Source organism: Amphiura filiformis, chromosome 17, assembly GCF_039555335.1.
Source record: "Amphiura filiformis chromosome 17, Afil_fr2py, whole genome shotgun sequence".
In the NCBI taxonomy this organism is placed as follows: Eukaryota; Metazoa; Echinodermata; class Ophiuroidea; order Amphilepidida; family Amphiuridae; genus Amphiura; species Amphiura filiformis.
In genome coordinates, this window is record NC_092644.1 from 42,551,742 (window position 1) to 42,840,099 (window position 288,358).

Genomic DNA, 288,358 nt, shown 5'->3' on the forward strand with positions numbered 1-288,358 from the left:
CTGTAAGAATGCCTACAAGATCCTTGCATAGATGACAAAAAGGTGCTGCGTTCTGCTTTTCACACATTTTCTTCCAGAAACAGGTCTTGTTTCTTACTATTCCACTTATTCTTTCGGAATTATCACATGTGCAAGGATCTTGTAATCATTCTCACAGATTTCTTGTGCTGGGTGCCAATTATTGGGCTGTGAATGTGGTCTAGGAAGCCATTCCATGTCAGTGCATTTTGCTGTTGTGTCAGTTGGATAACTACTTGGTTACTGACATGTGTGTAGAGTTTTTGGTTCAATTTGATGGACAGGATTTTGTGATATGACCTTGCGAAAAATTATAAGTATCTTTTTGAGCTCAGTTTATAATAAAGTAAGGTGTACTGCTGCAACTATTATGTTAAGACACATTTGCTGCTAAATATTATGGAGTCTGTTTTATGTTGATATTTTGATGTTTTTGTTTTTATTTTGTTGGATATACTATAACTCATCTGTTCAATTTGTACAAAATATGATTCACAAGATATTTATTAACATGCTTTATTCCATATTTTAATTGGAAACAAGTAATATGAAACTAGTTTTGTAAAAAGTAAGGTCTAGGTGGACCGAGAAATTCTAGTATGTTAGTATTATGGGGCGTAAATGTATCCCCCTCCCCAGAACCCTTATAACATGTAGCTGTGTCCTCCCCACTGATTTTCTTACATGAAGCATCACAAATTATATATAGCAGCTTATCCCTTTAATTTATCATTCCTATTGCTGCTGACCCCAGAGATACACTGCTGCCTAGCTACTTTGAAAGTAGCTACAAAGTAGCTACTCTAGAGTACCAATGCAGTAACAATTCAGTACCAGAGTGTGTACTGTATGTATATATGTGATTCTGATGTATGTAATCTAGAGTAGCCATGCAGGTATTCGAGAATACCGATGAAGTAGCTGGGTAGCAGTGTATCTCTGGGAGTGGCAGCAATAGGAAACAAATCATGTATTTTGACCTGAATGTGGCTTAAGGGCTCATATTGAAATACCCTACCACGTTTTCACACAGAAAGAAGGCAGGATTCCCCTCGCTAAGCGCGCGCCTCAGGAAAGCTCGGTCTAAAAACGGATGGATTATATGCATCAGTGATACACCCTGCCTTTTGAAGTGGTCCATGACAAATGGGAAGATTTACTCCGCCCACTACAAACATAACGGTCTGGTGACAAGGATTATAACAAAAGTTTATCAAAGACTGGCAATTTTATTGATTGTTGAACTAATTGAACTAATCGGCTCATCGCACAACCCAGGAAAGCGCGCTCCAAATTTAAGTGGCCAATTGCAGTGTTATAATCACACAGGATTTTAAGGCTAGCACAGGAAAGCTGCAGGATGGCGCACACCTTCCTGTGTAAGGGAATTTCAATATGAGCCCTAAGTGGGATGCAAATTAGTGACAGGCAGGAAACTATAATTGGTAGCCCGATTGGTTAACACAGGATAATAAAAGTGCATTAGGGGGTATTATGTGACCAAAGAGATTAGACCCAAAGAGAACAGACTCGTACATAATGATATGGTACATCTGCCATATTGGTTTGACACACTTGGACACCCAAATAGTGTACCTCCAACATTTATCGGCAAGAGCCTGAAATTAAAAGGTAATTTGCATCCTACCGCTTGAAATTTGATGAAGGTTGCGCATGTAGTGCTTAGGATGAATTATTGGGCTAATGCATAACAAGCATGATCTTTAAATCAAAGGTTAAAGGTCACATGGTGAAATATTACAGAGGTAGCTTATTTTGCTGTCTGTGAGAAACATGATGGAGTTGGTTCTCCTTGGGTTCAATATCTTAGGATGTGACAGAATGTTGTACACAGGTATATCTGAATTAGGTTACAAGTGTAAAGATACAGTAAGTGATACTCATTACCTCGTGTCATCTCAGTAGGATATTGAATGTATGACAGTTTATAACTTCAACATCTCTCATAGAGTAATTAATAGTATTTGCTTGTACAAATGTATAACAGTATTTGCTTGTAAACATAGCTTTTGACAATACTAAAGTTTGTTTGGCTTATATAAGGTGGAAATTAATCAGCTTTTGTTACTGCATGCATCAATAAAGTCCCAACTCACGCTCGCGTAAATTCACATAAGCTTGCGCCAGTCATGCATTACGCAACGCACGACTAGCGTAAGCACTGCGCCCAACAGCCTGCATGCCATTCTATATCAATACACAGTGTTGAGTCTTATTTTTTCCGCCTTACAAAAGTCGAACAAACTTTAGTATGATACATGGCAAAACAATTTCAACGTATTAAACTTTTTAAGGCTGCATTTCATGTAAAACAGCTCATATTATCCATTTATATTATACTTGATTAACCTCTTGAATGGTACTACAGTAGCATAAAGATACAAACTGTATGTGGATATAGCTATGTGACGTTTATACTTGTCTTTTTAACAGCTGATAAGATGCACATTATTCTGTCATCGTTGAATTGTCTCTCTCTTTCTCCCCCCCCCTTTGAATTTGATCACATAACCAACTGTCTATATCTGTGAGTCAAAACTAACATTATAACAACTCATGCTTTAGTGTACAATAGCAAATATTGCTGCAAACTTTGAAGCTCAAACTGCACCCACACCCACACCCTCCCCTCTGAACCCCCATATATAGAGCATATAGTAAGTTGTGTCTTGTCTCAAGTTGAGAGTAATGCCATATTGGATTTCACAATGGCAGATTTAGATTGTATGCACTAACCTAATCCCAAGGGGGTATACACACATGTACGGGCGATTTGTCCGTGCGCTGGCAACGCAGCTGCGCAAACGCACTGATTCGAATCTGTCACTGCGAAATCCAACATGGCTGCTTTAAAGATGGTAGCATCTTGGACTTGAATTATGGAGTGAGGCAATTTATTGCAGTCTAATACAGTACTCAGAAAATTTAAGTCACTGCCACACTTTCTTCCAGGGAAAATTATTGTACCTTGTCATTGTTTTACAAGCTTCTGTCAACACAAATACTGTTTTGTAAATGATGGGTATGTTGGGCCAGCTTCAGGTATTATTATCTGTGCCAAATCCAGTGACTCCTCATGCATGTTTTTCTTGGTAAGATAGGCAAATGTGCACTGGAGTGGATGCACACTGGCACTACAGCCCTGTTACATTGATTTTTCAAAGTAAAATACTAGTGCTTATTACAATGTATCTAAAGGTTCAGGGGAATTAATGAGGTGTCACTGGAGCAGGAATAGATAAAAACAGGTAACCGTTTTCTTTCTCATGAGAGAGAGAACACTGGCTGAAGTCCAAAAGAAGAGTAATACAAATGCACAATGTGTCAAGAAAGAGTGGAAGTATAAGAAGTTTTCTTAGCGCTGACAAGCAATTTAGTAACAGGTAGCCATATGTATTGTCAAGTTCTCCAAACGTTGGATTTTATGTTGGCAATTTTTGATGGGTGTGAAATGATTTAAAATGTATTGGATTTCTTTGGGAAGTGATTAGTCACTGGTATCCAAGAATAGCACTGCTTTTACATTGAAGGAGTTACCCTGTATAAAGAAAGTTGGTATATCTAAAGCAGTTAATGATATTGGTCATGCATATCGGAACTCTTATTACATAAATTGGGAATTGGGACTGTCTTGCTTGTTGGATATTTTTTTGTCGCTGGCGACAAAGAAATAAGATAACGTAAGCTAGCATGGAAGCAGATTGTCAGATTATTCCTTAATATAAAAGGGTGAAAAGACATTCAAATGTGGGCCTAGTGACAAATCTCTGCAAAAGAAGTTAATACTTTACAAGGCTTGTGTTTGAGTGTGACTAGGGTATTGCATCTAATTCTGGAAGTTCACTGACACTGGTGATCTAGTTTGAGTCCCATTATGTTACTGATTCATGAAATGTATAACAAATATTATAGTGATATGAAATTACACATTTAAATTGCAGTTTGATTCTGTTAGGTGATGGGAAATATCGAGGGGTCAAAGCCAAAAGGCCATAAGTACAAAAACACCATTTAAAGATACAGACATGTTTGTACTTAGGCCTTCTGGCTCACACATTTCAAGCATAAGTGTTGTCCTTGCGGCTTTTCATTTTTGCCGATACCAATTTCTGTGGCTATTGCTTTATTATAGCTACATTGTATACAATCATAAGGTGCCCAGTGTTGTATGGATTATTTGGGTACCATTTTGGCCAAAAGTGCACTTAGGGCCTTTTGTCTCTGACCCTCGATATGATGGCAATTACATCTGAACAAAAGTGATATGAAGTGATACCAGGATCATACCGCAGTCACACTAAAATTTGAGTCAAGGTTAGAAGAATGTTTTACAAGTTGGCAAAGAATAGCTTGCTCTGTCATTGAAGTACATCATGTATCGTATCACAGATTCTATTGTGGTAGTATAATATGGAGAAATTCAGCACATCTTTCCATTATTCACAGTAATTTTAAGAGATAGCACCAAATTAGGAGCAATTATCGAAAAGGGTGCAACTCTACTAGTCTTATTACAAGACTGCCCTACCCCAACTATAAACCCTAAACCCCGTAAACGAGGACTGGACTCAAGTCTAGCAAGTTGCACCCAATTCGTTAATTGTAACCCAAATTACTTCACTATATTAGCATTGTTTACTTTGTTATAATACATATAACAAGCTATGGTTCTATATCATAATACTGTACAATTCTTTTCATTTACAGATTATGTTTATTAAAACTATAAACAATTATCTTAAAATATTGCAGTCTGATTTACTTGGTGTTTTTGAGAGAGGTATAATAGGGTTTTACTAGTACAGGCCTTGCCGTTTGAGGCAAGCTATTGCTCTCGCTCACCACCGCTCGCCCAAACTCGATTTCTAGTGAGCGATTTTCCACTCGCCATTGACACTAAATATCACTCGCTGTGAATCTCCCAAAATCAGCCATTTCAGCATTTAATCGAAGCGTAGAGAGTCAAAACTTTAGCGCGCTTCAGGCGCATTTTCAACATAAATACATTAATAACGTTTTAAGGCTGAAGCTCTACTTGATGCCCAAATAAGTGATATTTGTAAAAAATCGACCACTCGCCTAGAATCATGCTATCGAGTGATTAACCACTCGCCTTTAAAATCTAGACAGCAAGGCCTGCTAGTAAGTGCACTCTATAGCTAAGGCATTGATCCAAAAATAATGCATGCGTAAAATGAATTGATCAAAAGAAAAGCCAAATCCGGATTCGGCATTATGCCAAACGCTATGCCTGATTTGGCTTCATCCGAGTTGGGCCACTTTTGCCAATTTTCACATCAAGTTTGTACCACTGAAAATGAACTCTCATGCTTATCGTCAAATATCTCGGAACAAAAGCAAAGATTTTGCATGTTTTTCTTTCATTTAATTGACATTGGTAAAATTCCCCATCTTAAGAGCACCGACTAGATGGTTCATGATTCAACTCAATTCAGTCACTTTTGCTACACAAAGACACAAGAGGCCCAAGCTGTTTTAGGGCTTGTTGACCACCTATTTTTTTTAAACAGCTTATGTAGTAGCTTATGAAATTACCTTGACGACCAAGTATAATTCAATACAAGCGATAAGTGACATGGTTGCCTAATACTATTTTCTAAATTGTATGAATTGTTTTGTTACAACCTGCAGGTGAAATTACATGGAGATGCAAAATAACCACAGAAATCATTCCTGTCTCTGATAAAACAAATGGCGGCTTTCATCGCATCGGCATCAGATTTTTTCCCAGCTTATTTTCAGTCCTGCTTTATTGCGCAGATTATTTTAGGGCAGACTCAAGACTTTGTTTCACCATCTACATCTTCACACGTTTAATAGTCACACACTTTGTGTATCCCTTCCAGTGCGTACAATATCTTGAAAAATGATGTGTTCTTAATACATCATGGACTCGTGGTTTCATATTGAAATGGATATAAACCCCAGGCAATAACCTCCACTGGTAACATGTGCATATGTCATCTAACAATTTGATTAGGACACATACTTTTTTGAGAGCCATGTATCACCCAATTACACAATACACAGCACCGAATTGGGATTAGATAAAGGCTTGTTCAGATTTCTTTAATTCAATGTTAAGGGATCTAGAATGAGCGTTTATGGCGTTTCGACAGTATTTTTTGTGGGACATGAGAGCACCTCAGACGTATCGAATTGTGTTCTGAATACGAAGTATGTCTTTCTGATATCAAATAATTTTCATTATTTGAAATTCACGATATAATACAAATTTTATGACAACTTATTAAAATTTGATATTTTTCAAATTTTTGATATATAACAGTCCTCGAAATAAATTTCATAAATCTAATGATATATTCTTAAAGTGTATGTAGCTAGGAGGAAAAGCCGACGATCAATTGAAAATTTTGACCTTTTATATTTATGGATTTTTTTCCCAAAAAGACCTTTTTTTGTGTGTGTTTTGGGGAAAAAATTCATATCTTCAATATGAAAGGTCAAAATTTTCAATTGATCGTCGGCTTTTCATCCCACCTACATCCACTTTAAGTATAAATCATCAGATTTATAAAGTTTACTTCAAGTACTGTTAAATATATCAAAAATATCAATTTTTAATGATTTGCCATAAAATGTGTATTACATTGCGAATTTCAAAAAATCAAAATTTTTTATATCAGAAGGACATTCTTCGTATTCAGAATGCAATTCGATGTGTCTGATGTGCTCTAATGTCCCACCCACAATAAATACTGTCCAAACGTTCATACCCCTTCCCTTAATATTTTCAACACATTTATTATTCAATCTGTTTGAAGTCATTTTATTTTCTAACAAATTTGTTCGCCATTGAATATTTGGTAGCGAATACTATATTGCCCCTATTCAATGGCATTTTTTTTCATGAACACCATTTGCCACAAGATCAAATTTACTTGAAATGGATGGAATAACCAATACTTGTTGATAGTATCCAATGCCGAATATGGAGTATGAGTCGGTCTGGTATACAGCAGGCAACTGCCAATTACTGATTACTTTAAGGGGGTACTACACCCCTGTGGTAAATTTGTGACTATTTTTGCATTTTTCTCAAAAAATAATAACACACTGGTAACAAAAGTTATGTGTATTATTGGGGCAAGGAATCTAATTACTACACTGAAATTTCAGTGACTCAAGACAAGCGGTTCAGTATATATGATAGGAAATGAGGTACATCCTAGCGGTACCTTATTTCTTATCATAAATAACTAACCGCTTGTCTTGGGTCACTGAAATTCCAGTGTAGTAATTGATTCTTGCCCCTATAATATACGTAACTTTTGTTACCAGTGTTATTAGTTTTGAGAAAATGCAAAGATATACAAATTTATCGAGGGGTGTAGTACCCCTTATGGTCTAACCAGATGCGTGCCGATCTGGACTGGCTCAAAATACCAAAATAAGATCAACTAAACTTATTGGCCCTGGTACGCCTATGGGCCGAAGTAATACGGTAGAGTCCGAAGTTTACCGTTTTCTAAAATCCATTTTCCGTGTTGTAAAATTTGTAAATCCGTGTCATGAATCAAGCTTAAAATGTATAAACAATGATATTAATGTCATAATAAAGTGTTCAATATCGCGATCAATATGCTCTGATTGGAATATTCTCACGAAAATAGGCCGACTATTGTGATGTTTGGAGGGATATAGGGGTTCATGTTTTGGTAATATTCTGTCGGTCCGTGCCACGTCACTTCCGGCGACTCAAATTTGAGTGAAAACAAGTCCTTGGTTCGATTTTTTTCTTGATGAATTCTGTCATTTGTGTTGTGTATATTTCGATCGCAAATAGTCAGTGGAATCAAACACGTTTCTAAGTTTTCAGAGCGGAAGTTACTTACTTGATTTATCGTTTTATATAATGACAAACCGACAATTAAAGTCGATGGTCGAGTGGTTTTTTCCGAAATTGATTTATGTTGCCACTCCAGTCTGGGTGACTAGTCTCCTTCACAGCCGGTTTATGTCGTTCATTACAAACCGTGAGCCACGTGAAGCTTGGGCCCAAGACTAGAGATAGCCCAGATGTTGGACCGACAGAATACCTTTATTTCGGTATTATTAAACAGTATTTTTATCATAAAAATTGACATACACAACTCATGATTGTTTTTAACATTTATTTCTCTATCTTTTAACAATTTTTGTCACATCATACAAAAATGTCATTTTCCGTGTTGTACCTCCGATTCCGTGATTTTCATCCGTTTTCCGTAAAACAGAAAACTTCGGACTCTATAATACGGGTGCAATATGCAAGGACATAAAAACCTGCATTTCAAAAGTTGCCCCATAATTTTGTAAATTGAGCTGGCCAGGTTTTGATGTGTGAACATATACCCCATATCCTTCCCCGATTCATTCACTGTTCTTGTATGAAAAAGTTAAATCATAGTCAGTCAATCTGTGATACTTTTGTTTAATATAAAAAACAATTTTAATAACAAATTCCAATTTCACATTATATACATTTATCAAATGATAACATCACTTTGGGTAATTTAACAATTAAAATACTATAATAAAATCATATAAATTAAGTACTTTAAAAGATTATAATTAACTTTATAAATAAAGAATAACAATATGACTTACTTCCATGATTGAACATTTCAAACATATTTCTTCACAAGTGTTGAAGACTTGCAAACAAATTGAGCTGTAAGTTATCCAATCGACAATCTCTCGTGTTCAGCTTTTTGTCTTCTTGATCCCCGGCTCATACGCAATGGAACAATCAATGTCTCATTTGCTACTTTGGCATACCCATCATGGGTAAATATGGTGTGACAGGGTTGAGCTGTCCGTGTGTGGGAATTGAGGTACAGCACATATAAAGAAGAGTGGTAATCTTATCTTAACACAAGTGTGTGTGGTAGAATACCGTAAAAACTCGATAGTTAGCATATGTGATTACTATTGAGAACTTTTAAAACATACAAACATCCACAAAAGTGTAAAGGGTTTTGAGCAAATCATTGATACACATACAAACAAGTAAACAGTGGCGGCACCAGGAATTTTCGGTGGGGCATTAGGGGAAAAGCGAATTTCTGGGGGTGGGGGCAAAATCGACAAATTGTGCGCAAAATTGTCGCAAAAAAAACAGAAATTTACGTAATTTGGGTTTTTTGCCTCAAAACTGGGGGAACAAGAAAAAATATTTGGGGAAAATGCCCCCAGTAGCACCAACACTGCAAGTAAACCTGCAAATTGTGTCTCAACCCCATTAGCCTAGATGGTAAAGTGCCGGACTTTGGTACAATTTCATGTTTTCAAAAGAGCTCGATATTAAGCACATATGCTAACTATCAAGTGTTGTAGGTTTCAGCTAGGTGGCTATATCACATCACAAATCATTTTTCTGGCATTTTCTTCATCTGGACGGTTATTAGCGTTTACCAGACTCGATTTATAAAACAAGACTACATTTATCTCTTGTGTCTGAGTTACATCTTGACTTCACTAGTCTCTAGTTACATTATCACAACTACAGCAAGGTCCACAGTGTAAAGGCCAACATACAGTCTGTTTTTCCACTGCGACAGAAGCTGCGCTATCCATTATCCCGGTCCATTATCCGCTCCAATCATTACCTTTGTCAAGGACTTTTTTGGCAAAATTTTGCCACTGCAGAGAACGCTACCGCAACACACACACATAAAACGTCTAACTATATTCAGGCCTTAACAAAACCTGTATCTGTACAATTATACACAAAAAATATGGCAAAGGTTGTAAACAAGGTGAGCCTGTTTTATACATAGCAAGGTTTGTCTTACTGTACATAAATACTTGTCAGTTGAAAAGAACAAAAGCACTCAATTTTTGAGACTATGTCATTAGTTGACCTAATCTAGTGGTTCCCAATCAGTGGCTTGTGGCCCAAATTGATACACCCCCTATGGAAGATAAGACCTTAATCTCCCACACAGGAGGTGTAGATTTGAAATGGAATCACCCAGGTAACCCCATTTGAAATTCACACTTCTGTGGAAGATAAAGATCAAGTGTTCCCTTGGGGTGTATGAAAGCACTGAAAAGATTCATAAGATAATCTTATTTTCTTGGTCTCTGTACACAAACATCATAAATTGCAATGGCAGTGCCAGGAATTTTTTCAGGGGAGGGGGGCATGGGCAAAGTGAATTTCAGGGGAGGCGGGGGGAAATCAAAAATTTGTGCAGGGGCAAGAGTTCTGATGGGGGCAAGAGTTCTGATTCCCCCGTGCCACTGCCACTGATAAATTACCAATTTCTTTCTTGACCTGTATGGATTCAAGAATGTTTGTTTAATCAGTACTGTTATTAAAATACATTTTTGGTACTAATAATTATTGAAAGCTTAAAGGAGGATTTTGTGATCCTAGCATCCTCTTTTTATGACATTTTTCAGTAGATATCCATTAAAAAAGCTTATTTCCAAAATTTCAGTTGATTCCGATTTTGCGTTTGCAAGTTATGCATAATTATGTGTATTACACTGCTCCATAGACAATGTTTTGTAATTTTGTTCTGGTGCACCAGAACGAAATTCAAATTTGGCAATATTTTTGCTAAACGAATTAATCTGCAAGAAATATTTGGTACATAAACATTATGTAGCCAGAGGTATCCAGTGGTGTAAAAATCTCAACTTTTTTTTGGGAAAAATGGGGGGATGAGGCTGTGGATAACGAAATGCCCCTTTAATTTCAGTACTTTTGGTAAATTTTGGTACTACTAATAGTTACTGAAAGCTTAGATTTCATTTAGTACTGGTACATATATTTGTACTAATAATTATTGAAACCTGAACTTCCAAGTCAGAATGAGGTGCCAATGTGATCCCTGCGATGTGATGACGATGCAATTCAATTTAGCCATTCAGAACCCTACTTCTGTGTTTATGCTGTAAACAGCACCAAATCAGCAGTGTAAAAAGACTTTGCCGAATAAAGTAATTGTGTGGCAATCCGGCTACATGAGGTGGATGTTGGCAAATCCAAATCTGCAGTAAAAATTTCTTGTTTTTATTTGTGGAAAACAAAATTTTGTGGAGAAGCAGAGAAGATAATAGCTCTATAAAAGATGGAAAAATATCAATTTGTAATGGGATGATTCCTGTGTTAAATTCAAATAAATATACATCCTTGTGTGTATTGTAATGAAGTTTCTTCGTATATACATGCTTGTATGTTTTATATGTGGAAAAACAAATGACTTCATACAATAAATGAGAAAACCTTTGGCTCTGAAAGATACAAAATCTTCCCTTCTGTATCCTATTCGCCGTTGAAGTGATGTAATAATCGGATTAACTACCATAGCAATAGGGTAAAACAATTTTTGAATATATTGCACTTACTACCGCATTGAACCATATCATGCTGATCACTCGCACCTGTAAGATTAGTATCTTTTGGAAAGAGCGGTATTGTATTCAATCTATGATTGCAGACATACTCAGGTGATGAGTGCAACCTGCTTGCTTGTGATATTCAAAAATTGTTTTACCCTATTGCTATGGTAGTTAATCCGATTATTACATCACTTCGAAAGCGAATACCAGTTCCTTTATGAAAATGTTGCAATCCAACATCCACCTCAAGTATATCTGTTGTGTCACAATTAATAAAGGTTAACACCAAGCAAGCTTCAAAATAAGCAGGCACCCAGCCATTTACCCAATGGTCATAACATTTTGGCTCCTGGTCCACACCAAAATCATATGAACGAGGCTATTTTTTTTAAATAGAGCCTGGTAGTTAAAGCAGGTTTTGTATTTGTGTACAATTAAAATTTAAATGACTCCTAGCTCTTTAAAAATGGCTCCTGTTTCACTATATAATCACAGGACCAGGAGCTGCTTTTTCCAAATGTGTGGCTCCTGGTCCAGATCTGCTTATTTTGAGGCTTGACACCAAGCAATTTGTCGCTGTTTTGACATACTGTCGTATGACGAAAAATGCAGTTTTGAGAAAATCGCATTTAAAGTTTTTCCAATTTTTGAAGACCCACTGGAGAGCACCAAAGTAAAATATGTTTATTATTATCAAAGAATATAATCAATAATATATCCGTCTTTGTTCTCAACATAATACAAACTGTTTATTCATTCACTAATTAGTAGTAATTAATCTGCAAACCTATACAACAGTATGCCAACATATGCACAAGTTGAAAACCTATGTATTAAAACAATAGGCAACTACAGTTACACGGTGGCCTATGGCGACGTATCATGATACGACTGTATGTCAAAATACAGAATGCCGTTTTCAGGGGGGTTTTACATAAAAACCATGTCGTATCACACTAATTAGTGCCATATCTCATTAACTAATTACATTTAGGTCTCAAAACTTTGTGAATATATAGAGTTTCATTCACAGATTTTGAAAGTTTATATAACTCATTTTGCCCAAAAATTGTCATACGACAGTATGTCAAAACAGCGACAAATTTATGTCATATTTATGCCATTGCACTACGCTTTATACATATACATATATTTTTGTGCTATTTAAGTTGTAAATTCTAGAGTAAAAATACAGAAATGGTAAACACATTGCACATAATGTTATTTACTATCTACTATAATAGGCTACAAAAACAAAAAACCCTATTCTATGGGTCAGACAGACTTATATTTGACTATTCCAGTTGAAATACACACTACCCCTGTGGAAGATTTTGGACATATCTTCCACAGGGGGGGGGGGAGGATGTTTTTCAAATGTCAGGGATTGGTCAGGGTTAATCATTTTGAAACTCATACTCCCCCTGTATTATGGCTTTACCTTATATCTTCCACACCTGGAGTGAGTATTTCAAATGAAAGTTACCTAATTGTTTATTCTATTTGAAACTCATACTCCCCCATGGAAGACTTTAGCTAAATCTTCCACAGGGGTAGTGTGGATTTTAAATGGGATAGCCCATTTGGGGGATACTTTTTTGGCTGTATTTATATAACATCAGCATTGTTTGTAGCCAAAGTGGATGGATTTTGAATAAAAAAACATGCAAAGTGAAAAAAACAATTTTCCAGGGAAATTCGCTCAAAAAACGCCTGCCAGCTGACCAACCCTACTTGAAGGGCCGACCTCCCACAGAAAGGGTTTTTCAGTCACCTTTGTCATTATGCTAAGAAATTTAATTTAAAAAAATATCAAAGCAGTAGTTAAAAATTCCACTAAATATCAAACAACTTAAAGCATTTTTCATTATTACTGTATACACTGTTGTTTTAGCACAGAATGTGTTAATGACTGCCATTTTTTGAGATGTTCAGAATTAATGTCAACATAGGTGACCATCCACCACATATGGTTCATTAATTATTGAACAGCTTAAAAGCCAATAGAAAACAAAGAATTTCCCAGTGCATTTATTGATTGTTTTACTCCCTTTCAATCAAGCAATAAGGACATGTGATAATGTCATTGTAATGCTTATTGTTGAGGAGAATTTGCCTGTTCAATATCTCAGAAAGTAAAAACGTTGACATTACAACCCATTTGTGGTGGTCACATATATGTTCTAATCATGTGTTGTTATTTTGTGTCTCAACATCCACTGTTATCATAACAACAGCATACACAGTCTTTGAAAACATGTCACATATATACTACAATGTCACTCAAGACCTTGGAACAATTGATCTTTTCGGTAAATCCCATAATTCCTTGCGGTTAGACCCCAGATGTCGTCATTTCACATCACGCCGACATGCAATGCCCAGTAACAATGTTTGCTAAACGATGTGCGCATCAGCGAGATGTCAAATGACAAAAAAAGCCTCTGCACACTTTACAGGTTGTGGCTGATCACTACGTCCCCATATCAATCCATAAACCACAAAAACACAGGGACTTTGCAGCTTCAAGAGCGCACACCCTAGACACTCCACAAATAACCATCGCAACAAGTATCAGCTCCCTGAGTTTCGTACAAGCTTCAACGAGACGAGGGGAATTTTAAGCTAACTTATTTTTGCACGAAGCGTACTAAACCACTGCCAGGGTTTGAACCTGCAACCTCTTGCACCACAGTCGAACGCCGTATTGACTGAGCTAACTTGACTGCTAAACGGGGGTCTAACGAAAGGAATTATAAGATTTACTGAAAAGGTCATTCCCTGGAGCAAGTTGTTTAATTTCTGCTCTCACTCTGTAGTCAAAAATGGGGTCGCGTTTTTAATTTTGTTTTATATTTAAATTTAAAATTCGCAAAATGTGTTGTTTGTTTGTCATTCGTACAGCACAACTCACACCTTCCAAACCTTATAAATCATTGTTTACCATCATATTTTGTGGTAAACTTGCATTTTTTAATATTGTATGTGGTAAAATATTAAAAATTTAAAAAAATTAAAATATTACCGACTGACTGACCCTAAAGTGCAATACAATTTTTTTTTAGCCTAAACACTCGAGTCACAATTCATTTATTGTTCTTTGTCAGTACTTATCATATTTTACATCTTTCTCACATTGACATATATTTTAAGCTCTCAAATGAGCAACAAATACTCTGCGAATCTGTAAATATAAGCCTATATTTCATACTTGTCAACAAATACTCTGCGTATCTGTAAATATAAGCATATATTTCACACTTGTCAACAAATACTCTGCGAATCTGTAAATATAAGCATATATTTCGTACTTGTCAACAAATACTATGCGAATTTGTAAATATAAGCATATATTTCATACTTGTTAACAAATACTCTGCAAATCTGTAAATATAAGCATATATTTCACACTTGTCAACAAATACTCTGCGAATCTGTAAATACAAGCATATATTTCATACTTGTCAAAAAAGTTATCATGCTAGTAACTTTTCTAATTCCTGCATGATACATTGCACTGGAAGACTACATACCTGTACAATATGTACATAATGCCAACAAAAAAAAAAGATTTGTCTCAAAGCTCCCACACGCATTTGTAAAATCAAGCGATTTGAAAAAAAAAAGAAATGCAGAATTTTTTTATAAATTTTTTCCGGAAAAATTTGGCGAAAATCAGATTTTTTTCCCTTAAAATACCATAAAAATATCAAGTCGGGAATAAAAAAAAAATCCACTTCGCATTTGTTTTCAAACCACTCGTGAGCATTGAGACAAACTTTTTTTTGGCCTAATTATTTCTTCCTTAAAAAGTTACATGCTTTTTTTAAGAGTTTAAGACAATCCCTTTTTTTACTTTACCTACATGTTTTTGTAATGCAGAAATTCAATATATTTATCGTTTCTTGTCTATGGTACTTACATTTAAAAATATATACAATGTCACATATTTCACTCTGGCATGCAGTGCCTTCAATTCCAGCATGTCACTTAGTACATTTCAAAATAGGAAAACGCTCTGTAGTCACTCATATATAAAAGTGCTACAAATAAGAGTTATAAAAACAGGGTGTAAAAGGGTTGGATTTTCACTATTATAATAGAGACTGTTTTAGCAAGTTACGGTCCATTTTTAGACCATTTTGATTTTTTGAACTTAGCCGCCATTTTGGAATTAACCCCCTTTAACCCCATCAGAAAACATTGGCAGCATGGTTCATTTGATTCATTGATCCATATTTATGTAGATTGGATTTTAGTTCAAAAACAAAATTAACATGAACTTGTCACGAAATGGTGTAAGGCCCCAAACTGTATACCAAAGTACAGAGGCAGCGATTTTCCCTAACACATCTACCATAAATGTTCTACATACAATTCAGCTTTCATTCAGAACATACAGCAAGGTCACACATGCATTATAAGTCTTTACCAGTCCTTTCCCACTTAACCCAGATAACAGGGACACAATTTCACTTTCTCACTTTTTGATCCTAGCATCCTCTTTTAATGACATTTTTCAGTAGATATCCACAAAAAAAGCTTATTCCAAAAATGTCAGTTGATTCTGATTTTGCGAGTTATGCATGAATATGCATATTACACTGCTCCATTGGCCACTCTGTTGTAATTTCATTTAGGTACACCAGAAAATGTTGACGATATTTTTGTTAAACGAATTAATCTGCAAGATATTTTTGGTACATACACATTATGTAGCCAAAGGATTCCAGTGGTATAAAAAAAGTTTGAGAAAAGTTGGGGGAAGAGGCTGTGGATCATGAAATGCCCTTTTAAAAGGGCATTTCTCGATCCTTTATAGCTTCATCCACCACTTTTTCTCAAAACAAAGTTGAGATATGTATACCACTGGAAACCTCTGGCTACATGTTTGTGTGCAAAACATTTCTTGCAGATTAATTTGATCAGCAAAAATATTGTCAAATTTGTATTTATGTTCTGTCTGAACAAAGTTACAGCACAGTTGCCTATGCATCAATGTAATATGCATACATAACTCGCAAGCACAATATCGGAATCAACTGAAATTTTGGGAATTAACTTTTTTCATGGATATCTATTCAAACATACTATAAAAAGATGATGCCAAAATCACAAAAAACTGGTAAGTCAGAAATAGAGCACAAATGAATGCTCATGATGCCAATACAATGCCTATCATTCTATTATTGTCATTTTCAGGGTTGTAGCTACGGTGGGCGGCGCTGACGCTGCCTGCCCGGCACAAATATTTTTTTTTAAATTAGTTTTTAAAGGATTTTTTATCATAAAAAGAGCAAAAACAATATTTTCAAGGGTGATATACCCCAGAGCTTATTCCCGATCACTGCGTTCACTTAACAGATTGTGTCCCAAGCCATTCATGGACTTTAGCAATTTAGAGCCCACCACTAAAATCAGGCTAGCTACAACCCTGGTCATTTCATATCCAGATGAGACTTCACATTGCACTTGGTAATTAGCACACTGACCTTGATGTAATCCCACCTATCTTCATTTTTCTTCGGAGAGCAAATATTTAAGGTTGGGAAATTCATCCAATATTCCATTTAAAAAAAATGCACCAAAAATCCCACAATTTGTGTGTATTTGGAAGAAAATGTGTAAAACAACAACAATTTGCCAACCTACCTGCCTCAGCCTACTTATACATTATTATACAATATATAATTATTTTCCTTTCATTTCTGTAATCTATAGATCATATGGTACCCTACAATGGTACTCTATGCTAGTGTCCAATTCATAGAAAACGCACAAGTAGAAAATCAGAAATAGCTGGCATATCAACCCGGGAGGTACTCAAGTTTGGTTTGGGTAGGGGTGTGCCACTGAGAATTTGAAAGTGGACCCATCAATATAGCAATTCCCAGGAAATTTGCACCTATCGCTATACCAAACTTTTTGGCCAAATCTAGTAACTTTTTCAGACATTTTTTGAAAATTTGGGCTAGAGGCAAAATTTGGCTAGTTTCTAAAAAAATGAGAACATTTTGGAAAAAAAAATGCCCCCATCCATATACCAAAATTGGCCTAGAAAAAAGTGGTCACTGATACCGAAAGGCCAAAAATAAGACCCATGTTTGTGGTACATCCCACCGCGTGTATCCATACTCTATACACTATCTTCTGCACTTGAGGGTGGTAATTTGACGACCGTGGTCCCCATTGCTGTTTCTGGCTTTTGAAGTGTTGCCTGCAGAAGAAAAATAGAATCAAAAACAACAGGATTCATTTACACTGTACATTTCCTCGTTCCAAAAATTTGGCAAGTTTAAGCATGAAAATGGCACGAGAATAATATCCAATATTATTATTAGTTCTGACATTGTGCTAAATGATTAAAGCCATAATGTATGATTTCTGTCAAATTATAATTTTGTTATTATTTACCCAAAATGCTTAAATATCAAATATTAGTAATAACTGCCGGGAAGGGTTTCTGTCCATTTTAAGCAAGGAAAAGTGGAAGAAACACCACTGACTATTTGGTCGTTTAACATGATTGAGTTCTATTGCTGACATAAAGTCATATAGCTGACATAAAGTCATAATTATCAAAATTGATCTGTTTATCTGACAAATACAGCAAATTTGGCAAAATTCCATTTGGGTGCATGTTAGGACATGTGAAAACATTAAAAATATGCCAAAAAATCAGGTTTGAAAAAATTAACTAATTTCATTATAAGATCATACATTATGGCTTTAATAAGGTGTGTCTTGGGCCACAATGGTCAGCGAATTCCTGTTAAGTGTGCTAGGCTAATAGAATTATGCCTGCGCAGGTGCATTATAAATCACTACTTTGTTTAGTTAACTGGCAGACTCACTTGTCAGGTGAAATCAATTTTCATTGAATATAAACCTGAAATTGGCTTCAAACGTTTTTCTTCAAATTAAAAAAACTTAAAATTAAACAACCTAAAATGCACAGCATGTGTGCCATTTGTTCTGTGTGTTTAGTATATAGGACTGCTATTAAGCACACTTCTTTTTGTATGTGGAAATAAGCTACTTCATAAAAATCTACACTAAAAAGTAAGATTCTTGTTATGCATAGTCCTCAATTTTGATCTTTTGTCTTTCAAACCACACATGTCAATGATATCAAATACATGATTACGTAACAGCATTATCATAAAATTAATCGCTTACTGACACTGCAATATCACACAAAAACACAAAGTGGGCCTTTTATATTGAAGTATAGGCAAGTGTTTAAAACGTCTGAGAACAGAGAAAGTACATGATGAATTTTTCTACTTTGGGGAAGGATCGAATAAGCAACAGATTCCAGGTCTGCCTTAAAATATGAGACGCGCCATTAAACTTGTGTGGCAACAGGATGTCTTTGAACTTCAACAACTTTAGGATGTGAAGGGAAGCAATGTTATTCTGAAGCAAAATATGAGACGTGCCATTAAACATGTGTCGTAAAAAGGATGTCTTTGAACTTTAACAACTTTAGGATGTGAAGAGAAGCAATGTTATTCTGCAAAAATGTTGAAAATGAAAAAGCAGTTATTAAGGGATCTGGAATGAGCGTTTTGACAGTATTTTTTGCGGGACATGAGAGCACATCAGACATATCGAATTGCATTCTGAATACGAAGAATGTCTTTCTGATATCAAATAATTTTCAATTTATAACAAATTATCAACATTTGATATTTTTCACATTTTTGATATATAACAGTCCTCGAAGTAAATTTTATAAATCTAATGACATATTCTTAAAGTGTATGTAGCTGGGAGGAAAAGCCGACGATCAATTGAAAATTTTGACAATTCATATTGAAGATATGGATTTTTTTCCCAAAAAGACCTAATTTTTTTTTTTTTTTTTGGAAAAAAAATCCACATCTTCAATACGAAAGGTCAAAATTTTCAATTGATCGTCGGCTATTCATCCCACCTACATACACTTTAAGTATAAATCATCAGATTTATTAAGTTTACTTCAAGTACTGTTAAATATCAAAAATATCAATTTTTAATCATTTGCCATAAAATGTGTATTACATTGCGAATTTCAAAAAAAAAATCAAAATTATTTGATATCAGAAGGACATTCTTCATATTCAGAATGCAATTTGACATGTCTGATGTGCTCTAATGTCCCACAATAAATACTGTCCAAACGTTCATACCCCACCCCTTAACAATGACATTAATTTATTTGCTTAAAAAGTTACCGTTTTTAGAGTCTTGGTTTGCAATGATGTAGCTTTTTAAGCAAATATTAAAAATGACACAAGTCTAATATCAGTTTACATCTGAGACGAATATGACATTCATATCGCCAAAATGAAACAAAGGAAAAATAATAAGTGTACAAGCTGATATTCCGTGGAGTGATTAACGATGCAATTCATACAACAATCTGTGCATGTGTAAGTAGGATAACTGATGCAAAATGCTGGAAATGCATGAAAATGGTTTAAAATATGAAAAAATGCTAGGCAAATAAATATTGAATAATATGTGATGTGATCAGTCAGAAGTCGGAAATATTGATATTGAGATAGTCAAACAAAGGAAATATTTTCTTCTCTTTCCTATTGTTTTGGAAACCCTCCAACTGCTCATATTTTTGGAACAAATTGTTCAATTTCAATGGGGTTTTCTGAAAAATGTAACTTTGCAAATGCTTTATACATCAAAATAGAAAAATGAAAAATGTCCGACTTCAGAATGATTTTGCTTGATCACACCACGTGTGTGAGATATTGAATGGTAAACATTTAACTATAAATTTCTCACTCAAACTATGACCTCTCTCTCTGTACCACTACTTTTTGTATAAATGTAACAATGTGAGAATAACAGATTTATTTTAATCACAGTTTTAGCTATTTTCTAGGGAAGTTCTTTTCAAAGCCGTTAGTCAACAGAAATGACACAAAATTGTGAACTTTCACTTGTGCTTTTATTGGTAATATCAAAATATTTAAAGACGAAAGGGGACACCTTTTTGGCAAAAAAACGAACAAATTTTGAGAATAAACTATAAATAAACTAAAATTTTCCAGCTCTCAAAACAGTGTTTTATGAGCTGAAAGTTTGTGTTCTACTACTGTTCCAAATAGCAGCACTCTGCATGCTTTAATTTTGGAGAAAATAACTGAACCTTGTTTTGACCGGTTTAGATTCATTCTGGGCATTTCTAAGTAGTGTCCATAAGCTATTGATTTAATGCTAATGCTCTTATGTAATCATGTATCACTGCTGGGAAAGACATCTATGAAAGACAAAGGTTCATTCTTTATGTAATCACTAAGAAATTTTAGCAAAATAATCCATAAGAGGAGATCAAAGGTCAACTTTCATTTCATACTGACCACCCCTCGTACTTCAGTTTGTACACCCATGCATGCTGTATTGATGCATTTAGATTATAGAGATAGAAAGTAAAACCAATTTGTAGGGTTCCTACTACCAGGTAAGGATGTATAAACACACATATACAGTAATAAAGCTGCTGATTAGAAGTTAACGAACACACTTTCATTGTTTTAAGGGCATCATGGAATATTTAAATATCCACCCTCAGAAAATTGCTCTGCCCAAGAGTAACATATTTCTCATGATACCAAACAAATATAGGAAAAAGTATGCTATCTCATTAACCTACCTAATAACAAATGCCATCTGAATGTTCAAAAGACACTCCTAAATATTCATAAAGAGACCATTTTGTATTCATTATGGAATCCTAAAAAAAGCTTGAAAAATGAACACCTCAAGCAACAATATTTTTAATTTTATTGCCCTTAACAGAACATGTGTGTTCTAGACATACCTAAAAAAAACTCATGTGAGTAACCATGACCAGGCATGAGATGGAGGTTCAATCAAAAAAGAGGAAAATCACCAAAAAAGGAGACAAATTAATGAATCTCCTCTACTTTTGTACAGGGAAGAAAAACTTAAAAAGGGGGAATTCCTCTAATCCAAGGAAGAATCTCATTCCTGCATGACCTAAGTATTCACATTTATACTTGTAGGCGGGCAGTGTTAAAAAACCTTCTCCGATACAAATGAACAATCCCGAGGAACAAAAAAAATCACAAGGCAAGGTTATTGTCCCAGTATATAGGATTTGGCTATGTTAGTGCCAATTGGAAAAACAACTCTATAGTAAACTACATTGCTGAGTGATATCGAATGAGAGAACTCCTTTTGTTGCGTTGTAAAAAGCGCGAGCGAGCTATCTTATAAGTCAAATACCAATCGCTCATCGCTCAGCGATGGAGTAGGGCCTATAAATTTGGCATATTTTGTTAATTGGCACTTGACGGTGTGATTATAATTCCATGTGATTCGCTGCACGTCGTATTTCTATTGGTTAGTTTAACGTCTGTACAAAATAATAAGTTATGTGGTGTTGGTGTTGACACAGTGTGCAGTGTGAATAACAGTGCTATGCCCAACTGGATTTAAAACACCAGAGGATGTACATTTTTTAACACTTAGCAGACACAAATACTTTTAATCTTATTGATTTAGAGCCAATTACGGTAATTGCCGTATTGCATAGTTTGGAGTGACAACTGAAGAAAATAACAGCACATAGAAAGTTACGTGATACTTGGTATGGCGTGTTAGTAATGGTGTGAAATTTGCCCTGGCATGGGTTGGCTGAGAAAGGTCCACTGTGTGTGAAAATAAAAACCCATGGAAGATTTGTAGGATTTTTTTGGGTATAATTATAAATTTAAATTCATGTCTACTAATTGATAAATTTATTATGACTGTGCTTGCTGTCATTCAATATGAAATATCACTGGTTTGAGGCCATGATAATACTAGTGCAGAGCTGCCAACATTGAAATATGTAAATGCAGAAGATTTCTGCGAGGTGTAAAAAAAGCTTAGGATGTGGCGCCAAAAGGGCAGCAGCCCTTGCGTGGGATCAGCACTCCCAAAAGGTCCTGGATGTTAGCTTTTTGAGACCCTTAAAAATGCCATCCCAAGGCTGCTTAACCTTTTTTGTTGTTGCAAAAGGACAGGACAGTGGGCGTATAATGGATTTTGTTTTTATTTTTTACCCAGATGGCTGTAAATGCAGAAGATTTAGCCAGATGGCTGCAAATGCAGAAGATTTTAATATGTTTTGCAGAAGACACAAGATTGTCAGCAAATGAGGAAGTCTTCTGCAGGATCAAGAAGGATTGGCAGCTCTGCTAGTGATATACATTCTTATTGCATGAACAATATTTGAATCCTCTTGGGAGGTTGGAAGAAATGGGATTATAATGCATAGCAGAATTCTTTCTCCAACAGTGTATAAATGTTAGCAATGTTAGAAGCATAATGTCATTACACTGAGTACTTGCTGAAAAAGCTTTGACAAAAAACAGGTGATTCGAAACTCAAGGAAATGTATGCTTTCTCTGATTATCTAGACGGCTTTATTTTAAGCAGCCTCTTGTCACACTTTCATGATAGGCGATTTGGTACCTATCAAGCGCTACGAAGCGTGCCTCTTCACACCTAACGAAATGCTTACTAGCGTTGCGTTGGAGACACTTACTATTATTTCCTCTTACTTAACAAAAAGAAATGAACCATGTTAGATTTAAAATTCTACCGAGTATCGACCGGGGTTCAAACCAGCAACCTATGAATCCATAGGTGAGACGCTATACCACTATGCTACGAGTCGTCCTGCCAGAAAGCCTTCATTCTTATTGTTTTTACGGAAGAAAGTGCATACACGCGATACACTATTACTAGTATAATTACCAATTAATATGTGTATAATCTATGATCAATAATGAACCCTAACCCTAAACCCTAACCCTAAACCCTAACCCTAAATAGGCTGAATAGGTACCTAATCATCACTAGCTAGCTGTACAGCGCAGGCCTACCTAATCGACGCTACAAAGCGAATCCCAAAACACCTATCGATCGCTATGAAACATGCTCAAGTGTGACAACAGGGTGTATTAAAAAGTAAGAAGATGCACTATTCTACTCTCTTCATACTGAAGATGCTTCTGAGAAGCCACTTCCAGACTATCTGCTCTTCCAGATCTACCTAGACCTCGTGCTCCCAAGAAGATTCCGACAGTAGTCTGACAATGACGGTGTGCGTGTGACTATGTGCCTTCCATAAAACTGGTTAATTAATCTAAACTTAGAGAAGAATCAAGCTTTTAAAGTTTAGTGAGCATGGTATGTACATGATGACAGGCGTTGTGGTTGCTCGGATATGGTATTGGCTCAGGTAATGCTAGTTGGTGCACACGCTCAGGGTGAAGTCCTTGATCGGCTGGGTATGTTATGCGCATGATTACACGCACATGATTACTGTAGATGTTAGCTGACCATGCATTATACAGGATCTATGGGAACCAGTTAGTACTCACAGAGTTTTGTAGCAGAGGTGTACGGCTAGAGTCTATAGGTGACTCCTGAGCTTTGCCTGAGTTTCTTACCCGAGCTAAGTCCAATGCTCTTGACCACAGACTGGAATTCTAATTAATTAATAATCTTTCAATTAGTTACTCGATTCATTTGATCCATATCAGGTCAATCAATTAAGAAGTTGATCAATAATGTTAACAAATTAAGACACAGGGCTGTCTTTAAAAAAGCATGTAAATCATAGGGGTTTATTCATATGACTCAGCAACTGTTTCTGTCTGAGGGCTGCTGGCGGGCCCCAGGGTATAAGAATGTTTAGTCATGAAAATGTATGAATGAACCCCGTTCATACTTACCAGAACAATTTGTGATTCTTATTTCATCAAAATAAAAAGTGACATAACTAAAAAAATGATTTTCCTTCACTTTCCTTTCCTTGTGATCGCACATTTGCCCCACCGGACATAATCATTGTTTATGCCTGACTCTCTACTAATCAGAAACATGGGAAATTACATAAGCATTAAAATTCATTGATACCAACGTGCCTGAAGTATCCAGGATATCGGAGGATCCAGCTATGCAGTTTTTTTACACATTTATAATACAATTCTATAAAATGTTGTTAATTTGATGAAAAGATTATCATCCACAGACAGGTTTTATGGGATTAGAGTAACATAAGTGCAGAAACGGATGATTTCCGTATTTTGAACCAGTTTTAACATTTTTGTGGTTATTTATGTTTTCCTTCTTATAGATGTAAAATTTAAATATACATGCACAAAAAATTGCACATCTCGTATTGCACAATAAGTTTATCATTAGTCTTTGCCTGATAATTTAGGCAAATTGTTCTCGCTCTCTGTGTAGAAGACAGGATTGATTTGTTGGTCAGATTTTTTTAATAGGTTTTTTTAAAAGGTCATAGCCAAAATATGTACAGGCCTAATTACAAGGACCAAATTGGTGTGAAGTGGGCTATTTCTTTACTGTATTACTTCAATGAACAGTTAAAAGAAACTGTTTAAGAAACAATCTTTTTCTGGGATTTCAAAAATTAAGGTTTTTATACAGTAAAATGCTTTTTTTCCAGATTTTCAAAAATTATCAGTCCTCGAAGACGTACCCTAATTTTTTTATGGCCTTATTTCGAAAAGTTTTTTTTTGCACTACGTGCAGAATGTGCATGTGAATGTCCATGGTAAGGTGACACAAAGTGTGCATTTCTATCAGCCACCATTAGGTGGATACACATTCACATGCTTGTGTGCATGCAACTACACATGCATGTGTGGGTGTGTACAGTTTCAATTATCACTAGATCTAGAAATTAAATACAAACCTGGTGGGAGGGAGATGTTTCCTGTGTCTGCGATTTTCTTTTATTTGCATCTGCTGATTTTCGCCGTCTTGTTTGGTTCTCGTTATTACAGCACGTCTTTGTTTGACAGTCTTCCTGGCACATCAACATGCAATTTGTTCCTATTTCTTTGGTAGCCATGTCCTGTGTAAAAGGAATACAACAGATACATTTGACATACTTTGTTGAACTCGCATCAATTGAGTTCTAATTCCTGGACAAAAAACAAGTACACAGGGTTAATATGATGGAAAAGCAGTTCTATAATTATCTGGAACCATTAGTGGTTACTCCCCTGGATACAAATATGCGAACTATGATCGTGTACTGCTGTGTTTTTTCAATTATAATTCATACTGTAGTATACGTCTTACAGCAGTAAGGGCCAGAATTTGCTGCAACCATACACTATTTAGGGGACAATTTTGACATTTTTGGACAAGCATGGGCAGCACTTAAGTATGGCAGTAAACCCCCCGGGATGCATACTCACATTTTGATTACATACATCCACAAGGTCCTTTGTAACTAATAATACCAGAGAGCATGCCTTCATCATGTATACAATGGATCCCTTCATCATGATTTCTTTAGCTGCTTGCACATATAATTAGTATATAATTTGATCAGCTCGTAATTGGCAGGCCTTAAAACATTGCATATTATATCAATATATGATATTTCGAGAATTATCTTGTGACATGTTGCCAGATGTATCACAAATTATTAATTCAAGACCTATACTATGCCTACTATATTTAACACGCACAATATAGACAAGACAAGTCAACTATATCATTCTTAACATGGGTCTACTTTTTGGCGTAGTGGTAAAAGCCTAACAATTCCTGCCGATTACGAGCTGATCAGAGTATAGAATGTTTCATTTTAACAGACTTACCTCTGAGAACTCAGGTTGTATTGTTGTAGAATGGATCCCTTCATCGTGTAAGAAATCCTTGATTTCTTTAGCTCCTTGCATGTAATCATGAATATTACAGAAGCGTATATGGGCTGTGGCAATGATTTTATTTCCTGATAGCTGCCACACATGGAAGTCATGTATATTTTCTATACCACGAACCTAGTAAATAAATAAAATAAACAAGAAAGATTAGTAAATTACATGGTGCGTAAAATGTGTCCCTAATAGAAGGGCGGTTCTCAATTATTTCATTGTTTGCAAAAACAAACAAAAGATCAAATATTTGCAAAATGATGTCAAGTGACCGCTGGATGACCGTTGACCTCATATCTGTTGACATCACACATGTCAACGTACCCAAGGGTCATTGTGTCCAAGTCCCATTGAAATCCATTAAAGCATGTGTGAGAAATCAACAAAAGCTGCCACAGCTTTACATTTTTTGCAAAAGGTTAACATTTTATGCACAGACACACCCCCACCCTCACACCCCGCCAGACACATACACAGGAGATTGTTTTCTAGTCCTCTTTCAAAACTTTCTTTGGAATGACAATAAGTAGTGTGAGCATGGCACAGCAATTGGGGTACTCGGTTCTGTTGCATCAGGTCCCAGGTTCAATTCCTTGGCTTTTGACTTGTAAAGAAAAATCTAAATTTAGTTGACAACATCTGTAGACTAAATTCCAATTTCCTCTTGGGGATGTTAAGCAGTTTACCCATGGCTGTCTAAATTAGTCCTGGTTCACTATTGCCATAGGAAAATTGGACCTTGTTCTTGATCACTGAAATCACTGACTTTCCGGAATATCTTTAGAATAGCGGTTATTACCCATAACCACAATCCTAAAATCTAACCACAATCTCTTTGAATGGCTGCAGTAACTTGATAGTCTGTTTTTTGTTACGGTAAGTTGAACATGCAAGTATGTAACTGTCTACTCATGAATGGGTTCTCATTGTTGTCAGTTAAGCAACAATGGCTTCACTTTTCTGTCAATTGGAATGTTGTCATAACTTGGCTATTCAGTGGATATTCCTCAACCTCCCTCTGATGCTGGAGTGAAAGAAAGATTGCCGTGAATAGGAAATCAACAGAATTTAAAATAGCAACTTCATCTTTTCATAAAAAAAAGTAGTTACTTGTAACATATTGTCCAGTTTGACATTCTGTCAATTTCTGCTCAAGAAAATATTTTAATATGAGAAAATATTTTAATATTTTAATATTTTAAAATCCCTTGTGTCAAACCGAAAAGAATGAACAGAAAGTGTCCACGCCGATTCAAAGTTTCACTCCAGCGGCAATCCAGATCTGGGAGGTAAGAGGGATATATGCAGCAAAAACCCAGGTGTCCAGCGACAGAATTATATCACCGGTAACTACACCTGAACATTCCCTTAGATGAAAGTAGTGTATGTAATTTGGCTGGGAAAATAGGTTCTGGGCAGTATTTTTGCCATGTGTTTTACACCCATTGTCACCAAACTGTGTGATAGGCTAATCAGATTGTGTGTATCACATACAGCATGGTTAGCCTATAGCACAGTTTTCAAGATGGCTGCCCACAGTCAAAATAAAAGAGTTTCTCATCTTTATGTTTATTTGTGATACCTTTGCAAAAAATCCATCTTATTATTTTGACTGGTTTGTCTATGTTAATGATCATAGCAAGCCTTTAAGCCCTACATGTGTAGGCTTAAGGTGAATTACCTGGCTGCCCTTGAAATGGCCGGAATGAACTTTTTACCAGAGGAAAAAGCCAACATATCTATTCCTACATATACATCCTGCTTCATATCACATATCAGCACATTTAATGGGCTATTCTGGTTGAAATCCATACACCCCCTATGGGACACATGACCGTAAACTTCCACACTGGTGTTGATTTCAAATGGAGTCGCCCATTCAGGTAACCCCATTTGAAATTCACACTCAATGTGTGTATTAAGGTCATGTCTTCCACACAGGAAAATAAATTTCAAATGGAATAGTACAATGTTGTGATCATAATCCAGTTACATGAGTTCATGTATAGTGGGAAATTTTCGGCAGGTTTTTATTTTCGCTCTTTTTGCGGTGATTTCAGACCCGCACAATTGAAAAGCCTGTGAAACATTGTTTACCCACTGGCTTTAATGTGTAACTGTTCGTAAGCATAAAATAAGAAACCGTGAAACTACCCTGAACAGTTCAAAGCGCGAAAATTAATCCTGCGAAAATATCACGCTTCACAATATCCATGTGATATGACCCAAATTTGGCTCTAAATAACATTTGGAAATTATATCACAACTACACTTATTGTCTCAACTTTGGCAAACCTTGTTTCAACCTTACCTATATATGTGTACATCCATATCAACACGATGCACTTTTTGGCTGCTACATGTGTCTCATTTCACATAATAGCAAAGAAATATAAATACCAGACTCATCTCAAGTGCGAGGTCACTTCAAATCAGTCCCAAGTCACATGGTTTAGGAATACAGAGAACATTCCTTAACTATGTGACTTGGAGATAATTTGAAGTGACCTCCACTTGAGATGAGTCTGGTATTTATTCCCAACTATTATGTGAAATGAGACACATGTAGCAATCTGATAAGTGCATCGCTTTTGATATGTACACTTATGTACAACACAAAAAACTACCTACAAGGTGTTTAGCTTTTAAATTGTTTTTTTTTTGACATGACCAACCCCTCTCATCAACCTCTAATTTATACTCCCACACAGAGGAAAATGGAGGTAAAAAGGTAACAAAAGGTCATTGTTTGCTTCTCTCTGTTACCATGTGTGTCTGACAAAACCAGCAACAAGTTGCATTTTTGAAATTTCTTGATTTTAATATAAATATAGAAAATAACCTTACAAAAATAGGGACAGCAGTCCCCAAAAGGTCAAAGATATGGGTAGTGAACACCACACAAAAATAGTTTTCTTGCCGCCTCCACCGCACCCACTTTTAAGACAAAAATACAAATTACAAAAATTTCCACTTTTTGCAGCAATTTTATGCAAAATTTGTTGATTTCCCCCTCCCTGAAATTCACTTTGCCCACCCCCCACAAATAAAGAGTTCCTGGTGCCACCCCTGGTTATTGTAACTTCACTCTCACAAAATATTTCACCTCTTTCCTTTATAAGCTGCTGACAACAACAGAAACAGTAAATAAATAAACATTGCCCTTTCAGTTTCACGGTTAAGTACAATATAAAATTGGGTGTGTGCTTGCTTGTTCCAGTTTCAGTCACACCAGGAAATTTATGAGCTGCCTCACATACCCTGTCCATCTGTTTTGGATTCATAACGTCATGTCTTGATAATGCCACACTTTCTTTATCATTTAGAAACAAAATTGTGACCACCATATTATTTGAGACTTATTACACAGCCGTGACGTTAGTCACGGCTGTGTCTTTTTTCTTACAGGTTCTTCTTTCTTTCTTCTTTCTTCTTTCTTCTTTCTGTCAACCATTACATTTGCTCTAGCACTCACATGCTTACATCGATTTTGACCTAAATTGGTCACAATGATCATTGACCGTGCCCCTACATGTCACATGAAGCTTGTGGGGTCAAAGGTCACACAGGGGTCATAGGGGTCAAAAACGTGATTTCAACTAAAAATGCATCTTCTCCCACAACTTACGTATGACAGCGACGCCACTTGCACACATGAATTGTTATTAACCAGTGTCCATGTGGTGTACACAGATTTGGGGTCAAAGGTCATTAAGGGGTCACTTCCGGTATACAACGAAATACCTTAAAAAAATTTTATTAGCTAAGAAAAACATAGGAGAGTAATGGTTTGTTCACACATGAATTGTGTTTACCCAATGTTTATATGGTATTTTTTTAATTGGGGTCAAAGGTCATTAAGGGGTCATTTCCGTATAAAACGAAATACGCTTAAAATGCATCTTCTCCCACAAATTACGTAGGACAGTGATGCCACTTGCACACATGCATTGTTATTACTTAGTGTCAATGGGGTGTACACAGATTTGGGGTCAAATGTCATTAAGGGGTCACTTCCGGTATAAATTGAAATATCTTCAAAAAATTTTATTAGCTAAGAAAAACATAGGAGAGTGATGGTATGTTCACACATGAATTGTGTTTACCCAATGTATATATGGTATTTTTTCATTTGGGGTCAAAGGTCATTAAGGGTCATTTCCGTATGAAACGAAATACCTTTAAAATGCATCTTCTCCCACAAATTACGAGGACAGTGATGCCACTTGCACACATGCATTGTTATTACCAAGTGTCTATGGGGTGTACACAGATTTGGGGTCAAAGGTCATTAAGGGGTCACTTCCGGTCTGAGACAAAAACCTTCAAAATGCCCCTTCTGCTAAAAAAAAACATGGCAAAGTTATGCCACGTGCACACATACATTGACATTAGCCAATGTCTATGGGGTTTTCATATATTTTAGGTTCAAAGGTTATTAAGGGGTCACAACACGTCTGTGTTCGTGGTCTTAGACCACAGCTAAGTCTAGTATAACATTTTAATTATATCATGCTACCCTATTTTATGAAAGTACAAGATGAATGGTGTCTGAACAAACACAACAAACTCCAGTCATGCATGTGACAAGCAAAACACTGTCATATTACCTATGAAAGCTTAGTGCAAAGCAAACAAATTCCTGTATGCAATTCAAAACTACTTTTAATGAAAAAATTGTCTTACCATTTGCTTTAGTCTATCTTCAATATCTTCTATATCTACATCGGTTGGTATAGAATTCATTAATATCATACTGGATTGTTTAACTGTAACAAAAAAATTAATATTAATAAATCAAATATAAATTAATTAATTAAGAAACTAAAATCTATTCACTAAAATTTTTTCAAAACAGTAATTATATTACTAAAATATTTAATTTGCCAAATGTGACGTGTCATGTCACAATCAGACACTTTTGGGCAGGTTATAAATTTTGAGGTTTTTACATATCTTAAATATAGAGATATTTTGCCCCATAACGCCATTTCCCCAATGAAATCGGACATTCCTAAGCGAAGATAATGAGTTCGTAAGTTATGGTATTATAAAATTGGAAATTGAGATATCGGCCTTTAGAAATATTATTGACTATGTTGAGAGTAGGAATTACCTTGAAAAATGTCTCAAAAAATACAAGATGCCAGTTATATTCTGGTCTAAAACTATCAGACAATATTTTTAACATTAATAACATCACAAATTCGCAACAAACCCAAATTGTGAAAAAAATCACCCCGGCAAATTTTTGGCTATTTCTCCATTTACGATCCTGCCCAAAAGTGTCTGCTTTTGACATGACACGTCACAAATAAAAGGGCATTTCGTGATCAACAGCCTCATCCCCCCACTTTTCTCAAAAAAATTTGAGACTTTTATACAACTGGAAGCCTCTAGCAACATAATGTTTATGTACAAAAATTCTTGCAGATTAACTTGTTTAGCAAAAATATCGTCAAATTTAAATTATGTTCTGGTACACCAGAACAAAATTATAACACTGACTATGGAGCAGTGTAATACACATAATCATGGATTCATGCATAACTCGCAAACACAAAATCGGAATCAACTAACATTTTGGGAATAAAGCTGTTTTCGTTGATATCTACTGAAAATGTCATAAAAAGAGGATGATAGGATCACAAAATACTCCTTTAACTCCAAATGTAATACAGTACGCAGTGACAATGTGCAAATGGATCATATTCTCAATCAATTTTGATTGCAAATGCATTTCGAGATATTCCGAAAAGGTGAATTATATTTGAGGACTTAGAACCAGAATTTTGTTAGAATGTTGGTCAAAGCCAGTTCTGGTTCGAAGCCTCCTATAATTAAAGACAGAGATAAAAACAATTTATCGCGTCTGATGTCACTGTCAATTACGATCCTTGATTGGTTTACACAGGTTAATCAGCGCGTAAAAGGAAGACCGATCTGGTGCTGATCGGAGAAAAGGAATAGCAGCAAATGGCGAAAAAGTCTGTACTTTTACAAGGCAAAAAGCAGCTTTTCTAGGCATTGTAGACATGGTGCCTTCACCAAAGAAAGTTTCCTACTATAAATACCTAACTTTTGAGATGGTTTGCATGTCGAAAGGTGCAAAATTAACAATAAGGCGCCCGGTTATAAATCCGCGTTCAGCAAGTCATCATCACGACACTTGTAAACAAACCATGCTCGAGTTTGATTGACAGGTGACGTCAGACGCGATAAATTGTCTTTATCTTTGTCTTTCATTATAATCAGAACCCACTTCAGATATTGAGAGGATAATGCAAGAAGGCACCATGTGATAGCTGCCTGGTGTCATACTTTTAGATGTACAATACAGAATGCACTGAGAAATTGTCAAATGTCCACAGGGCAGCTATTGCAGACCCAGGACCCACTTCAGATATTGAGGTAAGAAGGCACCATATGCAATAGCTGCTAACAGCCCTCGAATTAACCCACGGCACCGACGGCATATTGCCGTGGGTGCCCACCCCCATTGCCGCAATGCCCTCAAAATATGTCCTTTACCGACGGCAGTCACTTGTCGTGCCCTAAATGAAGTTGCCGTGGGTGCCCTAGCCGGCCAGCCCTGCCCCTTCATTATAAAATTATTAACAAGTACTGGTTAAATCCCAGCAAAATTGTGGAAAATTAAATCGAAAATCTTGAACACGATCGCTATTTTGAGCATCGTAACCCAGCTATCAATCACAGTATACACAATAGTTTGTTGTGAATTAATATTCATTACCCCTACGTATTACATATTCAGCCAATCACATCGGCTTATACATTATCTGGTTACTAGAAATCTGACTTCATTTTCTCGATTGGTCAGAGAAATACCTTCAACGTACTATCGACCAATCAGAAACGCTGTTAGTAACTAAAGCTTCCTCGACCTCGTGTCGATGTCGTGAACAAAATCTGAGCGCTGGGCAAATCAATTGTTCTCTCGATTATCAAACATTGACTTCTCGATGGCGATACCCTTCCGTATCGCCTCTTATCTTGTACATGTGAGCCCATCTCTAGATATGTTTGCACGAAATAGTTTTTATTCCGGTGAATTTGTTCAATATTATTACCAAAGTTACAGCTGTTTCATCGCTACATTTCGAGTCAGTTTTGCAGCTCAGAACTAGGGATCGCAAAATTTAAGTAAATTAAACTGTATTATAAAGCAGGTTTTTTAAGCAATCAGGTTAGTTTTAGTGCAAAGTTGTGAGTCGAATTTTACTTTGGTGTCGAATTCAGTGACGGTAATTTGCATCTATTCACTTTTGAAAAATTGCCTTGGTGCCCTTCTCAAATTTTCAACAGTTGCCTTGATGCCCTTTTGAAATATTACAAATTGCCGTGCTGCCTTGCCTTTTCAGTGAAAATCCACGGCAATTATCAACTTACCCTAAAAAAGTTGCCGTGCCCCTTCAGATCCTTAATTCGAGGGCTGGCTGCTAAGTGTCATACTTTTAAGAGGTGTACAGTATAGAATGCAGAAATTGTCAAATGTCCACAGGGCAGCTATTGGAGATAGGGCCTACTTGAAGTAAACCTTTGATATGAATCATACTTACATAGAGGTATTGTGGTGGTTGTAATAATCAAAACTATAATAAGACTCATAGCTGGATCCATATAGTACTTCCAATCCCAAGCATCTGGTGCCAGCCAAATAAACAGGGCGCTAATTATTACTACTACAGAGCCAAGAAAATCACCAAGGACGTGAAGAAATACACCACGCATGTTGAGTTGACCACTTGCATCTTCTGTAAAGTCACAAAAACAAACAATTGTTCACAATTAAAATTGATTACTATTTATCGCAACTCATGGTTATCATTAAGTGTGAACGGTATCACTGAAACTGCACAAAAGAGATGTGTTAACATATCAAGAAAAGTTGACATGTTTGTTGATAAATCAATTTCCCTTTTATTATTTTCATTTATTAAATTTCACAACCAACTGGACATGAGGTTTGGAGGTTTCTGAAAGAATTCACACACTCACTTCCTTTGGCTATATTTCAAATAAATATAAATATTAGTAACTAGGATGTTGCTTGATCATATGGCAAATGTATGTATACATATCTATTGTAGCACTTTTGTACTCACCCACTGATCCACTCCTCTCTTTGACATCACTAGGTGGTACGTCTATAGCCAGTTGAACACCAGACTCCTCTACCTCAGTAGCTGTTGTAGCTTGGGCACTAGTGTACACCTGAATAAAAAAATATATAAAAGTAATAAAAGTAATAACAATCTTAGCTAACAAAATCAAAATTTGGCTCTTGAGAAAGAAGTCATATATGCTCATTGAAAGCCCTCCCACTGAACCACTGATTTAAGGCTGTCAACTGTTTGGAATTGCTAATAATTAAATTCAGGGGTTCTCAACTTTTTGACAAATTTTTTTGACTGGGGCCAAATTTTTAAACCTAGACAATTTTGCAGACTAGTAAGATTTTGAGCACTAAGTGGGATTCCACAGCACAGAACATGAGCATAACAGGTGGAGTCTTTTAAGGGTCCAGACGTCCACAGGGACCCTGTGAAGCCTCTGGAAGCTTTAGGCGTTTAACAAAATTTATGTTGTGTAAATGAAGCCACAAGATATGATTTTTACATGACACTGTAGGGTAGGCCTATTATTATTATTTTTTCTATTTTTCTGTTACTTTTCTTTTTCTACAGTTCTTCGTGGGCCATTTGTAATGCACTCGAATTTTGCCCGCAGGGTGCTTGTGAGAACCCCGACCATTATTATTTATCATAAATCAAAAATATAACAAGGGTAAGCAGGTTCTGGCAAAACCGGCAAATCAGAACTTACATCACATTATACTTTTTGTCAAAATGTATAAACAGCAGTTACAGCACCAGTTAAAACAATGGGCACTATTGTTCCAAAGAGGGATCGATATATCATGTATTCAAATTGGTGAGAGATCTAAAAGCTCTAGTTTGACTGGCTAGTGGCTACTCAGATGATTATATCTTGTAATTAACCAATCAGGGGCTTTGTAAAAAGGCAGTAGTGCACATGGGGTTGGAATTATAAAAAGATACAACAAATTTGAAAATACGGATTTCATCTCCCTGTGCCGTGCACACAGTTCCTTACTTTTTGCACACTAATTTTGACAGCTAATTTGAATCATAATAAGTTCTGAACAATATTTGCTTTGAAAGGTCAATAAATGGTTGAGTAGTATGCATAGTCAGATACTAGACTAATCACAAAACTAGATAAGGCCTGTGTATGCATTACACACATACAAACATACCTGTATTTGTTCATTAAAATGCTTATGAAAACGGAATTCTTGTATCTAAGTGATCTTCAGCTTAATAATATAGATTGTGTCGGACTACATACATGTATTTGAATAATTGATCCTGTGCAAAGTGTGTGTGTATGAAAAATTATTTTCAAACGATAGCAAAAGCATTTTCTCGCACCTGCAATCACAAACTGTCCATGTTCTATTTTCACTTATCATGTACCAGCAACAATGTAAAAATGCATTTGTACTCTGCATTGGTATTTATTGTGCAGTATCATATTTAAATTTCGCACATAAAAAATGGTGGAACACCATAAGCATGTGGTTTGACTATGGATACACAGTGTCCTCACTCAAATAGTCCTGTACATCATCCACGATTAGCAATGGATACTTGAACATGTGTGGGGTGCATTATGTGTTTGCTATCAATCACTGACATTTGTATCAAACCAGCCAATGCTGACACCCATGAACCGCAAAAGGTCCTCGGTTTCAAACGTAGAAAACCCTTAATATTGCATTTTAGTCCCCTGTTGGTTAGTACTAGTCATGTCCATTATTGCCTTGTACATCAGTAGAAAATGGTGGAAAATGTCCATGGTATGGTGATTTAAAGTTCAGGCACACTAAGTCCTCACTTGGATAATTGTGTATATGGTCCTCATTTGATGACAAACACATCCTACTTACAATCTCCTTTGAACAGGGATGCTGTTTAATAGGACTATGCAAATGGAAACATTGGGGACAAACACTAATTAAACACAATTTTTATGACATTTCAAAACTACCCACTGGAGACCGATTTGCTTTTCTCATCGATAGGGGATGAACTATTAAATGCATTTTCTATTTCCCGGTTTGTAATGTAAAATATCATACAAACGTCCCTATTAAAAGGTGATTACAAATGTGCGTGGGTGGGTGTGTGCACGCAAGCATGGGATGGGGGTGGAGGGAGGGTGATATGATTAACACCAAACACATTAGCCTTGTTAATACATTTGCATTGTAAGCCATACACTGTGACACTGCACACTGGCAAAACAGGGAGGCTAAACATAAGGGGCCAATGGCCATTAGTATTATACAGGATTTGATATTGTCTATATCTTGAGAAACATAATGAAATGACTTAGCCTTTTCTGTGATAGGAATGCAAATAGAACAAAAAATCTGCCATGATATGTTTGCTTTGAACTGATAAGATAAAAAGCCTTGTTCCTGAAGCCAATTTTGGTCATTTGTTCATAGTCTGTGTACTGATGAGCAGGGTGCAAATTGGTTGAATAACATCCGATTGTTTAGAGCAACCATATAATTATATTAACCATTGTCTTTTGTCTCGTATCAAGTTGAAATCCAGCATGGCAGATTGGAATTGTGTGTGCTAACCTAATCCCGCGGGTGTATAATAATAATAATAATAATAATATATATATAATAATAATAATAATAATAATATATATATTAATAATAATAATAATATATATATAATAATAATAATAATAATAATGATAATAAAGGAGGGATTTAGCAACAACAAAAAAAAACCCGAGCCACCATGACTGTAATAATGCAATAAATTGGATCTGTTAATATTTCGCTGCAAAATCCATTTTGGCAGTGAAAAATATCCAGGGGCACCAAAGGCAATGGACTTTTTTCTTGGTGTCCCCAAAAATGTATAACTTATGACACATTGCTTGCATTTTGATTGTCTTGTTGCCCCCATGCAGTTAAACTGAATTGCCTGGCTGCCCTCAAAACCCTAATAATCTTTTTTACCTTGACTTTGAAATAATTCATGCATAGTAAAATTTTGATAAATGACTAGTCTTGGTAGCCAATATACACAAGTGAAATTTTTTATCCAATATAATCTCAACTACAGTCCATGCCAAACAGACTGAGTGTACACCCACCCGCTTCGATTTTGCTCTCCTTTGGCTCAATGGTACCTTTCATGGATCCCTGAGGTCACAAGAACAAAATTCAAATTCCGCTTGCTTATGAATGATGGGCCACAAAGTTTGGCGACCTTGACCAAAATTGGGGATTTAAGGGTCCAAATGACAAAGTGCTCTCTTTGAGGGCATTTTCTTCTCAACTGAATCAGTTGTGATCCTCTTGGTGAATGTTGTCACTCACTGGCTGTGTCTGAAATGCTGAATGCCAAAAAAGATAGATTTCTGAATTTTGTTGGGATTTCGGGGGGGGGGGGGGGGCAAAATCAGCACTTTGTAGGCCTACTATTCAATCAAATTATTTTTGATTTTTGATAATGTCACAGTGCACTTATAGGTCCTAATTATATTCAGAATGGATTAACCATGTGCCAATATCTATGAGCAATACAAAAGAAGAGAAATTTCTAGATCCCCTACAGAATTGTTGGATCCCCTAGAGTGGTTCAGCCACCAATGGCAAATTTTGACCCCTTATAATAACTTTAGGTTGTGGCATTTGCTGCACTTCTGCTCATTTTACATAGCTTACAAACATTAAACTCGGTACAAATGACCATACAGGGACGTGCCATAAACATGGGTAGCATTTCCGGCCTTTTGGTATATCAATGACTCCTAGGCCAATTTTGGAATATGGATGGGTCATTTTCAGCCCAATTTTGTTTCACTTTAAGGAAAAGCAATTCATGTTAAATTTGGCAGAAAATTGTCAATTTTGGTATATAAATGTGTTCAAGTTTCTTGAAAAATTAGTATATTGATTGGTCCACTAGTTTTTCAAATTCTCAGTGGCACACCCCAAAGCTATGTTTCCAAAGTGAAAGCCATTGTGATTTTTCTATTTTTTTGGGTCGATCGGGAAAGGGCAATCAAACCTGTCTTTAGGCCTTACATGTAGGAATGTCATTTGATTCATGTAGTTGCAGAAACAAAGTGTGCTCATGCAATTGGCTTTTCTCCAAAAGCGATTGCATATAAATTCTAGTCTTTGTCAAAGACCTCGCGATCCTAGGGGGGGGGGCGAGCGGCGAAAGCGAGTCAAAGACCGAAGGCGTCAAAGACCTTGCGATCCTGGGGGGCAAGCAGCAAAGCCGCGAGTGGAGAACAGAGTGGCGAAAGCGCTCCCACTACGGTGCTCCAGGCAAAGCCTTGTTGAAAGGCTATATAAATTCAGCTGCAGAGGTATTATGATACTCTCTGAGTAACTAATACTTACACTCTCAGAGTTTTGGTTTTGATTTGGTGTTGGTGTTGTGGTATCCTCAATTTGTGCATAGGAGAACCCATTGGGTTGTTGGTAAGAGACTTCTTGGTCACCCTGAGGTACTTTAGCGTAATTAAAATCTCCTGCAGATGTACTATCTTGAGACATTTTGGGATGGTTATCTGCAGTCTTTTTCTTGTTTGCACCGTGACTGTGTCCATGAGATGAGGAGCCACCATGACTGTGTCCATGTCCTAAGCCTATAAATTTTAACAAACATACAAAATAATAAAAAAGAATGACAATTACAAATATTTCGGAAGGCAATGTTCATTTATATTAATCCAAAGCTTTTAAACAAGAAGTTATTATGAAAAGTTTGCAATCTAATATTGCCAGATTTAGGCCAGTCTTGTTTCGGCCTATACTAGATGACCTTTTATAGCCTCCGAAAAACCAATGTCCCCTGAGACAGTACCGCACGCGACAGGTTGGTTCTCTGATGACATGTTTTGAGGCCTACAACCATGGTAAAAATATATTGGGACATGTATGGAAAATGTACACTATATTATATCCGTATTTCCATGATTTTTAATGTCATGAAATGGAAGTTTCTTTGGTGTCAAGCCTATACATTTTCCTAACACCTCAATCCTCCCCCTACCCCACCAATCAATGTTGGATACCACTAGGCATGTGTGACCAAAAAAGTAGAATTCAACATTGATCAGGGGGAGTGAGGGGGGAGGAGAGCTTATTTACATAACCCTATCAAAACTGTCCTAACAGTAACACCTATGGCCAGCATTGTATTCTTGTTTAGAAGTTAAGATGGGTTCTTATAATTCATATTGTGCTGACTCTATGTTATTCACTATACTACTTGATACTATACTACTGCTAAAATATTTGTTTGCTTAAAATTGTATTATGGTAAATTAAGATGGGTTCTTTGTTTATTTATTTATGTTTATGTGTATATTCGTTGTTTTGATTAAATTATAATTATTTGTTAATTAAAAGGTGGTACATCGTTATCAGGCCTCGGCTTTGTGATGTACCTACCTTCATCAAATCTTGTTAATTCACAATAATTGTATATAATAATGCTATAATGTTTGTAATGAGATTGATGAAAATAAAGATTGAAGTGTAGTCTTGTTTAGAAGACTTTATAAACTCTCATCTGACAGTTTGAATTCAATTTCTCTTTCTCTGACGGCTGAGAGTAAAACAGTTCACTTGGATTCATTGTTGGGAGTATTCCTCTCTACAAATTCTCATGTCAAAACCACTGGAGCAATACATCTCAACTTTTTGACACACATTGTTTTAAGTGTAGGCCTAAATGTAAGATAAATTGGGCCACACCCTAGACCTGTTATCGATAGTTTTTTGAAGTTGATATATCAGAAGCAAATTATATGACATATCGATACAGTATCGATATTTTGACACATTTTCAAGATGCAATTTATGTTTCTTCAATGTTTATTATACATCAGAATAGGCCCCCTACAGTGTAGCCTACATAACAAAATAACTGCGCATGACATGATGGATGGCTCAGCTTGGAATTGAGGGACGGTAATTTGGGATATAGCATGTGCCATATCATTTGTGTATCGATACTACCACTGAGCCGGAAGTCTATGATTTTCTGACTATCGATACTTTTGACAATCAATAACGGGCCTACCACACCCCTTTCATCATCAGTTGGCTGGGGAGCAGGCAACTACAACTTGCCAACTTTCGCGATCCTAGGCCAGAGATATTATTTGGTCTGGCTGGAACATGCATTCACTATCCCCAAGCAGACGCTGTATACAATATGTGTCCACACCTTTACCCCCTTCCCAATTATAGTAACTTACCATGTGTACTTAGTAAGCATAAACCAATTCCATTAATAAGTAGCCCAACACCACCCACAATTAAAACCAGCATAGGCTTATCAATCTCCTCTATCTCGATAAACCTCTGAACAGATTCCACAACTATTGTGAAGCACAACGCCATCAAGAATACTGCATTGACAAGCGCTCCAAGGACCTCTGCTCGTTGCCATCCGAAAGTGTTTTTAGACGTGGTTTTCTTTGATATCTGAAAAGACACAAATATTACAGTTTGAAGTTACAAAAATAAAATTCCATGGGTCAATAGTTTTAAAAACTTAAAATCTAAAATTCATTTAGTTAATAGAAGATATTGCCATTCTACCAGGGTTATAGCTACAGTGGGTAGTCCCCACCATTCAGTTTTAGAGTACATCACCACTCAGCTGCAATTTTAGCATTGGAGCCCACCACTCACAGTCCAAAATTGCACGAATTAGTCAAGAATTTGGTCAATTTTGACAACAAATTGCCAAAAATGCATTACTGTATTATACTTGTCAAAGTTTTGTTCATTATAAAAAGCCAGCTAATAGTTATGTGCTGTCAGCTGCTCATTGCGTGATTTGGGAGAAAATCCCAATTAATTTTCTCAGCATTTTCTTTTCATTTTTGGAAGTTGATTTCTCTGATAAAAAATTGAACTTTTGAAATTGTTTCATCAAGAGGTATTATGGAATAAGGAATGTTTTGTGATTTCTTCACTGAGTACAACAGTGCGTCCCCTTTGTGTCAGATGATGCGAGATGGAACGGCCAAATCCTGGCAAAAGCAACCAATGGGAAAAAGCGATCTATGGAACAGCGTGGAGAATGTCTTGTCATAAATGTGCAAGTTAAATACAGCTTAATTATATTAAATTGTTACATTATATAGATATTTCCCACAATTTTTACGTCCAAGTGCACAATAAATTACGCATTTCTAAAGATTAAAAAAAGATAAACATACACACACAATGTCGTCTTTCGACTTCAATGCAAATCATTAACATAATATGACAAAATAAGCACAAAAACAGCGGCATCGAGGGTCTATTTTAAGAGTATACTTGTTAAATTTCACATTTCCCATGACCATGTGACCAGTCGATGAGCCCTGAGATTCAGGGCAGTCATTGTTTTGTTTTTGTATGTTGGCTGCCCGATCTGGTTTTTCCGATTTCAGCCCTGATAACATGCAAGGAAAGGTTGAATTCAATGAACGTTATGATCGTGGGATTTTTGTACTCCCTTTATTTTTATGATGCTGCAACAAAGAAATAAATTATTGAGAATGACAGTGAGTAAGATATGTTCAAATTAATCTATGCTTCAATACTCAAGAAGTACATGTATGAGAAGAGCTTTTGTGGCACTTGAGTCATATACCATTTTTGGCTAGATTCAAAATTGGGTTGAAATTTCAGTATGTGCAAAATAAAATTTTTTCACAAAATAAAATATTTTTCCTTCCTTCTGTCCCAATTTTTTCAGAGCATGTTACCGAAACAACATTTTATTTTTATTTGGCCCAGACAAATTTTTTAGATTAATCAAACCCAATACACAAATTGTTTACTCTTAATAAGGTAGGAACCTACCAGGCCCGTACGCAGAGGGAGCGACGCACACCCCCATCCTCCAAATTTGGAAAAGTATACAAAAAGTCCAAAAATTTCAAAATTTGGACAAAAAAGGTCAAAATTTTGGGAAGAAAAGTCCACTTTTCACAAAATCACCCCCCCCCCCCAAGTGGAAAAAAAGTCCACTTTTTCAAAATCAGCACCCCCCTAATGAAATCCTGCGTACAGGCCTGGAACCTGGTGAGGATGTTACCTTTCAATAACCAAACTTCTAAATTTGTGCATCATTTTCATTTTTCAGTTGAATGTCTTATACAAATGTACATGTATACACATTAAAGCACTTTAACATCAAAAAATAGAAATTTAAACAAAACAATGAATTCATGGAATAATTGTGTTATAATCAATTTAAATATCCTCCCTCGCTGGCGTTAAAAACCTCAAATGTAATTTTAAAGTTCAAATGCAAAACATCAAATATAAACTACATGAGAGCAAAAAACTCTTTAAAATTAACATAAATGTTGTTGGTTATTTGTTATTTACCAAAAAAATTTAAACACACATCAAAATTTCACTGGATGCAAAAATTCTACAAATATTGATCAGTCATAGCAATTGTTAGATTTTTTATTTTTTTATTTTGTGAAAATTGTTTCCAGATTGTCTGAAAATGCATGCAAGGTATTCCTGAAATTTTGCAGAGAATTGCCCTCAACTTTTGGAATGTCAAATCCTATATTCCTGCTACTAAAAGGACATGTTCTTTGGGGATCATAATAAATTGCTCATCTGAGGTTGTTTGGAGATATGGGCCACTGAGCAGGTTAAGAACTTGATCCAGTAATTTTCTATAGAATCAATTTTTAAGGATAAAAGACTTATTCAGCAATTTTCTGTACAAAATATTTTATTTAAGGGATGGGGTATGAACGTTTGGACAGTATTTATTGTGGGACATTAGAGCACATCATACATATCAAATTGCATCCTGAATACGAAGAATGTCCTTCTAATATCAAATAATTTTGATTTTTTTTTAAATTCGCAATGTACATGTAATACACATTTTATGGCAAATGATTAAAAATTGATATTTTTGATATTTAACAGTACTCAAAGCAAACTTTATAAATCTGATGATTTATATAAATCTGATGATTTATACTTTAAGTGTATGTAGGTGGGATGAAAAGCCGACGATCAATTGAAAATTTTGACCTTTCGTATTTTCAAAACACAAAAAAAAATCAGGTCTTTTTGGGAAAAAAATCTATATCTTCAATATGATCGTCAGCTTTTCCTCCCAGCTACACACTTTAATTCTATATCATTAGATTTATAAAATTTACTTCGAGGACTGTTATAGTGTTATATATCAAAAAATGTGAAAAATATCCAATTTTAAAATTATTGGTTAATGGTTTGCAGTTAAATGATAACAAACTGTAATTTTTTCGTAATATTTTTCAATTTTTTTTAAATTAACTGTGAATGATCCCAGCACTTCAGAATAGGGCCAGTGGTTCTCCAAGTCGCTGAAAACTTTGAATTTTTTTTTTTTTTTTTAATTAAAAAAAAATTGAGCCCTAACAAACATGGCTATGTTTATGAAAGCAATCTCATTCAAAACTTTTAATTATAAAACCAAGAATGTTAGAGCATGACACTTTCGGTTTGAAAATAACTGATCAAATAAGTAGATTAAGATTTGGTAAGGCCATTTTAATTAAATCCTGTGTCTCAAAGCTTGTGAAATATTGAAAACCTAATGTGGAAAGCATTTTTTTTTAATGCATTTTTTTTATGTGTCATTTCAGGATTTCGGACAAGAACATTGTGCAAAAATTATCCAATGTTGGAATTGTAGACAAATAAAGTCACTGCTAAACTGTTATTCTTCTCTTTTATTGTTTCCGTATACAACATTTCCAAAAAAACTCTGAAACTTGTGATCAAATATGAATTTTGGGTTTTATTTTTACCTTTTTGTTTAAAAAAAATAAAAAGACATAAAAAATATGAATTTCTTGATTTTCAAAAAGGACTACGCGCACAATTTTACTAATGTGCACGGCAGCTTTGAGACACAGGATTTAATTAAGATGGCCTAACTACATGTAAATGACGATATAGTCGATATTGAAATGATAAAATGTCTGCCCATTTGAAAATGTTTATAAAATGCATGCATAGTAAGAAAAACAAAAATCATGAAAAACAATAATTTGTATGAAAATTTCAACCCTCATCTTCGGCAATATCAAACAAAAACGTTGCCAAAATGTCCCAAAATTTAGCCACAATTTAGGTTTTTTTGAAAAAGTAAATAAATTTATGTCAAACATGCACCAGCAGCGATGGCTCCATTTAAGTACATTTTGTTTGTACATGCATGTTGACCTCTTTCTCCTGATACCAAATGTACCATAGTAGCACAAGTTTGTCATTAAGTCCTGCACATTTTCCTTTCAAATTTTATGTCTGAGCTTGAAATTGCCCAAAAACGAACACAAACTGTGGAAATGAATTATTATACAATAGGACATTAAGAATATTTCTAACTTTGAACAAAATGAATGCATGTCTAGAAAAGTCACCAAAGTTTGAGGTCAGTTAAGCCTAATATGCCATGTCTATATTTAACCTAAATAAAACAATTACGGTACCGGGTATGCGATATGTACCATACATTCAAAATATATAAACATTGGTGATTAATGGAGCATACATAATAAACTCATGCAGCCAGATCGATATAGATTTGTTTGCTTACATAGTACACAATTTAACCAGTGTATTCCTGGATGTCAAGAATCAATGAAATTTTTGCACTTTACTTTATTCAATTGCACACATATCGTGGCAGCAGGCCAAATCCAAGGGTGAAAATACGAGAGCTTCAGGGGCCACTTTAAACTGAATATTCAATAAAGGATGAAGTATTTATAGCACTTGAATAGCAGAATAGGGGGGCAAAATTGGGTCTAATGAAGATAAATTTCAATCAACAAATCAGTTTAAAATAGAACATCCAAAATATCAGTACCATTTAACAAAGGCGAAAGACGGTGACCAATAAGGATGGATGACCACTAGTCATCCAAATTCACCATTTTCTACATGCATATTGAAGTATTTTAACACAAGGTTGAGACTGAGAGATCATAGGGACAACAATGTTGAACAGACATGGAAGAATTTAGGAACTTCGGTGACTGTGTAAATTATTGTTATTTTAAACTATATTTTGAGAGTGTTATGGCAACCTGTATACCAAATACTGATCCAATATTCAATGCATGACCTCATATTCAAGTCATTTAACTTTTGAGGGTTATTCTTGCCATGCATTCTGTAATTAACAAAGCTTTCAAAAGAAGTCTGTCAGTTTGATCTCCCATTTGTGCAATTTAATTTTCAGTACATATTGAGCTCATCACAAATCAGTCCGAATGACAAACACAATCTTACTAGAAAAAATATTTATCATCTTCTGTCATGACTTAATGTAATTTGCATGATTACTGGATTAATTTGTGTACATTGTCGGAGTGAGTACTCCTCCAACAATGTACACAAATTGATCCGGTAATTAATCATGTACTGTGTATACATTATATATGTATGTACATGACATGTTTGAAAACATTATGTTATTCTTTACCCAAAATGCTGACAAAATATTACTCATTTAGTAATATACCTGCCGGGAAAGGTTTCTGTTCATTTTAAGCTGAAATTTATTAGAGAGAAACCCCACTGGCAATTTTGGCTGTTTAACATGGAGTTCTATGGGGGATTTATGGGGGTACTACACCCCTCGATATTTTTGCATTTTTCTCAAGAACTAATAACACACTGGTAACAAAAGTTATGTATATTATTGGGGCAAGGAATCCAATTACTACACTGGAATTTCAGTGACCTAAGACAAGCGGTTTGTTTTTTATGATAAGAAATAAGGTACCGCAAGGATGTACCTCATTTTCTATCATATATACTGAACCGCTTGTCTTGAGTCACAACGCACGGTTGTTTCTGAAGATGCAAGCTAACTACTATCATATCCGTTCAACACTATATTCAAGTACAAGTAAATAAATATGGCTTCTTTAGAATAAAAAAATTATGGGAGATATTCATCATTTTCTACCCTGTTAACCCAAGATTTATTGTCCGAATATCAAATCGTGCATAGCACATTCATGTGTATCGATCCCGGGTATTGATTTTAGTATCTCTGCTGTACCAAGTAATTATTAGCCAGGCGATGTCGGTGTGCTCCTTACAATATTCTTATGATAGTATATTATTTAATGACTAAAGTTACCATTAGTTTTTGTCAATTTCATATTTCCATTTCAGACACAAAGCATAATGAAACACCCATGCTTTCCGCAACCGCTCGACCTCTCTCCCCTTCCCCTCCTGTTACCCCTCCCCTTTTCTATATTCTCCCCTCCCTCTATCTTCACTCTCTCAAACTTTATCCCCTGAGCCTACATAATACCCCATTCCAACTCCTGCTATAATTTGGCTCCTTCAATCAAGGGGTGTTCAGCAGTATTGAAACCAGAACCCCCGGGCCAGAACCAACACTCCAGACACTCCGCTGTTCAGAACTCCGGACACTTCTATTCCCCCGTCCCCAGTGATGTAACGAGGATTTTTCTTCAGGAGAGTATGAGGGAGGGAACTTTCAATGGGGAAACATTTGACGAAAATGAGCCAAAAAGGCCCAAAAATGTAAAATATCATAGCAACCAGCATCCTACAGGGTGGGGGCCAACAAGGGGACATGAGATCAAATGGAAGGAGCTGTCCCTCCCCCTTGAATACACCACTGTATCTCACTCTTCCTCTCCTCTCTCTCTCTCTCTTCCCTCTGCTCCTTCTCCCCACCCCCTTTCGAATCAACCTTTACCTACATGTATGGCATGTTTTACCTTTTAAAAATATATTCAGCTGAAGCTACAAAATGTATTCTTGGGGCTTTCATGGCAGAGTGGTTTTGAATAGGTAATCCTGCAGACATTTCCCAAGCTGTCTATAGGCCTGCTATGGTCTGGTGCACTTGATTAACCTGGGCATACATTTCCCTAAGTTGTAAACTTTATGCACATTAACTAGTATTGATTTTTTAGACTTGATACAATAAAGTGGCAAGTTTTCGTTTAAGTATGGAATATTGAAACAAACACACACAGGATTGGAGTAGAAAACAGAAAACACAGATGGGGATATCAAACAAAATTAAACATATTTCCACCTAAAATATTGGCGGCCAACTATAATATACATTCAATAAATGAGCAATGCAAATACCCCATCTTTTACTGGGTTTTTTTCAATTCCTTTATTTACATGCCATGGTCATAATTGTGCCGTTTTATTCCCTCTTCAGTACCACAATCTCAAGATAGTAATGATATAATGAAAGACAGAGATAAGAAGACTTTATCGCGTCTGACGTCATCAAACTTGAGCAGGTTTGTTTACAAGTGTCATGATGATGACTATTGCTGAACGCGGCAAAATTTCAAAATAGATTGCTAACTTCAAAATGTGTGTTTTTCAATTTAAAAAAAAAAACTCCAAAAACAGACTGTCTGTATTAGTAATCCAAATAAATTTATAAATTTGAACTGGCCAGGAAACCACAAGGTGCCGTGCCAACAAATCTTGAATTGGTGGATGTAAATGGGACACCAAAACATCCTTTAAAGGTAACCTGATTGACAGCCTCATCCCCCACTTTAATCTCTTGTTTGAATATATGTAAAACTTGTTTGAATATGTTTATACATTGCACATTGAAACCTGAGTACATCATAATGAAAAAAAATAATTGATTGGAAGTTTTTTATATGGAAAAAATTATGTTATGTCACATTTTTTGAACTGAAAATTACAAGATTTATTTTGTTTGGACATCATTTTTTTGTCAATCATTTTCATTATGCAATACCGTATACCCAAACATATGTTTCTATATCCATTTACCGTATTCGTTCCAATAAGCGCCCGTGCCCTAATAAGCGCCCACTCAGGAAATTTCCAATTTGCTAAAGGGTACCATCAATGTTGAAATGACAAATAGACATCGATAGGGTGAAATAGCTGGAGGACTACAAGTCCTGTGTAAACTTGCAATACATTTTCTACATCAGAAAAGCTACTAGAACGTCTCAGAACCCTTTTAAAACATACGTAAATTTGTCTCTATTCAACACCCCTTAACAAAAAATTAGGTATACTAGGTCAAAAATAAGCGTCCACCCAAAATGACTTTGTTAAGCGCCCTGGGCGCTTATTGGAATGAATACGGTAATTCCCTTCGCTATCAGTATTTCATGCATACATTTGTCTACTGAGAAAAATAAATTAAGGGTTGCTGTGTGTGATTGAGACACCACAATTTGGTGGCCCTGTTACGTCTGATATACATGTACATGTACATGTACGCTACATGCTTATAGTTTGATGAGCTTTTAATTGGCGGGCCTTGTGACATCGCGGATTAATATATTTTGAACAAATTTTAATCTTTCCCCAGAGCAGCCAGCGCACATAAACGTTGAAGAAAAAACACCTTTGTAATACTAGCACAGCACTCTAGCCAACAGAGCCACAGAGGCATGCTGGAGAAGAGCAGAAGATATAAACCTATAGGTTTAGGGTCAAATGATGTACGTTGAATTCCTATCGGAAGGCATCAGAACCGTATGTAAGCAATCAATGCCAATCATAGATTGAATACAATACTGCTCTCTTCAAAAATCTATGCAAATCTGTGCGAATGATCAGCATTTTATTTGACATATATGCATGGTTTAACTTCAAGGCATATAGGTACCAGTACCGCGTGAACGTTGTACTGCAGGGCTACATAATATTCAAAAATTGTATTCATCTATTGCTATGGTAGTTAATCCTGAATACATCAACACTTCTATAGCGAATATTATGCCCATTTTTCTTGCATAAAATGGGATCAAATTGGGGAAAAAATTAACACCTCACATGGTTAAAAAATTTGTTGCTCTTTTCAGTTGCCGGATCTTCAAACATGTACTTTGTTCAAAAGTAAAGTTTCTCAAGGGTGTTTATAAATTTAGAAAAGGGTACCAACTTGTGACATTAGCATTTTTAGCCAGAAATCATGAATTTTTCCCCAAAACAAACTTTTCCTGTGGTTATATTCAAGATGATCCTGAATAAAGGTGATAATCTGAATATTTCTAAGATGTAACGGGTTCAAAATATGATATTTTCTACCAGAATATAGCTAGTGGCAAGGGTGAAAATAAGAGATCTTGAACCAGGGGCCATTTCAGCGTTTCTGGGGGCCAAACGGCTCCCGTCTCCCACTTAATTTCACCCCTGGCTAGTGGAAAATCAAAGTTCACTAGATGTAATGCAGCTGTCATTTGTAAGACGCACCTATTGACCCCCGGGAAAGGTGCGTCATGGGTGCGTCATGTACCGCCATATTGATGACGCATAGTACCGTCATGGAAGCAAAAGGTCCGTCACAATTTGACCAATATGTGCGTCATGGTCAGTCAATGTGCCATGAGTGCGTCGGAAGGTGCGTCAGAAAAAATAACATGGCTACACGGTCTACACGGTACACATATCTCCAAACTTTCCCAAGTTCCATTATGATTTCTCACAAATCTTTTCTCTTAATACGGCAAAGATTTGTCATGACACATTGAAACTACCTTTTGAGAAGCTATATTCTGATTTTATACGTTCATAATGTGCTGAAATAATAATTCTACGGCCGATCTACTACAGGCATTTTCTGTGTCGCGATGGTTTTGTTTACACCGAGCGTCCATGTTGGCCCACGGTAAAAGCTATCGCAGGCAGCTTTTCACTAACATGCATATTTCAAATGGCTTTTTCTATAGCTTGCTGCATATTGGATAGATCGCAGACCCTGATAGATCGATAGAGCGATTTCTATCCTCGTCAAAACAATTCCGTCTATGGGTTGCAAAGTTATGATTTTTGAGACCCAAATCTTACTTAAATATTTGTGTAAATATTTATGAACATTGGTTTTTATATTCTGCGATACCTTAACTATTTTTTTGTAATTTATATTGATGAATTAAGTATACTCTCATTTTGAGTTACGGAAACATTTTCGATGAATTGATCGGAGAAGAAAATGGTGCCCGTATCGCGAAGTGAATGCATCCGTGCATCCTTTGTGTAAATGGTACGGTCTTTTGCATACATCATTTCTGAGATCGCTTATGAACTTATTAAAAACCACCAAAATTATGCTAATTAGGTAGAGTTACTTGGAATTTTCTTGTGGTAAAATGCAAAAAATCAGTATCAATAAGTGCTGATGTGATATTTTGAGGGACACCAAGGTATTTTTGGCAAACTGGAAATGGTAATAATTTAAATTTTCCCCCATTTTCTCTTTCAAAGCTTCTAAATTTTTAAAACTACTTGAATACCACTAAAATAACAAATAAAATACCCACCACATTGGTTTACAAAACAAATTACACCCAACTTAAATTTCACTATGTACACATGTACCGTAATGGATTTTTGGAGGACACCACATGTTTATAGTGAAGGTTGATGTTCCGAAGGCCATCATGTGAAAATATCATCAATTTTGGTCCCAATTTCACTCTGAATATTATAGATCAATGTTTTTATTGTCATAAATTGCCCAGAGGACTCCATTTAACTTTAAAACAAGTGACAATGCTTTTTCGTGTCACACTTTCTTGCTACTTTTGATGTCCCTATTACATAGTGAAATCAATTTATTTACACCTAACATCACATTTTTTTAACAATCTAAAAGAAATCTGATTTACTGATTTACCAGAAATTGAGATTGGAAGGGACAAGAAACCAAACAATTAATTTCATATGGCCTTTGACTTTCGGTTCCAATTTATATGGATGACTCCAATATGGAGGATTTTACATAAGAAATTCCAATAACAGAATGCAAAACTGCAACCTGAGAAAGTGATAAATTAATAAAAATATATTTAACTGTGCATTCAAGCAATTATTAATTCATGAATGGCTGGTGTGCTACAGCACTTTATGTCGCCCCAGGCTGTCTCTTTTGTCTGCAACTTGTGGACCAAGACCTCTAATTAAATATATATCACAAACCAGGCTTTTGCTCAAGTTGACTGACTTTGAGCACCCACCCATTGCTCCCACATTTTAAGAAACTTTATGAAAGTTTATGTATGTAGAGTCATGCCACTTATATGTCTTCGGGCTCATATTGAAATACCCTACCACGTTTTCACACAGAAAGAAGGCAGGATTCCTCTCGCTAAGCGCGCGTCTCAGGAAAGCTTCGGTCATAAAGCGGATGGATTATATGCATCAGTGATACACCCTGCCCAGGATTTTAACAAAAGAAGGCTAGCACAGGAAAGCTGCAGGATGGCGCACACCTTCCTGTGCAAGGGAATTTCAATATGAGCCCTTATGTGGTACTCTGACGTAAGTGCATGTTCCACCATTTTACCGGAGAACTATTTTAAGCAGTAAACATTGCGATTTGCGATCATTAAATACTTTATGTCCTCTTTTAAAAATTCTTATCTTTACAAATACCCACCTTTATTGCAGCGAAGCCCACTATCAGCGATATGATATCCGACAGCATGTGAAAGGAATCTGCAATCAATGCCACCGACCCTGTGGCATACCCTGTGATAATCTCCACAAAGAAGAATGTTGTGGTGAGCGCCATCATAGTCAGCAAACGACACGTCTTCCCCGAAAAACGACCCATCTTGTCTGGATTGTTAAGTAAAAAGCTTCCAAATTAATTTGCCTGCTTCGTTGCTGCTACTACAGACACAGAGTTGATGGTGTAATTATTTTGAGCCGTCCCAACACAACCATAAGTAGATCACAAGACCAGTGAGCTTCCTGCAGATTCAGGGAAATTCCCTCTTACGCAATACTCTGTAAACCTAGAGAATTGTGCCAAAAGTCAATGATGATGTTGATTAACGGAAGCTGAAGACATGAATGATTGTGTGTTTTTTGTCTTCACATACAGCTGTAGATCTATGTAGAAACTGAATGAGTGATGGGGGTGCAGGTTTCTTCAAACTACAAAACCATTGCATCGTTGCTGAATATAATCATACTGCATATTTCCATTCACCTAAAGTAAAAGAAGGAAATAAAAAAAGGTTTGTTTATAATGATAGTGCAAATTTGTATTGTCATGTTCCCCTTCAGAGTTCATGCAGTCAAAGTCCAATAGAAATATGTACTAAGCATAACATTTGACCCAAGATTTCATCCGATTCTGAGGTTATACATTTCTCAAATAAATTATTTTCTTATTTGGTTTGCGGAAAGGAGTAATTTAAGACAAATTTCGATTGAATTGGTGCATTTCTGAAATTTGGCCTCTCTGCATACATACATATGAGATATTTGACATTTGACCTTATTTACTCTATAACTCCTTAAAGCACTCTAGTGTAATATGACAATTGACTTTTTTTATTCCCAGCAATGAGAGGAATAATTTGAGATAATGATTACAGCATGATAGAACAAATATTAGCTTTTGGCCCCATTATGACCTTTGACCCCTTGTGGGAAACATAGGGGGAATAGAAATAGTTTTATCCTTTGAGGTGTAAGGATGCCAAAAACATTGGTTCCACTTATAATGTAGGAAAACTAGAATAACTCAAAAATCACCCCATAGCGTCATGCACGATATTGTGAATAATCTAAATATTTTGTTTGGTCCTTGGACAGGTGGCCAAGGGCTTGCATGCAGTAATTTAACATTTAGGGGGTTTGTCTAAGGGATAGGCTGCAGGGTATTTTTTGGCCGAATTTCCGGAATTCCCGGAAGATAATGGTATAATGTAACTTTGGCTCAAAATATAATAAGATACATAAGAAAAAGTGTACCCGGTGCCAAAAGACATGACCATATGTACTACATGTATGTTGGAAATTGTTTTTTTGTTCCCTAATTATACCCAGGTATAATATTATGCAATAACCAGCCCAAAAAGCATCATTACCGCATCCGCCTGCTCTGCATCCGCCTGTTCTGCATCCGCCTGCTCCTCCAACCCTTGACATTTTACTAACATTAATGTGGTTTTATACTGCCAAGTTTTAGCACACTTTTTTTTAACTTGCGTACACCTACAAAGGGTATTTATTTATTTTTAATATAATTAGTGAATGATAATACTGCATTATTTTGCCAATTATATACTATTTGTGACCATCCACCACGAAATGGTAGTAAAGTCGGCTCTAGATCATTTTCTGTTTATTGCAGAATTTGAAAGAATGCACTTTCAGCTTTACAATGACACCTCAACCAGCTTCATCGGACATCTAGAAGTGAAGTTATGGTTCATCAAAGGTCAAATTCCTATATATTTTACATAGAAATCCAATACTGTTTTTGATTGTATCTCAAAATGGAAAATGCCGACTTTACGACCAGTTTGTGGTGGATGGGCACATTTAGGGCAAACCTTTACGTATGATTACTCATTAATAGTCATTATAATATTAGCCATTTTAATTTATTATGCAGTCAAAAATAAAATGGTACACAAACTACACATTCAAGTTTGGCGCATATTTTGATTATTTATGATTTTGAGTTTCAACATGAAATTTAGGGGAATAATTTGAACAACAACAGAAAATGATATTTTTTTCTTCAGGTCTCCACAGGTCTCTAACTTAAAAACATTAAAGACTGAGACTTTTTGGGTTCGAGACCGAGACCTTCACATCTGAAACCGAGGCCTGCAAAACCAGGTCTCGAGACCAAGACTTGGTCTTGAGACCTACAACACTGAAGGTCCTAGATGCACATGCTTGACGAAGTTGACGTGGTGCATGTATTCTGTCGGTCCGACATCCAGGCTATTTCTAGTCTCCGGCCCAAACTACATGTGGCTCACGGTTTGTTATGAACAACAAAAACCGTCTGTGAACCTGAACTTAATGTTGAAGAAGGCTACATAGCGATGTAGGTCACTCCAAATCCCGGCCCCCAACTCAACAACACAAAAGTTGGTAACCATGAGAGTTAATAAATCTTTTGAAGACCCCCTTTGCAATGATTTTTCATCACCCCTTTTCCACGCTATTTGGTAACTCTCCTGGTTGCCAACTTTTGTGTTGAGTTGGGGGCTGGGCTCCAAATTCAATTCCGAAAAAACCAATATTCGGCCATGGAATTTATTTAATTTTAGGTTGTCAGTATAATTTAATGGTAAATCAAGTATTTCCACTCTGCAGAGTTTATAGAAAATTGTTCAGAGTCCACTGACTATTTGCGATCGAAATGTACACAAGTCGCAACAACACCAATCACCCAGTGGGGCAACTCAACTTGCAATGCTGACCGCACGTCACGATCGTTACCAAAAATCGCGGAAAAAGGGGTCATTTTTAGGGCTTGTCCGCGGAAATTGGAAAAATAGGGGTGTTTTATCGCACAAATGTCCACGAGGGTTCTTATTATTTTCTCCCGATCCCGTGGATAGCTGGCCAGATAAATAAGGAATAAATTTGGTTTCCTACTTCGTACCCATCCCATGATCAATATTGTTCTTGGTTCTATTTTGCTCGTAGCCTTTTTGCATAGATTTATATGCAAGGGGTACTACATGTACTTGAATTAGACTGTGATGCCCTGTTAATTACGGTACGGTACTGAAAAAAAAAAATTCATAAAAGACTCATCCTTGAAATGTTGAAATAGGGTCAAAATAGCAAATGTGTCCTCGGAATCTAAAAAATAGGGCTGTTTCAGAGTACCGGGTACCATTTTGTCCTTGTTTTGGAATAAAAAAGGGGGTAAAACTTCACGACTGCAAAAGGGGGCAATTTGTACTTGCGGTAACAGTCCTACGTGTCCCCCTGCCAGGGAGTGACCCCACCGGGACCAATCATCAACAACAAATCGAATCGATTCGAGGACTTGTTTTCAGTTCACTCAACTGTGAGTCGTATCATCAACCGGAAGTGACTTGGCATTGACCCACAGAATACCCATGTTAATAAAAGGAACCTAAAAAAAATATAAATCGGAACTTACTAGTAATCTACCGGTACTTCATGGACTTTTAATCATTAATGTGCTATTTAAATCATCCAGGTAACGACCATGATGTACCATCACCCATCATACCCTTCATTACCGGGTACCACTAGCATTGCTCGAGAAGTCTAGCCAAGAATTTGCTCACCGATAGCTTCACATTCTAGGCTAGAGACCATTGCATTCAAAATCTAGTCAGATTCGCTGAAGCATAACACTGTGTAGAGCAATGTAAGTTCAGAAACAAACACAGCCGATCACGACAGGCGACTGCATCAAAAATGTTGCTAAAATTACACTTCCATTCATGATTTCAGCAAAATTTTAGACTGTCCAAAATAGGCAAATATTGCTCAAAAGATACAGTTTCAGACTCATCGAAATAACTTTCATCCAAATTTCAACATTAACAGAATAAATAACTTCAGGTGCAAACAATTGCAACGCTGTCCGACCGAAAAACAATAGCAACGCACTCTATAGCATCATGTTGTTCGAAAATTTCTAACTTTCGTATGAACAACCGATAGCTTGTGATCTGAAAGTTAGAGCGTGGAAGGATTTGCGCTCATGTAGCGTACCTTTGTTTGGTACATGTACACGGTTGGCATACAGGTCCCAATATCTAAAAACTTCTTCCTCAAGTTAATTATTGTCTCAAAAATATGAGGATATTATTCTTGACATATTAGTGACACCATGTGCTACATGTATATCCTTCTAATCCTTCATCAATTCATCATGACTTTACTCACGAAAAACATCATTTTGTGCCAATTTTTCTCGAGTGATCGCCAGACATCGCACAGTCCCCATTGTAAATAGGTGATCAACACGTGTAGTGCTGGGCTCACATGTTCAAGAACCGGAAGGGTATCACCATCAGTTTGCAATGACAAGTCAACCTTTGCAAATCGGGAGATGGATTGATTTGTCCAGCACTGGATTTTCTCAAATCTTTAATCACTGACGCAGTTGGCAGTTGGCAAAACATCTTTGATCAAGCAAGGTTGCAGAATTAAACAGACTCATAATATGGTCGGAATTTGTACCTCAGCGCCTGTGACTGTGTTTCCGGTTAAAAGTAAGCAAACACTTCAGCTAAGCTAAGATACATAAATGTTAGCCAAGCTAAATTGAAGCCAAACTAGACTCGCTTGCCAGTCCTATATACGCCGTGGCGCCGTACCTGTGTATATTGAGGACTGGCTTACGCCATGTTGGATGTCAATGGGAAATACACACTTAACGATTTGCGCCGGTTAGAAACTTGAAAAAAAATCTTTAAAATTTCATCAATGTATATAAAAGTGGTACCAACCGTATTGTGCTTGCTAATTTAAGACTCGGTTGAAACAAAATTCAGGATCGAAAGCATTTTAGTGTCCAAAAGGCAAAATTATCGTCAAAGTTCTGCGAAATCGGCACCCTTGCGAAGGGTTCAGAATTGAATCGAACGAAAATATCCGATCTTTGCGATCAAAAACACAAAATTACAACTTAAACATACTATTGGCAAAAGACATTATTACCAAACAATACAGAATAGAAAATTTGACATCATTTTCTCAAAATATTGAAAAAATTTGCTCACTAGACATCGAAAAAGTACGCAATCCAATTCCCGTTCAAACGCGTGGGAAACTGAAAGTGCGATAATCGTGACTAAGCCAAACTGGACAATCTAAAAAATTGTTTTGCTGTGTTTTAAAACTGAAGACGCTACGATGACTGACCATGTTATACTAGCAATCTCTATCTTCTATCCACACATTAACTATCGTGTCGTCGTGGATAGTAGATAGATTTCTCGATCAAGCATCATGAGCATTGAATGCATAACTATCGCATGATCGTGTGCAAATTCGAAGAGAGTTCTCGAGCAAAACTAGCACTACTTACTGAAGTTACTCCATCATGAGTTGAAATTAACACGCATACATGTATTGTAATAGTAATACCTCTGAGATGATTATCATGTACTAGTCTAAGAAAGACGATTACCGGCATTGGACATTTGCCATGCATGCATTTGCAGGGATTCATTTGCAGACGTGCCAAATTTTGCACCCGGTACATACAGCGTATTGTCCAGACAGAGGGCCCAGAGCAGAGGTAAGCTTATTGTTGTTATTATAAATTATATACATCACCCTTTCCTCTTATCGCCGATCTTGTATATCTCAGTAAATCTATTTGTAAATGATTAATGTACCTGATTTTATTCTTCAATCAATTGATTGACTGCAGCTGTTTGCACTAATGATGATTACAACAATCGCTGATCGTGATAAAATGCCAAGCTGTGTTGTGAAATCGTGCCATGAAAATACCAATCAAGCTGAGGGCGCACTTGCATTTTTAATGCAATGACCAGATGACCAGGTGGCAATTAGGGTTGGTGGCAATGACCTAGGGAGCAATGACCAGGCAATGACCACAATGACATTTAGGGAAGACATTCCCTCATTTCAAATATATAGTTTTGGTTTCTCTTTTGTTCAGAAACCAAAAATCAAGGGATTAAAAAGTAGAGCTGATCTGGTCTGCAATCATAACACTATTATGCTGGGAGGACACAGTATATAGGGTAGGGTAGACTGGGGTAAATTGGGACACGGGGTAATTTGGGACAGTGATTTCGAAAACACTTTTATACCTTAAAATAATCACATTTTGCCCATTTTTGCAACAAAATAACTTTGATATAATGTCTATTTATATTTCCAACCCATTAAAAGTACCATTCTTCATTAAAACAGGAACTTCTGAGGGCCGAAAGCTTAACACATCAAAATCAATATTACATTTTGTTTTCATATCTAAGCAGAGGTCACGACTTGAGGCTAAATAACTAAATCAATGGCCCGGATTAGTGTTTCTCAAATTAAAAATAACTTCTAAGACACCTTTTCAATTAATTAAAATAAAAATTGTTACTTTTTTTCTTCGAAAATTATAAGAAAAGTTTTTTTTTTAGAAATGTGTCAAATTGGGGTAAAATGGGACGCTATTGATTTACTGTGTGATAACTCGCAATGTCCCATTTTGCCCCAACAAAAAAATCCCATAGTAAATCAATGGCGTCCCATTTTACCCCAGCTGTCCCATTTTACCCCAGCCTCTTTATAGCAACAATTTCGCAGTGGGGTAAAATGGGACGCATTAAAGACTCCTTAATAGAATAATGAAGCCGGGGGCTGACGGGCACCATTTTGGTGTGAAACGTAAGTCCACTAGACTCTTGGTGATGTACATTTTGTTTTGTAGTGGTTACTTGTCGCAAGTTGTCGGGTATTAGTATTATAGCCGAGTAAAATCTGGTGGGGCAAAATGGGACATTAGGTGGACCAATTTTCCCCACTTCCCCCTATAGCCTATAACCAGAAGTATACAATAGCCTATTGTGCTAACATAATTATTATCATGATTGATATCGGAAATCTATCCCGCGGACGACAGTTGATGCTCTCTGTCGACGGTAGGTGGCATATTACACTCACGAGTTCTAGGCCTAGAAATCATATAGGCCTACATGCGCGTATATTGAAGGATGGGGTGGGGTGAATTTGTTTGTTTGTATGAAACATAAACGATGCATGGAGATGATTTGATTATGAATTAGTTTATTATCCCCGGAAGCACAACCCATACCTCTTTAAGAGGGGCTCCCCTCCCTATAACCACATCTTCCCTAAATTACCCCTTTCCCCCTCCTCCTCCCCTACATTTGATATCTTCATCTCGAGCTCTCCTCCCCCTTCTCTTTCACTTCCAATGCTCTCCCTCATAAGCCTATGTTTCTCTCTCTCACGGCCCATATCCCCCTTGCCCTCCAACCCCCCCCCCCCACACACACACCCACATCACACAATCTCTTCTCCCCTCTATCTTCTACTTTTTGCAGTAAAAATTGCTTCAGTAAAAGTCATTAGGTTATTAGAAGTCATATAATGGCCTTCCATCGATTCTGGTACATGGGATTAAGGACATGAATCGATTTTGTTTATAGCACCTATACAATTACAATAGTGGCCCCTTTGTAATGTCGAATGCAAATATTTCGATGGTCTATATATTTTCACAGTGAAATCAGCTTAGGCTATTTCGTAGTCTCAAGTCAATGCTTTCAAACTAAATCAATGCTTTCAAATGTAGACTGCTTTGTTCGACTTCTCTGCTCGTGAATATTGCACTGCGAAATTTAAACATTTCTTTTGTATACTTAGATCAGGTAACTCGAAAATCCTGTAATTTTATTCGTCACACCACTTATAAGAAACTGAAACCAAAACCGAAACTACCTGTCACAAATGTTTAGTTTTAAACAAAAGGTAGAAACAATGAGTTCGATATCTTGTGATTCAAGTGGTTAGGCAGGACAATAGAAAACCACGTGACCAAAACCAAAACCAAAACTAAAACTCAATATTTGAAATGAGGCATTGCTATTAGCATAGTCCGAATAATCAGACCCAGAACAAAATATTAATTTCTGACATGATCGTATACTATATCATATTAGCAGTAGACCGCAATAATAATGTAGGCCCTAATAACATTGCTATCAGCAGTATATCAGTATACAGCAATAATAATGTAACATTGCTATAAACAGTAGACAGCAATAATAATGTAACATTGCTATCAGCAGTAGACAGCAATAATAATGTAACATTGCTATAAACAGTAGACAGCAATAATAATGTAACATTGCTATCAGCAGTAGACAGCAATAATAATGTAACATTGCTATAAACAGTAGACAGCAATAATAATGTAACATTGCTATCAGCAGTAGACATCAATAATAATGTAACATTGCTATAAACAGTAGACAGCAATAATAATGTAACATTGCTATCAGCAGTAGACAGCAATAATAATGTAACATTGCTATCAGCAGTACACAGCAATAATAATGTAACATTGCTATCAGCAGTAGACAGCAATAATAATGTAACATTGCTATCAGCAGTAGACAGCAATAATAATGTAACATTGCTATCAGCAGACAGCAATAATAATGTAACATTGCTATCAGCAGTAGACAGCAATAATAATGTAACATTGCTATCAGCAGTATACAGCAATAATACTGTAACATTGCTATCACTGAGCAGTAGACAGCAATAGGCCTAATAATATACCGGTAACACATGATTGCTATCAGCAGTAGACAGCAATAATAATGTAGCCTAACATTGCTATCAGCAGTAGACAGCAATAATAATGTAACATTGCTATCAGCAGTAGACAGCAATAATAATGTAACATTGCTATCAGCAGTAGACAGCAATAATAATGTAACATTGCTATCAGCAGTAGACAGCAATAATAATGTAACATTGCTATAAACAGTAGACAGCAATAATAATGTAACATTGCTATCAGCAGTAGACAGCAATAATAATGTAACATTGCTATAAACAGTAGACAGCAATAATAATGTAACATTGCTATCAGCAGTAGACAGCAATAATAATGTAACATTGCTATAAACAGTAGACAGCAATAATAATGTAACATTGCTATCAGCAGTAGACATCAATAATAATGTAACATTGCTATAAACAGTAGACAGCAATAATAATGTAACATTGCTATCAGCAGTAGACAGCAATAATAATGTAACATTGCTATCAGCAGTAGACAGCAATAATAATGTAACATTGCTATCAGCAGTAGACTGCAATAATAATGTAACATTGCTATCAGCAGTAGACAGCAATAATAATGTAACATTGCTATCAGCAGTAGACAGCAATAATAATGTAACATTGCTATCAGCAGTATACAGCAATAATACTGTAACATTGCTATCACTGAGCAGTAGACAGCAATAGGCCTAATAATATACCGGTAACACATGATTGCTATCAGCAGTAGACAGCAATAATAATGTAGCCTAACATTGCTATCAGCAGTAGACAGCAATAATAATGTAACATTGCTATCAGCAGTAGACACCAATAATAATGTAACATTGCTATCAGCAGTATACAGCAATAATACTGTAACATTGCTATCACTGAGCAGTAGACAGCAATAGGCCTAATAATATACCGGTAACACATGATTGCTATCAGCAGTAGACAGCAATAATAATGTAGCCTAACATTGCTATCAGCAGTAGACAGCAATAATAATGTAACATTGCTATCAGCAGTAGACAGCAATAATAATGTAACATTGCTATCAGCAGTAGACAGCAATAATGTAACATTGCTATCAGCAGTAGACAGCAATAATAATGTAACATTGCTATCAGCAGTAGACAGCAATAATAAATTATAGTAATGTAACATTGCTATCAGCAGTAGACAGCAATAATAATGTAACATTCCTATCAGCAGTAGACAGCAATAATAATGTAACATTGCTATCAGCAGTAGGGGAGAGCGGGGAGTGTTCGCCCTATTTTTTTCTGACCAGCCTAGCGATGTCAATTTTAAGGTTAGGGATGACCTGATTAGCTCATGTGAAAGCCCTATGTCTTAGCTATATACGACCACAATCCCAGAACTATAGGCCTTACAATAGCAACAGGATAGAGCAAACAAAAAAGTTTTTCAAGGTGGCGAACTTGCCCCATATTGGGGCAGGTTCGCCCATATGGTGGGGTAAGTTCACCCTAATCACAAAAAAAGGTTTAAACATTGCGTAACAATAACATATTCAATGCAAACATTTAGCAAGAGTATACAGGGCATTCGTTCTCTTCTGGGGAATCGCTAAATTTGTTGCAGGGGTCGGGTCAGGGTAAAATGTAGGGGTCCAAAGTGAGCTTAAACGTATCATGTTTACAACTTCAGGGGGATTATGGATTAGGACATAAACGGTGGTATGAGTAATACTGATACCACATAACTTTAAACAACATGATTTTCAGTAGTTTTACCTTGTTTAATGGTATAATTATCAATATTTTGCATAATACGCTGATGGGGCAGGTCCGCCCTGCAGTTTGGGGTAAGTCCGCCCGGGGAAGATATAGGGCGAACATGCCCCATCCTCAAAAGGGCGAACGTGCCCCTTGTGCACATTTTTGTTTTTTCTTCAGGGTATGCAATATACAAATCGAATAAGGAGTTTATAACTGCATTAAATCTTTAACAAATCCCATATGTTCCCAATACATATTTCCATTAAAACCATCTGTATTTATGTATCAATGATAATACAACATTATTAATGCAAGAAATAATTACGTTTTGATGTAATTTTTTTGTTTTGGCTGCAGTTCGATGAACACGTCCCTATATGTCGCGTAGCTAATATGAGAAGTTTATAATGACCTATGTCACCTAATTTTGCCATCACCAAATCCCCCGATAGCCGTAGTGCTGAGAAACAAAGGGTGGGTGAACCTGCCCCTAGGGCGAACACTCCCCGCTCTCCCCTAGACAGCAATAATAATGTAACATTGCTATAAACAGTAGACAGCAATAATAATGTAACATTGCTATCAGCAGTAGACAGCAATAATAATGTAACATTGCTATCAGCAGTAGACAGCAATAGGCCTAATACTGTAACATTGCTATCACTGAGCAGTAGACAGCAATAGGCCTAATAATATACCGGTAACACATGATTGCTATCAGCAGTAGACAGCAATAATAATGTAGCCTAACATTGCTATCAGCAGTAGACAGCAATAATAATGTAACATTGCTATCAGCAGTAGACAGCAATAATAATGTAACATTGCTATAAACAGTAGACAGCAATAATAATGTAACATTACTATCAGCAGTAGACAGCAATAATGTAACATTGCTATCAGCAGTAGACAGCAATAATTATGTAACATTGCTATCAGCAGTAGACAGCAATAATAATGTAACATTACTATCAGCAGTAGACAGCAATAATGTAACATTGCTATCAGCAGTAGACAGCAATAATAATGTAACATTGCTATAAACAGTAGACAGCAATAATAATGTAACATTGCTATAAACAGTAGACAGCAATAATAATGTAACATTGCTATCAGCAGTAGACAGCAATAATAATGTAACATTGCTATCAGCAGTAGACAGCAATAATAATGTAACATTACTATCAGCAGTAGACAGCAATAATGTAACATTGCTATCAGCAGTAGACAGCAATAATAATGTAACATTGCTATCAGCAGTAGACAGCAATAATAATGTAACATTGCTATCAGCAGTAGACAGCAATAGTAATGTAACATTGCTATAAACAGTAAACAGCAATAATAATGTAACATTGCTATCAGCAGTAGACAGCAATAATAATGTAACATTGCTATCAGCAGTAGACAGCAATAATAATGTAACATTACTATCAGCAGTAGACAGCAATAATGTAACATTGCTATCAGCAGTAGACAGCAATAATAATGTAACATTGCTATCAGCAGTAGACAGCAATAATAATGTAACATTGCTATCAGCAGTAGACAGCAATAGTAATGTAACATTGCTATCAGCAGTAGACAGCAATAATAATGTAACATTGCTATCAGCAGTAGACAGCAATAATAATGTAACATTGCCATCAGCAGTAGACAGCAATAATAATGTAACATTGCTATAAACAGTATACAGCAATAATAATGTAACATTGCTATCAGCAGTAGACAGCAATAATAATGTAACATTGCTATCAGCAGTAGACAGCAATAATAATGTAACATTGCTATCAGCAGTAGACAGCAATAATAAATTATAGTAATGTAACATTGCTATCAGCAGTAGACAGCAATAATAATGTAACATTCCTATCAGCAGTAGACAGCAATAATAATGTAACATTGCTATCAGCAGTAGACAGCAATAATAATGTAACATTGCTATAAACAGTAGACAGCAATAATAATGTAACATTGCTATCAGCAGTAGACAGCAATAATAATGTAACATTGCTATCAGCAGTAGACAGCAATAATAATGTAACATTGCTATCAGCAGTAGACAGCAATAATAATGTAACATTGCTATCAGCAGTAGACAGCAATAATAATGTAACATTGCTATCAGCAGTATACAGCAATAATACTGTAACATTGCTATCACTGAGCAGTAGACAGCAATAGGCCTAATAATATACCGGTAACACATGATTGCTATCAGCAGTAGACAGCAATAATGATGTAGCCTAACATTGCTATCAGCAGTAGACAGCAATAATAATGTAACATTGCTATCAGCAGTAGACAGCAATAATAATGTAACATTGCTATCAGCAGTAGACTGCAATAATAATGTAACATTGCTATCAGCAGTAGACAGCAATAATAATGTAACATTGCTATCAGCAGTAGACAGCAATAATAATGTAACATTGCTATCAGCAGTATACAGCAATAATACTGTAACATTGCTATCACTGAGCAGTAGACAGCAATAGGCCTAATAATATACCGGTAACACATGATTGCTATCAGCAGTAGACAGCAATAATAATGTAGCCTAACATTGCTATCAGCAGTAGACAGCAATAATAATGTAACATTGCTATCAGCAGTAGACACCAATAATAATGTAACATTGCTATCAGCAGTATACAGCAATAATACTGTAACATTGCTATCACTGAGCAGTAGACAGCAATAGGCCTAATAATATACCGGTAACACATGATTGCTATCAGCAGTAGACAGCAATAATAATGTAGCCTAACATTGCTATCAGCAGTAGACAGCAATAATAATGTAACATTGCTATCAGCAGTAGACAGCAATAATAATGTAACATTGCTATCAGCAGTAGACAGCAATAATGTAACATTGCTATCAGCAGTAGACAGCAATAATAATGTAACATTGCTATCAGCAGTAGACAGCAATAATAAATTATAGTAATGTAACATTGCTATCAGCAGTAGTAGACAGCAATAATAATGTAACATTCCTATCAGCAGTAGACAGCAATAATAATGTAACATTGCTATCAGCAGTAGACAGCAATAATAATGTAACATTGCTATAAACAGTAGACAGCAATAATAATGTAACATTGCTATCAGCAGTAGACAGCAATAATAATGTAACATTGCTATCAGCAGTAGACAGCAATAGGCCTAATACTGTAACATTGCTATCACTGAGCAGTAGACAGCAATAGGCCTAATAATATACCGGTAACACATGATTGCTATCAGCAGTAGACAGCAATAATAATGTAGCCTAACATTGCTATCAGCAGTAGACAGCAATAATAATGTAACATTGCTATCAGCAGTAGACAGCAATAATAATGTAACATTGCTATAAACAGTAGACAGCAATAATAATGTAACATTACTATCAGCAGTAGACAGCAATAATGTAACATTGCTATCAGCAGTAGACAGCAATAATTATGTAACATTGCTATCAGCAGTAGACAGCAATAATAATGTAACATTACTATCAGCAGTAGACAGCAATAATGTAACATTGCTATCAGCAGTAGACAGCAATAATAATGTAACATTGCTATAAACAGTAGACAGCAATAATAATGTAACATTGCTATAAACAGTAGACAGCAATAATAATGTAACATTGCTATCAGCAGTAGACAGCAATAATAATGTAACATTGCTATCAGCAGTAGACAGCAATAATAATGTAACATTACTATCAGCAGTAGACAGCAATAATGTAACATTGCTATCAGCAGTAGACAGCAATAATAATGTAACATTGCTATCAGCAGTAGACAGCAATAATAATGTAACATTGCTATCAGCAGTAGACAGCAATAGTAATGTAACATTGCTATAAACAGTAAACAGCAATAATAATGTAACATTGCTATCAGCAGTAGACAGCAATAATAATGTAACATTGCTATCAGCAGTAGACAGCAATAATAATGTAACATTACTATCAGCAGTAGACAGCAATAATGTAACATTGCTATCAGCAGTAGACAGCAATAATAATGTAACATTGCTATCAGCAGTAGACAGCAATAATAATGTAACATTGCTATCAGCAGTAGACAGCAATAGTAATGTAACATTGCTATCAGCAGTAGACAGCAATAATAATGTAACATTGCTATCAGCAGTAGACAGCAATAATAATGTAACATTGCCATCAGCAGTAGACAGCAATAATAATGTAACATTGCTATAAACAGTATACAGCAATAATAATGTAACATTGCTATCAGCAGTAGACAGCAATAATAATGTAACATTGCTATCAGCAGTAGACAGCAATAATAATGTAACATTGCTATCAGCAGTAGACAGCAATAATAAATTATAGTAATGTAACATTGCTATCAGCAGTAGACAGCAATAATAATGTAACATTCCTATCAGCAGTAGACAGCAATAATAATGTAACATTGCTATCAGCAGTAGACAGCAATAATAATGTAACATTGCTATAAACAGTAGACAGCAACAATAATGTAACATTGCTATCAGCAGTAGACAGCAATAATAATGTAACATTGCTATCAGCAGTAGACAGCAATAATAATGTAACATTGCTATCAGCAGTAGACAGCAATAATAATGTAACATTGCTATCAGCAGTAGACAGCAATAATAATGTAACATTGCTATCAGCAGTATACAGCAATAATACTGTAACATTGCTATCACTGAGCAGTAGACAGCAATAGGCCTAATAATATACCGGTAACACATGATTGCTATCAGCAGTAGACAGCAATAATAATGTAGCCTAACATTGCTATCAGCAGTAGACAGCAATAATAATGTAACATTGCTATCAGCAGTAGACACCAATAATAATGTAACATTGCTATCAGCAGTATACAGCAATAATACTGTAACATTGCTATCACTGAGCAGTAGACAGCAATAGGCCTAATAATATACCGGTAACACATGATTGCTATCAGCAGTAGACAGCAATACTAATGTAGCCTAACATTGCTATCAGCAGTAGACAGCAATAATAATGTAACATTGCTATCAGCAGTAGACAGCAATAATAATGTAACATTGCTATCAGCAGTAGACAGCAATAATGTAACATTGCTATCAGCAGTAGACAGCAATAATAATGTAACATTGCTATCAGCAGTAGACAGCAATAATAAATTATAGTAATGTAACATTGCTATCAGCAGTAGACAGCAATAATAATGTAACATTCCTATCAGCAGTAGACAGCAATAATAATGTAACATTGCTATCAGCAGTAGACAGCAATAATAATGTAACATTGCTATAAACAGTAGACAGCAATAATAATGTAACATTGCTATCAGCAGTAGACAGCAATAATAATGTAACATTGCTATCAGCAGTAGACAGCAATAGGCCTAATACTGTAACATTGCTATCACTGAGCAGTAGACAGCAATAGGCCTAATAATATACCGGTAACACATGATTGCTATCAGCAGTAGACAGCAATAATAATGTAGCCTAACATTGCTATCAGCAGTAGACAGCAATAATAATGTAACATTGCTATCAGCAGTAGACAGCAATAATAATGTAACATTGCTATAAACAGTAGACAGCAATAATAATGTAACATTACTATCAGCAGTAGACAGCAATAATGTAACATTGCTATCAGCAGTAGACAGCAATAATAATGTAACATTGCTATCAGCAGTAGACAGCAATAATAATGTAACATTACTATCAGCAGTAGACAGCAATAATGTAACATTGCTATCAGCAGTAGACAGCAATAATAATGTAACATTGCTATAAACAGTAGACAGCAATAATAATGTAACATTGCTATAAACAGTAGACAGCAATAATAATGTAACATTGCTATCAGCAGTAGACAGCAATACTAATGTAACATTGCTATCAGCAGTAGACAGCAATAATAATGTAACATTACTATCAGCAGTAGACAGCAATAATGTAACATTGCTATCAGCAGTAGACAGCAATAATAATGTAACATTGCTATCAGCAGTAGACAGCAATAATAATGTAACATTGCTATCAGCAGTAGACAGCAATAGTAATGTAACATTGCTATAAACAGTAAACAGCAATAATAATGTAACATTGCTATCAGCAGTAGACAGCAATAATAATGTAACATTGCTATCAGCAGTAGACAGCAATAATAATGTAACATTACTATCAGCAGTAGACAGCAATAATGTAACATTGCTATCAGCAGTAGACAGCAATAATAATGTAACATTGCTATCAGCAGTAGACAGCAATAATAATGTAACATTGCTATCAGCAGTAGACAGCAATAGTAATGTAACATTGCTATCAGCAGTAGACAGCAATAATAATGTAACATTGCTATCAGCAGTAGACAGCAATAATAATGTAACATTGCCATCAGCAGTAGACAGCAATAATAATGTAACATTGCTATAAACAGTATACAGCAATAATAATGTAACATTGCTATCAGCAGTAGACAGCAATAATAATGTAACATTCCTATCAGCAGTAGACAGCAATAATAATGTAACATTGCTATCAGCAGTAGACAGCAATAATAATGTAACATTGCTATAAACAGTAGACAGCAATAATAATGTAACATTGCTATCAGCAGTAGACAGCAATAATAATGTAACATTGCTATCAGCAGTAGACAGCAATAGGCCTAATACTGTAACATTGCTATCACTGAGCAGTAGACAGCAATAGGCCTAATAATATACCGGTAACACATGATTGCTATCAGCAGTAGACAGCAATAATAATGTAGCCTAACATTGCTATCAGCAGTAGACAGCAATAATAATGTAACATTGCTATCAGCAGTAGACAGCAATAATAATGTAACATTGCTATAAACAGTAGACAGCAATAATAATGTAACATTACTATCAGCAGTAGACAGCAATAATGTAACATTGCTATCAGCAGTAGACAGCAATAATAATGTAACATTGCTATCAGCAGTAGACAGCAATAATAATGTAACATTACTATCAGCAGTAGACAGCAATAATGTAACATTGCTATCAGCAGTAGACAGCAATAATAATGTAACATTGCTATAAACAGTAGACAGCAATAATAATGTAACATTGCTATAAACAGTAGACAGCAATAATAATGTAACATTGCTATCAGCAGTAGACAGCAATAATAATGTAACATTGCTATCAGCAGTAGACAGCAATAATAATGTAACATTACTATCAGCAGTAGACAGCAATAATGTAACATTGCTATCAGCAGTAGACAGCAATAATAATGTAACATTGCTATCAGCAGTAGACAGCAATAATAATGTAACATTGCTATCAGCAGTAGACAGCAATAGTAATGTAACATTGCTATAAACAGTAAACAGCAATAATAATGTAACATTGCTATCAGCAGTAGACAGCAATAATAATGTAACATTGCTATCAGCAGTAGACAGCAATAATAATGTAACATTACTATCAGCAGTAGACAGCAATAATGTAACATTGCTATCAGCAGTAGACAGCAATAATAATGTAACATTGCTATCAGCAGTAGACAGCAATAATAATGTAACATTGCTATCAGCAGTAGACAGCAATAGTAATGTAACATTGCTATCAGCAGTAGACAGCAATAATAATGTAACATTGCTATCAGCAGTAGACAGCAATAATAATGTAACATTGCCATCAGCAGTAGACAGCAATAATAATGTAACATTGCTATAAACAGTATACAGCAATAATAATGTAACATTGCTATCAGCAGTAGACAGCAATAATAATGTAACATTGCTATCAGCAGTAGACAGCAATAATAATGTAACATTGCTATCAGCAGTAGACAGCAATAATAAATTATAGTAATGTAACATTGCTATCAGCAGTAGACAGCAATAATAATGTAACATTCCTATCAGCAGTAGACAGCAATAATAATGTAACATTGCTATCAGCAGTAGACAGCAATAATAATGTAACATTGCTATAAACAGTAGACAGCAATAATAATGTAACATTGCTATCAGCAGTAGACAGCAATAATAATGTAACATTGCTATCAGCAGTAGACAGCAATAATAATGTAACATTGCTATCAGCAGTAGACAGCAATAATAATGTAACATTGCTATCAGCAGTAGACAGCAATAATAATGTAACATTGCTATCAGCAGTATACAGCAATAATACTGTAACATTGCTATCACTGAGCAGTAGACAGCAATAGGCCTAATAATATACCGGTAACACATGATTGCTATCAGCAGTAGACAGCAATAATGATGTAGCCTAACATTGCTATCAGCAGTAGACAGCAATAATAATGTAACATTGCTATCAGCAGTAGACAGCAATAATAATGTAACATTGCTATCAGCAGTAGACTGCAATAATAATGTAACATTGCTATCAGCAGTAGACAGCAATAATAATGTAACATTGCTATCAGCAGTAGACAGCAATAATAATGTAACATTGCTATCAGCAGTATACAGCAATAATACTGTAACATTGCTATCACTGAGCAGTAGACAGCAATAGGCCTAATAATATACCGGTAACACATGATTGCTATCAGCAGTAGACAGCAATAATAATGTAGCCTAACATTGCTATCAGCAGTAGACAGCAATAATAATGTAACATTGCTATCAGCAGTAGACACCAATAATAATGTAACATTGCTATCAGCAGTATACAGCAATAATACTGTAACATTGCTATCACTGAGCAGTAGACAGCAATAGGCCTAATAATATACCGGTAACACATGATTGCTATCAGCAGTAGACAGCAATAATAATGTAGCCTAACATTGCTATCAGCAGTAGACAGCAATAATAATGTAACATTGCTATCAGCAGTAGACAGCAATAATAATGTAACATTGCTATCAGCAGTAGACAGCAATAATGTAACATTGCTATCAGCAGTAGACAGCAATAATAATGTAACATTGCTATCAGCAGTAGACAGCAATAATAAATTATAGTAATGTAACATTGCTATCAGCAGTAGACATTCCTATCAGCAGTAGACAGCAATAATAATGTAACATTGCTATCAGCAGTAGACAGCAATAATAATGTAACATTGCTATAAACAGTAGACAGCAATAATAATGTAACATTGCTATCAGCAGTAGACAGCAATAATAATGTAACATTGCTATCAGCAGTAGACAGCAATAGGCCTAATACTGTAACATTGCTATCACTGAGCAGTAGACAGCAATAGGCCTAATAATATACCGGTAACACATGATTGCTATCAGCAGTAGACAGCAATAATAATGTAGCCTAACATTGCTATCAGCAGTAGACAGCAATAATAATGTAACATTGCTATCAGCAGTAGACAGCAATAATAATGTAACATTGCTATAAACAGTAGACAGCAATAATAATGTAACATTACTATCAGCAGTAGACAGCAATAATGTAACATTGCTATCAGCAGTAGACAGCAATAATTATGTAACATTGCTATCAGCAGTAGACAGCAATAATAATGTAACATTACTATCAGCAGTAGACAGCAATAATGTAACATTGCTATCAGCAGTAGACAGCAATAATAATGTAACATTGCTATAAACAGTAGACAGCAATAATAATGTAACATTGCTATAAACAGTAGACAGCAATAATAATGTAACATTGCTATCAGCAGTAGACAGCAATAATAATGTAACATTGCTATCAGCAGTAGACAGCAATAATAATGTAACATTACTATCAGCAGTAGACAGCAATAATGTAACATTGCTATCAGCAGTAGACAGCAATAATAATGTAACATTGCTATCAGCAGTAGACAGCAATAATAATGTAACATTGCTATCAGCAGTAGACAGCAATAGTAATGTAACATTGCTATAAACAGTAAACAGCAATAATAATGTAACATTGCTATCAGCAGTAGACAGCAATAATAATGTAACATTGCTATCAGCAGTAGACAGCAATAATAATGTAACATTACTATCAGCAGTAGACAGCAATAATGTAACATTGCTATCAGCAGTAGACAGCAATAATAATGTAACATTGCTATCAGCAGTAGACAGCAATAATAATGTAACATTGCTATCAGCAGTAGACAGCAATAGTAATGTAACATTGCTATCAGCAGTAGACAGCAATAATAATGTAACATTGCTATCAGCAGTAGACAGCAATAATAATGTAACATTGCCATCAGCAGTAGACAGCAATAATAATGTAACATTGCTATAAACAGTATACAGCAATAATAATGTAACATTGCTATCAGCAGTAGACAGCAATAATAATGTAACATTGCTATCAGCAGTAGACAGCAATAATAATGTAACATTGCTATCAGCAGTAGACAGCAATAATAAATTATAGTAATGTAACATTGCTATCAGCAGTAGACAGCAATAATAATGTAACATTCCTATCAGCAGTAGACAGCAATAATAATGTAACATTGCTATCAGCAGTAGACAGCAATAATAATGTAACATTGCTATAAACAGTAGACAGCAACAATAATGTAACATTGCTATCAGCAGTAGACAGCAATAATAATGTAACATTGCTATCAGCAGTAGACAGCAATAATAATGTAACATTGCTATCAGCAGTAGACAGCAATAATAATGTAACATTGCTATCAGCAGTAGACAGCAATAATAATGTAACATTGCTATCAGCAGTATACAGCAATAATACTGTAACATTGCTATCACTGAGCAGTAGACAGCAATAGGCCTAATAATATACCGGTAACACATGATTGCTATCAGCAGTAGACAGCAATAATAATGTAGCCTAACATTGCTATCAGCAGTAGACAGCAATAATAATGTAACATTGCTATCAGCAGTAGACACCAATAATAATGTAACATTGCTATCAGCAGTATACAGCAATAATACTGTAACATTGCTATCACTGAGCAGTAGACAGCAATAGGCCTAATAATATACCGGTAACACATGATTGCTATCAGCAGTAGACAGCAATACTAATGTAGCCTAACATTGCTATCAGCAGTAGACAGCAATAATAATGTAACATTGCTATCAGCAGTAGACAGCAATAATAATGTAACATTGCTATCAGCAGTAGACAGCAATAATGTAACATTGCTATCAGCAGTAGACAGCAATAATAATGTAACATTGCTATCAGCAGTAGACAGCAATAATAAATTATAGTAATGTAACATTGCTATCAGCAGTAGACAGCAATAATAATGTAACATTCCTATCAGCAGTAGACAGCAATAATAATGTAACATTGCTATCAGCAGTAGACAGCAATAATAATGTAACATTGCTATAAACAGTAGACAGCAATAATAATGTAACATTGCTATCAGCAGTAGACAGCAATAATAATGTAACATTGCTATCAGCAGTAGACAGCAATAGGCCTAATACTGTAACATTGCTATCACTGAGCAGTAGACAGCAATAGGCCTAATAATATACCGGTAACACATGATTGCTATCAGCAGTAGACAGCAATAATAATGTAGCCTAACATTGCTATCAGCAGTAGACAGCAATAATAATGTAACATTGCTATCAGCAGTAGACAGCAATAATAATGTAACATTGCTATAAACAGTAGACAGCAATAATAATGTAACATTACTATCAGCAGTAGACAGCAATAATGTAACATTGCTATCAGCAGTAGACAGCAATAATAATGTAACATTGCTATCAGCAGTAGACAGCAATAATAATGTAACATTACTATCAGCAGTAGACAGCAATAATGTAACATTGCTATCAGCAGTAGACAGCAATAATAATGTAACATTGCTATAAACAGTAGACAGCAATAATAATGTAACATTGCTATAAACAGTAGACAGCAATAATAATGTAACATTGCTATCAGCAGTAGACAGCAATACTAATGTAACATTGCTATCAGCAGTAGACAGCAATAATAATGTAACATTACTATCAGCAGTAGACAGCAATAATGTAACATTGCTATCAGCAGTAGACAGCAATAATAATGTAACATTGCTATCAGCAGTAGACAGCAATAATAATGTAACATTGCTATCAGCAGTAGACAGCAATAGTAATGTAACATTGCTATAAACAGTAAACAGCAATAATAATGTAACATTGCTATCAGCAGTAGACAGCAATAATAATGTAACATTGCTATCAGCAGTAGACAGCAATAATAATGTAACATTACTATCAGCAGTAGACAGCAATAATGTAACATTGCTATCAGCAGTAGACAGCAATAATAATGTAACATTGCTATCAGCAGTAGACAGCAATAATAATGTAACATTGCTATCAGCAGTAGACAGCAATAGTAATGTAACATTGCTATCAACAGTATACAGCAATAATAATGTAACATTGCTATCAGCAGTAGACAGCAATAATAATGTAACATTGCCATCAGCAGTAGACAGCAATAATAATGTAACATTGCTATAAACAGTATACAGCAATAATAATGTAACATTGCTATCAGCAGTAGACAGCAATAATAATGTAACATTCCTATCAGCAGTAGACAGCAATAATAATGTAACATTGCTATCAGCAGTAGACAGCAATAATAATGTAACATTGCTATAAACAGTAGACAGCAATAATAATGTAACATTGCTATCAGCAGTAGACAGCAATAATAATGTAACATTGCTATCAGCAGTAGACAGCAATAGGCCTAATACTGTAACATTGCTATCACTGAGCAGTAGACAGCAATAGGCCTAATAATATACCGGTAACACATGATTGCTATCAGCAGTAGACAGCAATAATAATGTAGCCTAACATTGCTATCAGCAGTAGACAGCAATAATAATGTAACATTGCTATCAGCAGTAGACAGCAATAATAATGTAACATTGCTATAAACAGTAGACAGCAATAATAATGTAACATTACTATCAGCAGTAGACAGCAATAATGTAACATTGCTATCAGCAGTAGACAGCAATAATAATGTAACATTGCTATCAGCAGTAGACAGCAATAATAATGTAACATTACTATCAGCAGTAGACAGCAATAATGTAACATTGCTATCAGCAGTAGACAGCAATAATAATGTAACATTGCTATAAACAGTAGACAGCAATAATAATGTAACATTGCTATAAACAGTAGACAGCAATAATAATGTAACATTGCTATCAGCAGTAGACAGCAATAATAATGTAACATTGCTATCAGCAGTAGACAGCAATAATAATGTAACATTACTATCAGCAGTAGACAGCAATAATGTAACATTGCTATCAGCAGTAGACAGCAATAATAATGTAACATTGCTATCAGCAGTAGACAGCAATAATAATGTAACATTGCTATCAGCAGTAGACAGCAATAGTAATGTAACATTGCTATAAACAGTAAACAGCAATAATAATGTAACATTGCTATCAGCAGTAGACAGCAATAATAATGTAACATTGCTATCAGCAGTAGACAGCAATAATAATGTAACATTACTATCAGCAGTAGACAGCAATAATGTAACATTGCTATCAGCAGTAGACAGCAATAATAATGTAACATTGCTATCAGCAGTAGACAGCAATAATAATGTAACATTGCTATCAGCAGTAGACAGCAATAGTAATGTAACATTGCTATCAGCAGTAGACAGCAATAATAATGTAACATTGCTATCAGCAGTAGACAGCAATAATAATGTAACATTGCCATCAGCAGTAGACAGCAATAATAATGTAACATTGCTATAAACAGTATACAGCAATAATAATGTAACATTGCTATCAGCAGTAGACAGCAATAATAATGTAACATTGCTATCAGCAGTAGACAGCAATAATAATGTAACATTGCTATCAGCAGTAGACAGCAATAATAATGTAACATTGCTATCAGCAGTAGACAGCAATAATAATGTAACATTGCTATCAGCAGTAGACAGTGTGATGTGCCCTGAGTAATTTGATTTAATTTAATTATTTAACTTTGTTTACAAGCTGAAAGTATTTCATGAGATGGGAAACCCCTTGTATTTTGGAATTCCCCAAATTATTGTAAACAAAGTCAGAGCTATGTTTAGAACTTGGAAAGCCCCAGTTCATTATTGCACCATCAGGAAAACCCCCCAGGAAGTGATGTAATGTGAATGTGTATAATTAATCTTGGGAAATCCCAAGATTGCAGCAATGTTGTGAAAATGTGATTGAAGTAATGGTTTATTAATAGATGATGGTTTTTTTGGCATGAGTACTGATATAAAAAAGCTGGAGGTTTTTGTTGGGACTTTACAGAATGTCATGTGAGATTGAAAACTCCACATGTGTGTGATGGTCTTCGTGCTTCAAAAAGAAGTACATTTTAACCAGTTTATATAGCCAATAATTGAGCTAATTTTAATACAGCAACGAAGAAGACAGCGAGCACACAAAAGTGCTCTTCCTCATCAAAGGATTAAAAGTTCTTCTGTCAAATTGCTGGAGTTTGCTGGGTTTGTGAAGGCCACGCATCTGTCAAGAAACAGTGGAGCTGTGTTAAAGAAACCGGTTCCCTGGAAAAAGAGTGATTGGTGAAAGAAACACCATTTTTGGAGAAAGCAGCGCAAGGAGATGTATTTGAGGAGAAAGCAGAGCAAGGAGATATATTTGTGGAGATAACAGCGCAAAGGAGATTGGAGAAAGCATCATCATTTTCGTATGAGGATTTTATACGCAAGGATTTATAAGCGCAAGTGTACACTGGTCTTCGCAGGACAAGCGAATAAGGATATATTACATCAGTCGTCCAGAACATTGCAAGAACTCTAGGATCACCAACAAGAAGACAGCTGGTTAAGTAGTCATATAGTAAAACTGTCATTGTGTGATTTTATTGTATATGCGATATTGTTATTATATGTACCAATCATACTCTGTTTTCAATTAAAGACTTAGATTTTGTTAGCTTAAACAAACAGTGTATTTGTGTTGTGCATTCGTGTGAGTTCGGGAAAAAGGTGATTTTGGCCTTGAGTCAAGTACGACTCGTAACAAAATTGGGGGCTCGTCCGGGATAATACACTGTAAAAAAAAGTTAACATTCATTTACTGAGTCTTGAAAGTGAAAGTACAGTATGGCAGAGTTCAAAGCAGAAGAGTTTCTTGAAACTATAAATTGGGAGAAGTTTGATGAGTTGAAGAAGCCTGATTTATTGGCATTTGCCAAACATTATGACTTGAAAGTAAAGCAAGCTACAAGAAAGCAATTAATCAAAAATGCCTTGATTGATGTTTTGGTCGGGGAGGACATTTTTTGATGAATCCTATTTGGAAGAGAAACTTGCAGTAGAAACTGAAATTGGTGGGGACTCAGCATTTAAATTGAAAGAGTTGGAAATTCAATTAGAAATGAAGAAAATGGAAATGGACCAAAAGAAAATGGAAATAGAAATGGACCAAAAAGAAAAACTGGAAATTATCAAGTTAGAGAATGAAAATAAAGAAAAACAAGAACGGCTAGACATTGAAAAACAAAAACTAGCAATGGAAGACAAAGCACGCCAAGAAAAGATGGCGCTTGAGCACCAAAAATTAGAAACAGAAGAAAAGGAAAAGGTAGCAAAATTGGAACTTGAAAAACAAAAATTGGATATGGAAGAAAAGGAAAAACTAGCTAAGATTCAAATGGAAGCACATTTGAAAGAAAAAGAAATTGAGTTTGAACAAGAGAAGTTAGCAAAACTAGGTGACAAATACTCATCAAGTTTCTCCTCAAAGTCAAAGTCAGGGTTTGATGTTACAAAGTATGTAAAGCTTGTGCCTAAATTCAAAGAGAAAGAAGTTGACGAGTACTTTCAACATTTTGAAAAGGTAGCTACAAATTTGAAATGGCCTCCAGAGCATTGGACCCTACTGCTACAAAGTAGTTTTGTGGGGAAGGCCAGGGAAACTTACTCAGCTCTACCAATAGAGAAGTGTAATGATTATGAAGAAGTCAAACAGGCAGTCCTTAAGGCCTATGAACTGGTGCCTGAAGCATACAGACAAAAGTTCAGAGATTCAAGAAAGCAAGCAGATCAAACCCATGTAGAATTTGCTAGAGTAAAAGAACAAATGTTTGACAGGTGGCTTGGTTCAAAAGAAGTCAAAGATGATTTCGGCCAACTTAAGCAATTGGTTCTTATAGAAGAGTTCAAGAAATGTGTCCACGTTGACATTAAAACCCATTTGGATGAAAGCGCTAGCAAAATTAAGACGCTAAATGAGGCGCGACAATGGCGGACGACTATGGCTTAACTCACAAATTGAATGGGAGTAGATTTGGTCATAACAGAAGTTATTCAAACAGGTTCAGCCATAATCAACCTAGAACAAATCAGGGTGGTACACAAGAAGTGAAACCTCAGTCTAATTCACAGCATAGTGCTGGTGGTAGAGGGACCCCAGGGAGTTCAGGTAACAGAGCAAAATTTGGGACTGAATTTAAAGCCAAAGTAACTTGTACTCATTGTAAGAGACCAGGGCATCGCGATGACCCAGTGTTATTTCTTAAAAGGCAGACAAGACGCACAAAAACAGCAGCAAACTGCTAGTAATACTGTAGGATGTGCAGTGTCACTTGTGTCAAAGAAACAAGTCAGTCAAATCAAGAAACAAGAATTCCCACAAAAGGGAAGTGAGACAGACAAGGTGTGTGAAGAATTTGAACCATTTGTGTTGGAGGGAGTAGTATCACTTGGTGAGAATGGTAGTCCAAAGCCCATCAAGATTGTGCGAGATACGTGTTGTGCACGGTCTATGATTCTGGAAGGAACTTTGCCCTTTAATGAGGATAGTTCAGCAGGTAATGCTTTGATCCAGGGTATTGGGATGGAAATAATTAGTGTACCTCTCCACAAAATTAACTTGACATCTGACTTAGTTTCTGGTCATGTAACCATAGGAGTTAGACATGAATTGCCAGTCAAGGGAGTGTCCATGTTGCTAGGAAATGATCTGGCAGGGGGAAGGTTTTTCCTGACCCAATAGTCACAGAATAAGCCCTGTATACAGGATGATAATAGTGAGGAAGAGGAGATATTTCCTGCATGTGCAGTGACACGGGCAATGAGTAAGAGAGCCTCATTAGAAACAATTGAGGACAACCAAATTGATGACTTAGGCTACAATTTGGAAGACACATTTGTGTCAAAGTTGAATGAGAAAGAAGATAAACTTCCTTCTCCTGGGGATAAAAATACCCTAAAAGTGACACAGCCTCTGAGCATGAACAAATTGGGGAAACCATGAAAGACCCATTAAGTCATGACAAGCTGATTCTGGAGCAACAAAATGACCCAGAACTCAAAGAGATCAATCAAAGGGCATTGACCCTAGAAGAAGCAGAACAAAATTCTGTCTGTTTTTACAAACAAGATGGTGTGCTAATGAGAAAATGGCGCCCACCTGATGTGCCTGCCGATGAAGAGTGGAAGGTAGTGCACCAAATTGTTGTACCAAAAGTCTACCACACTGAAGTTATTAACATAGCATGATAGTCCCATGGCAGGGCATTTGGGTGTTAAGAAAACTCACGAAAGAATTCTGAGACATTTCTGGTGGCCCACTCTCAGAAAAGATGTTTCTGAATATTGCAAAACATGTCACATATGCCAAGTAGTAGGGAAGCCAAATCAGAAAATACCTCCTGCTCCATTAAAGCCAATTCCAGCCTTTGATGAACCATTTAGTAGGGTTATTATTGATTGTGTAGGCCCCCTACCAAAGACTAAGTCAGGTAATCAATACCTTCTGACAATTATGTGCGCGTCAACACGTTTTCCTGAAGCCATACCTTTGAGAAATATTAAAGCAGTGACAATAGTGAAAGCTTTAACCAAGTTCTTCACATTTGTGGGGCTTCCCAAGTCCATACAGTCAGACCAAGGATCAAACTTTACTTCTGGAGTATTTCAGCAGGTCATGTATCAATTAGGTATAGAACAGTATACCTCAAGTGCTTACCATCCAGAATCACAAGGTGCACTAGAAAGGTTCCACCAAACTTTGAAAAACATGATCAGAACATACTGTTTGGAATTTCAGAGGGACTGGGATGAGGGAGTACACTTGTTGTTGTTTGCTGCTAGGGAAGCTGTTCAGGAAACTTTAGGATTTAGTCCTTTTGAGTTAGTGTTTGGACACACAGTCGCTGGGCCCTTAAAGTTGTTGAAAGAAAAGTGGCTCAATGAGAAATCAGATATCAATTTGTTGGATTATGTCTCCAATTTTAAGCATAGGCTTAACAGAGTAACTGATATCGCCAAAGAAAACTTGAAACAGGGTCAGGCCAAAATGAAGCAATGGTATGATAAACATGCCAAAGAGAGAGTGTTCAAACCAGGTGACAAAGTTCTAGTACTGTTTCCAATTCCAGGACACCCATTACAAGCCAGATATCATGGCCCATGTGAGGTAGAGTCAAAAGTGGGTGAAGTAGATTATATTATCAAGACTCCTGGTAGACGCAAGAGCAGGCAGTTATGCCACATAAATATGCTCAAAGCGTATGTTGAAAGAAGTGACAGTGGCATTCCAAAACCTGTGTGTACAGTAAAACATGCTGATAATGTAGACAAACATGCCGATGTAGACAAAATCGCCAATGTAGACAAGAGTAAAGATGACAATTCTGATGTCACATTTGACCAGGATAAAGAGCTGGAGCACAAAGAGTATAATGTAAAATTGAACAATTCTGATGTGCTCACTAATTTGGACTCAAAGTTAGGTCATCTTTCTCAAGATCAACAAAGTCAAATTGCAAATTTGATTCACAAATTTGACAATATATTTCCTGATACGCCAAGTAGAACAAATGCTGCATTTCATGATGTAGATGTTGGTGATACAAAACCAATCAAGCAGCATCCTTACAGAGTCAATCCATTGAAAATGGAACATCTCAAAAATGAGATTAATTATATGCTGAGACAATGATATCATAGAACCAAGTAGTAGTGAGTGGAGCACACCATGTATTCTTGTTACCAAGCCTGATGGTTCATACCGATTGGTCGCAGAACATGAGAGCTGCAAATGTTCATTCAAAGACAGATTCGTACCCAATTCCAAGAATTGATGATTGCATAGACAAAATTGGGAATGCAAAATTTGTTAGCAAATTTGATCTTTTGAAAGGGTACTGGCAGGTTCCACTCACAGACCGTGCCAAAGAGATTTCTGCTTTTTGTACACCATTTGGTCTTTACCAATACAAAGTTATGCCATTCGGGTTGAAAAACGCCCAGCAACATTTCAGAGAATGGTGAACCAAATTGTGGCAGACATAGAGGGATGTGAAGCGTATGTAGATGATTTGATTGTTTACAGTCAAACTTGGGAACAACACATGGAACAACTCCATCAATTGTTTGAGAAGCTGTCAGAAGTACAATTGACAGTCAACCTGGTAAAAAGTGAGTTTTGCCATGCCACAGTCACATACTTGGGATATGTTGTAGGTCAAGGTCAGGTGAAACCTATCAAAGCCAAAGTTGAAGCAATTGAGCAATACCCCACACCTGTAAACAAGAAGGCACTCATGAGATTTCTAGGAATGGTTGGCTATTATAGAAAGTTCTGTCCAAACTTTTCAGAGATAGCAAGTCCTTTGACTGATTTGTTGAAGAAAGATGCAAAATTCATTTGGTCAGAACAATGTGAAAATGCTTTTCACAAAGTCAAATCAATACTCATGAGTTCACCAGTGCTAACTGCACCTGATTTTCAGAAGCAGTTCAAGTTGACTGTTGATGCCAGTGACATAGGCTGTGGAGGTGTTGTGATGCAAGAGGGTGAAGATCAAATTGACCACCCCATATGTTACTTTTCAAGGAAGTTCAACAAGCACCAGAGAAATTACTCCACAATTGAGAAGGAGTGTCTAGCATTGCTATTAGCATTGCTACATTTTGATGTGTATTTGGGTACCACAGTATACCCTGTGCTTGTTTTCACAGATCACAATCCCTCACCTTCATCAACAGGATGAAGAACAAAACCAAAGACTGGTGAGGTGGAGTTTGACCTTGCAAGAGTACAATCTGGACATCAAACATATTAAGGGAAAAGACAATGTAATGGCTGATGCCCTGTCCAGAATTGCATAAAACCTGACAAACAAAAATTTCCTTTAAAAGGGAAGTTGTATGTGACAAGTAGTCACTGTGTATGATGAGTTAAATACTCAAAGTTGATAAATGTTGAAGTTGATGTAAAAGAAGAAAACATTTAAGAAAGTTTTCATTGCATTCGAACTTTCTTCTTTTAAGGGGGGAGGGTGTGATGTGCCCTGAGTAATTTGATTTAATTTAATTATTTAACTTTGTTTACAAGCTGAAAGTATTTCATGAGATGGGAAACCCCTTGTATTTTGGAATTCCCCAAATTATTGTAAACAAAGTCAGAGCTATGTTTAGAACTTGGAAAGCCCCAGTTCATTATTGCACCATCAGGAAAACCCCCCAGGAAGTGATGTAATGTGAATGTGTATAATTAATCTTGGGAAATCCCAAGATTGCAGCAATGTTGTGAAAATGTGATTGAAGTAATGGTTTATTAATAGATGATGGTTTTTTGGTATGAGTACTGATATAAAAAGCTGGAGGTTTTTGTTGGGACTTTACAGAATGTCATGTGAGATTGAAAACTCCACATGTGTGTGATGGTCTTCGTGCTTCAAAAAAGAAGTACATTTTAACCAGTTTATATAGCCAATAATTGAGCTAATTTTAATACAGCAACGAAGAAGACAGCGAGCACACAAAAGTGCTCTTCCTCATCAAAGGATTAAAAGTTCTTCTGTCAAATTGCTGGAGTTTGCTGGGTTTGTGAAGGCCACGCATCTGTCAAGAAACAGTGGAGCTGTGTTAAAGAAACCGGTTCCCTGGAAAAAGAGTGATTGGTGAAAGAAACACCATTTTTGGAGAAAGCAGCGCAAGGAGATGTATTTGAGGAGAAAGCAGAGCAAGGAGATATATTTGTGGAGATAACAGCGCAAAGGAGATTGGAGAAAGCATCATCATTTTCGTATGAGGATTTTATACATGAGGATTTATAAGCGCAAGTGTACACTGGTCTTCGCAGGACAAGCGAATAAGGATATATTACATCAGTCGTCCAGAACATTGCAAGAACTCTAGGATCACCAACAAGAAGACAGCTGGTTAAGTAGTCATATAGTAAAACTGTCATTGTGTGATTTTATTGTATATGCGATATTGTTATTATATGTACCAATCATACTCTGTTTTCAATTAAAGACTTAGATTTTGTTAGCTTAAACAAACAGTGTATTTGTGTTGTGCATTCGTGTGAGTTCGGGAAAAAGGTGATTTTGGCCTTGAGTCAAGTACGACTCGTAACAACAGCAATAATAATGTAACATTGCTATCAGCAGTAGACAGCAATGATAATGTAACATTGCTATCAGCAGTAGACAGCAATAATAATGTAACATTGCTATCAGCAGTAGACAGCAATAATAATGTAACATTGCTATCAGCAGTAGACAGCAATAATAATGTAACATTGCTATCAGCAGTAGACAGCAATAATATTGTAACATTGCTATAAACAGTAGACAGCAATAACAATGTAACATATTGATATCAGCATTAAACAGCAATTAAAATATGAAACATTGCTATTGCATAGACCAAGATAGACAATGTCTGGGTTTTAATGGGACAAACCACTGAGGCGGTACCCAACTTGTGACATGCGACCAAATATCATCTCATGACCCCAACATCCAGAGGGTCACTGGATCTCATGCTCTGAATTTTTTTAAAACTTGCGTACAAGGGGTATTTATTTATTTTTAATTATATTGAATGACAATACTGCATTAATTTGCCATATCATAATACTATAGTTTGATCAGCTCGCGATGTTATAAGGCCCGCCGATCACGAGCTGATCAAATTATGATATGGCAATATAATCAGTGCAGTATTATCAGTCAGATCAATAATATCCTTCTTAACATGGATCTACTTTTCAGCGTAGTGTTAAAAGGTAAGAAACAAAATTGGCGCCCCTACCCCCACCCGAGAATATTTTAGACCCCCCCCAATTCCTGAAACAATTTCGCGGAGCGAGAAGTGAACAAATAAGGCCTACCACTAATTAAATTTGGCTACTAGGTGGTGAATATCGGTCTTAAAATGTTCTTTCAATTGATTTTGTGCTGAAATGCGCAAATTTTGACTTTCATCGCTTGGAGGGGCGCAGAATCGATGCTGAATTGGTCAATTTGGCGCCCCTAAGAGTGGCGCCCCCTCTGCCCCCCTTGGAGGGTGCAAAATCGATGCTGAATTGGTCAATTTGGCGACCCCCCCCCCCTAAGAGTGGCGCCCGGGGCACGTTGCCCCCCTCTTAGAATTAGAAAGCACGGGATACAGACTTGACAACATAACAGGTATTAAAATTCAGACTCTAAAGAGATGATTTTCAGCTTTGTGAATAATCTTTACCACGGGCCACAATTTTCAATAGCCTGGTTTCCCTACTGTATGGAAAGCGACAGGCAAGGAAGGTGTTGACATAATGTGGCGTTTATGCTGTCGCATATGGAAGGAGCAGGAATGGCCCAAAGGGTAGGGGTGTTCCAACCATCGCACTATCAGCTTCGGGGCTTGAGATTGGAATTCCAATTTCCTTTCTCACGAAGTAAGGGCTAAGAGTAAAATTGTACAATTGTGTTTGGGATTGGCCTCTCATGCATCGATCCTTTCTCCTTTTCCTTGCTATATACCGGTATTCTTCCATTTCTTGCATGCTTTGTTTATCAAAGCTATATGGGCCAGCATGCATCTTATTTAGCCTACACCGGCTATCCAGGCTAGCCTTGCGTATTTTTTACTGTATATGAGCTTTGAATGGTCCATGGATTTCCCATGGATTAGCATGTGTCCCTCACGGACCAACCTGGGTAAACAAACAAACAAACAAACAAACAAACAGATATGTCATGCAAGTAAGGTTCGGCTAAAGATCATCATCAGAAGGCTGAAGCTATAACTAGACCGGGGCACACTGTTTAAAGTCTTTGCCTTTGGCAAAGAGCGTGGCACACTGGTTAAGGTCTTTGCCTTTGGTGCAAGAAGTCCCGGGTTCAATTCCCCGCAGGAACAAAAAAAAATCTGTTGATCGGCGGGGCAGATGACCCATGAGACCTCGTTACAGTCGGTTCCGATCAGGGTGATAAGCCCGATTGTTGGCTACACTTGACTGTCCTGCAAAAATTCCCCGATCAGCTATCTACGGCGACCCCCTTCGTTCGTTCACCAGGTCACTTGTGCCTGGCCGAAGTTTCGTCAGCATTATCTCCTAGATTTCAGCTGTTAATGCCTAGATATGCTCGACATAAAAAAAATTTAAAAAAGACCAGGAGATTTCTGAGGAGCAGGCTGGCTTTCGAGAAGAAAGAGGGACTAGAGACCAGATCGTAAACACCAGGAATATAATTGAGAAGTGTAAAGATCACAAACTACCACTTTATATGTGCTTCATTGACTACAGCAAGGCCTTTGACTGTGTCAGCCATCCCCAATTACACTGGCTATATCCAGGCTTTTTTTAAGTATGAGCCTGGAACGGTCCATGGATTTCCCATGGCTAATCCATGTGTCCCTCACGGACCAACCTGGGTAAACAAAGAAACAAACAATTGTGGAAGACAATGAGAAGGATGGGATTCCCTGGTCACATTATTAATCTAGGCCCTATTAATCAATTATATGAGGACCAGGAATCTGCAGTCAGGACAAGTAATGGATATACCGAATGTTTCATGATTGGAAGAGAGCTGAGACAGGGCTGTTTAACATTTATTCAGAAGACATCATGAGAGAAGCTTTGGACGGGTTTACTGGTGGAGTCAAATTTGAATGGCGGTAGCAGTATCACAAATCTACGCTATGCTGATGATACCACCCATATGCAGCAGTAGAGTGGAAATGCTGGCCCCTTTGAAATGCATCAAGGACGCCAGTGAGGAGAAAGGCCTTCTTCTAAATGCCAAGAAGACTAAAGTAATGGTTATTGATAGAAATGGAACTGAAGAGGACTTTTTGATAAAGATCGAAGAGGTTAAACAATTTGAATACCTGGGTTCAATTTAAGGACAACAACTCAGAGTATGTCAAAGATCTGGAAGAGTCGTGGTTTATCAATCAACCTCAAGGTCGGTTACTTCGTGCAACAGTCTTCTCAATTGCTACATACGGGTGCAAATCCTGAGCAATGACAAAGAATGACAGGAAGAAGATAGATGCATAGAGAATCCCTTGAAAGTATGACACGTGTGTGTTAAGTACCTGATGTTGCTCTGAAGGGATGCCACACGTGGATACTATAAGAAAGAAATGTAGTTTTGTAAAGATTCCAAAAAAAATCCGCCCATTTTGGAACATATATTAATTATTTAGGAGAGTGTTTTAGGATTTTGTTAGAAAAGGGATGATTTTGATCATCTATATTTTATTGTTTTATGTATTTTCCTGTCATTTCCTGCAAACCTAATAAAGATATTTTGATAATTGAAAATAGGCTGTATCATAAATCGTAGAGGTTGAAAGCGTAACCAAGCGTGCAAAATTATTATTTGCCATGGAACTTCGGTCATATTGTATTTGAAATAAACTGGATGTTAGGATCTGCATGCATGGTATGCATAGTATTGATGGTATACAGACACTGACCTTTCCCTAAAACTAGTAAGCAGCAACTTGTGTATCACACACGTCATGGGTTCGAACCCTTTTGTTGTATTTTATTGTTAAACCTAAATAGCGTGATTGCTTTTGAATGAGCGGCAACACACATATTTTGTTTGAGGATAGCTGGATCTATCTCCTTTCTTTACATCTTCTCTGGTCTGACATAGATACTGCATGGTAAGGAGACTAAGGACTTTGTGCTTAGAACAAAAGAGCTGGCCTAGAATTGTAGAAAATGACACTGTAAATAGTAGAATGTAAACAGATTTAAATTTGTATTATATTTGTGTCTTTATTTTGTTCTTAAAAACCCACCAGGGTTGTACAAACATATTGAGTATAGTACTTCTAAGGCTAATTACAAAATGTATGTACCAAACTTAGGTAACATGAGTACAAGTTCTTTGTAAACGAAGCTGGAAATTAGGTAGGAACATCAAAAATATGGGCAAACATGTGTAATAGAAAAAATGTGAGCCAGGACAAGTGATTTGTGCGGAAAAAATAGCAAATTGTGTGGAAAAATATAGCAAATTACACGGAAATGTGCGAAAAAAAATCAGTGAATTGCGCGGAGATTGCGTGGAACTTTTACACATAAAACACACAGGAAATATGAAATTATACACCGTGTCATTTATAGGATATATTTTTTAGCATTATGATATATCACACAATTTGTGGTAATTTCAACCATTTTTAAGGCACTTTGAAAAGCACCCTCTATCTGGATTGTCCCAACATTTGCCAAGGTTGGAAACTTTTTCAATGATTCCCCATGCTTCAAAGTGTAAGATACCACTTTCAAATCTTATTCCCTGTGATTCATTTGGTCACGGAATCACTATTTTCACCCCTATTATACATTCCCAACTAGTATTAAGGTTGGTCTGAACCCTGGAATTATGGAAACTTTCGGGCCTCATAACAAAAAAATCATAAAAATGCCTGATTTTCGCCCAAATTTCAAATATTTTAGGTGAAGTTGGTCAAAATTCAAAAAAATGAAAAAATGGTTCCTAGATATTTTTATCTAGTTTTTAAAATTCAAAAAACCCCCTGTTTTGGGGGGATTTTGGCCCAAATTTGACCTCACAGATGAACTTATCAAGTCTTTGTCATTCTAAATATGTATACTTTTTATATACTTTACACCAACAATTAAGCAGTTATGAGGCCCGAAAGTTTCCATAATTCCAGGGTTCAGACCAACCTTAAATGCACTTTAAATGCTTTTCCAACATAAATATATGCCTGAAAGTTTCTACACATGCGGTACGCGTAAAGACAAACATTTAGTATGATGATAAATACGTTTATCATACCACTAAGGGAAATATCAAAGAACACCGCTAACCTGATATATTTTCATATCTAGTCAGTGAGTGCGTATTTTACGCTTTATATCTAGTCAGTGAGAGCATATTTCGCAAGCCCGACATGTGTGTAATTCGCGTAAACCGGGCACGTACAATGCACGCAATCTGTAATACGCGGAACAGTCATCTATTTTTTGTAATGTTTTTCCTATTTAGCAGCAATTAAAATGTTTAAAAACGTAATTATTTCAATATTTAATAGAATGACTTAGTGGTATGATAAATTAGTTATTAGGTTCAGCGTCGATATAGTACGGAAATTATCGTGCGCTCAGTGTCATACTGGGTTCAGCCTTCGGCTTCACCCAGTACAACACTTCGGGATCGCAAGATTGTTGGTCGATTTGATATATTTAATAAATAATGAGCTACTAATATCTTTAAAATAGCTGTTCAATATTTGTAAAAATACTTTATAGCCAGGCTTGAAAAAGTCTATTAAAGCATGGATGCAGCAAGAGACGATTTTACAAGAAATTTTCTTGCTTGAACGCGGAGCACGGACGCGATACTGTGGGTAGAAATCGCGGTAGTGTTCCAAGATACGCAATGGCAGGGTAATGGCGGCTTACATACATATTATAATTATTTGACTAGCAGTCATAGCCAAATATACCTTATCCATGATAAAAGTTATTTACTTTACAAAAAATAAAATGAGTTACTTTGTGTTACACACGTCTTTTGTACAAAATGAAGGCACTTTTTAAGACAGTTTTTACTGTAAAGTAGATAAGTACTTACATATAATATAATATTTGTTTTTGAAGTACTGGATGGAATGAGAAATAATACTTCTAAGGTATACATTGTATTGCAATGTTTGTTACACTTATCTTTGGTTTGCAATATTGGTTCAAAAATTTGAATCCTTGAAATCAAGTATAGTGGTAATAACATGTAGTGGGTATGTATACAAAATCTTTCAAACTAAACATAATGTATTGTTGTTCAAAGCAGCCAAAAAAAATTGATTTTCATTATCTTAATCAATATATCATTGAAAAATAACACTTTGATATTTTGCAATAGGTCATATACAAGATCAGACCTACCAAATGTGTAACAACCAGAATACAAGATCAGACCTACCAAATGTGTAACAACCAGAAGTAACAAGAAATAGCACACACTGCTTGTGTGTAGGTAAGCACAACAGAAATTACCAAATTCTTTTCAAATAGCTTTTCCATCTATATCTATATTGAAAAATCTTATGTTTTTGCTATCATGAAACCTCAGAATTGACATTGAAACTTAAATGTCATTTAAGAAAATCATAATGACAGCATTTAAAATAAGAAATCTGATGAAATATAATGTAGGCCTATAATAATATACATGTTAACCATGTTAACTATAGAAATCAAAGGGCGTTACATGCTTTGTCTATTGGTCCATTGTTAAATATCTCTGAACAAACATCTTGGAAAATGGACTGATCTTTGTAAAAATGGTGTCAAAAAATATTGGAAAGAGCTATCTACTTTGTTTTTTCAATACGTTCTGCCACTTACATGTTCATTAATATGTAAAAGTGTTAAGAACAACGATTCAATTATACTGCTACTATATACCGGAGTTAATTTAAGCAGAAACTTAGCTTGTAATCACTGTTGTAGTCAATCTTGAGAAGTGGACTGATCATTGATATCATCTCCTCTGAACTCCTGGTCCACTTTTTTTGTCATCCTAGAGATGTTTATTTTGAACTATATCATTTGTTCATTTCATAGGATAGGGTTTTGGCTGAATTTTCCCCACTTTTCACATCCAGGGGTGAGTTTAACAAACTTTCATTCACTTTCTTTGGAAACCATTACATAACATTACTCAACAACAAAAACGTCATTCACAAAAAATAGATCCTTAATCTTTGCCTTTGGGACATTGTTTATAGTCTTAGCTTTTCTGTGATGTTAGGAATTATCTTCAAATTCTCTTAGAAAATTGAAAATAAGTGAGGCTTCATTTCATGAGCTCGGTTGTTACGCATTACAGGCTAATATGAGTACCTCGTTAAGAAATTAAATGCTAATTAAGCAGTTAATTAATACTTTGTTTTTGTTTTTGGGGCTGAAATATATACCTTAATATTCATACCTTATGAATCTTATTCATAAATAGAAACAATTAGATTCATGTTAATAATAGTTTAGACTGAATTCTACCAATTAAAAGATCAGGGGTGGGTACATAATGCAATTGGTTGGTCTAATCTTGCTTATGACCAATAGTTCATTCTACAAATCATATACATGTACTTTGACGTTGTTATTATGAGTTAAACGCGTTGTAAGTGTTGTTGTTTCAGCCCTCTTCACAACATAACTCAAGAACCACAGGACCTACAAAACTATATCTGTGATATTTGAATTCTTCTACACACTCGCTATGAAATGATCAATGCAATTTTTGCCAAAGCTCACTACTGTTAGCAAGATGCTGTGAACTACCAGATCGCAACAGTTTAAAATAGTTGCTAACCTTAAGATCAGAATATAATAATTAATCTTTGAAAGAAGACCTTAATCTTAATGCAGACATCATTGCAGTTTTGTCTGTTCTGCGGTTAATTAATGTTAATCAACTCAGCGCAATAATACCTTAACTCCAAAAGAGATTTTGGTACTCTGCACGGTAATGCAGGATACTGGCATTACCCTGCAGAGACAAGTAAAAAATTTGTAATCGGCAGTTCGACACCACAAAACTTCATCTCAATGGAATTACGGTAATGTGGTTTTGTGTTTTTCTCAAAATGGCAATTCTCGCGTTTCAGAATACGATGCGCCTCCAGCGGTCGCTGGGTCGAGGCCAAAATACGCAGTGCATCATGGGAAAATGAGTCGACATCCAAAGTCCGCGTAATACGAATACAATACAGGAACATGCATCATTGTGGGTTTAAATGTCATTATAATGATGTTACATGCGAATGCACACTAAAACAACAATTTACCACTATAGTAGATCCATTTTCTATCTATTGATCACAGGGAATCCTTCGTGGAACTGTTTTCAACATATTTATTATCATATTTATTATGGCTTCGGCCGAATGTTATAAATAAATAAATAAAAAAATGTCGACTCTGGAGTCGAAAATATGACTGCCAAAAGCAACCGCTGGCGGCGCATCGTATTGTGAAATGGAAGAATTTTGGAGTTAAGATCCTATTGCCCTGAGTCCTTGGTTGGTAAAATATATGGAACTACCGTACTGACGCGAGTATAGTCCCACCTTCGAGTAAAGTCCCACCCCCAAATTTTCGAAAAATTTCAGAAATTTAAAAATTTTTTTTTTTTTTTTTTGTTTTTTTTGTAAGTTATTTATTTTTTCGGCTTTGTAGTGTCCCAGGACCTAGACCTAAATGCTAGGATCATTCATGGTTGACCTAAAAAAAAAAAAAAAAAAAAAAAAAATTCAAGATGTTTTGTATTTTTAATATGAAAATTGATACTTAGTATTCATGTCATAATCTATTAATGATTTCAAAATGCATTAATGCATTTTGAAATCATTAATAGACTATGACATGAATACAAATTATCAATTTTCATATTTTAAAATACAAAATATCTTAATTTTTTTTTTTTTTTTTTTTTAGGTCAACCATGAATGATCCTAGCATTTAGGTCTAGGTCTAGGACACTACTAAAACTCGAAAAAATAAAAACTTAAAAAATAAAATTATTTTTTTTTTTTTTTTTTTTGAAATTGAGTATAGTCCCACCCCCAATTTTGAAAAATGTTCACCCAAAAGCGGGGTGGGACTATACTCACCAGTCAGCTCTGGTAGTACTAAATCAATTATTGTGGGAAAGGGAGTTCATAACATGTTTGTAGCAGGTTCCCCATTGGAGAAGTTTAGAACTGTCAAGCTTTCGTCAGGTGTAGCTCTGACTTCTTCAGGACAAAGTACTAAGTATGAGACATGTAGGCCTCCCCTTGCCTACTGATGGCTCTGAAAAGAGCTGTTCACTGTGAACAAGCAGACCTCGCCTGATCCTAATGTAAACATTTTTGGTGGCTCTGAAAAGAGCCGTTCACTGAAGACTGCCCCTTGTGAACAGTGAACAAGCAGTCCTCACCTATCTGATATTGTAAAAAGGTTTGGTGGCTCTGAAAAGAGCTGTTCAATGAAAACGGACCCTTGTCAACAAAGAACAAGCAGACCTTTTTCAATGTAACCACGGTATCAGCAGATGTACATACACCAGTAGTTCTTTTGCAACTGAAAATAGTGGATTTGAGTATGTACATGACAAAATTACTTATCATTCATGATTATTTTATTCAAATGTGGTTGTCAGTATACAACAATTAATACAACAATCCTCACAGATAATTACATGACATGTATCAATAGTACAATACTTATAGGTTAATGAATGCATATTACTTGTTGGGAGAGAAATTAGACAAAATAATGCACACACGCTGATGTTGATGCGCCTATTGCACAAGCCCCGAAGGGGGGGGAGTACATTAGATGCATCAACATCAGCGCAAGTGCATTATTTTGTCTAATTCCTCGAGCAACTAGTATTACGTGTTTATTAACCTATTTCATACACGAGAAGAAAGAAAAATGCGTGATTTTTCTGTTTTTATAACAAATTATCACTAAATATGTTGGATAGAAACAAAAACTAAATAGAAAGAAATATAAATGCATCAACCTGCCGAAAAAATTAATCAATCCTACGCGAACGCGTTCGAAACACTGTGCGTAGTCCGTAAAGTGCACAATATACACAAGCAATGCATGTTTGTATTTTTCTAACGCTTGCTCTGATTGGTTCTCGCTATCAAAGAGTGTATATAAATTGCCATCTGCGACATGTTTGGATATTGTGCATATTTACAGAAACATACGTTCAAACTATTAAAATACCTCATACATTATTGCCAAACGCATTTACCATTATACTTGAAATTACTATATATCTCCATGGCCACATGACCAACTCAATGGACTCATGCATATGCAAACGAGCCCAATCATTATACAAAATTGTAGTCAATTTTCCACACTGCAAAGAACCCAGGTTGAGTTTGAGCATTAAAAAATCACTTCTTTCAAATAAGTGACATACGAAATCAAAATTCTACAAAAGTCGATCTTTATATTAACCAGTGGCGTAACTAGGTTTGGTAGCGCCCGGGGCAAGAAACAAAATTGGCGCCCCTACCCCCCACCCGAGAATATCTTAGATGCGGGCAGTGGCGTAGCTAGGGGTTGGGGCGCCCAGGGCTAAGGATACATAATGCCCCCCATTCTTGAAACAATAATGCGCTCGGAGCACATGAAATTTTGGACAAATAAGACCTTCCACTAATTAATTTTGGTTACTAGAAGTTGAATATTGGTCTTAAAATGTTCTTTCAATTGATTTTGTGCTCCGAAGCGCGCAAAAAGTTTGACTTTCATCGCTTGGAGGGTGCAGAATCGATACTGAATTGGTCAATTTCCCCCCTAAGGGTGGCGTGCGGGGCACGGTGGCGTGCGGGGCACGGTGGCGTGCGGGGCACGTTGCACCCCTGCCCCTAGTTACGCCACTGATATTAATAAAGCTACATGTGCACATTAAAACACCTAAACATTTTAGATCTTTTTGGGAAAAAATGTATATGTTTATGCACCATCCAAAAGTCAGTAGTAACGATGGGGCCAGAAACCATCTTGAAGGCCTATTCTTTTGCACTCATAGAGCTAAATAAGCCTCAGAAGACATAGCATGTGTAGCAGTTAGATGGTTAATAAAAAATATTAATGTGCATGCACGTAAAATGAAAAAAAAAAAAAATACGCTTACAAGATAGTTTCCGACATAATTTCCTCCCGACTTCTGGATGGTGTATGCACATTAATATTTTTCATTAACCACTGCTATATACACATGCTATAAGTCTTCTGAAGCTATTTAAGTTAATAATTTAGCTAAGTGGTGCAAAAAGAATAGGCCTAAAGGCTTGATTCCAACATCGTTTCTCCAGACTTTCGGATGATGCATTTTTTTATTAATGGACAGAAATGCCAAACGTACTGTATTTTTGTGGGTTTTTTTAATTTCGGAATGCGGGCTGTCCCACAAAATGCCGTTAAGTTGGAAGGTCTGCGTTACCAGTACGGTCTTAATACTACTAGGAAATCATAAGACTAATCTTAGATTTATTTACGAACTTATATGTAACATACATTGTTATTGCTTCAGCTCATTTTTTTCTTGGAAGGACTTTCCACAAATTTCAAAGACTTTTAAAAACATTCAAGGATTTTCAAGTGTCTGTGACTTTCTTTCATTTCCATCTGCTGATTTGCGCAGTCTTGTTTCGTTCTCGTTACAGCACGTCTTCTCTTGACTGTCTTCACACATGAACATGCAATTTGTTATATCTTTGGTAGCCATGTCCTGTGTAAAAAGAACAACAGAAACATTTGAAATAGATTGTTCAACTCACGTCAAAGGAGCTCTAATTCCTGGACACAGCAATGAACTTTTTATTTCATTCATATCTGGATCCAAGTACACAGGGTTACTGGAACCTTCCTTCCTTCCATATACGTGCTTACCTCAACAGTTTGTGTATTTACCTATGCACGATTCTGGAACCTAGGATAGATGAGTGTATTTTTGAAGTACAGTCAACAGTACCGGGATGATCCCCTGCTCTTTACGAATAGCCTGTGACGTTCTTTAACGTGCACACTACATTAATGTGAGAAAATATGCATGTACACAGGACCGACAGCTAAAGTGCCCTCCGACGCACTAAGCAAGTGCTTAAGGACACAAAGAGCCAGCCGAGCTCGGGCGGACCTGGGATTCAAACCCTTGAGCCTTGGATTCACAGTCCAATGCCTTAACTGCTAGGCCATGCTCCCCTGGATACATATGGGGAGGGGCGTCATTTTGTCTGTCTATGCATCCACTCCAAGTAAACACTAAAGGGGTAAAATTTTAACTATTATATGGCATTGTCAATGTTTTTGGCAAATAGAGATACTTTTCATGATCACTATTTAACTTTTAAGGTCCCTTTTGCAACCTCTTTTGTTTAGGGTCAGATCCATGTTTTCTATGGTAAATTGATATGTATACTTTGATCAGCTCTTAATCGCCGGGCCTTATAACATCACGGATTAATATTGAAATATTTTATTTTGAGAATTGTTTTGTGCCATCTCGCCAGAAGCATCACAAATTATTAATTGAAGTCATGTACTTAGTCTACTTTCTTTTAACACACAATATAGGCCAGACAGGTTAACTAATAGCAATAAGGTGGTACTACACCCCCTGATAATTTTGTGACTAATTTCGCATTTTTCCCCCAAAATAACTACACACTGGTAACAAAAGTTATGTATATTATAGGGGCAAGGAATCCAATTACTTCACTGAAATTTCAAGTGATTCAAAACAAGTGGTTCATTATAGGCCCTATATTTAAGAAACGAGGTACATTCTAGTGGAATTTTCTTATCATAAATAACATACCGCTTGTCTTGAGCCACTGAAATGCCAGTGTAGAAACTGGATTCCTTGCCCCTATAATAATTAATATACATAACTTTTGTTACCAGTGTTTTATTATTTTTTGAGAAAAATGCAAAAATAGTCACAAACTTATCAAGGGGTGTAGTACCACCTTAAATGTGGGTCTACTTTTCGGCGTAGTGGTATAAGTCTAACATTTCCCGCCTATCTAGCTGATCAAACTAAAGATTCTTAAAATATGAAACCTAATTTGAATGTGAATTAAATTATTAACATGCTCTGCATGTATTATGCCATTTAGGGGTGCAATTTGCATTATAGTAATGCCATTAATGGGTATGATCTAGTACAGTTGAATTAAATGAACACAGTATTATGAATGCTTGAGTACATTGCGTAATGCACTAAGTGATTCCAACTCACTGATTGGTTGGTATAATATTCCATGTTTTTTGATTGGTTTGATCAGTATTTCGCCTTGCCCACATTTTGTCTTTTGAAATACTATCATATACTCCTTTCTATCAAAATTAGGGGCACAATTTGCTGCAACCATATGTCATTTAGGGGGAAATTTTGATATATTTGATGAGCATGGGTAGCACTTCTGTATGGGAGTGAACCCTCGGGATGCATACACATATTTTGATTGCATACATCAACAAGATCCTTAGTGACTAACACCAGAGCACAAGTCCTTCATTAATATTCTGTATTTAATTTACTGCATTTACAAATATACATTGGATCCTTTCATCATGTAGGCCTATACAATAGATACCTTCATCATGTATACATGCATTGGATGCCTTGCTTGCATATATATTTAGGGGCTGTGCAATAATTATGAGCCCTGGGGGAGAGGGTGAAATTAGGGGAGGGTGAAATCAATTTTTGGCCAGCCGAGAGAGGGGAGGGCAAGCGATTTTTGGCACACATTCATGGTGCACCTTTTAAATAAAACACTCTAAAAAGGCTTAGGAAAACAGTACGCAAACGCTTTAATATGCAAATTGTCCTGCTCACTGTGCTCACAACATATAGACCATTTAATGTTTACAAATTGGGATCCCCAAGATTTGGCATGTGCGAGGGGGGAGCAAAGTATATTTTGGCAGGCCGAGGGGGTATCGAAGCAATTTTGGGCGGGCCATCGGTAAATTTTACCGGGGGCCTCATAATTATTGCACAGCCCTTTTGTATAGAATGTTTCATTTTAACACACTTACCTCTGAGAACTCGGGCTGTATTGTTGTAGAATGGATCCCTTCATCTTGTAAGAAATCATTGATTTCTTTAGCTGCTTGCATATAATCATGAGTATTACAGTTACAGAATCGTATATGTGCTGTGGCGATGATTTTATTTCCTGATTGCTGCCATACATGGAATTCATGTATATTCTCTATACAACAAACCTAGTCCAGATATAAAACAAACCAGTACAATTTATTAGTCAATTATGCGGTCCGTAAAATGTGGCAGTTCTTAGGAATTCATTGTTCGTAAAAAAGAACAAAAAACAAATATATTTGCAAATTGACCTCAAATGACCCCTAGATAACAGTTGACCACACATCTGTTGACATCATACATGTCAACGTACCCAAAGGTCATTGTGTCCAAGTCCCATTGAAATCCATTAAAGCATGTGGGAGAAATCAACAAAATGTTAATCCGGAAAAAAAACACACCAGAAAGTGTCCATGCCACTGCAAAGTTTCACTCCAGATCTGTGGAGTAAGAGTGATAGATGCTGCAAAGCCCCGATGTCCGGCAACAATTATATCACCGGTAACTACACCTGAACATTCCCTCAGATGAAAGTAGTGTATGTAATTTGGCTGGGAAAATAGGTTCTGGGCAGTATTTTTTGCCATGTGTTTTACAACCATTGTCACCAAACTGTGTGATAGGCTAAATCAGATTGTGTGTATCACATACAGCAATGATTATCCTTTAGCACAGTTTTCAAGATGGTTGTCCACAGTCCGAACAAAAGAATTGTGATCAATTTCTCATCTTATTTGTTTGTTTGTGATATCTTTGCAAAAACAGCTTCAACAAAATCATCTTACTATTTATTTGTCAATGTGAATGAAATCATTACAGTTTGTCATATCATATCGTTAGCCTGCTACGCTAATTGCACAAGTCATTTTGTAATTTTAAGAACAAAGAATGAAATGTGGTTCAAGCATGCATCAGTTACATAATCACCCTTATTATTTCAGATTATTCCCTTTCATTTGTATCCATATCATTTGTACTTGTGCAAAGATTGGTGAATAAATGTTTAAATGCATGCTTGACCATATTTTGTACTTTGTTCTCAAAATTACCAAAAATGACTTAGTCAATTAGTTTAGCAGGCTGACGATATGGAGAGCCTTAGTGCCCTAGTAGGGTTAAGGTGAATTACCTGGCTGCCCTTGAAATAACCCAAATGAACTTAGAGGAAAAAGTCACTAGACAGGCAACATCAGGTGACAAAATTAAACATAATACATTCCTACATACACATCCTGCTTTGATTACATATCAGCACATTTAATGGGCTATTCCAGTTGAAATCCATACACCCCCTATGGGAGATGGGACCTTTAATAATCTTCCACACAAGGGGTGTTGATTTCAAATTGGAATATTGCAAAACTTCTAAGCAAGCTTCTGTTAAATGTATCAATCCAAGAAAAAAATACAAAATGCTTTTAATGAAAAACTGTCTTACCATTTGCTTAAGTCTGTCTTCAATATCTTCTATATCTACATCAGTTGGTATAGAGTTCATTAATATCATACTGGATTGTTTAACTGTAAATATGTAAACAAAGCCAAAGAAATAAACAATATAACGCTCATTCTACAAAATCCGGTGCCAATAGCCTTTTTTCCATTCTTTGGTCCACAAAAACTTTGTCGAGCATTTAGGGCATCAAATATGTTGTGTTTTCTGGTAGAACTCAACGAGATCTACACGGACATATATAGTTTTCCATACTTTAAATGCTTTCTTCAGCCTGATTAACCCTTGCAAAGGCTCAAAAATCGCTAAAAATGCGTTTCCACAGCTCAAGTGTCAAATCTAACCCTGAATATTTTCTTTGAATAAATGCGATTTCTTTACATATTTGTTGTTTTTTAATTAGATAACGCACCATCATATTGTTTATCAACATTATTTTTTAGTGATTAAACTGTCTTTGTGTAATTCTAAAATAAATTGCACTTTCCACCAAAACGCTGTGAGCTACGTTACCCTTTTTTAACACACGTTATTGGAAAGAAGTAAAGCAGAGGTATCAATGTAATTTGCGGTTTTTGAAAGGAAACACTCATAGGTTTTTAAAAATCACAGTAAAAATCTTGATGCTGTAGCATTTTTTGCATAGAAATGTTGTAAACATTGAAATTTCGACCGACCATGTTAAGATTGGTGAGCTACGTTACCGGGATTCTATAGTATGCACTTGTATTACATGTACTTCCTAATAATATGTGAAAGCTACCAGTGGTCGAACCCCATTTATATTAGAATTAACCGACATAACGTTCTAACGTTCGCAAATCACATTAAAAACATTAAAAACCAGTGAACTACGTTACTGTGAGCTACGTTACACACTCATTTAAACATCTTCAAAACTTCTATGAAATGGTGAAATCTGTTTTACATTTCACTCAAGTGATCTTTAATTTGCTTTTTATGACCTTGGATTGAGTAAAACCAGCCCATTTTATAGTCGGTAACGTAGCTCACATTACATTGAGTTTTAGTGTTAAAAACATCATGACTTCCTGAAAGAAAAATATGCAAGTGGTGTTGGCAATTTTTACATCTGAAAGTAGTGATACATTTACTTTTAAAAACACAAAAAGCAGGTCTTTTTGAACAACTTTTATTTTTTCAATTTTTTTAGTGGATTGGCACCGGATTTTGTAGAATGAGCGATAAGTAAATAAATAAATATTAATAAATTCATTATAAATAAAGTATTAAGGAACTAATTAACTAAAATTTTTATAAAACTTTATAAAAACTTAAATTTTGCATTACTAAAATATTTAATGATCTACCAATTAATTCCAAATATAGTAATACAAGTACAGTACACAGCGCCCAGGGGTACTTAATACAAATGACCAAACGGGGACGTGCCGCTAATATGGGTAGCATTTTCGGCCTTTTGGTATATCAATGACCCCTTTTTCTAAGCCAATTTTGGTATATGAATGGGTCCTTTTTCCAAAATTTTTTCAATTTTTTCGAAAAATAGTCCAATTTTGCCAATGGGTCCAAATTTCTTGAAAAATTTGTATTTTAATGGGTCCACTTTCAAATTCTCAGCAGCATGTCCCTACCAAAATCAAACTTGCCTACCCCCCCCACCCGGGAATGATGTTCAAACGGACCAATCAATTTTAATCACAAATTGCATTTGAAATATACCGAAAAGTTGAATTATATCATAACAGGCCGAAATAAAAATGTGCAAATTTGGACAATAAAATAGCCTGAACATTCTCATTCCTGATACTTACATAGAGGTATTGTGGTGGTTGTAATAATTAAAACTATAATAAGACTCATAGCTGGATCCATATAGTACTTCCAATCCCAAGCATCTGGTGCCAGCCAAATAAACGAGGCGCTAATTATTACTACTACAGATCCAAGAAAATCACCAAGGACGTGAAGAAATACACCACGCATGTTGAGTTGACCACTTGAATCTGTAAAGTAACAAATACAAAACTTGTTCATATTTAAAATTGATCTTATATTGCTTTGCATGTTAGAAAAAGTCCCAAGTTTTTAAAACATTTTCTCAAAATATCAAGAGCTATCTCAAGAACCACTGAACCAATACTAGGGTTGTTTATACTCATTTTAATGCATTTTTCATGCTGATTTCAAATATGGTCATTAAAATGTACAATTCCAACATTTTAAACAAAATTGAAATTTGTTACCCATCACATCAAACCAACCACTTGGCTTCAGAAAGGAAAATGGAGAGTGAAATACTAGGATAAACTGTTGATATTAGCTTTAAAATGACACCCTGTGAAATCAGATACAGTAAAAATGTCTTGTGAAGCAAAACAAGCTCAAATTTCTTTTTATTTTCTTTATATTTTCTCATCTTCTTTCATTGTTATCTGAAAATGAAGTAAACCCGTCGGTTTTGATGTGATGGGTCACATTTGTCGTCTGCATGTTTGACACCTGTGTGGAGAGCATCAAGGTTATCAGTGTGTGAAATGGTATCACTGAAACTGTACCAAAAATGTGTTTATACATATCAAGCCAAGTTGAGAATTATTGTCAAGATATGTTTTATACGAGCCTAAAACACTAAACCACACATCAGACACATTATAGACCATTTACAATGTCGTCCATATTGACTCGACTAGTGCCGAGCATTTTAATATATATATTTGTACCACATTGGTAACTCTTATCAGGATGGGTGTATTGATTCATTAACAGTTGAGATGTTTGTTGATCAGTAAATCAATTTCCTATTCATTTTATAATCAACAATTAATTCCCTGAATAAAATTTCATGACCAATTGGATATTAGGTTTGGATGTCCCTGAAAGAATCATACACTCACTTCTTTTGGCTATATTTCAAAATAAATGTTGGTGACTGATCATATTATTATCTACACTGATCATTTGCTGGATGCTTCACTCACTGGGCTGTTCCAGTTGAAATCCACCACCCCTATGGAACACATAACCTTCATCTTCCACACAGAGGGTATATATTTCAAATGGAGTCACTCATTTAGGGAACCCCATTTGAAATTCACACTCCCTGCAAGATAGATTATGAGGTCATGTTTTCCATTGGAGTGTATCATGAATATCAACTGGAACAGCTTATCAATGAGTTCGTTCAGACGATTAATGTCATCATGCCCAGTTTAATAAAGATTCCCACCACAGTATAATCATAGTCATACCTCTACAGGGCATGCAAGTTTAGGAATCAAAACCATCATGTTGCAGGTACTTGTCTTTTATAGTATCTGCACATTTCCCTTGTTGGTTTTTTGGCCACACAGCAATTGATAGGAAGTTAGGGGCTGTGCAATAATTATGGGGGGGGGGGGGGTAAAATTTCCAAATGGCTTGCCAAAATCGTTTCCCCCCTCTCGCCCGCCAAAAATCGCTGGCCCCCCCCCCCCCCCTCTGGGCCCGCCAAAAATTCGTTGCCCCCCCTTGCACATGCCAAATTTTTGGGATCTCAATTTGCAAACCTTAAATGGCCTATATACATGTTGCGAGTGCAGCGAGCAGGAAATTTGCATCTTTAAGCGTTTCCATACGGTTTTCCTAAGCCTTTTTAGAGTGTTTTATTTAAAAGGCGCCCCCAAGAATGTGTGCCAAAAATCACTCCCCCCCTCTCTTGGCTGACCCCCCACCTTTCGACTTGCCAAAAATTTCTTGCCCCCCCCCCCAATTTTACCCTCCACCCAGGGCTCATAATTATTGCACAGCCCCTTAGTATTGAAATATGTATTCTGTGTGGAAAATATGACACAGGTGCAGGCTCTATATACTGCTGGTACTAGTAGCAATTTTCAGTTTCTCCTAAGCATGTGCTTAATCAGTGTTCGAAATATGCCTCAAAAAGTTACAGGCCAGCCGGGCTTGACCTTAAAAAGTTACCGGCCAGCCAGACCGGCAACTAGATGCCAGTCAGAAAAGTTACCGGCCAGGCCAAAAAGTTTCAGGCCAATGGCCGGCTGACCGGCCCTATTTCGAACGCTGTGCTTAATATAAAACTACATTTTTCTTTTCATGTTAGCTGATAAATCTATCCAAAATCATTGCTCTTGAAAGGATTAATTAATACAACAGTATACACCAGGCACAAAAAGAAACTCGTCAGTTATATTCATCCTTGCTGTTCAATAACTTGATAATTTTGGATTATTCTGAAATATACATTTTGTTAATTGGACTTTGCTTTCTCATTTGACACCCTGTTCGTGAAAAACGAACAAGAATTGACCAAGATATGCGCCTCCGAAGCCTCAAACCCCAAAATCAAAAGTTGCATTTTCAACATTTTTTAATGGGAACGCATCGTTGTATTGCACACAATCATCACGGGCCAATCAATAAAGCACACAGTGTACATGGTGTAATTGGCACCATGGCACAATTGAATCGTTAAAATTGCAACTTTTCATTTTGGGGTTTAGTGCATATCTTGGTCAATTCTTGCTCAATGTTCATGAACAGGGTGTCAAATGAGAAAGAAAAGTCCAATTAACAAAATCTATATTTCAGAATAATCCAAAATTATCAAGTTATTGAACAGCAAGGATGAATATAACTGACGAGTTTCTTTTTGTGCCTGGTGTATATAAATACAAGCAATTAAACTCTTGCCACTACCAGCCAGCTATGAATGTGGTAATTCTGGAAAATACCTTCTGATAGAACTGTATCCTAACCCTACAATAAAGGGTAAGAAGATTTACTGTCACCAAAGTATGTACACATATCTATTGTAGCACTTTTGTACTTACTCACTGATCCACTCCTCTCTTTGATATCACTAGATGGCATGTCTATAGCCAGCTGGACAGACTTCTCTACCTCAGTAGCTGGTGTAGCATGGTCATCAGTGTACATCTGAATAAACAAAATATAATAAAAGTAACAATTTCAGTGACATGCCTAACAAAATCAGAATTTGGCTCTAGAGAAAGAAGTCATATGCTCCCTGAAAGCACTCCCACTGAACCACTGACATACTAGGGCTGTCAACTTTTTGGAATTGCTTGGCGTAAGATATTGTTGAACAGGGGCGTACCAGGACGCAAATATTGGCTTTTAACAATATTTATTTTGTAAAATGAAGCCACAAGATATGATTTTTACAGGACACAGTAAACATTATACAGGCCTATTATTATTTGATCTATTTTTCTTTTATTTCTCGGCAGTTCTTCGTGTGCCAACTGTAATGCATTTCGGATTTGGCCTGCAGGGTGCTTGTGAGAACCATAACTGTCATTAAATCAAGAAATTTAATTTATAAAGGGTTGTAAAAGCAGGAAAATCAGTACTTCACGCTCTACTTTTTGTCAAAATGTATAAACAGCACCAGTTACAACTATGGGAACTATAACCGACCAAATTATCGGTCAACAAGAACTATTTTGATTTGTTTTAAAGAGGGCTGTATTATGTATTCAACCACTAAAACTTAAAATTGCTGAGAGATCTATATGCTCTAATTTGATTGATTATTGAGATGATTATATCATGTAATTAACCAATCAGGGGCTCTGTAAAAAGGCAGTAGTACCCATGGGGTTATTTACTGAATACTGGGATTACAAAAAAAAGTACAAACAAGAAAAGTCTTTAAAAAGAGACACAGTCCACGATGAAGTGTATAGTAAATTGTTCTAACTTTCAATTTTCATATCTAACCTACTCTGCATTGATTTGACAATAGATTAGTGATTTGAGGCATAATAATACCTACATCCCCAGCTCTGGAAAAAAGTTAAACAAAAAATTAATTTTCCATTTAGATTTTTTAAGCCACCCACAGTAAACAAATTTGTTTCTTTTTAGTCTTAAAATGACCGAAGAAGAGGAAACACACAATCCTGACTATAGAATAGAGCAGGTAAAATTATGAAACATGATCTTCATCCGTGGCATTGTCTTTTTTAAAGCCACTTCTTGTTTTAGCCTTTTTCTGAACTTTATTCATGTTGTGTAGAAGTAGATAAAGCCTTGATAAGATGTTGACTTATGAAGATTAGATTAGAGAAATGTCAACACTTGTCATTATTAGAGCTCCTATTATTGACAGAAAAGATAAGCAAGCATTACTAGGTAGATATTATTTAAAATCGATGAAGCATGGATGTTTCTTAGCATGCTCAATTAGCTAGTAAATCAGCTTTCTGAAAATATCCAGTGTATTTTTCCTATATGCTCAGCCTTATCACTAAGTAAACAATTCTACTGACCTGCCTCACCAATCAGTAAAGCGTAATATAATATTATAATCATGTGATGGCTCGATCAATCCAATTGCAAACATGCTTAGAAAAAGTCCTGGCTGCCACTGTCTCATTGCAAGATTAGGTAGGTTAAATAGTCCTTGGCATGTGAGGCAGTATTAGATAAAGGCATACAAACGAGGGTATGATATATAAGGAATTATAGTCTCTTAACCACAGGATTGGTGGGCTTTTAATAGCTATTCAAGACACAGCTAGGTACCGGTATGTAAGGGATAAACTATGCATATGAGATATGGGTTCAAGAGGTATTATAGTTCACTCTGTGAACAAAAATTTGAAAAAATAAGATTTCATCTCCCTGTCCAGTGCAGTGCACACAGTTCGATTCATTAGGCCTACATTTGTACACTGAGAGCTAATTTGAATCATACTAATTTCTGAACAATATTTACTTTGAAAGGTTGATTAATGGCTGAGTAGTATGAATTGCCTAGTCAGATACCCAGACTCGGTGACGTAACCAGGGGGGCAAGCAGCTACCACCACCCCCCCCCACACAAAAAAACTGGGAAGAAGAGCAAAAAATAGGGAAAAAATAGGTAATAAATTAGGGTCGCACATAAGTATTACAACTTCAACTTTTGAAATTGGGAAATTTTTAAATCTTGCCCCCCCCCCAAAATAAAATAATAATATTATCAATGGCTGTCCTAAAAATATATTTTGTTGTATTTTGAAGATGATAAGACCTAAAAAAGACGCAAAAATATACAGCAAATCAGGCTAGCATATACTATCACAATAAAAAGTTGGAAGTTGATCGGTTCTGCATTTGAGCTGCACAGTGGATTAATGAATTTGTTTCCACCCGAACAACCAGCCGAACAATTGGACAGACAACCATAAAGGGGTCATTGATATACCTAATGGCTGAAAATGTCTGTCGCACAGCCCCATCATTTGTACTGAGTAGTACCCCCCTGGGCTGCAGTCCATGTGTGACAAGCAACATCTCTCAGGAGTTGAAAAAATAAGGAACTGAAAGTTTTTCAACTCGCAAAAGTGATTTGATGCTCTGAAAACATTAATAAACAAAGAGTGTTCATGCAATTTGCTTTTCCGCAAAAGCGATTGCACTAGGGATTCAATCATGTTTCACCGTTGTTCATCACCATTTAACATCGATGCATGGTTTACTTCGCAAGGGCACGCAGATGCACCGGACGCGAGTTGTTGAACGGTGATGAATAATGGTGAAACATGATTGAATCCTTTTCCGGGATCCTTTTCAACAACAAAAACAAGCTAAACATCATCTAATTCACATGATTATTTCATTACGACTGTCCGTTAGCCATTGCCACTCAACTTTACAAGAAGATAGGGGATCTCTGTTGCTATCGGCAATCAAACTAAAGATAACGAGGCAATGTTTATCTGCTCCCTCCAAAATCAAACAAGAGCGTGTTTACGCATGCAAAGTTCTTGGCATGACAAATTTTACGCGATCACGCATACGTGTTAACTTGCATTCACATATATGCTCAGGAAAAGTGTGAATTCATCACCGATTAACAATGCTTGGCTCCTATACCTTTGGCTCCTATACAAAGGTATAGCAGAGATGCCAACATTAACATCCAGAAAATAGGGAGGATTCAAACAAAATATAGGGAGGTTTTCAAAATTACATGCAACTTCAATGGCATATAACTTGCCAGAAATAGGGAGGTTGCCAAATTTGTGTGTCAAAATGGACAAAAATGTTTACAAAAATAGGGAGCCTCCCTATTAAATAGGGAGGGTTGGCATCTCTGGTATAGGAAGAGTTGTTGAATATAAATCCAGCTGTAGAGGTTTATGATATTCTCTAAGTAAATAATACTTACACTGTCAGAGTTTTGGTTTTGATTTGGCGCTGTGGTATCCTCAATTTGTGAATAGGAGAACCCATTGGGCTGTTGGTTTAACCCATTGGGCTGTTGGTTTAACCCATTGGGCTGTTGGTGTAACCCATTGGGCTGTTGGTTTAACCCATTGGGCTGTTGGTAAGCGACTTCGTGGTCACCCTGAGGTACTTTAGAGTAGTTAAAATCTCCTGCTGATGTACTGTCTTGAGACATTTTGAGAAGGTTAACTGTAGTCTTTTTCTTGTTTGCACCGTGACTGTGTCCATGAGATGAGCCACCATGACTGTGTCCATGAGATGAGCCACCATGACTGTGTCCATGTCCTAAGCCTATAAATTTGACAAACATACAGAATAGTAATGCAAAGTATGACAATTGCAAATATTTGGGAAGGCATTGTTCATTTACATTATGCCATCTAATATTGCCAGATTTAGGTCAATCTTGGTCCTTTTACAAAAGCTTCCAAACCCAATGTTTCTTGAGACAGTCAGTGCTGACCAAGACAGGTTGGTTCTCTGATGACATGTTTTTGGAGGCCTATAGTTTGATCAGCATGTAATCGGCAGGCCTTATAACATCGTGGATTAATATAAATATATGTCTTGTGACATCTCGTCAGAAGTATTACAAATTATTATTTGAAGTTCTATAATTTGTCTACTTTCTTTAACACCCAAAATATAGACCAGTCATATCAATAATATCTTTCTTAACGTGGCTCTACTTTTCGGCGTAGTGGTAAAAGCCTAATAGTAATAATTCCCGAGCTGATCAAAGTATAGTCTTGTTTAGAAGACTTTATAAACTTTCATCTGATGCAGGCCCGTACGCAGGGGGGGGGGGTGCGGGGGTGCGACCGTACCTCCCTAAATTTGCGAAAGTATACAAAAGGTCCCAAAATTTAAGAATTTGCGAGCGTAAAAAAAAAAAATCGGGTTTTTTACGTTTTTTTGGTCAAAAAGGTCCAAATTTGGGGGAAAAGTCCACTTTTCACAAAATTGCCCCCTCCCTTTGGAAAAAGTCCACTTTTTCAAGATCAGCACCCCCCAAAAAATCCTGCGTATGGGCCTGATCTGATGATCTGACAGTTTGAATTCCATCTCTCATTCCCTGAGGGCTGTGTGAGAGTAAAACAGTTCACTTGGATTCAGGTGGTACTACACCCCTGGCCAATTTTGTGCCTATAATATAGGCACAAAATTGGCCAGGGAAAAAAAATAAAATAATATTATTTGCATTTTTCTCAAAATTATAGCGCATTGGGGACAAGTAAGATATGTATATTATAGGGGCAAGGACTACAACTACTGCACTGAAAATTTTATTTCAGCACAGGCAACAGTTGTGGAGTTACAGTCAAAAATGAGGGAAAACCAATATTTTGATCAATAAATCAATAACTACTTGTCTTGAGTCACTGAAATTCCTTGCCCCTATACTATACATAACTTTTGTTACCAGTGTTTTATTAGTTTTTGAGAAAAATGCAAAAATAGTCACAAATTTATCAAGGGGTATAGTAACACCTTAAGGGCTGGGGTATGAATGTTTGGACAATATTTATTTTGGGACATTCGATCACATCAGACATATCGAATTGCATTCTGAATACGAAGAATGTCATTCTGATATCAAATAATTTTGATTTTTGAAATTCGCAATTTAATACACATTTTATGGCAAATCATTAAAATTGATATTTTTGATATTTAACAGTACTTGAAGTAAACTTTATAAATCTGATGATTTATACTTAAAGTGTATGTAGGTGGGATGAAAAGTCGATGATCAATTGAAAATTTTGACCTTTTCAGATTGAAGATATGGATTTTTTCCCAAAACACTAAAAAAAATTAGGTCTTTTTGGGAAAAAAACCCATATCTTCAATATAAAAGTTCTAAATTTTCAATTGACCGTCGGCTTTTCCTCCCTGCTACACACACTTTAAGAATATATCATTAGATTTATATAATTTACTTCGAGGACTGTTATATATCAAAATTTGAAAAATATCAAATTTTTATAATTTGTCATAAAATTTGTATTATATCGTGATTTTCAAAAATGAAAATTATTTGATATCAGAAAGACATGCTTCAGATTCAGAAAGCAATTCGATAGGTCTGAGGTGCTCTCATGTCCCACAAAAAATACTGTCGAAACGCAATAAACGCTCATTCTAGATCCCTTAAGTATTCAAAAATTCAACTCAAAATGTTGAAACACATAACTAGTTTTAATTGTAGGTCTCAATGTAAGATAAGAAATCGAACATGAAAAATTGGACCACACCACTTTCATCATGAGTCGGCTGCGCGGAGCAGATTTCTTCTAGCTTTTGCAATCCTGGGTCAGAGATATTATTTGGTCTGCCTGGAACATGCTTTCATTATCCCTAAGCAGGTGCTGTATATGTACACACCTTTAACCCCTTGCCAATCTCCCAGCCCCCAACTCAACACAAACGTTGACAACCATGAGTGTTACCAAATTGCGCGGGAAAATGGGTTATATTTTTACCAGTAGCCATGACCGCGAAATTGGCAAAATAGGGGTTTTAATTTGAACTGCCCGTGAAATTTGACAGTGAAATCAGCAAAATAGGGGTATTTAATTTGGACTGTCCACGAAATTTGGATAAAAGGGGTACTTGAGAAAATCCAGAAATTTTATGTCAATATTTAGTGTCATTGATAAGGGGTGTTTGAAATTCTAATCATTGAAAAGGGGTGTTTGAAATTTTGGCCATTAAAAACTACAAAAAAGGGGTTGTTTTTGGCCAAATTTTGTCCTCGATTTTGCATGAAAAAGGGGTAGGGGTAAATTTGATGGATAATTATTGCATAGGGGGTCTTTGAAAGATTTGGTAACTCTCATGGTTGTCAACTTTTGTTTGGGGTTGGGGGGCCAGGGCCAATTTATAGTAACTTACCATGTGTACTCAGTAAGCATAAACCAATTCCATTAATAAATAGCCCAGCACCACCCACAATTAAAACCAGCACAGGCTGCTCAATTCTCTCCATCTGGATAAACCTCTGAACAGATTCCACAACTATAGTGAAGCATAACGCCATCAAGAATACTGCATTGACCTGCGCTCCAAGGACCTCTGCTCGTTGCCATCCAAACGTGTTTTTAGAAGTGGTTTTCTTTGATATCTGGAAAGACACAAATATTACATTTTGAAGTTAATTAATAAAAGCTGTGCATATTGAATATCAAAAAACAAAAATCCTACGGTCATTCCGGTCAATAGTTTTTAAATTAAAATCTAAATGCATTTATTACATTATAATTTGTGACCCATCACATTAAAACCGACCACTTTGTCGCTGGCTTCATTTCATTTTCAGATAACAATGAAAGAAGATGAGAAAATATGAAGAAAGTAAAAAGAAATTTGAGCTGTCATCCATTTGGTCTGTCATCCATTTATCTAACCGTCGGAGGTCAACATCTGTTGCTACTTCCGGTCAGATATGACCCAATCTCCAGCTACCAACAAAACCAACATCAGTCGGCATTGAAGACCAGTGGATGCTGGTCGCAGACCACCAACCTCCACAATGTAAGTTGTGAGAACTTTGTTTAAATTTGTACTTTCTCTATATAAATTTGAGCTTATTTTGCCTCATAAAAAAAACATTTTTACTGTATCTGATTTCAACAAGTAAGGTGTCATTTTAAAGCTAAAAACAGCAGTTTATCCTAGTGTTTAAAAATCTCCATTTTCATTTGGTTGGTTTTGATGTGATGGGTCACATTTCATTTAGTAAATAGAAGGTAAGATATCACCATGCTACAAATCAATGTTGCTATGCATGAATAATTATTAGTCTAGCGGAATGATGAACTTTGAATCTTTGAGGTAGTCTCTGGCCCATATTGCATGTGGTAATCGACCAGTGTTAGGAAAGACAGAAACAGGCTGTGCAGAGACAACGTACATTGCTAACAAATAATGACAAAAGTGGGACGCTTTTGCTTGACAATCAGTGTCCGCAGTAGACAAATGTGCAAAAAGGACACTTTCACAATTTTTTATATATATTTTTTTAATTTGACATGATCCATTCTCATATCGCCTAGTTAAACTAGAATTACGCAGTTCATAATTAAGGTGGCCCCACACAAAGGTGTGTAAATAACAAAGGTTTGTAGATATAAAAAGTATGCAAATAAACTCATTAACTCTTTGAACAAGTTCTCATTAGTCTCATTAATTCTTGAACAAGTTCTCATTAGTCTCATTAATTCTTTGAACAAGTTCTCATTAGTCTCATTAATTCTTTGCACAAGTTCTCATTAGTCTCATTAATTCTTTGAACAAGTTCTCATTAGTCTCATTAATTCTTGAACAAGTTCTCATTAGTCTCATTAATTCTTTGAACAAGTTCTCATTAGTCTCATTAATTCTTTGAACAAGTTCTCATTAGTCTCATTAATTCTTTGAACAAGTTCTCATTAGTCTCATTAATTCTTTGAACAAGTTCTCATTAGTCTCATTAATTCTTTGAACAAGTTCTCATTAGTCTCATTAATTCTTTGCACAAGTTCTCATTAGTCTCATTAATTCTTTGAACAAGTTCTCATTAGTCTCATTAATTCTTTGAACAAGTTCTCATTAGTCTCATTAATTCTTTGAACAAGTTCTCATTAGTCTCATTAATTCTTTGAACAAGTTCTCATTAGTCTCATTAATTCTTTGAACAAGTTCTCATTAGTCTCATTAATTCTTTGAACAAGTTCTCATTAGTCTCATTAATTCTTTGAACAAGTTCTCATTAGTCTCATTAATTCTTTGAACAAGTTCTCATTAGTCTCATTAATTCTTTGCACAAGTTCTCATTAATTCTTTGCACAAGTTCTCATTAATTCTTTGAACAAGTTCTCATTAGTCTTTACAAATACCCACCTTTATTGCAGCAAAGCCCACTATCAGCGATATGATATCAGACAGCATGTGAAAGGAATCGGCAATCAATGCCACCGACCCTGTGACATACCCTGTGATAATCTCCACAAAGAAAAATGTTGTGGTGAGCGCCATCATAGTCAGTAAACTACACCTTCTCCCCGTAAAACGACCCATCTTGTCTGATTTGTTAAGTAAATAGCTTCCAAATTGATATTCCTGCACTTCGATGCAGCTACTGCACACAGAATTGTTGGTGTAGTATTTTGAGCTGTCTCAACACAACCATTTATAAGTACATCACAAGATCAGTGTACTTCCTGCAGATTCACTGAAATTCCCTTTCATATGCGATATTCTATACACCCAGAGAATTGTGCCAAAAGTCATCGATGATGTTGATTAAAGGAAGCCACCAAAGATATGATTGTTTTTTGTCTTCAGCTGTAGATCCATGTAGAAACGGAATTCGGAATGAGTTTTTGGGTGTAGTTTAAACTACAAACCACTGCATCGGTGCTGAACATAATCATACTGCATATTTCCATTCAAGCTGTCAGTAACCCAGGTTTCACCTGTAGTAAAAGAGGGAAAAAATGTTCGTTTATTAAATTTATAATGATTATTAAAGAGCTGGGCTGGCTGTAGACACAAGGGAAAAATGCATGTAATAACAACCAATTTCGTAAATTGGGCTGAATTGACTGTTGACATTTTTAGGAGCTTTCTGTGGTCCAGGGATTTGTCCTGAACTCGGGTTTACCTTATTGACCATATTGGTTTTTGCTGAACCATGAAACAGTATCAGCCTGCATTAGTCTATGTCACTTACTGACTAACTTTTTGGTCTTATAAAATGGACATATCTCCACAAATGCCAAGAAGGTACAAATGTATGACCACCCAGGTGGTGTCAAATGAAAGAGCAAAAATTTAAGAATATAATACAAAAACAGGGGGGGGTTAAAGTTGTGGTCCATTTTGATCTTCAAAATCTTCAGAAGTTGCCCAATTAGGCTACTAATCACGGGTGGACAGCACATAGCAAGCACGCACGGCACAGTAAATTAATTAAATATTAATTTAGTTACTTAATTAGTTAGTTAGTTAGCAAGCAAGCAAGCAAGCAAGCAAGCAAGCAAGTAGGATTTAAACCATAGCGAGATCTGGGCAACCAATCACAAGCCAGATCCATTTAAAGATGCATTATATCATGGCCAATTTTAGTTAGGCCAGAAATTGGCCTAACTCTCCATAGAGACCCGTGTTAAAAATGTTAACCGCAAGTCAAAGTAAGTAGTCCACTTGGGAAGCTAACAAACAAGAGGGAGTACGGTGACTGAAAATATCAGATGTGAAAATCTAACACAAAATACAAATCAGTGTTTTTAATATGCTTAAATGTAATAGCCAGAGTATGCAAAATGGGCAAGTGGACTATGGAGAAGTCTACCTCCGCTGAAGCCACATGGGTCAGCTGTGGTGTGGTAACCACTCTAGTTTACATACATATCTGGATAATGATTTTAGTATTTTGCTTCAATGCTAGATCTGTTAGAAGTCTCTGCCTTCCAATGTGTATATTTTGGTTAATCTTTAAATTGCCCTTTTTGGGGTTGATCTACAGATACTCTCCAAAAATTGAAAATTGTGATATTTGAAATAGAAATAAGCCAATTATTGATTTTCATTTGGAAGACATCCGACCATAGTTATTGATAAACTACATGGAGAGTTAAAGGAGCCTGATCATAGCATCCTCAGTCAGTTACTCAGTTACTGTAGATATCCATGGAAAAAGCTTATTCCCAAAATTTCAGTTGATTCCGATTTTGTGTTTGCGAGTTATGCATGATTATGTGTATATTACACTGCTCCATAGGCCACTGTTGTAATTTCGTTCTGGTATACCAGAAAGTAATTCAAATTTAGGGGAGCATGGTGGCCTAGCGGAACGGGCACTGACTCATAATCGAAAGGTTGCGGTTCGAGCCCCGCGACGCCATCGTGTTGTGCCCTTGAGTAAGGCACTTTATCTCGATTACTCCTCTCCACCCAGGTGTTTAAATGGGTACCGGCATTCTTAAATGCTGGGAAGGTAACAGACTCGCTGTAGAGGAGGTGTAGCGATCCCCTATAGCAACATTACATGGAGGAGTCTGGCCCAATCGCCAATGAAAGAGAGATGGGCACTCCGATTACTGTTTATACAGGATCGACTCCTTTACCTTTACTTTTAATTCAAATTTGACAATATTTTTACTAAACGAATTAGTCTGCAAGAAATATTTGGTACATAAACATTATGTAGCCAGAGGTTTCCAGTGGTATAAAAATCTCAACTTTTTTTGAGAAAAGTTGGGGATGATGCTGTGAATCACAAAATGCTCTTTTAAGTTAAACAAACTCATTTCCTTCTATAATATTCCTGTTGGATTGTGTAATTTTACTCTAAATAGTGAGTGATAGTCAGCATTTAGATCACTCTTTCGTCAAGAGAAAAGAGGCTACCCATATTATAGGCCCACTTATATAAAAGGACAGTTCATATTTAAAGGTGTGCTACTACCTGCTACTTGAGATTAGTAATTACTGCACCAAAATATTTTTTTTTTCTTCCCCATGCAAACTTTATACCGAAATCATGAAATAGAAAATTGACCAGAGGTGAACCGGTCACATTTTATGGACCCCATTGGGGTTTGCATTGATGGCAAGCATCAGGGTGAGTGAGTGGCAAACAAAGTTAATTAATTTGGTATACCTTGGGGTGTGGTGCAATGGGTTTGGGATTTTACTTTTGTATAGAACCAATGCTTTTTTGCACATTAAACCTGAAATGATCAAAATTTGATTGGTTCCATTTTTGCCCATGCCCCTGTAGTTCCCACGAGGGGTCGAAAGTCACAGTGGGGCCAAAACTTAATAGTCCCATCATGTTGTAATGCATCTCAAATAAAAAGTCAATTGTCATATTTTCCTACAAGGCTAATAGTTCAAATAGGTCAAATGTCAAAATTTTCATACACAGAGGTCAAATTTAAAAATGGTCCAATTTCATTGAAACTGGTGTCAAATTACTCCCTTTAACATAATAAATCTCAAACATATACTTAATTTGCAATAGTGCGATTTTGTATTGTCATGTTCCCCTCCAGAGTCAAAATCCCAATAGAGGCATCATGGGTGTGATATAAACTAATGTGTCAATTTGGACCTGACTTGTGCACACCATGAATACAATTCAGTATTGAAAAAAGCAAAACTTGTTTCCTGTAGGTAGGGAAAAACCTATATGCAAATTGTGTTTTTTTATGCAAAATGAGGTTAAATCAGTGCAGACTTAGACTTCTCCGTAGTCCACTTGCCCATTTTGCATACTCTGGCTATAATACATTTAAGCATAAAACTCATATTGATTTGTGTGCAACTGATAGATTTTCACATCTGTATCTGATCTTTTCAGTCACCGCACTCCCTCTGTTTGTTAGCTTCCCAAGTGGACTACTGACTTTGCCTTGCGGTTAAGATTTTTAACACAGGACTCTATGTAAATTGGCCATGATGTAATGCATCTTTAAATGGATCTGCCTTGTGATTGGTCGCCCGCGAATTTTTAACCCAGCCCTTGAATTTTTTTTGCCTAATACAAGAATACCAAGCACAATGATGTACATGTACCAAATGGTCTATGCATGTACACAAGGTTCATCTATGCATAGCCCGGGGGGCCACTCACATAAATGGTCTGTACGCATGCGTGACCAAAAAATCAAGTAAAAGGGGGTGTTTTTTAAGGCAAGGCAAGTCACGCGCATAATGCATTTAGGGTCTAAAAAACACTGATTTTCAAGAATAAGGGTAGTTTTCTGAATCTGAACAACTTGTTTAGGGTACCTTTTCAAATTTTTGGTAAATTACGAGTCCAAAAAGGGTACATTTGTTGCATTTTGTAAACTCATTAGGGGGTAAATTCTATATTACGGTAAATTACTCGGTACCTTATTAAGGGGGTGTTTGAAAAAAATTTTATTCACGCATATGTATACTGCCATATATGAGTGGTCTCCCCGGATGCATAGGCCTTGATTACAGGCCTATGATCTATATCACTGACCAAGCATAATCAATTTCCTTGGTCTGGTGACACTTGGTGATTCAAATCAATATATATCTGGGATAAAATAAGGACTTTTTTTTTTTTTGTAACATATATGAATGGACATTATATTCAACGGTGCTGAGGTTTGACCATGACTGTCTGAATTATGTACTTTCTTAGGAACTGATGTAACAATTATTTGTATCTTCATGCTATTATTGTCTGTTCCAATTTCAGTGACACCTCATATCATGCATATTTTCCTGGGTAGGATTTTGGCCTTTCTGGAGGGGTGCGAACATAATATAATAAGTTACATTGATTTTTCAAAGTGTTACCACTAATCAATGTGCTGCTGTGGTTGCTTGAACTTTAACAATCGACTGACTTGAATGTATTGGCATAATCATGTAATAATAAGGGGCTGTGCAATAATTATGAGCCCTGGGGAAGGGTAAAATTGGGGGGAGAAAATTTTGGCGAGCGAAGGGGGGGCAAGCAATTGTTGGCAAGCCGAGAGGGGGGGGGGGAGGGGGCAAGCGATTTTTGGCACACATTCATGGGGTGCCTTTTAAATAAAATGCTCTAAAAAGGCTTAGGAAAACAGTACAGAAACTCTTAAATATGCAAATTTTGTATCTAGACATGTATCTAGACCATTTGTAAATTGGGATGCCAAATATTTGGCATGTGCAGGGGGGGCAAAGAATTTTTGGCGGGCTGAGAGGGGGGCACGCAATTTTTGGCAGGCCGAGAGGGGGGGCAAGCGATTTTTGGCGAGCCGTTTGAATTTTACCCCCCTGGGGGCTCATAATTATTGCACAGCCCCTAATCCAATGCAATAATAATAGGACACAATCCCGAGACACAATGCTGTTTTCAACCCTTTTTTGCACCAACAGCATCTGGAATGCACCAACAGCATCTGGAATGCTCAAAACTCTATCATGGCCTACTCTGACATAAAGAACTCAAAATTCACAACCATGTTGCTGTTGTATGCTAGGGTGCAACAACCTCAAAAAAATGAGTTCGTTCACCCCACTGTTGTGAGTCGGTAAATTACCGGTAAATTTACATGCAGGCTTGGGCGATATTTTGATTAATCGAAAATAATAGATTTTTTTTAATCGGGTACTCGATTATTTAAAAACACCGTAATCGAAATAAAACAGTTATCAGGCCCTGTATGTAGCACACCTAGGGCCCTCGTTTTAGCCCCAGCAAGAGATCAAAGGTCAAGGGCCCGAGGGGCCCAAATTGATTATTTAGGAATAAGTTCAAACTGATAATCCTAAAGTAGTTCACCTAGTATGGGCCCTGAATGTTAGATATAAGGGTATCATTAAAGCTGGCTATAACTAGCTATAACTAAAAGGACCCTGTATGTGCATCGTGATACACTTAGGCTTTTCCCCCTTGATATGAGTTTTAACAATTTTGGCCCAGTTATCCAAGTTCAAGAGATCCCGGGGGCCCAAATGTCAAAACAAAGGGCCAGTCGTTTCTCAATAATTATTTATGGGTACATGAGTTCCAACGGTCAAATATAGGCCCCCTTGGCCCTTTTGCGGCCCTCTACCCCAGGGCCTAAAATGTTAAAACAAAGTAATTTAAATTAAATATAACAGCTTATACTTATAGCTTCATGATTCTGAGTTGGTATACATCCATAGCACTCATAGGCGCATTTTTGTGCCATTCGCGCGAATTTATTCCACTTTTGCACTATATTTCATCCATTTTATAAATGGCAAAATTTTTCCCGCGTGCATTTGTACAGTAAACTTATTCTGTTGCCAAAAAGTGCTGGAATTACTATACTTCAAGACATTTTCCCAACCCCTTCCCCCAATGTCAAAACGAAATCTACGCCACTGATAGCACTTGGGCAGTGTACCTTTATATGGGAACGTGAGCCTCATGTCAAAAATTATGCGGTACAGCGCCACATTGTTAAAACAAAGGACTAGCCGCTTCTTAACCATGTTAACCAATGAAGCCATGTTAACCAAATATATCGGGTCGCCAATAAGGAAATATTCCTTGTTCTTTAGTCCCGTTTAAACACGCACACATTTGATAAACCCTCGATTTGGGTATAGAATAGTGTAAAATTTCAAATTTTCGCGCGCTTTGTGCGAAATTACCCAAATGTGCATCAACTTTTACTTCAAATAGTATGAAATGGAATATATTCGTGCACTGCGCGCACATAATTTTCATATAACATTGGCCCTTTTGATTTCACATCATTCAGAAAGTAAATGCTTTTTGTCTCTGTTTTACCAAAGTGTTCCCTGTGTATTTTGGGTATCACTGTAAAACATCGTCATTCATTCATTCTACATATATACATGTAAGTTGTAGCAGAGAAGATGAGAAAAGAGGAGATCGCTCGAACATATAATCCGATTACCCACAGTTAACCTCTATTCACTTTTCTTTGTTTGGGGTACTTAAAACACCACTTGAAACTTCCTTTGTGGTAATCTGTTCATCCGCCACACGCTTTCGTCTGATTTGGTAGTTCTCTCTAGTGGAGAAAATATTCCACACACGGAAGCACATCGTTAAAGTCCCAATTTTGCAGTCAAATCATGCTTTTTTTGTTAAAAAAAATAATACTAACCAGGGTGACCATGATTTTTAAACGAGTGAAAAAGCATTATATATATCGCAACTCCCATTAAAAAAATCAAAAAATTGTTAAGTTATGGAAAGTCAAGCATAATTAATTTTCCAGTCAAATTAATATAAGGTCAAAGGAAAAGAAATTTAAATGATAACTATTTGAATATTTGCGGCAGTTTACGGAAACATAAAACCAGTGTAATCAGTAATTCAAACTCGTGTCAGTTTCTCCATGTACTCCCGTTTTGTGTCCAAACGTGTCCAAAAATGCTATTTGGATCCAAAATGCGGGTCTTTTTCACAGAGATCTCGGGTCAAACTTAGCAGCCAGTCATGCCAAACAATACAGAAATTATATTTCGCGGTCAACTGACGTAACAAATTGATATCCGGGCATGCGTCGTTTAGAGCTAGACAGTCGTGACTCGCAAAGTCACTTATCGTATTAGTTGATCAAGCGGATTAGATCATTGTTTCCATCAATAGGCGGATGCACACATTATTTATTTGATGTGGGCAGCGAGCGACCTCCTCTTTTATCATCTTCTCTGGTTGTAGTAAGCATCCTTGAAGTATAACTTTTAACAAGTTTACTTTTATTTTTAACCAGATCCTATTTATGGCCAGGTTCAATACCATCAATCGTGAGATAGGGTCTTAAGGGCTGGATTTACCTTTTGGGGGTCCTGGACCAGGCCAAAATTTGGAGGCCCCCAAAGGCATGTGCACTATAGTGGTCAATTTTTATTTCAGGTATAAGATCCACTTCAGCTTTATACAAGTATATGAAGCAGATTTTTATATGGAAAGGTATATTCAACAAAACAGGAGTGTGTTCAAGTATCTGTAGTTCTTAAATTGGGTGATCCACAGCATCATTCCCCCACTTTCTCAAAAAAAGTTTAGATTTTTATATCACTAGAAACCTCTGGCTACATAATGTTTATGTACAAAACATTTCTTGCAGATTAATTCGTTTGGCAAAGATATTGTGAAATTTGAATTACAACACATTGTCTATGGAACAGGAATACACATAATCATGCAGAACTCGCAAATTTTGGGAATAAGCCTTTTTCCTGGATATGATCATATCTACTTCAATTTGAAATGGATATAGGTGTAGGGCTGGCACTTTTGCACTAAGGGGCATTCGGTGAGAGCAAAATGTAAAAAATATGGGGTCATTGGGTGAGAACATGACCTTTTTTTAAAATGGAATCTTTGGGTGAGAACCGAAACAGCGCCACAGAAACCTTGAAAATCAAATTTCTAGTTCTAAATGGCTTCAAATTTCTTTGTTTTTTCAAAGTTGGAGTGCCCCCCCCCCGGGGTCCCAATGCCTTCTCGGACCATATAGTAATTTAAATCATGAAACCGTCGAACGATCTGTCGTATTGAATAAAATTGAATCCCATCACAACAATTCAAAGATACACCCTTTTTTGAAATACTGGTTACCAGCAACTTAAAATGTATGTACTAATTAAGTATGGACCCTCTAGATCACTACTAGGTAGGTAGTGGTCTCAAATATTTTTTTTTCTACAGGTCATTTTATATGGACGTGTAATAGCGTAAAATCCCGAAAATAGGACAAAATTAAGGGTGGGGGAAATATAAACTCCCATAACTTAACTTTTACTCATGATAAAAAATTAGCTTTGGTATGAAAATGTAGCTAAGGCGACGAAAAAAGAAAACCCTGTTCTACGTGCCTGACCGACCCAGATTTTGAACAAATTGGAAAACAAATTTTTACTGTACAAATGAATGCCGACCCAAATTTCGGAAATTTCAGGAACAAATTATTTATAGATTTTGGTTATTTTTTGGGTCATTTCCAAAAAAAAAAAAAAAAAAAAAGCCGACCGACCCTACTTGAAAGGTCTCTCCGTCCGTAGAACAGGGTTTATTTTTCATCGCATAATTGGTTGTTCTTACTTTCTTGTATTACCTAGGTTTTATTAGACCATGATTGGATGTGGATAGTCCATACACTAGTGGAAGATTAGGTTTTTCATAGCCATGCAGTGAGTGTGTACATGTGGAAATTTAGACCCGTCAATATACCAAAAGCCAAAATTGTCGGCCAAATTTTACCCAAATTGTCAAAAATTTTGACAAAATTGGGATATTTTCTGAAAAAATTGAGAAAATGTTGAAAAAAGGACCCATCAATATACCAAAATTGGCTTAGAAAAGGGGGTCATTGATACACTAAAAGGCCGAAAATGCTACCCATATTTGCGCACGTCCCTGTATGGTCATTTGTACTGATTACCCCCGGGCTATGACTATTTGCTATCTGGAATGAGCCAGATGTGCAGGAAGTTATCATTGATAATTAGTTGTCGTCGATTATAAGGTACAGTCTGGAGGCTCATCGTTGATAAGAGGATTAAAAGTAATCATCAATTATTAGTTACTATCAATGATAAGGCACTGTCTGAACATGGTCTGAACATGAATACATGTATTGACGGTTCAAATATTTATACATGCGTGTTTGCTTTTTGTGTCAGTTTAGGTGGGGTGGGTTTTGGTGGCATGTGTGAATTGTATGGGAGTGAAATTGAGAGTGTGGGGGTGTTGGAGTGTATTTTTTGTTTTGGAATACATGTCTTTAAATATGTCACTGATGTAGGGGACATGCCCCCCCCCCCCATCTTTCGGCAAAATGACCCATTTTTTGTTCTTTTCAGCCATTTTTTGACCATTCTAGCCAATTGCCCCCCCCCCACCCCCGCCAAATTTCAAGCCAGATTGGCACTGATGGCCTGAACTAACTTCCATTTACAAAATATGTTTCAATTAATGTAATCTCAATCGTAACTACATTCACAATTTTGGTGCAACAATTTGTATTATTACTATGTCCCCCTTCAGATTTAAAGCCATATTATAACATTTCCATAAAAAAATATATTGTTTGCCATGAAATGTTAGTTTTTATTATCCGATATGTCTCCTTTTAATATTGAGCCGTACAACTGAGATAAAGCAAAGAAAATTGGAATTGACTACCAGCGCCGATGTTGCCAATGTGTATCACGTCGTCGGTTGTGTTACAGTACTATCCTTTGATGTGTATATCTGTCCCGCACGTCATGTGTTATGGACATTGTGTACGCGGTCGACTAATAGTCTGACAGTCTTGATTTTTGCAGGGTATGTTAGTTAAATAAAGTACAATATAATCATGTAAAAAACAGAATTTTGAAAAAATATTGAGGGCATTCTCCTCAGCAAATGTTAAAATGCAGCCAAAGTTAAACAGTATAAATTTGTACAAAAGTCATGCATAACGTTTCTCTAACAAATCATATTCTTATTTCATGTGCCGAAAGGAGTAATTTGGTACAGGTTATGGTTAAATGAGTGCATTTTGAAAATTTGACTTGTGTGCGTGAGATAGTTGACATTTGACCAAATTTCAGGGACGTAGCCAGCTTTTTTGGTCGGGCGGGGGCAAAATAAAATTTCGGGCGCACAAACAAAGAAAATTACAGTTGCATCATACAATACATAAAGATTGTATGTCTTCGAGCTTCAAAAAAGGTTTTATTGGGACGATGTGCGGGTGCAGCATGCAAAAATTTTGTATTTTCGCCCATTATCAGGATGGAAATGGCTTTATCTTTGCAATGTGCCCGTGTAGCGCGCAATTTTTTTTGTATTTTACACTATTTTGGCCCATGTTCAGGCTGAATTTTGGTAGTGTTAGAATTCATTTCCTGATAAGATATCAAAATAATGGTTTATTTAGGGTGCAATAAAAATATCTTGCAAGTGATGGTTTCAAATGAGGTCCTCTTTTTTCATCTTTATTGTTTCGCTATTTCAATTCTTCAGCTTTTTGTTGCTTGTTTGTCTATACCTCACATTTTCTCCGTGTTTCTAATCATGGATGCTTACATAATAAACCAAGGACCTCATTATTCATTATCATTCATGAGTCAAAGTTGAGTTATGATGGTTATTTCCCCTACCCTTTATTATTGTCAAATTTTATTGTAACCCATAGAAAATTAACCCTTTTCACATTTTCTAATGATTACTTTGCTTCAAAATAATACTAAAATAAAAATTCCTTTAAAAAAGGAATGGGGCACCCAATGTGAGCTTGGACGTGATATGGTGAATTCCATGGTGTTTAGATTTGGTATTATAATGATTTTTTCTAGGGAAGAGTAGAAGATGATCAAATGCAAGAGAAATGTGTTTAACAATCAATTAGCTACACATTTGGTACCAAATTGAAATCATTATTATGAGTAAAATTTGAGTTATGATGGTTTACATTTGCCTTAATCCTTAATTGTCATTTTGTACATCCTTGCACATGTGTAAATTAACCTTTTCATGGGTACAAGTTGCGTTATGGTGGTTTGTATGCCCCATTACCCCTTAATATTGTAACATTTTTCACTGTTACAGAAGGAAAAATTACTCACATGTTCTTCTGTTTACCTAAAAACTAATGTTTGCTTTGCTGTAAAATAATACTCGAAAGTTAGAACAATCAATTATATTGATACCAAAATAAAGCCAAGAATATTATGAATAAAAGGTGCGTGAGAAATGGTGGTTTAAATTCCCCCTATTAAACCTTATTATCATTTATTTTATACACAATGGAAAATTGACATTTTTCTCACATTTTATGTCTATCTACCTGACAACTAATTAAATGATAGATAAAGGAGCAATTAATGCCTTTAAAATTTAATAAAACTTTAGGTCAGGGAACCTTTTCAGCCTTAAAAAGGTCCCTGACATGCAGTAGGGAAACTAAACATGTTTGAACTATCTTACCCGATACCTATCCATATCCGATATATCGGCTTGATGCGTCAAACTCAGGGCGAAACGCATAGCCAAACACACAGGCAGACACCGCTTATTATTTTATTAGTATAGATAGACTAGATAGATAGAAGGAGCAATTATAATTCCTTTAAAATTTAATACAAATTTAGGTCAGGGACCTTTTCAGCCTTAAAAAGGTCCCTGACATGCAGTAAGGAAACTCAACACCTTATTGAACTAGACTTCAACCCACCATTTCAAACACAAACCAATCTGTAACATAACAAACCAAGACCGGTCATATTTCTAAGACTAGACTGGCGTTCACATGTATTATTAATCTTAAGAGTTTGTGAGTCTGTCTGATGTTTGCCCTTACTCTAGAACTGAAAGGTTGCATGGTGGGTTCAAAATGTACTGTGCAACTTGGTCTAAGCCAGAGTAAGTTTTGTTAGTTAATCCATGCCCTGGAACCAACTGAAGTTGAAAAGCTTTACAACTTGCGTTGCACATGTATGATGACGATGTGTGTGTGTTCAGCATAAACAAATTCTGACTCGATTTCTGAGTTTGGTTTTCATATAAACCCTGTGACTACACTGAAAACATGCTCTATTCAAGGTGGACACCATGCCCGTGTACAAAAACAAGTAAAAAGGGTTGTTTTTCAGCATTGGGCAAGTACAGCATTGTACCTGTTTAGGGTGTCAAAAATGCCAAAAATCAGGAAAAAGAGTATACTTTTCGAAGCAAAATACTTGCTTATAGGGTACCAAAGTTTAATGGCAAAATAAAAATGGTGAAATAGGCTATGTTTGGCTTATAACTATTAACACACTGTAGCTACAGTAATATTAAACAAGAACCTGAACATGAATTTTTTACTTTCTTAGTGTAAAAAAAAATGGCAAAATACTTGGTTAGGGTATGTTTTGCACGCGCTGAGTAATATTCGTTTAGGGTGCGTTTCAAGAGTCCATACATGAGCATGGTATCCATCACGTAATGTAAGTGGTCCCCCCGGGGGAAATATAAGACTCTGAATAGATCTATGCTGGAGATGACAGCAGGCAGCAGGGAATCAATCATTCAAGAAGAATGCTGTCCCATGATCAATAGCTCTTCTTACCATATGATACCTGCAACAAGACCTTTGACTGATATTCAAAGTTGATGAAATGTCATCATAGTGTTGATTATGCATAATGATGTACAACATGTCAGGGGGGGGGGGGATCATTTTCAGTTTCAGAGTGTCTCTGGACCTAAAGCTATGTCATTGTTGGTAACAACATTTCCCACCCGGTTAGTTGTGCATGTGCTACACAAAAAAAAAAAAAATACTAGCATTCCAAGTATTTCTCAATGTAAAATTATGAAACATGAATTTCATCCATGGCATTGTCTTTTTAAAGACATTTCTTGTTTATAAATGCTAGGATCATTCATTGTTGACTTTTAAAAAATGTTTGTGTTTTATTTGTGTTCATCTTTATTAATGATTTCAAAATGCATTGAATTTGTATCCATATTGAAATCATTAATTCAGTAGGAAGCCTAAAACATGAACACAAATTATCACTTTGCATAAAAAAACATTAAAAATTTTTTTTTTTGGTAAATAGGTGGGAATCAAACCCGTTAACTCTTGGTTCTGAAGCCCGGATAATACCACTAAACCAACTTCCTATCTGCACTACAACCTGTGATATTGATCCTTGATCAATACTTATCATGTAGGCCTATATGATGTCATTTCAAATAGAAGTCCCATAACTGAAGTAGCAATCGATCAATCTGCTCACTCAATCATCACATCGTTCAAATAATCAATCGAAAAATGAAATAAATAAATAAATATGTCAGTTCTCTCGAGCCCCGAAACGTTATTTAGGTAAATAAATATGGAAATAAATAAATAAACAAATAAATAAATAAATAAATAAATAAATAAATAAATAAATAAATAAATAAATAAATAAATAAATAAATAAATAAATAAATAAATAAATAAATATATAAATAAATAAATAAATAAATAAATAAACAAATAAATAAATAAATAAATAAATAAATTTAAATAAATTTAAATAAATAAATAAATAAATCAGTATAAGAAAAAAAATATGACATAGCAAGGTTTCGAAAAAGCAACGAACAGAACAGCAACGAAGAAATCACAACGCCTTTGCCCGCTCCACCACCGAACCAATACATCCTACTCCATGTCAAAGAAATATATTCAACTCTAGCATTACGCAATATTGGAACATGCCGTGTCATCCAAGGGGAGAGGTCAGGTCAAATTTAAAGCTCACATCGTCTTGGCATTTCGAGATAGACACCCAAAGTAGGAATATTTACCAGAGTCTTATGAGGAGTAGAACCCCCGGTCCCCGATGGGGAAGTTATTTTTGTTACAGACCAATTCTGTACTTTTTATCTTTTTCATTTGACCCCACTCAGGGGGGGACATATCTTCTTGACATTTTAATATATGAATATTGACCCAGGCCTAACGAGGAGTGTCACCCCTGGAAAAAAATTACTTTTATTCTATTCTTCACTTTTTTCTCTTTCATTTGACACCACTCTGGGTCGCATACATGTATCATCTTGGGATTATGGAAAAGGACCCGGGCCTTATGAGGAGTATAGTCAGGGAGTGAAAGCAGTTTAGGTAGAATTAATTCCTCAATCGACGATTTTTGTACCAATGGGTGTAGAATATATTGTAGTATTGTATAACAAAAATCGACTAAAATCTACTTTGGGCAAACAAATTTACAAGCCTTTGAAAATTGCACTTATTCTAACTCTGAGCAAGTTTAATTCCGAAGAGGTAAATAAAAGATACTTTTGCGAAGCGTGGTCGCATCGGCTATCGCGCCGACATTACGCGCTGGTAAATGAGCGTCAAATTGCGTATACTGCGCATACGCCGTTTTCTGCGCTGACTTACATTTTATTATAATTATCCTTCCGCTGACACACGGCTCACAGCATTGATTACATATATATTTTGCCATTCATTGACGGCGGACTGTTTACGTTTGTTTTACCAATGAAATGCGGTTATAAATTGGGATCTTCAGCATAGCTTACAAGATATTTCGAAGGTGTCGTATTTAGTATTAGTCTAAATGATTATATTATACACCTACGCTGCCTGCTATAGCCCACTAGGTCTATAATTTTAAAAAAAGAAAAAGAAAAAAGAAACAAAAAAAAAACATGTCTCTCGTCCTCGGCTCTAGTCAGGGTTTTTAAAAACAAAAAAGAGGAAGGGTTGCTTTTTTGTTTCTTATAAATGATAACACAATTAATGCAAATACAAATAAACTTAGGGCTGTTTAGCGTATACAATATAGGCAAATGTCTGGAAAAAAGACAAGGGCTTAGTTACCCGGGCTTAGTTATCATGGTTATTTTGCTGTTCTGAGAGGTAGGCCCCCGGGTAGGGCCCCTCTTTTAATTAGGCTAGGCCTATGTGATCATAAAACCTTCCATGATGTTTTGTTCTTTTAAGTGGATCGTGTCCCGATTGACCACCTCGTGAAGCATGAAGTGCCAAGATTGTGAAAGTCTAGGAGAAGTAGAGTAGAAACTGGATTTGTCAATCATAAAAATCTAAATGACGTTTTTTACTTCAATCCTACTACAAATTTGTCCTTGTACAAATAAATCTATTAAAGCTATAATAGGTTAAACTTTCGTTTAGAAATAAAATAATATTTGAGCAAGATTTTAACATTGAGGGGGGGGGGGGGGGCCGGGTTAGATTTGAAAAATTCTTGAAGTATAGTGAATCCAACACCTTTTGGTGACAGAATAAGTGTATGGTACAAATGTTGCTATTTTGAAGCTAAACTGATGAAATATGGTGCAAAAGTGGAATAAATGCGCGTGAAGCGCGCGAAAATGTGCACTTTTGGGGCTAAAATTGGCAGATATGAAGTTAATTTTATCAGAAACCCATATTCAGGCGTGAACATGGGGGGGTGATTGTATGGACCATCCAAAATATTGGGGGATCTACGCCTATGCAATTTCATGGAGCAATACAATGTATAGGGTCTACATTTCAATCAAATTAATATTTAAGGGGCTAATAGGCTATGTATACGTTCACGTTTAATAACTCTTGCCTACATTTCTTCCCGAAAACAAAATAACATTACATTTCCATAAGGACCTATTAACCTGATATCGGATAATATTGGCAACAATTATTTTAATCAACAGATCAACATTTAGGCCTATAGTATAATCATGGATTATGGTAGGCATATAGGCCTAATATTTATCAAAAAACGCGATATCACATGTGTATAAGCGTGTGCATGCAAATATACAATGACGTATGCCTATAGTCCTATACTAATTGGCCGTCAGCTATATTATACATTAGGACAATAAAAACACGATAAATCTACTGCATTAGCAAAATAATTGCATATACCGTATTCGTCCGAGTATAGTCCCACGTTCGATTATAATCCCACCCCCATTTTTTCAAAAAATTTCAGAAATTGTAAAAAAAAAAAAAATATTTTGTATTTTTTAATATGAAAATTGATAATTTGTATTCATGTCATACTCTATTAATGATTTCAAAATGCATTGAATTTGAATGCATTTTGAAATCATTAATAGAGTATGACATGAAAACAAAGTATCAATTTTCATATTAAAAATACAAAATATCTTGAAATTTTTTTATTTATTTTTTTTTTTTTAGGTCAACCATGAATGATCCTAGCATCTAGGTCTAGGTCCAGGGACACTCCAAAACCAGAAAAAATAAACTTAAAAAAAAAAATTAAAAAATTTTTTTTTTTTTTTTTTTTTGAAATTGAGTATAATCCCACCCCCAATTGTGAAAAATTTTCACATAAAAAACGGGTGGGACTATACTCGGACCAATACGGTAAATAGGCTTTAGGCCTAAGCCTATTTATATGCAATTATTTTGCTATAGACCAACCAGTCAGTAGGCCTATAGTCCAATCTGTTACTGTTAGCAGACTAAATGCTTGTCGGACCAAATGGTTTGTAGACCACATGGTTTGTAGACCAAATGGATTATTAGACCAATTGATTGTGAGACCAAAAGGTTATTAGACCAAACGGTTTTAGACTTATTAGGAATTAAACTAAATGATTATCGAACCAACTGGTTAAAAACGGAATGCAAATAAGAGGGGATATGCGAGAAAGCCAATCCACGGAGATACCGTATGTCTAGATAACTATTAATTTCCGTTGCAGGCTTCTTGTAATGTCTGATATACCGATGAGTTTGACCTATACCATGTAGGCCTATAATATCTTTTTCATAACAAAGTCCTATACTTTTTCCGTAGAAAACAATAATTATACATTCTTGTCGACAGTTCTGATAAGTTTGTATTTATTTAGGCCGTAAGTGTTAAGGCCTATGGGCTTATTTATAGACCTATATAAAATTGATTAGACGTTTAGATGGCCTATACTAATTACCTATACCTTTAGTAGACCTATATATAATGACGTATAGGCCTAAGATTAATGACTAGGCCTAATTACAATTAATTTGTGAATGACATCAATATATTTTATACATTAAATGTATTACTTAAATATCTATTTTTTCATATGTATTCATGGGGATTTTAATTCAGGTATGACAAACGGGTAAAAGTTGCAAAAACTTCAAACGCGATTAAGCCTATCTCAAAATGCCCATTTGTGTGATAGGCCACTTATGTCATCCGAGCGACGATCAATTAGACACCGACTTCGTGTGTTGTGTGATGTGACACTCTGGTTTACGCAGTCTGCAACGCCAACACGCTCACTTGTTGCTTGTGAACGCAAATACAAAACAGTAAGCGTGGACGCGCGTTAACCATGTTTATGTAAATGCGGCTTAACAGTCGGAAACGTTCGTGATTTGTGTATTTTTACTGTAAAATAATGATTTTCAAATGCCTGTAAATTTTTTTGCCCAGGGAGGATTTTGGTCGATTTTGGATATGTGATAGAATAATTGAAACCACGTCTGCCAGTATAAAAATTGTCGATTGAGGAATAAGCCAAATCGCTATTGTAACTTCCGGTTTTTTTAGGACACTTTGCCCTTTGACCTATCTGGAAAATTCGGGTTTTGTGCGTACAAAATATAATTTAAAACTTGTTACTAGAATAAAACAAACTTAAAAACATTATTATTAAATGAATTAATTATTTAAATATTTTTAATGATAACATTATGACAATAATAAATAAATTATTAATAATTACAGCAATTTTCCCGATAGGTCAAAGGACAAAGTGTCCTAAAACTGCAAAAACTGTCCCACAATGCATTGCAAACTTCCAATGCCGATTGGGCTTATTAATTCCAGCAGACAGCCTTCCCAGAGCTCTCTCTCCCTGACTAGTATCTGATCACCTCCAGTGGGGAACATAATTTTAATACATTCTTTGCTTCTTTCGCTTTTATATGTATATGGAAATAAATAAATTGAATTGAAACAGTCTTAACGCTTCACACTGGTATTTCCAATTATCATCATCTATATTATAATACACTTTTCTCCCTGGATCTGTCTGTTTAGTCCTACGTGTATGGGTGGGGTGGGGTGGGGTTGGTGGGTGTTTGGGTGTTAACAATTTAATTCTCGGGTGCAATCCCGGGGTGCAATCTGTGTACAAACTCGCCCTGAAGCTGCTTTATTTGATGAGAAACGGCCGGCCCCTTGTTTTAACATTTAGGGCCCTGGGGGCCCATAATACTTGACGTATGAGGCTGAGGCTCATGTACATGTTGAAGTATAATTCTCAAGTGCTATCAGTAGACTCAAGCAAGCCGCTGTAGCTGCTTTATTTACTGAGTAATGGCGGGCCCTATGTTTTACCGTTTGGGGCCCTAGGGCCCATATTATGTGACACATGGGGGCATGGGGTTCATATATTTATATAACAATATAATTCTCAGGTGCAATCTGTGTACATACTCTGAGCCCTGAAGATGCTTTATTTGATGAGAAATGGCTGGCCTTTTGTTTTAACATTATATTGGACTTATGGGCTCATATACATATGTTTAAGTATAATTCTCAAGTGCTATCAGTAGACTCAAGCTGGGCATTGTAGCTGCTTTATTTACTCAGTAACAGCCGGCCCTTTGTTTTAGCGTAAAATCTGATCTCAGGCCTTTGACCTATGCATTCCATTCCACTCACCAATTTAAGCCCAATCAGACAAAGTTTAAAATTTGATCCATGACCTTTGACGTCCGATTTGAACCAAATGTAGTTATAACATTCTCGTTTCAGGCCTATTGGTCAAGGTTTAAAATTTGAAATCTGACCTGCAATTTCAACCGAATGTACAGATTCCTGGTATTTTTCTCTGTCTCCCGTACAGCTCAACTGATCATACTTTTCCTACATTCGACCGTGCATGATTTTTGAGTTGACACAGTCATGAAAATAACTATAGATACTTGACAGACCATTAGTAGCCCAGTTCTGAACCTTTTCATTGATCATTCATAACAATAGGTATCTGATGGATCAGTGAAGATAAGAAGGGATTATAATATATCCGTAACCTTGATATTATAGTACATCTCGAGGAAAAAGTGCAATGGACATGTTTTCATTTTATGTTTCAAATATCCCGCGCATGAAAATTGAGTATTTAACCCAAAATGGAAAATTTATTGGAAATCTGTTTAACAGATTTTTTGACATCTTTTTCTGCACTGTATTCACTGTATTATACCTAAATTAAGAAATTTGATAAATATTCAAAGAAAATATAGGTCATCCAAAAATTTTTGATTTTTACACATTTTGGGGCAAAAAAGGAAAAATAAGCAAAAATATCAAAATCTGTTTTAACAGCTTCATTCATCAAGTCATAACAAACGGCCTACATGCTTAATTTCTAATAAAATATTGAAATTGTGAAAAATATAGGTATTTATTGATTTTCATGTTTTTTCTTGCAAATATGCTAATAACAGTGGCGGATTTAGAGGGGGGCGCACCCGGCGCGCGCCCCCTCTATTTTTTGCAGATCGGCGCCTGACTCTGTGTATTTTGCAGAGCGGCGCTGACTTTGTGTGGGCGCCGAGCCGCAGCAGCAGCGGTGGTGGCTCGGCGCCCCCTCTATTGAAAATTCCTGGATCCGCCCCTGAATAATATGCAAATTATGAAATTGCAACATAAAGCTTCTACATAGCATACATCTTTCAAGTGTGATGTTCAAAATGACAGACATCAAAAAGAGATTCGATGAAATGTAAAGGTGTAGTAACAATTTTGGCATGGACTGTCTGGTTAGGAAAAGTACGGTAAGTTGAACTGTATGAATGGCGAGATTTGGATCAAAACTGATGGGAGCATTTTTACACACACACATACACCCCCACATACAACAAATAGGCAATATATAAATTGGCTAATTTGATTTATAGTAATTTCTCCACAGAATTATAAAAATTAATTGAAATATTAGGGACCGTTCACAAACACTTTTCAGCCCCCCCCCCCCCACCTTTTGAGATCTCAAAAATTCCAGCCCACCCCCCCCACCCCATTTTTTGACATGAAAATTATTGGTTAACCCCATACATAGAAAAGCATATAAACTAAATTTTCCCAGGAAAATTTGTGGTCATTTTTTTCAGGCCCACCCCCTTAGGGTCAAAATTTTTAAGGGCCCCCTTTATGCATCAGCCCCCACCCCCTAACAAGTGTTTGTGAACGGTTCCTAAACAGAGATAAACATCCAGGCCGGGGGGGTACTCAATAAATGACCATACGGGGGCGTGCAAAACATGGGTAGCATTTTCAGCCTTCTGGTATATCAATGACCCCTTTTTCAAAGCCTATTTTGGTATATGAATGGGTCCTTTTTCAAAATTTTCTCAATTTTTTCGAAAACAGCCCAATTTTTCCTTAATCTAGCCAAAATTTTCAAAATTTTCCCAAAATTTTCCCAAAATTTGTAAAAACTAAGACAGTTTTGGGTAAATTCGGCCGAGAATTTTGACTTTCGGTATATCAATGGGTCCAAATTTCTTGAAAAATTGGTATATTTATGGGTCTACTTCCAAAATCTCAGCGGCACGTCCCTACCAAAACCAAACTTGAGTACCCCCCCCGGGCATCCAGGCATCACAGACGGCGAAAGAGGATTACAATTTTATATAAAGGTCGTTCCTTAATAGGTTTGAATGGTTTGTCCTTCCGACAATGTCCATGTCTGGCAGGCCTAGACATTGCTAGACTCGCTTGCCAGTCCTATACACCGTGCCTATGTATAGCCTACTTTTGGATAAAATGCCGGAACAGTTTGACCCTGGTTTGACAGCCTAGAATGACAGGTCTTTTGTCTACCTCTCTGTTGTGTTTGTAAGCAGACAAGGATGACAAAATTGTCACCCTCGCCGAATTTACACACACTAGTCGCTTACCATATCACAATCATAGAAACCGGGAATAGAATCTTATGAAATCCGAAGCAGACGCCAAAGCACCATCACCAGCAGAATAGACTAGATAATATAGCACGCCACACACACTGTGACTGTCCAGGGAAGTGAGATAGACGGTCTGTCTGAGCCTTCATCTATGAAATTGAGTAGTCATGGAGCTTCATGGTAGTTGATGACATTAATTTGGAAGAAGATGAAGAGAAGATGAAGTTCGTTCTGTCGATATCTGTGCAGCGTGACGGCTCAGCAACAGCGATCCTGTGCATAAACTCACTACCACTGATACCACTAGCTCAACACACTCAGCTCAGTCAGCTGATATAGGCCTACCAATACCAATTCCTATTGATTCGGAGGACAAACACCGTAGTCTCGTTATGAAATAGTATGACCCTGCTTTGTACCAGCGGTCACGTCTGTTTACGTGTTGAACAATGCGACAGGCAAGCGGGTCACTTTAAGGCCAGCGCCGTCTAGGGTAATCACTTGGAAATCAAGGCCAGGCATTGCACTTTATTGGGCTGGAATAGCTCCTGACAAATATCCAATTTCAGCTATTAAAGCTATTAAGATATTATTATATTATTAAAGGATATGGATAATTTGGATTATAGTTGCACCACAGATCCCTTTCCAGGATCTGTGGTTGCACCTACTGCTATTTTAGATACTTGGATATTTTATATAATTTGGATATTATCAAGGATACCATGGATATTATATATTTCAGATATTTGGATAGGCCTATTTTAGATAATTTGGATATTATTATGGCTAATAAGGATAATTTTGATATTTTGAATAGGGCCTATTATTATTATGCTAATTAGGATAATTTGGATATTTTGGATATTATTATGGCTAATTAGGATAATTTGGATATTTTAGATATTTTTCATATTATTATGGCTAATTAGGATAATTTGGATATTTTAGATAATTTGGATATTATTATGGCTAATTAGGATAAATTGGATATATTGGATATCATTATGGCTAATTAGGATAATTGGGATATTTCAGATATTTGGATATTTTGGATAATTTTGATATTATTAGGGCTAATAATGGATAGGCCTATTTTAGATAATTTGGATATTATTATGGCTAATTAGGATAATTTTGATATTTTGAATAGGGCCTATTATTATGGCTAATTAGGATAATTTGGATATTTCAGATATTTGGATATTTTGGATAATTTTGATATTATTAGGGCTAATTAGGATAATTTGGATATTTCAGATATTTGGATATTTTAGATAATTTGGATATTATTAGGGCTATTTAGGATAATTTGGATATTTTAGATAGTCTTCATATTATTATGGCTAATTAGGATAATTTGAATATTTGGATATTTTAGATAATTTGGATATTATTAGGGCTATTTAGGATAATTTGGATATTTTAGATTTTCATATTATTATTATGGCTAATTAGGCTAATTTGGAAATTTTAGATATTTTGGATATTATTATGGCTAATTAGGATAATTTGGATATTTTAGAAATTTTGGATATATTATTATTATTTCTCATTTAGGATAGTTTGGATATTTCAGATAATTGGATATTTTAGATACCGTAATTTGGATATTATTATGGCTAATTAGGATAATTTGGATATTTCAGATATTTGGATATTTTAGATAATTTGGAAATTAGGATAATTTGGAAATTTTAGATAATTTGGATATAATTATGGCTAATTAGGATAATTTGGATATTTTAGATATTTTGGATATTATAGAATCAACTGCACGTTAACATAAATGAGAATTGCCGCAGTATGGCTTACCGGTATCTATTAATGTGCGATATTTCAGATATTTTGGATAATTTTGATATTATTAGGGCTAATTAGGATAATTTGGATATTTCAGATATTTGGATATTTTAGATAATTTGGATATTATTAGGGCTATTTAGGATAATTTGGATATTTTAGATAGTCTTCATATAATTATGGCTAATTAGGATAATTTGAATATTTGGATATTTTAGATAATTTGGATATTATTAGGGCTATTTAGGATAATTTGGATATTTTAGATAGTCTTCATATTATTATGACTAATTAGGATAATTTGGATATTTTAGATAATTTGGATATTATTAGGGCTATTTAGGATAATTTGGATATTTTAGATTTTCATATTATTATTATGGCTAATTAGGCTAATTTGGACATTTTAGATATTTTGGATATTATTATGGCTAATTAGGATAATTTGGATATTTTAGAAATTTTGGATATATTATTATTATTTCTCATTTAGGATAGTTTGGATATTTCAGATAATTGGATATTTTAGATACCGTAATTTGGATATTATTATGGCTAATTAGGATAATTTGGATATTTCAGATATTTGGATATTTTAGATAATTTGGAAATTAGGATAATTTGGAAATTTTAGATAATTTGGATATAATTATGGCTAATTAGGATAATTTGGATATTTTAGATATTTTGGATATTATAGAATCAACTGCACGTTAACATAAATGAGAATTGCCGCAGTATGGCTTATCTATTATGTGCGACATTAAAATGAACAGATAAATAGGCCTAGTTGTGTTTGTGTACGTTTGCATTACTCACATAATTTAGAGATAATTTTTTACTATGTTCAAAATCGTGATGATATCGCTGGTGTCCATGATATTTTGTCACTCACAGTATTGTTTTGTGAAGCCGCTGACAACGGTAGCCTATCAGAAATCGTGTAGGCCTACTCCCTATTTCAGAAAAATACAGAACTAAATTTTGGGGATTAAAAGAATATTATCCTGTATTGCCCAATGAAACATAGCTAAATCCTAATCCTTTAGTTAGTCCTAACTGGCAATAAAAGTCAAATTTTAATATTTGGTCAATTTTTGAAAATAAGGGCCAAAAACATGTGTTTTTAAGGTGTTTTTCGTATGCTGTGCCAATCAAGCCCAAAGACTTGTACCAAGACTAATTTCAGTTTATGCAGTCTAATGTTTGGAAAAGACATGTTTCATTCTGATAACCAATCATTTAATTAAAGAAACACAAAAAAGTGAAAATTATAGCAAAATTTTGGCATATACTCAATATTTTGAATGCTTAGACTTGTTCCAAGTCTTTGATTTTTGTGACTCGATTGTCAAAACATGTGCCGAAAATGCAAGAATCATCTTTCCCCACACAATACTTCTTACAAACAAGGTGTTGATATTGGCCCTTTCGATGCAAGACAAAGCACAAATGAAGGAAACAAAAGAAAACAATAATGTTTTTGATTTTTTATTCAATTACACATACAAAAAAGCTAATAGCCTATGAAAAGACCCCCCTAAATATAATAATATTAATATTATTTTAGTCCTGAATACAAAATATAATAAACAAGCATAAAAGAATCTGATACGAAAATTTGTTACTCTGAAACGTTACAATCGTAATTTTCAGTCAAAAAATCCACGAGAAATGACTCTTGATACAACTTAGGCCTATATTTAAAAAACAGAAACGGCTGCCTGCATCTGGATCTCTTCATATCTGAAAGTTTGAAGGTCTTATTTCATACATCAGAATTATCTGCAAGATTGCAAGATGGCTTTAGGTGACCGTGGCGTGGCCCTATTGGCTAAATATGCACAAATTTAGATTTTTTTCTATTTAAATAATATGTTAAAGCTCATGCCCTGTAGATTACATTCGGTTCTTGAGATATGGCCTGTCAAAATGGCGCGAACCAAAACAAAAAATTGGCAACAACATGAATAGATTTATGGTGTAGCGCCTGGAGAGTGGATGTATTGATTTAAATATTAATAGGATTCGCTTTAGTTGTAGTTTAACTACTCATTAATATCATATCAGACTGTTGTTACCATGTTTATTCTTCTATTATAGAAGAATAATATCTTGAATGATAGAAAATCAAAAGATAATGTATTTGAAATTAGAAAACAATGAATTAGAAAATAATTATCTTAATATAATTCATTGTATTCACACGTATTATTTTAATTGTTTTCTAATTCATTGTATTCACACGCATTATTTTAATTGTTTTCTAATTCATTGTATTCGCACGTATTATTTTAATTGTTTTCTAAATCATTGTTTTCTAACATTACCTTTTGATTTACTATCATTCAAGGTTATGATAATGCTTTGTTTTCCTACATACGAGTACATACAATTAAGATCATTTCTTCACAATGCTTTCAAGTTGCAAAGTGTAAGAAAAGATGCGCTTTAAGGTTAGCAACTATGTTAAACTGTTTGTGATTTGGTAGTTCACATCATCTTGCGAATGGTAGTACGCTTTGGCAAAAATTACATTCATCATTTCATAGCGAGCGTGTAGAAGAATTCAAATATCACAGATATACTTTTGTAGGTCTTGTGGTTCTTGAGTTATGTTGTAAAGAGGGTTGAAACAACAACACTTTTGTAAAACGTACATAACTCTTAACAACAATAAATCAAGCATGTTTTCAAAGTATATGATTTGTAGAAAGAACTTTTGCAAATCATCAAAGTGTTATTTTTCAATAATATATTGATTTAGATAATGAAAATCGATTTTTTTTTTTTGGTTGCTTCGACCAACAATACCTAGTCTACCCTTAAAGGTTACTATGATTTAAAATTATGATACTCATAGCCTCAACCCGGGCCCAGGTGGTGTATGACGTGCATTCCCTAAATTCAGTAAATTTTCATCGTCAACCGTGTAATTGAATGGGATTATTTTGAAATTTTAAAACGCTTGAAATATCACAAACAAATAGGCCTATGTTGATAAATAATATAAATACAAGCTAAAACCGTTGGGGTTCGATAATGAACCCCAAAAACCTAACCGAGTATATTGAAAATGCCATACGGCCGGGCGGTTTCACGAGTTGCCGGCTCGATCATGTCATCCGCCGCCTGCCCGGGCCAAAGGAAAATGCCCATTACAACTTGTGGTCCCGGTCAAATTGGTCCCGGTATTTTGAGCGGATGGGGCAACTTGTCTGCCGTCGACACATGACTTTCGCTGAAGTTCTCGCACATAGGCCTAATTAAAATAAGAAACAGAACCTTTAAGGGTAGACGAGGTATTGTTGGTCGAAGCAACCTAAAATCGATTTTCATTATCTAGATCAATATATTATTGAAAAATAACACCTTGATGTTTTGCAAAAGTTCATTCTGCAAATCATATACTTTGCAAACTTGCTTAAAGGTACATTCCGTCCGGCCTATTCATGTGGAAGTACATTAAAATCTGTTTACTGCCATCTATTGTCCTGTTTAAAAACTAATGCATAATTAATAGTAACCACACAGCTGCAGATACAAGTGTGAACTCATCATGAGATTATGGTGCTAATGCAGTGCCCTTCACAATCTGTCAATCAGAAAGTAACCTGAAAGTAATCTACCAATTAGATACTGTACTTGCTGATGAAACTTTTTGATTGACAGATGTTTATTCTGTTTTTCATGGGTGTGAATAATTAGGTCAAAAAGAATGCAAAGGTCAAAAGTCACTATGAAATTAAGGCCAACGTAACTCAAGAACCGCAGCGCAGCACCTATAAAAGTATATCTGTGATATTTTAATTCTTCTACACACTCGCTATGAATTGAGCAATACAGTTTTTTTTAAAGCTCACTACCATTCGTAAGATGCTGTGAACTACCAAATCACAACAATTTAAAATAATTAATAACCTTAATATTCACAACCACTGACTTACATTGCACAACCATGGATGTGCTCCAATCATGCCTGAGCACTCCCTTTTAAAGGGTTTTTTTATTTACCCAACTGATTAATTCTATGGGTGTACAAGCATATTGGGTTAATAAAGAGATGAGCATGTTTCAGTTAGCTCATTTTATTTATTTTTATTTTATTTATTTAGTAAATATAATGTGATTTGCATGGAATGGTGCTTCCCAAGGACGTAGGCTATATTATGTTTGTCTTTTGTCCTTCATTTCATGTCTCCATTGACTGTTTCTCAATGCCATTGAGAAATTTTAACAAACATTAATTGCATCATATCTACGGAGCCCCCAAAGTGACATGAAAAAAAAAACTATCTCGGGGTTCCAATATAGTAACTTGGGGTTCGAGATAGTAACTCGGGGTCCATGATAGTAACTCGGGGTCCGAGATAGTAACTTGAGGTCCGAGTTAGTAACCCGGGGTCCAAGATAGTCGGGGTCCAAGATAGTAGGCCTAACTCGGGGTCCGAGATAGTAACTCAGGGGTCCGAGATAGTAGCCTATAACTATAAGGCCCCCCTCACTTTTAACCCATAATGTGCTGTGTGTCACATGTCTGGGTGAACATAAATAATCAAATCTCTATTCTAGACCCTTAATATGCTTAAAGAAAGTATAAAAATGATGCATGAAATGACTTCAATTGGACCTTCATTTTGCAAAATGTTTCAACTCCCCTGTGTTAAGTGTGTAGGCCTATAGATAAACAAATGTCCCTTTTCGCTTCTGCTTTGGACACCCAACACTAAAAGCAATAATTTATACAATCATAGTGAAAACTTTCCACGAATGGCTTCAATTTGGGCCTTCATTTAACCCATTTTCGGATTTTTCAAACTAAAATTGTACACAATAATAGTGCCATAATGGTCCACCAAATGGCTTCAACTGGGCCTTCAGTTTGCAAAGCTTTCTCACTTCTGAGGGTGGCACATCCCCTCAGACAGCCCCTGCATCGCGCAAGCGCGACGCATGATCCCAGCAAACACAAAACGTTTTCGACATCATTCGCAAAAGGTTATAAAAGGTTGTCAGAAAACGTTTAAATGTCGGGTTATATAAAGGGTATATTAAGAGTATAAAACGTTTTCATAAGCTTAAAAAACATTTTTTGATAATCTACTGTTCAGCAAACAAAATGTTTTACAGAAAACGTTTAAATGTCGGGTTATATAAAGGGTATAAAAACGTTTTAATAACATTCCAAAAACATTCTTGAAAACTTGATACAAAACATTCTAAACAGAATGTTATTTTGGGAGTTGAAAAAATATTTTGCGAAAATGTTTGCCCAAAATATTTTCAATAACGTTTTAAAAACGTTTTCATGACCTTTATATAACCCGACATTTAAATGTTATTAAAAGGTTTTGAAAAAACATTTTAAGAACATTTCTGTGTTTGCTGGGTTCAAATATTTTAACATAATGTTATTTAAGTATTGACACAATATTTGGCAAAAATGTTTGCAAAAATAGTTGACAATAACATTTTTTGAAAACATTTAAAAATATTGTTGTAGTGTGTTTTCATACAAAACGTTTAAAACGTTATCATGACCTTTATATAACCCGACATTTTAATGTTATTAAAACGTTTTTACTTAAACCAAAAGCCAAATTATAACTTATTTAAAACGTTTTTAAAACGTTTTTGTGTTTGCTGGGATGGCCGCTTCACGGCCATTATTTCGATTTTTTACATCACCCTGACTGCCCCCCAATTTTAAAAATCGTTCCGCCGCCCCTGACTCGGGGTCCGAGATAGTAACTTGGGCCCGAGATAGTAACTCGGGATAGTAACTTGGGACCAAGTTAGTATCTCGGGGTCCGAGTTAGTATCTTGGTGTCTGAGTACGGTAGTAACTCAGGGGCTGTGCAATATAGGCCTATATGAGCTCCCCGGGGGTAAAATTTACGAGCGGCCCGCCAAAATCGCTTGCCCCCCCTCGGCCTGCCAAAAATCTTTGCCCCCCCCACTTTACACATGCCAAATTTTTGGGTTCCAAATTTTCAAACCTTAAATGGTATAGATATGTTGCGAGCGCGGCGAGCAGGAAAATTTGCATATTAAAGCGTTTCTGTACTGTTTTCCTAAGCCTTTTAGAGCGTTTTATTTAAAAGGCGCCCCATGAATGTGTGCCAAAAATCGCTCCCCCTTCTCGGCTCGGCCAAAAATTGCTTGCCTCCCCCCAATTTTACCCTCCCCCAGGGCTCATAATTATTGCACAGCCCCTCAGGGCCCCGTGTTACTATCTCGGACCCCATGTTACTACCACTGTGCCCCACAACTAGAGTTAGTATTCTTCAAAAAGAAAGAAAACAGATACTGGACATGGGAAAGCAGTGGCGGATCCAGGATTTTTGAAAAGGGGGGGCACAAACTTAGAAAAATCGGCGCGGCAGCGCCGTTCGACGCAGGGGCAGGGTGTCTGAGGGGGATGTGCCCCCTCCGAAGTGAGAAACTTTTACAAAATAAAGACCTAATTGAAGCCATTTGGTGGACCATTTTGTCACTATTATTGGGTAAAATTTTTAATTTGAAAAAGGTGAAAATTTGTGAAATGAAGGTCCAATTCTCGGTATTCGCAATAAGGGCGCCGCCAGCGGTTTGCGATGTAATCGTGATGTATCATGGGAAAAGGTCGACATCCAAGTCCGCGTAATACGAATATTACCATGCTATTACATAGGAACACGTGACAATATTTTTTAGTTTGTCAATATAACGGTGTTACACGCGAATCGATACTCAATAATACTTAATAATGTGATTTGAAATGTGCACAATTAATTTTTTCTCTATCGATTTGCGTGTAATTTGTCGACAAGTTTTCACTATTATTGTGTAAATTAATGCTTAAACATATTACTTAACTCTTGATTTGGGTGTCCAAAGCATAAGCGAAAAGGGTAACTTCCTTATGCATACTCAGGGGGTGTCTGAGATGTGCCCCCCTCAGAAGTGAGAAACTTTTGCAAAATGAAAACCTAATTGAAGCCATTTGGTGGACCATTTTTGGCACTATTATTGTCTAAAATTTTGATTTGAATGACGGTCCAATTGAAGTCATTTGTTGACAAGTTTTCACTATTATTGTGTAAATTAACTATTTCAAACTGTTGCGATTTGGTAGTTCACAGCATCTTGCGGGTAGTGAGATACATAACTCAACAACAAATCAAGCACGTTTTCAAAGTATATAATTTGTAGAATGAACTTTGCAAAACATCAAAGTGTTATTTTTCAATAATATAGGGGCCTATTGATTTAAATAATGAAAATCGAAGCATCTTTATGCATATGCAGGGGGTGTCTGAGGGGGGTGCCCCCTCAGAAGTAATTGTGTATTTTGTAAAGTTTCAATTATTTTGAAAAAGCCGAATATTTGTGAAATGACGGCCAAATTGAAGTCATTCATCGACACATTTTCATTACTAGTAGGCTACTATAATGTGTAAATTATTGCTTTAAACATAAAGGGTCTGGTGTTCAAAGCAGAAGTGAAAATGGCAACTTCTTTATGCATACGCAGGGGGTGTCTGAGAAGTTAGAAAATGTGTGAAAATGAAGGCCCAATTGAAGCTACTCGTAGACCATTATTCACTACTATTACCATGATTACTGTAGGCCTAATTATTAGGTTATATTATTTCTTAAACATGTTAAAACATAAAGTGTACAGATGTCCAAAACAAAAGCGAAAACGGCTACCAGGAAAATTTTGCAAAATGAAGGTCCCATTTAAGTCATTTGGTGCATATTTTTACACTATTATCATTGCTTTAACTCAATTTGCACAATTTTAAATATTACACTTTATTGGACTTAGGCCTACTAAAGCATGCACGAATTGATGTTGAAGTCAGCATTGAGTCGTCTTAATAATACAGATTTTGGTGACAAAATGTGACGGGCCCTGCGTATCGGCGGGCCCGCAGTAATTTCACAGGCTTTTGGGCAGAGGACCCGCCTTCAAGCAATGCCTAAAAAAATCAGATAACATGGATATGTTATACTCAATTACGTGCAAATGTTGTTTTTCACTTCTTCTCCATTTCTCTTCTTTTCTTTCTCTCATTTTCGCAGCTTTTCGCCCCTTCTCCTCTCTCCTGTCCTCATTTTTTTAGCCGCGAAGGGGGCGGGGGCACACGGGCAGTGTGACCTTCCACCTGCCCCGCGACTGGTCCAAAACAGAAGCCTAAGTGGGCACTACTTTATGCGGAGGGACGGGGTGTCTGAGGGAAGATGCACCGTCCCTCAGTATTTGGAAAAAATTAAAAATAAAGGCCGAATTAAAGCCATTTAATGGACCATGAAAGGGGACACGGTCCGCGGGGGTGTGCCCCTGCATGATCCGACACGGCATGGGAGGCCGTAATATCATGATCAAATTGCGATATATATCTTCCATAAAACATGTAAAAATGTAAAGCCAAACAAAGGGTTTTTATTTTTTTTCCAACAAAATAATATTGTAAAAAAAAAATAAAAAATTAGGACCCTCGAAAAGGGGGGGGCACGGGCCCGGTGTGCCCATGCCTGGATCCGCGCCTGCGGGAAAGCGTAGGAGGAAACTAGGAATCAGATTAGAAGTCAGAGAGGCATATACTTAACTAGTAACAAACGCACGGCGCATGTGCGAGCCGGGAAATTCAGTTTGGGTTTTGAAACGTAAACAAAGCCGAATATCAAAACAACTCCATGCAGAAAATCACTTCTTTTTATAAAACTAAGCAAAATTACAACAATTACTTCAGGGAATATAAACACCAAAGTCATATCTACCACTTCCGACCAGCTGAAGTTGAAAATTCATCAGATAAGCGAGAAAGGGTCGAATTTTCGGTCAAAAAATTTCGAAAAAATCATATTTTTTGGCCTAAAACTTAGCCATAACAAAATTCCGTACACCACCAATTTCATGATTTTTGTCCTCAAAAATTAACTGAGTAATCCTCATAGTGTTTTCAAGTCAATTCCCCGGGAGACGGAAAAACGGACATATAGAAAAAAAGATATTTAATTTTATTTTATTTTATCCACAAATTGACACCTGAGTTAGGGCGTTGCAAACGTGCCATATATGTGTAGGGACCGAGTCTACAGCAAGCTTGAACTTCCCGACTCGCGCATGCGCCGTGCGTTTGTTACTAGTTAAGCATATACTAGACTACTGCCCTCATTCGTCAATAACACAACACAGACGCAGTGTAGACGGCTTGTGTAAGAAGTCTAGGCATAGGCATTATCATGCTACATAATAAGGGGTGGTGCAATAATTATGTGTACCCCCAGGTGAATTATAGGGGGGGGCAAAGATTTTTGGCAGGCCAAAAGGGGGGGGGCAAGCATTTTTGGCAGGTCGAAAGGGGGGGTCAAGCGATTTTTGGCAGGTCGAAAGGGGGGGCAAGCAATTTTGGCACAGATATTTTGGGCACCGTTTCTATATTATGCCCTAAAAGGTGTAGGAAAACGCTACGAACACGTTCAAATATGCAAAATTTCCTGTCGCTGCGCTCGCATTATATGTTAAGACAATTTAACGGTTTTTAATTCGGGTTCCCAAAATCTTGCATGTGTAAGGGGGGGCAAAGATTTTTGGCACGTCAAAGGGGGGGCAAAGGTTTTGGGCACGTCGAAAGGGGGGGGGCAAAGATTTTTGGCACAGCCAAAGGGGGGCAAGCAATTTTGGCAGACCATTTTGAGAATTCACCCCGGGGTACACATAATTATTGCACCACCCCTAAGTGAAGTGATCACGAATGTGATCATTGGCAGCGATCGCACTCAGGATGATTAGAGCCAAGATACTACTGAACAAGTCACTGGCAAGACTCAAATTTATCAAGAATTAAAAAAAAAAAAAGCTAACTATGCGGCTCAAGGAGGGAAGAATTTCAACTCACGCCCAAACATGAATCGATTCATAGCACTGGATATGGAAGATACGGATATAAAGACTCGAGATCTAGGCCTACACTTGGGGTCCAAGATACTACTCGGGGTCCGAGATAGTAACTTGAGGTCTGAATTAGTAACTCGGCCGGGTTCAAGATAGTAACTCGGGGTCTCGACTCGGGGTCCAAGATAGTAACTCGGGGTCCGAGATAGTAACCGTTCGGGGTCCAAGATAGTAACTTGGGGTCCAATGAGGTAACTCGTGGTCCAGGATAGTAACTCGCGGTCCAAGATAGTAACTCGGGTCTCCACTTCCCCGGCTCCACTTAGTAACTCGGGGTCCGAGATAGTAACTTAGGACCCGGCCAGAGATAGTAACTCAGGACCCCGAGATAGTAACTCGGGGGCCCGGCTTAGTAACTCGGGGTCGAGATAGTAAGGGTCCCAAGATACTAACTTTGGGTCCGAGATAGTCACTCGGGGCCCGAGATAGTAATTCGGGGTCTGAGATAGTAACGTGGGGTCCAAGTTAGTATCTCGGGGTCCGAGTTACTATCTTGGTGTCTGAGTTAGTATCTCGGACCACGAGTTACTATCTCGGGCCCCGAGTTACTATCTCGGACCCAAACATAGTAACTCAAGGGCTGTGCAATAACTATGAGTAACATTTCCGAACGGCCCGCCAAAAATCGCTTCCCCCTCTCGGCCTGCCAAAAATCGCTTGCCCCCACCCCACCCTCTTGGCCCGCCAAAAAATCTTTGCCCTCTCCCTTTTACACATGCCAAATTTTTGGGTTCCCAATTTTCAAACCTTAAAATGGTCTAGATAGGCCTAGGCCCTATATGTTGCGAGCCAAGACCGATAGCGCTCATTCTAACCACAACAAACTAAACTTCTAAATTAATTATAGCAAATTTCTTCTTAGCAAATCCAGAATTAGATGTTACATACCTCGATCAATGACAGTTTCGTGCTAACACTTATAGCACTTTCTCAAATTGAATGACCAATTCCTGCACTCGATGGCTGCTTCCCGTCGGAGCGGACGTTGGTGGCGCTGTTTGTTTTAGGACTTCTCTTCTTTGAATCTCCTTTACAGAAACCATATCATTCCTCTTTATTGTGTCAGTTTTATTTGTCTCAATATTTGAGTGCAAACACCGCCAGGTCATGTTCCCCTCCGACCCGCCTTAATTACAATAAATAAACTCTAGCATAACAAGCCTACATCAGCATATATGATCAGAATAGGTCCAGCAAATGTTAACAAATGCATGCCATGTGCTTTTCTACTGATGTATTTCCTATGTAGGTTATACTTCCCCTTTTGAATTGGCTTCCTCGTTTATTTTACTGAAAGATATCCAGCTTTCAATTCCGTATATCGCTCTTATTAGTACTAGGCCTATAGACCTATTTTGTCTACAGTGTGGGCTAAGTCCCACCAGTCGCGTTAATACCTACTATATTTCACCAACAACAGTATCAAGTTTTGTACCTAATTATTAGGTTTATTTACGATGAGGATGGACTATTTTGTTGATATTTGTATTTTGCTCATTATACGGTAAGTGAAAAACTGCACGGATAAGTTGAATACGATGAATGTGAAGATGGGTCCGTCGGTTCGAGCCCCTGCATGCCCGGGCTACATCCATGTTCGGTTTGTTCCCGTAAAAAGTATGCTATGTTTGTATCTTCATATCCTGGACAAGAGATTTGCTACTTATAGATAGCGACTTCTTACGTCAACACCATGAACACGTTAACCTCACGCGTATAATATGACATAGGCCTACCGTATACCAAATTTTTTACTAAGTTTTTCATGAAGGTTTTTGCTTTATCAGTATTCGTCAGTCTCTAACCCGGTCTTTATAGACGAATCCAATTTCAAGCATTCCTACACCTCAATGGCAGCCTGCATGGCTGGGTTCCGTCTGCTCCATCCCCGGCTCCATCTCACCTAAAATGTGAAATGATGCGGCCTTGGAGGGTATTTGAAACTGCATTCTATCACCCGTGTTACACGTAGACAAAAGAATGATGACAGTTTACAACACAAAAGAATCTTACATCGAATTTCAAGAGGCTTTAATCCACCCAATCATGCCAATTGGGCAGTCACAACACCAGTTTGGTGTTGCGGGGACCCAGTAATGGCCGACCAAATCCTGACCATGACTTGGCTCGTTGGATTCGTCTATAGTCCCCCACACGTGTTTGAACGTCGTCGCCTTTTGCTTGATTGCTTGCTTAATTGCTTACTTGTTTGGTTGGTTGCTTGCTTACTTTGATATTGTTCAGCTTTCACATTTAATAATTTGATTCGACAGCGATTTCAAACTTTCAAATCTAACGGTAATTTTAACTGTTGAATGTTGATCCAACGGTGCTGTTACATGTGACTACTACACAGACAATGAAGCTCATACGTAAAAAACAACAACAAACAAACAAAACAAAAACAAACAAAAAACAAAGGACTAAATAAATTACATTTTTATATACATGACCAACATACTGTATTTTTATATTTCCAGTTTAGAAATCACCTGGGCAACCTCAGGAAATCAGACAGACTGTGACTGCATTCCATTAACAGATCCAAGCAAATGGAGAGGAACTGGTAAGACACCTCAAATCATATATATCGCTGCAGATACACAGACACCAGTGACGTAGATTTCTTTTTGACATGGGGGGTGGAGTTGGAAAAATTGCTTGAAGTATAGTGAATCCAGCACCTTTTGGCTACTAAATAGGTTTATGTCACAAAAATTTTGCCATATTGAAGCTAAAATACTGAAATATGGTGCAAAAGTGGAATATATTCGCGCGATGCTCGCAAAAATTAGCATTAAGTTTTGGGGCTAAAATGGCCAATTATGAGGTTAATTTGGTCAGAAACCCACATCCAGGTGTCAACATTGGGGGGGGGGGATGATTGTATGGACCATCCCCCCTGACAAAATATTGGGGGATTTATTCCCTCATCCCTCCGGGATCTACGCCTATGACAGACACACCCAGTGGCGTAGATAATTAAGGGGGACCTGCCCCACCGCCCATGAAGGACATACTTCTCTTACTCCTCCCTGTGAGAATAACACAGAGGCGGGTTTAAGGAAATGGGCCATATCAGCAAAAGTATACCATGAAGGACCTGCAGAGGTGGAACTAAGATAGAGTGGGGAGGGGGGCTGTGTAAAGGCTATAAGGCCTTTTCAGGGACCGAAGATCCGTCATTTGAATCAGAAACCTTTGGGTTTACAGAGGGGGCATGTCTCTCCTGCCCCCTGCTCCCGATTGACACCCACAGTGTGCAAAATAATTTGGCCTCCTTTTTAACGCTTTTTCGCTGTTATTTCTAAGAGATTTTTAAAATGCTGCAATTGTACTTGTAGGGTGAAAAGACGTTCGAAATGCCAAATAGTAATTGTTGTTTTTTGTCTGTATTATTTTCCAGAAATCTATGCAGTGGCAATAACGGGTAGTGTTATAGTTCTTGTGACGGCAGCTTTTACTGCAGTATGTATGTCATTAACAGGCTCGAGGTAAATCATAGGTTTATTATCAAAGGTCCAAAGTTTGGAAAAAAAAGTCCACTTTTTCAAAACCCGCCCCTAGTCCAAAAAGGTCCAAATTTTGAAGAAAAAAATCCACTTTTTCAAAATCAGCCTCCAAAATAAATCCTGGTTACGGGCCTGACACGTAGTGTGTTGGCTGGGTTTGATAGGAAAAAAATGTTCAAAATCCAAGATGGCCCTTCATCATGTTCATTCCCCCAAAATGGTTGCATTTATAAAATATTAATGTTACATGAAAGGATCATACAATATAACAATTCTAGGTAGAATATGAACCAGTGCAGTGTAATACTAATAGTAACATTTTACAATTTTGATTTCGAGGCCGTGAAAAACTATAGTGGCCGCATATTTCCAACGCAGAAGGCCCGAATGACCCTTGAAATTGTAGCTAATTTCAAGCATAACTTTATATAAAGTGATATCCAATTGTATCGGTCTAATTCTATATGACGGACCGGGAAGGGAGCGACGAAACAAATAAAAAACAAATTACGAACAATAATAGCCCATAATACAATAACTCATGCATGGCACTTGAAGAGGAACTTGAAAACCCAACTATTTTAAAACCCGAAACGAATTGCTCATTTCAGGTGTACGGTAACCCATACTGACCATCCAAGGAATTTGAAAACCCACAGCATGCAGTTATTGTTAATTACATGTATGCACACAACACAGGGGCACTCACAATAGGCAATTGACCCCTACTGGTAGCGATGTGTGGTAGATATAGGAGATGAACTAGTTAGCGTCATATATGAAAAAGTATAAAAAACTATGATTTTAGTACTTGGTCTATGTTTCAATTACTTATTCTTTTCAAAATATCTGAATTTGAACCAGGTACAAGCTTTAATAACGGGGGACCATACATTTATATGAGAAAGAAATATACCATCTATATCCAGACTCGCGTGTTATTCCAATGCACATTTTGCTTCACCGGGCCGCCCTGGCTTGGTCGCATTTGCAAGAGGGGTGTCACGAAACCGTAAAACGTACAAATTTAATACTTCCTGTCAATCAAGTATGGTTTATTCTCTACATGTCAATCTTTAAATAATTAGCATAGTCCTTATAATAACGGGGACCGCCTTGATGAGTAAATGACAGCAAACCAGTGAAAAATACCCCAAAACTCAGTCAGTGGAGCTCCGCCCGTACATGTCAATAGCGTCATTATCGATTGGATTACCCGACCGTAGCGGACAATTCGATCGCTCATTGGATTAAGATTATCACGTGGTAATAAATTTGCATTGGACAATCGATTACTATAATGGTTTAGTACTGCATATCTCGGTTTAATCTTCACTAAGCGGGTTTATGGCTGGAAAGGTCACGGTGAATTTGCCGTGGAGATAACTGCACTATGGAACCATTTTAAAACCCAAAACTAATTGCTCATTTCAGGTGTACGGTAAACCATACTGACCATCCACCGTCGATGCAATTTAACAAGGCTGGCAATTCTGTTCAAGTCATCACCGATCAATCCAATCCGGGTATCCGACGTCAGGCAACGGAATACGAAAACTCCGACGATCAAACCTATGACGATGTTGTCGAACAAGCACAATCAGACGTAGCCAATACTAAGTCTAAAAAGAAACCTACATATACTAAAGTGGGCTACGAATATCACGAGATTCAATTTCTGGATAGGGGTGATGGGGAGGTTAAGGGTGCGGATCGTGTGGTTCAAATCCCTGCAGAGCAATCTCAATCGAAAGAAACGAGACAAGATGATAAGCCTGTAGTCGCTGTTGAAGGACAGGCTCCTCAGCATGCTCAGCAAGGATGGATGGAAAACACCGTTTATGTATCATCAGACGACACTCATTTGTAAAGGACCGATCAATATTTACGTCAGGGGTGTAGCCAGCATTCTTGGTCGAGAGGGGCTACAAAATAAAAATTTCTTCGCGGTTTTGGTGAGGGAGGGGATCAAAGACGGAAAAAAATCCCGGTTGCATCATTTTGACCCGGTATAATTGGTGAGACACTGGGTTTTGTTTAGAGAGAGACCGTAGATGTGAAGTCTTTGAGCTTCCAGAAAGGGCTTTATGAACAATATGCGGGCGTAGCGCGCAAAAACGCAAATTTGGGGAGGTTTTTACATTTTTTCCTCTCCCCTTTTTTACTTCTTTTCTTTTCCTTCTTTCCCCTTTTTTTTCCTTCGTCTTCCCGATTTTCGCTTTCATTTTATGTTGGAGGCTCTTATCTCTTTCATTTTTTTGTCAGGGGCACTCTGTCCCCTGCCCACACCCCGCTGGCTACGTCACTGCTCAGGGGGTAATGGGAGAATTAACAAATAAAACCCCAATCTCGTGTCCCTGGTGCACATCATTACGCAATTCAGGTGAACACCGGCTTGAGACTAGACTTGTGACGAACATATCTTTACCATTTCTTTATTTTCAAAGTGCAGGAGTCGTGAACAATTTCCATCCCGAGTTCGTTTGCGTGTGATTTTACGAACACAACAGGCTGGCCCTGAATCTCTTCCGTACTTTAAAAAAAAAAATTTTATTAATAATTGTGAGTCCGGAAACTATTCCACCCAAAGTACTAGTAAGTACCAAAGTACTGGTATAACATTGTTATAATAACACTTTTTAAACATCGAAAGAGGAACTGAACTATCTTTCTAAAGTATACTGGAAGACTTGTCAATTTCGTCATGGAAAAGTTCAACAACAGCCTAACATAACAATGTTTAATTTACATGTATATATATACATTAACCTCTTGCCAGCTACCGGTTTAAAAATTTTTAAATAAATTCAGATTTGTTTTCAAATTATTTAATAGGCTTACACAGTAAAACTTGATTAGTTACAAAAACCATATAATTCGACTAATTAGAATTAGTCATACAAGATGTATATTTAAGAAAAATAATGCTGAAAATTAATGATGTATTTGTAATGCTAAAAGAACAGTAATATCATTTCACATTAATTTGCACCATTTCAACCTATTTTCATGACTTATAATATTTAATTTGTAAAGAATAAAAAATGACATGACTAATGGTGAATTTATGACTTCGTGATTTATTGTGATTTGATTAGTCATTTACATGCATAACTAATTGAATGTCTAATTAAATGACTAATTATTAATGGAAAATCTGCTTTTCGATTAATATAAAATAATGAATAGAGAGGAAGGCACTTATTTCCTAAGTCACATATATTTGAAGACTGGAAGTAAGACTACTCACAACCGGAAGCTAGTTTCCCGGGAAAGTGGACCAGATGCTCACATCTGAAAACATAAGAGGTGGTGCAATAATTATGTGTAACCCCGGGTGGTGAATTATAGGGGGGGGGCAAAGATTTTTGGGCAGGTCGAAAGGGGGGGAGTCAAGCGATTTTTTGCAAACCGAAAGGGGCATGCAATTTCTGGCACAGATATTTTGGATACCGTTTCTATATTACGCCCTAAAAAGGTATAGGAAAACATTAGGAACACGTTCAAATGTCGTCAGCCTGCTACGCTAATTGCCTAAGTCATTTTTTGTAATTTTGAGAACAAAGAACAAAATGTGGTTCAAGCATGCATCAGTTACGTAATCACACTAATTATTTCGGATTATTCCCTTTCATTTGTATCATTTATATCATTTGTTCTTGTGCAAAGATTGGTGAATAAATATGCATGCTTGAACCATATTTTGTACTTTGTTCTCAAAATTACAAAAAATGTCTTAGGCAAAAAGCGTAGCAGGCTGACGATATGCAGAATTACCTGCTCGCTGCGCTCGCATTATAATTATGATAAGACAATTTAAGATTTTAAATTCAGGTTCCCAAAAATCATAATGTGTAAGGGGGGGAGATTTTTGGTACGTCAAGGGGGGGGCAAAGGTTTTTGGCACGTCAAAATGGGGGGTGGGGCAAAAGATTTTGTACGGCCAGGGGGGGCAAGCGTTTTGGCAGACCACTTTGAGAATTCACCACCCCGGGGTACACATAATTATTGCACAGCCCCTAATGATGGATGTAATTGGGCAACCATGTATATTTGAGAATCAACATTAATTTTTGTGTTTAACTTTTCTTACTTCTCACAAACTTGAAATTGCTTACCGAGAGGAAGCTTTAATTAACATTAATTTTTGATATTGCATATGATAAGGCACCCAGGTATAGGAAAAACAACATTAATCTTTGATATTGCATTGCATATAAGTGGGCATCCAGGTCTTGGAAAACAACATTAATCTTTGATTTTGCATTTAATTCAGGGCACCCAGATATTGGAAAAACAACATTAATCTTTGATAGTGATATAAAATTGGGTAGATTGAGCCCATATAAATGGGGTCCGGCAAGGCCCGCAGAGCTGGCATAGTAATATGTGACTCCTCGCCACAACTGAGCCCGGATGTCGCCAGTGCCACTATTGAGATATGCTCCATCGAACGTAACAATAAACAATAGGAAAGAAAGGATTTATTGACTGTTTTATTGATTTTTCACTACTTAAATGTCAAGTACTATAGACATGATATACATCATTTTAAAGCTAATTTCAAGCAGAATATTTTGGTTGAATATCTCAAAAATGATGATTGGCGACATCCGGGCTCAGTTGTGGCGAGGAGTCACATATGCTCGCGGGCAACTCAACCCAAACCTCCACGTGGTGTCGGATGGATAACGCAAACTTGGGCTCTGGGGAACAGGCTTGGATGCGAGGAAGTCAAGCTAGCGGAGGATCATGCAAAGTAATTTGTCCACGTTTTAGCCCTTCCTCGGCTGACTCAGCCTGGTGTGGCTCTGAAGAGACATCGTTTGGTTTTTACCACGCAGACAGAGGAAAAATCTGGTTTTTTTTGTACGAGCATATATACAGCAGGAGAAATACAACGAGCGTGGCATAAAGAAGATAGAAATAACTAAGATGCAGTGAAGCAGATAATTACGTATTGTGACTGAATGGAGTTATACAGGTGCAACTTGACAAAGGAGTGAGTACTGGCGCAAATAACCTCAGTAGTTGAAAGCGCCATACAAATCAACCAAAAACACAAACAAAAAAACCATATAAATGGGCACCCAGGTATTGGAAAAACAACATTAATCTTTGATATTGCATGTAAGTGGGCACCCAGGTATTGGAAAAACAACATTAATCTTTGATATTGCATATAAGTGGGCATCCAGGTATTGGAAAAACAACAGTAATCTTTGTTATTGCATATAATCGGGCACCCAGGTATTGGAAAAATAACATTAATCTTTGATATTGCATGTAAGTGGGCACCCGGGTATTGAAAAAACAACATTAATCTTTGATATTGCATATAAGTGGGCACCCAGATATTGGAAAAACAACATTAATCTTTGATATTGCATATAATTGGGCACCCAGGTATTGGAAAAACAACATTAATCTTTGATATTGCATATAAGTGGGCACCCAGGTATTGGAAAAACAACATTAACCTTTGATATTGCATATAAGTGGGCACCCAGGTATTGGAAAAACAACATTAATCTTTGATATTGCATATAAGCGGGCACCCAGGTATTGGAAAAACAACATTAATCTTTGATATTGCATATAAGTGGGCACCCAGGTATTGGAAAAACAACATTAATCTTTGATATTGCATATAAGTGGGCACCCAGGTATTGGAAAACAACATTAATCTTTGATATTGCATATAAGTGGGCACCCAGGTATTGGAAAAACAACATTAATCTTTGTTATTGCATATAAGTGGGCATCCAGGTATTGGAAAAACAACATTAATCTTTGATATTACATATTATTGGCCCGGGATTATTGGGCATCCAGGTATTGGAAAAACAACATTAATCTTTGATATTGCATATAAGTGGGCATCCAGGTATTGGAAAAACAGCATTAATCTTTGATATTGCATATAATTGGGCATCCAGGTATTGGAAAAACAACATTAATCTTTGATATTGCATATAAGTGAGCACCCAGGTATTGGAAAATCAACATTAATCTTTGATATTGCATATAATCGGGCACCCGGGTATTGGAAAAATAACATTAATCTTTGATATTGCATATAAGTGGGCATCCAGGTATTGGAAAAACAACATTTATCTTTGATATGGCATATAAGTGGGCATCCCGGTATTGGAAGAATAACATTAATCTTTGATATTGCATATCTGGGTATCCAGGTATTGGAAAAACAACATTAATCTTTGATATTGCATATAATTGGGCACCCAGGTATTGGAAAAACAACATTAATCTTTGATATTGCATATTATTGGGCATCCAGATGTTGGAAAAACAACATTAATCTTTGATATTGCATATTATTGGGCATCCAGATGTTGGAAAAACAACATAAATCTTTGATATTGCATATAATTGGGCACCCATGTATTGGAAAAACAACATTAATCTTTGATATTGCATATAAGTGGGCATCCAGGTATTGGAAAAACAACATTAATCTTTGATATTGCATATTATTGGGCACCCAGGTATTGGAAAAACAACATTAATCTTTGATATTGCATATTATTGGGCACCCATGTATTGGAAAAACAACATTAATCTTTGATATTGCATATAAGTGGGCACCCATGTATTGGAAAAACAACATTAATCTTTGATATTGCATATTATTGGGCACCCATGTATTGGAAAAACAACATTAATCTTTGATATTGCATATAAGTAGGCACCCAGGTATTGGAAAAACAACATTAATCTTTGATATTGCATAAGTAGGCACCCAGGTTTTGGAAAAACAACATTAATCTTTGATATTGCATATAAGTGGGCACCCAGGTATTGGAAAAACAACATTAATCTTTGATATTGCATATAAGTGGACATCCCGGTATTGGAAAAACAACATTAATCTTTGATATTGCATATAAGTGGGCATCCAAGTATTGGAAAAATTACATTAATCTTTGACATTGCATATGATTCGGCACCCAGGTATTGGAAAAACAACATTAATCTTTAATATTGCATAAGTAGGCACCCAGGTATTGGAAAAACAACATTAATCTGTGATATTGCATATAAGTGGGCACCCAGGTATTGGAAAAACAACATTAATCTTTGATATTGCATATAAGTGGGCACCCGGGTATTGGAAAAACAACATTTATCTTTGATATTGCATATAAGTGGGCATCCAGGTATTGGAAAAACAACATTAATCTTTGATATTGCATATAAGTGGGCATCCAGGTATTGGAAAAACAACATTAATCTTTGATATTGCATATAAGTGGGCATCCAGGTATTGGAAAAACAACATTAATCTTTGATATTGCATAAGTAGGCACCCAGGTATTGGAAAAATAACATTAATCTTTGATATTGCATATAAGTGGGCATCCAGGTATTGGAAAAACAACATTAATCTTTGATATTGCATAAGTAGGCACCCAGGTATTGGAAAAATAACATTAATCTTTGATATTGCATATAAGTGAGCACCCAGGTATTGGAAAAACAACATTAATCTTTGATATTGCATATAAGTGGGCATCCAGGTCTTGGAAAACAACATTAATCTTTGATATTGCATAAGTGGGCACCCAGGTATTGGAAAAACAACATTAATCTTTGATATTGCATATAAGTGGGCACCCAGGTATTGGAAAAACAACATTAATCTTTGATATTGCATATAAGTGGGCACACAGGTATTGGAAAAACAACATTAATCTTTGATATTGCATATTATTGGGCACCCATGTATTGGAAAAACAACATTAATCTTTGATATTGCATATAAGTAGGCACCCAGGTATTGGAAAAACAACATTAATCTTTGATATTGCATAAGTAGGCACCCAGGTTTTGGAAAAACAACATTAATCTTTGATATTGCATATAAGTGGGCACCCAGGTATTGGAAAAACAACATTAATCTTTGATATTGCATATAAGTGGGCATCCCGGTATTGGAAAAACAACATTAATCTTTGATATTGCATATAAGTGGGCATCCAGGTATTGGAAAAACAACAATAATCTTTGATATTGCATATTATTGGGCACTCAGGTATTGGAAAAATAACATTAATCTTTGATATTGCATTGCATATAAGTGAGCATCCAGGTCTTGGAAAAATTACATTAATCTTTGACATTGCATATGATTCGGCACCCAGGTATTGGAAAAACAACATTAATCTTTGATATTGCATATAAGTGGGCACCCGGGTATTGGAAAAACAACATTAATCTTTGATATTGCATATAAGTGGGCATCCAGGTATTGGAAAAACAACATTAATCTTTGATATTGCATATAAGTGGGCATCCAGGTATTGTAAAAACAACATTAATCTTTGATATTGCATATAAGTGGGCATCCAGGTATTGTAAAAACAACATTAATCTTTGATATTGCATATAAGTGGGCACCCAGGTATTGGAAAAACAACATTAATCTTTGATATTGCATATAAGTGGGCACCCAGGTATTGGAAAAACAACATTAATCTTTGATATTGCATATAAGTGGGCACCCAGGTATTGGAAAAACAACATTAATCTTTGATATTGCATATAAGTGGGCATCCAGGTATTGCAAAAATAACATTAATCTTTGATATTGCATATAATTGGGCATCCAGGTATTGGAAAAATAACATTAATCTTTGATATTGCATATAATTGGGCACCCAGGTTTTGGAAAAACAACAGTTATCTTTTTATCTTTGATATTGCATATAAGTGGGCATCCAGGTCATGGAAAAACAACATTAATCTTTGTTATTGCATATAAGTGGGCATCCAGGTATAGGAAAAACAACATTAATCTTTGATATTGCATATAAGTGGGCATCCAGGTCTTGGAAAACAACATTAATCTTTGATATTGCATAAGTGGGCACCCAGGTATTGGAAAAACAACATTAATCTTTGATATTGATATAAAATTGGATAGGTTTAGCCCATATTTATTGGTCGAGCTATGAGTTTTAAAATATTGGACGAGACGTAGTCGAGTCCAATATTTTACAACTCATAGCGAGACCAATAAATATTGGGCGTAACGCATCCAATTTTATCATTATTATGTTTTGGATCCAATATTATCACAACTTGGATCCATCAAAACATAATAATGCATATAGGTGGGCACCCGGGTATTGGAAAAACAACATTAATCTTTGATATTGCATATAGGTGGGCACCCAGGTATTGGAAAAACAACATTAATCTTTGATATTGCATATAATTGGGCACCCATGTATTGGAAAAACAACATTAATCTTTGATATTGCATATTAGTGGGCACCCATGTATTGCACAAGCAACATGAATCTTTGATATTGCATATAATTGGGTATCCAGGTATTGGAAAAACAATATTAATCTTTGATATTGCATATAAGTGGGCACCCAGGTATTGGAAAAACAACATTAATCTTTGATATTGCATATAGGTGGGCACCCAGGTATTGGAAAAACAACATTAATCTTTGATATTGCATATAGGTGGGCACCCAGGTATTGGAAAAACAACATTAATCTTTGATATTGCATATAAGTGGTCATCCAGGTATTGGAAAAACAACATTAATCTGTGATATTGCATATAATTGGGCACCCATGTATTGGAAAAACAACATTAATCTTTGATATTGCATATTAGTGGGCACCCATGTATTGCACAAGTAACATGAATCTTTGATATTGCATATAATTGGGTATCCAGGTATTGGAAAAACAATATTAATCTTTGATATTGCATATAAGTGGGCACCCAGGTATTGGAAAAACAACATTAATCTTTGATATTGCATATAGGTGGGCACCCAGGTATTGGAAAAACAACATTAATCTTTGATATTGCATATAAGTGGTCATCCAGGTATTGGAAAAACAACATTAATCTTTGTTATTGCATATAATTGGTCATCCAGGTATTGGAAAAACAACATTAATCTTTGATATTGCATATAATTGGGCACCCAGGTATTGGAAAAACAACATTAATCTTTGATATTGCATATAAGTGGGCATCCAGGTAATGGAAAAACAACATTAATCTTTGTTATTGCATATAAGTGGGCACCCGGGTATTGGAAAAACAACAGTTATCTTTGATATTGCATTTAATTCAGGGCATCCAGATATTGTGATAACCACATTATAGCCTGGGGTTTTTGTAGTTTTTGTATACCGATGATAATGATAATAAATCTGCTGGTAGGTAAAAAAGATGTGAACTCTTTGCATCTTTTTGGACACCCGTGTATAGGGAAAACAACATTAATCTTTGATATTGCATTGCATATAAGTGGGCATCCAGGTCTTGGAAAAATTACATTAATCTTTGAATTGAAATTGCATATGATTCGGCACCCAGGTATTGGAAAAACAACATTAATCTTTGATATTGCATATAATCGGGCACCCGGGTATTGGGAAAACAACATAAATCTTTGTTATTGCATATAAATGGGCACCCAGATATTGGAAAAATAACATTAATCTTTGATATTGCATATAATTGGGCACCTAGGTATTGGAAAAACAACATTAATCTTTCATATTGCATATTATTGGGCACCCAGGTATTGGAAAAACAACATTAGTCTTTGATATTGCATATAAGCGGGCACCCAGGTATTGGAAAAACAACATTTATTTTTGATATTGATATAAAATCGGATCAATTGAGCCCATTTTATTTGTTGGTAGAGGTACGGTATAGGTTTTAAAAAAACATAGCCGAGCCCAATATTTTCTGAATAATGTTCTGAGTAATATTTCGCCATTACTCTATCTTAACAAAAGATTCTAGAGATTATTGTGGTTTTCTGATCTTATCTACCAACCCAACGCGACGTCACATGAAATTTGCATTATTATGACGTCACACATTCACACAGTGTCGACGTACAAAAAAAATACTGTTATTCTCTCTCTCCCTACCTCTCTACCTCAATGGGGTGTCATTATAATTAGTCTGACGTAAGACGTGTGTTGTATACAAAATAATAATTATTGTTATTTAAACAAACTGTAGTCACTGTTGGATATTTATTATATTCAATAGATTTCTGTTAATTATCAATATATTTGAAAACAAACCCTAATGTATCCAAGAGAGCGATATATAGGTGGATACCAGTTACCAGTTCCTTTCATGGCTTTGCTAGTTGAACATGAAGTTGATCTTAAAAACCTAAGATCATGAAGAAATTATCGATTTTCATTTTTTGCATAAGTTTGTGGATTTGGATTGGATTAGTGTCATCTCAAAGTAAGTAACTATTATAATATTATAATTATTAATTACGTTGATTTCGTACGTTTAAAACATCTTGAATGATTTATTATTATTGGCACGCGCGCATGATATCAAACACCCGGATCAAACATATAAAGCCTATAGGGCTATCGTTTTCTTTTTCAAAATCTTTTCAGAACGATCGACCGAAATATTGCAAGCGCATAATAATAATTATTTCTATCATGACTACAAAATTATAAGCTGCGAATTTCATAGTACAAAACCATTATTGTCAGGATGCTGTAGAAATCTTTAATCTTAATTTAAAAACGCAAAACCATGCTGACTGAAAACGGTGAATACAAACTCTTTTTTCTTTTAAATATTTTTAATTATTTTAGATATTTATCGTTTTAAATACACTCTCAAAATTAAAAATGGCCAATAACGTTTTTCTTAAAGTGACATTCTTAAAGTGACATTCTTCTAGCATCTTCTTTTTATACTAATTTATATGGTTTAATTATTTCTAAAATTTCAGTTGACTTGGGCATTGAATTTGCGGGTTATGAATAATTGCATGTATCACATGCACAGGGAGTCTCTCCGTCAGTCCAAAACATCATAACCATAAGGGTATAGACGAGGTATTGTTGGTCGAAGCAACCTAAAAATCGATTTTCATTATCTATATCAATATATTATTGAAAATTAACGCCTTGATGTTTTGCAAAAGTTCATTCTACAAATCATATACTTTGCAGACTTGCTTAATTAATTGTTGTTAATGAGATGTACGTTTTACAAAAGTGTTGTTGTTTCAGCCCTCTTTACAACGTAACTCAAGAACCGCAGCACCTATGATATTTTAATTCTTCTACACGCTCGCTATGAATTGAGCAATGCAGTTTTTGCCAAAGCTCACTACCATTCGTAAGATGCTGTGAACTACCAAATCACAACAGTTTAAAATAATTAATTAGTAACCTTAATTCGGACTGACGGTGGTTCGGACTGACGGTGTTTTGGACTGACGGGGTGTACCCGTATCGCAGTGATTCATAGGCCACAGTATAATATTTCAGGTTAGTCAAATATCATGAAATTTCTACATAATTGCCGCGAAAAATGAAAAAAAATTATGGGGGGGGGGGGGCAAGATCTCTGACTGGAGCATCCCCCGGTTCCCCCGTTGAGCCGCCACTGCGACCGACAGAAAATACTAATTGAACGATGTCTTTGTCAAACGACCGAATCTGTCAGAAAGAGTTGCACATATTGACATAAACATTATTTTTTGATGGTAGATAAATCTTTTTCGAATAAGTTCGAAGAAGTGTTCTCGGGAGAGGAAAATGCTCCAAACTTTCGTTGTGATGCATTTTTGGCCTTAAGTCAATTGGAGACATATGCGATATTGGCTTCCTTGACTCCTTTCCAATAAGATCAATTTATTAATATTAAGAAAATACATCACTGTTTTTTAGCTTAGCTAAAACTGGACAAATATCTGCCTTCCCACTCGCCTTAATCTTGATACCTTTCATAGCCCCAGGGGATATGTGTGTGTGTGGGGGGGGGGCACTCAACATTAAATAAGTGGCGGGTACAAATGTACTTACCGACGTAGGTGTTGAGTGCCTGCACCCCGGGACATGCGCCTCTGAAAAGTAGCCCAATGTACATACAAGACTCATTGTGATAATTCTGGTAATTGGGACTGTCTCTGCACCACATAAACTGCCTGATTAAACATTCAATCAGGTAGAAAATCAAGACAATCTAATTGATTGTTATGTTATTTGCTGTATTACTTTCATATTATAGGGAAATTTATTTTGTTTTGATTAAAACCTTAAGGGATCTGGAATGAGCGTTTTGAGCGTTTCGACAGTATTTTTTGTGGGACATGAGAGTACATCAGACATATCGAATTGCATTATGAATACGAAGAATGTCTTTCTGATATCAAATAATTTTCATTTTTTGAAATTCACGATATATAGTACAAATTTTATGACAAATTATTAAAATTTGATATTTTTCACATTTTTGATATATAACAGTCCTTGAAGTAAATTTTATAAATCTAACGACATATTCTTAAAGTGTATGTAGCTGGGAGGAAAAGCCGACGATCAATTAAAACTTGTGACCTTTTATATTGAAGATATGGATTTTTTTCCACAAAAGACCTAATTTTTTTTGGTGTTTTGGGAAAAAAATCCATATCTTCAATACGAAAGGTCAACATTTTCAATTGATCGTCGGCTTTTTATCCCACCTACATATACTTTAAGTATAAATCATCAGATTTATAAAGTTTACTTCGAGTACTGCTAAATATCAAAAATATCAATTTTTAATGATTTGCCATAAAATGTGTATTATATTGCGAATTTCAAAAAATCAAAATTATTTGATATCAGAAGGACATTCTTCGTATTCAGAATGCAATTCGATATGTCTGATGTGCTCTAATATCCCACAATAAATACTGTCCAAACGTTCATACCCCACCCCTTAAAGCCTTTCGGTTAAATTGGTTATTCTTTGCCAAATGTTGTAAAATATTATTAGTAACAACTGTCAGGAAAGTTTTCAGGTTATTTTAAGCCAATCTATGAGGTAAAATAATAATAATAATAATAATAAAAATTTAAAAAAACCCCGCACTTTACCGTCTTAGCCGCTTAACTATGTTGTCAATGCGGGGAAATTAGGGACCGTTCACAAACACTTGTTAGGGGGGGCCTGATGCAAAAAGGGGCCCTGAAATTTTTTGACCTTCCTAAGGGGGGGGGGGCTGAAAAAAATGACCACAAATTTTCCTGGAAAAATTGAGTTTATATGCTTTTCTATGGGGTTGACCGATAATTTTCATGTCAAAAAGGGGGGCCCTGACATTTTTGAGGTCTGTAAAGGGGGAGGGGGCCGAAAAATTTTCGCGATAAATTTTTTTTGCATCAGGCCCCCCCCTTACAAGTGTTTGTGAACGGTCCCTTAGAGTCATATATGACCGTGACTTATTTAAACTTGCTCTGCTGTCCTAAAAACACAAATTTGGCTGAATCCAAATAGATGTATAAGTTTGGACATCTGTAAACATTACAAATATGCCCCCCCCCCAAAAAAAAATAGGTTTGAAAAAAAACTAACCACACTTATTTTAAAGGATCGTACATTATGGCTTTAAGAAATTTGAATGTATAACCTATTCATTGGTTTTCTCCTATGCCCGCTCCTATGTGTTGCGTGTGGGGTGGGGGTGTGTAGCACACCGACATCGCCTGGCTAATAATTACTTGGTACAGCAGAGATACTAAAATAAATACCCGGGATCGATACACGTGAATGTGCTATGCACGATTTTGATATTCAGACGAAAATCTTTGGATACCGGGGTAGAAAATGATGAACATCTCCCGTAAATGATTTCGTATAAAGAAGCCACATGTGGTTCCTTGCACTTGCGGGTTGAACAGATATGATAGTCGTTAGCTAGCGTCTTGAGAAAGAAGCTTGCGTCTTGAACTCAAAAACTGACAATAATTCTGATCATGTGCCCCCGGGCATGTGCCGAACTATATAGCGCAGTGTATAGGTCAATCGTGGAGGTAGTCTAAAAGCAGTGACCGATGGCGTACCATGCTAACTCACACACAGCGAGGTCAGTCACCGGGTTATTGTCAGTAGCCTTAGTCAGATGTCCTTCGACCCATTATGCGTCTCAAAACTATTAAACAGGTCGGAACAAAATGGCCATGCGTGGCGGTGGATTCAACCTACCATGACGATTTCTGCCATGAAAATATCAGGGCGATGACACTGTGTGTAGGGTGTGTGTGTGGGGGGGGTCGACGAGCGCGTGTGGGTATAGTAGGAAAACCCATTGTGTGTGGGGGTGGGGGTGTTGGAGGGGGCTGAGGCCCGTGTGAACTCATATGTATTTGTGTGACTAGGATGTGATGTATTTAATCAGATCCTGACACGTCCCATACCTCAAACACGCACATATTAACAAGGCTAAGTTTTCAGTTTGAGCAGTGCAAGTACAGCGACGTTGATGCGGTAAATTTTAGGCTCCAAAAAGCAAACGACTGAAAATGCTCTGATTTTAACGAAGCGGGTCTAAAAGTTTTCGTCATGTAGAAGAATGCTGCAGTTAAAGCCATATTATGTGCGATATCGCAATAAAGTTTGCGTATTATAGCTTCAGTTGGGTAACCGATTATAAAGGAAACGAAAGGAAACAATGGTATGTGTACTTTTGTTCACGAAATGAGACAAAGACCTGCTTTTTGTTAACCAGCATTCTTCAAAATGAGCAACATAATGATTGTTGACTTAACACGGTTTGGAAATAATTTCTTCATATTTTTGGTGTTATCTGTCGTTTACATATCCTTCCTAAAACACAAAAGTGCGACCTCTCCAAACATCTAAATTAGCTAAAATTTAGGACATGTTACAAAACTTTATTTTCTAGAACCTATTTAGAATAATTTAAATGTAGCTTTTACCGGTTTTTTTGTGGCATTTTTTGGCTAGCTATGCCTTGCCCTCACTCATATTTTACAAAAGTGCGACCATTTCTGAACATCTAACCTAGCTGTAATTTTAGGTCATGTTAGAGAAATATATGTGCTAGAAGTTTTGGAGAATAAATAAAATATTGGCTGGTTATTTTTCACACAGTGATGTTAACTAGGCAAGTGTCCATTCTCCCAACATACATCATTTGTACAGGTCACGCGTCAATGGTGAGAGCACTGTGTATTGTGTATAGGAAAACGGACAGTAACTGCAGTATGTTGGAATGTACTACCAGCGCACATGTCGCCAATACGTACCACTCCTTCGGTCATGTTATGGTACGACCCTTTGTTGTGTATATTACCGTCCTGCACGCCGTGTACGTACTGTGTGTTATGGACATCGTGTATGCATTCGACTAATAATTCCATCGTAATAATCAAGCGCCGGTTCCTGCGTTTTATTCAAAATCTCGGATTTTGAAAAAACTACAGCACCTAGAGTCTTGATTTTTGCAGGGTATATTGGTTTAATAAAGTACAATTTAATCGTGTAAAAAAATCAGCGAGGGCGTCCTCCTCAGCAAATGTTATAATATGACTTTAATATACTTCGTTACTGTTCGTTAAAATCAGAACAGTTTTCATTTTTCTGGTCCATGTGGATCCTAAAATCCTGAAGTACATGAAGTTACTACGTCGCCGCTAGTATTATGATAACATCGATGTTTGATTCTTGTTTGTTTGTTTGTTTGTTTGCTTGCAGCTTTCTTGCTACCACACGGTCCAGGTTTTGACTCGCCAATCTCGACAGGAGATGATGGATATATTGGCCCGTTTCCATTGGCTCGTGCATTCCCGTACTTCGGAGCATCTTATGGTCAAATATATGTAAGAAAAACCTAAGATCATTGTAAAAAGGGGTTGTTTTTGTACCCCACAAGAATGGTGTGATAAGAATTATATAACCCAGAAAGAGCAACTGTCATAATTTATTGACACATAATGCTGGACCCCACAAGAATCATAAAGTAGGGATGTGTGCATTTTTTTACCTAGCTGGGGGGGTTTACACCCGCCAGCTAGGTATTATAATCGTTCGGGGTTGTTCTTCCGTTGGAAACAAACCATTGTAATCGTTTGGACTTGGTCTTCCGTTGCCAACAAAGTGAAATTGCACATGTTCTTTTTGTTACCCCTTGAGTATGAAACCCTGACTTGTTAATATTTGAATATATGAATACAAAACCCACCCAAGTCCATACGTTGGCCAAATTGAGTTAAGCATGGGAAATTGTTGCTATACATAGGCCTGTCATATGTATGAAAGAACAACTCAAATTCATCATCTGTGTCTATTGAGCATGTGAGAAATAGCATGTATGAAAGAACCACCCAATACCGTGATTTGAGTCTTGTAACACATTGATTGAATCCAGTATGTATAAAAGTCCACTTGTAACACATTCATTGCGGGAGAGTGACTTTTGAAAAAAAAATGGGTTTAATAAAGGAACGTGTGTGGTTTATATTACATGGCAGAATACTTATCAACATTATACATACCTGTGTGCTTTATTTTGTATTATCTTACTAGTGGTAATCTCATTCCAACGTTGTTGTCTTTGTATATGATTCAAAAAACCACCCAAGTCCAAAATTTAAAATGAACCCTACAAAGTCCCTGAAATGCTAATCGTCATACTTTATACAATTTAATTCACTCATTTGCACGTAAAACTTACCATATTGACCAGGTAAATCTAACTTAAGGAATTAAAATGATACACAGGTTTTTCTCTCAAAATCACTTCCCATGGACTTGGGTGGGTTTTGTATTCATGTATTCATTTGTATTTAGTAGCATTGTTTGTACTTTCTCCTCAGATTGGACGTAATGGAGTAATAACTTTTACTCAAGGTGTTTGGGGCTATGTTTCAACACCATTTCCCCTAGGTTACGCGTTAGTTAGTCCTTACTGGACCGACATAAACCTGTATGTTTCTGGACAAGCTTACTATCGAGAAATGCCGACGAGAGACGAGTCAGACGACAGTACGAGGACGCAATTTGAAATCGTTGACCAAGTGCTGAACGATTGTGGACGTGTTATGTGCCAATTTCAAGCTCAATGGATGTATGTTGTGACGTGGGTCAATGTCGGATATTATGGTAGTTCAGCAGGAGGGTCGATTGTAAGTTTTGTTTGCTCATTACACCAAGTATCTCTAAGCCCGGGGGCACTCACATAAATGGTCTGTACGCATGCGTGACCAAAAAAAAAAAGAAGTAAAAAGGGGTGTTTTTTTGGGCAAGGCAAGTTACGCACGTAACGCATTTAGGGTCTAAAATGCATACACTGTCATATTTGAGTGGTCCCCCGGGTCTCTAAGTCTTGATATGTTCCTAGCAAACACACAACGTTTTACAGAAAAGGTTTAACTGTATAAAGAGTATAAAACTGTTTGTCCAAAATATTTTACAATAACGTTTAAAAACATATAACCCGACATTTAAATCTTATTTTTAAAACGTTTTCAATAAACGTTTAAAGAACACTTTTGTGTTTGCTGGGTTTAGGTACAAGACATTAAACATCATCATGGCCTTCGAAGTTTGTCTTGTCTGTGTCTTGTCGGTAGCTAGTAGTAATATGATATTCCAGGACATCGCTACTTCCTCGTTTTGAGACATTTTTGAACGTGTATGAAAAGTAAGCTATGTGCCTTGGTTTATATCGGGCTTGCGATCGCGATAACGTCCCGAACTATTAACGTCCCTATCTATTAACATTCACGATTCAAAATGACGACAATTCCCATGGACTTGCTCATTAATATTCATGATCTTGTGAATATGCTAATTAATCTCTTGATTATTCAGTATATGTAAATTAACCACGCCCACCGTATTAACATTCATGACTTCGGGACCTATGACCTTGTGAGCCGTGACACGGAAGTAGCGATGTCCTAGCATACCATATTACTACTGTGGCTGAATTCGGGGGCGTAAACAAAAGGAGGACGGTGCAGTAGCAGGCTGATGGCATCCTGGCTGATATGATGTGCATTGAAGCGCTAGATGTTTCCTATAATAAGCCTTGCTTCAAGTTCCCTTATTTTTCCCGCTTCTCTAGCAAAAAGCATGAAGGAGAAATAATTATTAATTCTAGCGCATTAACACGACAAGGAAGCTACCTTGTAGTCGAGGTAATGGATGCGCAATTCATAACTAATCTTTCCTATGACCATCGCAAGGGAAAGATTAGGTCATGCAAATCCCATTACCTCGAGTACTATCTTTTTTTTTCCAATGATTCATGTTATTGCAGCCCTTCTATATCCCGTTTTTCCTCAACCTGGACAAACATCTCAATGACCAGGTTCAGGCTTGTCCACACGTTCCAGTTATTACGCATCCATATCAATTTGTAAGCGCTCTTTTTTAAAAGTCATAGTTCATTGAATTTACAACCGTATGACAAAACAGGCGAAAATAGTAACTTTTTGCACAAGATTTGCAATTTAAAGAGAATTGACCATTGCTCATTCTTGTGACTCTAGTATATAGACAATATATAAGTGTGCTTTTTCATTTAATGACATAAAGTTTGAAAAATATTGTAAGAAACACTTGAGGTTTTGACTTTTAAAACCTACATTTTGGTCAAAAAATGTGCTTGAATAGGTAGTTTTCAACAGATTTTCCACATTCGCCTTCCTATAACATTGAATTGTGTTATCTGTTGACCTAGTGACTAAAACTGTTTTTAGGGGGAAGTGTTAACTTTCGTTTGATATAAAAAAAAATCTGATTGGATGAAGGAACACTTGAGGTTTCGACAAAAACAATCAAAGAGGCCCATTTTTTAGCTAGAAGCTTCACAGCTCCTGCATTGCTATGCACTCAACCGTGTAGTGTAATCAAAGACTAAGACATTCACTGCTTGTTGTTCTCTGCTTGGAAGCTCTTGGGACGAAAATGTGTGCTCAGGTGTATCGAGGTGGAAACTGTGCGCATGATGGTTTATAAGAGAATCGTTTTGTAAAGAAACCTTTCCATATATGACTGAGCTGAGATGGATGAGAGGGAGATTACTGGGGACCAACCCATATATATAACATCAGTTTCTCATATCAGTCATATGAAATAAATGAAAAGGCTCCTAAAGCTGAATTTATCCTCGATCGCGCGCCGAGCGATTGCGATTAAACACTTTTGGAAAGCGATGGGCAATCGCCGAATTTTGCGATGCATCGCCCGTCGCTTTTGCATTTATACTTATCACGGCGATAGCGATTGCAGACGACAATTAAAATATTCTAAATGCCACAAAATACATTTTTAAAACATCAGTTGCTGTCAATAATTATTACTTTCCTTCCTATAACATTGAATTGTATTATCTGTTGACCTAGTGACTAAAACTGTTTTTAGGGGGAAGTGTTAACTTTCGTTTGATATAAAAAAAAATCTGATTGGATGAAGGGAACACTTGAGGTTTCGACAAAAACAATCAAAGAGGCCCATTTTTTAGCTAGAAGCTTCACAGCTCCTGCATTGCTATGCACTCAACCGTGTAGTGTAATCAAAGACTAAGACATTCACTGCTTGTTGTTCTCTGCGTGGAAGCTCTTGGGACGAAAATGTGTGCTCAGGTGTATCGAGGTGGAAACTGTGCGCATGATGGTTTATAAGAGAATCGTTTTTGTAAAGAAACCTTTCCATATATGACTGAGCTGAGATGGATGAGAGGGAGATTACTGGGGACCAACCCCAACTATATATAACATCAGTTTCTCATATCAGTCATATGAAATAAATGAAAAGGCTCCTAAAGCTGAATTTATACTCGATCGTCCGCCGAGCGATTGCGATTAAACGCTTTTGGAAAGCGATGGGCAATCGCCGAATTTTGCGATGCATCGCCCGTCGCTTTTGCATTTATACTTATCACGGCGATAGCGATTGCAGACGACAATTAAAATATTCTAAATGCCACAAAATACATTTTTAAAACATCAGTTGCTGTCAATAATTATTACTTTGAATTAATTCATCACCAAAAGTTAAAAATCGAGAAATGTAAATTAATTAGCAAAATAATAGATCCAGTTGGTTGTATATGATTGGTTAACGCATTCACGTGTCAAGCGATGTCGCTGGGAAGTTCAGATTTCTTCAGCGACGTCGTTTTTGCCTCGTTTTTGCCGCGATTTGAATCGATTGATCGGTTTGACGCTCGGGAAATGTAAGTAAACACTGAGCATGCGTGAAAATCGCTTTTCTGCAAAAGAGATCGAGTACAAATTCAGCTTAAAGCTGAATTTATACTCAATCGCCGAGCGATTGCGATAAAACGCTTTTGAAAAGCAATGGGAAATCGCCGAATTTTGCGATGCATCGCCCGTCGCTTTTGCATTTATACTTATCACGGCGATAGCGATTGCAGACGACAATTAAAATATTCTAAATGCCACAAAATACATTTTTAAAACATCAGTTGCTGTCAATAATTATTGCTTTGAATTAATTCATCACCAAAAGTTAATAATCGAGAGAGATACATTAATTAGCAAAATAATAGATTCAGTTGGTTGCATATGATTGGTTGATGCATTCACGTGTCAAGCGATATCGCTGGGAAGTTGAGATTTCTTCCGGGGATTTCTTCAACTTGCAAAAGCGACGTCGTTTTTGCCTCCGCGATTTGAATCGATTGATCGGCTTGACGCTCTGGAAATGTAAGTAAAAAGCGATCGAGTATAAATTCAGCTTAACCCTCCTGATACCAACTCTTTAGCAAAACATCTCAAGCCAGAACCATCTATGTCCAAAATTACATGTTACTCATTTCGGCAACAAATGGACTGTTAATTCTGCCCTCCATGATAAATGTAAGTGGCGTTGGGGTATATGCATGGTCACGTGCTAACTGTATATGTGACCATGCATATACCCCAAAGTCACTTGCATTTATTATGGAGGGCAGAATTAACTATCCATTTGTTGCCGAAATGAGTAACATGTAATTTTGGACATAGATGGTACTGGCCTTACGCCCTCGATTTATAACAATATTTATTGCTTTCTTTTATACTCTAGGTTAACTCATTTCAAGTCATTCTCGCCACAGATGGCACACAATCAGCCGGCATATTTTACTTCGAAGACTTGAATTGGTCCGGCGGAGTAACAAATGGAGCAAGCGCTAGCAATGGTCTCGGTGGGATCGGAGCTCAGGTACAAATATTTTCAAAACACACAATGAATTGTGCCTTTGTGGAAAATTGTTATTTTTGTGCAAGCTATTCATGAAATTGGTAGGATTGTCTTGGCGACGACAAAAATGATCTAAAGCTGTTATCATGGCGACAAAATTATTGATGACCACGCTGCATTACACTATGAGCAAACTTGAACACCTAACACTTGGTTAGAATAAACGCTACAAACAAAAGAAATATGGTGGATAAAGTGAGCGATAGCGATTTGCCATGACGTTTGCTTTCTGGCTATAGTATGTCCGTGATATTCCACGGTGAGTTGGTGGTCCGATTTTGCCGTCACATGTTCATCACCCAAAGAATATTATTATTCTCAGATTTTGAGTCCAATTATTGCTTTAGTGGTTTGGCTTTTAGAAGCAAATCGCAGTGGAACAGCATTATGCTCTGAGCAAATAGAGCAGCAAAGGGTGGTGCACCAGAACATTGTGGTATCTCAGTATTCTTGGAGCACAAGGCCTATCTTGAAATCCAAGAGCACTAACCCTAACTCTAACCCTAGTGCTCCAGGAGCGCTATGTCTGGACGAAACCCAGGTATTACTTTTTGTGCCAAATATGTGAATTCTGCTGGTGCCAAAATCGCACATTTGACGCTATTAATCGGGTTAGGGTCTGTGATCGGGTCACACGTATCTTTAAGGTTAATTGTTTATTGTTTACCCATCAGGTGGGCTTCAACCAAGGAGATGGTGTGAGATTTTTTTACTTACCGGGATCACGTGTGTCGAACGAAGTTATTAACTTGGATACATTAAGTAATATCGGGGTACCTAAGACGTTCGCGTATCGGATAGATCAAGACGAAATCGTAGGTGAGTTTTTAATTAAAATGCTTTTAAGCATTCTTAAAAGCCCGGGCTTAAAAGACCGTGTCAACTTCGAAATGTGTACGTTTAAAGAATAGATAGGTTTTGTATCTTTTAATACGCATCTTATATGTTTTTCTGGTAAAGCCTTACTTTAACCGTGGTGAAATCAGAAACATTTAAGCGCACATCGTCAATAGAGAGATTGCGAAATTTACGTGAAACGTGATACGGGAACGCCAACGGCAAACTACATTAGTCAAAAATAGGTTAGTGTGCCCTCTAGAGGGTGAAATCTATTGTGAATTGGTCAATCGTGGAATTACCGTAAGGCGATTACGTTGCGGTTGGTAGCAAAAATGACGTTCCAAAATGACAAAAGACGCATTATAAAATGCAGAAAAATGTTATGTTTGTCTTGTTATGAAGCGAATCAAAGTATCCTAATAGAGCAAGTAGAGCCCGACATGTAATAAAATCCATTTTGGGGGTTACAATTTGTCCTAGTATAGACCAGAAGAAGTGAATTTTTTTCGACGCGAATTCGAACGGGAAGATTACCTATTCATTTGTGTGTGGAAAATGCCGTCCAAAAATCATCTTGCGAAGAGGCGTTTTAGGCAAGATCGAGTCGTGTTACGGCAAATTTGCCGTTGAATTTTGTTTTTGGACGGGGGACAGAAGTTCATTCAACGCCATTTTCGCCTTGCTTTTTCATTGTTTTAAACATGTTAAACAGCTGTCAACGTGTTTTGCTTATGGGATTGAGATTTGGCTATAGCCGGGGTCTATAGGGTAAGCACATATTTGAGGTCAAAGGTCATTAAGGGTGTAATGCCAGTACATAACAAAGAGCTTCAAAATGCTTCTTTTCCTGCTGATTACATGGTATACAGAGGTGCGACTGACACATAAGCATTGACATTAGCTGGTGTCTATATTGTAACAGATTTTGAGTTCAAGATCATGTAGGGGTCAAACATAGTTTATTACTGAAAACAACTTTGAAATTCCCTTTTGCTGCATATTAAGTGCTATGATCATCAGAACAATGGCATCATGTGCATAGGGTTATAATTGCAGTTGGCTTAAACATGGGGAGGGGTCTGTTTTGGGGGAAATTCTAAAAGTTTATCCAATTTGAATGAAATTAGTATTATGTGATGTTGATATGATTCAAAACACGATGGAGGTCATTTTAAGGTCATCAGAGGTCAAGTCAAGATCAAATTGTTTTTATTAGATTGTCCTTAAACTTTTCACAAAAAGACAATTTTGACCAAAGCCATTTCAAGGTCATCAGAGGTCATTTCAAGGTCACGACTGGACTTCGCAGTCTTACAAGACCGCAACATATCTATCTCTATGTCTTTCTTTTCGATCAGTGTTCCGGGGGAATTTGTTGTGACGACGAGTCATAAACTCATAATCGATGCATGATGCACGAAGCAGTAAGTGAGCATGAAAAAAAGCAATGATAAACAGAAGAAAACGATTCACCCGTTCACTCAATCATGAACAAATAGAACTGGAGCACGCAATATATCATGTCTAGAGTTGAAAATGATATAAGAATAATAATAGTAGTAAATCAATAATAAATATGAAGTATAAATAAATTAAATTAAAGTAATAAAAGTATTTAATGGAGGATATTTACAGATAGAAGAGAAATATAATTCAACAAAGTGCAAATAAATTAATTGATCCATGGATAAGTAGTGTAATAATCAGCATGGTAAAAAGAAGATGGTCTCACAAACAGATAGTTTGCTCTGAAAAAAAATCAGTCAATGGATGGTACAGCTAGCAGGTGAAAAGGGCAGTTAGACCAAGCAAAAAGGGGTGCCATTTCCATTGTTAGCTATTGTTCTTTACCCTACAGTGTGCGTACGCATCGTAGAGCGTGTTTATAGTGAGCCAGATTATGCGGTACTTAGCTGGACTGCCACGCAGTCTATATTTGTTTATGTTTTACTAACCATTGCAAATCTAGACTACGCGGTAGTTTAGCTAAATAACGGAAAGATTGTCTCACTATAAACACGCTCGTAGTTTGCTCAGGGCACGTGCATTTTAAATCGCCTACCGCATTTCATATATAAGAAAGCCATTGAACAGTGTAGCGGCTCGTTCATGCATGTCGATAGACGATGTCAAGTGGTCTATAAATAAAACCATGAATGAAATAAGATTGTATAACTATTTATCTATAAATAAAACCATGAATGAAATAACATTGTATAACTATTTGCCGTCGTAGTGTGATGTCAAAATCGATCGATGCCAAGTTAACTGGTTTACTCACGGAACCACGATCAAAACGAACACAACACAAAGCCAGTGGATTTAAATTGGCACAAATTCGTACAAACTGTATAAACTCTGTTTTTTACTGATCATATTCGCTACGCCATCCGACACCAAACTCTTGTTTTGGTTATTTAGACAACTAATGACATAAGCCCGCAAAACATCGATGCTATGATCTAAACTGGACTGAATGCAGCCAATCGTATTTCATACCAATACAAATGTGGGTTCGATACACCCAAGGGTGAAATGGTGATTCATATCTCTTTATTGAGGTTGTGCATATAACGTATCATACCGTGAATATGACGGACTACTCAAATGCATTCAACAAAAGCATGATCCAATCTACCGCGACATTTAGTCTCTCACACAAAGCAAATGCACTACGATCATATAGGTTGATGACAACATTTGATTGAATGGACTGGACTGCGCCATGATTACGGTGAAGGACACCGGTTAAAATCCTTTGTTTGGAGCCAATCGATAAAAGCATGCAGGGCATCTATAGATATATTTGTTTCAGCATAGCGCCACCATAAATTTATTGTAGTTAAGTTTCGAGTCGAACGGCATTATGAGGTCCGCCCGCACAATGCCGTAACAGGTAACCCGTATGGCGTTTCCAGTGAACGCCTCTTCGCAATCTCTCTAATATCACCAGTCAACCGTACGATACCTCCGCCACACACAAAGATTTCACTTCCACTTAACAAATTGGATTCCTCTGAGGTTTACTCTGCCTTCATTCGTCAAGTATAACACAAATACATGCGCAGATTACTCTCTGTCACTGAGATGAGTGTATAGCCTGAGGCAGTACATGACCCGATAGGTCATTGACTGTCATGGTCGTGCAGTCACGTACCTCCAAAGAAGTGACCCTTTGCATGCTGAGGTTGGTCAAATGTTAACAGTCTGATAAGGTATACTATGTTTGATTGAATTAATTATAAGGCGGTTAAACGTTATTTAATTTATTCTTCTAGGATCTCGTAACCTGATGAGAAAATCAGCTGATGAAATGCTGATAATTATATTCGTAACATTATGCTAGCCAGGACTTTACTTAACTTGTACAAAATCACATAACAAATCTTTAAACATTGTACTAGAATAAATCAAAAATCAAAAAGTAAAATCATTAAGGCCAGTTAGATAGCTGTTTTGAATTGGCCGAATTGTGGTATCCTGTGAATAGTAATTAATGACCTCTGGTAGTTATTTTGACGAAGAATTCAAATATCACAGTTACACTTTTGTAGATTTTGTAGTTCTATGAGTTCAACGACCATGACTACTCAATTCGCACAATTTAGGTGCAACATAACTTTCTTGCCAGAAAAATCACAGCGAGTACTCGCGTGCATGTGTGGATTTATATCACCACAATGCTGTCAATCAACTGTTGATTAACAGCTGATGAAACACGGGAAAATGTGGTGTTCGGTTCGGGCCAATCAGAATGGACGTACTTAGATGTTGTCGCCAGACGGTTTGTTTAGTGATGAAGGAGAACAAACCGGCTGGGACCGAGACTAGTCCTAATTCAGCAGTCATATGGTTCAATAGACAATTGAAAACCTTTTATTTGGAAATTCATTAACCAATCAGCGATCGTCATATCACGGGTTGTCGCCAGACGGGTTGTATAGTGACGGAAACAAACCAGCTGGGTCCGAGACTACTTCAAGGTGAAACATCGAGTTGCATACACCTGTATTCAATACGTTGCATTCGATTCTTATAACAAAATAATGATAATCAGCCATTGATCCTCTAAAATACCACTTTTTCTCCTAATTTGGTTTGTAGCTTTGGAAGTCCAAAAGCTAACCGACACTTACGGCAATCTTGTTGCTGATGGTCATTTGTGTTTTGACGATAACACGATAGAAAATACGCCGAATGCCCAAGTCATCTGTGAGGCCCAAGGATGCTCCGCCAACCTTCCTATTACCTGGAGGATTAACGGCGTGCCTGCTCCTGTACCGGCAACGGACGTGATAGACTCCTCAACGTTCTCCACCACAAGTACTCTTGATTTGGTGTTCGCTAGCGCATATGATGGTTTAACATTGACTTGTCATGCCGACGAAGGCTCAATGTGTGAAGAAACCATATCTGTGACTGTACAAGGTAAGTGAATAGGCATATGGGTTCTTCACTGACACGCTTTGAAAGATTGTGCTGGCGCCAAAACTTAAGAGCGAAAGAAGTGTGCGGAGCGCGTTAAAATTTAGATTGTAAGAGCAAAGAATGCGCGCGGAGCGTGCAGAAATTTTGCATTATATAACTAAAGACTGTGCGCACATTTTGATTGTAAAGTTAAAGAATGCGTGAGCAGCGTGCAAATATTTTGAGTCACCAGCCCTTAATAGTTCTTTAACCCCCATCCCTATTTTTGGTGTTAAAATATTATAACCACCTCCCCTAATTTTTGGTGTAAAATTCTATAACCCCCTGTATATTAATGACCCCCTTCCGAAGAAAATGACAGCCCTCTAACTCGCATTTAACCATCCTCGTCCTATAGAGGTGGTGTCTTTATGTTTCTATTCGTCGATGAAGTGACGTAATAATCGGATTAACTACCAAAGCAATAGATGAATACAATTTTTAAATAGATCACCCTTCACTACAAGCAGGTTGCACTCTTACAAGTGTGAGTGATCTATAGAATTACAATCCAGGTCTGTATCCCTATTCTTTGACATGGTGGAAGCTCTATAGTCCGAAGGTTCTTTAGTCCGACGGTTCTTTAGTCCGAAGGTTCTTTAATCCGACGGTTCTTTATTACGAAGGTTCTTTATTCCGACGGTTCTTTATTTCGAAGGTTCTATAGTCCGAATTTCAAAAAGGTTCCCTAATCCGAATATTAAAGAGGTTCTTTAATCCGAATTTTAAAAGCGGTTCTCTAGTCCGAATATGAAAATAGGCTCTATAGTCCGAATTTTAAAAAGGGTTCTATAGTCCGAATATGGAAATAGGCTCTATAGTCCGAATTTGAAAAAAAGGTTCTATAGTCCGAAATTGCAAAACGGTTCTATAGTCCGAAACGGATACCGTGTTCTTTAGTCCGAATTGGTAAACGGGTTCTATAGTCCGAATTTTATTTTTATCATTTGTTTCAGTGTCAAATCATCACTTGTTAAATACAAATCCGCTGAAGTTCAACATGGTTGGTTTCTCTGGATATTTTTCGTAGCATACATTAACGTTCACCTTTATTCTGGTGATATTTTCTTCATTTGTATCCGTTTCTCATTTTCGACCCGTTCAGGGTAGACCCTGAAAACCCGTTTCTGGCCATTTTTCAATCCGACGGCCTACTTTATTAAAAGATTGTGTTATGCAACTTGTTGGGCGATCCAAGTTCATGTGTAGGTCTCAAATATTTATTTAAGCTATAACATGCCTCTCTTTTTTCCACAGAAAGGCCAAAATATCTCTAAAAATATTTTTGTTTTTACCGGAATCCATCTACATTACATCGTCATTACATCGTGATTTGGTGGTGTGCGCCCTTTTAATAGCTAGCGTCATATCCCGTTTGCCATAGACTCTGCTTTAGTATTATCTAGCTAGAGGGCGCAGTATATGTTAATGTTTTAAAAACTCGGACTATAGAACCTTTTTACTGATTCGGACTAAAGAACACGGTATCCGTTTCGGACTATAGAACCGTTTTACAATTTCGGACTAGAGAACCCTTTTTTGAATTCGGATTATAGAGCCTATTTCTATATTCGGACTATAGAACCCTTTTAAAAATTCGGACTATAGAGACTATTTTCATATTCGGACTATAGAACCCTTTTTTAAATTCGGACTATAGAGACTATTTTCATATTCGGACTAGAGAACCGTTTTTAAAATTCGGACTATAGAACCTTCGAAATAAAGAACCGTCGGAATAAAGAACCTTTTTTCCATTTTTTTTCGGACTAGAGAACCTCTTTTTAAATTCGGACTAACGAATGCTATGAACACGTGTTCGGACTAGCGAACCTTCGGACTAAAGAACCTTCGGATTTTAGAACCTTCGGATTATAGAGCAGTCCCCCTTTGACATAGATGGTTCAATGCATATAGGTACCGTGTGCACGTTGTAGTGCAGGGCGATCTATTCAAAAATTGTATTCATCTTTTGCTATGGCAGTTAAGTAATGTAATTATGGTAATGACCACCCTTAGCGAAGTTAGCGGTAAGAGTTTAAAAATGATGAGTTTTTTTTTCATAAGAAACTTTCCGACATTTTGCCGACAGATAGCTCTACTGCATTCCTAATGACTGATACTGGTGGTATACCGGTAACAAATAGCAGGGATGTTATTCCACAAATCATGGTCACAGCAGGGGACACCGTACAATTCATCTGTGTATTCGACACTGCAGACTGTGGGCCGTATCAAACGGTAACTTGGGATGTGGATGGTGCACCTCTAACAGATACCGAAAATCCAGGAGTACTTGGTGGTGTATCAGGAGTCATCAGTTTGATGCAGAGTCTTGAGATAAGCCAAGGAGGTCTTATTACTTGTCAATTTCCAGATGGTTCAGTGAAAAGATCAGTCCAATTAAATATTGAAGGCGAGTGGTATCCAGATTCCTCTAAAGTTCCTCTAATATATGTGACGTGTCATGTCAAAAGCAGACACTTTTGGGCAGGTTAAATCAATTTTGAGGTTTTTACATAGAGATATTTTGCTACACAACGCCGTTTTCCCCTATGAAATCGGACATTCCTAAGCGAAGATATTGAGTTATGGTATTATAAGATTGGAAATTGAGATATCGGCCTTTAAAAATATTATTGCCAATGTTGAGAATAGGAATTTCCTTGAAAAATGGCTCAAAAAATACAAGATGGCAGTTATATTCCGGTCTGAAACTATCAGACAATATTTTTAACATTGATAACATCACAAATTCGCAACAAACACAAATTGTGAAAAAATTACCCCCGGGCAGATTTTTGGCTATTTCTCCATTTACGATCCTGCCCAAAAGTGTCTGCTTTTGACATGACACGTCACATATCGCAAGACCATATCCGTATAGCAGCAACCTAAATCTTGTCTACCCAGCAAACACAAAACGTTTTAAACGGGTTTTGTTTTTGGTTTTTGGTTTTGGTAAACATGGTAAAAACGTTTTAATAAAATGTTGGGTTATATAAAGGTCATGAAAACATTTTAAACGTTATGTAATATATTTGTTGCAAACATTTTTTGCCAAATATTTTGTCAGCACTTACATAACATTATGTTAGATAATTTGCAGGAGGTTATCCAAACATGTTTTTAAATGCTATAAAAACATTTTATACCCTTTATATAACCCGACATTTAAACGATTTCTGGCAACCTTTTCTAACCTTTGGTGAATGATGTGTCGAAAACGTGTTGTGTTTGCTAAGTAGTCTCTTAAATCTTTATCAATATCACGCGACTGAATACGGAATAAATCGCACATTTAAGGTTACACGAAAAAACGTATAAAAGACGTATAAAGTTGTTCTCTAAAACAGCGTTTTCTCAGCAATCAAATATCGCAGTGAGTCAAATGTTGGTGCATGGATGTATCTTAACATTATTTTTGTGTGTTTATGCACATTTTTAGAATCCGTTTGAAAATCCTTCGTTTAAATCATTTTTACGCACCATGTTCACAAGATGAAAAACACGTTCCATGCAGTTTTTTCAAATATTCGCTCCGTATAAAACCACGCCGAGTGATTGTTTTCTCCTTTTTTTTTTTTTTTTACAAATCGACCAAAGAAATAATGTTGCCATGGGGAAGAACCAAATACAGTACCGATTAAATTTTATTAGCCCGTTTTTGGGAACAATTTTCGAGAATCTTGTACCACAAAACACTGTTATGTTATATTATCGATATCTGGATTGTGGAACGTTAACTTTGATTTCTAACTGCCTACATTATTTCTCAAATGTCTGTCACTTACTTTACCATTTCAATTTCACTCCAAATTTAAGCTACTTTTGCAAAAATCGAGGTTTTTCGCCATCGATACCTCCGACATTTACAGCGGTGATGAGATTGTTTATTATAAGAGCCTGGTATGCACTATTCCATAATAGTCAGTTTGAGATCAATCGATTTCACAGGTCACTCAATAGCTCAATCGGTTAGCGCGCCGAACTCACGTTCGACTATATAATAGGCCTACTATAGTTTTGAGCTGGAAAACTTTGGTACGTGTTCGAGTCCTTATGTGGTCCATTCCATCTATTTTATTTTATTTTTCTCTCACTTTTTTTCTTCTTTTTTCTTGTTCGTTTCTTTCTTTCTGACTGCAGCGATTGATTGTTTTTGCCCGTTTTTTTTAATTATATAATTCAGGAATTTGTAGGCTATACTAGTCTAATAGGCGCGGTCTATGAATATATTTTTACAAATTAGATTAACAAAATATTGGTTGTTGGTTTTGTTACTGTTGTTGTAGTTATTGTTGTAGGCCTATATATTGCATAATCAGGGTATAAATAGGCATACTAGGCCTATTATAGCCTATAGAAGCATTGATTTATTTCACGACAGATATCATCCAGGATAATTTTAAAAATTGAAAATTTAGAAAATCCAAAGGAAAATTGCCGAAAACGGCTGCCCACAATCACCCCCCATCAGCCCATATGGTCCTATCATGGTCGCCCCTTCCCTATCCCTGCAACATATATAGGATGACTCACGAGCCGCGGTTTGCCCGTGGCCCTAGTTCAGATTGATACACCATTCACCATTGTACGCGTGAGTTCATTCTTTTCTGCATGGCTGTTTCCATTATTAACTTACGCCCCTCTGGAATCAAGCCTTGAAAATCAATTGTATTTAACCTTAAAGGGACTAGGGCAAGATTATTATTAGGGCAAGGTTATCGTTCATACTGATGGCATTAACCTGGATCTTACCCTGACCCCCTCAAATCTTTATCACAATCCGAATACGGAATAACTCTATTTGCTGGGGACCAAGGTAAGATCCATTATATTGCCTATCCGGAATCTCATATGACGTAAGGTATACGTAGCTCAACAAAACGAGCTTACTGGATTATGTTCATTCACTGAATTATTGTATTGTTTTGCAGTGCCTATCGACATTGTACCGGTAGGTGCAGGAACCATCGTGGGTCCAGATTACGCTTGTTTCGGACAAGGATCATCGGTCCAATTCGATTGTTACCTCACAGGGTGTAATGCTGACATGGTTGAGTTTACATGGATGATAAACGGTGTCACCTTCGGAGGTAACCATCACCAATACCACCATCATACATTTTTGTCTGATGGCGTCGATGATGATGATGATGATGATGATAATGATGATGATGATGATGATGATGATGAAGATGCCTTTTCTCATCACAATTAATGGACACGGTTAATAAATGATGTTCTGAGCTCGACTATATTGTAAACTATATTCATACGTATGTATTCATGATACAGGTACAGACGTGGATAGTGGTCTTGACGTTATTAATACTGGGGATAGCTTCCTTTTCGACGCTGGCAATCACGATGGTCAAGAACTCTGGTGTACTGCTGACGATATGTGCGCTAGTCTGATGCACTCTACTTCTATCATACTTAATCGTAAGTATTGTTCTTTATCATACGTCAGTAGAGAACTAGTCATTGTCACTGACATTTCATCACCACCTGACCATGAAACAAACAAGTTATTGAAAGTGCGGGAACGGACGATGTCCTATTGCCAATGACGACATTTTGTGAAATCTCTATTCCGACCATGTACCTCTCCATAATCCAAGACAGAATTTAATAGACTAGTTTGCGTCTGACGTCAAGGCAATGAGCTGCACTGGCTCGGTATGATCGATTGCTGACCTGCGTTGTACGGCATTTTTAGTGTATTTGATAGAATGTAGCACGCAAACTAGTCTTTTTAATTCGGTCTCAAATGATAATATAGCGCTGCATGATTCGCACAAAAAGGTCACTGAGATGGCCATGCCTATAAAGAAGAAGTCGTCAATATAATGATCCAATGTCTAAGTAAAAGGTAGCATGTAAACAAATAATTGTATCTAACAATTTAATTACAGTTGCAAGTCTGACGTTGACTGACACTTCCGATGTCACACATATGGGTGTGTACAATTCTTTTGATGGGGATTCCATTGAATTCCGTTGCTACTTCAACACAGGAGTGTGTTTAAGTTCAGAATCTGTGGATTGGACTTTTGGTGGCACCGCTGTTACGGATACAGAAGGAGCAGTTGTTCCCGGGATTGCTGATTGGAGAAGCGCAGTTGACCCCATCACCATTGCTGTTGACGACAACGAGAAAGATCTGACCTGTACAATGGCAGAAAGTGGCGCTTCACGAACACTGACAATTATAGTCAATGGTAAGTGCTGATCAAAGGAGGTACCAAGCACGGCTAGGTTAAAGCCAAGAATTCTCCGCGTTGCGGAAATTCCGCGAAAATCGCGGAATTCGGAGGTAAAGCGGAAAACGCATTTCTGAGAAAAAAATTTAAAAATAAGCAAAAATGACCTAGAAAAAGAATAAAATACATTTGAAAAGAAATAAATAAAATACTAAATGAAATGGGTCTTCAAAATTCATCAAAATAAAGTCAAATCCGTCATAGATTTACCGTACAACGCCTGTCCTACCTCCCATTGCAGCCATGATACCCAATCACCCATCCCAACTTTGCAACATCGCAATGATCGTCACATTGGCCGGGATTCAAACATGCTGCAATGCGTCATTTTCACAGATTCTTGTGAAATTTTAGCAGAAAATTCTTGGCTTTAGGCTAGGTATTCAATGCAATTGCCGTGTCGATTTACTCTTTTATCATATTTAATTACCATTTAATACACATATTTCCCGTTTAAAGCGCAAAAGATTTCGGGACGTCCTAAATTTGCAACTGCTTCGCGCTGGGTTTAACAGCAAGACTTGATATCTCCTGGCAAGCATGGATGTCTCTAGCAAGAGAGCTTGCCCTTTTATCGGAGAAGTGTCGACGGAACGGGCAACCTGAAATTTACAAACGTGGTTTGAACCTATATCAAAAAAGGGCTTCATAGAAAATGTAAATAGATGTGGGGAGACGTATGGTAAGGTCAATCGTTTTCATCTGTGCCATGTGAAACGTCTTCTGCTCTTTGTTCTATCGATTTGCATCTCCGTTCGTTCGCCGAATAAAACTGATCTAAGGAGTTTTGCGAGGAGATGGAAGGAAGGAAGGAAGGAAGGTTTTATTTCAAACTCTAATGGTGACCCGCAGGTCAAATTGCTAGAATTGTACATTAAACACACCAAAACAGACACAATGCAATTTGTGTCTGTTTGATGGGTAAGAGAAAAGTTCAAAAACAATTAGCGAACTATAAACGATATTTTAGACGGACATGAATGAAAGCTTAAACAATGCTCAATAAACATGATAAAAGTCAGATTTGCAACAAGAAAGACACTATCAATGTTTGTTTTGTTTTGTAGTACCACCGCCAATGGAAGATATGATCTTAATGGTTGACGGTGTTGCATATCCAGATGGAGCTCAATTAGTCGTACATGAAGGTCCCCATGATTTCCAATGCTCATTTGCTAATGCAAGACCAACGCCAGATATCGCATGGGACTTCGACGCTACACAGGTTTGATATACACTACAAGATTCCTATTGCGGCCGCCTGCACAGGTACACCGTCGCCAAGGTACATAGAGAGTACCTACTCAGTACCAATGATGCTACTGCTCAAGACCTACCAACAGCGGTACTGCCCTGTTACGATTACTCCCGCGGCACTACACAGTACCAGCTAAGTAGCCAAATACCTTGGCGACGTTGTACCTGTGCAGGCGGCCGCAATAGGAATTGACCTTTTCGGTAAATCCCATAAGCCTTTGCGAGTACACCTGAGATCTCTTTATTTGCCGTCACGCCGATCTGCGCCGATGTGCACATTGTTTATCGAACATCGTTTTTGCGCATTATAAGTCGACGTGACGTCAAATGACGAGTTCTCAGGTGTACTCGCAAAGGCTTATGGCATTTACCGAAAAGGTCTATTGCGCGCATGTGTGTTTGTGGGGATGCTTGTGGGTGGGGCCAGGGAGGTAGGGTGGTTGAGTGAGCGAGCGTTTTCTAATTAAATCAAATTGCTCTAATCTGTAATGTCTTTTTAACCAAACTACTAAATGGCGTACACTTTTGCATATAGTGTTGACATCCCATTCCGTCCGTCAGTATTGGATTTTTGGAGTACCCAACATTGATTGCTACGTGGGAAAGTGGGAGGATTAGGTTTATGGTAAAACAGCAAAGCAACCGACATATCAGCAACTCATAACACGTTTTTATTTTGTAATTTGAACCCGCAGGTAATAGAAGATGACGGCTTGGGATTGGAGCAGCCAGATACATTGTTTAATTACACCAGTTACATATATGATAGGCATATCGATTACGAGGATTGTTTTGTAATCGTAACATGCACTGCTTCCAATTATGCTACCGAGGTGTTGGGTTTGACGACAGCTCCCTCAACATCAGTACAGCTACTGGTAATAAGTAAGTGGGTCGAAGGGAGTAAAGTCTCTGACGTTTAAGATAAGAATGGAAAATATAGCATATTTGGCAGAATTCTCCATCTTTAAAGTTGCCGTGGACATATGCATCAATCATTTCCATACAGCAATGTAAAGCTTTTAGCAAAGCGCGACATTTTGTTCATTTGTTATATTTGATCGCCACTCCTGTATGACACTCTTTTCATTGTTTTTAGAACTGTGCATCATGCACTAAATAAAACACTGTTCATGGGTGGTTTGTCTTATTGTATATACTATAGTCGATCATTTACCAGTTTATGAAAACTCGTTTCAGCTCCTCCTGAACAATACTCGCCCTGGGTTCGCCTAACCTCAGGCCTTGGGATAATGGAAGGGAATTTCGAAGCCCTTCTTGTTCATGGGGAATCTGTTACCTTCAGCTGCTGGGTCCACAAAGCAGATCCAGACGTCTCGATAGATTGGACTCTAGAACAAATCAACAATGGTCAGCTTACTGACAGCAGTGTCGATGCAATGGAAGTAGATCCAGATTGTTCTGATGATAGCCAGTCAAGTCTGCTCACATTTGTTCCTAATGTGGATGAACATCATGAACAACCTCTAACATGCAGAGGATCTAATGAATATTACAATGTGACGAGAGTGGTTGATATCAATGTTCAAAGTGAGTACATCGTTATAATCCTTGTGTTGAATACCGCGTTTTTATGTCTGTTTACTTGCCTAACATTTTGAACAAATTGTTTTAGTAAAATTATTGACTTTAGGATCAGACATTTCAAAGAATTTCACACTTAGTAAAGTAACTTCAAAACAATCCAAGTAGCGTCAAACCAGTATTTTCTTTAAAGCTTGATCACATAGTTTATAATGTACTTTACTGGTTCATTGCTATACTTCGTTTTATTTTCTTCATGTTACTTTACTACAATAGTACCATTGTATACCTTTTCACGGTGTGCCTATGTTTTGAGTGAACCAGAATTGCTAGTATTTCGTGTTGAACGGAAACCAAACATCGGAGATGAATTAATTGAACAAACAACGGGACGAGTTCGTAAGTTACAAAAATAGTATTTAATAATTGACAAGGGCATTTGCCGGTTGTCTGGTTCAGATTCAACAACCAAGACATAACTAAGAAGTGGATACATAGGGCTGATTCTCGGATAAATATTTTGCTGTGAATCGGGATATAAATTTTTTGTGCCCGATGTTTTGCCCATCGCAACAACAAGTCTGGATGCGCGCATTTGAACATGTTGAATGTTCTTCATTACGAAGCTCAAAATTCAAGTTTGCTTTTTACAGACAAGCGTAATGGTTGACCTAGAATTATATACATCTGGGAAATTGGTTAAAGTGTTAACTGTAAAAAGGAAAAAATAAATAAATAAATAAATAAATAAATATATAAATAAATAAATAAATAAATAAATAAATAAATAAAAATTACCATGATTACAAAAGAATCATCACAAATGCACTTTTATTGATCTACTTGTTTCAGGTGTTGATACCTCTCCATTCACTGCCAGCAATACCTTTGATTTTGAGAGCATCACTGTGGATCTGGAGTTCCCTCCCGGCGTTACGTTTCAAGATGTCTACATTCATCTAGCTGATAATCGTGTGCCAGAAAACACAGAGGAGTTCACTATAAGTCTTCTGGACCCTCAAAATGGACGATTAGGAGACTGCAGTGAGACGACGATAATCGTGTCAGACGATGACGGTATAAATGTTTGGTGGCTTTTATAATTTAATGGTGAAGCTAAACTGGTAATAAAATATGATGCAAAAGTGGAATACATGCGGGTGATTTATCACCAAAAGCGTATCACTAATTCTACCAAAAATAATCCTTTCACCATATTTCTGCCGATATAATTTTGTTTTGCCATTCACTTTTTATTTTTTTATCTTACAGTTTTATTCTCGTTTTTGGTGCCAAGTGTTGTCGTTCTTGAATCTGGTGGTTTTCTAAATGTTACAGTTGAGAGGCAGGGGAAGTTAGATGAGGCTGTTAGCATAGGTAAGGGCTTACAATGATGTTGAAACACGAAAACAGGTATAAATCACTACATTGATTTGCGACTGTTTCTGTGGGTAGGTGTTTTTAGAAAGGAAATCGTTTTACTTCTATACTACGATCAGCTCGTAATAGGCGAGAATTATTCGGTTTTAGTTACTGCGTGCGTCAATAAAGTCCCAACTTGCGCCTGCGTAAATTCACAAAAGCGCGTGTCATTCAAGCAATACGCAAAGCACGGTTCGCGTAGATGGTGCGCCAAGCTGTTTGTACGCTTTTCTATATCAATCCACGATGTTATGAGTCCCGCCAATTATGAGCTAATCAGAGTATATAACTATTCTTAATTTATACACAAGCGCGTTGTACCTCCGCTTTAGCTTTTTAAAAATGATGTGGAAATACGAACAGGTAAAGTACTCAGTATGAGGATGATTTTTTTTATAACGACTTCACAGAATATAAATTACTCACTCGACTTCCGGCTACTTCATCGACAAATCACCAAACTCACATAATTATAATTGAATGAAAATAATAGCTCAATTGTTTTTTCAAACCTAGATCCGTCCGAAATTACTACCACTTCATGAGTTTCCACCCAATGATTAAGTTTATTTGTTTCCTATAAACATGATAAACTAACTCATTACTTACATAAAGTTACGGTCTAAAATCTATGAATCATTCATAGGTGTAAATGTGTTGGCTTCACCCGGCAGTGATTACACATCGGTCAGCAGAACGACACTTGACTTTGCCGCCGATGTGTCGTATGCCTATTATCTACTACCACTTGTTGACGATAACATTGTAGAAGATGACGAAGAGCTTCAGTTGTTTCTTAGCAACCCATCTATCGGATATACGGCTGGTATCCAGGAAATTGATGTCACAATAGTTGATGACGATGGTAAGATAGAAAAGCAGTACACAAAATTCTGCACACACGAAAACAGAACAGTAAGATCGTTTGTCCGAGCTGAATAATAGCTCAGAATATAGACTTTAAATCAGATCTGTTTAATTTATGGTATACACATTCAGCGGCAAAACAATATGTTGCACCTGCTTAAGATGATGACCACAACGCAATGGTGATGACGACGATGCTGATGTTAATGATAATGATGATGATGATTATAAAGATGAAAAATGTACTTTTTTAATGTTGTTAACAGCCAAAATGAGTCACAATTACCAAATTAATTAAACATTGATGGCACCGTTAACGAAACCTTCCTTTCGCTCAGTTCTTTCAAAAATATCTTTCTGTATCACTCCCAACTTCTCGCCAGCTCACACACTCTCCCTTTCTCACCCCCCCCCCACAAACCCCACTCACACCCTCTACCCTCTACACCCCGATACGCAGATATTATGACTACAAAATAATTTCAAGTTCATATTGCTTTTGTGCTATCTATAGCTGTAATAACAATTGATGCAATACCGACTACTGTGACTGAGGATGGCGGTACTATCTCAGTCGTTGCAACCAGAATTGGATATCTTCAAATTCCACAATCTATTTGTAAGTATCGGGCATCCCAAAAGTATGGTCATTTTAAGCTTAAGTAATGCGGTAAAATGGAAGAAAACCCACTTACTCTCTTAACCACTTAATTTTGGTGTTCCAAAATTGCTCTATTTTCCCACAAACAGAATGAATTTGGCTGAATCCAATTGTAACTTAGGACAATGTGTAAACATTACAAATATGACCAAAAATAAATCAGTTTTGAAAAACATCAACCAAATTTATTTTAAAGGATCTACATTATGTGGCTTTAACTATGCTGTTCTTAGTCTGTAGCTGCAGTTATTTGCTCCGAGTCATTTAGTGGTGGATACCTTGTCAAGCTGTCATTGATTGTAATGTATTATTGGCTATTATTTATTCATGTGATACTCAATCAGTAAATGATGCATTACCTAATCTTTTCGGGAAGTAAGTGTAAACAAATAGACCTTTTCAAATCAAGACCGGAAAAGATCGGAAAACCGCATTATTTATTCAGTAAGCTAAGGGGTCAAATTGGTGCACAATGTATCAAGCGGAACCATATACCCTTTTGAGTGAAAATACAACATATTTAACCAATATCAACATGAGTTATCACAGAGAAATATTTTCTTAAGGTATTGAAATAACACTTCCACTATTTGGCACTTCACAATGTGACAGTAAAAGAAAAAAACAGGAAATGTTTGTCGTCTGCGGCACATTTGATTTGGTCTTCGTGTGGTCTTCGCAATATAAATAGCAATCTCTTGCACAAGCCATACCCAACGCTTGACCGTGTCTTTCACACAAATTTGTGTTTAGACGTAATAGTTGCGTTTACGTTGGCGTCGATGACCCGGAATTGTAAACGGGGTCATCCATAACAAACTTCGGACAACTTCGATTTGAAAAGGTCTATAGTCGCGGATACTTACCAGGGTTTTTATTTTCAACCGTTAGATGTTCGCACAGGATACTTCGGAGACTCGGCAAAAGCCGACGAGGACTATATCTTTCAAGATGTCAAACTAAACTTCCTCGAAGGCCAATCAGTTAATTACGATCTCTTCGTCTCTATTCGCGATGACAATATTCCGGAACCTACCGAAAAATTTCTTATTCAGATTTACGACGGCCCATTGGAGTCTTTGGGTGAACCAAAACAAGTGGAAATAACTATTCTTGATGACGATGACGGTGAGCAACCACGTGAGTAAAAATCAAACTTTATATGTCTATTTCTTGAATAAGTCGGTGAATAAAATGAATGAATGATATGATATGACCAGGCTCAAAATGTAGAAAGAGAGGCTGTTGTTGTACTAAATAATCGATCAAAATATTATCTATTAATACAAGCCCATTTGAGCTATACATTGCAAAGAGGATTGAAAATCTGTGAGCGCAATTAACGTAGGCTAAATCGCCTCTTAAATGGTGTATCTAAGATGCAATGTGTCCGCAAAAATCGGATGTTATGGGTAAATATCTCATTAAGACAGACCATCACAATATACTAATTAGGTTTCAGGGGTTACTAACGTAACCATAACCCCTCACCCTAACCCCCGTAACCTCTTATCCTAATTAGCATATCGTGATGGTCTTTCTTAAATGCTACTATTTGTCATGTTTGTGCAACCTACACGGGCCAGGCAAATATTTGGAGGCCTCAAACTCACCGTGAGGTGATGTTGAAGTCCACTGGGAGATACGGAGCCTAGCCAACTATTTCATTATATTTCTCCATGTTCATACTGCATGCTGTGAAAATTAAAAGAAAAATAGCAAAGGTCATTTTAAAGAAATCTACCCTCTATACTACTAAAAAGGGCAATGATGGAGGTTATAGCGCCCTCAATGGTCACACTCTCCGTAGAACTCCTAACTCGATTGACCAATTAGTGACGATGGAGTTTATGCTACTAGATAAAATCAAGCAAAACTTTAGAGAATCAATATTTCTTCGCTGATTGTTTTATCAAAAGTGTTTTTATTATTATATATTTTCAAGCGAATAAACTGCGCAAACCTATTATAACACAACGAGATATGATTTGATTGAATATTTGAACACTTATTGCAGAAACTAATTTGTTTAGTCTTGAGCGAGATTCGTACACCGTAGTTGAGTCTGATGGAGTCCTCGAAGTTCGTATCTATCGGAGTGGCTCCCCGTCGAATGAAGGATCTGTCGGTAATTAAATGTATTATTCGAAAAATATAATTGAAATAAAGTATGTAATTTTGAAGTATGTTTCAATTCACACATATTCTATGATGCTGCTGATGATGGATGACGACGACGGCGACGACGACGACAGCGACGACGACGACGAACCCAACGACGACGACGACGACGACGACGATGATGATGATTTTATTATTTATTTTATTCATATTTATCCAGGGTAGCCCAATTCAGCCTATAGCTGGTCTTACATGGGGCCCTGCAAATGATGATAATGATGATGATGATGATGATGATGATAATGATTATCAATAATAATAATATTTTATATAATCATAATCAAAATACGTTATTTTCAGTTTTCTTTACCGGCTACCACAGTGATGGCAATGCCCGTGCTCCTGACGACTACCAAGATGTGTCAAAACGAATACAATTCCGAGCCGGTGTCTCCAGCGTGATGGAGCAAATCGACATTGTTGATGATGATATCGATGAAAGTATTGAAACGTTTTGGGTCGGCTTGCGAGAACCTCTTGGTGGGAAGTTAGGAGATATTATTTCGGCTGATATAACACTCATTGATGACCAGAGTAAGTTTGATTCGAGATGATGGCATGCATGCGTTCTGTGTGGTGACCGTAATGCGCATTTGATGTCCGCTTATCGCCGATTTGTTGGGTAATACCCCCGAGGTAATACCAGGTCAATTTATCATGTGACAGTGATGATGATCATAGTGATGATGATGATGATGATGATGATGATGATGATGATTTATGCAGATTTATACTGAATTATGATGAAAATGATATTGTTTTTTCGTGCAGTGTCCTTGTTCTCTGACATGGACCATTTATTTGTAAATGAAGCTGCTGGCAGCCTTCGCATTATTCTTAAAAGACGAGGATACACCGGTAGAGCCGTCATTGGTGAGTTCATTTTGGTCTTAAGGGTCATTGTTTTAGTTACGCAAGTAAAAGAATTTTTATTTTAATATGAGGATAACTAATAGATTAAACCTGATAGCTAAGTTCTGGTTTAAAACGAATTGTGATTCTTTCCAGACGTTGATATACTACCAGACAACCAGGCCAATCCTGGAGAAGATTTCCAGCTCCCAAACACCATTGAATTTCCAGAGGGAGTGAGTGAAATTGTCATATTACTCGAAGTTGTGAACAACGAGATCCAAGAAAATCGTGAAGTTGTTGATTTTCGATTTTCTGGTGACAAAATTGATAATGATGTTATTATACGAGTAGAGATCACAGATGATGATGTTGATGTACCAGAAACGCCTGACAACGGAGGTACGTCTAAATATTCTGTGGTTGTAGTTTTTGCCGCTGTAATGAAATTCAAAATTATACCTCGCAAGTTTTAAACCCTTGCCAACATTATTAAGCTTAAATTAAGTAGTAATTTTTGTTTGGCAAAACCAGTAAGTTTTTACTTACTAATATTTCGTCCATCTCGTCGGAGGACTTCATCAGATGTGAGCATCTGATCCACTTTCCCGGGAAACTGGCTTCCGGTTTTGAGTAGTCTTACTTCCAGTCTTCAAAAGTGGGTCAAATACGTGACTTAGGATATAAGTGCCTTCCTCTCTATTCATGGTCTTGGTCCCCCTCTTTCTGATCTCCATCGCTTCTCGTACTTCTCTTGACTTTCTGACATGCTCCTTGCCCAGTATCTTGGAGTCATCCCAATTGACTACATGATTTGCCCTTGCGACATGATCCGATATGGCTGACTTTGTTTGTTCTTGCTCGGATGCCCTACGTTCTGACCGAGTAAACTTTTTCTCGTTGGCTTTCTTTACTTCCTAAAGCAAATTTCTTTATGGAATTTCTGGAACAGCAAGCTATCGCGACTGCCCCGATTGATTGCAAGCCACGGTATTGGCGTCGCTATGTGGATGATGTACTAGAAATAATCAAAGCAGGCCAAGTTCAAAACTTAACCGATCACCTCAACACAATCGACAAAACAGACAGTATAAAATTCACCTATGAAGAAGAGAAAGAAGGAAAAATTCCATTTCTCGACACGCTAATATTGTCCGGAAACCTGATGGTTCGGTAAAGCTCCTGGAAAACAGGAAACCAACCCATACTGACCAATATCCCAGTTTTAAGTCAGAACACCCTCTCCATCAGAAAATGGGTGTAGTCCGAACCTTGTTTGATCGCATGTACAGCGTGGTCACGGACGAAACGGATAGAGCAAATGAAGAGAAACAAAGTGAAATCAAAAATGCAACTTAAAACAAAACCAGCTGTGAAACCTACCGCAAAGAAAGACCAAAAGAATGAGGACAAAAGCAAGGGTATGGTAGTGCTCCCTTATGTCAATGGAATTTCCGAGCGTGTTCAAAGAATTTTCAAAAAGCATAAAGTCGACACCGCTATGAAACCTCATCAAACCCTCAAAAAAATCCTGGTCCACCCCAAAGACAAAAGAGACAAGCTAAAACAGGCAATTGTATTTATGAGATTGGCTGCCAAAATTGCGATCTCACTTATGTTGGCGAAACCTCACGTCTGTTTGGGATAAGACTTGCGGAGCACAAAGCGGAAGTAAAGAAAGCCAACGAGAAAAAGTTTACTCGGTCAGAACGTAGGGCATCCGAGCAAGAACAAACAAAGTCAGCCATATCGGATCATGTCGCAAGGGCAAATCATGTAGTCAATTGGGATGACTCCAAGATACTGGGCAAGGTGCATGTCAGAAAGTCAAGAGAAGTACGAGAAGCGATGGAGATCAGAAAGAGGGGGACCAAGACCATGAATAGAGAGGAAGGCACTTATTTCCTAAGTCACGTATTTGACCCACTTTTGAAGACTGGAAGTAAGACTACTCAAAACCGGAAGCCAGTTTCCCGGGAGAGTGGATCAGATGCTCACATCTGATGAAGTCCTCCGACGAGATGGACGAAATATTAGTAAGTAAAAACTTACTGGTTTTGCCAAACAAAAATTACTACTTGATTTGATTTACAAACCTGATGAATCTATTCACTGAAATTATTAAGCTTACAATACACAAAGTGATCAAATAAGCCGGTGCGGTATACAAAATTACAACAGCCCAAACAAACGCATTTTCCACTTTACGCCCGCTACACCCCGGGGCTACACCATCGTCAAAATACTTTACACGCTAACAGAGCTTTGCAAACACGATTATTATGTAAAGAGTTTTTGGCACTCTACGAATGGGAGGGTTCGAAAAAAGTAAAAGCCCAAGTTGGATGTGGGGTGGGGGAATGGCGTGGCGCCGTCATTACGTCACTATTTGTTCCCAAACGAAATTTAAAAGAACGTTGTACACCACCAATTTTAGTTCATTTTGTACCGATATCTGTTTCTTGTCCCGTCGCCACTGACAACCATATTTTCTTCATTAATATTTCTAAACAGGATTGAGTGACTTGGCATACATACTTATTGGATTGGGCGTCGCTTTGGTTCTAATTCTTGGAGTGGTAGCGATAATTTGTGGTGTGATATGTACACGATGTGCAGTTTTTAGGAGTCACCAGGTACATCGTCCCCGCAGAGTAATGCGACCATCACGGACAAAGCCAATGCAGTACCCTCGATATGCTTATTATAACAGAAATTACAGAAGATAATTTAAATTGGGTTCAATAAGTCTGATGTAAATCTTAGAAAGCAAAGACATTTTTGAAAGAAAATTTACCAGTCTGTAACAACCGTCGCTACAAATTGATATCTTGTTCAGCGAAACTCATTTTAAACAATGTTTTGATTTAGTGTTCTTTTTAATGTAAATAGTAATGTAAATAGAATTAAGTTCACTGGCGTGCTGACGGGATCGCGGGAGCAGAATTTCCCCCTGACAACAAAAAACAACAACCTTGTTCTTATAGTTGAGTTGGAAGAAGGGGGATATGGTGCACCCTTCACAAAAAAGTTGACCCCCCCTATTTTGACCTTTCTGCTTATAACATGTATAACTCAAGAACGGTATGTCGCAGATAGGTCAAACTATACTTTTTCTGAATCGTTATGACCTGAATCGAATATAACTGTTCGTCTCAGGTTATGATGTCCAGAAGAATACTTTGGCATGGTTTTAGACAAAATCTGAACAATTTTGTATAATATGTTGTATAATATTTGACCTCTGACATTTTTTAACATAGCTTATCGTTATTAGTAGGCTACTGTTTAAAGAGGAAGCCCCACCAGAGCAATTCTTCTGGGTGAACCAAACCTGCCTGGTTATCAAATTAATCAGTGACAATGTTATCTCTGAATTTAACAGTGTGCTAATTGATGTTTTAATGTTATTGCATCAACTAAAATTGTCAAAATTAGAGATAACCTTGTCACTGATTAATTTGATAACCAGGCAGGTTTGGTTCATCCCAGAAGAACTGCTCTGGTGGTACTTCCTCTTTAAATGCATACACATTCGGAGAGGCTCATGGTACATGGAGCAATCGGAAGACTTTATATTGTTGGTATAGAAGATTTCAAGAAAAAATGAGACAGAAGCATCAAGGTATGCAGAGACCATATTCAAAAAAGTCTTCAAAATGTGGCTGGTTAGTCTATCAAATATCCTGTTCCACGAACTTATAAATTGCCCCTCGTAGCCCTGCCACCTTTAAACAATGTGTAAAACATACCTGTGATGCAAAGTCCATCGTACAATGTAAATAGGCATATATAGTAAAAGATTATTTGAATGCGAAATCATAGCGTATCGCTCGCTCTGTCGATTTTGATTTACGTATCAAAAAATAAATTGTAGAATATGTGTCACTTAATGTAGATTTATGATTTACTCATGGACTTACTCAATTATTATGTAGATGTATGATTTAATTATTATGACTTATACTTTTAGAATAAATTTGGGCTCATTAAATATTGTGCCGCTAGAGTTATTTCTGGGCACTTTTTAAGGGTACAGGCTATAGGAATAAAGACCAATCGAACATATTCTTGTTTATGCCACAATATTTTTTAAGGGTACAGGCTATAGGAATAAAGACCAATCGAACATATTCTTGTTTATGCCACAATATTGTAGTCTTTCAACCCTTTCATAACTTTAGCTGTGTAACTTACGAAAATTCCCGCTAATAAGTGGTTCTTTTAATTTTTGAAAATACATTTAAAATCGGTCTGAATTTTTCGTACTGATTATACTATAATGATCACCAGACTATAATGTTCTGATCACACTATAGACTGGGTTGACATGAGACGTCAATTGCCAGGCAATTTGTCTCGATTCCATGTCCGGTCATAATGCCCACGGATCATGTTGTGTTCAGGGGCCGTGCTTTTAAAAAACCCGCCAGGTCACAATAAGGCCATTAACCTGTGTAGTCAACGCACTGAATGGTCTATTGTTCTATTGTGTCCGATTTGAGCGCTGACATATTGGAAAATGTTGCCTATTAATATTCATGAGAGTGAACATTCAACCATGGAATAATTGGTAGGAAACGGCACTATCTCATTAGCATGAGCTGCACTGTTATTTAAATAGCGTATTGTTATTTAAATTTGGCCTCAGCTCGTATAGATGGCGCTAGTCATGGCATGCAGACGGAGTGTACAGGCATGTTTAATTGATGCATAAATCACCGTTCTGTATATAGGTATAAGCTGGTATATTTTGTACACGATTTCTTTATACAACAATGGGGTGATATTAAATGTATTAAGTTTATAAAATGTGACATTTACGTGCCTTTTTATTGTCTGTAGTGCAGAGCTCCGCCGACTGAAGCAGCTTGAAGCTATAGATGGTGCCAGCGTGGCCGTCCCTGGCTGCATGTAGAATTCAATTCCAATAATATTGAATTATATCAGATTCATTTCAAGCAAACACCATTGGTCTGCTTTTGAAAAGAAATGTTAATTCCCAAAGATATATAATCGAGTATCACAATGTCATTATATTATGTCAAAACAGCCGTAGATCTTAAAATGTTCAAGGACATTGGTTACGTAATTTCCACAACGGCGTTTGGTGATAGACCTATGAATAAGGGATGAAGTGGTCTTCATTTCTGATCGGTCAGATGTGGTGTAAAAGATTTTGACTTGAAATACTACTTGTATTTCATACCTTCTCCAATTTCCATCGCATTATTGACAGCAAGTCCTAATTTCGACATTGCTATTGTAAAAAGTCATTCCCTTCTCAAATTAGCAGACTTTCAATAAAAAACATATCTCTGGTGCCTAATGGAAATACCAGTCCGCCATTACGGGTGCAGAGGTCAGTGGTCTCAGCTCTTATAGCGGGCGCACTTTCAAGCTTGGTACTCGCATTGAACAGACTAAGTTCGCATACTGAATGGCGGCTTTATTTGTCAACCGTAATTAACATGATTAAGGGGTCGAACATAAATATTCATAACCGATCAATAACTGGACTCATTTTCTACCAAGCAAACCAGCGGGATTTGTCATTGCTTTGCGTGTTTAATAGAACAACCGTGAGTTTAGTGTCACCCCCTTGATTCAACGTCCAGTTATCGAAATTAGGTGACTTGTGTTTGGCAGGTGTGAAATACATCTGACTGGGTGTTTTAATTACGTAACGCATAAAGGTTTTGGCATCATTGAATGGCTGCCTAGTGCTGTTATATGCTTAGTTTCTATAATAATAATTATTATTATTTTTTCCTTTCTCTGCACTTATTCTTTCTTATGCCTACACTTTAGCCGTGGCGTAGAATTCTTTTTGATATGGGGGTGGGATATTTTTGTAGGCCTACCCGGTATAGTGAATCCAGTACCTGTACCTTATGGTACAAATCCCGGTCCCCGCACTCCGTGCATCCGCGGGTATTCATGCTCGTCGAAAATTTCGCGAAATAAGGGGTGTTTTCAGATGAAGAAACGCGATTCGCGAAACACACAAAAAAGGGGTGTTTTTTCAAACCACGTGTTCGCGAAATTGAAAAAAAAGGTATTTTCATCGAGCAGTCTACGCGTTTCTGCAGAAAAGGGTATATTAGAAATATCGTTCGCGTTTTAGCGAAAATAGGGGTATTGTCGAAGGGCAAATAATTCGCGAAATCGCTAAAAAAGGGGTGTTTTTCCCCTAAAAACTTCGCGAAATGAGATGCAAAAGGGGGTGTTTTGAAAGTTCACCGACAAGCATGAATACCCGCGGATGCACGGAGTGGTACCGGGGGTACAAATGCGCGCGAAAAATTTTACCATAGGCCCATTGAAACTAAACTGGTGAAATATGGGACAAAAGTGGAATAAATTCGCGCGATGCACTAAAGAAATGGCATTTTTGTGGCTAACATGGTCAAATATGAGGTTGATTTCGACAGAAACCCATACACAGGCGTCAACATGGGGAATAGGTGTGTTGTGTCCAAAAGGTGTTGCAACTTGCAACTTCATTACTTACAATTCCACTTTTGACCATCGGTACCAACCGATATGATATTGCCCTCAAAGTTTGACCATGATATTGTTCATTTATGTTATTTGAAGGTTTTTGATTCGTTGGTGATTAAGAAGAAGATCAGAATAAATGCGTTGTGTCCAAGAGGTGTTGTGACGCCCTTACTTACGAATCCTATCGTTGACCCTCGGTACCAACCAATAGTATCTGGAAGTGGTGCAGGGGCTATTTTAACGTGCCTCACTGTCACGTTCGGGCAATGAGATAAAAGTGTTGATGAAGTAGAGTGCGTTTCAAAAATAAAAAAATTGACATTTTACCTGAAAATGACCGTAAGAAAGGCTCTACCATTGTCTACTATTAAAGCATATCTACACGGATTGTTAATTGTCACTGTACGAATATTTTATCTCGACACGTACGTGACAGTGAGGCACGTTAAAATAGCCCCTGAAGTGGTGCCAAACACCTACTATGGAGTAAGTATTACTTGAGTAAACAGGTTAAGTGTTCCGTGCGCATTGGAAATGGATACGGTATCTTTCCGGGCCCACAGGACTGGAGCCCAGAGGTCTGGGGCCATAGAATGACAACGGTGGCGTAACACCACAAATACGTAAGTATTAAAACAGGTCAAGGCCTGTAAGTTTTCTTGTTCTATTATTACAGTAATGAAGCAAAACTATTCCTTATTTGACACATTGATAGATTTGAGATAAGTTTTGTTAAATAGGAGCAGTGCTGAGTTTTGGCGACTACGGAGCCTAATATTTACAACATCAAACCCTTGGTCATCATGGCCATTAGAAATAGCAGCTATATTGCGACACGCAAATGTTTATATTTTAAAGCAAGGATCGGCGTGTTGAAGTCGTCGATATGTCTTGAATAACTAGATAAAACCCAACACACCCATTGGAACAGGAACGTGCTTTGGACACCACATTTACCTTGAGAAAGGCGCCTACATGTTTGCAACTTGATGATACCTTATACGGTCAATGTTATTTGTTAATATGCACCGGATCTTCAGCTGGATCTTCGCCTTTTAAAACACTAATTGTGTTTTTTTCGTTTCTTTCAGTCCTAATGTATTGGCTGATTATTTTATGAAGCTTATAGAGGAACCCCATCAAGGAGAACTGATGTACGTAGACGATGAGGGAAACCATGAAATGGTAGCAGATCACGCTAAAGCTTTCAGACAGAAGACGGGAGCTGAGGAAAAATATAAGCAAGCAGCTAATATCGGTGTGAATTTCATTTAGTGAAAGGCATTTGACGCTTCGTCTAGTTTTGGCTTCCGTATTTTAAAATGATTAAATTTGTTGAGCAATGGATCCTCATGTATAATGAAGGGCGTGGTTGCAACCCTCCCATCCCCCTCAGGGTTTCACCCGGCACACAAATGAGCACTAATATAGCACCAAATGACTTGGCATAATTACTGAACCATCCTTTGCGCTCAGTTTAGCAACAAAAACAAAAAACAAAACAAAAAACTAGACGAGGTTAAAGTATTCTTACATAAAAGGTGAGGACTGGAAAAAGTCAGGACTCACGTTCAATTTTCACGGCGTCAGTATTTTAATTGTAAGCCCATCCACTTTTTTTTAAATCTCGATATCCTATTTTCGTGACTAAAAGTCAGGAACTCACGAACTCAAGAACTCACGCACACACGCACGAGTTCGTGATTTCTTGACTTTAGTCACAAAGTTAGGATCCAGAGATCATAATTTCGTGACTTAGAACTTGTGTTACAAGCGCCATCATAATAGTTATCAAGCGCCATCATTTGATTCTTCTAACAACAAAAAAGATATGTTCAATTCTATAGACCTGGACAATACCAACAGCTATCACACTAATACACATATATTTTAAAGCTATTTAAAACACAGATTTTCGTTTCTATATCAAATTATTCATCTTTCTGCTTTTTTGTGGTTTGAGTGCATATTGAGGAAGCTATTTACATATATTTTTAATTCAAATTAGCCAAATAATATGACCCGTTCCTTACATTTCATGATAAAAATTTTTTTGAAAATTTCATTGCCATTTGTTAATATTTTTCTGATATTCTAATACCATAATACAAGTGTCTACCCTTTGCAAAGACGCAAACAAGATTTAGGATAAATAGCGCCATCATTGTTCAACTGTACTTAAAAATTACACAGTTTTACATTACATCAAACAACCGTGAAATTTGATCATCAACCAATTACCCACTTACTGTGAGTGCTTGGCGCATCACCAGCCGAATATTGATGGCTCTAATAATTTTTTTGAAAATACTATGGCTTGCATTGTCTTTTTGCAGTCTTCTATGGAGTGCCAAGGTAATGTGTTACGACATTTGCCTTGGAATTAGTGCAATTTTCACTCACAAGCCTTTAATTGATTACTCTGCTGATCACAATTGATACAAACCTGTTAGTTGCTTTTTTTCTGTTTAATCTTCTCGTTTCTCGCTTTTTAAAGCATCCGGATATCGTAGGTCAAAATTTCTTTAAAATTTGAAACCGGAAAGCCATAAAGTATGAAATCAATCAATTGCACATGCAAATTAATGGTGATCATGATATTAAAACGAAGACTTGCTTACAACGAAGTAATATATTGACTTCGCACCAAGTTTTTCACTACTGAACTTGACGGAGAAGGAGGTGACGTGAATGCGTCACAGCAAAATTACGTATCGAATCAGAATAAAGTATCTTTGCACATAATATACCTAATGTCTAGCCTTTTATCAGCATGAAAGACTTAAATGAAACCACCGCCAGCTGCAGCGAAGCAGACGAATTTCGAGATATTACCAATCCTAACTTAGCTATCCATGCATTGTACGATTCTACGGATAAATTGATCGTAACAATCATCGTGCCTATTATATCAATAATAGGTATAATAGGCAATAGTGGGGTGTTGTATGTGTCTGTTGCCGTACCGGAATTGCGCCGCACGTCGTTTACAGCGTACGTTGCTCACCTGGCAGTCTGTGACATATGTTACCTAATTTCTGGTAACATCTGGAGCTTAACTGCCATTATTAAGACTCCAGTGAGTTTTGCCTACCCTGTACATTCCACGTTTGAATGCGTAATATCGGTGATTTCCGTACATTGGTGGTACTATACTTCACTCGGGCTTGTTACCCTCATAACAATTGAACGCTATTTTGCCATTTGTCAATCCGTGAAACATCGCAGTGTAAATACTCCAAAGCGTACTGCAACACTTATAACCGGAGTCTGGATTGTTGCACTGATCATCACCTTTTGTGAAGTGCCAAAAAATGGCAAATTTACCACCTACTGTTTAAAATGGCCGAAGACGCAGGAATTTCAAAATCTCCCGGAAATTATTAACAACTGCGTACCTTTAAATCCGTCGGCTGATATTGCGTCAAGCTTTTTAGTAATACTGACATTTTTGGTATCTTTTTTGATAAATGTCATCTTATTTGTCAACATCATACTCAAACTTGGGAAACGACCCGTAGCACAGTCTGCAGCTGACCACATTCAAAAGCAAGTTACTCGCACACTCATCGCAAATGGAATTGTCTTCTTTATGTGTCAATTACCATATCGGGTTCGAATTCTCGATGACATTTTAGACTTGGTAGGAAATGTACAGTTATTCGATCGCAGCCTCGAAGGATTGCTCATTATAATTGGTAGAGCATTCCTGCTTCTAAATTCGATTATTAATCCTTTTCTGTACGTGTTTACATGTAAACTGTATCGCGACGCAATGTTTAAAGCTTTCAGCAAATCTGCGTAACTGAAATACCAATTTCAAACGGTAAAGTATAGTCGTGAAAAATACTCGTAACTCGCTGGACACGCATTCGTTATTGGAAAGACCCCAGTGTGTTTGCCTACTCTGTCATTCCGCATTTGGATCAGTACTTCACTCGGTCTAAGCGAACTGCAATACTTCTAACCGATTCTCGATTTTTGCACTTTTCATTATTACCTTTTGTGAAGTACCAAAAATGGCCAATTTACACCCTACTGTTTAAAATGGCCAAAGGCGCAAGAATTTCAAATTCTCTCGCAAACTATTAAGTATAGACATCAACTACCACTGACTACGTACCTTTAAATCCGTCGCCTGATATTGCGCCAAGCCTTTTATAATGCTGACATTTTTGGTATCGGCTTTAATAAATGTCATCTTATTTGTCAACATCATACTCAAACTTGGGAAACGACCCGTAGCACAGTCTGCAGCTGACCACATTCAAAAGCAAGTTACTCGCACACTCATTGCAAATGGAATTGTCTTCTTTATGTGTCAATTACCATATCGGGTTCGAATTCTCGATGACATTTTAGACTTGGTAGGAAATATTCAGTTATTCGATCGCAGCCTTGAAGGATTACTCATTATAATTGGAAGAGCATTCTTGCTTCTGAATTCGATTATTAATCCTTTTCTGTACGTGTTTGCATGTAAGCTGTATCGCGACGCGATGTTTAAAGCTTTCAGCAAATCTGCGTAACTGAAATACCAATCGCACTAAACGGTATAAGTACAGTATAGAAAAATATTCGTAGCTCAGCCTTAACTCACTGGACACGCATTCGTTGAAGGAAAGACCCCAGCGAGTTTGCCTACCCTGTGCATTCTGCATTTGGATGCGGCGAACTGGTAATATCGGTACTTCACTCACTCGGTCTTTGGCAATGATGTCAAACATCGCAGTGTGAGCGCTACAAAGCGAACTGCACCCGGAACTGCAGTACTTTTAACCGGGTCTCGATGTTTGCACTTTTCGTTATTACCTTTTGTGAAGTACCAAAAATGGCCAATTTATCCCCTACTGTTTAAAATGGCCGAAGGCGCAAGGATTTCAAATTCTCTCACAAACTATTAAGTATAAACAACTACCACTGACTACGTACCTTTAAATCCGTCGCCTGATATTGCGTCAAGCCTTTTAATAATACTGGAATTTTTGGTATCGGCTTTAATAAATGTTATATTATTTGTCAACATCATATTAAAACTAGGGAATCGACCCGTAGCACAGTCTGCAGCTGACCACATTCAAAAGCTTTATGTGTCGATTACCATATCGGGTTCGAACTCTCTATGACATTTTAGACTTGGTAGGAATTGTACAGCTACTCGATCGCAGCCTTGAAGGAGTAACTCATTATAATTGGTAGAGGATTCTTGTATTTTAATTCCATTATTAATTCAGAACTACATGGACGTCTATCGCCCCACCATAGCTAGGAAACTGCGTCGCTCAGCAGTGGCGTAACTAGGGTTAAGGGTCAGCTGAAGGGTTGGTAGCGCCCGGGGCAAGAAACAAAATTGGCGCCCCTACCCCCACCCCACCAGAGAATATCTTGGGCAGTGGCGTAACTAGGGGTTGTGGCGCCCACGTTGCTCTACCACCGCCCCCTAGTTACGCCACTGTTGCTCAGAGTCCAAAATGACTTGCTTTGTGCCGTTGATGGACACCAGGATGCCATCCTTGTTGTTTTGGACTTCAGCCCTGCCATCGATACCATTGACCACAACATCTTCTGAATTAGCGTTACGATATCTGAGGCACCGCCCTTAAAGAGGAAGCCCCACCAGAGCAGTTCTTCTGGGGAGAACCAAATCTCTGGAATTGACGGATGCGAATTAATGTTTTAATGTTATTGCCTCATTTAGCACCTGTCAAATTCAGAGATTACCTTCACACTGAATAATTTGATAACCAGGCAGGTTTGGTTCACCCCAGAAGAACTGCTCTGGTGGGGCTTCCTTTTTAAGTGGTTCTGGCGTGGACGAAGAATATAGAGCACGTAGTGCGATGGACTTGAGACTCCGTTCACCGACGTGAGTACAGTGATAATAAGTCCTTATATAAATACGCGATTTACGTAGCCTATATCGCTAGCTATCGTTGGTGGCAGCAGCATTTTTCTTTAATTATATATTCATATATATGCATTATGTATCAAGATGGCGGTCGAGTCCCGGTTCTCTGTCTCTAATTCGGTGGTGGCAGCAGCATTTTTCTTCATAATACACGGGGAAGCCGTCGCGACGGTGTCCCCACCTTTTTTAATTGCGCTGGTATATGAGTTGCAACGGCCTGGTTCTGGTCATACATGGAAGATTCGACACAATCAGTTTCGGTTGGTAAGGCAATCTCATTATCCAACCATCGTCAATATGGAGTTCCTAAAGGCTCGGTTGCTGGAGCACCGGTTTTTACTACTCTGCTCCTCTCGGTGACATTCTGAATCAACATGGCCTGAACGATATTACATATGCAGAGGATACGCAGGTATATTTGTTCTTTGATCCTGTAGATCGCGATATCATGATTGACTATCTTGAAAGCTGCATACAGGACATCAAACGCCTGGGCGTTGCATAAAATGAAGTTCATTGATAGCAAAGGTGAAATCTTGTACCTTAACTGCAAAACTGTTGTTTGATATGATGTGATCATTTTTAAATTTTCTAACAAAACATTATATAATGTGCAATTCTAGACCTGGACAATACCAACAACTATCATAGTAATATGTACATAATATTTCCAGCTCTTTTAAACATAGATTTTTGTTTCTTTTCCCACTTATTCATCTTTTTCTGCTTTTTTGTGGTATTTTTTTATTCTATAAACTGTATATTTGTGTGCAAATTGAGGGCGCTATTTTGATACTTTAGTTTGAAAATTCAGGAACAAACATTTCAAATTAAAACGCTGTCAGTTCAGTGACTTGTCAGAAAAATCAATAACTGCATAGGTTAACTTTATCAATGGTATTGATATATCGATTGCCATCTTCATCGCCGTTGTTGTTAATACGTCATACGTCACACCTTAGTAACTGATTCACTCTCTTGGTTTCCATACTGTTAGCAAACAATTGACTTGATGGTGTGGTCATATTGATCGTGGTTCCGAACACAGAAAGCGTGAACCAGTTAACTTGAGAACGATCAATTTTGATTGTCACACTACCACGGCGAATATGATTATAACTAGGGATGACCAATGAACCATCAACTTGATTAGAACACTCCCATAGACATGCTGGGAGCTCAACTGTGCACTGCTTGCACATACATTTCTAAATTGATCTCATTCTTTTATTTTTCAATATTTTTCTGTAAAATTTGGGGAAGTTACTGCCAATTATATTTTGTAACTATCTTGCAAATTACAGCAACATAACTTATTTTGTTTTTCTGTAAGTGCGAGTCAAAATTGGTCCATCGCCACAGTGCGCTTAATTGCCAGTGGCTGAGTTTAGCACTGCTCAAGAATGGCACAAAATATTCAAATCAGTAAGATCAGGTGAAAAACGTAGCCTACTGAGCTGTAATTTGGCAGAGTTGCCAGTAATACCTCTATCATACCCTCTGTAGAAAGGTTAAAAAATTGAACAAGTAGATCTCGAGTTACAAATTAAATCACCAGCTTCCCTTTGGAATTTTTATATTCCTTTCAAATCATGTTAAGAAGACACCTTTCTGAACATAAATGTGAAGTTTCGTGCTCATTCGATGTATTGTTCACCTGATCTTAACCCTAAACGTTTTCTTATATTTAGGCCTATAACATCTACAACTTGCTGCTGGCTATACCTTGTTTAGGACTTTCAAAAGAAGTACCTGAATGTGCAACCATAACTGTTTCAAAATAGCCCGCGATAGTCATGCAGGTAACTCCGAGGTCAAGCATTGAATTGGTTTGAACAAAGATACTCATAATGTATTGAGTGCTACTTTGGTTTGAATGAGGAATACTACAGGAATACACATGAGCATGATGAGGATAATCTCTATTGTTGTGAATGAGTCAATGACCTTCAAAACTTAAGATTTTGTTTACATACACCTACTAATTGTTCATATTAAACCCAATAACATTGCAATTCTTGGTTGTGAAAAAAAAGTTCACCTACTTAGTGCAATTTTGATTTTGTGCCATATCGGCTATCTGATGATTTTTGGCAAATGTCCTCTAAATGCATGATTTCAATGCCTTGGTTTGAAAAATTAAGTTATGCCAGTGACTAGTTAAGTGCCATTTCATAAGAAAACTGTTGATACTTTCACAATATGCTTGTTTCATGTTTGCAAATATGTTAAAATAAAGAAATATATAAAGGTAAATATATGCTTATGCCAATTTTGCTCCCCAACTGCTATTTTTGGACCTTGTCATTTTATTTCGTTCCAATGACCGGTCAGAATGGGAAACTTTGATAATTCATAATTCGAAAAGTTTTTGACCGATTTTGACCATTTAACCACCAAAATACTTCTGTTGATTAGTTCTACTCAGAAAACAATCTTTTGTAGCAATAAGGTCAACATGAAATTTTGATGGTTATCCCTATTATAACAGAAAAGATGAGAGAAAAAAAACCCAAAACAAAACACTATAATATCAACAGGGATTTATTACATGACTACATTTCTGTAATTTGAACTTTGAAATCTATTTATTTTAAAACACTCAACAGTAGAATCTTACAATTTGTAGAGTATAATTTTAAGCATGATCACGATAAAATGCGCTAATGTGTGTTTTGTTTTTGACGGCTTACGTCGGCAAAAAATATTTCCGTCGCATATGAAAAGGTTTGACTACAAAAACGATTCTCTTATAAATGCTTCCACCTCGATACACTCGAGCATACAGATATTTCCAAACACGGCGAGTCAATGGTATTGATGTATCGATTGCCAAGAGTCTAGCCTCTGCGCAGAGTGTGTCTATAGTACTACACGGTTGAATGCATAGCATCATAAGAGCTGTGTGAGATCTAGTGGAAAATAGGCATCTGTGATAGGTTTTTGTCAAAACCTCAAGTGTTCCCTTCATCCAATCAGAATTGTTTTTATATCAAACGAAAGCTAACACTTTCCCCTAAAAAACCATTTTCTCATTAGGTCAACAGATAACGCAATTCAATGTTTATAGCTAGGCGAACGTGGTCAATCTGTTGAAAACGACCTATCCCAGCACAATTTGTAACCAAAATGTAGGTTTTAAAAGTCAAAATTTCTAGTGTTCCTTACAATATTTTTCAAATTTTATGTCATTAAATGAAAGAGCACACTGATATTGTCCATCTACTAGGTTCATTTTAATGAGCAATGGCCAATTCTCTTTAAATTGCAAATCTTGTGCAAAAAGTTTTCGCCTGTTTTGTCATACGGTTGTAAATTCAATGAACTATGACTTTGCTAAAGAGCGCTTACAAATTGATATGGTACATTTACAAGTTCTTCCCCTCTCTTCCAAAATCCTGGCGTAGCCACTACCCTACGCCATAGATAAATTCGCCTAGGCCGATTTTACGTTGTTCCATGAGAGCATTATTTTTCCCAGAACAAAAACACCGCACAATAGTATCAATTATACTTCAGTTGTTTGGACCAGTATCAGGAGGTCACCACATGAAATGTCGAAAGTTAAGTGAATAGAACTTGCTGAAGAGTAAAAACGCATGTATTGGCTGATTATTTTATGAAGCTTATAGAGGAACCCCATCAAGGAGAACTGATGTACGTAGACGATGAGGGAAACCATGAAATGATGGCAGATCACGCTAAAGCTTTCAGACAGAAGACGGGAGCTGTGGAAAAATATAAGCAAGCAGCTAATATCGGTGTGAATTTCATTTAGTGAAAGGCATTTTACGCTTAGTCTAGTTTTGGCTTCCGTATTTTAAATTGATTAAATTTGTTGAGCAATGGATCCTCATGTATAATGAAGGGCGTGGTTGCAACCCTCCCATCTCCCTCAGGGTTTCACCCGGCACACAAAGGAGCACTAATATAGCACCAAATGACTTGGCATAATTACTGAACCATCCTTTGCGCTCAGTTTAGCAACAAAAACAAAAAACAAAACAAAAAAACTAGACGAGGTTAAAGTATTCTAACATAAAAGGTGAGGACTGGAAGAAGTCAGGACTCGTGTTCAATTTTCACGGCGTTAGTATTTTAATTGTAAGCCCATCCACTTTTTTTTTAATCTCGAGATCCTATTTTCGTGACTAAAAGTCAGGAACTCGCGAACTCACGCACACACGCACGAGTTCGTGATTTCTTGACTTTAGTCACAAAGTTAGGATCCAGAGATCCTAATTTCGTGACTTAGAACTTGTGTTACAAGCGCCCGGGTACAAGCGCTATCATAATAGTTATCAAGCGCCATCATTTGATTCTTCTAACAACAAAAAGCCCATCCACTTTTTTTTTATCTCGAGATCCTATTTTCGTGACTAAAAGTCAGGAACTCATGAACTCACGTACACACGCACGAGTTCGTGATTTCTTGACTTAGGATCCAGAGATCCTAATTTCGTGACTTAGAACTTGTGTTACAAGCGCCATCATAATAGTTATCAAGCGCCATCATTTGATTCTTCTAACAACAAAAAACATAATATGTTCAATTCTATAGACCTTGGACAATACCAACAGCTATCACACTAATACACATATATTTTAAAGCTATTTGAAAGACAGATTTTCGTTTCTATATCAAATTATTCATCTTTCTGCTTTTTTGTGGTTTGAGTGCATATTGAGGAAGCTATTTACATATATTTTAAATTCAAATTAGCCAAATAATATGACCCGTTCCTTACATTTCATGATAAAAAGTTTTTTGAAAATTTCATTGCCATTTGTTAATATTTTTCTGATATTCTAATACCATAATACAAGTGTCTACCCTTTGCAAAGACGCAAACAAGATTTAGGATAAATAGCGCCATCATTGTTCAACTGTACTTAAAAATTACACAGTTTTACATTACATCAAACAACCGTGAAATTTGATCATCAACCAATTATCCACTTACTGTGAGTGCTTGGCGCATCACCAGAGCCGAATATTGATGGCTCTAATAATTTCTTTGAAAATACTATGGCTTGCATTGTCTTTTTGCAGTCTTCTATGGAGTGCCAAGGTAATGTGTTACGACATTTGCCTTGGAATTAGTGCAATTTTCACTCGCAAGCATTTAATTGATGACTCTGCTGATCACAATTGATACAAACCTGTTAGTTGCTTTTTTTCTATTTAATCTTCTCGTTTCTCGCTTTTTAAAGCATCCGGATATCGTAGGTCAAAATTTCTTTAAAATTTGAAACCGGAAAGCCATAAATTATGAAATCAATCAATTGCACATGCAAATTAATGGTGATCATGATGACTTGCTTACAACGAAGTAATATTATTAACTTCGCACAAAGTCCTCAAAACTTGACGGGGAAGGAGGTGACTTGAATGCGTCACAGCAAAATTACGTATCGAAACAGAATAAAGTATCTTTGCACATAATAGACCTACTGTCTAGCCTTTTATCAGAATGAAAGATATAAATGGAACCACCGCCAGCTGCAGCGAAGCAGACGTATTTCGAGATATTACCAATCCTAACTTAGCTATCCATGCATTGTACGATTCTACGGATAAATTGATCGTGACAATCATCGTGCCTATTATATCAATAATAGGTATAATAGGCAATAGTGGGGTGTTGTATGTGTCTGTTGCCGTACCGGAATTGCGCCGCACGTCGTTAAGGCTGCGATCACATAGAAGTATACGGTATACGGTATTCGCTATACGATACGCTCATTCGATCAGGCTGAGTTCACATAAGAGTATACTATAGTAAACTCAGCCTGATCGAATGAGCGTATTTCGTATAGCGAATTTGTGCCCTCTTATGTGACCCGGTACTATGAAATTACCTTGCTCGATTCAAGCTATACGCGTGCACCTGCAAAACGTGCACCGTATACCCGAATAGTATACTTCTATGTGATCGCAGCCTTACAGCGTACGTTTATGGCAAGCCAAGGGGTCCAAAAGCGTGGAACTGCTACGCGTAGCTTCTTTCTCGTTACGAGCAGCTGTTTGACCAATCAAAATAGTCAAATTTAATCACGTGGTTGGGTCGTTAGCTGCGCGTAGTATAGTGCTAGGTATCCTCTTTCACAATTATTATCTTGTAATTAATTTACGGAATTAGCATAGATAACGAGCGGGTAAGGAGGCCAAATCACAGCACGTGTCAAGAGAACATGTTGCTAATGCCTGGCTAAAATGACACAAAGCATATGTATTTAGTGTTTCCAAGTTTACACCGTGTTTAATAGCAAGTAACTTTATACTCGGGCTGTATTAGCGGTGCAGGGGATATGAAGGTCAAACAACAACTACTACTGATGTAAAGCGCTGTGTAAAGATATTGCAGGGAAAGCGATATCACATGCCACTGTGTAAATATGGAGAGAGTAAAATAGGTCATCATTTTTTCGGAACGGGGGGGGGTCCTAAATTTACAAAAAGTCGGCGTCAATAAAATTGCGGCCCTCACTATTTCGGCATCAAAATGTTATGACCCCGACTCCCACCACCGATACACCTTACCCCCTAGACAGGCTAAAATTGTATTGAAATCAGTCTTTTGAATACAATAAACACACTATCTGTAGTCATCTTGTGACTCCCTACATTTTGTCATTATCAATTTATGACCCCTCCCCCCTTATTTTTCTTTCCAAAAAAGTATGACCCCCTATATTTGGGATCCCTTCCGAAGAAAATGATAGCCCCTAAATATAGAACAATCATCATTCTGTTCAGATATTACTTTAATAGCACCTATACCATTTTTTGCTGATATACTACAGATATTTTCATTTACAAAAATTAACAACGTAATATTTGTGAGAGAGGATGTTTACATCAGCTCCACGTGTTTAAAACCGCGAATCTGATTGGTTAATAAGCTGCACGTAACGAGAAAGAAGCTACGCGTAGCAGTTCCACGCTTTTGGACCCCTTGGCTTGCCATATACGTTGCTCACCTGGCAGTCTGTGACATATGTTACCTACTTTCTGGTAACATCTGGAGCTTAACTGCCATTATTAAGACTCCAGTGAGTTTTGCCTACCCTGTAGATTCCACGTTTGAATCGGTACATTGGTGGTACTATACTTCACTCGGGCTTGTTACCCTCATAACAATTGAACGCTATTTTGCCGTTTGTCAATCCGTGAAACATCGCAGTGTAAATACTCCAAAGCGTACTGCAACACTTATAACCGGGGTCTGGATTTTTGCACTGATCATCACCTTTTGTGAAGTGCCAAAAAATGGCAAATTTACCACCTACTGTTTAAAATGGCCGAAGACGCAGAAATTTCAAAATCTCCCGGAAATTATTAACAACTGCGTACCTTTAAATCCGTCGGCTGATATTGCGTCAAGCTTTTCGCCAGCTAATAGCTGGCTATCTAATTCGGAGATCGTCTTTGTTTGCTAAAGAGATTACGGGGTACTAGTATTGGTTTGAATTACTTTGCGGAACCTTTTATGGTGAAAATATATGTAAGACCTGTTATTCGATTTGTAAGAAAAAGAAAGTATGTTTTGCCGTTTCAAAGAATGAAAACGAGTCAGAATTTCAAAAGTTATGGTTTGAAGGAAATATGACATTAAAAGTTATATGCCAGGCCTATAATAGTTTCCACAGCATATCAACTAAAGAAAATTATAGTATCCTTGTTATCAGGCGTTCTTAGATTTACATTTGCAGACCTCCTGGAGATCAGCACAGCATGAGATGTGAGTGTATTAATAACATGATTAAAACCTTTATGGACATAAAAGTCAAAGTAAAAATATCCTATATCCTGTATCGTTTTATGGATAAAAATGACTCAAAATGTCATTTATGAAATAATTGATATCTTAAACATCAGTTTTGTCTTTTCAACAGGAAAAATTCGATGCAATTTCAGGGCCTATTTTTGATATGGGTATAATTTATATACCTGTAGGCCTATTGAACAATATCATCAGTCTTTATACATTTTATAATGTGCTATATTAAGTATAAATTGCGAATTAATATAAAATTAATGTGCATGTATAAGGCAAGTAGGATGGCCGTTTTTAGCCAATTAACTAAAAACTGCAGTGTATTTCTTTATATTAATAATGAGCTAAGGGTAGCCTAAAAGGCAAAAACGACAAAAAGACAATTTGGAGTACTTAATTAAAGAGTTGACAGGAAGTTATAGGAGTTAATGTTTGGTTTGCTGTTTCTGTGTGCATGTTCTCATCATATTGATGGTTTGGTGGACTGTCATGAAACATGATGGATCATAAAAAAAGAGTGATCCTAAAAATGCCACCACCCAAACTAATTACAAGGCCTCTTCTGCATTGAAGCTGGCTTTCCCTTTTAAAGGGAATTTTTTATTTAAACATTTATCGAAACGCGTGTTTCTTCCCAAATTATGCAACATTCAGAATTAGAACATTGTATCATGTGGAAAAGACCACGATTAATGACCTGTTCTAACATCAATCAGTCTGACTACAAATGGGAATCTTGGAGTTTGGTGAGACAGTCTTCCATTACACTGGAAACTGGTATATACAGCGTTATGTTCATGATGTTGGTAGCTATCATTTTGATGCCGCCTTTCCCCGTGCCCAAATCGAGTCTGATACTATAGTTAAAGGCCCAAATTGGAAAACCTCGTTTCCCAGGGAAAGATCAGACAGTATGCCAGACCATGGTCAGGCTGTAACATTAGTAGGTTTATTTCACCTTCAAGGCATGGATAGTCTTGTAAATATGGGCTAACTTTCTCCTGGGCCATGTGCCATGAATTACAACTGGTATCTACTGGTCAGATACTCTCATTTCCACATGTTGTTTCTAGCTGTGGCTTTAAGGGATCTGGAATGAGCGTTTCGACAGTATTTTTTGTGGGACATGAGCGCACATCAGACATATCGAATTGCATTCTGAATACGAAGAATGTCTTTCTAATAGCAAATAATTTTCATATTTTGAAATTCACGATATAATACAAATTTTATGACAAATTATTAAAATTTGATATTTTTCACATTTTTGATATATAACAGTCCTCGAAGTAAATTTTATAAATCTAATGATATATTCTTAAAGTGTATGTAACTGGGAGGAAAAGCAGAACGATCAATTGAAAATTTTGACCTTTCATATTGAAGATATGAATTTTTTCCCAAAAAAGACCTAATTTTTTTTTGGTGTTTTGAGAAAAAAATCCATATCTTCAATACGAAAGGTCAAAATTTTCAATTGATCGTCGGCTTTTCATCCCACCTACATGATACACTTTAAGTATAAATCATCAGATTTATAAAGTTTACTTCGAGTACTGTTAAATATCAAAAATATCAATTTTTAATCATTTGCCATATAATATGTATTATATTGCGAATTTCAAAAATCAAAATTTTGATATCAGAAGGACATTCTTCGTATTCAGAATGCAATTCGATATGTCTGATGTGCTCTAATGTCCCACAATAAATACTGTCTAAACGTTCATACCCTTCCCTTAAGCATGAAAAAATAAGACAGGGTGATCAGTACTAATATATCTTCTCTAATATTCCAAGAAATGGATACTCATGATGATTTTCTTTTGTTATGCGAAGAAGCCATAAATACTATTATGACTTCTTTATTTTGTTTACGGCATAAAGATTTATTTGATTTTAAAAGACTTGTATATATAGGTTTAGCAGTGATTCTTTCTATCTTATTCTACACAAGTATTGCATCTTCTGATAACTAACTACTGCATAGCCCCATTGCAAATATCTGAATATCCTTCCGCAAAATTGACCTCATCAATGGCATGACCCAAATCCCGGGCACAAATCGAGGGACAGGATACATAATTGTAGTATCTCTGAAGAGTGGGGATATCTGATCATGTGATGAAGAGGGGAATTGGGCCAAGGATATAAACACTGATTTGTGGGTTTGTGAATGCCGGTATATTTGTTAGGGAAGACAAGGTCCTGGTCCTGTCCTGTGTGCGTAAATACATGAAGCGCACTGTCTTTCCTTAAATATAATGATATGAATTTCAATTTAGAAAACTTATGGCTGGCTACTGGTTTCGCATCAAGTAATTCTTCTTTTTGATATTGGTCGCACGTTGACAATAATATTTCAAAAGACGTATGCACATTGTATACCATTGAATTACGTAGAGTGTGGGAACAATTTCCAAACAAATATGCCTATTCAATGTTGTTGATTTACAGAAACTTGGATTTTTAAAAGCAGATCATAGACATTGATACGTTTTGTATCTTTTCAATACTCTCGTCTCAACATTAGACAATTAGTATTGTCATGTTAAAGTTAATAGGCGGGGGATTCATTTCTTATGTTGTTTACATTGGTTGAACAAGCACAAAAAATAAATCTTAATCGCCTTATTCATACATCATACAAGTAAAATTATTTACAATATTATGAAGCAGACCTCACATCGCATTGTGCTAACGTTTTGATTATTTCCCAATCCATGTAATTGCAACGTATTCAATTTCGAGTGATTTTTATCGCGATTTAGTTCCAGACCGGTGACAGAAAACTTTGTCCAAAACCAATCGGCTATAGAATAAATCAGCACAATCGATCCTTTTCTACTTTGAAGAAATAGTACTAACTTTAACCACAGCTTTCCGCTTGAAAAATTGCAATATTGTAACGTAATATAGATACCCTAACTTGAAACAGACCCGATTATTTTAATTTTTAATGCTCTGCATGCTAGCCATTGGCTTCAACATAAAAAGTCCTTTAAATTTTGAGATATTTTCTCAGAATATCAAGAGCTATCTCAAGAAGCACTGAACCAATACAAGGCTTGTTAGTACTTATTTTAAGTTCTGGTATTACAAAATTGGAAATTGAGATATCGTGGGTAAAAAGCTGAAAAGACCAAAAAAAAACCAAACAAAAAACAACAACAACCAAAGAACCCAGACCAGAACAATTTGGAGTAATGAATTAAAGAGTTGACATGAGATTAGGAATTAATGTTTTCTGCTGTTTCAGTGTACATGTTCTCATGGACTATGTAAGCGTGATCCTAAAATGCCTTTCACATTGACCAAAACTAATTACAAGACCTCTTCTACATTGAGGCTGGCTTTCCCTTTTAAAGGAATTTTTATTAGTAATGTGACATGTGGTTTTGTCACATTTATTAGGCCTTAAATAGCCCCCTCATTTGGCATCCTTGCTTGGAAAACTTTGTTCCTTAGCCTAATTTGCATGTCAATGTACTTCTGCTTTGTGTTCGTTCAACCCTGGGCAGTCACCATCTCACCTCAGAGGAGTCAAGAAGTGCAAAAGTTTACCATATAAAGTATCTGGCCAGGGTAAGTTAACATTTCCTTTAATTATATTGTTTTTCATTAAGAAAGTTGATCAAGTGAAATAGCACTGTTTGATTCATGGTTTAGAGTAAATCAGTTAAAGTTTGGTTATTATTACCACTATTTGTGTTATAATTTAAAACTTGGTGCTGAGTCATGTTGAAATCTGTTAGTATCAGATTGTAAGATTTTTAGTGAAAAAGTGTGCGCGCACGGTTTGTAAGATAAAGATGATGATTTTGAATGCTAATTGCAAAATTAATCTAAATCATCAGATGCATTGTTTTGAAATAACAATGGTATTGTATTGTTTTTGAGTTAATAACCATGATCAAACTATGTGTTTCCACACGATCTTCCGTTAATTAATTGTGTATGTTAGCTTACATTTAATTGTGTATGAACTCGGCCTAGCGATTCATTAAAATGGGTTTTAAGTATGTTCACAAGTGTTTTGTAACTTAGGGAACAACCCAAAAGTTCGATGAAACCCTATAAACGTCCTTTCGTTAGAAGGCTAACCCCCTCCCCCTCCCTTCTAACGTAAGTTTTCAAATATCGAAAATTCCAACCCGGATTCATAGGATACAGGACCGTCGCTATGGTGGATGGGGATGTGGAGGAGTGCAACAATGCAATGATATTGATCACGTTTATGGAAGAAACCAATATTCTATTTTATTTTAAAATATTTTTCTTCATACCTTTCTGGGCACGAAAAAATTATGACTTGCTGGATTTTCAAATAAAAAGAATCAAGGTGCGGTACAGCTGATTAAAAATGAACTTACAAATTGCAGGTTGCGAGTACTGCACTCTAGTATATTGATTTGAAATTATTTCGAAGCAACCACTGTAAAATGTCAATATCGTACTTCAGAAAATACTAAAATTTATATATTAAATCCTTAAAAAGATCAACTTTGACCGATGTTAGGCTATAACTACTTTTTGACCCCTTTCGTTTATTATAGGGCTTCATCGAACTTTTGGGTTGTTCCCTTAAGGGCTGGGGTATGAACGTTTGGACAGTATTTATTTTGGGACATTAGAGCACATCAGACATATCGAATTGCATTCTGAATATGAAGAATGTCATTCTGATATCAAATAATTTTGATTTTTTGAAATTTTTAATTTAATACACATTTTATGGCAAATCATTAAAAATTGATATTTTTGATATTTAACAGTACTTGAAGTAAACTTGATAAATCTGATGATTTATACTTAAAGTGTATGTAGATGGGATGAAAAGCCGACGATCAATTGAAAATTGTGACCTTTCGTATTGAAGATAATGGAATTTTTTCCCAAAACACCAAAAAAATTAGGTCTTTTTGGGAAAAAATCCATATCTTCAATATGAAAGGTCAAAATTTTCAATTGACCGTCGGCTTTTCCTCCTGCTACATACACGTTAAGAATATATCATTAGATTTATATAATTTACTTCGAGGACTGTTATATATCAAAAATTTGAAAAATATCAAATTTTTATAATTTGTCATAAAATTTGTATTATATTGTGATTTAAAAAAATGAAAATTATTTGATATCAGAAAGACATGCTTCGTATTCAGAATGCAATTCGATAGGTCTGAGGTACTCTCATGTCCCACAAAAAATACTGTCAAAACGCAATAAACGCTCATTTTGGATCCCTAAGGCTGCGTTCACATAGAAGTATACTATTCGGGTATACGGTGCACGTTTTACAGGTGCACGCGTATATAGTTCAATCGAGCAAGGCAATTTCATAGTGCCGGGTCACATAAGGCTACGATCGCATAGAAGTATACTATTCGGGTATACGATGCACATTTTGCAGGTGCACGCGTATAGATTAAATCGAGCAAGGTAATTTCATAGTACCGGGTCACATAAGAGCTATTCGAAAAGGCCGTAGGCTATACCTGCGTATAGTATAGTATAGTGGGAATCGCGCGTGTTCGTTTTTAGTGCAGCGTATACCGTCCAAATTTTAAAAACCTAAACCATATGTGGGCAAATTCATTTTTTTAATAGATGCACTATCTAATTCTGCACATTATGACACCTCATTGAATGCAATGTGACCTCAAGAAGTAAAGTTACAAGCATTTGATAAGACGAAGAAAATGGGTAAACTGACATACTCGCTATTCGCTATACGAAATACGCTCATTCGATCAGGCTGAGTTCACATAGTATACTCCTATATGAACTCAGCCTGATCGAATGAGCGTATTTCGTATAGCGAATACCGTATACCGTATACTTCTATGCGAACTCAGCCTTAAGGATGAAACTTTTCAGCCATGAAGGTTTATGTTTCCCGGTTACTTCAAATGCTGACGTGGGAGTCAATAATTGGGATAATCAGCTTAATCGAAATCTCCTCTCTTTTCATCTTCTCTGATTGAATGTAGGAATTGCTTGAATCTGTGGGATTATCTTACCTAACAATGACAGATATAATATCATCAATCTGATCGCTTTCTTAATTATGTTAAACGTCGTCTAGACGTCTTTCATGTAGCATTCTGACACAGATTTAGCATTATTATTGATCCTGTGTCATATACTGGGGTACCCAAAAAGGTGGCTTTGTTACATTTTTATGTGCAGCTTGGATTTCAAAACACTGTCTCTTGAGTATTCCTTCCTTAGAAGATTCAATTAGGTCTTAAATTGAGGCTAATTTATTCTAGATTACTCATGTTTTTATCCTGTTTTAAAATATTGTTTAATTATTTTTCTTATGACGTTTGGCATGAAATGTGCCAAGGGTGGCTGAGGATTAGGGGAGGATTCATATCGTAAATTTTATTTAAAACCCCCATTAAAAATTTGAATCTAGTAAAAAAATGTCTAAATGGACTCCCAGACATCTAAACCAAGTGAATAAATACAGAAGTTCCTTTAAAAGACCAATCAGAATGATTGTAAATGTGGAAAAATGAGGTGGGGTTACATCCTCCCTACTTTGTGATTGTTTTTGCTCGCACTCTCTCATTTTTTAACCGATTTCCATTAAAAAGGTGTCAAAATGCTCAGGATGATGAACCACTTCAAATGGGGTGTGTAGGTAAAATGTTTGAACCATTAATTTTTTTTACTATGTAACACAATGGTACCCCAGGTTGTGACACAGGACCTATTATATATTGCAATTGAATACCTGAGTGGAAGAAGGGCCCAACTCCAATTTTTTACAAAAATGAGTTAGACTCAGCATATTATTGCCAGCAGACTGTTCTTCCTTGTGTGCGAAAGATGAGCCAAAATCCATTCTCCAAATAGTCTTCCACGCACTCTTAATCATGGTTTTCATGGAAGAAAGGCCCAACTCCATGGAGTTGGGCCCTTCTTCCACAAATATTGGGTTAAAGAGGAATTTCTTTTCATCCATGGAAATCTGCTTTTCACTACAATAAACTTTCTTGCTAACATATTACATGCTTCTACTTGTGCAATTAATGGATAATTACCAACTTTCTGTAGCTATTTATAACCCATCTGCTTACAGAACTGGCACATGCAATATATTAGTGGAAGAACGGCCCAACTCCAGCTTGTATTAAGACCTGTACCGTTGCCATGGAAACATCATATATAATTTTGAATGTATGTAATATTGTATGTTCATGTATTGAAGATCCCTGAAGATGAAAACATTCTGTCTATAAAACTTTTCCAAATATTAAGTTTTTTCTTGATATCTCAAAAACAGTTTTGATGGAGTTGGGCCCTTCTTCCACTCAGGTATTCAATTGTCAATTTGTCATTATAATTTTGTTATCGCTGAGCCGACATTTAATGCCGCATATAATAGAAGTTGGTAATAAAGAATATCTGAAGGCAAGTTTGTACGGTGTCTGATCTCCGCCAAACTCCCTCTTTTATAATTCATATCCCCAAATTTTTAGTTTTCCCCCTTTTTGCGAAATGCTTTCCCCCTTTTTCAAATAGGTTTTCAAATAGTTTCCCCCTTTTCGACTTTCCCCCTTTTCAAAAATAGTTTCTCCCTTTTCGACTTTCCCCCTTTTCAAATAGTTTCTCCTTTTCGACTTTCCCCTTTTCAAATAGTTTCCCCCTTTTCGACTTACCCCTTTTCAAATAGTTTCCCCTTTTCGACTTTCCCCTTTTCGACTTGACCCCTTTTCAAATAGTTTCTCCTTTTCGACTTTCCCCCTTTTCAAATAGTTTCCCCCTTTTCGACTTTCCCCTTTTCATATAGTTTCCCCTTTTCGAATCCCCCCCTTTTCAAATAGTTTCCCCCTTTTCGACTTTCCCCTTTTCAAATAGTTTCCCCTTTTCGACTTACCCCTTTTCAAATAGTTTCCCCTTTTCGACTTTCCCCTTTTCGACTTGACCCTTTTCAAATAGTTTCTCCTTTTCGACTTTCCCCCTTTTCAAATAGTTTCCCCTTTTCGACTTTCCCCCTTTTCATATAGTTTCCCCTTTTCGAATCCCCTTTTCAAATAAGTTTCCCCCTTTTTTTTTTTTTTTTCAAATAGTTTCCCCGTTTTCAAATTACCCCCTTTACAAATAATACCCCTTTTTATTTTCACCCATTTTGTAAAATTAATAGTTCCCCTTTTACAAATAATCCCTTTTAACTTTCCTCCCGCTTTTCACAAATAGGTTCCCATTTTAAATAGTTTCTCCTTTTTAAATAATACTCCCTTTTTGTTTTTAATACTCCCTTTTTGTTTGGGTACTCCCCGTTTTCCGTGCGTAGGCTTTACCAGTAAGCCTGGACCCTGGAGAGTACCGTGCACTCACTAGAGCTCATTTCGCTACATCCATTATTGGAAAGGCGTTCTACATGAATTTGGATACCAACGTAGGTAGATTTATAGCCTGTTGTGCAAGCGCCGCTAAATTCAATGGGTTAGGGATCCGTCAACTTTTATGCACGTTTATAGAGGGGCTGTACAAAGAGCAAATCCGATATGATTGATAAACCAAATGATGTTCAGAATGTTAAACGGGTGAAATGGCATGCATAAATATTTATGCTGGTCAAATTCATAGCAATGATGTTTGAAAGTCTGTGAAGAACTTGTCTATAAACAGGGATATGTCAGAGACAACAAACAACTGGCTGCCATGCCATTGTTACAGAAGCCTAGATAATAAGAATTGTTTGTGCTATATAATTATTCAAAAGTTTTTTTTTTAAGTTAGCACCAAAGTTTAAAACAAGCGGTCTTAACAGTGAAATGACAATAAAAGCATACATTTATAAAACGGGCCTGGACAAAATGGGCATTGCATATTTATGACAAGTGTGGCTGTGTGATTTTATGCAACTTTATTTTTAAGCCAGTTCCGAGTAATTTTCTCTATTCTTTGTTTGTCAACAATCCCGTTAACAATAAAAATGTGCTTTCTAATCAAAGGCTCTATGGCGTATATTCAATTGACCAGACAAATGAACCAGGGACTTCGGTCAGTGGTGCACGCCTCAAAAATCCAAAAAGAATTAGTAGGCCCTATATGTTAGATGAAGAATTAAGTAGCAATTAAGGGGGTACTACACCCCTGCCCAATTTTGTGCCTATTTTTGCATTTTTCTCAAAAATTATGGCGCATTGGGGACAAGTAAGATATGTATATTATAGGGGCAAGGACTGCAACTACTGCACTGGAAATTTTATTTCAGCACAGCAAACAGTTGTGGAGTTACAGTCAAAAATGAGGGAAAACCAATATTTGATCAATAAATCAATAACTACTTGCTTTGTGTTGCTGTATTTTCAAAACAGTAGTTGTAGTCCTTGCCCCTATAATATACATATCTTACTTGTCACCAATGTGCTATAATTTTTGAGAAAATTGCAAAAATAGGCGCAAAATTGGACAGGGGTGTAGTACCCCCTTAAGCCTAGTCTTTTTTAAAAGTCGAGACAAGTCCAAAATAATAACGATTTATAAGCCAATCTAATTGATTCGAATTCCAATCCCCTGGCCTTTTCCTGGGTCTTTATTTAGTTGCATGATATAATTCAGATTATGATTTTTCTTAAATGTAGATCTATATCCTATAGAATTCATAAATTACATAATAAGTATCATTTTATTCATTTTATTTAGCTCAAGAATTTGTATCAGACAATCACGTGCTTTCAACGTGTAGGCCGGACCTATTTCAATATCGAAGTACATGGGACGTGAATGCACGGTACTATAGATGGTCCGTGCCTACTGGTAAAGCCTACGCATCGTGAAAAGGGGAATAAAAAAAAGGGAGTAAAAAAAAAGGGAATAAAAAAAATAAGGGAGAAACTATTTTAATGGGGGAAAATCTGTAAAATGGTATTATGTAAAAGGTGAAAAGAAAATTCGAAAAGGGGAAACTATATGAAAAGGGGGAAACTATATGAAAAGGGGGAAATTCGAAAAGGGGGATACTATATGAAAAGGGGGAAATTCGAAAAGGGGGAACTATATGAAAAGGGGGAAATTCGAAAAGGGGGAAACTATATGAAAAGGGGGAAATTCGAAAAGGGGGAAACTATATGAAAAGGGGGAAATTCGAAAAGGGGGAAACTATATGAAAAGGGGAAATTCGAAAAGGGGGAAACTATATGAAAAGGGGAAAATTCGAAAGGGAAAACTATATGAAAAGGGGGAAATTCGAAAAGGGGGAACTATATGAAAAGGGGGAATTCGAAAAGGGGGAAACTATATGAAAAGGGGGGAAATTCGAAAATGGGGAACTATATGAAAAGGGGAAATTCGAAAAGGGGAACTATTTGAAAAGGGGAAAGTCGAAAGGGGGAACTATTTGAAAAGGGGAAAGTCGAAAAGGGGAACTATTTGAAAAGGGGAAAGTTAAAGGGGAAATATTTGAAAAAGGGGAAAGCATTTCGCAAAAGGGGGGAAACTGAAAATTTGGGGAGATGAATTATAAAGGGGGAGTTTGGCGGAGATCAGACACCGTAAGTTTGCATTACCATGGACTCACTCAAAACGCTACTGACCTGCAGCTGTACTTGTTATTGTTAAGCATAGTCGTGGTGGAAGCAGTCGTTCGATACTCCATTTTTCAGTAATGTCAGATAAAACCACATCTTTTAAACATAATTCTGGTGTTAAAATTAGAATTGTGTCTATTAGTGAAATATTTTCGCTTTCAAACTAATATAATTTCGCCGATTATTTATTAAGGCACATCGTACCATGGAAATAACAGATAGTCTATTTCCATGATCGTACACAGGGGTCGCGTATCCAGGCCCTCCATTAAAAAAAACCACACCAAATATCCACTTTGCGCGTGTTACGGGTAAAAAACACAGGTTTTTATGCTTTTTCGATCAAATTTTCACTAGTGGCAAATGGTAGTCATAGACCACAAACCTAGCTGGGGCATGTTGGTGTTTTGGAGGTATCTGACCCCTGCAAAATGTTCCCCTGGTCATGAAGTTTGTTGTCACCACACCGAGTTTGAGTACCATAACAACCCAAAAGTTCGATGAAGCCCTATAAACGAAAGTCCTTTCGTTAGGGAGGGAGGGGGTCAAAAAGTGCGATTACGTTTGTAAAAAAGTAGTTAAAACATCGGTCAAAGTTGATCTTTTTTTAGGATTTTTAAATTTTTTTATAGGTTAATGAACGCGTATTACTTATTGGGAGAGAAATATTAGACAAAATAATGCACGCGTGCTGATGTTGATGCGTCTAATGCACGAGCCCCGAATTTTTTCTCGAGCAATAAGTAATACAAGTTTATTAATCTATTTCATACACGAGAAGAAAAAAACACGTGATTTTTACTTTTTTTACATAACAAATTATCACTAAAAATGTTGGAAAACAGAACCAAATCTAAATGCATCAACCCGCCCGAAAATGAATCAATCCTACGCGACGCGTACTCGCGAGAAACACTGCGCGTAGTACGCGGAGTGCACAATATACACAATCAATGCATGTTTCGTACTTTTCTAACAGCTTTTCTGATTGGCTGCTTTGATATAAGAGTGTATGAAACAATTATAATGTATATTAAAATATATAATTGTACAATTTTAGTATTTTCTGAAGTACGATATTGACATTAAGTGGTTGCTGTAAATAAAATAGAATTATTGTTTCTTAAACGTGATTAATATCCAAGACGCTATGACACCGCGATTAGTAATTTTCCTACCAGGGGTGACACTCCTCGTTAGATCTGGGTCAATATTCATATTGTGGGTCCTTTTCATATCTTGAAATGCCAAGAAGATATGACCCCCAGTGGGGTCAAATGAAAAGATAAAAAGTACAGAATATAATAAAAAATTATTTCCCCACCGAAGTGCTAATCCTCATAAGACTCTGGTAAATATTCCTATTTTGGGTCTCTATCTCGAAATGCCAAGAAGGTGTGACCCCAGGTGACAGTGGTATACCACATGAGGTATTCGTGTTCTATAAGCTGCATATCCTATCAACGACTGTTATACCTTGTTTAGGACTTTCAAAAGAAGTACCTGCATGTGCAACCATGACTGTTTCAAAATAACCCACTTAGGGTCAAAGGTCATTAAGGGGGTAAAATCTTACAATAGTGCCTTATCTCGACATCTGTAAGGGGTGTGGGGCTCAAACTCAGTGACAACATATCTCATGACCAGGGGAACATTTTACAGGGGTATTTTATAAATGCATTTTCTGAACATCTGAAGGGGTACAGGGCTCAAACTCGGACAACAAACTTACTGACCAGGGGAACATCATGTTTTGGAACGCTATTCAGGGGTCAGGTCAAATGTTATCTGGGTCAAATCATAGAATTTAATTTTCTGGGCATCTATACGGAGTATGGTACTCAAACTCGGTGTGGTGACAACAAACTTCATGACCAGGGGAACATTTTTGGAACATTTTCCAGGGGTCAGATACCTCCAAAACACCAACATGCCCCAGCTAGGTTTGTGGTCTATGACCACCATTTGCCACTAGTGAAACTTTGATCGAAAAAGCATAAAAACCTGTGTTTTTCACCCGTAACACGCGCAGAGTGTTTTTTTAGCCTTTGGCGAGTTTTTGTTTTTGTTTTTTGTTGTTGTTGTTGGAGGCCTGGCTGCTCGCCCTGTGTACGATCATGGAAATAGACTATTTCCATGGTACGATGTGCCTTAATAAATAATCGGCGAAATTATATTAGTTTGAAAGCGAAAATATTTCACTAATAGACACAATTCTATTTTTAACACCAGAATATTGTAATGGGCTTGAATGTGACAGGACATCACTTTTATTTTTGTGTGACCTCCGTGTTTCCTTAAACGTAAACAAGAAATGTCTTTAAAAAAGACAATGCCTCCAAGATACCAGTGGGCACCTTTTGTTATTAGTTAAGGAGACACTTATAATGCTAGCTTTAAGGTAACGCTATTGGATATAGATTTTTGTCTGATTGAAATATATGAGCCCATTCTCTCCTGATTACAAGACTGAAAATTTTATTTTAATCGGATATTCGGTTACCAAAATATGGCCTGTCAAAATGGCACGTAACCAAGAAGTTGGCAACAACTTTCTTTTATTTTTGTTATGCAATGTTGTCAGGTAGGCCTTATTTTCTAATTATATATGCAAGAATTATAGGCCTACAAAGTAAAATGTTCAGATCGGCTACAAAATAAGATATAGGCCTAAAACCCATGGATGCCTTTGGCAAATTTCCATTTGCATAATTAATTAGGGCCCTAATCAACTTTTCTAATAAGTGGCCCTAATTAATTATGCAAATTGAAATTTGCCAAAACGCAACCGTAATTTTGTAGTATAGTGTGTGTTCTACCCATGTACCATGCATCAGTGCCATAGCTCTTTTAATTGTATCTGATTTATATCTGAAATCTTTACTTTGCATAATTCATGCATGTAATTAGAAAATCATCTGGCAACTGGACTTGTCAAAAATATAGAAAATAAAAAGAAAGTTGTTGCCAATTTTTTGTTTTGGTTTCGCGCCATTTTGACAGGCCATATCTCAAGAACCGAATGTAATCTACAGGGCATAAGCTTTAACATACTATAGTAGGCCTATTATTTAAATAGAAAGAAAATCTAAATGTGTGCATTAGCCAATAGGGCCACGGTCACCTAAAGCCATCTTGCAATCTTGCAGATAATTCTGATGTATGAAATAAGACCTTCAAATTTCAGATATGAAGAGTTCCAGATGCAGGCAGCCGTTTCTGTTTTTTAAATATAGGCCTAAGTTGTATCAAGAGTCATTTCTTGTGGATTTTTTGATTGAAAATTACGAATTTAACGTTTCAGAGTAACAAATTTTCGTATCAGATTCTTTTATGCTTGTTTGTTATATTTTGTATTCAGGACTAAAATAATATTAGGCCTAATGTTATTATATTTAGGGGGGTCTTTTCATAGGCCATTACTTTTTTGTATGTGTAATCGAATAAAAAATCAAAAACATTATTGTTTTGTTTTCTTTCCTTCATTTGTGCTTTGTTTTGCATCGAAAGGGCCAATATCAACACCTTGTTTGTAAGAAGCATTGTGTGGGGAAAGATGATTCTTGCATTTTATTTTTATTTTTATCTTAACAAACAAAAAGCAAATTTCTCAGTCATTGTCTTGAAACGGTCATGGGTATGCATGCAAAAATATTGCAACGTACTCAGTAGAATGTAAAAAACTGACATACATACCACCAACATGACCAACCACGCATGGGAATTGGGGAAGCAAATACTTTAAAACGAATTATTCCGAATTATATCAACGCAATAAAATTGCAATACTTGCTTCAACTTCTCCAGCCAAAGTTTTTCCATTGATAATCAGATTTCATGTAGGCCTAATCATAAAATTAAACCTTGTTTGATGTGTATTCCCATTGTCACAGCATAACGGTTTTCCGACTTGTCTTCAACGATAAAGCTGCTGATGAGCGCTGAGGCTACAACCTAATAATTAGACCCTTCCTCGGGTCCGTGGAGAACGACTGGTAATGTAGATTACATAGTATTAAAAATCAACCCAATCGGCGTGGGGAGCGGTCACTGAAATTTAGCGTTCAATATAGGAGGTGTGATTAGTGTAGTGGCATCAATTTCTGTAGAAAGAGGAATTGGTTTTGGGCGCTGTGAATTGGTTTTGGGCGCTGTGTATTTAGAATCGGGGGGGGTGAAGGACTATGGCATATTTTGATAGGCTATTATGTTATTATGTAGGCCTATCGTTCCATTATCCAGGCCGGACCGAACCGAGACTGTGGGACAGTCTACCTAATAATTAAAGACCGAATTAAAAAAAAGACTAGGCCTAGTTTGCGTCTGACGTCATGACAAAGGCGCGCCGAGATTGGTTGCTGTCCTGCAGGACGGCATACGCAAGCTAGTCTTTTTAATTCGGTCTTCAATTATACAACATAATGAGCTTGAAAAAATTCTAATGCATAATTCATGAACTTGATAGACCCACACCATTGTCGCCACGTGCTAGGTGTTTCTAGAATCCCTATAGAATAAGATTAATTTTAATGCTAATTTATTGCACATGCTGAGGAAGCGTGACTACCTTGTGGAACATTCGGAAATGGCGATAGGCGAATTTATGTATGGCGCAGAGAGGTGGGGATATATATTGGGCTCTCGATATTGGGCGGAAATTAGAGTACTTGTCAGAATATAAATTTGTACAATCGGCCTACATGCCGCGCAATGTGCGGCATTTTAGGTGTCAATTTCAAAGCAAATCTACTTCCTGCGGAGGCAGAAAAAACAAGACAGCACGCGGCCGTTGTGTCCGTGGGTGTGAAGAGCGGAAATTTACGTCGGGAGTCGAGAGAGAGAGTAGCGGTTCAAATCAACCAATCTTAAGGGGGAATAATACCCCCATTTTCACCAGTACCCCTCTTCTTTTTTTCCTTGCAAATTTATGAACTACATAAATATGTTCATCATCTCATGTCCTAAACTTATAAAATATCTCTACCTACAAAGTGGTTTTAAACCATTTTAGAAAATCATTTTAGCCCTAGGCCTATATATTTTTTTGTTTACTGTATCCTGGTAACTGAGATGAGCGTTTCATAACAAACCATAATGTATTCTATTGAACATCTCCAAGTAGAATACATGAATAGAATACATTAAATCCTTTGTTATACTATCTCACTGATTACGTACTCACTGATTATAACACTGAATAAATTAAATAGCTAGGCCTAATCTCTTCCACATAGACAATTTAATACTACACCATGTATGTATCTTCTATAATGTGTTGTTAGGAAAATAGATTAAAAAAGGCTATAAGGTCATCAAAGGTCAGGTTATAGGTCAATTGGTTCAGGTCAAATTCAGGCATCAATTTTGAATACATGTGATAGTCTGTGATATCATACATGTCATAATGAGGCATCAGTTTTGATATTTTGTCTGTTACTGGATATATATAATGGAAATGTGTGAGGTGGATATACTAAAATGTCTTGGGATGTAAATGGTGAGTACAATTTAGATTGCCTAGTTGAGATAGATTGGGCAAATAAATATAAAATAGTTACCAAAATCACAAAAATGAAGCTTACGGAAAACTACCTAATATGGTGGTATAGGTGACAAAAATACAATCTTTTTCAACATTGCTGTAGTGTGGTTGTAGGACCCTGTTACCTATGGCTTAATTAAGTTTCAGTGAAATAGTGTCGCAAGTTCAAAATACAAAATATAGCTCAACATTGAAAATAGAAGCATTTTAACCGGTTCGTTTTTTGATAGTTGTGGAGCAACAAGTGCATGAAGTCATAAAAGAAATCAGGGACCACTTATTTCCATTTTACATATCAACATTATTTCCCTAATGTGTTAGCAACACATATCCAAAATTTTAACGAAATCCGTTGATAGTAAGCTTTCCAAAATGAAGTGAATTTAAAACATCAGTGATGTACCGATTTTTGGCTTATACCATTAGAAGCATGTACGCTTCATTGATACTGATGCCACCAATTGAACGAGAAGATTTGCCCCTTCATTTTGCATACCACTTTGTCCAATTTCTTTTTCTCATTTCTTCACAAAATGCAAAAAATGCAAAAAAAAATGCAATGGGTGTAGTACCCCCTTAAGTTTAACTTATCATCAGGGTTCTGATGCTTACGATTACAGATTGGTTACGATTACATAGGTTGCAGTGGCGTAACTCCTATGGGCTCTGGGGGGGCGTGCCCCCGGGCACCCGGGCTAAGGGGCACCCAAGCCTGGATAGCCTTTGACACGATAGTACTTTGTTATAGGAAAGAAGTGGAAACCTTTACCCACCATGCATTGAATTACTCTTCATTTGGGTGCCCTTCAACACAAAATTTTCGCGCTTCGCGCGCATTGCAACATATAAATTGTCATTTTAAAGACAACTTTTAAATTCAACTTGATTAAATACCAAATTAGTGTTATTTATGCACGTTTTCGCGCGCCCGCACGCAATTGTTTTAGGAAGAGGGGGTATTTTGTATTCTTGCCCCTGGGCGCCATATGCTACGTCACTGCAGCTAGTGACGAGTCTCCAAAGTAAAGACAATAGAGAATATGAAAACATTTTGTTTTATTAACATGAACTGCATTGAAACATGATATAAATTTAATCTGAAAAACTTCGTAAGTTATTCGGTAGGTCTATGGCTTTCAATACTAAAATTGATTAGCTCTGCACCATGTTGGTCAGGGGCACCCGAACTACTTTCGCCCCCGGGCACCCTGACCCAAAGTTACGCCACTGATAGGTTGATATTGATTACTAATAATAGGTTACGATTACTGGTTACTGATTACTGAACAACTGAGTATAAAGTTGAAGGCTATGTAGAGAGATTTGTATAAGGGTTGTAGGAAGAGAAAGAGGTAGGATAGAAGTGCGGGCAGAAGGAAGTAGGGTAAAGGGGTGTAGAGAAGGAGGTGTCAGGCGGCGGATGACATGATCGAGCCGGCAACTCGTGAAACCGCCTGGCCGTATGGCATTTTCCATATACTCGGTTAGTTTTGTGGGGTTCATTATCGAACCCCAACGGTTTTAGCTTGTATTTATATTATTTATCAACATAGGCCTATTTGTTTGTGATATTTCAAGCGTTTTAAAATTTCAAAATAATCCCATTCAATTACACGGTTGACGATGAAAATTTACTGAATTTAGGGACTGCACGTCATACACCACCTGGAGGTGTAACCGAATGTGGCAAACCACCATAAAATTGATAGAAGGTATCAAAACTCTTTGTTTTTATTTTCTGTGTCTCCAAGAGCATTGTCCTGGTTCTGGCCTACAATATGTTTAAAAGATGTGGTTTTATCTGACATTACTGAAAAATGGAGTACGACTGCTTCCACCACGAGTATGCATAACAATAGCAGCTGCGGGTCAGTAGCGTTTTGAGTGAGTCCATGGTATTAATGCAAACTGGCCTTCAGATATTCTTTATTACCAACTTCTATTAATATTATTATGCGGCATTAAATGTGATGCGATCAAGCAAAATCAGTCGAAACTCGGAAATATTGATTTTGAGATATAGCCATACAAAGGGAATATTCCCCTTTGTTTCCTTTTGTTTTGTAATAGCTCATATCGTTGGAACTGATTTTTCAATTTCAATGGGGTTTTCTGCAAAATCCAGCTTTGTAAATGCTTTTTACTATAAAGAAACTGAAAATTTAATATTTCCGAGTTCCGACTGATTTTGCTTGATCGCATTACAAATGTCGGCTCAGCGATAACAAAATTATAATGACAATTGCAATATATAATAATAATACTAAATCCAAGGAGGTAAGATGGAAAGGAGAGAAAGAAGGAGATTGGCATACCCAGTGGCGTACCGAAGGGGGGGGGCAGCTCTTTTGTGAGAGGTCTTGGGAGGGAATGAGGGAGGAAGAGGTGGAGGAGGAGGGGATATGGAGAATGAGAGGGGGACTGGAGGAAGAGAGAAAGAGGAAGAAATGAAGAGAAAAAATAATAAAAATAAATAAGATAATAGAAAGATAAGGAAAATGATAGGAATGAGAGGGGACAAAAAGTAACAGGGGATGGAGAAGGGAAGAGAGAAAAGGAGAGGGGTGATACTTTAGCCAGGAAAGAATAACTACAGAGAAAGGAAAAGAAAGGGATGATAAATAAATGTAGGCCTAATAATAATTATTATAGAAACTAAACACAGCCCCCCCTCCCACATAGGCCTAACACTAAAGCGCTCCACAGACTCCGAGTATTAGACGTACAATATTGTATGCAACATATCTACGTTATTTAATCTATTGCCATTCTATTTCCAGTAATGTTTAAGTTCTAACGAATGTTTGATGACGAAAAATCGATAATATGTTACATGTAATATCTAATAGAAATATATTATCGATTTTACGTCATCAAACATTCGTTAGAACTTAAGGGATCTAAAATGAGCGTTTATTGCGTTTCGACAGTATTTTTTGTGGGACATGCGAGCACCTCAGACCTATCGAATTGCATTCTGAATACGAAGCATGTCTTTCTGATATCAAATAATTTTCATTTTTGAAAATCACAATATAATACAAATTTTATGACAAATTATAAAAATTTGATATTTTTCAATTTTTGATATATAACAGTCCTCGAAGTAAATTATATAAATCTAATGACATATTCTTAAAGTGTATGTAGCAGGGAGGAAAAGCCGACGGTCAATTGAAAATTTGACCTTTCATATTGAAGATATGGATTTTTTTCCCAAAAAGACCTAATTTTTTTGGTGTTTTGGGAAAAAAATCCATATCTTCAATACAAAAGGTCAAACTTTTCAATTGATCGTCGGCTTTTTCATCCCACCTACATACACTTTAAGTATAAATCATCAGATTTATAAAGTTTACTTCAAGTACTGTTAAATATCAAAAATATCAATTTTAATGATTTGCCATAAAATGTGTATTAAATTGCGAATTTCAAAAATCAAAATTATTTGATATCAGAATGACATTCTTCGTATTCAGAATGCAATTCGATATGTCTGATGTGCTCTAATGTCCCACAATAAATACTGTCCAAACGTTCATACCCCAGCCCTTAAACATTACTGGAAATAGAATGGCAATAGATTACCGAGGTGGTTGGACTCATCGTGTTCGAGGTCACCGCAATGCAATGTGGGAGACACAAATATGGTGCCAGTTTCAAATAGTGTGCCGTCGAAACGATACCGGCCTACTTTTTAACATTATTGCTACAGTACCGTATCATATTTGTAGCTGATGTGTACAGTGACAAATATGAGCTCGGAGAGTTATATGACCCTGCTCCACTTCCTTGAATAACGGTATCGTTAATCCTTGTCTGTTTATAGTGGCCGTATACGGAATAAATATACTGCAATATCCATCGATTTCGAAGGATATCAGTCCCGTATAATATGTGCGGCAAATAGCGCTATTGGTCTGTTTATAGTGGCGACCAATACCGTATAAGATGTACTTATACGCTAAATACCGGATAATCAGGCTCACTATAAACACGCTCATAGAAGTATACGGTATACGGTATTCGCTATACGAAATACGCTCATTCGATCAGGCTGAGTTCATATAGGGTATACTATGTGAACTCAGCCTGATCGAATGAGCGTATTTCATATAGCGATTAGCGAGTCTAGGCATGATAGGTCAGTTTACCAATTTTCTTCGTCTAATCAAATGCTTGTAAGTTTACTTCTTGAGGTCACATTGCATTCAATGAGGTGTCATAATGTGCAGAATTAGATAGTGCATCTATTTAAAAAAAAATGAATTTACCCACATATGGTTTAGTTTTAAAAATAGGACGGTATACGCTGCACTAAAATCGAACACGCACGATTCCCACTTATTTCCACTATACCACTATACGCAGGTATACGGTTTTTCGAATAGTGCCCTCTTATGTGACCCGGTACTATGAAATTACCTGGCTCGATTTAAGCTATACGCGTACACCTGCAAAACGTGCACCCTATACCCGAATAGTATACTTCTATGTGATCGTAGCCTTATGTGACCCGGTACTATGAAATTGTCTTGCTCGATTTAAGCTATACGCGTGCACCTGCAAAACGTGCACCGTATACCCGAAATCGAGCAAGACAATTTCATAGTACCGGGTCACATAAGGCTACGATCACATAGAAGTATACTATTCGGGTATACGGTGCACGTTTTGCAGGTGCACGCGTATAGCTCAAATCGAGCAAGGCAATTTCATAGTACCGGGTCACATAAGGCTACGATCGCATAGAAGTATACTATTCGGGTATACGATGCACGCTTTGTAGGTGCACGCGTATAGCGTAAATCGAGCAAGGTAATTTCATAGTACCGGGTCACATAAGAGCTATTCGAAAAGGCCGTATACCTGCGTATAGTATAGTATAGTGGGAATCGTGCGTGTTCGATTTTAGTGCAGCGTATACCGTCCTAATTTAAAAAAACCTAAACCATATGTGGGTAAATTCATTTTTTAATAGATGCACTATCTAATTCTGCAAATTATGACACCTCATTGAATGCAAAATCCTTGCGTAGCTACTATCATAGCTTATCATACGCCATAGATGAATTCGCCTGGGCCGATTTTACGTTGTTCCATGATTGAGGGCCATTATTTTTCCCAGAACAAAAACACCGCACAATAGTATACTTCAGTTGTTTGGGCCAGTATCACGATGTCACCACATGAGATGACGTAAGTTAAGTGAATCGAAACTGCTGAAAAGAATAAAAACGCCCTCTTGCACGGTCAGACCGGGGAGGAAGTGGGTCAACTACTATGATCCCATCAAGCAGCAGTGATTTATTTTTCCAAGAAAGTCTTCTAATTTGATAAGGGAATATCTTTTTTGCCAAAGTAATGTCGAAATTAGAACTTACTGTCAACAATACGAAGGAAATGTCTGTGTGTTTGTATTTCATTTTCTCGTAAGAAAAGAATTCTCAGCATGAATTACTGATTTTATTTAGAAAATCACACAATATTGACTGCGGGTTAGAGTGAAGCACCAATGAACCAAAAAGTTTGACTTAGGTCAAGCTGAGGTTGTAGTGACGTTGCTGGGATTCCCAGAAAATCACGTGGGCAGCCTGATGATTTGAAGATTGGCGGCTGGTTTTCATGTAGTTAATTGTCATTTGTATACTCGATTGTTTATCTTGGCCAATTAACATCTCTTTTGAATGCTGATAAATCGTGCTGTACTGTACATCCAGAGGATGATTTAAGCACTTCCCACCACGCCACTGTGTTGACTTGCGGTTAGCACAGCTGTGTGAGTGAACATGACACCACTGCTCGCACATTGCATTGACGGGTATGGTTAAATTTGAATTTGGACTGATATATTTACAATAAAAACGCATTCAAAATGCTAGTCGATTTCACATTTTATGTTACCTACAGAAGGTGTGAATTATCCTTTATGCATACATCACTTTTGTTCTGAAATCGACCAAGTAATAATGACACACGCACAAATCTTAAACAACATCTTTTGCACAGAATTCAATGGGATTTGAAAAGTAAAGTGGCAGTTGAAAGTCTAGTGATAACACGTTTGCAGTGCATGATGGGGCTTCCTTATATCATCCTCTGCTGTACATCTATCTGTTAGAATTCAATATTTTGTTAATAGAATTATATCATTCAGACGGGGTTATGCAGCAGAGGTTAACACTACTAGATTTAGCCAGATTCCACCCGAGCTTGGCACTTTAGATGCTAAAAAGTCACGTACAACCTTGAAGTATACACACACCATAAATTGAACGGTTACATTGATAGCTAATGATTTTAATTGCGCATTTAACCCAACCAGAGAAGGTACTTTAACCCAACATAGAATTCAAGTCAAGCTCTGTATGTAGACATTATTAGCGCCCTCTAGCAAAGTCAGACCACCATTTTAATAACAATACGCTATTTACATATTGGACACATGCTAATTATCTATTGTCACATCCTGATTTCAACTATCCTTGGTAATTGGCGGTTTCGTTCCCGATGGGTGCACAAGTTCGGCATTCCATGGAAATAGGTTTAATACTTGCATAATAAAGAAAATATTATCAAAAATTAATCCCTTTCTAACGCGCTTATGCCATTTAGTATTTACCATTTTCGTTCAATAAACCACCTGGGTAAAATGACAGTATTATCGAATGCATCAGATTGTTAACCGTTGAATAAATAATCTAAATAACTGTACTTAATTTAACCAAAAAGTTTAATTAATAAAAAGCATTCTAATAAATTCAACAGCAGTAAAGGAATAATTACACCAGACGATACGGTCTTGCACTTGGCATAGCAGTTGATCCACGTTGACCATACTCGAGTGGGCTCTAACTGAACAATTTGATTCTGGAGATGGCTGCATCAATGGTAGATGGCTTGGTAGAAGTTGTAAATGGATATCTCGCTTCTGGAAGATATCGGGTAATCCTCCCTCTTCTCAAAGGATTTCGAAATGGAGCAGTGTAAGTCCCTTTTATTTTTAAATAATATAATTTTAATCAAAAGAACTAGAAGAGAGCGTGTTTTTTTTACTCCGTGACTGCAGGGCCGGATTTACCATAGGGCCAGATGGGCCCGGGCCCAGGGCCCCCCAAATTTTGGGGGCCCCAAAATTGCTCTGTGAAGTGTGCATCTTCCATTTTAGCCGAAAAACACCATGTTTTGGGCCAAAATAGGGTACAAAAATTGCAAAATTTTGCGCGCTTCGCGCGCAGTGGCCTGTTATATAGCAAAATTCAGCTTCAATTTGGGAAAAATAGTCTAAAATTGAAATTTTTGCGCGCGCTTCTCGCGCAAATGTCCAAGTAGAATCTAAAAACTTGGCTACTTGAGTGCACATGCCTTCCACGGTGCGTTTGGGGGCCTCCAAATTTTGGTCTGGCCCAGGGCCCCCAAAAGGTAAATCCGGCACTGTCCGTGAGCGTCGTTGAGGCAGGAATAAAGGGTCAACTACCGTGCAGCTTCAGCTGTCGTAAACACCAAGTCACCGTCTAAATATACAACCTAGAAATATGTTATTCTGAGCAACCTCTCTGCTCTGAGCTGAAATAGTAAGCCAAGATATACGTCTACATTTTCATTACGAATATTTTTCATTGTTTTAATCATCTATTAATCCATCAGTTGATGAACATTGACGATTTTAAAATATCTAATAAGCGAAGCAGTCGAGGATCAATTGATAAAAATTGACTTTAAGGAAAGGCTCCCGTTATACTTGAAAACTGTGTTGAGAAGTTGATTGTTCTTCAAAAATTTTATGTGGTGGCACATAACATTTAATTCCAATACTTTGTGCCTTTGAAGGTGTTGGGTACAAGAACTTACAAATAAGTCATGTATCAAAACTTGATACTTATCCACAAATTGAGAGGTCAATTTTTAAACCGTAATTCGCCGTAGAAGTAATGATGTAACAGGATTAATTACCACAGCAATCTAGGTGAAAACTATATTTTTGAATGTATTGCCCTGTACTGTAAGTATAGCTGCGCTCATCACCTGGTATGTATGTGTATGTGGACAATCACAGATTGAATACAATACCGCTCTTTTCGAAGACACTAATCGTACAGGTGCGAGTGAAGCAAGCGTACATGGACATGGCACAATGTGAAATTTATGGACGGACGCGTGCTCAGTAACATGAGACTTTGGAAGCCTTTTTATTCTTCTTATTAATGGCTTAGCTTGTTTTTCATCTTCTGTTTCTGTGACAGATTCGAATCGCTTAATTGACCTTTTCGGCAAATCACATAAGCCTTTGCGAGCACACCTGAGATATCGTCATTTGACTTCACGCCGACTTGCAATGCGCAGTAACGATGTTCGCTATACGATGTTCTCATCGGCCTGACGCGTATGACGACATCTCAGATGTACTCGCAAAGGCTTATGGGATTTACTGAAAATGCTAATTTCACACGGTGACTATTGAGTGCAGCATTTATTGAAACTTTCAATAACTGAAAGGTTCAACTTGGTTCTAGCGTAAATATCGCTCTTTAATCACAACAAGAGTTAAGGTTCCGTGCCCTTATTTGCTGGTGGTAATTTTACGAGAGGGCTATTTGTCAAGGGAGCCCATAATGCGATAGGCTAATCTTCACGGTATTCTATTTTACCATGTATGTTGCCTGCATGTTTTCAGGTATGGAATGAAGATTAGAGCGTCTCATGCCTTGGTAATGACATTTCTTTATGGAAGAGGCAGGTGAGTTGATTATGCATAATTATCTTACAAATCATTTCAAATACCTTTTAAAATATATAAGTCGAAAAATATTTGGGAAGAGTCTGGGCTCAGACCCGGGACCTCATTTTTGGTACAAAAAGAGGATAGAACCATTAGGGGACATACGAGAACTCCCCATATTTGTGTACCATATATCATGACAAAGCCACATAGAAAAACAAACTAACTACAGCATGACTAACAAATGAACGAAGCAACTCTTCTTATTTCAGTTTTCTAGATAAATTACGAGTGATATTGAGACAGACATACACACATTCACGGAGCCTAGCGTTATATGTTTTGATCTACAAGGCTATGTTAGCTGTCTTGAGACTGATAGAGGGCACAAATCAACAGATTCATCCAGTTATTGCAGGATTTGTGGGCGGATACTTTATATGGGGAGAAAATAACAAAGTCAACAGTCAGGTAAGGAACAATATCATGAACGTAGATCATTGATTATAGTCTTTCTTTAATAGCTTTAATGTTTTAGTGCAAAAATCAAATGTGGCGCATAGTTTACTGGGATTGTAGCAAGATTAGATGTAAATTTAGTATGCTAACTGATATAAACGCTGATCTCACTGACGAAACATATAATGGTAAAACACAATACCGATGCTGACGATCAAAATTTAAGCCCTAACGTAAACGGGCTGGGGCACAGTATCAACAGAAAACATCAAGGCCACAAGCCCGACAGGGCTGGGCCAGAATCCCATAGTGGTTAATTAATAAAAGCGGAGTTCTAATATATAATGGCCCCGCAGGGCAAGAAAGCAATTTGTAACCTTAATGTAACGTTGGCCAACAAATGGCGTCAATATAGTCGACCTAAACTGCTCTATATAGGCACCCGTAAGCTGACTAAATACGGCAGTTTAGTTGGGAGACCTGGTTGAAATAAGAAAGTTTTCTATGGTTTAAACATCATTACCTCAAACAATAATGTGCACCAAATATTAATCACATGCCAGCTGTTTCACGTATTATTATTTAGTTACATCTAAATTTTCTCAAGTATCTTTACTTTACTTTTCATTAGGTCCTCATGTACTCACTCTCGCGGTTGCTGATTGGATTTGCACGCCTGGCAGTGAAAAGGAATGTAATAAAACAACCCAAAAAGGACATATTCCCCTTGTACGCAGCTATTGTATCTGCTATCACCATGTGGCAATTCGAATATCATAGTGATATTGTACAACCGTCTATGAGGTCCTCGATGACGTATTTATACCACGATTCTAACAGATGACAGCAATATTTGACTATCCAATGACTTATTATTTATAATAAATTTAATCAATAGAGAATTGAAACTAACTTATCATAATTATAATGGATATTGATATCATATTGGATGGCTGAGCATGATACCATAACATATCGGATGAGTCATAAAATATCGGACGAGCCAACGGCGAGTTCGATATTTGTATGACGAATCCGATATGTTATGGTATCATGCGAAATAAGCCATCCAATATTATCATTATTAGGTTTTCTTAACTCCTAATAACCCTGAAAACATAATAATGAATATTATTGGTTGGATTCTAACAACATCACTTTGAGTAACACCCGACTTTGAGTTCTACAGCAGGTGTTGATCCTGTTGATTGACCACATACCTATTCGCTGTCGAAATGACGTAATAAATCGGATTAACTACCATAGCAATGGATGAATACAATTTTGACTATATCGCCCTGACTATATCGCCCTGCACTACAAGCAGGTTGCACTCATCAACTGTGTATGTCTGCTTGAATACCGCTCTTTTCAAAGATACTTATCTTACAGGTGCGAGTGATCAGAATGCATAGGTACCACGTGAACGTTGTAGTGCAGGGCGATATAGTCAAAAATGTATTCATCTATTGCTATGGTAGTTAATCCGATTATTACGTCACTTCTACAGCAAATACTCACATGCGCCTGGAAAGGATTATTATGTCCGTTCATGTGCAAATAACCAATTTCATACTCTAATGGATTTGTGCATCTATCAGAAACTACCCTTTTGTTATGCTACAATATCCTTCCGAAATTTACGTGCTGGGAGGTTGCGTTCTACATACATCAGAACATCAAAAGAGAAGCTAGGTTGATCTACGTGTCAAAAGTGACTGATTCCATAACTCTTGTTTGTCTTACTTTTTTTTGAACACTTATAATGAAGTACATGAGACCCCCAATTACTCATAAATACCACCCAAAACCTTAGAGCCTCAGTGGTATTGCTGTTGTAAAGCCCTCCTTTTGTACATGTTCTAGAGATATGCTTAATGGGAACTTGTATGCATCAGGAACCATATTTTGTAATATAATGGGGCATTGTGGTGGCAATCTTCTTTGTCTATTGCCGGACAATCGCAATCACTTCTGCCTCATACGCTTGTTGCCAGGGAACTCGAGCTAAATACAGGATGTTATCATTGACAGCATCATGATCATAATCAGAATTATATATCACGAGACAAAGTGAAGGCCCTATGACCTCGGGAATAGTCATGTTCTGCTGTGTTGAAAGTATGCCTACTACACTACGGGATTCTCATGAGAGTAGCAGTGCTGCTACTCTCGAGTACCTACGTCGGCCACCAGACCCTTGTGGCCCAGCAAGCCGGCTGCAACTCGCGAATACCTCGTGGCGTAGGTACTTTGAAGGTACTCCGAGTACCGACACTGGTACTCACCTGCCAGGCACTCTGCAGCTGAGTACCGACATGGGTACTCTGGCAAAAAAGTGAGGCAAGCGGGTTGCCATTTCTTATTTATTTCTGTTGCCATAATGATTTATATTGATTAATATGTTCTTGATTTATGTTTCTTATTTTATTCTTTGGGCATTTTTAAGCGGATAAGTTAAGTAGGCCTATTAGTAAATGAGTAAATAAATAAGTAAATATTAAGTAAATAACTAAAGTAGTAAGTAAATAAATAAGGAAATAGATAAACAAGTAAATAAGTTATTAAATAAATAATACCCCAAAGATGTAAATAAATAAATAAATAAATAAGTAAATAAATAAATAAATAAATAAATAAATAAATAAATAAATAAATAAATAAATAAATAAATAAATAAATAAATAAATAGGGAGATAGGTAAATAACTAATTATACACATAAGTAAATAATTAGGTAAATAATAACTAAATAAGTAAATAAACAAGAAAATAAGAAGATAATAAATATCTAAATGAGTAAGTAAATAAATAAGTGAAGGTAATAAATAAGTATAAAAACAATTAAATAAAGAAAGAAAGAACTAAGTAAATTTATAAGTATAAAGTTGTGTTTCTTCTTTCATTAAATAGAGTGCTCGATCCTGTGAAGGAGAGCGTGTACATAACATTAAAAGAAACAAATTTACTCCATTTTCACTACGATTCGTTTCGCCCGAAGGCTCCTTAAGTACATAAGTAAATAAATAAGTAACCAACTAAATAAATAAACAGGTAATAAATAAATCAGTAAAATAACTAAAGCAAGTAATGAGTTAATGAATAAAAAAACATATGAACATGAAATACATGATGTAATCTTTTCGTAACATTTCTGAAAAATAATAAATTTACTAAAGATAAAAAATACAAATGAAAACAACCAAGCTGAGCAACCATCAGCCAAGCAAACAGCTAACTAACCAACCAAGTAAACAATCAAACAAACAAAAAACTGTGTTATTTTCCTAACAGAACGGAAAACAAAAGAAAAACAACGGAATTATAACACTGTCGCCGGTGAACGGAAAAACTGCATTGCGCAACAAGCAATTGCATCCAGATCATAACAAATTAAAAATTCCACTACAACGCGTTCGTGTGCAAGCCTTGTTAAACGCGTAGTTGAACGCGCAGTCGGCCGCGTAGTTGTATCACGGGCGCGAGCGCCTTGAAGTCAATGAACTTTACGATCAAAGGACTTTAGCGACGGAGTACCTCGCGGGTGAGTACCTTCACTGCTACTTCACTGCTGACACATGGGTACACCATGGATGCGGTTACTGTGCCGGTACTTCCGCTGAAGGGCCATCGGAGTACCCCCGACCATGGTCTGCCTATAAGTCACCTACTCGGTACATCGCAGTTGACTCTTAGGTGACGCATGGTGGAGTATCGATGTAAGTACTTTGCTACGGGGGTATCTACAGTATGGTGGCCGATACTGGTACATTGGTGTAGTACCAACGTCGGCCACAAAGGGCTTGGGTACTCGGTAGTAGCAGTCCCAGACAAACAAGAACCTAGACCTATAACTTTGGTTTGCGTAGTGAAGTCAACACTGCTTAGCAACGATTTTGACAAGGACGCAACCCGGACGCAAACAAGCAGACATGTTCGCGTCTACAGAACATGTTGCGTTTGACGCGGGCGATAACGGCGCAGCAATCACGCAAACGATCGCGTTTTTCGTTCCAGACATGAACGCTTATTTCTCCGCGTCCGACCACCCGACCAAAATCACCTTGGATACGTGGCTTCACCTACTGCCATGGTTAGGGATGGGCAGTTACAGGTCTAGGTGGTATGTCTATGGTAGCAGTGGTAGTAGCCACAAAGTAGCATTGCAGCAGAGGTACTCCGTCGCCAGGAATCTTGTAGTGTAATGCTTTCCGATGCACGCACTGCTCCCGCCGGCACTCCGCGTTGATACTACGCGATAGCGCCCCGCGAGCACGCGATTGTGCACCGCGGGAACGCAAACCGCGCGGACGCGAACGCGATAGCGCGCGGACAATTGTTTGCTTCAATTTATTATTCATTGGTTTAAGGTTTTACCGTCGTTACTAAATCTATCGACCAAATTTTTTTAAATTGACATATTCTGTACATTGATATGTGTAGATAATAAATCTGTAAAAAAAACAGGGGGTGCCGGACCTCACTTTTGGGCTACAGCCGTTTTAAAAGAGGTGTACATTTCCAAAAATCTCTGTACACTTCAATGGCAAAATCAGCAATTTGTCCAAAATATACCACCTTTTGCGTTGTATAAAAAATTGTCGAGACAAAATTTTTTTAATTTTATATATGTTATGAAAAAGAAAAAGCTCTGTAAAATCGCGCAAAAAAAATTGGGGGTACCGGACCTTGTTTTCGCGTAAATTGACCAAAATAGGTCAAAAAAGCATTTTTTCTGCGACACCATGCGTAGTTAATTGCGTAGATGGATATTTTTGTGCGTACCAACGCGCTGGTATACACGCGCGATCTGATGCCAGATCCGCGTTCGTTTACGCATATGGCCACAAAAAAGGAATTGTCTGTTTACGCAGGAAAGTTTTCACTATAAATAAAAAGTTACCTAAGATACTTCTTAGGCTAAGAAGTGCATGTCCATATTAAATAGGAACAATTATAATGATGTCGACTATAAAAGACTTAATGAAGCCTTACAATCCTTAGCCTAATTCTAATTTGGTGTATTTTGGTCACAAACGGGTGTACGAAAGACTCTCATTCTGCATGCAAAGAGTTATCAAGTTACACAAAGTGAGGAATTTTCAGCTTTATGATCACCTGACTCGAATGACCAAAAATATAGAGCTTACCAAAAATTTAGGCCAAAAAATTATTAAAACGTATTAAACAATTTAATCAACACTCGTTTAGGCCGAATGTTAAAAAAAACCACACCCTGATTCTGTATGGGTAGGCCTATAACTTCATACCATCTATTGGACACTACTGTCGTAGGCCTACTTTGGGGAGGGGGTCCAGGTCCGTTATCAGTGGAAGCACGCTGGTATTTGGTTTGTACATGTTGTATTTAATATATTAGAAGCGGCCACTTTTTATTGCGCTCAGCAAACATTGTTTTCTTTATTTTTTGGCCCTAGATATCGCCGATGCGCAAAAATAGCATTGACACGCACAACACGCATCGTTCTCTGCGATGTCTGCAACGCAACGCCGAACACGACGCGGCGTACGCACGCCTTGAAAACAGGCGCAATAGTCAAGTCGAATCGGCTGACGACGGTAAAACCTTAAGGGTTTTCCGTCGTCACCCGATCGACTTGACTATTGCGCTCTTTCAACGCGTGCGTACTTCGCGTCGTGCTCGGCGTTGCGTTGCAAACATCGCAGGGAACGATGCGTGTTGTGCGTGTCAATGCTATTTTTGCGCACCGGGGATAACCAGGGCCACAAAAAAGAAAACAATGTTTGCTGAGCGCAAGAAAGATGGCCGCTTAAATATACTAACATGTAGGCCTACAAACCAAATTTTGCCAGCGTGCTTCCACTGATACGGACCTGGACCCCTTCCCGAAAGTAGGCTTACGACAGTAGGGTCCAATAGATGGTGTGAAGTTATAGGCCTACCCAACAAACACAGAATCAAGTTTTTTTTTAACATTAGGCCTAAACGAGTGTTGGATAAATTGGTTAATTCTTTTTAATAATATTTTGGCCTAAATGTTGGGTAACCACTACCGGTATATATATTTATATGCCTATAGAGGCCGTCAGCGTGACGTCATATGCCGCCATCTTGTGGGTACACGCTGTGATGGTCGTTCGATCTCCATGCGTGAACAGCAAAATCACCGCGTTGATGCGCGATAACAGCTGCGTGGCACGCTGCGCCCTGCGCGTAGTGTCCAACACATGAACACACAGATCATTTGTACCCACAAGATGGCGAAAGGCTGACGGCCTCTATTATTAAAGGTTATACGTTGATAGAACGTTTCAAAATGAAACGCACCACACGGCAAGTTTATAATCCAACATTTAAATCTTTAAACGCATTTTGTGTTATTGGGTAAAGACCTAGGCCTACTACGTGCACTGAATTCATAATACATGCGATATAGACAACACCATCAAAACTATTCAATTTCAAATAAATGTGTCGTATACATTTACAAAAATAATATCATAGTCTAATAGGCCAAACATTTTTCTACAGCTATAGGTAACCCAGTGTTTAACTTTGCTTTAATTGAACTGCTATGTGATATGAATCCACTTCGAGATAATTCCGTAGGCCTATTATATAGTTTTTGTGACCAAAAAAGTTTTCCTCTCGGTAAACGACACTAAGCATGCTAAGTAAGTAGGCCTATGGCTATAATAATTGTAGGCCTATTATAGTCAAACACTTCCGGCCATGGTGTCAAACGCTTCGCTTTAACATGTTTAATAAATCCTCTTTTTGGTCGATCGAGTCAGGTGAACATGGTGAAAGCTGAAAATTCCTCACTTTGTGTAACTTGATAACTCTTTGGTCCAATATCTTTGCAGATTGCAGAACGGGAGTCTTTCTTACACCCGTTAATGACCAAAATACACCAACTTAGTAAGAATATTAAGGCATGAAGTCTTAATAATCGACATCATTAGAATAATTGTTCCTATTTAATATGGTAACTTCTTAGGTAACTTTTTTTTACAGTGAAAACTTTCCTGCGTAAACAGGCAATTCCTTTTTGTGGCCATATGCGTAAACGAACGCTTATCCGGCATCAGATCGCGCGTGTATACCAGCGCGTTGGTACGCACCAAAATATCCATGTACGCAATTAACTACGCATGGTGTCGCAGAAAAAATGCATTTTTTTCCTATTTTGGTCAATTTACACGAAAACAAGGTCCGGTACCCCCAATTTTTTTTTGCGCGATTTAAAGAGCTTTTTCTTTTTCATAACATATATAAAATTTAAAAAATTTGATCAATACAATTTTTTTCTACAACGCAAAAGGTGGCATATTTTGGGAAAATTGCTGATTTTGCCATTGAAGTGTACAGAGATTTTGAAATGTACACCTCTTTTAAAACGGCTGTAGCTCAAAAGTGAGGTCCGGCACCCCTTGTTTTTTTTACTGATTTATTATCTACACATATTAATGTACAAAATATGTCAATTTAAGAAAATTTGGTCGATAAATTTAGTTACGACGGTAAACCCTTAATCAATACCGACGTATTTGCCGATCACCTATACTGCACAAGCCCAGTTTGTCGTATCTGCAATTTGAAGAATTTGTCGTTTCACATAGTGACTTATTTGCGCGACGTATTTGCGCGACTTTGTCATTGCACGGTAAAATTGTTGTTTTGTCATTTTCCCATAGTGACGTATTTGCGCAACTGTTTCACATACTGACGTATTTGCACGACGTATTTGCCATTTGAAAGGCGAAATTTTTATTTCACATAGTGACGTATTTTAATTAATATTGATTTTTTGCAGAATAAATTATGCTCTGATAGTGATGAGTGAATTACATTGAAAATTTGATATATTTGCATTATTCGTAACCAGGTTTTAATACACAATGTTTTAATCAAGATTATACAGCAAATGAAAATCGCTAAATTATCAATTTCGATCTTCTCGAAATGCGTATTTTGCAAATACGTCAGTATGTGATGCGGCCGACGAATTGTTTGCTTCAAATTTATTATTCATTGACTTAGTCTAATTAATTAGTTTGTAATCACCCCTCCTTTTTGTAAAGGCAACTTTGGTTTGAAGTTAGATCGAATATAATGCATGTCTGACCCTTCTTGACTGAACCTCTCACTCCTGCTGTTGCTAAACACTTCGTAGGTAAAGTTAGTGTGATTTCTTCCTCTTAAGCTGAATTTATACTCGATCGCCGAGCGATGCGATTAATCGCTTTTGAAAAAGCGATTTGCAATCGCCGAATTTTGCGATGCATCGCCCGTCGCTTTTGCATTTATACTTATCACGGCGATAGCGATTGCAGACGACAATTAAAATATTCTAAATGCCACAAAATACATTTTTAAAACATCAGTTGCTGTCAATAATTATTGCTTTGAATTAATTCATCATCAAAAGTTAAAAATCGAGAAAGGTAAATTAATTAGCAAAATAATAGATCCAGTTGGTTGTATATGATTGGTTGACGCATTCACGCGTCAAGCGATATCGCTAGGGAAGTTGAGATTTCTTCAACTTGCAAAAGCGACGTCGTTTTTTTTCCGCGATTTGAATCGATTGATCGGCTTGACGCTCTGGAAATGTAAGTAAGCATTGAGCATGCGTGAAAATCGCTTTTCTGCAAAAGCGATCAGTATAAATTCATTTAAGCGAATTTATACTCAATCGCTTCTGCTAATTAATTTATCACGCATGCTCGATTATTAACTTCACAATGAATTAATTCAAAGCAACAATTATTGACAGCAACTGATGTTTTAAAAATGTATTTTGATGCATTTAGAATATTTTAATTCGAAGGACGATGCATCGCAAAATTCGGCGATTGCCCATCGCTTTCAAAAGCGTTTAATCGCAATCGCTCGGCGATCGAGTATAAATTCAGCTTTAGACTTGCAACCTGCGTGCATACATTGCATCATAATATTGCATGCATGCATCAGACCAGTGTCGAACATCATCTGAAAGTTCATCTCGATCGGGTACTTTTGTCGGTTTTCCAAAACATACGCTGTTAAAAGTTTCCATATGATAATTACCGATATTATGAAGCATAATATGTTCTTTGGACACCATCCATTGTTGATCCATACAATCCCTGCCTGGCTTCCATTGAAGCAAGTGATCGTTTTAATATGAGAAATAATGAGAGATATAACCTTCGTGGCGGGCGCTATTAAGGTAATACACTATTTTAAAGTGTTGCGATTTGGTAGTTCACAACATCTTGCGAATGGTAGTGAGTTTCGGCAAAAATTGCATTGCTCATTTCCTTGCGAGCATGTAGAAGAATTCAAATATCACAGAAATGCTTTTATAGGTCATGTGGTTCTTGAGTTATGTTGTAAAGAGGGCTGAAACAACAACACTTTTGTAAAATGTACATAACTCATTAGCAACAATAAATTAAGCAAGTTTTCAAAGTATATGATTTGTAGAATGAACTTTTGCAAAACATCAAAGTGTTATTTTTCACTAATATATTGATTTAGACAATAAAAATTGATTTTTTTGGCTGCTTCGACCAACAATACCTTGTCTACCCTTAAGCATTCCTAAACCTAACACAAATTTTAAGAGGAGAAGTCTAAGTTACCGGGGTGATGTGTCTTGGAATGCGCTAGATGACCATCTAAAAGCTGCCCGTAATGTTAAACATTTTAAATACTGCTTTAACCATGTTGATAGTATTATATGAATGTTTTTATTTATGTGTCATAGAAATTCAATCTTGACTTCTTGCTCAAATGTGTATTAGTTTAGTGCAATTTGTAAAATGGATTTGATGTAGACTTTTGTCAATGTGCTTTATTTTCCTATATTGCTGGTGCTTTTCTTTTAATTAATATTGTTGTACATTATAATATAGCTTATAACCTATTTTATATTTTAAAAACCGTGTCATTGTGTTATGGATGCATGCTTGTGGATTTAGGATGATGGTGCGCTATGGGAGTAAGATGTGGGTGCAAGGGGTGTGTGGTTATGTGGGTGTGTGGTATTTAGGGGTGTGCTGGAGTTGGGATGTACTTGGGCTCTGTATAGGCGTTTGTAGTGCGAGTGTGAACTTGTGAAATATATGTTGCAATATAACATGTATAAGGTCTAGAACGTTTATTTTATTCTGGTGATTATATTTATCTTCTTGCCTGTTTTCTTAGATTTTGATGTCATACTGAAATGAGTTCATTAACCAAAGTTCTTGATATCTGATCCAGAAATTGCACTTACTTTGTGTACGTTTCAGCAACACTGTTGCCTTTGTCAACACTTGATGATGAGTGATTCCTACTGGCAACCGACGCTAGATGTATCTCCAGCGTAGGTCTTGGTGTTGCCAGTTGATTTTCCATCTGGGGATTTTCTTGAACCCAGTTCTAGAAACTCATCAAAAATGTGTGAGAGTTTACAAGATCCCCTGTGTGAGAGTTTACAAGATCCCCTGTTTGAACTGTGATCTGTCGTACATAGGGGAGACTGGGAGAAAATTTGGAACGCGGCTCGAAGAACACAGAAAGGAAGTGGAGAAGGTCAACAGCACAGTAGTCACCAGGGCAGGTAGAAAAGAATCTCTTACAACAGTTAACAAGTCGGCAATAACAGATCATGTAGTGGACAAAAATCATGTTATTGGCACGGAACAAGAACGATTTACACGCTGGATAAAGGAGGCTATAGAAATTAGAAAGAGGAGGAGCACCACCATGAATAGAGACGACGGGCAGTATCAACTCTCACACATTTTTGATGAGTTTCTAGAACTGGGTTCAAGAAAATCCCCAGATGGAAAATCAACTGGCAACACCAAGACCTACGCTGGAGATACATCTAGCGTCGGTTGCCAGTAGGAATCACTCATCATCAAGTGTTGACAAAGGCAACAGTGTTGCTGAAACGTACACAAAGTAAGTGCAATTTCTGGATCAGATATCAAGAACTTTGGTTAATGAGTTTACTCTACCGATCCTGATGAATTTGTTCAACCATGAAATGAGTTATACTGGGTTTTAAAATTTTTTTAAATATTATATGTTCTTATGCTTTCATAATTTTGTAATATACTGACTATTGTTTTAATAATGTTTTAATAATTGTACGTACTAATTTATAATTCTGTTACTTTAATGTGTATATGCCACGGACATGTGGAAGAACAATGACTTTATATTGAACATGTTTTACCGTGAATAAATAAAGATATTATTATTATTATAAGCAAGTCACCGCTGTAGGGTATTCCTACTGCTTGGCAATACGCTTTCAATACACGACATGGGTCGGCTAATAAGTCATCAGTGTCAATAATTAGTACGGTGTCTGATCTCCGCCAAATCCCCCCTTTTCTTATTCATTCCCCCTTTTCCTTTCCCCTTTTAAAAATAGTTCCCCTTTTTTGACTTCCCCCCTTTTCAGATTTTCCCCCTTTTTACTTTCCCTTTTTACAAATAGGTCCCCTTTTAAGTTCCCCCTTTTTCAAATAAATCCCCCTTTTTGACATTCCCCTTTTCAAATAGTTTCCCCTTTTTCAAATAGATTCTCCTTTTTGCAAATAGTTCCCTTTTTTACTTTCCCCCTTTTCAAATAGTTTCCCCTTTTTGCAAATAGTTCCCCGTCTTTTACTTTCCCCCTTTCTGCAACTAGTTTCACCTTTTTTTTGCAAATAGTTCCTCCCGTTTTAAAAATAGTTTGCCCCTTTTTCAATCTCCCTCTTTTTACACTCAAGAGGGCGCACCACCAAATCACTCCACGATTTATGTACCAGTGAAATTCGGTTAAAATAGTCCACCGCTTATTTCAGCTTGTTGCGGCTTTATTTTCTATAGATATTGTCAAAATTCGCTCGTTTTCAGCTCATTTGCTTCCGACAAGTGTCTGCATGAAAGAATATGAGAAAAAATCCCAATATTTTATTTCAGAGGTGAAGTTTTGGCGCGAATTTGAACAACGTCCGGTTTCAAAAATTGAGTGATATTTTAGGGTTAAATTTGCACCTTTTTTTCTTTGCGGCCAAATAGCAAAAAAAAGTAGATGGTCACCAATATATTCTGTTAAAGAATAATATTCTACACGTGATAAGCTTTAATTTGATACCAAACTTTTGATCTATATTACGTTTTTGCAGTGACAAAACGCCATCCAAACGTGCGTATTTTCCTGTGTTATCCAATGGCGCAATCATTGGTGGTGCGCTCTCTCAAGAATGGTTTCTCCCATTTTTACTTTCTCCCTTTTTGAAGCAGCGCCCGCAGGCGATGCTTCCCTATTTAATTTCACCGAAATGGCTTGCATACGATTAGGTGATATTCCTCAACTTTCGTTGATACACCATTCAAAATACATTACGATAATCGAGCTCAAATGAGCCTAGAATATTGTAGGTTAGGCGCATGCACATTCTGTATTTTTATGAGTTTGTTTTGTATGGCAGTACATGACTGAGAAAGAGAATAAGCATAGTTTGTCTTTTTAACAGTCTGTGCAAGGGTTGGCCGGTTTGTAGTATGTATTAACAGTCTAAGTAGAGGCTAACTAAGGTGAGACCACCAGATTTGGAAGGGGTTATATTATATTATTCAGTCGTGAATTCAATGAGTTTGCACTATACTCTGATTAAAAACAAAACGACACGCCATTTTATAAAGTGACTGTAGTGCCCTTAGTGAAACTTAGTGAAACTTGACAGGACCTTACCAATTATAATGGTGTCTTTTGTGTGTAATTTACTTTTGCCAGATTACAATTTTATGTTTCCCTAAAAATATAATGGTAGGCCTATGTCTTCTATGTCTTACGCAGATCTTCCAAGTGACGTAATGGGCATAGTGATATGGTGAAAGCTTCAGGAAATGGTACACGGGTATATGCAGGGGAGCTCAGGGGTTCCGTGAATTCAAAGAGTTTGTACTATATATTAATAACGAAACACATTACGTGCAGGTACTAGATAAATTACACACTTAATACTCTATAGCCTTGTTCACACAGTCGGACTTAAACCACTTAATACCGGACTTAACGGTCGGTAATAGTATCGGGTATAAGTGGCAGTGTGAATGAGCGTCGGATATAACTATATCCGACGTAATGTGGTTTAAATCCGACAATTTAAATCCGAAGATGACCAGGGTTAAGAGCTGTTAAGACCGATCGAAACGTTACGATCGGTAATAGTAATTACGTGTGAACACTGAACAGCGCTTTTGGGCTGTCGGATATAACTGTGACCTTTCACCTTTCTGCGTGATTCAGCGTGAAGAACACTTCCGGGTTAAATTAAATCACTCGCGCAACTGATTTGAAGCAGATTATAAATAGTGTGACCAGTGAGAGATAAAACAAAATCATCATGGATGCAGGTGCGAATATAAAACGCAATAGAGGAATGAACTGGCAAGAGAAGGAGACATTAGCTCTGCTGACCATTTCCGGTTAGTTATGACCGGTAATAGCTCGGATATAAACACGTCGGACATAGAGCTATTGCCGACTCGTCGTGTTCACACAGTCGGACTATTACCGGACTTAAATTACGTCGGTAATAGTATCGGATATAAGTGGCAGTGTGAATGAGCGTCGGATATAAAAAAATTACTATATCCGACGTAATGTGCTTTAAATCCGACAATTTAAGGCTGAAGATGACCAGAGTTAAGAGCTGTTAAGACCGATCGAAGCGTTACGTCCGGTAATAGTAATTACGTGTGGACACGCAGCACTATTGGGCTGTCGGATATAATTGTGAGTAGGCCTATATCACTCGCGGAAAATTTTAAGCAGAGTAATTTATGGCTGCAGCTGCAAATATTAATATAAACTAGCGGGATGCAGGCCTTGCCGTTTAGATTTTAAAGGCGAGTGGTTAATCACTCGCTAGCATGATTGTAGGCGAGTGGTCGATTCAGTGTAGATACAGACTTTAAGGTACATATTTCGAGGTGCATAACAGACACCAAATTTGTGTCATAACAAACACCAAATTGGTGTCGATGACCTGACATGCATGCATTCTTTTGTGATGGTCTTTCAATTTGTGCCGAGTGTCCTTGGCAGACTTGACTATGCTTCAGTGGTCATGAAAGGATTCAATAGATAACCTCTGCCCCACTAATTCCCAGCTATTGTCTGAAATTGCACCTCGGAAGATATATTATAACAACTCAGTCCCTCAAATGATAGTCATATAACGACCAAAAGATAAATGACTGACTATCATTGAGGACTGAGTTCCGCGATCCGCAGTCTAGATTCAGTGGCTGATTTTGGGAGATTCGCAGCGAGTGATATTTAGTGTATATGGCGTGTGGAAAATCGCTCACTAAAAATCGAGTTTGGGCGAGCGGCGGCGAGCGAGAGCGATCGCTCGCCTCAAACGGCAAGGCCTGGGGATGCGATTATTTTTTTTCGGAGATCACCGTTAGATGAGTAAATGGGAGCGTTCACTATAACAGGAAGAATTACTGAACATGTAAAATCATTGAAAATGAACATTAAAATCTGTTCTTTCTTACATTTCCCTTTTAGCTCCTTTTTTATTTGCTGCTTGTGATTTCCCGTTTCCATAGAGGGGTCAATTGGAATGACAAGGAAACATTGGCTATACTCAAAATTGGGAGAGACACGGAAAGTATTTCTGAGATAAAAACAGCTTTGGGAGGAGATAGCCACGCTATTACATGACAAGGGGGGGGGGGGGTCCCGATACGGTCGGGGAGCAGATACCTGTAGTGATAAAGGCACTGAAAACTCTCCATCGCACCCTCCATGATCGGGTGAAAAATTCAGGCGCAGGAGCAATTGACCATCCTTATTGAGATAACCTACACGAGTTTCGGGGGGGGTAGCAAATGTTAACCCCCAGTGGGTTAAGGGGGGGGGGCAGTATGGCCCTGGATGTAGATGGAGATGAAATTTATTAAGCCATAAGCATGATAACAGAAAGGCATGCAATTGCATTTTATAAGATGATTAGGGGTCCCAAATATATACGGATAGAAAAATAGGGGTGTCATAAAATATTTTTGATGATTAAAATGTAGTGAGTTACAACACAGCATTACTACATATAATTTTTTTATTTTATTCAAAAAGACTGATGCCTGTTTTTTTTTGGGGGTGTAAACGGTGGGGGGGGTCATAAAATATTTGCTGCCGAAATAGGGAGGTCGCAATTTTATTGAAGCCGACTTTTGTAAATTTGGGACCCCCAAGAAAAAAAAAAAAATAGCATGATGATGGGAGTCAGTGTAATTTTTTTATTTTTTGTCATTTTTCAAAGATGTCCACCATAGTAGGGCCTACATGTATAAAATGCGATATAGAGCTAAGTCTACTGTAAAATGGGACTACTTTGTCAAACTAAAATAATAATAATAATAATAATAATAATAATAATAATAATAATGATAATAATAATAATAATAATAATAATAATAATAATAATAATAATAATAATAATAATAATAATAATAATAATAGAACCTACATAAATACAAAGTTGGTCTTAATTTTGGAACTTTTGAATTTGCATTTTTCTTACATGACATACCTACCGCATTGTCCAGTGTAATTTGTTCTAAAGAGGGGCGTTTATGATAAGGATAATGAACTGAGTGCAATGCATTCGTCAAGATAATCGCACGCGCCGTGGAGTTATTGCATTTCAGTTCGGGGGCACTGCTAATTCAAAGACGTCTCTGATATCAAAGACGGGTCAGTGATTTCACATACGGGGGTCCGTGATATCACATACGTCGTGCTTTTTTTACAGTTCGGCACTAGATGCAGCACATCGGAACGAAGGTGACTGTATCGGAATATGCTTTCCTATGTTTAGCAAATATCTGCCTGTGCAAACATCATATCTATCTGTGCAAATTCTGACAAATGGTCCCAGAAAACACTTAGATTGGCAAAATCGAGCCATTTATGGCCCAAATCCAACGTTTTGAAGTAACAAAAATCCCCAAGTCATGGGGGAGTGAATATTTTGGCAAGGCAAAAAAGGAGGGAACAATGATTTTTTGGCCAGTCAACGAGGGGAGAGGGGAGCGATTTTTGGCACGCATTGTGGCGGCACCTTTTCAAAAATATATTCAAAAATGACTTGAAAAATGGTAGGCCCCTACGGAAACGTTCAGGCCTAACCTCGTGGCCTGACTCTTGCACACACGTGCATGGGATGAATTCGGAGAAATATGGACACTTGTATTTTATTGATAGGAGCAGGGTTATGTTATGATTGTGGCTCAAAATAGATCAACAAATTACGGTAAATCAGGCGCGTGCCCACTGCCCAGGGAGTGGGGCTTTGGGGCCTGCAGCCCCGGGTCTTAAAAAAGAGAGAAGGTAGAGAAAGAGAGGGAGGGGGGTGACAGAGCAGTGGCATAGCCAGGCCCGTTTTTTTTTGGGGGGGGTGCTGATGTTGAAGAAGGGGGCTTTTGTGCAAGGGGGAGGGCGATTTTGTAAAAAGTGGACCTTCTTCACAAACTTTGAACCTTTTTTTGATTAAAAAAGCATAAAAAACAGATTTTTTTGCTCGCTACGGTCGCAAATTAGGATTTTTTGGGGGGACTTTTGCCCCACCGCACGGCCCCACTCTGCGTACGGGCCTGGGCATAGCCAGTGGTGCAGTATAGTGCCCCTACGAAATTGAAGGGCGGAAAAGGGAGGGTCTACTTTTTCGGTCTGATTTCCCAAAATTGAAAGAAATATCCCGACAACTGAAAACATATATAAAATAACTGCCAATACCGGGACGAAAATGTTACAAAAATCAGGACAAAATATTAGCAAAACTGGGTTGAAAATTTTGTTTTGCCACAGCCACCCAGGCTCATTTCAATATCCGGGGATTTTTAGGCAAACGAAAGGGGGAAAAGTGGAAAGAAAACAAGGAAGAAAACAAGAAGAAACGAGGAAGAGTACGTTCTGAGTCATTGCGCATCATAATTATGTTCATGCTTGAAATTTGTGACACGAAAGTCGCATCCACTGGAAATCCGTTCTAAAATACATATTATGCATTATCATGATATGGTTATATGGCCTATAGGCTATGCTTAATCATGATGGTCGGAAAAATAAGTTAATAATAGGGGCCTAATGCAAAATGATGCACCAATTGGCTTTTAGTTTGAGGATAATATCCCCCTCACAAGTCGGGTCCGTTGAAATCTGTTATGCCCAAAATAATACGAATAATAAGTGTAAACTTTTACACCAAATGACTTTATTGTGCCTTTCATAACTTTTTAAAATAATTCTCCAACTTCTGAGGGAGCACATCCCCCTCAGGCACCCTTCTCCGTCAAAAAAGAAAAGGCTAACTTGCAAGTATCCATATAGGCCTAATTGAGCAGGTTCATACCCATGCAGAAGTCAGGTCCGCAGGAAATTTGTTAGGAATTATAGGCCTATCTTTCATAGATATAATGACTATAGGCCTATTTTAGCACATCCCCCTCAAGCACCCCTTGCGTCAAAACAGAAAAGCCTAAACTTAGGCTGAATTGGAGGAATTATTGAGCACGAGTGTTCATATAGGCCTAAAACTAAAATTCGCGGCTCAGTTGGAAATCTGTAAAAAAATATATGCTCCGAAAATAACCAATAAACATGTTACACCAAATGGCTACATTGGGGCTTTCACATTGAAAAAATGACTAATTCGGAGAGGGAGGGGCACATCGCCCTCAGACACCCCTGCCCTAGCGGGCTGCCGCGCCGATGTTCATCCTTTGAAATTTTGTGTAGTTCAGCCCCAACGGTCCCGGATTCTGGAAACGCCTAGTAATTCTAGTAATAACGATGATAATAATTTTAAGAAATAAAATGTTTTAATGAAACAGTGACAAAAATGTTTCTAGTTTCTTCTTGGTATTGGTTGAAATTATTTCCATGAGTCGGGCCTGAACAATTAATTTTCTACTCCCCCTATAATGTTGCAGTTCAAGTATAAGTAGGCCTACTCTATGAAATATTATTGTAAACGTTTGGTGCATTCATCACTACGTGTTGAGTTTTGATGTGTCCGGAGAATTGAAAGTCTGCAAAATGTCGTCGAGGGAGCAAAGTTATTCTGCAGCATTTAAGTTCAAAGTTATGAAAAAGAGCAACAATTTTTTAGCATTCTCCGATTTCTCACGTTCACTAGAAAGAGTGTATCCCGAGCCCGCGATTTAATTCATAAATTGGATAGTAAAATTAGCAGGAGCTAGTAGGCACTTGGGCTAGCTACAACCCTGATCATGCTGATTAGGCCTACTCGCAAAATTATTCCCGTTGCGCCAGTTCACGTTCACAATATCGTTTGCGGCTGGGTTTTGAGACTAGGGAGTATGTGATTTATGAGACGTCTTTGAATTATGATACTGTCAGGTGACTCGGCACTGAAGAGTCTTTGATATCAGAGACGTCTTTGAATTAGCAGTGCCCCCGAACTGATTTAGCTCGAGAGCCGATAGGCTCAAGAGCTAAATGCAATAACTCCATGGCAAGTGCAATTATCTTGACGAATGCATTTGCACGAGTACATTATCCGTCATACACTTTGAGTGTAGGCCTATTAAAACAATAGGCAATATTAATTGCTGCATTCATTATATTAGTTTTAATATTAGGGAAAATATCTTACATTTTAAAAACACCGTCAGGACATTGACCAGCTACGTAGCATTTAACTGGTAAAGAAAATCAATCCCTGTATAAGTATGGTATCGATGGTATCGATTGCGCCATACGTCATACTTTAGTAACTTATTCACGCATGGTTTGTAACCAATTGACTTTATGTTGTGATCATTTAATATCGTGGTTTCGAACACAGAGAGCACTGAACCAGTTCACCTGGAAACGATCGATTTAGATGTCCGACTAGTACTACGGTGAATATCAGCTGGACTTTATAGCTCTATAATTTGAACTTTAAAATCTACTTATATTAAAACACACGACATTGGGATTTAACAATTTGTTCAGTATTATCATAGGCCTTCAAACACATGTGTTTGAAGGCCTATGGTATTATAAAGCATGATCATGATATTATGCGCTAGTGTGTGTTTCCCGGGCCCGGCTATGTTATTTTAGATATAGGCCTACATGTATTTCATTTGTAAAATGCTGAATATTTTGCAATGGTGTCATCTTGCATAATTATGATCCACCTGTTTTTGGCCCTTTTTAATTAATAGAAGCTCGATTATTCTCATTTGATGTTTAATTTATTTGAGGTCATTAATCATAATTTATGACAATGATATTTGCACGAGCGATTGCCGAATAGGGTGCAACTCTACTAGTCTTATTATAAGACTGCCCTACCCCAACCCTAAACCCTAACCCTAAACTCCGTAAACGAGGACTGGACTCAAGTCTAGCGAGTTGCACCCTATTCGGTAATTGTACCCTATTATAGAACACCGTTTGTAACTATACCATTTTAACACCACAGAATGTATATTCGTACTTTTTTGATGGTATATATATCGAACAGACAATTATATAGTTATGTGACCTCTGTGTCGAAAGCGTCACCTAACTCTACTATATGGTTATGTGAAAGTAGTATTTCTAGTATTTGAGCGTGCACGTATTATCTAGAATCTATTGTTTAGCGTGCAGGTTTTAGATAATGCATTGTTTAGCGTGCAGGTTTATATAATTTGGGCTGTGAAGGGTAGTTCGCGAAAATAATGCACGGGAGAAGAATACATAACGATGAATAGAAACGGGCACTAGAAGTGTATTGAAAGTGAATTTTCAGTGAAAACATTTAAAATCGGGTTAAATTTTCTGATGATGCTCATCATGTAGAAAGAAGGGGTTTATGACCGGTAATAGGCTTTAACGGACATAACACGTCGGGCATACGCTGGCGAAGTTACGTCATTTATCGGATTAATTACCATAGCAATAGGTGAAAACAATTTTGAACATTTCGCGCTGTACTACAAGCAGGTTGCACTCATCACCTATATGTCTGCAATCATAGATTGAATACAATACCGGTCTTTTCAAAGATACTAATCTTACAGGTGCAACTAATCAGCATGATTCACCTATTGCTATGGTAGTTAATCCGATTATTACGTAACTTCGCCAGCGTATAGCGCTATTGCCGACAAATGTGGACGCACTAAGGGATTAGCGGAAATATTTAATTCGATCGGACATAAGCCTAGATAAAATATTACCGGTAATAAGTGCATGTGTGAACACAGCTTTAGTCACCGGACAGCTAACAAAAATGTGGGAAAGATGGGATCTTTTGTTGACCAATCACCCATGCAATAATAGCTTGTCAGATTAAAGAAATGATGTTTTTCCTGGTGTATTGTAGTAATTTTGGGCCATGACTCAAGCTGTGTTCACACATGTACTTATTACCGGTAATATTTTATCTAGGCTTATGACCGATCGAATTAAATATTTCCGCTAATCCCTTAGCGCGTCCACATTTGTCGGCAATAGCGCTATACGCTGTCGAAGTTACGTAGTAATCGGATTAACTACCATAGCAATAGGTGAATCAAGCCGATTACTTGCACCTGTAAGATTAGTAGTTTTGAAAAGACCAGTATTGTATTCAATATATATGTTCAAAATTGTTTTCACCTATTGCTATGGTAATTAATCCGATAAATTGCGTAACTTCGCCAGCGTATGTCCGACGTGTTATGTCCGATATTAAGCCTATTACCGGTCATAAATCCCTCCTTTCTACATCATGAGCATCATCAGAAAATTTAACCCGATTTAAAATTTTTGACTGAAAATTCGCTTTCAATAAACGCCCCTCTTTAGAAAAAATTACAGACAATGCGGTAGGTATGTCATGTAAGAAAAATGCAAAAAAGTTCCAAATTTTAGACCAATTTTGTATTTATGTATAGGTTCTATTATTATTATTATTATTATTATTATTATTATTATTATTTTAGTTTTTCAAAGTAGTCCCATTTTACAGTAGACTTAGCTCTATAAAAAATCGCATTTTATACATGTAGGCCCTACATGGTGGCCTGGGGGCACTTCCATGTGCCTCAGGATAGACCCCTTTTTCAAACCGGCTTGTACCCAATGACCCCCTTTTTGTGTTATGGTCCTACCTATTACCCAATGACCCCCTTAAAAAAATTCATGTACTCAATGACCCCCTTTTTCTATTTCCTGCTATACCCAATGACCCCCCTTTTAATTCCCAAATTTAGGTGGTATTTGTGTTCTCCTCGAGAAATAATGAGTTTTTTTACGCAGTTTGGTACTTATTTATGTGTACTTAATGATACTCTTTAGGCAATCCTGTACTCAATGACTCCCATTTTACATTTTGTTACCCCAATGACCATCCTTTTTTCAAAGTTTCATACCGAATGACCCCATTTTTATTCAGGTTGTGTACTGAATGACCCCATATTTTTGTAATTGTACATTTGACCTGAATGCCCCCTACTTTTAACATGGCCGAGGCACATCCCTGCCATTTCAGATATGGAGTGCCCCCCGGGCATGGTGGACATCTTTGAAAAAATGACAAAAAAAAAAAAAAAATAACAATGACTCCCATCATCATGCTATTTTTTTTTTCTTGGGGGGGGTCCCACATTTACAAAAAGTCGGCTTCAATAAAATTGCGACCTCCCCTATTTTGTCAGCAAAGATTTTATGACCCCACCTCCCACCGTTTGCACCCCGCCCCAACAGGCATCGGTCTTTTGGAATAAAATAAACACTATCTGTAGTCATGTTGTGTTGTGACTCCCTACATTTTGGTCATCAAAAATATTTTATGACACCCCCTATTTTTCTTTCCTTATATTTGGGACTTATGGCTTAAAAATTTCATCTCCATCTACTTACAGGGCCATACTGCCCCCCCACTGAGCCCTCTGGAGGGTTTACATTTGCTACCCCCCCTCCCCATAGAAACTCGTGTAGGTCATCCCAATAAGATGGTCAATTGCTCCTGCGCCTGAAATTTTTACCCGATCATGGAGGGTGCGATGGAGAGTTTTCAGTGCCTTTATCTTAGCATGTATCTGCTCCCCCGACCGAATGGGGAATCCACCCTTGTCATGTAATAGCGTGGATATCTCCTCCCAAAAGCGTTATTTTTATCCCAGAAATACTTTCCGTCTCTCTCCAAATTTTGAGGACAGCCAGTGTCATTCCAATTGACCCCTCTATTGCGTTTATTTATATTAATATTTGCAGCTGCAGCCATGATGACATCACGCAGTAAATTACTCTGCTCAGTGGCGTAGATTTCTTTTTGACATTGGGGGTGGGGGGGGGGGTGGAGTTGGAAAAAAATTTCAAGTATAATCAATCCAGCACCATGCGCGATAAATGTTGCTATTTTGAAGCTAAACTGATGAAATAATGGTGTCAAAGTAGAATAAATGCGCGCGAAACGCGCGAAAATTTGCACTTTTGGGGCAAAAAATGGGCAAATATGAGGTTAATTTGGTCAGAAACCCATTATCAGGCGTCAACATGGGGGGGTGATTGTATGGACCATCCATTTACCCCCCCACCCATCCCCGGGATCTACGCCTATGACTCTGCTTAAAATTTTGCGCGAGTGATATACTCACAGTTATATCCGACAGCCCAATAGTGCTGCATGTCCACACGTAATTACTATTACCGGACGTAACGTTTCGATCGGTTTTAACAGCTCTTAACCCTGGTCATCTTCAGCCTTAAATTTTCGGATTTAAAGCACATTACGTCGGATATAGTAATTTTTTTTATATCCGACGCTCATTCACACTGCCACTTATATCCGATACTATTACCGACGTAATTTAAGTCCGACAGTGTGAACAAAGTGTCGGAGTTAAAGCACATTACGTCGGATATAGCATAGATTTTAATGGATATAGTTATATCCGACGCTAATTCACACTGCCACTTATATCCGATACTATTACCGACGTAATTTAAGACCGGTAATAAGTGATTTAAGTCCGACTGTGTGAACACGACTTCAGTAAATAAAGGGTTCCCAAACCAATGCTCATTATTTAACTTTTACAAGGACAAATTGAAATAGTTACTTCTACATGTTATAAAACTATTATGTTCCATGCCACACACCAACTCTCACTGGTATAATACATGTTTTACTCTCCATGTACAACTTTGAAGTAATTGTGACTAAGGCCTAAAAGGCCTAAATATAAAATAGGCATGATCATGAGTGACTGGTCTACTATCTACAAGCCATGATTGAAATTTTTATGCACTATAGACTGAAAATTACTACACTATTTATTTATTATGAACTTGCATGATGCAAGCAATTGTTTATTTTTGCATAGGCCTATTATAGAAGTCTTTTGCAGTGAAGTTTCAGAGCTTTTCAGGTTGAACATCCATCCACAGATGGATATCATCATGTTATCACTCCTCATACATACTAGGTCTGTTTTAGGTAGGCCTAATCATGCCACTGTAGTTTTTGTGGGTAAGGTATTTCATAAAATCTACAGATCTATACACTGTATATAAATGTGATTTCTGGCATTGCATTTTACATTCATCTGTTTGTTGTTATCAACATTCTCAATGGTTAATCAGTCACCCTGTATGTATACCAGGTTTAAAATGTTGGGGTGGCAAGCAAAAGATGAATCTGTAAGGCTGAGTTCACATAGAAGTATACGGTATACGGTATTCGCTATATATGAAATACGCTCATTCGATCAGGCTGAGTTCATATAGGAGTATACTATGTGAACTCAGCCTGATCGAATGCGTATTTCGTATAGCGAATAGCGAGTATGTCAGTTTACCCATTTTCTTCGTCTTATCAAATGCTTGTAACTTTACTTCTTGAGGTCACATTGCATTCAATGAGGTGTCATAATGTGCAGAATTAGATAGTGCATCTATTAAAACAAGAAATGTCTTTAAAAAGACAACGCCATGGATGAAGATCATGTTTCATAATTTTGCATTGCAAGTACCGGTACTTGGAAAGCTAGTAAATTTGAATGTTTGGCACAACTAACCGGGTGCGAAATATTGGCATTTATTGGTCAATACCACCAATGACATACTAGGAAATACTCAAAATTTTCATGTCCAAAGCTGAATTGGAAAATGTGTGCTAAATAGGTCTACATTTAATTCATACTTGTAACAAACGGCTCAATTGAAATCACATCCTCTGAGTTTGACAACAATCCAACAATCTATATTCAGATAACCTTAAGAATGTTTGCTGTTTTTATTAAGAGATTTCATATCAACCACATTTCATGACAATCCAATTATCTATTATCAGTAACTGTTAACCTTGATATTGAAGCATGGTAATTAATTTTAGATAGGCCTATATTTATTCCCAATGTATAGTTTACTGGTAGTTACAATCACATCATAAGGCCACTAACAGTCAATTTTGAGTTTCCCGTCACATAATTTCTGAAAACAAGTGAGGTAACTTTTTCATTATTCATTATTTTTCTGCCTTTCGTTATATGACTAACACGAATGTAAAATGTGTTGTTATTTGCCACTCACTCACTTTGAAGATGGATGTTTAGCCCTAATGAGATTCAAAAGTATATTAAAAATAGTCACAATAATGAATTCAAATGAGGGTCAGAAAATGAAGTGAGGGCGGTGACGGGAAACTCAAAATCGACTTTCATTGGCCTAATCAAAAAGACTGATTACTCAATCCCAGGATTCCCAAAGCCACTATCTACCCCAATTACTGGTACCCCCCCCCCCCCCTCGACGACTAGTGTCACTCCCAACATCAATTAGTGTTGGTAGTAGTGCACTATTTATACCCAGCTCTGGTCAGATCAGGGAATGGTCAGATAATGCTCATTATTATTGTGTAATTAGTGGTCACACTTTACTTGTCAATGCTTGTTGACAGCTTATCAGTAGTCAGATCAGCAGGGGTGCAATTGTATCCTTTTTCATAGAGCAAAATTGTTCAAAATGTTCTAAAAACCTTATTTGCGAACGGATTTTAATCGTTAACAAAGCAAAATGTATGTTTAATATAGGCCTATTAATTATTTCATTAATAGCAATTTCATAAGTTTCCATCCATAAATAACCACATGTGCAGAATTAGATAGTGCATCTATTAAAAAAATGAATTTGCCCACATATGGTTTAGGTTTTTAAAATTTGGATGGTATACGCTGCACTAAAATCGAACACGCGCGATTCCCACTATACTATATACTATACGCAGGTATGCGGCCTTTTCGAATAGCTCTTATGTGACCCGGTACTATGAAATTACCTTGCTCGATTTAATCTATACACGTGCATCGTATACCCGAATAGTATACTTCTATGCGATCGTAGCCTTATGTGACCCGGTACTATGAAATTGCCTTGCTCGATTGAACTATATACGCGTACACCTGTAAAACGTGCACCGTATACCCGAATAGTATACTTCTATGTGAACGCAGCCTTATGCAAGGACGAAATGTAATCAGTGATGCCATTCAGTAGAGTGATTTATTAACTTATCTAGAACTAACAAGTATCTGTTTAAATGGCGTGATTGGGGCTCGAGCAAACTGGCATATAAAAATATTGAGAGAGAGAAAAATCAGAACTCAGCGGGGATTGAACCCCGGTTGCTGGATTACCGGTCCAGAGCTTTATTTATTTACCACTGTACTACCTGAGTTCACAGTCGGTACTCGGGCAATCTCAACTTAAATTCCAATGATAACTCTCATTGCGTCTCAGCGGCCAATTATATATTATTGTATCTGTTTACTAAGTATTGTTAGTAATATGTGTTAAATATACGGTATACAGCAATCAATATACAGCATTAGCATCTGACTTTAGCTTAAACATACTAATCATGATTTGTTGCCAATTAAGTCAATGTTTTAATTAATAGATAACTTTCTTTTGTTAATATTTCGTTATCATAATTATTCACTTGGCCTACTTTCCTGTTAAACAAATCTAATAACTAAATGTAATGTTTAAGAATAATTAGGCCGTTTGTATACATTAATTATGCATCTTTAAATTAGGAAGGACGGGTTTACATTTTGTTTCTTCATGTGCATTAAATTTTTTTAAATAATATTTCTTTGGTTATAAATTTATCTTCACTTCCTTAAAATAACCTAATATTATAGAGCACAAAATGTATCTGTGTATTAGAATGCATATACTAGTCATGGTAGGATAAAATGCAAATCTCTTATTTGACTAGAAAAACCTCTTTTCAAAATAGCCAGCCAATGTTTTGATACAATTGTCTTGCAACAAAAGGAGATTTCTAACTTCTGAATCACTTACAATAGAAAAACCTCGGGCTACTCTTAATACTTTCTGGGTGGCACCATGGAAGAAAGAGATAAGAAGGAACCACAACGAACGCATTCACTTTGTCCACTCCCTTTACCGACATTTAGTTGACATTGTTATTCATGAGGATTTACTTTGATCAATACCCCGCGTTAAATAGGTGATTGGTATTGTATTCCATGTATTTGCATGTCTTCTGGAGCGTGTGTGAAGGATGATTTGAACTAATGACCTTCCGTGCAAGCACCCTATAGGATTTTCTTTGGTGACGTGATCATCGGTCATTGATGGCCTACATCTTTTTCTTCCATTTTGCCCAATTTTTCCGAACTTTGATGACTTTTTTCTCAGAGTTGGCAGTCTTTGGCACTGAAACGAGTTAGCTAGTTACGATTATACACATATAAACTATTAAATTAAACAGGTTTTATGTACCGGACTCAACCGGAACATTGTGTGCATTATTTAAGAACATTTTACATCTATTTTTCATCGAAAAAGTCACCAAAATCTTACCTTATTTGCTAAAGATGAAACTCAGCAAAAAAACGGCCGATTTTGATTACCTTTTCGATGTTTTATAGGACATTTTCTACACAACACGATCAAGAAAACAGTTTGACTGTAGATCCCAAAACAAAGCTACTATACATGTTCAGAGCATCAGTGAAATTCCATAATCTTACTTCTGGGTAGCGTTTGTTTGTTCGTGGATGGGTTTGTTATACATTTTTTCCAGTAATGATTTTGCCAAGCATCGATCGCGGTAAATGGATCATACATGAAAGTAAGTACCATCGATAGCTTTTCTTTTCATGCGTCAATAGATAAGCGGATTAAAACTTGGCCGATCGAAGTCGTTGTGGTTCCTTCTCATCTCTTTCTTCCATGGTGGCACAATGCTCCTTGTGTGTATTAAGTGGCAACACTATTCTGTTTTACTGGTGCTTCACTGTGCAGACTGCTTAAACTTAAGGACAATTCAGTCCTTAGATAATACATCTAATTTTGGGTGCTTAATACTCCCAATTCACTCCTACTTACAGTGAGACCTGTGTAGCTTTGGACCGTGTTTAACAAAAATATCAATAAACTGAGTCTGGGCCTAAATTGAGTATAATTTTTGAAAAAGAGACTGACAGGGCAAAATTCCTTTTATATAGAAAAAGGGGTTTATATGGCAAGAGCTTATCTAAAATCTGTTGAAACCTATTTCCAATCGGGCCATTGGGTGACCGAAACACAAAAAGGAGAGTGAAAATGAGGGTAAATGCATCTTCTCTGGTAAATGTGGTCGCACAATCCCATCGCCCATTTCTAATTGGTACACCCCCACCCTGGGCTTATTGCTTGACTACTGAGTGGATCTTTTATTAATAACAGGAATGTGAAACTTAACTTATCTACTTATCTAAAACAGAACATTCTAGTAACTGTTGATCATGATAATACTTGCTATTCAACAGTTCAATAATTATTTATCGAGCTACTGATGTATGTTTGTAATATATGGCAATTTCCTTCCAGCAAAAACACCCAATCAATCTATCCATTCTCTCCACCACACGAAAGGATAAAAAAAGTCATATTTTACAAACATGTTTATGCAGCTCATGATCAGAAGGGAATCTCAAATCATCTTCTCTGCTCAAATAAACCAACATTTAGAAACCAGAATCCGCAATGGTCTGGGAAGAACTAAATTGCATAGCAAGCTATTATGATATTAACAAAAAGAGTAAACCTATTCAACCTCATCATGTAATTTGTATCACTATTATATTTTAATGCTTGAGTGGCAAATAATGTACTTATAAGGGCTGAATAGAGTTATCTCAACAAAACTAACATTAAACAGTTAAACGCACATCCACAATAGAAGCCTCCAGCTATTGACAACCCATTGTATTCACCTCTGAGAAAGTTTCCCTGTGTGACACAGGGGGATACTTCTCGGTTTTTTTCTAAGTATTAAGTGTGTAATTTATCTAGTACCTGCACGTAATGCAACACGCCAGTTACAAAGTTACTTGTGTAGGCCTACTTAGTGAAACTTGAAAAAGCTTATCAACTATAGCGTGTCTTTTGTGTGTATAAATTTAGGAGCAAACTCTGATTTGCCCGATTACAAGGAGTGTTACTTTTTATCGAGTTTCGAGTTTCGAGTATCGAGTTTCGAGTTTCGAGTTACAATTTTCGAGTTTCAAGTTTCGAGTTCGAGTTTCGAGTTTCAAGTTCGAGTTTCGAGTTCGAGTTTCGAGTTTCAAGTTCGAGTTTCGAGTTCGAGTTTCGAGTTTCGAGTTCGAGTTTCGAGTTCGAGTTTCGAGTTCGAGTTTAAGTGTATGTTTTAATGGTATGTCTTTATAAGCTTGGGCAGATTTTTCTAGTTACGTAATGGACATAGTAACGATTGTTTGTGGTATAGGGGTTCAGGTAATGCATCCCTGGGTAATGGTAGGGCCCGGGTGGTAGGGGTATATCAATTACGTGATTGGTGTATCATATCTTCCGAGTTACGTAATGGCCACAGTAACATTCATTTATTATATGGTATAGGGTTTCAGGAAATGGTAAGGGCTATCAATTACGTGATTGGTGTATAATCATAGTTGACACGATTGCTCTTTGTGTATCCCCCATGAGCATGATGAGGGCTTCAGGAGGTATATCAATTACGTGATTGGTGTACTGTATGCAGACTTGTAGTATTGGGACCCGTCATGAGTACGGGTACGGGTACGGGTCCGAGCCATGAGTACGGGTACGGGTACGGGTCCCAGACCATGGGTACGGGTACGGGTGGGTACGGGTACGGGTCCCAGGCCATGGGTACGGGTACGGGTCCGGGTCCCAAGCCATGAGTACGGGTACGGGTACGGGTCCGAATCCAAAATAGGGTGTGGGTACGGTACGGGTACGGGTCCGGTGCCATGAGTACGGGTACGGGTACGGGTACGGAAATTGGGACTCGAGTACGGGTACGGGTCCCAGTATGGGTACGGGTACGGGCCATGGGTACGGGTACAGATATTGGGACTAGAAACATTGTATGAGTCCCATTATGGGTACATGGGTATAAACAAAGCTATTGTAATTGATTATTGACATTAATTTATTGGCTATTATACCTTGCTGTAAATACACTCTTCATTTATACCACAACAAAATGAATTAAACTACATTTCGCACCAACAGAATTAGATAAATTAAGTTCGTCATAAGCATATACAACATCTTAATTTGTTGTGTGTGCCATGAGTTGCTGAGACATTTCTATTTGCTAAGAAGTACTTCCATTTACAGAAAATTGTAGAACTGGTTTTGTGGAATTAATCAAGAACAAAAAGAGATTGGTGATGGTCTTAGTGAATCTAGCTTAAATATTTTGGGATGCAAAAATCATGTTAACTATGTCTGTGTATTGACACACAGACTGTACAATACTAATTTCAACATACATTTAGCAGTGATATAGCATTCACCTCAAAACATCAACTGGATTTCAAATTTGATCAAAAATTTGTAGACTTAATTGTCAATATCAAATTTAGTGAAGCCTTTCATGCACATCCACACATCCCAGCACACATCCACCAGATTAATATTTTGCCTATAAGCTCCAATAAATCATAAATTTCTGTAAACATGGTATGGCAAAGGAACTATGTATCATTTGACTCAAATGCACACACTGCCCAAGTACATGTGGTGGGAAAATGTAGTTTTTATGTGTGCACTTGTGCTAGGGGAGTGTATTTGGATGGGGAATATTAAAATGATGAATAAAATAATGCTATAATAATGATATCAAAACATGATAACTTGAAATTCACCACAAACAACAATTTCTTGAAATGTTTTACTTCCAGTTTGCTATTTTTTCGAAAAGGGTATAATCCTTCTTGTCTTCCATGAGCAACCGCGTCACATCGGGTATAATCTTCCTTCCAGGAGCAACCACTGTGCATGATTGACGGGCTATTCCATTGCTCGTAATAGGGTAGTGTATTTTAGCGGGACAATGCTGGATGGTGCACGCGCGCGTGCACGATGTGACTTTCGCCAACGACTTGGCATGTGGCTGTTGGTGTAGGGGTGTGGGGGTGTGTGTATTGGGGGAGGGGGGCGTGTTGTCCGAGATGTTAGGAATTATTTAATAAGGCCAAGTAAAATAAAAAACATGTTTCACGTCCGGGTTTTTGAAAAAAAGGAGGAAGAGGGGGCTTTTTTTTTTATTTTTTATCGCAAAATCGGTGTAAATACCCATAATTAGAGCTGTTTTAGCGCATACAATAATGCCTGGAAAAAGGAGGAGGCCTCTTTTTATTTGTTGTTCTGAGAGATAGGCCCCCTCTAACTATCACAAAACCTTATAAAAGTGTTTGTTGTATATTAGCAAGGCTATATAGAAAGCATCTCTACTTCCTAGACATATTTTTTGAAAAGTTATAACTGAATTTCAAAAAATAAAAATAAAATTGAAGAAACCTAAAAAAAGGAAGCGAGAAGGGAAGTGAAACATGTTTTATTTTTTATTTGGCCTAATAGTTATTAATATTGGAAGAACGTTTTAAACTTTAATTTAAGATATCATATACGATTTTATACTATTTTAGATTTTTAATTAATAACAAAATAATAAAATAGCATTTAAAAATTATATTAATAGGCCTATTTATTATCGCACGCCGCGCCATGGTAACAATAAAAAAAATGGCACACTTTCCGATGAAAATTTGGGAAACAAATTAATTTAAAAAAAATAAACAAATACAATCTTTCTTAAACCAAATTTTCATGAAATTGAGGGCCATCAATAAACCAAAATGTACCCCGAATCTGTCGCACATCCCCGTAGTAGGCCTACCCTCCTTTCCACCCCCGTTGCTAAAACTAGACGTGTAATATAACCGCCACGAGTATTTTTTTTACCTGTAGGCAAGCTCACCCCTACAGTCGCAATAGTTCTAGCCCAGATATCTTTTAACTCACGCCTACTAATAACGTACTTTCATCAAGTGATGGCGCTATAAGGTTTACCACGGAAGCTGTTTGGTTTACCGTGGAAGAAGATTATACCCTATATGATTTTTTCTGTATCAGTCAGAGTGTGAATGCTACATGTAGTATACATGTATGAGTGGCATACAGTGTGCATAGGCTGGAGGCTGTCACAATCATGACAATGTAGGTATCTACCCTGTGTGTAGCATACATGTACATTTTGTGTAGCCAGGACTAGAGTTACCTTTTTCAGGGCCCTGGGCCAGGTTACAATTTAGGGCACTTGCTATCTGGATCCAGGCATGTGTTACTCCACACCCAACCCCATCCATGTAACCTATAGTTTTGATTATGTCTATGATCAGAGGACTCAGTGCATGAGTGGAGTTAACAGGCTTGTGAGAAGTGAGAGTAGATCTACTCTCACTTTCTTACATGCATGTAGGCAGGCACTGTATGGTATGGTACCCATGTACCCATGGTACCCGTGTCCACAGGTACGGGTACAGGTCATGAGTACTGGTACAGGTACGGGTCCCAGGCCATGAGTACAGGTACGGGTCCCGGGCCATGAGTACAGGTACAGGTACAGGTCCCAGGCCATGAGTACAGGTACAGGTACGGGTCCCAGTCCATGAGTACAGGTACGGGTACGGGTCCGAAGCCAAGATAGGGCATGAGTACGGGTACGGTACGGGTCCGGAGCCATGGGTACGGGGACGGGTACGGAAATTGGGACTCGAGTACGGGTACGGGTACGAGTACGGGTACGGGTACTACAAGTCTGACTGTATGTAATCTTTCAACACAGCCTTACTTTTGCCAGTAACTAATATTTTTATATGTACATCTGAACGTTATATTTTTCCACCAAATAAACTGATACGAAGTACAATTTCTGTGTTCAAGTGCTTTACTCCAAAGTGTTCTTACAGTATGGGTAGTTGTAAATTTAGTAACGTATCGAAACGTATGGAAACGTATGGAAATGGGTGGAAAAGGATGGAAATGGATGGAAATAAGATAGGAACGGATCGAAAAGGATGAAAATGGGTCGGAATAAATCAAAATATGACTCGAACATCTTAAAATGGGTACAATAAGAGCTAGAATTCATCAAAATGTGTTTCACCCGTCGGTCAAATAATACAAAGCTCGTCTCCGAAGACTTCACCACCATCAGTGCTATAGCCGATACGTGATACCAATAGCTTCCTCCATACTTTCAGCGGCATGGAAACACTATAAAGTTTCTTCAACTTCATTCAATTATTTAATTCAATAAACTTTCTTTCTTTCTTTCTTTCTTTCTTTCTTTCTTTCTTTCTTTCTTTCTTTCTTTCTTTCTTTCTTTCTTTCTTTCTTTCTTTCTTTCTTTCTTTCTTTCTTTCTTTCTTTCTTTCTTTCTTTCTTTCTTTCTTTCTTTCTTTCTTTCTTTCTTTCTTTCTTTCTTTCTTTCTTTCTTTCTTTCTTTCTTTCTTTCTTTCTTTCTTTCTTTCTTTCTTTCTTTCTTTCTTTCTTTCTTTCTTTCTTTCTTTCTTTCTTTCTTTCTTTCTTCCTGTCTTTCTTTCGTTTCTTTTTTCTTTCTTTCTTTCTTTCTTTCTTTCTTTCTTTCGGGAGGCTTTCTTTCATGGAGGAGGGATAATACCTACGTTAATTTCATTCTCATTTTTTCTCTAGCTCTCAATAAATTTCGATGCTTATTGCTTTTTTTTGGTCTTACCTTTTTATTTATTTCTATTTCTTTTCGTGTCTTTTTTCTTATATTTTGTATTTTGTCTTTCTTTTTTCTTTTTTTTTTCTTTTCTTTTCTTTTCTTTTCTTTTCTTTTCTTTTCTTTTCTTGTGTCTTCATTTGTTTTCTTATCTTCCCTATTTCTGCATTTCTTTTTTCTTGCTTTTTCTTTTCATGCAAATAAAATTCAAATAATGGAAGGAAAAAAGAACAATTTTGTTTTAATTAATCAATTAACGCAAGAAGGAAATAATGAAAGAACAATAATCTTCTTTAATTAAGAATAAATAAATTGATTTTTATTGATTTTTAGATTAATATTAAATGATATTAATAAATTAAATAAATAATTGTACTTAATTTTTCTCAATAACATTACTTATTAGCATTAAATAAACTCCATGCATTTTTTTACCATCCAAGTCTAAAATCATAAAATAATGACCTTGGTGACCTTGACCCACTAACCAAGACAAACTTTTGCTTTTAGTGAAAATCCTCTGGTCACAATCCACACTCTCCCCGACCTCCATGCAATTAGCTATTGCATAACTTAAAGCAATTCAGAGCTGTAGCAATTCGTGCATGTTTACTTGCGACGGCGATTTGAAAACATTTCTTCGTTTATTTTGTACGTTTTTGCGAGTACCTAGTGCATCAATTTCGATCCATGGTGGAATATTTTGACCCATTTCCATCCATTCTTACCCATTTCCATCCGTTCCTACCCATTTCCATCCTTTTCCATCCTTTTCCACCCATTTCCATACGTTTCGATACGTTACTAAATTTACAACTACCCCTTACGGGATATAGCTTAACTTCTTTGCTTCCACTTGAACAGTGTTTATAAAACACAAACCTATTTAATGCCCAACATTTCGTTGAACATACACTGTAAATCCAAGTGTTTAGAGTTTTTGTAACACTTTCTAACACTGAAAAGTGTTTATTTAGGCCTATCCAATTCACACTAAGTGTATAAGACACCTAAACACCAAAGCAAACACAAAGTTAACACATAAACATAAAGAATAAACATATGACAGTATTAAGATCCCAAACATCGGACGGGGTGAGTTCCAAAATTGCTTAAAAAGTAATGAAATAGAACAGTAAAACATCTAAATACTCGTCAGTGTTTATTCTTATTAAATATTTATGTGTTAACTTCTGTGTTTTGGTGTCATACCTTTACTGTATAATGCCAAAATTGTTACAGACACCCTACACACCGACATCGCCTGGCTAATAATTATTTGGTGCAGCAGAGACATTAAAATGAATACACGGGATCGATACACGTGAATTGCTATGCACGATTTTGATATCAGACGAAAATCTTCGGATACTGGGTTTGAAAATGATGAATATCTCCCGTAAATGAATTTTTCTCAAGAAACCAGATGTGGTCTCATACACTTGAAAATACGTGTTGAACAGATATTATAGTCGTTAGCGTGCGCTTTGAAAATTGGCCGTGCGCTTTGAACTCGAAATTTCACCAAAACTATCAATTTTATATTGCGTTGGTCCTGTATATGGACTACAGCGCGCAGCAGGCTATAGCGGCACTCACGATCACTCAAGTGGAGAGAGTATAACCATTGACCGCAATGTCGTATACAAGCTTGCTCACAGAGCGAAAAATCAATTACCCCGTCTTTTGTCAGTAGCCTTAGTCAGGTCACTTCGCTAATAATATGCATCTCATAAGGTCCGAATAAAATGACCTTTCGTGGCTGTGGATTCAACCTACCATGGCGATTTCTACTATGAAGATATCGGGGCGATGTCACTGTGCCCTAAGCACTTGGACTCACAGTGTACATTTTTAACCCATCCTAACAAACTTAACATTCGTGTCAACACATTATTACTTTGGTTTGTATACCTCATTAAGTAACTCTCTCCCCCCCACACACACACACACACAAAATCATCACAGTTTCCAAAATTTCAAAGATTTCCTTTGACGCTGCTTAACCCTTTTAAAGGGTTTTTTTTTATTTAGTTTAACCCCGCTTTCTTGGTGCGTGTGGATTCATTTACATGCTGTGCTTAGGCTCTAGCTTAGGCTATTAGAATTACGCCTGTACTGTACCCATGTGGAGTGTTAGGCCTCGTATCCATAGGATGTTCCCTTGTGGCGTGTGCCCTTGTTCCGTGTTTACTTTTTCCCATGTGACCTGCCACACAGACAACGAACCGTAGCGGCCACTAAGCAAAACAAAGGTTCGTTGTCTGTGTGGCAGGTCACATGGAAAAATGTAAACACGGAACAAGAGCACACGCCACAAGGGAACAGCCTATGGATACGAGGCCTTACATGCTGTGCTTAGGCTATTAGAATTACGCCTATACTGTACCCATGTGGAGTGTTAGTGTCGGATATGCAGTTTACCGTTCTGCTACATAATTCATCGAACTCGCGATGTCAATGATACAAATCTTTTCATTTAATATTTAGGCCTACATATATTAAAAAAGATTGCAGATGTCATCATTTAGTAAAAATCTACCACAAATTTGCGTGTTGGACTGAGCCTAGTCTGAACTGATATCCGCATACAAAATAAAACAAAGAGAATGCTTGAAAACATACTTTGTGCATGATAGTAGTGTTCAGATATTAATTACCACTGATCCCGCCCCCCCCCCCCAACTCACCACAAAAGTTGACAACCATGAGAGTTACCAAATCTTTCAAAAGCCCCCTTTTGCAATGATTTTTCATCAAATTTACCCCCCTTTTTCATGCAAAATCGAGGACAAAATCAGTGGCGTAGATTTCTTTTCGCCATTGGGGGGGATGGGGTTAGAAAAAATTTCTTTAAGTCAGCACCTTTTGGCGACAAAATAAGGTTATGGTACAAATGCGCGCGAAAAATTGTGCAATTTTAAAGCTAAACTGGTGAAATATTGTACAAAAGTTGAATAAATTCTCGCGGAGCGCGAAAAATTTAGCACTTTTTAGGTTGAAATGGCCAAATATGGGGTTAATTTGATTGGAAACCCATATACAGGCGTCAACATTGGGGGGATGATTGTATGGATCATCCCCCCCTGGCAAAATATTGGGGGGGGGGGATAAATCCCCCCATCCCCCGGATCTACGCCTATGGACAAAATCATGGCCAAAAACAACCCCTTTTTTTGCGGTTTTCAATGACTAGAATTTCAAACACCCCTTATCAATGACACTAAATATTTCTGGATTTTCTCAATTACCCCTTTTATCAAAATTTCGCAGACAGTGCAAATTAAATACCCCTACCGTAAACGTTCGCCTAATGGCGCTTTTGGATTCTTAGAAATGTGAGAGCGCCATCCTTGTAAAATCTCAACAGCATTAACTGTGTACTCTCAGACATGCATGTAGTAAAAGTGCAATAACTTTGTAATTATTCGCGCAAAACATATAAAAGTATACATTTTATGAAGGCAAGACATCAATAAATCTTAATATAAATACAGATTTGGGGTAAAAACAACAATTTTGAAGAAAATCACAAAAAGTGAGTTTTTGGCAATATTTGTTAGGTACATCATAACAAAAAACACTCTTTCCAAAATATTTTATTTTGTTTTTAGCTCAATCTTGAGGCTCCATTCCAAAAACAGTTTTTTTATTTTTTTGATATTGGCCTTATTTTTTGAGATATTGACCATATAAGGTATCAAAATGAACTTTTAAAAATTCAAAAACGCCTATTTGCACAAAATGATGCCCAAAATCGGAAATAGACCAAAATATAAAAAATGAGAAAACCGTTTCTTGAGTCGATCATGCTTTTTACGATGATCATATTTGCTTACCTATAGATGCTGTATTTATTGAGTTATCGTGTACCTAAATCGTCATTTTACCGAGAAAATGAACATTGAAATAATGGCCGTTGAAGTTTAAAGTGGTCACATTTTGCACTTTCATCGAATCTCACAGGAGAATGCGACAGTTTTCGTTTTGTAACTTATATTACGTGAACATCTGGTAAATCCACAGCCCCTTGAGAAGTTTGAGCGAAATCCATTCATAACTTGATATTTAAATCGGGGAAAGAACTTGAAAAACCCACATTTTATCAGCTAAAACGGAGCCATTTAACCATTAGGCGTATGTGAAATCAGTGCTTCCGTGGTGTTTCCATAAGATGCGCCGCGCATGCAGATAAGCGTCGCGTATTTGTGCGTTAACAAATTTCGCGATACGCAACGCGATGAGTTGTTGCGCGCGTGTACCTTGCTGGTACAACAAAGATTTTCTTTCCTTTTCAATTTCAAACACGAGTGGAATAGTGAAATAAAATCCTTAAAATATTGCAGTTGGAGTTTACAAATCTGGATTTTCATTCCTTGTATTTATAAAAAACATAACAAGGTACAAACATCATAAAAACTCAATTTTGAGAAAGAAACAATGGCTAGAGTACACAGCCGCGTTAAGGGATCTAAAATGAGCGTTTATTGCGTTTCGACAGTATTTTTTGAGGGACATGAGAGCACCTCAGACCTATCGAATTGCATTCTGAATACGAAGCATGTCTTTCTGATATCAAATAATTTTCATTTTTGAAAATCACAATATAATACAAATTTTATGACAAATTATAAAAATTTGATATGTTTCCAATTTTGATATATAACAGTCCTCGAAGTAAATTATATAAATCTAATGATATATTCTTAAAGTGTATGTAGCAGGGAGGAAAAGCCGACGGTCAATTGAAAAATTTGACCTTTCATATTGAAGATATAGATTTTTTCCCAAAAGACCTAATTTTTGTTGGGTGTTTTAGGAAAAAATCCATATCTTCAATACGAAAGGTCAAAATTTTCAATTGATCGTCGGCTTTTCATCCCACCTACATACACGTTAAGTATAAATCGTCAGATTTATAAAGTTTACTTCGAGTACTGTTAAATATCAAAAATATCAATTTTAATGATTTGCCATAAAATGTGTATTAAATTGCGAATTTCAAAAAACAAAATTATTTGATATCAGAATGACATTCTTCGTATTCAGAATGCAATTCGATATGTCTGATGTGCTCTAATGTCCCAAAATAAATACTGTCCAAACGTTCATACCCCAGCCCTTAAGGATACGTGTATGTTAATTTGAGCAACCTGGACATAATTCCTCAGAAAAAAATGACCCAATACTTTAGGTCATTAGGTTAGTTGCTAGAGCAGCAAATGTTTTGGGGTTTCTTCAGATATTCTTTCTCAAAGTGTCATTGGAATTAATTTGTAAATCGATTCATACGTTATACCTAACTCATTTTGGTAAATCTTTTTATAACGTACGTTGTAATTTCTTCATATTTTTTTAATATTCTTCAGTTCAAAATTACACCCTTCTATTGTCTGACCCGTTAGCTCAGTCGGTAGAGGGTGCGCCTTGAATGGCGAATGGTACTTGTTCGAATCTTGATTTCTGCCCCCACTTTTATGTGAAGAAGGGTCAAGAAATGTTTTTGGATTTTGTCCCCATTTTACGAAAGAATATTGTGAATTTTTTTTAATTTAATTTTCTTATTTTGTTTTTAGATAAATAGGCACTGCAAACAAACGGCAACAAAAACCGCTGATAAAATTTGCTCCACCTGCTACCTATCAATGCGTGATATATTCCACTACATTTAACAGTTAAATGACCTTTGAAAAATAGAACGGCCTCAATGTTTCAAATTGTGTAACTACATTACTTTATTCATTTATGCATTATAAATGATCAGCTATTTTTTCTTTTCTTAAAAGGATCGAACCCAAATAGATCAGACCATTGATCATATAACTATCAGACCACGAAGTAGTTACGTAACTCCGTGATGGTATCGGAACCAAGCACTGTTTATATGGCGATCGTTACGATCACGCTATTTTGGTATGCCTATTTTGTGTACTGATTGTTTCGATCGTGGTTCATTACTTAAGCGCGTGATCCCGTTGACATAAGCTGTGTTCACACATGCACTAATTACCGGTAATATTTTATCTAGGCTTATGTCCGATCGAATTAAATATTTCCGCTAATCCCTTAGTGCGTCCACATTTGTCGGCAATAGCGCTATACGCTGGCGAAGTTACGTAATAATCGGATTAACTACCATAGCAATAGGTGAATCATGCTGATTAGTTGCACCTGTAAGATTAGTATCTTTGAAAAGACCGGTATTGTATTCAATCTATGATTGCAGACATACAGGTGATGAGTGCAACCTGCTTGTAGTACAGCGCGAAATGTTCAAAATTGTTTTCACCTATTGCTATGGTAATTAATCCGATAAATGACGTAACTTCGCCAGCGTATGCCCGACGTGTTATGTCCGTTAAAGCCTATTACCGGTCATAAATTTCTTCTTTCTACATGAGCATCATCAGAAAATTTAACCCGATTTTAAATGTTTTCACTGAAAATTCAGTTTCAATAAACGCCCCTCTTTAGAACAAATAAAAGACAATGCGGTAGGTATGTCATGTAAGAAAAATGCAAATTCAAAAGTTCCAAAATTAAGACCAATTTTGTATTTATGTAGGTTCTATTATTATTATTATTATTATTATTATTATTATTATTATTATTATTATTATTATTATTATTATTATTATTTTAGTTTGACAAAATAGTCCCATTTTACAGTAGACTTAGCTCTATATCGCATTTTATACATGTAGGCCCTACTATGGTGGATATCTTTGAAAAAAATGACAAAAATAAAAAAAATTACACTGACTCCCATCATCATGCTATTTTTTTTTTTGTTTGGGGGTCCCAAATTTACAAAAAGTCGGCTTCAATAAAATTGCGACCTCCCCTACTTCGGCCGCAAATATTTTATGACCCCCCCCACCGTTTACACCCCCCCTCCTAAAAAAATAACAGGCATCAGTCTTTTTGAATAAAATAAACACACTATCTGTAGTCATGCTGTGTTGTGACTCCCTACATTTTGGTCATCAAAAATATTTTATGACACCCCCTATTTTTCTTTCCGTATATATTTGGGACCCCCCTAATCATCTTATAAAATGCAATTGCATTCCTTTCTGTTATCATGCTTATGGCTTAATAAATTTCATCTCCATCTACATCCAGGGCCATACTGCCCCCCCCCTGAACCCTCTGGGGTTAACATTTGCTACCCCCCGAAACTCGTGTAGGTTATCCCAATAAGGATGGTCAATTGCTCCTGCGCCTGGATTTTTCACCCGATCATGGAGGGTGCGATGGAGAGTTTTCAGTGCCTTTATCACTACAGGTATCTGCTCCCCGACCGTATCGGGACCCCCCCTTGTCATGTAATAGCGTGGCTATCTCCTCCCAAAGCTTTTTTTTTTTTATCCCAGAAATACTTTCCGTGTCTCTCCAAATTTTGAGTATAGCCAATGTTTCCTTGTCATTCCAATTGACCCCTCTATGGATACGGGAAATCACAAGCAGCAAATAAAAAAAGAAGCTAAAAGGGAAATGTAAGAAAGAACAGATTTTAATGTTCTTTTTCAATTATGATTCTACCTGTTCAGTAATTCTTCCTGTTATAGTGAACGCTCCCATTTACTCATCTAACGGTGATGTCCGAAAAAAATAATCGCAGTAGGCCTTGCCGTTTGAGGCGAGCGATCGCTCTCGCTCGCCGCCGCTCGCCCAAACTCGATTTTTAGTGAGCGATTTTCCACTCGCCATAGACACTAAATATCACTCGCTGCGAATCTCCCAAAATCAGCCACTGAATCAGCCATTTCAGTATTTAATCGATGCTGTACTCCTCCAAGCGTAGAAAGTGAAAAATGTTAGCGCGCTTCGCGCGCATTTCAACATAAATGTACATAAATACCGTGTCAAGACAGAAACTCTACTTGATTATTTCCTAAATAAGTGATATTTGTGAAAATTCGACCACTCGCCTACAATCATGCTAGCGAGTGATTAACCACTCGCCTTTAAAATCTAAACGGCAAGGCCTGCATCCCGCCATAAATTACTCTGCTTAAAATTTTCCGCGAGTGATATAGGCCTACTCACAATTATATCCGACAGCCCAATAGTGATGCGTGCCCACACGTAATTACTATTACCGGACGTAACGTTTCGATCGGTCTTAACAGCTCTTAACTCTGGTCATCTTCAGCCTTAAATTGTCGGATTTAAAGCACATTACGTCGGATATAGTAATTTTTTTATATCCGACGCTCATTCACACTGCCACTTATATCCGATACTATTACCGACGTAATTTAAGTCCGGTAATAGTCCGACTGTGTGAACACGACGAGTCGGCAATAGCTCTATGTCCGACGTGTTTATATCCGAGCTATTACCGGTCATAACTAACCGGAAATGGTCAGCAGAGCTAATGTCTCCTTCTCTTGCCAGTTCATTCCTCTATTGCGTTTGATATTCGCACCTGCATCCATGATGATTTTGTTTTATCTCTCACTGGTCACACTATTTATACTCTGCTTCAAATCAGTTGCGCGAGTGATTTAATTTAACCCGGAAGTGTTCTTCACGCTGAATCACGCAGAAAGGTGAAAGGTCACAGTTATATCCGACAGCCCAAAAGCGCTGTTCAGTGTTCACACGTAATTACTATTACCGATCGTAACGTTTCGATCGGTCTTAACAGCTCTTAACCCTGGTCATCTTCGGATTTAAATTGTCGGATTTAAACCACATTACGTCGGATATAGTTATATCCGACGCTCATTCACACTGCCACTTATACCCGATACTATTACCGACGTAATTTAAGTCCGGTATTAAGTGGTTTAAGTCCGACTGTGTGAACAAGGCTATAGTAACATTACGAAACTTCGATACCGAGCTTCGATACTGAATAGTTGTTGAGTGCACGTAATATGGAAAGCCATTGGGGTATTGTGTGCCTTCCAAAGCGCCTTATAACATGTTCTCATTGTGTTGTGGAATCCTAGCCAGTATTCAATGATATAGCTATAGAGGCCATGCGTTTATCGATTGGCTCCAAACAAAAGATTTGAACCGGTTTCTTCCCCGTAATCATGGCGCAGTGCAGTCCATTCAATCAAATGTTGTCATCAACCTATTTGATCGCAGTGCATTTTGTTATGTGTGTGAGACGAACTGTCGCGGTAGATGCAATCATGCTTTTATTGAATGCATTTGAGTAGTCCGCCACTAGATTTATGGGATGATACGTCATATGCACAGCCTCTATTCAGTTGGTCGTTGTATGATTTTGTTCGTTCACTCATGGTTCACTCATTCAAATTTTATTTATATCATTTGAAGACTGAGCCTATTGTGATACATCCTCCGTGGAGAATGAAACAAAGCTAGGGATTATTGGGGCAGAGGTTATCTTTTGAATCCTCTTAGGGGGCTATCATTTTTTTCGGAAGGGGGGTCCCAAATTTACAAAAAGTCTGCGTCAGTAAAATTGCGCACCCCCTATTTTGGCAACAAAAATTTTATGATCCCAAACCCCAAAATTGTATTGAAATCAGTCTTTTTGAATAAAATAAAACACTTTCTGTGGTCATCGTGTGACTCCCTACATTTTGGTCATAAAACATTTTATGACCCCCTGCTATTATTCTTTCTTATTCTAAAATGATATACCTCTTATGACCACTGATGCATAGGCAAGGACACTCGCGCGAATTGAAAGACTTGTCACACACGCGACAGTTCGTCTCACACACATAACAAATGCCTATACAATCAGGCGGCGGATGACATGATCGAGCCGGCAACTCGTGAAACCGCCCGGCCGTATGGCATTTTCCATATACTCGGTTAGTTTTGTGGGGTTCATTATCGAACCCCAACGGCTTTAGCTTGTATTTATATTATTTATCAACATAGGCCTATTTGTTTGTGGCTTTTACAGGGATGGCGCTCTCTCATTTCCATGAACTCCATACGGTACCGCCATTAGGCGAACGTTTACGGTATTATGCTAATTTCACTGTCAAATTTTACGGACAGTGCAAATTATAATACTCCCTATTTTGCCAATTTCAAGGTCCTTGCTACTGGTAAAAAAATAACCCCTTTTCCGCGCAATTTGGTAACTCTCATGGTTGTCAACTTTTGTGTTGAGTTGGGGGCCGGGCCACTGATCAAGTCACATCATGACATGTGTGTGTTTGTTTGTTTGTTCATTTGTTTGGTTGTTTCATCGTTCACAGACTTTCAAACATTTGCTATGAATTTGCCCAGCATAACTGTAGTAACTGAAGTGAGACATTTACAAAACATGTCATGTTTCATCCAGTGGCGTAGCTGCCGGGGGGGCATTGCCTATTTGGGCCCCCGCCCCTAGTGCAAGAAAAAGAGGAGGGAGAGAGAGAGAGAGAGAAAAAGAGGGAGAGAGAGAGAGGAGAGGAGGGCAGAGATAATCCATACGATATGCGTCTATAACCCCCCCCCCCCCCCCCCGGGAAATTTGGTGGATTTGGGCTCCGCCCCATACAGTCTTGCCCCTCCTGGAAAAAATCCCAGCTACGCCGCTGGTTTCACCCGTTTAAACATTCTGAACATGGTTTCATCTGCCCTATCAAAATCGGAGTAAAACCCCTCTATACATATGCATAAAGGTTGACGGATCCCTAACCCATTGAATGTAGAGGTCGCTTGCACTACAGGCTATAAATCTGCCTACGTTGGTATCCAAATTTATGTCGAACGCCTTTCCAATAAATGGATATAGTGGAATGAGCTCTAGTGAGTGCACGGTACTATCCAGGCCCGTATCCAGGGTCCATGCTTACTGGTAAAGCCTACGCATGGAAAACGGGGAGTAGCCTACCCAAACAAAAAGGGAGTATTATTAAACAAAAAGGAGTATTATTTAATAAGGGAGTAACTATTAAAAATGGGTATCTATTTGTGAAAAGCGGGAGGAAAGTAAAAGTACGGTGTCTGATCTCCGCCAAACCCCCCCTTTTATAATTCATCTCCCCAAATTTTCAGTTTTCCCCTTTTTGCGAAATGCTTTCCCCTTTTTCAAATATTTTCCCCTTTTAACTTTCCCCCTTTTCAAATAGTTCCCGCTTTTCGACTTTCTCCCTTTTCAAATAGTTCCCCCTTTTCGACTTTCCCCATTTTCAAATAGTTCCCCTTTCGAATTTCCCCTTTTCATATAGTTCCCCCTTTTCGAATTTCCCCTTTTCATATAGTTTCCCCCTTTTCGAATTTCCCCTTTTCATGTTTCCCCCTTTCGAATTTCCCCTTTTCATATAGTTTCCCCTTTTCGAATTTCCCCTTTTCATATAGTTTCCCCCTTTTCGAATTTCCCCCCTTTCATGTTTCCCCCTTTTCGAATTTCCCCTTTTCATATAGTTTCCCCCTTTTCGAATTTCCCCTTTCATATAGTTTCCCCTTTTCGAATTTCCCCTTTCATAGAACCCCTTTTCGAATTTCCCCTTTTCATATAGTATCCCCTTTTCGAATTTCCCCTTTTCATATAGTTTCCCCCTTTTCGAATTTCCCCTTTTCATAGAACCCCTTTTCAATTTCCCCCTTTTCATATAGTATCCCCTTTTCGAATTTCCCCTTTTCATATAGTTTCCCCTTTTCGAATTTTCTTTTCACCTTTTACATAATACCATTTTAAAACAGATATCCCCCATTAAAATAGTTTCTCCTTCTTAAATTTTTACTCCTTTTTTTATTCCCCGTTTGACGATGCGTAGGCTTTACCAGTAGGCACCGACCATAATAGTGCCAGGCTGCCAGCCTTCATGCTTCGATCGTGCATACATGTACTTCGATATTGAAATAGGTCCAGCCTACACGTTGAAAGCACGTGATTGTCTGATACAAATTCTTGAGCTAAATAAAATGAATAAAATGATACTTATTATGTAATTTATGAATTCTAATTCTATAGGATATAGATCTACATTTAAGAAAAATCATAATCTGAATTATATCATGCAACTAAATATAGACCCAGGAAAAGGCCAGGAGATTGGAATAGAGGTTATCCACGTTACTCATGTGTGACTTCTAACAAAAGGCGCTGTTTCCCGTAGTATTCCTCATTCAAATCAATTCAATGCGCGACCTTGGCGTTACTTGCATGACTTTGGCAGGCTATTTTAAAACAGTCATTGTTGCACATGCAGGTACTTCTTTTGAAAATCCTAAACAAGGTATAGCAGTCGCTGATAGGATATGCAGCTTATAGAACACGGATAACCTCTATTCGAATCAATTAGATTGCCTTATTAATCGTTATTATTTTGGACTTGTCTCGACTTTTAAAAAAGACTAGGCTTAATTGCTACTTAATTCTTCATCTAACATATAGGGCCTACTAATTCTTTTTGGATTTTTGAGGCGTGCACCACTGACCGAAGTCCCTGGTTCATTTGTCTGGTCAATTGAATATATGCCATAGAGCCTTTGATTAGAAAGCACATTTTTATTGTTAACGGGATTGTTGACAAACAAAGAATAGCGAAAATTACTCGGAACTGGCTTAAAAATAAAGTTGCATAAAATCACACAGCCACACTTGTCATAAATATTCAATGCCCATTTTGTCCAGGCCCGTTTTATAAATGTATGCTTTTATTGTCATTTCACTGTTAAGACCGCTTGTTTTAAATTTTGGTGCTAACTTTAAAAAAAACCTTTTGAATATATAGCACAAACAATTCTTATTAGGCCTATCTAGGCTTCTGTAACAATGGCAGCCAGTTGTTTGTTGTCTCTGACATATCCCTGTTTATAGACAAGTTCTTCACATACTTTCAAACATCATTGCTATGAATTTGACCAGCATAAATATTTATGCATGCCATTTCACCCGTTTAACATTCTGAACATCATTTGGTTTATCAATCATATCGGGTTTGCTCTTTGTACAGCCCCTCTATAAACGTACATAAAAGTTGACGGATCCCTAACCCATTGAATTTAGCGGGCGCTTGCACAACAGGCTATAAATCTACCTACGTTGGTATCCAAATTCATGTAGAACGCCTTTCCAATAATGGATGTAGCGGAATGAGCTCTAGTGAGTGCACGGTACTCTCCAGGGTCCAGGCTTACTGGTAAAGCCTACGCACGGAAAACGGGGAGTACCCAAACAAAAGGGAGTATTAAAAACAAAAGGGAGTATTATTTTAAAAGGAGAAACTATTTAAAATGGGAACCTATTTGTGAAAAGCGGGAGGAAAGTTAAAAGGGATTATTTGTAAAAGGGGAACTATTTACAAAATGGGTGAAAATAAAAGGGTATTATTTGTAAAGAGGTAATTCGAAAACGGGGAAACTATTTGAAAAGGGGAAATTAAAAAGGGGAAACTATTTGAAAAGGGGTGATTCGAAAAGGGGAAACTATATGAAAAGGGGAAACTATTTGAAAAGGGGAAAGTCGAAAAGGGGGAAACTATTTGAAAAGGGGTAAGTCGAAAAGGGGAAACTATTTGAAAAGGGGGTAAGTCGAAAAGGGGAAACTATTTGAAAACGGGGAAAGTTAAAAGGGGGAAATATTTGAAAAAGGGGAAAGCATTTCGCAAAAAGGGGGAAAACTAAAAATTTGGGGATATGAATTATAAAAGGGGGAGTTTGGCGGAGATCAGACACCGTAAAAAATGGTTAAAATTAAATAGCGGGAACTATTTGCAAAAAGGGGAACTATTTGCAAAAAGGGGATATTAAAAAGGGGGAATTATTTGTTAGAAAGGGGAACTATTTACAAAAAGGGGAAATTAAAAGGGAGCTATTTGTAAAAAGGGGAACTATTTTCAAAAAGGTGGAAATTAAAAGGGAATTAGGCTTATTTGTAAAGGGGAACTATTTACAAAAGGGGGAACTATTTGTAAAACGGAGGAAAGTAAAAAAAGGGGAACAACTATTTACAAAAAGGGGGAACTATTTACAAAAAGGGGGAAAGTAAAAAGGGAAACTATTTGTAAAAAGAGGAATTTTTGGGGAAATTAAAAAGGTGAATCTATTTGTAAAAAGGATAACTATTTACAAAAAGGGGGAAGTATTTTGCAAAAGGGGGTGGGGTAATTAAAAATCGGGGAATAAATAATAAAAGGGGGAATTTGGCGGAGATCAGACACCGTAAATTACTAGGTACGGGGTTTGGTTCGTAATGCTCCTTCACATGTTGGTAAAAATCATACTGTTCTTTGAAGAACATCCCCGATGGCCTCAAATATTCTGGAAGGTCAGATATTTTCAACCGTTTCGATTCATCTTCGATTTCGCGATTTAACATTCTTTCCCATGATTCGAGTACTTTATACGGGTGACGAATCAGAAACGTATGACGGAAACCGGCTGGGATATATTCATACATTCCCTCTAATCCCGCAATGAAATCTTTGACGAACACGATTTTCTTGTCCGATGATTTCGTACATTGTAGTTGATCTTTAATCCAAGAATAGGACTTGTCTGCAACCCAGTAGCCCCCTGGATAAGAAAAGAGTAACACAAGGTAGACAATTATAACTTTATTTTTATCTAACTCCCGGGGTCTGACTCGGGGGCGCGGCGTAGGGAGATGAGCCTCAGGCCCATGGACAGGAGCAGTGCGGACCCCTTTTAACATCTCCTGTCTTATTTCATTTACACTTTTGCTCGGGGCCCCTGAACCCTAGGCCTCGGGACCCCTAGACTTCGTCCACCCTGTACGTCCGCTTGCTACGCCTTGGAACTATGACTAGCCACCGTTACTTTATAGCTCTTTATTTACTATTTTACTATTTACGTATGATAAATTCAAATTTGGCCGTTTTAAATAATTGCTGGCATGCACGAATCCGGGGCACGAATGCCTTGATATTTTCAATCACTGCAGTCTAGTTGAAGCATGGCCTTTTGATTTTGAGAGGCCATGATGTTAGCAGTGATTACATACAATTAGGGATACCCACATCGATTATACAGTTAATTATGCCAAAAGTTGTCGAGTAGTCAGAAACCAGCCCGAGCAATGATAGTTTCAGACTGGTCAAATACGACATCTTCTTCAGAAAACCACTGAAAACGGTAGATGGCTTTTAAATTTGCCTAAATACTGCGTACTGTACGCAGTATAGCTTAGGGCCAGGGTGGTGCAATAATTATGTGTACCCCCAGGGGGGTGAATTATAGGGGGGGGGAGCAAAGATTTTTTGGCAGGCCGGAAGGGGGGGGGCAAGCATATTTTGGCAGGTCAAAAGGGGTTGCAAAAAGTCGCCCATACCTCGCTATTGTATAAATCGTCAGGGCCCGCGCCATTACCATTAACTACACCGTAAACAACTGTCTGTGGTATTTGCGGCGCTTTTGTGTTGACGCGAAAGTTAATCTCTCATCAAACATCTAGCGCGTACTTGTGGTTGATGGACTGATAAACAAGTATGCTTGACAGTGTGCTTTTAGAGAGCAAAGTCCAGGGGTAAAGTTCTGCTTACAATTCAAAGTTCAAAGTCGAAATTACGGGGTTCGCTATCAATAAACTGGTAGATTCCAAAATCAGAATTGTTCAGTATTAAAGTGAGCCGTTATAATTATGCAAGATAATGTTGCATTCAATTACTTTTATTGTCACTAATGTCACTTGTCTGCAACCCAGTAGCCCCTGGATAAGAAAAAGAGTAACACAAGGTAGACAATTATAACTTTATTTTTATCTAACTCCCGGGGTCTGACTCGGGGCGCGGCGTAGGGAGATGAGCCTCAGGCCCATGGACAGGAGCAGTGCGGACCCCTTTTAACATCTCCTGTCTTATTTCATTTACACTTTTGCTCGGGCCCCTGAACCCTCGGGACCCCTAGACTTCGTCCACCCTGTACGTCCGCTTGCTACGCCTTGGAACTATGACTAGCCACCGTTACTTTATAGCTCTTTATTTACTATTTTACTATTTACGTATGATAAATTCAAATTGCCGTTTTAAATAATTGCTGGTATGCACGAATCCGGGGCACGAATGCCTTGATATTTTCAATCACTGCAGTCTAGTTGAAGCATGGCCTTTTGATTTTGAGAGGCCATGATGTTAGCAGTGATTACATACAATTAGGGATACCCACATCGATTATACAGTTAATTATGCCAAAAGTTGTCGAGTAGTCAGAAACCAGCCCGAGCAATGATAGTTTCAGACTGGTCAAATACGACACCTTCTTCAGAAAACCACTGAAAACGGTAGATGACTTTTAAATTTGCCTAAATACTGCGTACTGTACGCAGTAGCTTAGGGGTGGTGCAATAATTATGTGTACCCCCAGGGGGGTGAATTATAGGGGGGGGAGCAAAGATTTTTTGGCAGGCCGGAAGGGGGGGGCAAGCATATTTTGGCAGGTCAAAAGGGGGTTGCAAAAAAGTCGCCCATACCTCGCTATTGTTTAAATCGTCTGGGCCCGCGCCATTACCATTAACTACACCGTAAACAACTGTCTGTGGTATTTGCGGCGCTTTTGTGTTGACGCGAAAGTTAATCTCTCATCAAACATCTAGCGCGTACTTGTGGTTGATGGACTGATAAACAAGTATGCTTGACAGTGTGCTTTTAGAGAGCAAAGTCCAGGGGGTAAAGTTCTGCTTACAATTCAAAGTTCATAGTCGAATTTACGGGGTTCGCTATCAATAAACTGGTAGATTTCAAAATCAGAATTGTTCAGTATTAAAGTGAGCCGTTATAATTATGCAAGATAATGTTGCATTCAATTACTTTTATTGTCACTAATGTCACTTGTCTGCAACCCAGTAGCCCCCTGGATAAGAAAAGAGTAACACAAGGTAGACAATTATAACTTTATTTTTATCTAACTCCCGGGGTCTGACTCGGGGGCGCGGCGTAGGGAGATGAGCCTCAGGCCCATGGACAGGAGCAGTGCGGACCCCTTTTAACATCTCCTGTCTTATTTCATTTACACTTTTGCTCGGGGCCCCTGAACCCTCGGGACCCCTAGACTTCGTCCACCCTGTACGTCCGCTTGCTACGCCTTGGAACTATGACTAGCCACCGTTACTTTATAGCTCTTTATTTACTATTTTACTATTTACGTATGATAAATTCAAATTTGGCCGTTTTAAATAATTGCTGGTATGCACGAATCCGGGGCACGAATGCCTTGATATTTTCAATCACTGCAGTCTAGTTGAAGCATGGCCTTTTGATTTTGAGAGGCCATGATGTTAGCAGTGATTACATACAATTAGGGATACCCACATCGATTATACAGTTAATTATGCCAAAAGTTGTCGAGTAGTCAGAAACCAGCCCGCGCAATGATAGTTTCAGACTGGTAAAATACGACACCTTCTTCAGAAAACCACTGAAAACGGTAGATGACTTTTAAATTTGCCTAAATACTGCGTACTGTACGCAGTAGCTTAGGGTGGTGCAATAATTATGTGTATTTCAGGGGGGTGAATTATAGGGGGGAAGCAAAGATTTTTGGCAGGCCGGAAGGGGGGGCAAGCATATTTTGGCAGGTCAAAAGGGGGGGTCAAGCGATTTTTGGCAGGTCGAAGGGGGGGCAAGCAATTTTTGGCACAGATATTTTGGGTACCGTTTCTATATTACGCCCTAAAAAGGCGTAGGAAAACGTCAGGAACACATTCAAATATGCAAAATTTCCTGCTCGCTGTGCTCGCATTATATGATAAGACAAGTTAAGGTTTTAAATTCGGGTTCCCCAAAATCTTGCATGTGTAAAGGGGGGGCAAAGATTTTTGGCACGTCAAAGGGGGGCAAAGGTTTTTGGCACGTCGAAAGGGGGGGCAACGATTTTTTGTCACGGCCAAAGGGGGGGGGGGGAAAGCGATTTTTTGCGGCCCATTTTGAGAATTCACCCCCAGGGGTACACATAATTATTGCACCACCCCTTAGCGTCACAGGGACACGTCCACCCCCTCCCCATCGATTTGAAAATTTAGAAAATCCCATAGGAAAATTTCCAAATACGGCTTGTGCCTCCATTAGACCCGGTGCCCTCAAATATGGTCGCCCCGGATGACGCTACGCCACTGATTGTGGGCCTACCTGATATTTCAGAAGCGAAAGTAACCGCAGAGAGTAGTTATTCTTGAGAGGGCACTCACCTCATTTGCATGGCAAAATTACCCGTCTCCTCTGCAGCCAATTTGGTTTCGCTCCATCGAAATCAAGCTGGTCACGGAGGAGACTACTTTCCTTTGTGTTTGTTCATTTGTGTATGGAGAGCCCTTCTTGGAGTCCGTTTGGACTCAGGCTACGCTCTCAGCTAGAGTCCGACGCTGCATTGTACTAGAAACACCTTCTCTGTGAACTCGCTAGAGCAAGGAAAATAAAAACTGGTTTCATTACTATCTGTTTTTGAGCTTTTTTTCAGGTCTGCGACCATGGTGTTACCACAACTGTCTTTGCGTCATTAACATGTGCTGGAGTCTGGCACAGGTCAACCAAAGTCCCGGATTTTAATAAGACAATAATGATTGACACACACACCAGGAAGTTTCTCATCCAAAAGAATGAGAAAATTTAAATTCTCACCATTTTGGCCGTTTCTCATCAAAATGTCCGTTTTCTCATCCAAAACTTCCTTTAGTGTATAAGTTAGCTTAGGCCTATTGATCCTAAATTTGCTGGTAGGGTAAAACTCGTTTTAGGGGGGTGTTTAAAAAAGTTGGCCACACATGCGTATAGGCCTACATTATCATACTTGAGTGCCCCTCCCCGGTGAAATTTGAGACTCATTTGGTCACCGTCCTAAGCGTCCTTGCCCACACGAGTCGCCCAGGAGTAGGCCCTACCCGGCATTATTAATTATTAGTGGTTAGCCTCCCTAAATACAGTCGCGTATCGTGTTGTCAATTATCGTTACTTGTGTCCATGGATATGACCCCATGTATAAGGGGTGGTGCAATAATTATGTGTACCCCCCGGGGGGCGAATTATAGGGGGGGGGCAAAGATTTTTGGCAGGCCAAAGGGGGGCAAGCATTTTTGGCAGGTCGAAAGGGGGGGTCAAGCGATTTTGGCAGGTCGAAAGGGGGGCAAGCAATTTTTGGCACAGATATTTTGGGCACCGTTTCTATATTACGCCCTAAAAGGCGTAGGAAAACGTTACGAACACGTTCAAATATGCAAAATTTCCTGCTCGCTGCGCTCGCATTATATGTTAAGACAATTTAAGGTTTTAAATTCGGGTTCCCCAAAATCTTGCATGTGTAAGGGGGGGGGCAAAGATTTTTTGGCACGTCAAAAGGGGGGGCAAAGGTTTTTGGCACGTCGAAAGGGGGGCAAAGGTTTTTGGCACGGCCAAAGGGGGGCAAGCGATTTTGGCAGACCATTTTGAGAATTCACCCCAAATACACATAATTATTGCACCACCCCTAAGTAGGCCCCTAGTCTTCATAGAATTCACACAGTCTATGCCATGTCATTTACGGATACAAAGAGGATAATAATGTTGAGGGCGCCCACAAAATCTTACACCGTCTTACACAATGTTCCAAGGCAAAGTTCAGTTTAATATTTACTCATCGTGAAAATACAGACGTTTTATTATGTGATGATGTTGTCTGGATGGGTGGACAGTTGTCACACTGTGGAAAAACAACAACCGGGAATCCGCATTCATTTACAA

At 37.1% G+C, this 288,358-nt stretch overlaps 6 protein-coding genes across 13 annotated transcripts; 4 read left to right on the forward strand and 2 right to left on the reverse strand.

The window, feature by feature from the left end:
• Positions 1 to 16,770: 16,770 nt before the first annotated feature.
• Positions 16,771 to 57,542, reverse strand: LOC140137819 (proton-coupled zinc antiporter SLC30A1-like). Of its 4 annotated transcripts, none has more exons than XM_072159606.1 (11): positions 57,423 to 57,542; positions 51,713 to 52,270; positions 40,494 to 40,722; positions 38,626 to 38,873; positions 34,262 to 34,370; positions 33,716 to 33,910; positions 30,822 to 30,904; positions 26,079 to 26,261; positions 25,160 to 25,321; positions 23,886 to 23,924; positions 16,771 to 17,632 (listed from the first exon to the last, which is right to left on the reverse strand). In XM_072159606.1, the coding sequence occupies exons 2-11, from the start codon at positions 51,887 to 51,889 to the stop codon at positions 17,552 to 17,554; spliced, it is 1,506 nt and encodes a 501-aa protein (XP_072015707.1). In that variant the 5' UTR covers positions 51,890 to 52,270; positions 57,423 to 57,542; the 3' UTR covers positions 16,771 to 17,551. The 4 variants fall into 4 exon arrangements, with proteins under 4 accessions (XP_072015707.1, XP_072015705.1, XP_072015706.1 ...); XM_072159604.1 differs by having other exon boundaries at positions 23,817 to 23,924; XM_072159605.1 differs by lacking the exon at positions 57,423 to 57,542 and adding an exon at positions 57,110 to 57,203 and having other exon boundaries at positions 23,817 to 23,924.
• Positions 57,234 to 150,866, forward strand: LOC140137821 (uncharacterized). 4 transcript variants are annotated; one of them, XR_011856901.1, is made up of 5 exons: positions 57,285 to 57,322; positions 109,969 to 110,183; positions 146,786 to 146,871; positions 147,712 to 147,799; positions 149,252 to 150,866. XR_011856901.1 is itself a non-coding variant. In XM_072159609.1 (4 exons), the coding sequence occupies exons 1-4, from the start codon at positions 57,234 to 57,236 to the stop codon at positions 149,685 to 149,687; spliced, it is 699 nt and encodes a 232-aa protein (XP_072015710.1). In that variant the 3' UTR covers positions 149,688 to 150,866. The 4 variants fall into 4 exon arrangements, 2 of the variants coding, with proteins under 2 accessions (XP_072015710.1, XP_072015711.1); XR_011856902.1 differs by lacking the exon at positions 109,969 to 110,183 and adding an exon at positions 89,204 to 89,317 and having other exon boundaries at positions 57,304 to 57,322; XM_072159609.1 differs by lacking the exon at positions 109,969 to 110,183 and having other exon boundaries at positions 57,234 to 57,322.
• LOC140137820 (proton-coupled zinc antiporter SLC30A1-like) lies at positions 94,211 to 132,904 on the reverse strand. Its single transcript, XM_072159608.1, has 9 exons — positions 132,551 to 132,904; positions 111,531 to 112,105; positions 109,545 to 109,773; positions 106,588 to 106,937; positions 103,238 to 103,343; positions 100,223 to 100,414; positions 98,412 to 98,494; positions 96,910 to 97,098; positions 94,211 to 94,591 (listed from the first exon to the last, which is right to left on the reverse strand). Exons 2-9 carry the CDS (start codon positions 111,705 to 111,707, stop codon positions 94,448 to 94,450), a joined length of 1,470 nt encoding a protein of 489 aa, XP_072015709.1. The 5' UTR covers positions 111,708 to 112,105; positions 132,551 to 132,904; the 3' UTR covers positions 94,211 to 94,447.
• Positions 150,867 to 165,625: 14,759 nt separating the features above from the next.
• On the forward strand, positions 165,626 to 179,890 carry LOC140137224 (uncharacterized). The gene is made up of 6 exons (XM_072158875.1): positions 165,626 to 165,793; positions 169,707 to 169,844; positions 170,558 to 170,702; positions 174,828 to 175,151; positions 177,283 to 177,613; positions 179,884 to 179,890. The coding sequence occupies exons 1-6, from the start codon at positions 165,626 to 165,628 to the stop codon at positions 179,888 to 179,890; spliced, it is 1,113 nt and encodes a 370-aa protein (XP_072014976.1).
• Positions 179,891 to 181,129: 1,239 nt separating this feature from the next.
• LOC140137822 (extracellular matrix organizing protein FRAS1-like) lies at positions 181,130 to 194,359 on the forward strand. The gene is made up of 15 exons (XM_072159611.1): positions 181,130 to 181,417; positions 182,527 to 182,684; positions 183,412 to 183,601; positions 183,917 to 184,267; positions 184,538 to 184,660; positions 185,114 to 185,338; positions 185,534 to 185,638; positions 186,330 to 186,548; positions 187,065 to 187,169; positions 188,103 to 188,351; positions 189,229 to 189,339; positions 189,693 to 189,926; positions 190,164 to 190,265; positions 190,401 to 190,646; positions 192,759 to 194,359. The coding sequence occupies exons 1-15, from the start codon at positions 181,153 to 181,155 to the stop codon at positions 192,971 to 192,973; spliced, it is 2,898 nt and encodes a 965-aa protein (XP_072015712.1). The 5' UTR covers positions 181,130 to 181,152; the 3' UTR covers positions 192,974 to 194,359.
• Positions 194,360 to 213,821: 19,462 nt separating this feature from the next.
• LOC140137823 (peroxisomal membrane protein 4-like) lies at positions 213,822 to 238,208 on the forward strand. Of its 2 annotated transcripts, none has more exons than XM_072159612.1 (5): positions 213,822 to 214,022; positions 233,298 to 233,515; positions 235,204 to 235,266; positions 235,521 to 235,719; positions 236,339 to 238,208. In XM_072159612.1, the coding sequence occupies exons 2-5, from the start codon at positions 233,406 to 233,408 to the stop codon at positions 236,549 to 236,551; spliced, it is 585 nt and encodes a 194-aa protein (XP_072015713.1). In that variant the 5' UTR covers positions 213,822 to 214,022; positions 233,298 to 233,405; the 3' UTR covers positions 236,552 to 238,208. The 2 variants fall into 2 exon arrangements, with proteins under 2 accessions (XP_072015713.1, XP_072015714.1); XM_072159613.1 differs by having other exon boundaries at positions 233,301 to 233,515.
• Positions 238,209 to 288,358: the final 50,150 nt, after the last annotated feature.

Bases quoted from the DNA above. Each gene is read 5' to 3' on its own strand.
- LOC140137224 (XM_072158875.1), top strand. From the start codon at position 165,626: ATGCCGACGAGAGACGAGTCAGACGACAGTACGAGGACGCAATTTGAA. The intron at 169,845-170,557 runs GTACAAATATTT...TTTACCCATCAG, and splicing joins TCGGTGGGATCGGAGCTCAG to GTGGGCTTCAACCAAGGAGA. The intron at 170,703-174,827 runs GTGAGTTTTTAA...TTTGGTTTGTAG, and splicing joins AGATCAAGACGAAATCGTAG to CTTTGGAAGTCCAAAAGCTA.
- LOC140137823 (XM_072159612.1), top strand. From the start codon at position 233,406: ATGGCTGCATCAATGGTAGATGGCTTGGTAGAAGTTGTAAATGGATAT. The intron at 233,516-235,203 runs GTAAGTCCCTTT...GCATGTTTTCAG, and splicing joins GGATTTCGAAATGGAGCAGT to GTATGGAATGAAGATTAGAG. The intron at 235,267-235,520 runs GTGAGTTGATTA...TTCTTATTTCAG, and splicing joins TTTCTTTATGGAAGAGGCAG to TTTTCTAGATAAATTACGAG.
- LOC140137820 (XM_072159608.1), bottom strand. From the start codon at position 111,707: ATGGGTCGTTTTACGGGGAGAAGGTGTAGTTTACTGACTATGATGGCG. The intron at 106,938-109,544 runs GTAAGTTACTAT...TCAAATTTATAG, and splicing joins ATGCTTACTGAGTACACATG to GCTTAGGACATGGACACAGT. The intron at 97,099-98,411 runs GTAAGACAGTTT...TATCTGGACTAG, and splicing joins AAGACAGACTTAAGCAAATG to GTTTGTTGTATAGAGAATAT.
- LOC140137821 (XM_072159609.1), top strand. From the start codon at position 57,234: ATGCATTTGCAGGGATTCATTTGCAGACGTGCCAAATTTTGCACCCGG. The intron at 57,323-146,785 runs GTAAGCTTATTG...TTATATTTCCAG, and splicing joins ACAGAGGGCCCAGAGCAGAG to TTTAGAAATCACCTGGGCAA. The intron at 147,800-149,251 runs GTAAATCATAGG...TGCTCATTTCAG, and splicing joins ATGTCATTAACAGGCTCGAG to GTGTACGGTAAACCATACTG.
- LOC140137822 (XM_072159611.1), top strand. From the start codon at position 181,153: ATGGGTGTGTACAATTCTTTTGATGGGGATTCCATTGAATTCCGTTGC. The intron at 181,418-182,526 runs GTAAGTGCTGAT...TTTGTTTTGTAG, and splicing joins ACTGACAATTATAGTCAATG to TACCACCGCCAATGGAAGAT. The intron at 190,266-190,400 runs GTGAGTTCATTT...GATTCTTTCCAG, and splicing joins CACCGGTAGAGCCGTCATTG to ACGTTGATATACTACCAGAC.
- LOC140137819 (XM_072159604.1), bottom strand. From the start codon at position 51,889: ATGGGTCGTTTTTCGGGGAAGACGTGTCGTTTGCTGACTATGATGGCG. The intron at 34,371-38,625 runs GTAAGTATTAGT...TTTTTTATTCAG, and splicing joins AAAACCAAAACTCTGAGAGT to GTGTACACTAGTGCCCAAGC. The intron at 26,262-30,821 runs GTAAGACAATTT...TTTATTTACTAG, and splicing joins AAGATAGACTAAAGCAAATG to GTTCGTGGTATAGAAAATAT.